Raw genomic sequence first — 288,358 nt, 5'->3', positions numbered from 1 at the left:
GTCCAACACCTTTCCCAATATGGTTAGATGAGTTGAAATGATGTCAGGTGGAAAGCCTCATCCAAACACCGTCTCGGAATCGAGACTGACTGACTTGCGGTCAGCGGTTCCGACTGACGGATTACGATGCGACCGAACACTGTTTGGTCAGATTCCCATTGTTTCCTATGGGAGACTGTATTACGCCCGAGAACCGGCCGTAGAACAGGCTCCTATGGGGAAATGGTGTGCTTGCAGGAAACGCTTCACCCTGTGGCAGGCACCCCATGGCGCCTACCACACAGTGCAGGGTTTTAGAGGGAGGTCCATTAGGTACCCCATCGGCCATCAACTGTAGGCTGAGGGGCCAAGGGGGCCCTGCCAGGTGCCCCCAAATTCACTTTCCGACAGTCTTTCCACGTCGGCCTGTCTGACACGGAAAGGCTGTTGGAAAGTGACTTTGGGGGCTGTTAGAAAAAAAGATCATCATAATCCTGTGGGCGTAAACGCTGTCCATCAGGGTGTACAATGTGGTTCCGACCAACACAAATAGTCCGTGAGACGCTCCAAATTGATTCGGAATGACGGACCGGTTTACGTTCCGACCACCAATCGGACGGTCAGAAGGGCTCCAATGCGGTTGAGGAGATTCCGACTCTCGAAAGGAGGCTTTCTGCCCGACATCGTAATGCGCCCCTTAGCATAATAAAAAGTTGTCATACATTTTTCAAAATTTATTTTTCATAATTTATATTTATTGTACAGTTTACCATTTTCTGAAATATATTTTTGATAAAAACATAATAGTAATTATGAAGTGAAGTAAATGAAATAATTTCTTTTTTATTTGAAAAATATCTGATTTGATACATATTTGTATAATATATCATTCAAATGTAATTTTACATTGAATACAATTTTTAAACATTTAAAAAGTTTTTAAATATATTTTTTAAACATTATAATATTTTATTAGTATATAATAAATAAGTGTATATATTTTGTATCAAAATGTAATTTATACTTTACAAATTGAGTCACATTTTGTATAATATTGTTTGATATGTTTAATTTGTTTTTTTTCAATTTTTAATAAAAAAAATTAAAAACATTTCCAATATTTTTGTAATTGATTTCTATGTGGAGATAGTCTTTTTTACTTGCTTTTGGCAGCCATGTATTTTTTACCGCTACCTTGTATTTTGCATCCTATTGGTGTTGTTTTGGGTCTTTTTTCCAGGAACCGAGCTGCAGTTAGGTGTTGCTGTTTGTCGGAACAGGTAAGCCCTTTTTAAGTATTTTGTTAGGGTATTAAGGGTAGGTGGGATCTAGGATGGTTGTTTGAAAGTTGGGTATAGTGTTGTTTGGGAGTTAAAAGTATATTTAAATGTGTTTTTATTTGTGTTCTGCACTGTTTGTTGTATGGTGTTTTTTTACAATGTACTACCAAGATATGATTATGTCCTGTTAAAATATGTAATTTTACTTATGTTTTGACAATTAAGGGCCTTATTATGATGATACCTAGAAAGCCTCATCGCGGTTTAAATTCTGACTGCCTAATTACAATCTATGTGGTCGGAATGAAAACCAGCCAGTCATTCCGAATGGATTCCGAGCCCGTCGGCCAGTTGGAGACTGGCTCGTAATCCATATGGACGGCTTTTCCGCTGTAGGGATTACAATGCTTGCTCTATGACAGTCTTTACATGCCGGGCTTTCCGACATCGAAAGCCTCTTGGAAATCGAGTTTGGGGTCCCCTATCAGGGCCCCCTTCTCCTTGCGGCTAGGGTGTTAATCTCTGCACCGTGTGGCAGGCACTTTGAGGTGCCTGTCACATGGTGCAGTGATGAACTAAACCTCCCATTTCTCCATGGGAGCTTGTGCTGTTTCCAGTTTACAGACGCAGCACAAGCTTCCATAGAGAATGTGAATATGTCGCCACACCATGTGTGGTTGCGTTGTGAATTTGGTGTCAGGACCAACGCTGGAGGTCGGTTGGTCTCGAGACGGCAACTGTGTTGGTCAGAGGCAACTCTGACCGACATCGTAACCAAGCCCTAAGTGTAACGTATGTGCATATTTGTGAATGTACTGTGTTGTACTGGTTGGTTTTGTATTGGTGGGTGTTTAACGTTTTTTTTTCAGGTTTGTATCTTTGAATGAATTCAATGGGAAGTTGGAGTTTATGAATTTTCTTTTTTAAAGTAAATTCATTTTGGTTTATTATAAACCATTTATTTTTAGTTAGGTTTTCTTTTTTGTGGTGGTTTCCTGGAGCAGTTCTTTTTTTCAAACACTTTTGGGGGTTTTTGTGGAACCAATATACTTTTGATTATTTTGAGGGATTTTGAATGAATCTTTATATTTTTGCATTTTAGTTGGTGCTTTTTAGAATTGTTTTCATCTTTTTTTATTGGGTATTATTCTTTGTTACGTGGAGGTGGAGAAAGGTTTACATCTACAAAATGGCAAGTTTTATATTGACTTTTTTTGTTGTGTGGGAAATGTAATATATTGTTTATGTTGTGCTTATTTTATTATAATGTGGAGTTGTTTCAATTATTTGTTGCATTTATTTAATGTGATGGTTTGAATTTGTTTTTAAGCTGGATGGATGCTTATTAATTTTTTGTAATTATTAGTGTGTATATTTTTATATTAGTGTCTTTTTGTGTGGATTTTATATAGTTATTTCACTGATGTAATAAAATATTCATATAATTTTTGGTTCATTGATTTAGAGTATGTTTGAGTGGTTTATATGTGCATTAATGGGTGGATTTGGCTATTAGTTCTGTGTAGTCTAGTCCTCTGTTATTTGCAAACAAATTGTACTTTGCATTGTAGCATTTTGTACATTTTCTTAGTTTGTTTGTTAAGTTTAGGGCCAATTAGAGTACCAGATTGTTCTATTCTTAGTTTTTGGTAGCTTTGTTCCTTTTGTATTGCTTCGATAAATTTGTATAGTTTAGGTTGAATTCTGCCTAGTGTGGATTGGAAGGCATTGTGCCATCCTTCCACTGCGTTATTTGATTTGGCTTCCTGTGCCAGGATGCTGTCATAGACATTCCACCATAGTATTTAGAATTTGCTGTGGCATCTGTTTCTTGACTGATGTAACCTGCCCAGCGGTGTGTGTTCGAAATAATCCATTCGGGGACTACGTTTGTCTTAATTTTATTGATAGAAAGGGCTTTCTATTTGTAAGTTGCAGTATTTGAATGCCTCTGTGACAAGGACGTAAGATAGTGCTCCCATTGTTTTAATTTTGAAGGCAAATTTGGTAGAATATTCTACGCTTAGGGGCCGATTCCGATGTCGGACGGACCTGAGTCCAACATCGGTCAGGAACCGTGAACGACAGACCCACTGTTGTCGGTCACGGCCCTGCAAGTACGATGCGACCAAACCCTGTTCGGTCACAATCGTATCCCACACAATGGGTGGAATGCATGCCCGCATTGTGCAAAAGAAGGGGTGCAGTCCATCCCTGCACCCTGTGGCCGGCACCCCAGGGTGCCTGCCACCGGGTACCAAGTTCTACACAGGGGCACCATAGGTGCCCCAAGGCCATCATTCGGTGGCCTCGCACCCATGGGGGCCCTACTGGGGACCCCCAAATACAGTTTCTTGCTGCCTTTGCGTGCCGAAAAGACCAGCATGAAAAGGCAGTGAGAAACTGCCATTGTACTCCCTCGGTTGTGAAGAGGTGGCCGGGGGATTACTGCAGGATTTCCGGACGGCGGACAGGCTCTCTGAGCCTGTCGTCAGCCATCCAGAAATCCGAGTCGGATTCCTTTCCGACCGAGCCCATCGGAATGGCTCAGTCAGAAAGGAATCCGGCCGGCACATTCCGATGCGGGCGGAAGGGCTCCGAACGTTGTACGGAGCCCTTCCGACCTGAATCGGAATCAGCCCCTAAGTGTAGGTGTTGCCAAATACTCTGATTAAAGTGGAAGTAACAGCCTTGTATGACTGTGTGGAGGTATATTTTTAAGATTGTTTGAATCATAGCTTGTTCAAAGTCTATGATTATGTTTTTTGGGGTAGTATTATTTGTTTGATGTTTTATATAATTTGGGAGTTCAGAATAGGTACTGCTTTGTTTATTTAGGAGCAAAGCATATATGAAATGGGTGTTGGTATTTTGATATTCACCATATATGATGTATATTTGAATGAATGGTATAGGACGCATTTTAAAGATTCAATCCATCTTTCAGGTTTGAAATTGGATACGTTTCTTTAAGTTGTTTGCAGTGGAAAAGATTAGGATGCATTTTTCATTATTTAGATTGTCCCCATTTTTAGAAAATGATCCCTTATGGTGGATTTTTAAGATATGACCCCTTATTTAGCTTTTTCAGAATTTTTCAGCCTTGGGAACCGTTCCCGCTCAATAAAATGGCAGACACAACTTTCTGTTCAGGTTCCGTCTAGCCAATCAGAGTATTCACATAGGTACGTGCATTTATGATTACTCGCAAAAGCGTTGCAAAATATCCGCAACCAGAGATATCACTATACATTTTGAAAAAGGCACTTTCTTGAACTAACATCTACCTCCCTGCTAAATGTGGTGTAAGTCCGTTCAGCGGTTCGGGCTGCTGGTGTAGGTAAAAGTTTATGTGGGAATTACCATTACAAACGCACACAAATTCTCGGTCCCCACTGCACGGATCACCCGCAAATTTTCCATGAGAACCAAAGCCTACCTTGACACACGCTTTTTTGGAGAAAAGTTCATGAAGATTGGTCAATGTAAAACTTATAGGCAAGTCAAAAAATGCTTTTTCTATGGAAACTAGGTCCTAACTATAACTACTTGCTGGCAAACGCCAGTAGGTAATTATATATATGTATATATATATATATATGTATATATATTGTCACGGCTCCCCGAGTCTCCTTCAGGATCTGGGCGATGCTTAAAGGGGTCCCCCTCCAGACATCCCCACACTCTGATTGAATAAGGCTACAGAGTGTTGAGGCGATCAGGTGAGGGAAAGGAAAGGGTAGGATCTGCGTGGGAAGGGACACCTGCAAAACAAAGAACATGTGATTACTATCTTCTCTCACTGTTCCCTACTCTCATAAGGTCTCACTAGTGGTTCTCATACCTGCCACTGTGGCTCCCTGAACTCCAGTCTTCTCTCAGAAATGGCAGGGCACTATATATACTGCAAAACAAAAAGGCAAACACTGTAACACAGGAATCCCTGACAATTCATTCCTCTACCCCTTCCACACGCCTTCGTCCTCATACGTACCAAACAACTCCTCCCCACACGCCTGGTATTTATGAACCAAAGAAAAAATAACAGAACAGTGTCTTGGAGAACCCTTTTTGTCAGGGCTTCTCTCTCACACCAATAGGTCTCGAATACCTCGATGTCGAACCCAGCTCCCACTCCGTGGTTTTACTGCAGGCTCCAGATATTCATCAAACAAAAAGAAAGCACTGGGCCGGCTCCACCCACATGGCTGCCCGGTGGCCCCTAACAAGAACACAGCTATAACAAAGAACTCCAGCAACGGTTTAGTTCGCCGTGTGCTCGTCCCCGGTTTACCTGACACGGTGTGCGGGTTTCCTAGCAAGCTGCTCCGGAGAAGCTGAGAGAGAGGGAGGAACTCCCCGTCAGTTGAGCCTCAACGGCGCCTTGCCACGAACCACGCCGTTATCCGGAAGTGTTCCGTTGAAGAGTCCTGGGAACCTCGGCCGATAACCCACGGCGGTTCCCAAACGGTTTTCACGAAAGTCTCCTCCTGGCAGTGGAGGCTTGAAATAGTTGTGCCGCAGCAGCTCACAACTCCGCTGCTGCCTCCTGGTTCCAGAATCACGAACAACGCATCCGGGCGTTGTTCGTGTCTATAAAGTCATTAGCCCCTCCCCTCCTCATTAGCCCCTCCCCTCCTCTGGGGTTGCTGGGACTTGTAGTTCCGTCGGAAAGATACTCGAAACAATGTAGGCGCCCTGGCTCTCAAACCCTGACAGTACGCCCCCCTCCCCAGCGCCTCCTTGACCCTGGCTTCTCCGGATTGCGGGCATGAAACCTACGGACCGCCTGAGGGGCATGCACGTTTGTACTCGGTTCCCATGAATCATCCTCGGACGGGTACCCCTTCCAAGAGACCAGGTACCACAAACGACCGTGCCTGTATTTCGAGTCCAGAATGCGGCGTACTTCATACTCCAGCTGGCCGTCCCGTACCATCGGCGGCGGCGTTCGGCTCCTGACATTCCTCGCTGGTTTCAGAAGGCTACAGTGAAACACCGGATGTATTCGTAAGGAGGCAGGCAGTTTCAACTGATACGCCACAGGGTTAATCTTTCGTACCACCGCATACGGGCCAATGTACCGGGGATGAAAGACACTGCGCCACCGAAAGCGGATGTTCTTCGTGGAGAGCCACACTCGGTCTCCCACCCGGTAAACCGGCCCCTCTTGTCTGTGACGATCGGCCCATTTCTTGTACTGTTGCTTGGCTCGTCTCAGGGTGGTCTGGAGTTTTGTATGGAGCAGGAGGAGTCTGTCCACTTGTTCCTTTACCGCGGGCTGATTTCATACGTCGCGAGGGATCACCACCGGCAGCGTTGAGGCATGAAAACCATGATTAGCTCGGAAAGGCGTTTCTTGAATAGAGCTGTGCCAGGTGTTGTTGTACGACAGCTCCGCCAACCACAACAAGGAAACCCACGAGTCTGTCGCTTCCTCTGAAAAACAGCGCAAGTATTTCTTGAGAGTTTGATTGAGGCGCTCTGTCTGCCCATCAGTTTGCGGGTGAAAACTGGTGGACAGAGCGGCCTCCACCTGAAGTGCTTTGCACCACATGCGCCAGAATCTTGCCACGAACTGGGGGCCCCTGTCAGAAATGATCACACGCGGTAGGCCATGCAAACGCACCACCTGTGCCAAGAGCATCTGTGCTGTTTGCCCCGCCGTGGGAAGGTTCTTGCAAGGAATAAAATGTCCCATCTTAGTTAGGCTATCTACCACCACCAAGATGGCGGTAAATCCTTGATCCTGGGGCAGGCCTAGAACAAAATCCACACTGATCGTGTGCCATGGTTGGGGCGGTGTCGGCAACGGCAACAGTTTCCCTCTAGCCTTGCCGTGTCCTCCTTTAGCCCGGGCACAGGTCTCACAGTGAGACACCCAGCGCTTGACATCTGCCACCATACTCTCCCACCAAAAATGTCTTCGTACCAGGTGCAGCGTTTTCTGGTTCCCAGGGTGTCCGGCCAGCATCGTATTATGACACCAATTGAAAGCCTGTATCTGTAGCTCTTGTGTGGGCAGAAACAGCCTGTCCTTGTGGAGCGGAATGCCGTGTTTCAGGACCCGACAGGGGTCTTGTTTCACCCAACGCTGCCACCTCGTCGGGGATCTACTGGCTTTGACTTGATCCACGAACTTCGCCGCTGTGACCACACACACGACCTTCTCCGGAGAAACTATGGCTTCCAAGGGTTGTTGAGGCACTGCCTCGCTTTCTCCGATCCTCGACAGGGTGTCTGCTTTTCGGTTATCCGAGCCGGGACGAAAAGTCACCACAAACTCGTATTCAGCAAAAAACAACATCCAGCGGAGCTGTCTCTGCGATAGAAGCCTTGCCGTTTTCATATATTGCAGGTTCTTGTGATCTGTATATACGGTGACCGGATGAAGAGCCCCCCATAAGTAGTGTCGCCACTCCTGGAAGGCCCTCTTGATTGCCAACAGTTCTTTCTCGGCAACTGAGTAATTGATTTCCGCAGGACCTAGCTTTTTTGACAAGAACGCCACCGGATGTAACTGGCCTGTCTCCTTGTCTCGTTGAGACAACACTGCCCCCACAGCAACGTTGGAGGCGTCCGCCTCTACAATGAATGGAACGTCGATTTGGGGGTGTCGCAAAATGGGGGCTGTACAGAAGGCTACTTTCAGTTGATTAAAGGCTTCCATGGCTTCGGGTGTCCAAATGAAGACGGCCCCCTTTCTCAACAACCTTGTGATGGGAGAAGCTAGTTGAGAGAAATGGGAGATGAACCTCCGATAATAATTGGAGAACCCAAGGAAGCACTGTACTTCTCTCACACAGCTAGGCACAGGCCACTCCTGAACCGCTTTCACCTTCCTCTCAGCCATTCTAAACCCCCACGGACTCAGATTCACTCCCAGGAACTCCACTTCCTTAACTCCAAACTCGCACTTGCTAATCTTGCAATAGAGCCGCTGGTCTTGTAAGCGTTGGAGAACTAATAGAACATGACTCACGTGTTGTGCAGGTGACACTGAGAAGACCAGAATGTCATCGATATAAACGATGACAAATCTGTCTATGTACTCTTTCAAGACATCATTTACGAAATATTGAAATGCCGCTGGGGCATTACACAGCCCGAACGGCATCACAAGATATTCGAAAAGACCGAACCTGGTTTTGAACGCTGTTTTCCACTCATCCCCCTGGCGGACTCGGACCAAATGATAGGCCCCTCGGAGATCGAGCCGGGTGTAAATGGTGGCCTCTTTCACCTGGTCCAGCAACACGGGGATGAGTGGCAACGGGTACCGATTCCTGATGGTGTTTTTATTCAACATGCGATAATCTATGCACGTTCGAAGATCGCCGTTCGCCTTCGATATAAAGAAAAGGGGGGATGCGGCGGGCGAGCGGGAAGGGCGAATGAACCCCAGGGCACAGAATTTGTCTATATATTCCCGCAGGTGTTTGGTCTCGGGCTCCGATAAGGCATACACCCTACAAGAGGGCATTGCCGCCCCATCCACCAGGTCGATCCTGCAATCGTACTCGCGATGGGGCGGCAGGCTCTCCGCTTCCTTTTCGCTAAATACACTCCGATATCGGGCGTATTCCGGCGGTAACTCGGTCTCTTTTTCAACTGCCGTGGCCACTTGCCAAATCGGGGCCAGGGCAAGCGTATGTGAGACAGACACCCTATCCCTCATACACTGCTCTAGGCACTCTGTTGAGTTGAAGCAAATGGTTTTGTTTCTCCAATCCATGGTCGGATTATGTCGCCATAACCAAGGCATCCCCAAAATTATTTCGTATTGAGGGGCCTCAATGATGTTCAACCGGATATCTTCCACGTGATCTTGTTTCTCACCGTGGAGAACCAGTTCTATCTCCTCCGTCTGTTCGGTGATGGGACCAGAGGCCAGAGGAGTCCCATCCACTGCTAACACTTTCTCAGGCTTGAGAACTGGAACCCTACCCAAACTCAACTTGCGTACCATCCCTTCATCCATAAAGTTGCCCGTGGCTCCTGAATCAATCATAGCCAGAACCGGATGTGAGGTTGATCCGTTCTTCAGGAGCATGGGCAGCACGATATGGGTTTCTGTCGTCTTGTTCTCACCCCCCGCTAGTGAAGGCAATCTCCACTCTGTCGCGCCGGCTTCGCTATCGGCTTTTTCTGACGGAGCGACTTCTCCCCTGGCAGTGACTGCCACCCTTTTTCCCATGAAACCGGTAGGTCTTTTCTTGGGCTTATGGGGGCACTCCCTCACATAGTGGCCCTTCTTCCCACAGTACATGCAGAGTCCCAGGGCTCTGCGGCTTTCTCTCTCGGTTTTTGACAACGGAGGCCGAAGTGCTCCCACTTCCATAGGTTCAGGTACGGTCTCCCGAACTGCCTGCGGGGCCCGCCTGTCGGGCTCCCATCCTCCTGAGACCCTCTCACCTTTTCTCCTATCTCCCCCTCTCTCTGTGATCCTATGATCGAGACGTAGCGTTAGGTTAATTAAATCCGTACAGGTCCTGGGTTGGGGATCTATCTGCGCCAGTACGTCTTTAAGGTCATCCGTCAACCCTTGATAGTACAAGGCCATTCTTTTTTCCTCGGGCCATGCTGTCTCCCCCACTAGTCTGTTGAACATCGTCATATACGTTACCAAGTCTTTCTTGCCCTGGCGCAATTCCAACAGCTCTCTGTCTGCACTAAGAGTGGTAGCCCTTCGGTCGAACACCCGTTCGAACTCCGTACGGAAGGCGTCCCAGTCGGTCAGTAATGGATCATCGTTCCTAACCAAAGGAACCGCCCAATTGGCGGCGTCCCCCGACAGGTACGATACCGCAAACGCTACCCTTGAATGATTCGTTGGGAACGACGAAGGACGACACGAGAAGTGAAGCGTGATTTGTGTGAGAAAGGCCTGTATTTTTAAAGGATCTCCCGCATACCTCTCGGGACTAGCTAAAGGAATGGGCGGGGGTACTGTGACCTGAATTGGTAGCTGACCAGCCCCCACATCAAAAGGGTTCCTAGCCTGTCTATCCACCCTGTCTCGTAAGGCTGCCGTCTCTGCTCGGGAGGTTACCAACTCTTGTTGCACGGCCGCTAAGGCTTGCAACACAGTTTCTAATGTGGCCATCTAAGCTATGAGCCCAGACCGGGAGGAGAAACTATCTTGGGTTCGTGATTCTGTCACGGCTCCCCGAGTCTCCTTCAGGATCTGGGCGATGCTTAAAGGGGTCCCCCTCCAGACATCCCCACACTCTGATTGAATAAGGCTACAGAGTGTTGAGGCGATCAGGTGAGGGAAAGGAAAGGGTAGGATCTGCGTGGGAAGGGACACCTGCAAAACAAAGAACATGTGATTACTATCTTCTCTCACTGTTCCCTACTCTCATAAGGTCTCACTAGTGGTTTCTCATACCTGCCACTGTGGCTCCCTGAACTCCAGTCTTCTCTCAGAAATGGCAGGGCACTATATATACTGCAAAACAAAAAGGCAAACACTGTAACACAGGAATCCCTGACAATTCATTCCTCTACCCCTTCCACACGCCTTCGTCCTCATACGTACCAAACAACTCCTCCCCACACGCCTGGTATTTATGAACCAAAGAAAAAATAACAGAACAGTGTCTTGGAGAACCCTTTTTGTCAGGGCTTCTCTCTCACACCAATAGGTCTCGAATACCTCGATGTCGAACCCAGCTCCCACTCCGTGGTTTTACTGCAGGCTCCAGATATTCATCAAACAAAAAGAAAGCACTGGGCCGGCTCCACCCACATGGCTGCCCGGTGGCCCCTAACAAGAACACAGCTATAACAAAGAACTCCAGCAACGGTTTAGTTCGCCGTGTGCTCGTCCCCGGTTTACCTGACACGGTGTGCGGGTTTCCTAGCAAGCTGCTCCGGAGAAGCTGAGAGAGAGGGAGGAACTCCCCGTCAGTTGAGCCTCAACGGCGCCTTGCCGCGAACCACGCCGTTATCCGGAAGTGTTCCGTTGAAGAGTCCTGGGAACCTCGGCCGATAACCCACGGCGGTTCCCAAACGGTTTTCACGAAAGTCTCCTCCTGGCAGTGGAGGCTTGAAATAGTTGAGCCGCAGCAGCTCACAACTCCGCTGCTGCCTCCTGGTTCCAGAATCACGAACAACGCATCCGGGCGTTGTTCGTGTCTATAAAGTCATTAGCCCCTCCCCTCCTCATTAGCCCCTCCCCTCCTCTGGGGTTGCTGGGACTTGTAGTTCCGTCGGAAAGATACTCGAAACAATGTAGGCGCCCTGGCTCTCAAACCCTGACATATATATATATATAATACCAGCCTGACAGCATCCAACAAACAGGCACCGACTCTGTGAGTAATTCAGCAAAGAAAAAGTTTATTCCAACGTTAGGCACAGACGCGTTTCGGCGGAAACAACCGCCTTGTTCACTGCATCCAGTTCTAAATAAATCATGCATGATTAAATAGTCGTTAGTTTTACACTCTCTTAGGGTTGTCATGGTAACCAACAGCAGAACGCAGTAGACATAGTGGAGGTCCTGTTAGGTTTAGTTGTTATAGCAACTAGAAAACAGACTTACATTTGCTATCTATACGAAAATCTAATAGATAACGTAAAAAGTAAACAGCTGTACTATGGTTATATTGTCACACAAAATAGTAGCGAAAAAGAAATTGAAACAATACTGGATAATAAGCTTCACACAAAGTTTTATGCAATGTGTTGGTTACCTGTATAGACCTCAAATGTGAATACGCCCAAGAAAAGAAAATATAGTTAAGGCACTGGAATAGTGAGCAAAAGGGGTGTGAGTTTTATGGTTACGTACCATAAGAGTACTCAAAAAAACGTGAATGACTGACCTAGTGCAAAAGTTTGAGTAGAGTACTATTTGGCCAGGAAACACTAGTTGGTCCCGAATGTATAGAACCATTTAAATATACTTAAAGTAAATAAGTAATTTATTTTATTGTTCAAGGGACTGTTCTAAAGGGTAAAGCCCGAGTGGGCAGAGAACTGACCATTCAAACCCACTTTGGCGTGGTTAGTGAAAGTCTAGTTGTGTTTTAGGCAAGTAATCACAGTAGAAAAGAAAAGTGAAAAACGGCGGGTGTGCCATCAATGAGGTAGTGGAGCGTGCGAGAACTGAACGCTCGGAGGAATGGAGCAGTGGGAACGGAGAGTGTGTTAATTATTATAAATGGACACTGAGAGCTTCATCGGCATTCATCCCATGTGGGATTTTGGAATTAAGGAGAATGATGTACCTTGACTCCAGTCTCCTGAGTGCCAATTGCCTGTTGCCTCCCCTTGGATTTTTGGGAACATTGTCAATGACAAAATAGGAAAGATCTTGAGATCTTCCTGCATGTTGTGAGTTTATGTGTCTGGCAACAGGATATGTTTGGTCATTGTGCACGATGGCTCTAAGATGTTGCAGGATACGAACGTGTGCTGGGTGAATGGTGCTTCCTACATAGTTTTTACCACAGGTGCATTGTAGGACATACACTGCAAAGTCAGTTTTGCAGTTGAAACTCCCTCTTATTTCAAATGGTGTATTTCTGAAAGGCATGTGGACCAGTTTGGTATTTTTTCCATGTTTACACGCTTTGCATTTACTGCATTTGGTGAATCCCTTAGGTGTTTGAAACCAATTAGGTTTTTTAGTGATAATAGGTGCATTACGCACTAGTTCCTGACGCATAGATTTGGCACGTCTGAAACTGATTGAAGGGGTTTTGGCGCATGTTGGTCCTATAATGGGGTCATTCCTTATGTTGTTCCAATGTTTGTACAGGATTTTTCGGAGGGAAGTATGGTACGAATTGAACCCTGTAATCAATCTGGGCGTATCTATTTTAGCGAGATCATGCTTGGCCTGGTTTTTACTTTTCTTAGCAAATATGAGTTCTTCTCTGGTGGTTTTCTCACTTCTAGTTTTGGCATTGTTAAGGGTTTTTGTTTTGTATCCCCTGCTCTGCAGTCTATTGAAGAGATCATTGGTGGATTTGTTTAAACTCTCTTCCGTGCTACAGTTGCGCTTCATTCTTAAGCATTCTGCATAGGGGATGCCCTTTTTGACACTGTCATAATGGAAACTATTAGCATGCAGGATCGCATTGCCTGCTGTAGGTTTCCTATATGTTCTCGTTTGGATTTTGTCTTGGTCAATATACAATTCTATGTCCAGAAATTGTATACATTCCCTACTGGTATGGCTTGTAAAAGAGAGGTTGAGAGTGTTGTTGTTCAAGTCTTGTGCAAATTTTACCGCACTTTCCTGTGTACCTTGCCATAGAACAAAAATGTCGTCTATGTACCTGACATAGATAACTACATTTTCTTTCATTTCCAGACTGTGTGTTAGCATGAGTACTTGCTCCTCCCACCAGCCCATATGCAAATTAGCATAGCTGGGGCGAAGCAAGTACCCATGGCTGTGCCCTGTAATTGTCTGTAAGACAATTTGTCAAATATGAAGACATTGTTTTCCAGGCACCACTCAGCCCTTTGTAGCAGCATAGAGGTGTGTCTGTGTAGGTGTATAGGTCTTTTGTTCAGGTAGTGCTCAAGTGCATGTAGACCGTCCCTATGTCTAATGCTTGTGTATAACGAGCATACATCCATTGTCATGAATACATAATTGTCATGCCATTTCACATCATACATTTTAGACAAGAAATCGCCTGTATCCTTGATGTAAGAGGGTAAGTCACATACAAAAGGCTGGAGAAAAAAGTCAATGAATCGAGAGGTGCTTTCAAACAGTCCACCAATGGCAGATATGATTGGTCTGCCAGGTGGATCGATAGCGTTCTTATGTATTTTAGGGATTAAATACAGTTGTGGTGTGGTTGGGAAGTCATTTTTTAAGAAATCAAATTCCGGTTTGGTGAGGAGACCTTGACTTCTCCATTCGTAAAGGGCTTTATGGTATCTTTCTTTTATACCTATGATGATAGTTGGTGCAATACGGCTATAGCATGCTCTGTCACTCAATTGTTTCTGAGCCTCAGTGTTATATTTAGTTAGTGGCCAAAGGACCACATTGCCACCCTTGTCCGACCATCTCACGACAATGTCTTGCCTTTCTTTGATTTTATTCATGACAGTGTTGTATTCCCTTCTGCTTGCATTGAATGTTCGATTGAATTCTTGGCTGCTTTTAAGCGCTAAGGATTTAAGGTCTTTGATGACATTGTCTGCAAAGGTATCAAGGCCATCTCTCGGCATTATAGGAGTAAAAACTGATTTTGGTCTGAATGGAGTTCGTTCAAAAGGAAAAGTGTCAATGATGTTATCGGTTAAACCTGTTGTAACCGATGCGGGAACGCTTTGCTCCTCATTTTGCAATTGCATCATGTCCTGTAGGAGTTCCATGTCGGCCACTGTTAGACCACTGTTCGTTTCGCCACTATGTGTTTCGTTGGGATCCTTTTTAGAGATGGAGAAAAAGTGTTTTTTTAGTTTGAGTTTTCTAACAAACTGAAAAAGGTCAATCTGGGTTTGAGGGTAATCAAAATTGGTTTTATCACAGAAAGAGAGTCCTAGAGCAAGGATATTTTGTTCTTTATCTGTAAGTTCCATATTAGTAAGGTTGATTACTGTGTTGGCATTATCTTTTATAGTGCTTATCTGCGCTTGTTTCTTCTGTATGGTTGTTTGTTTGTATTTTGTGTTTTTCTGACCCCATCTCCTGTTTTTTCGCCGCGTTTCTCTCGTTGTTCCGTGTTTACATTGCTGTTTTCTTGGCACGGGGGACGCGGGCGTAGATTCATTGTTCTCTCTATGCGTAAAAAACCCAATTCCTGAATTACAGTTGGGGCCATTCGTGGTTGTGATACATTAGTAATAGATTCTGTTTCAGATTCTAGTTCAGAACTGAGTTCTGATGCACTTGGTTCTGTGGTTTTTGGTTGTGACTCAGCTGCAGTAGACAGTTGTTGTCTGCGTATGTTGTCGAATTTTTTCGAAAATGTATATATTCTTCCTTGTATATAATCGTTTCTGTCTCTTTGAAACTTTAGTGCTTTTCTCGCTTTGATTGACTCCTCGTGTTTAACCAGTCTTGCCTTCATTTCACTTAACTTTTTCTGTATATCTTCCTGATTTTCACTTTTCTCTAATTCTTTCAGTAGTGTTTCAATCCTGATTAACATAGTGTTGCAGTCACTTTCAGCGTATTTTATCAGTATTTGCAGCATTCTCCGTGAAGATTCTGCACTATTGTCTGCCCAGTCCTTCAACATTTCTGGGTTCGGATTTTCATATGTGGGAGCGACAAGGATCCTAATATATATATATATATATATATATATATATATATATATATATATATATATTCACTTAAAAAACCATAGGTTTCACACATGTTATAGTTAGGTGGACATTTCACTCGTAAAAAACCAATGAACTTCCCCGTTATAGTTAGTTCAGATAACTATAACTCGCGCGACCGCAATCCACTGCTGATGACGTCACATATTACATCACTCATGACATGGTCAGTGGCATCACTCATGACATCACTGATGACATCATCCTTTTGATAGAGTGGCAGTCGCGCGAGTTATAGTTATCTGAACTAACTATAACGGGGGAATTTCATTGTTTTTTTACGAGTGAAATGTCCACCTAACTATAACATGTGTGAAACCTATGGTTTTTTAAGTGAATTTGCAAGGTTTTTTAAATGCTAATTCCTAACTATAACGTGTGTGAAACCTATGGTTTTTTCAGTGAATTTGTACGGTTTTTTAAATGCTAAGTTATGTGTTTATTATTATTTTTTTTTAAATTTATTTTACAATAAACTACGTTTTAATTTATTTATTTTTTTAATGGTTTTTCACCGTGCGCGCAAGGTGCGCGCACCTGCGATCTTTTTTCAAAAAATTAAAAATGTTTTTTTCTGCCTTCGGGGTCCTTCAGGGACACCCTGACAAAGGCTAGGGGGTCAGGAACTCTCTACCCTGCTCCCTTTTCATGTTCGCCACCTTCCTTTTTCACACTCGCACTCAAAACAAACAAAATGGCGGTCGACACTTCCTGATTTCGACCGATTCGAACGTTGACTGACATGTAACCACCAATCAGAATTACGCTCGCGCACGTTAGGGTGCGCGCACAGTGCGCGCACGGTGCACGGCTATAGATATTTATGTGCTTTTAACTGCAATTTTCTCAGGAACTACTGAACAGATTGACTCCATATATGCAAAAGGCACTTCCCTGACCTGAGGACTACCTCTTTGCCAAATTTCAAGTAATTCTGTTCAGCCGTTCGGGCTGTACCTTCGACTAAAGGTCTTATGGGAAAATGCATGGGGAAAACGCGTTTTGAGACCCCCCTTTTTTCTCGGCCCCTGCTTGACGAATACCCCTGAGACTTTCAGGGTAGGAGCTGAGCGGAGCGCCCCATTAGTTTTGAAAATTTCGCAAAGATTCGTCAACCGGCGCCAAAGTTATTCAAAATAGAATTTTCAGATTTCCTATGGAAACACTAACTAACTATAACTATCTATTGGCGACCGCCAGTGGATAATATATATATATATGGAATGTATGACGATACTTAGCATGCCATTACTACGCATGCATTTAGTGCGATTTTTTTACATCGCAACCGGCATTAGTACGCATTATATTACTACGCTTACCTTAACTTCGTAAAAGCATGAATAATACTTCGCATTCCACTACTATGGTGCCGATTACGATCCGGTAAAAATTTTCCCCGTACGACTTGTATCCGGTCTTTTTACCGTACGAATCGTACAAGTGCCGTACAAACTGCCAATTACGATTCGCATGGGAAAAAAACCATACGAATCGCATTGGGAATTATTCCCCACATGTCCTCGGGTCGGAAAATGTGTCCGACACGTCCTCGGACGAATCACCGTACAAATGTGAAAAGTGAAGTCCGACCGCGGAATCACGATCCATCCCGTGCGTCCGATGTTACAACCGTATGGAAAAAACACCGTCCGCACCGAACTCCCATAGCAACCATGGAGACATGTGCCCGCATACGCGCCCAACACTCCCCCCAGCCCCGTACGTCCAAGTCCTACCCCCCCGCGTATGTACACCCCCACCCGTGTATGTACACCCGTGTACGTGTCGTACCCCCCGTGTACGTTCGTGTCGTACCCCCGGGTATGTACAGCCGTGTACGTGTCGTACCCCCCGTGCATGTACACCCGTGTACGTTAGAGTAGTACCCCACCGGGTATGTACACCCGTGTACATTAGAGTCGTACCCCCCGTGTATGTACACCCCCACCCGTGCATGTACACCCGTGTACGTGTCGTACCCCCCGTGTATGTACACCCGTGTACGTGTCGTACCCCCCGTACGTGTCGTACCCCCGTGTATGTACACCCGTGTACGTGTCGTACCCCCCGTGTATGTACACCTGTGTACGTGTCGTACCCCCCCTGTATGTACACCTGGGTACGTGTCATACCCCCCATGTACGTTCGTGTTGTACCCCCGGTATTTACACCCGTGTACGTTCGTGTCGTACCCCCGTGTATGTACACCCGTGTACGTGTCGTACCCCCCCTGTATGTACACCCGTGTACGTTTTGTACCCCCGTGTACGTTCGTGTCGTACCCCCCTGTATGTACACCCGTGTACGTGTCGTACCCCCCCCCTGTATGTACACCCGTGTACGTGTCGTACCCCCCCTGTATGTACACCCGTGTACGTGTTGTACCCCCCCTGTATGTACACCCGTGTACGTGTCGTACCCCCCCGTATGTACACCCGTGTACGTGTCCTACCCCCCGTGTATGTACACCCATGTACGTGTCCACCCCCCCGTATGTACACCCGTGTACGTGTCGTACCCCCCGTGTACGTTCGTGTCGTACCCCCGGTATTTACACCCGTGTACGTTCGTGTCATACCCCCCCGTGTATGTACACCTGTGTACATGTCGTACCCCCCCGTATGTACACCTGTGTACGTTTCGTACCCCCGTGTACGTTCGTGTCGTACCCCCCTGTATGTACACCTGTGTACGTGTCGTACCCCCCCTGTATGTACACCCGTGTACGTGTCGTACCCCCCCGTATGTACACCCGTGTACGTGTCGTACCCCCCTGTATGTACACCCGTGTACGTGTCCTACACCCCGTGTATGTACACCCGTGTACGTGTCCTACCCCCCCCTGTATGTACACCCGTGTACGTTTCATACCCCCGTGTACGTTCATGTCGTACCCCCCTGTATGTACACCCGTGTACGTGTCGTACCCCCCCTGTATGTACACCCATGTACGTGTCGTACCCCCCCTGTATGTACACCCGTGTACGTGTCGTACCCCCCCTGCATGTACACCCGTGTACGTGTCCTACCCCCATGTATGTACACCCGTGTACGTGTCCTACCCCCCCTGTATGTACACCTGTGTACGTGTCGTACCACCCCTGTGTACGTTCGTGTCGTACCCCCTGTATTTACACCCGTGTACGTTCGTGTCATACCCCCGTGTATGTACACCCGTGTACGTGTCGTACCCCCCCCTGTATGTACACCCGTGTACGTTTCGTACCCCCCGTGTACGTTCGTGTCGTACCCCCCTGTATGTACACCCGTGTACGTGTCGTACCCCCCCTGTATGTACACCCGTGTACGTGTCGTACCCCCCCTGTATGTACACCCGTGTACGTGTCCTACCCCCGTGTATGTACACCCGTGTACGTGTCCTACCCCCCCTGTATGTACACCCGTGTACATGTCATACCCCCCCGTGTACGTTCGTGTCGTACCCCCGGTATTTACACCCGTGTACGTTTGTGTCGTACCCCCCCGTGTATGTACACCCGTGTACGTGTCTTACCCCCCCCTGCATGTACACCCGTGTACGTTTCGTACCCCCGTGTACGTTTGTGTCGTACCCCCTGTATGTAAACCCGTGTACGTGTCGTACCCCCCCTGTATGTACACCCGTGTACATGTTGTACCCCCGTGTATGTACACCCGTTTACGTTACAGTCGTACCCCCCCCTGTATGTACACCCGTGTACGTGTCGTACCCCCGTGTATGTACACCCGTGTACGTTAGAGTCGTACCCCCACCCGTGTATGCATGGAGCCTACCTCCACCCCAACATTCTAAGTACGGAGCGCACCCCAGGCCCCGACATCACCACCTTCACACAACATCGCGCATGTACGAGTCGTACCAAGCCACACACAAGGACAGCACTGTACAACAAAATGGCCCATGTACACACCGTACACACGCAAAAAACGCACGTACACAACCAGGACAAACCAAAACGACACAAGAATACACCATTCGAATGGCACAAAGCCACAAAACATGTCCAACAACCACTAAAACAACACATTCACTGACCTGCAACTGCCAAAAACAAAAACAGAGGCCCAATACACAACCCCTCCTTATAACACACCCACCCAAAGTTCAAACACAGCCACACCCACCAATGGACCAATAAAAAGGGCCCACACACACAAACCATGAGCCTTTGCAACAGACTCACTGCTGCCAGACCCCACAGACAACCTACAGCACCATACTAGAAGCTTTACCACACCTTACACTTGCACACCTTCACACACACACCTTCACAAACACTCCCTCATCACATTCACACACACACCTGCACAACCACACCCACACACCCACAACCATCCACACCCCCCCACCATCCACACCCACACCCCTCACCATGCCCTCTAACAAGAATCCAAAGTTCACTAGCCGAGAGTTGGAGGTCCTTGTCGATGAAATCCTCAGAGTCGAGCCACACCTCTTTGGAACATTGGTCAGACAGACCAGCACTTCAGCAAAAACAGCCATGTGGCAGACCATCGTCGATGCTGTGAATGCTGTTGCGGACACCAGAAGGAACAAGCAGGAATGCCAAGCCAGGTGGTACGATCTGCGGAGGCGGGTCCGAGCCAAGATGACCGATGAACACAACCAGGCCAACGTCACTGGAGGAGGGCCGGCCCGCAGACCTGTACACTACCATCCCTGGGAGGAGAGGGTGATGGCCATACTGCCGGTGGTGGCAGTGGACGGAGTAGATGGACTCCGAGAGCCAGGTGAGTACACAAACAACTCACCTCACATGGGGGGAACGTCATCCACAACCAAACTCACAAACAGGCACGCAACCACCCCAAGCTATCGCATGACTCAACCACACTCCATGAACACGCACATGCCACTGGCGCCACCATGCCCCATGCACCCAGCTGGACAATGTCAAGTCACAGGACACAGAAGACACCAACACATGACACGGTAAGCCGGATGGCGGGAGGGTGGGCCCAAAAAATCACATAGTGCAACTCAGAAGCAGACAACAATGCCCCCTGCACATATGGCCTAGGTCACAGCCAGACAAACAGTGTGTCCCAACACAGGAATGACTTGCCAGCAAATGGCGGACGCCTTGCATCAACACATGGGGGTGACGGCACGTTCTTGCACATGACAGCAGCCAATGAACAGCCAACACTGTGAAAGAGTTGCAGCACATACCACCACAGCAGCAGTGCAGACACACACACTACACCCAATGGGTGCCTGGAGATCAGAAACAAACTCACATCAACAATCCAAGGGCCATTCAAAGATCTGCTAACAGTGTGTGCACAGTAAGCTGGGCTGAGGTGACAGAGGGTGACACACAGAGGGAGGGAGAGGGGGACAGAGAGGGAGGGAGACACAGGGAGACGTACAGAGGGAGGAGGCTGACACACAGAGGGAGGTAGAGGGGGACAGAGAGGGAGGGAGACAGACACAGGGAGACGGACAGAGGGAGGAGGCTGACACACAGAGGGAGGGAGAGGGGGACAGAGAGGGAGGGAGACACAGGGAGACGGACAGAGGGAGGAGGCTGACACACAGAGGGAGGGAGAGGGGGACAGAGAGGGAGGGAGACACAGGGAGACGGACAGAGGGAGGAGGCTGACACACAGAGGGAGGGAGAGGGGGACAGAGAGGGAGGGAGACACAGGGAGACGGGCAGAGGGAGGAGGCTGACACACAGAGGGAGGGAGAGGGGGACAGAGAGGGAGGGAGACACAGGGAGACGGACAGAGGGAGGAGGCTGACACACAGAGGGAGGGAGAGGGGGACAGAGAGGGAGGGAGACACAGGGAGACGGACAGAGGGAGGAGGCTGACACACAGAGGGAGGGAGAGGGGGACAGAGAGGGAGGGAGACACAGCGAGATGGACAGAGGGAGGAGGCTGACACACAGAGGGAGGGAGAGGGGGACAGAGAGGGAGGGAGACACAGGGAGAGCAAATCAGCCTTGTGGTGTGTGGGAATGTCTGCTCGTCAGCAGGTGGACTGCGTGCATGTAGACAAGGGTGGCCAGTGCCAGCACCCCCCCTCTCCTCCATGGCAAAACACAGGGCCATGTCACAACCTGTGCACGAGCACAACGACAGCTACCTGCATCATATAAGTGTGTGGAACAACTTCATGTGCCCACGTACAGTGCTACAAGGAAGGCGCCAATGCATGGCTCGCCACACCTGCCCACTCCACTGCTGACTGCAGTCACACTTGACGCAGCAAGTAAGACTGTGCCACACATAGGTAAAGTCGCCAAAGCTGTGCCCAAGGGACATACCCATGCACAAGTGCACTGTGAGTGGAATGCAAGACATAACCAAATTCCCAGAGGAAATGTTCCAACTTTGAAACGAATGAAACATGGATGTTGCATGGAACAAAATTAACATTGTCTCTCTCACACACAGGTCAACGTCGTGGATCACCCCCCAACACTGGGGGGGAAGACTCACAGGACCCGGCTCGGCGGGATGAAGGAGCCACCGGCAGCGACGACTCTCACCACTCTGTGGACGAACCCGACCCCGACCAACCTGGCCCCTCTGGTGTCCAACGACCTGCAGCACCTGCGTCAGGTACAACCGGGCCAACCACCACCCCCACTCCTGCCACATCCCAGGAGACACCCAGGATCCCTGCCCCACCACCACAAAGCAGCCAGGCTGGCCAGGAGGGACACGGTGTCCCGGGCACCCAGGAGGAGGCAGGCGACAACGCCAATGCCACCCCTCAGGGGTCCCGGAGACCCGATGTGCCCACAAGGGCATGCCAGGTGCAAGTGGGCAGGGGTGGTGGGAGTGGAGGACGGCAGAGGCGCGAGCCTGACCAGTTGGCTGGGGAACCGGTATATTCCCATGTCCGAAACATCCTGGACACATACCGGCAGGACACCATGGGCATGGCCCAGGTTGTGTCCATCCTCGAGGAGATCAAGACCCAGCAGGCCCAGCAACATGCGGAGCAACATGCCTGTCTACAGCAACACCAACGGCGGATGGAGGACAGACAGGCTGAGCTCGTGACGGTGTTCACGGGAATTCACAGTACACTCCATCGGATGGCCGACAACATGGGCAACCCTCCCTGTGCCATCAGGCGTAGAACATCACCACCCACAGGGAGGGATCAGGAGGAGGAGGAGGAAACATCCGATGGAGCATCCCAAACATCGTCACGGCCTGCTTCTGAGGGTCCCCGCAGGAGGGCGGGTCGTCCACGTAAAAGACCGTGAGGGCCGGCGCTACAGCACCATCTCCCAGGACACCTGGCCTGGCACCTGGCCCACTGGACCAACAGCAGCACAGCATCAAAAGACATTCTCTGCCACATGGCCTTGCTGGTCACTGTCTGACCAATGTTGACAAAGACTGTGGCATGGACTCTGAGGATTTCAAATGGCAAGGACACCAACTCCCCTAGTGAACTTTGAATTCCACACACCCGGAAAGCCCCTCATGTCAACCCCCCCCCCCACTAAAATAAAAAGTCACACCATGAAGAGAAGATGCCTACTGGTTGCATTATTACCTTACATGTGTCTTGTAAAGTCTAACCATGCCTGAGTTCTCATTTGACTTCAACCATCCACACCCTGGGGCCTGAGTGTGGCACAGGACACACGGGTCACAGTGTATTAGGCAAGACAGACATGGAGCACCATACACACCCGTGATGGGCCCAACCAGCTGAGGGGGTGGCCGCACAACCGTGCCGACAGACATATTGAGTACAGTGACAGCCATGCGCAGAGGTCAGGGATCATGTGGAGTGTCCGGGGGGGCACCCAGGTATGTGTGGACAGGTGGCAGAACCATGTCCTGCAAGCTTGAGTCAGGTGGATGCAGAGAATGGTGGCCTGGCCAACGTTGGATGCATGGGGATGGCACATGTCACAATACCCACACAGTCATGGACATCATGCACAATACACAGTCTAATCACACACAAACAGCTTGCATCTTGCTACTCTACACATAGACACATAGCCACTATCACGGTAAACCATGCCAGACATGCCGGATGCCCCATGGCAACACACCAGCATTGACTGAGAAGAGGCACCTTGGAGGCATAGGGACACCTTTATTAGTCATGTATTTGGGATTGCAGAGGCAACTCGGAGTACACATGAACAGGTCATGTGGAGTAACATGTGGGTCCAACACTGGCACCCCCCTTCTGCACCACAAATGCGTGATATCCATGGAACTGGCACACAAGTGTCGGCTAACAGCTAAACACCCCCTGCTGCTCACGGAGAGCCTGCCATACACCATAGAACCGCTGATGTGGAAGTCCCACACCATGTCAAGCCAATGCAAACCGTATGTGTCCGAGGGCAGTGTAACACACATTGATGCCATCATCACATTCCACAATCCCATCACTGATGACTGTCAACAAGTCTGACCATCTATTCAGGTGTACCCAGCTGCATGTAATGTGTACCATGGTGATGCGACATGTCTGCAGAGGAACCAAACCACGACAGGGGCAGTGTGCATACATCGTGAACAACTGCCACACCCAATACACCCCTGATGCATCCCTTACCCTAAGGAGACTTCCAAACTTGTCCGTACGTGTAACGCTGAGTCAGCACACGATGACGTGTCCATGAGGAATAGCAGTGCCACAACAATGCAAGCAGCAGACGGCATGCGCAAGTACCTGGGGAAGAGAGACACACAAGAAGTCAGCCACAAAAAGCACAGCCACTTGCATGTGCATGTACTCGACACATGTATGGATGACAACATGCCAGGTCACAATTATGACTGGGGAAATACACTCATCACTGGCACCATCACTCCAGTGACACATCCACACACACCTCTGACTCACGTGCCATACATGCAGATGGACACACACATCGCAACACATGCCACACAGGGACCAATGCGTGCACACTCAGACACTGGTACTCACCACTAAGCAAAGAAGTCGCGTATGAGCCGAGTCCGGATGTCCTCTTGCGGCTCCCCATCCTCCACATCTCTAGCCCCATTGCCAAGCCCTTCGTCCTCCACGGGTGGATGGTCCTGATCATCTTGATCCAGGATGAGTGGCACAGCTTTCTCAACTGCCATGTTGTGCAGCATGCAGCAGACCATGAAGATTTTGCAGACCTTCGCCGGGGCATATGGGAGGGCGCCGCCGGTCTTGTGGAGGCATCGGAATCGGCTCTTCAGGAGGCCAAATGTCCTCTCTATCACTCGCCTTGTCCGGCCATGGGCGGTGTTGTAGCGGAGCTGGGCTGGCGTGATGGGGTTGCGGAGAGGTGTGATCAGCCATGGCATGTTTGGATAGCCAGCGTCCCCTACATGGAAAGCACATGGACATAAGCAGGACAGGAGAAGCGGTCGTGCTGGAAGTCTATGCAAAATACAGGACAGACAGAGTGTACCCACCAACAACACATGCTCGTTCGTTGCGCAGCTGCGTCATCATTTCAGGCACCCTGCTACGCCTCATTATGTAGGCATCGTGTGCTGATCCTGGAAAACGAGCACAGACATGTGAAATCACCATGTTGGATAGACACACCACAAGGGCATTGATGGAGTGGTAGGGCTTGCGAGTCCTGTACGCTACCTCCTGTGCCTGTGGTGGTACCAAAGCCACATGTTTCCCATCTATGGACCCAATGACATGGGGCATCCCTCCCAGGGCATATAATCCACGCTTGACCCCAGTCAACATTTCAGGGGTTGGGAAATGGATGAAGTCATCCAGGTGAAGCAACATGGCCTCTAAGAAATTGTGCAGCACACGGCAGAACATGCTCTGGGACATGCCACCAACATGAGCTATGGTATTTTGAAAGGTACCCATGGCAAGAAAATGTAGGGCTGCCATTACCTTCAGCTTGGGTGTCAGTGCCGTAGGATACCTGTGCAGCGGTTGCAGGTGTGGTGCCAGTCTCGCCGTCAACTCCAGAATCAACCGTTGGGGGAAGCGGTAGCACCGGATACAGTCATTCTCCCGCATGGCAGCCAAGTCCGGAATTGGTCGGGGAAGAGGCGGCGCTCTGCAGTAATTTGGAAGTGACAAGGAAGAGTGAGTGCACCACAACAACAATTTATTTGTACTGAGCACATGTTAATCTGTCAATACACATATGCTACATACGGAGTCAGGTATGTGCCACATGCCCTGGATACGTATGGCTGCCAGGTGACACTCCTACCAAGACCCAGCTACACACGGAGATTGTGAACCTCCACATGCCATGGCATGGGATTAGCTGTGTCCCAGTGTAAGTGAACAGCCAGACGCAACACAGGAGTGACATACATCCACACATCAGCAGAAGTAGGATGTCGATTGCAGAGACTGTTAGCGGAACACTAGAGCCACAGGTCACATGACATTACACTAGGACAGCCCACACACCTTGCCATTAAGGTGTACATGTGATGACTCACCACACATTCATAGAGAGGATGCAGACATGTCCTTGTTACGCTACTCCATGTCCCATGCATACATACGCACCTCACATCCGATACCACATGTGGCATGGTGTGCGGAACAGTGTGCCATGTCAATCTACACACAGACACATGTTGGTTGCTGCAACAGCTGCTGCTTTTGAGGGAGCTCCAACATCAAGCTAATGGGAATCCCCCACACATACATGACAGAGTCACATCGTGCACCGTGGGTAGTGACATGTCAGGTGTGGTAACCCCTGTACCGGGCCTCAGGGGACACTTCCGTGTGTTTTTGTCCATGCCATGCCAGTGACGCTCATCCCAAGTGTGCAGTACGACATGCACACATGTCAAAGGAGTCAAGGGCATGCCTGGCACACATTGCACCGTCACACATTACATGTGTACACATCTCATCATACATCTGGTGTCTTCTCGACTCAGGAGTAATGTGCCACATCACAGCCTTTCACACCTGTGCCCCACACATGTAATACTGCCCAGACAATGCCTTGATGTCCATCCATGGACAAGTATGTCAGCCCTATTCCTTCCTGTGTGCTGCCTGTCACCACTGGGATGTGTGAAAACCACCGTACTTTCGCAAAGAGGGCCTGTGTACGTTCCCGTATCACTATGGGAGTGCTGCCGTATGTGTACCCATAGTGATGGTGAGCGTACAGGCGTGTGTACGCTCCGTACCACCATGAGTACGCATACGCGAGCACACCCATAGTGGTACGGACCGTACACGCGTGCGTACGTTCACTATCACTATGGGTGTTCTCGCGTATGCGTACTCATGGTGGTACGGACCGTACACACCCCTGTACGTTCACTATCACTATGGGTGTTCTCGCGTATGCGTACTCATAGTGATAGTGAGCGTACGCACGCGTGTACGGTCCGTACCACTATGGATGTTCTTGCGTATGCGTACTCATGGTGGTACGGACCGTAGACATGCCTGTACGCTCACTATCACTATGGGTACGCATACACAAGCACACCCATAGTGATAGTGAACGTACAATGGTGTGTACGGTCCGTACCACCTTAAGTACGCATACACGAGAACACCCATAGTGATAGTGAACGTACGCACGCGTGTACGGTCCGTACCACTATGGGTGTGCTCGCGTATGCGTACCCATAGTGATAGTGAGCGTACAGGCGTGTGTACGGTCCGTACCACCATGAGTACGCATACGCGAGAACACCCATAGTGATAGTGAACGTACAGGCGTGTGTACGGTCCGTACCACCATGAGTAGCATACGCGAGAACACCCATAGTGGTACGGAGCGTACACACGCCTGTACGGGCCGTTGATATGCATTTGGGGTGCCCTAGGGCCCCGGAACGCACCGTACCTGTGTGTGAAGCTCCATATTACATAGGGGACACATGAGGGATAAGTATAAAGGCCTACATGCATGCTGGTTGTCATGGAGACCAAGTTTAAAGTTAGAATTTGTTCTGGAAGGTGCACAGCAGAAGTCAGTTGGAATGAATCTACTTTGTTGCAATGTGTTTGTGGGGTTGACATCATGCTGAAGAAAAAAACACAATAAGAACCCACTGACTGTGCTAGGTTTGAAGGGATTGGAGGAAACATAGGATGCAAATGTGAGTGACCAATCACTCTGTACTCCTGTGCATGAAACAGGCCAGCAAGGCAGATATAAGGCAGCCAGGTCCCATGAGGGAGCACTTGCCTGCACATCTTTGTATTCCACGACCCAGCTGCTGCTACTGATTCCCTGGAACCATGTCAAGGTCTGTGGAGAGGTCACAGCCCTTCACCCTGGAGGAGAACCTGGCTTTGCTGGATGTGATCCTCCCACAGTACCCCATGCTGTATGGGCGACCAGGGTACCAGGTGAGTGCAGAGTCCACCAGCACAGACTGTGTCCCTTTTATGTGAGTGTGACTTCTGGCATTGTGTCCAGGTGTGGCACACATGCTATGTACTGTAGGGGGGGTCCTGGGGGGGGAATGCCTGATGTCTCCCAGCCAGTGCATGCTGTGGTGCATGTCTGCCGTCCTCACTTGCATTGTGTTTACTGTGACAATCACTGCATGGTGCATGCCACATTCTGCCTGTCTTGTCCTCCTGGGAATGTAGCCTCTACAGTCCTCATGTGATTCTGTGCTCACACCAGTGTGACAGGTGACTGTACCCACAGATGTGTGTTAGTTCTGTGTACCTGTGCTGAGAGTGTCCACATGATGTGTTCGTACCCTGGACATCGGTGTGTGTGTAAGTCCCCTGTCATGTGGGTGGGTGCATATGTGGAGTGTAGCACCCCAGCTGCATGAGGGATGGATATACCCTGGCCATGTGATGTGAGCAGGGAGCAGTGCTGTGTGTCTGACGTGCGGAGCCAGCCCCACACCTGTGGGCCCCCCCCAGTCCAGTGGCACATGTGCAGAGTGAGGTATGTCGCTGCATTTGGCAATGGCAGGTGAATGTCCTGTGCCTGTGTGTGTCTGTGTACTCTGCTGCGGTAGCGTCAGTGGCCTGTGGCATGTGACTGCTTAGAGGTGCTGCACATTATCCTGGTGTAGCTTGTGATGCACAGTGTGAGCCTGGATCATTGATTGTGTAGTTGCCCTCATTACACCTGTGTCCTTTCAATGGCACGTACTGCTTTTGTCCTTCCCCAGAGGATCATGTCCCTATGACAAAGGTGCAATGCGTTGGATGCATACTATGCCTTGTTGTAAACAGCAAATGTGTTCTAATATGTGTCCCTGTGACATGTGCCAGGTGTATTGATGTAGTGTCACTTGTTCATCCTCACAGGTAGGCGCCTCTGCCAAGGAGCAGATATGGCTGACCGCCGTCAGCGCCGTGAGGAGTGCGGATGGTCGGAAGCGGCGCCTGTCCCAGGTGAGGAAACGCTGGCAGGATATCCGGTGCTGGACGCGGAGGATCGCACGGGTCCTGCTGGGGGACTCACCTGAGAGCCATAAGAACCGCGGGCGCCGCCGACTGACCCACATCCACAAGCCTGTGCTGCCGGTGGTATTTCCAGACTTGGAGAGGCGCTTACAGGAGAAGCAGCAGCAGGAAGGGGGTAGGTACGTGTGTGCTTGTTGTGTTTCACCAGCATTTGTAAGTGCACAGTTGCATGGATACACTGCCAGGGTTTAAAGGTGCTGTGCAGATCCAGTTACCCACAGTATAGCTGTGCTCTCCTGCCTCCCTTCCCCTCCTTGCAATGTGTTCCCTGGTCTGTGTGTAGTCACTCCTTCACAAGGTAATGTAGGCTGGCGCTTTCTCCACGTGAACTATGCCTGTAGCATCATGTGTGGGGGTGGTGTGTAACAGGTTTGGGGACCTTGCCTGTGCCCTGTCCAGTTCAGTACATGTGGGTTCCATGTCAGTTGGCACTGATGCAGAGTCCAGACATGGGAGTTAGTCTCACAAGTGTCATGCCTTACAGCGCGCATGTCCTATGTTGTGGCCTGTGACATGATGTGCATGAGTGTGCGATACGCATAGTGCAGGGATAGTGGCGTGTGTTGCAGTCATTCCCATTCAGGACCATGGAGTTGTGTTGCCACTACTGTCCCCTGGGGCATATATTCATAGGTGTCATGTGTGTCATCACAAAACGTGGACACTCTCAGTGTCTACAGCATAGGTTGTGCTCTGTGCCATTGTCCCCTGGCACCATGTACATTGACGTGAAATGTAGTACAAGTGTCCACTGTACAGCCTGACCTGATTTTCCTTGTTCATAGTCACAGTGGCCAGTGCCTGTGTGTCTTGTTACAATCATCTGATGATGGCCATTTGTACATGATTATTTGGACAGGCGCACCTCGGGTATTTGGCGTCCAATCTTGCATGTATGCATCCCCTGTGTATTTCACCCAGACTAAGAGATGTAAGTCCCACCTGTGTCTCAACAAATTGTCTCATGTAGGGGGTGGTTGGTGCGGGCCAAGCCTACATGTCAAAACCAGAATTCTCCTTGCTAGGTCTGGCCAGTTGTGATGTTTGTCTGGACATACACTCAAGGTGCAGTGAGCCAGTCATGTTGGGCATGTTTTCAGTATTACCTATGCAGCATGTGCCTCAAGCTCATGGATTTGGTCCCTCCTCATCCCTATTGTCGGCAACGCTGTGTGGTGCAGATGCAGTGCTGGATTGTCCCCAGGGCATGGCTCCTATGTCAAACTCCATTTCATGTAATTTGCTATTGTGTCATGCTCTCCATGGATTTTCTGTGGCATGGTGGGTCAACCAACTGTGTGTTGCATGCCCTACATCTGTACCTTGTTTTGTAGATGTTACTTAACTTTCTTTGCAGGCTATGCACTGTAACCTATGTAGATTGGACTCATGTGACATATGTATACAGTGGTACAGAGGCGGAGGAGAGTGAGGCCGAGGACCTGTCCACTGGCACCACCGAATATGAAGCCGACGGGTCCGAGGATGATCTCTCCGAATGGGCGGAGGCTGCACCAGCAGCTGACAGCGGAACAACATCGCACCCCGCCCCCTCCATTGTCATCAGCCGCCTCCCACTTGCTCGTGTCTCTTCCCAACGTCCACGGTCACCACATGTCTCCTTCCTGCCAGGCACCGCACCCCCTGCCCTTGTCTCCACTGCTGCCGCCAATGCCGAGTCTGTGGACATCCAGCGGCAGTTGCAGGTTGGTCAGGCTGCGATCCTTAATGTCCTCCATGGCCACAGCCAAGTGCTGCACAACATGGAGGCATACTTGGAGGGCATTTTTTCGTCGCAGGCTGACCAACGCCAGTTGCTGAGGTCCATAGACTCGACACTGACTGCAGCAGTGGGTCTCCTGCAGCACTACGTCCCACCCCCTACCCCTGCCCCATCCACACTTCCCACTCCCATGCCTGTCCCACGTACACCCAGACGTCAGCATGCACCCACCACAACAGACACAGGCACCTCACCAGCAGGGAAGGTCATACGCACACCTCCTGGCACGCACACACAGGGTGAGGTAGGCACACCCACTGGGTCGGGGGGCAAACGTAAGACACGCAGCCAGAGTGGGAGTCCGCATTCCACCCAATCCACTCCCTCCAAATCCCCTCCCCTCAGCTCTCCTGGCCACATATCCGGCAAGGACTCCTTCATGGCCGCTCTGTCCCTGAGCCCCACTGTGACACCACCCCGCAAGCGGTCAAGGGAGTCCCCGGTCAGGGTGGTTGAGTCCCCCCCCTGTCCACACCCTCCCCCAGTGGCGCTGCGACCCATCCCTCCGCCCCCCCCCCCTCCTTGGGGCCTGTGGTTCCTTCGGGTGCAGGGGAGACGCTGGAGGACCTTGCAAAGGTGTGCAGCGAGATCCTGGCCTCCGCCTTTGGCCCTGTCCCACCCCCTGTGGTGGAGTCCTCCATCCCTGCACCCATGACGACTACCCTTCGCCCTCCTGTCCCTGCGGTGCCTGGTCCTTCCCCCCAACATGATGCCCTCCCCGCTGTGGAAGACGAAGGAGTCTGACTGTGCAGGCAAGCTAGGGGACACGCGTCCCACTGTGTCCCCCGTCCAGCTGTGACTCATGGACTGCCCTATGGGCTTTGTAAATATTGAACTTTCTACGAACACACTATTTAAGATCATGCTGATTAAAGCCATTTTTGTTTCCTTTGAACACTACTGCTTGTCTGAAGTTGCTGTTGGTGGGGCTGCTACATGATTTTGGGTGGTAATCATGTGTTGGGTGTGTGGGAAATGTAGTAGTGTGCTGGTCATAGGGGGGACCCTGGTATCTGTGTGCCGTCACACGGTGTTAGCTAGGTTTCTCTGTTCATGTAAGCAGTTACTGCATGGTGAAATTGTCCCAAGGTGTATTCCTTCCTCTGTGTACCCTGACATCTTCCCTGCAGGGTGTTCCCAATATTTAGCGCTGAGCTGTGTGTACATTAGCTGGGTGTGTGACGGACTCCTTCAACTTTGCACATGCATGCTGAGCAATGTCTCCACCTGCATCATTCGTGGCATCCTTGGTAGTCATTGTACTTGTGTATGTGGACTATTGACATGACTTCATGTGGACATGTTTTCTTCTCGGCGCTATGCATGCGTATACTCCCAGCCTCGCACACATGTGGTACATGTACTGCAGGGTCTTCGTGCACCTGACTGACATTTGTGGGCATGGTATCTGTGGCTACTCCACCCTTTGCGTTCCATGGGCACTGCTGGGAGTGTTAGGCGCCCACCCCTCCTGTGTCTGGGCACTGCTGGGAGGACTCTGCACCCACCCCTCCTGTGTCTGGGCACTGCTGGGAGGACTCTGCACCCACCCCTCCTGTCTCTGGGCACTGCTGGGAGTGATGGGCACACACCCCTCCTGTCTCTGGGCACTGCTGGGAGGACTCTGCACCCACCCCTCCTGCGTCTGGGCACTGCTGGGAGGACTCTGCACCCACCCCTCCTGTCTCTGGGCACTGCTGGGAGGACTCTGCACACACCCCTCCTGTCTCTGGGCACTGCTGGGAGTGATAGGCACACACCCCTCCTGTCTCTGGGCACTGCTGGGAGTGATAGGCACACACCCCTCCTGTCTCTGGGCACTGCTGGGAGGACTCTGCACCCACCCCTCCTGTCTCTGGGCACTGCTGGGAGGACTCTGCACACACCCCTCCTATTTAACAATATGTACGCTTAGAACATACACTTGTGTGGGTTCGCTCCATGCATACGGGGTGGGGGTACGGTCCGTACGTACACTATTGGCATGGGGGTACGCTCCATACGTATGCGGGTGAGGGTACGGGTCATACTTACACTGTTGGGGTGGGGGGTACGCTCCTTGCATACGGGGTGAGGGTACGGGTCGTACTTACACTGTTGGGCTGGGGGTACGCTCCATACGTCCGCGGGTGAGGGTACGGGTCGTACTTACACTGCTGGGGTGGGGGGTACGCTCCATACGTCCGCGGGTGAGGGTACGGGTCATACTTACACTGTTGGGGTGGGTGTACGCTCCATACGTCCGCGGGTGAGGGTACGGGTCGTACTTACACTGTTGGGGTCGGGGTATGCTCCATACGTCCGCGGGTGAGGGTACGGGTCGTACTTACACTGTTGGGGTGGGGGGTACGCTCCATACGTCCGCGGGTGAGGGTACGGGTCATACTTACACTGTTGGGGTGGGGGTACGCTCCATACGTCCGCGGGTGAGGGTACAGGTCGTACTTACACTGTTGGGGTGGGGGGTACGCTCCATACGTCCGCGGGTGAGGGTACGGGTCATACTTACACTGTTGGGGTGGGGGTACGCTCCATACATCCGCGGGTGAGGGTACGGGTCGTACTTACACTGTTGGGGTGGGGGGTACGCTCCATATGTCCGCGGGTGGGGTTACGGGTCGTACTTACACTGTTGGGGTGGGGGGTACGCTCCATACGTACGCGGGTGTGGTACGGTTCGTACTTACACTGTTGGGGTGGGGGGTATGCTCCATACGTACGCGGGTGGGGTACGGTTCGTACTTACACTGTTGGGGTGGGGGGTACGCTCCATGCATACGGGGTGGGGGTACGATCTGTACGTACACTATTGCCATGGGGGGTACGCTCCATACGTCCGCGGGTGAGGGTACGGGTCGTACTTACACTGTTGGGGTGAGGGTACGCTCCATGCATACGGGGGTGGGGGTACGGTCCGTACATATCCGTCCCCACGCTATGTGATGCTTGTGCGGGCCGTACCCAGGCCTTTGCCACGTGGGTACAGCCGTCCCGCCATTGTTGGGGTGACGTAGGTGTGGGCGTGGTACGACTCGTACCCACGCTCTTAAGACGTGGGTACGGGACGTACCTGTATTGTTGTGTTGCCGGTGCGCGTCGTCAAGCACTTCCGTTGTGGCGGACGCTGGCTTTGCTGGACATGCCCCCACCCCCTCGTAGTGACCAGGGCCTGGGGGTCAGGTATGTCCAGGGCATGTGTGCTGTGTGACTTTGGTGGGGGTTTTGTGGCCTGCCCCTGTCCTGCCCCCCCCCCTTTCCCCCTCCCTTTGTTGTTCTGACCTTCTGCGGCGTCTGCGTCCGAACCTGTAGAGGAGGTCGACTGCTATGAGGGCCGGGATGACACGTAGGTTCGGGTCCATGTCTGTCCGTCGCGTGCAGGTACTCCTTGTTCGCGTTGTCCTGATTTCCCGGCAGTTTTTGGCAGCCGGAAAATATTCACCGTGCGGGATGACGTCGGTGCGAATCGTAATTCCTGGTTCGTGAATGGCAGGCTGCGTGCGTCCCGACGTCACGTCGGCGCTTTCCCGGATCGCATTTGTATGTTTATTTTCGTCGGTCGGGGTTTTGTACGAATCGTACGGAAATGGAGTTTCCGTGCGATTTGTAATTCCATGTTTGTAAGTTTTGACGACCGGGTACGCGTCGGACGGAGAATATGCTCCGTCCGACGGTTCGTACCCGGTTTTTACCGGATTGTGATCGGCACCTATGTGTACATGCCCCTACACTACACATACATGACGACACTACACAGAAACCTTTAACACTACACACCACTACTCTTCCCTAAACCCTAAATCACTACCCCCAGCACAACTTCCTACACTACAAAAACACAACACTACCCTGAACCCTAATACGCCACTCCCAGCACGACCTCCTACACTACATATACACTACCCTAAACCATACCATACGACCCACCTACACTACCCTTAACCCTAAAACACTAACCTAAACTACACATACACCACAACACTACCCTAAACCCTAAAACACTACCCCAGCACGACCCCCTACTCTACACATACATCACAGCACTACCCTAAACCCTACACTCAAACCTTAAACACTACACATACCCCTTAACACTACCCTCAACCCTCAAACTGTACCCCCAGCACGACCCCCTACTCTACAAAAACACACTACATCCCCCTTACCTCACTCTCCTCGTGGTTCCTCTCTCCTCCTGGGACCTTCCTCACGTCGTCTCCGAGGGGCGGTGCACGTCGTTGTGAGGAAACAGCCTCAGTTTCCTTACAGCGACATGGATCGATTTCTTTTCAAGCATACCATTACAACGCATGCGTCGTAACAACGCTTGCGATGTAACAACTTGCGTACTAATGGTACGCGTTGTAACATCGCAAGCGTAGTAACGCTTGCGAAGTAATGGTATGCGCAGTAGCAGCCGCGCACTAAAGGCTGTTTACCATATATATGTATTTATTTTTTATTTATAGTTTCCTTTATTTACATGTGGATTATGATACAGCTAAACCTGTGTCACGGTTGGGCCAAAAAAGGGATCAGGTAGGAGTTTTTTCAATAGCTGCTGCAAGTTTTGGAACACAATTCAAGACGCAAATGAAATGCTTTCAGAATTGTTGAAATTTAGGTGAGCTATTAAATCATGGTGCTGCTTTGTATTACTAACTTTCTTTACTACAGTATGCAGTATTTATTGAGTCCCCAGAATCGGAAAAAACTTGGGGAATTTCCAGTTCATTTCCCACAGGATTTCTCTTATTAAGGGCCTTTTCAATTCACATTTACCACTTCTGCTAAGTAGGAGGTAAATGTGAGAGGAGGCCACAGCCAGTTACTCTGAAAGGATCCTGGGGTGGAAAAGGGAGGGAGTCCGCAGCAGGGCAGAGTACGAGTGCTGCCCGAGGGACCTTTGCTGACTCCCGTGATGCTGTGGGAGCGGGCATGTGTGGGCATGTCAATATCATAACACTTTGCCTCTGGCACAAAGTACTGGTGGTATTACATACAGTTAGAGTTTCCACCCTGCATGATTTAGCCCAATTCCCCTGCACCGGGTAAACAAAGAAGTGCTGGGCACAAAGTCTTATTCATGAGCTCGCAGCCTGTGCTATCAAAGGTCAAGGTGCCAAATCAAGGCAGAGTAGTCTTGATCCCACCTCATGCCTCTTTATCCACCACCAGACACTCCCTGTCTGTTCATCACACTCTTGGAGACTCCGTTGCATCCCTGGTTTCTCCCTTTTTAGGTCTCGCCTGAGCCAGCGCTTTAGCGCTGCTCTGGCGAGAGCTATAGAAAGCGGGATTTGGAAGTGCAAACGAGTGCTTTTCAGGCCGCCAACTACAGTGCATGTGCGCCGGGCGCGCGCACCATTTGGCAGCCTGCGTGTTCATTTCGCGGGCGCTTTGATGTTCTCAGTGAGCCGCGCGGCCACTGAGAACATCAAAGCGCCCGCGAAAGTGCTCACCATATGCCAGCCTTCCGAATATCAACTAGAATACTTAGAGATTTTCTTTCAATTGTGCTAGATTTTTGTGCTTTCACTGCGGCCTCAAATGAGAATTAACCTAGGTATGAAGAACATAACAACACTTAATAACCTCCCGGCATTTTCAGACCATCCACCAAAAACCATTTCAAGAAACCAGAGCTTAAACAAACCCCCTCTGCTCCTACGTTGGTCTATACAAATACCCAATTTAAAACCAGATACTGGCCATAGGTAAGAGTCGGTAAACAACAGGCTAGCTAGCTCAGAGGACTCGTGCTCCTGCTGCAAAGATTCACCGGCATTGTGGTTGTGTGTGAGCGATGCAAACGTAATCCGAAAACCCATGCCTCAATTTCAGTAATGATTGTATATAAACCAACACATGCGCTGATATCCATTACTGACGGGAACTTTCTTAATCAAAAACAATTTAACGCACCACTAAGATATCCCACTGCCCCCAAACTCTAGCAGCTTTTCTGTGTCTTGTAGGCTGACTGGAGTCTGTTTCAATTGCACTTTTCTTTTAATCTCTGGTACAATCAGCAGAAGCCGGCTGACAGGTACGGTGCCCTACACAGGCCGCTGGTGTGTCTCTTCCCCTCTCTGTGTGAAGGTCCAGGTGGAAAGAAGAGGCTCGGATTTAGGAGTACTGATTCACACACAACCTCCATAGCAGCATTATTCCAAGGCCTGATGCCCAGGAGGTCACCCCCGTTTATAACGTTTTGCAAAGTTTGCTTAATTAACCGAGAAGGGCTTCCACCACTGTGCCTATTTTTCCTCACGTGGGCTTTGTGGTCAAATCACTTCACACGGCATCGAGCGAAGGGGTGCTCGGCTGCATCTCCCAACGGAATATACCAGTCTGGGGACGGGGTCGTTGCAGGACGCTGATCGGGGGAAGCCCTTTGTGCAGCGGTGGGTGTCAGCATCACCTGCATCAGACGAGAGGCGAACACGGAGGCATGCCGTGGGACTCTAAAACATCGGTGCGCTGTGATACCTTCAGATAGAACTTCAACAGCGACCTGACTGGGCAGAGCAGAGAGCTGCGCTCTCTGCCGCATTTTCCATCGAATTGAGAGGTTTTTGTTTATGCCCAAGTGCACATTAGCATGAGGACAACACGCCTTGTGTTTCGAGACCTCGAAGGCTTAATCGTGCCAAGTATGCGCATAATAACAAACATTTGGTCTCGCATTTACGCGAGTTTGAGCTATTGACATTGCAAATAACAATGCCTATTGGCATTGTCATTTACAATGCCAATAGCTTTAACTCGTGTAACTGCGAGACCTATTGCATTGCAAATGCTTGTTCACTATGTTTCCATTTTACACTTCCTCTTTCTTTCCCCTTCTGTGTATCTCCCTATCTTGCTCCGAATCAAAGTCTTTTGAGGAAAAACAAATGCTCAAATTCAGCATTGTTTCAGATGCAGGAACACAGAGTCATCGAGTCACCCAGCGATACCACTGCAGCCCACTGATAATGAGCGCTAACATTTGAAGGAAAACTAAGGGGTAGATTTTCAAACATTTTGCACTCAGTTAATGTCTCAAAAGGGACGCTAGCCAGCACAAAATGTTTTTTACCAATTTTCTTTCCAGCAGAAAACTTGTTTTGGTATCCTTCTTGTACAAAACCTATGCAAGACTCAGGCACACACCTTAGCCTATGGTGCAAAGGCGTGTGACTGGTGCACGGCAGCTGAAATCAGTGCTTCCACTAGGGAAAGGGGAGGGGAGAGCCATATCTCTATATATATGGCGACCTCCTGCTTCCTCCCTGTCACGCAACGCAGCGCAGCCTCTTTGGGGGCTGTGCTGCAAGCCTTTTTTGAAAATCTGGCCCTAAGTGTATTTGAATTGATCGTGCCATGGTTTTGTCAAACTTAAGCAGGTTCTCCCAAGATTGCCAAGCTTTCGATCGACCTGCAACAGTGACATACTGTAAAATACTTGCCGTTTTCAGATAAGATGCGAGCATGCATTCTCTTACTGGCGTTCAAAATTGAATCAAAGGGAACTGCACAGATTTTCACGCTGTAAAACACATATTAATCTATCAGAACCAAATAAGGAGGAAAACAGCTGTTTTCTATTAGGTGCTTAACAATGTGTGTAAATGGAGTTCTTTATTTAGAAGAGGGAAAACCATTCTTCTTTAATTTCCATGTTGATTGTGGTACAGGTGTGAGACGCTGCATCTATCCACTGAGCTGTGAGCTAATTAACACAGGAAACAGATGTTGGTGTTTAAATGAGAAAAAGGCTTGGCAAGATGCAGGGTGGCTATTGAGAGTGGGAGACCTCCATGTGATAGTGCGAGTCACTCCCGCCTTGTGGGGTGGCCCTGCTCAGCCACCACAGGGCCATTCTGAGGTGAGACCAGCAGGTGGCGCTGAACTTGTGGGACCGGTGGTAGATATATCATCTTGTCTTAGAAGACCTGGGTTTCGTCCTCTCTTGTATAAGGATACATAAGGGTGTCCTGCGTGGTTGTGAAACCTGTAGGTAGGACATCTGGAAGCATGATAGTTCTAGTGTGTAATCAGTGGTTTGTCGAGCAATCCTGATTTCTTCATAAAGAATAGTCCACCTATTCTAACACCCCTCCATAGGGTTCAAGTCCTGAAAAAAGGAGTGGGGGGGGGGGGGGCTCACCAAGCTAGGCCGAATGGGTCACACATCCCTGCACATGAAATCACTGAAAGTGACATCACCGCGTGTGCCACACAGGGAGTGACATCACAGGAAGTGACCTCAGATCTTCAGACCTCACATATGTTTAGCAGGTCTATCATGAGTTCATTTTAGCTCATTACAATATTTAACAAATTAGATTTTGAATTGGGTGTGTGCCAAAATCTTGACGTAACCCTAAAGAAAATTCTGGGCCTTAATTTAAGCACTTATGTTTTTTAAATCCTGCCACCAAGAAGTTGGCAACAAGGAGAAACGTGGCAGTAAATTTGCTCTGCTTAATTGCTTGCAATGTCTGTATTTTAAAATATCTTATGGGGTTTAGGCATCTGCTGCAGAGATCTTTGGGTTCCAGCTCAATCTCAGGCAATAATGATAATGGTAAGATAACTGTGGAGGATAACGTATTTGCTGGAGAGATCTGTGTTTTCCTAGCCCTAGTTTTGAATCAAAGTAGCATTTAGGGTTAATAGGTCGCCTGCAAAAGCACATTATGTAACAGGCAGATGACAGAGTTCTATTTTATGTAAATGGGTAAGTGGGTTAGTGCTTTTAAGACAGAGATCCTTTTGTTACTTGCAGTTCATAAATTGTAATCCTTCAAATATATCACAGTGAGGTATGGCCTCCTGTAACCCTCACTGTCTTATGTAACACATCCTTTTTATTGATGTACATACATTTGATTTATAGTCAATGTAAAATCTGTAGGTGTGATGTAAAGCGCTCTGACACCCTGCATTGGGATGAGTGGCTGCACTACTCATCCCAATGCAGGGTGTCACAGTGGCTTACATCACACGTACACAAATAACAATTTAAATACCACTACTTTGTTTTATTTCTATTATACCACTTTAGCAGTACTGTAGTGCTAAAGCACTGTAAAAGAAAAAAAAGAAAATAGTGGCATTTAAATTATGTGTGTAAATACTGGGGTGACCAACACATCTGACATTCTTACAGTGTAATAATATACAGGGACTGAACAAACTCAAAAGCATTTCTCTCTGAAGTACCTGTGAAGTGGGGGTGTGGCTAAGCCGGCAGCCAAGATGGCTGCACAGCACTAAACCTCTGGCGGAATCTGCCCGTATCATTCCTGGAATGGGCCCCTACACTCACCAACTCAAATCCTAAGCCTGAAACTATACCCCACCTACCTGCGGGGCATGCCTGGTGTTGATTGTGGGCAGCTGGCACTTTAATTGCAGTGCTCCTGGAGAGACAGTGCGTGGCCCAGCCTGTACTTTGGAGGCCCGCGGCGAGAGGGACCTTGGGTGAGCATGAGGTCCCAAGGCCTCCAGGCCTTGCCGGGCTGCCTTGCTCTTCTCTGTTATAGGGGCGCTCCATACCTACACCGTCTGCCTGCCTGGACCTGCCTAACCAGTGTGTCGTGGCTTGGTGGTGAGTGCGTGTCCCAGCTGCTTATTGGGCTGTAGCTTGGTGTCTCTAATGCTGCTGCGGCGTCAGTGGTGTGCCCTGCGTGACTGCTGGGCCCATGGGTTCGTCTGACTGCATGCCCACTCCTGCTGCCCAGATGGGGCTGACCTGCTGCAGGGACCTCCCAGGGCACCCGATGCTTCATTGCTGAGGCTCCGCCTCTCTTCCTCTGTGGATGCTTGGATGACCGATTGCATCCCGTATATTGGCTGACCCATCCTGACGCTCTCTGACCCACGGCGGCAAAATACACCCTCTACTGTCACCTTTCATGACTGAGAACATGCCGCGGACATAGCTCCTTCACAGTACGTGCTGAGGAGTGGACCAGTAACATAAAGCACCCCATGCCTCCTTTGATGATCCTACCTCGACCCATGCTCTGTGGCGCTACTTAGCTGACATACCCCAACATTCCTCCATGATTGCCTACAAAGACCCTGCACTCCCCAGTTGCCGGTGGTCACCTGGTAGCCCCTTGACTTACTGCCCTGCCTCATTGGTTACCTCTTCTTCATGTATGTTGACTGTGATCTTGCGGCCCCTCCACCTTCACCCTCATCGCATGATGACCCCACAACACTGCTCTCTCTCCTCTGGCTGCCTGTGATCCTCTATCTATTGGTGCATATGTTGGTCCAACCTCATGATATCCCAGCACTGCTGTATTTTGCCTACACCCCTACCCAGCTAGGCGGAAACTGACTTTTGATAAATCTAAACAGACAGACATGGAGGAGTCTGGGCCTATGCCCGAAGTTGGGGGCCGCCGGAGGATCTGGGCCTGAGCATAAGGCGACCTTCCGAGCTCTAGACCAGAGGTTCGACAATCTGTCTGACTTCCTGGATGCTATGGGCATTAGACTGGACAACCATGATTCAAGACTGGATACCGCTAAGGGGAGAATATTGGGCCTCAGGATGGAGCCGATATAAACACAAAACATCTGGAAAGACAGGAATTAGTTAGTATCAAGAACAAAGATCTCAAAGCTCGGGGGAGCGGCAACAACCTACGTATTCTGTGGGTAGCAGAATCCACCAATACAGGTTATTTGGACCTCTTTGTTGAATGCTTGCTAACCGACTTACTGGACTGGCCGAATTTCACTTCTATCTTGGTGGTTGTATGTGCCCACCATTCTTTGGGCCCATGTCCCATATCTGGCAGACACCCCCCTATGGCCAGTAATTGCCAGGTTGCTCAACTTTAGGGAGTGAGACACTGCTCTCCTATTGACCCGGGAGCAGTGCCCCTAGCAGTGGCAGGGCTTGTCGATCACTGTTCCCTGACTTTACCATGGTGGTCCACGCTGCAAATTGGCTGATGTCATCCAATCTTCACAAGCAGGGATTTTCACTGTGGCATGCTCTATTCTGAGTGGACGCCGATGGAAAAACACACTTTTTTGACAATCAGGCGGATGCTCAGGAGTTCTGTGGGCGGCATGCCCGGAAGCATACACCATCACAGTGATCCACTGCAGCCCGCACCTCTCCAGTATTACACTCCAATGCAAGTGCTGATTTGTTACCTGCAGGATGACCTACCAGTCCCCTTGCAGATTGCTTCACTGTGTACTTTGCACTGACCATCCTGCCTTGCTATGCCATGCGGCAGCACCTTCTGTGGCCTTTCTCAAATCTGTTGACATGGTCCCATTCCCTCCACTCATTCATGGACTACATTAATTGAATCGGCCTCCTGCCGCAGCATTGTCACCCCCCAGTGGTATACACTACTATGTTGACTGTTTATGTGTTTCCTTCTTTTCAGTGGTTGTTGTGATTTCCGTTTTTTGGGATTCACTGGGTTAGGATTGACATGTGTGAGTTGGGGTGGAAGGATTCAACCCATGGAATTTGCTGCATTAGTATTTGTTATTTCTCTACAGACCATACATCTCAATCCCATTGAATACAAGCACTGTGACACAGCTTCATTTTCAATGCTTATTGGTGCCACTGAATACTCCTAGGCCACAATCTGTGGATGTTACAATCCTATCTTAAAACTAACCCTGGGCGTAGTTCACGAAGTAGCACTTCGCGAAGCTACACAAAGTGCAGTTCGCACTACGCAAGCTACGCGTAGCACTTCGCGAACTGTGTAGTACCTTGTTCGCACTGTGCCAGATGTCGTTTTCAATGATTGCACAGTGCGGACAAGCAACCGGCACTGTGCAATCATTGAAAATGGCATCTTGCACAGTGCGAGCTGTAGTTTTCTGCTGCTCGAGTAGATTTTTACTCGAGCGGCAGCTTTCTCAACGCGAACAGGTAGTTTCTCATCGCGAGCGGTCGCGAGCATACGCGACCACTCGCAATGAGAAACCTGACCTCCTCGCGTTGGGAATCTCGCCGGGAGGTTTATTTTCCATGCTCGCGATCGCCAACTTGATGTTGCTGATCGCGAACAAGGAAAAAGTCTCGCCGGGATGTCATTTTCCTTGCTCGCGGTCGCCAACTTGACGTTGAGGACCGCGAGCAGGCAAAAAATGACCGCAGCACTACGCAACACTACGCAACGCGTGTTCGCACTGTGCTTCGTGCAGTTCGCGTAGTGCGAAGTAGCGCGAACTTCACAAACTACACGAGCGTAGCGTAGTGCTTTGCCCAGGCTTACTTAAAACATTCGGGCCTGAATAACCAAATGGAAGGGCAAAAAAGTGTTGCAATGCTACAGCTACAATCTTGCAGAATGCTGCTGCATGGCTACTACTAGGAATTCCTAAGCATCTCTCTTCCTCCAAGGCTCTGGCCCAACTTTTCTGGTTACCAGTGCACAAGCGCATAGATTTCAAGGCATTGTGCATCACTTTTAAAGCCTTACATGGCTTAGGACCAGAATACCTAAAAAAGAAATGTATTTGGTACATGCCATCTAGATACCTGCAATCATCATCAGCTTATAATCTGGTTGGCCCTAAATTTAAGAGACTCAGTTGGAGCAAAAGAAGCTTCATCTATGGCACCTCTAAGCGGTGAAATTCTCTGCCATTACACTTGAAGACTCTCTTTTCTTATTTAGGAAAAATCTTAAAATGTGGCTTTTTAATCTCTAAGTTTGATTAGGGTCTCTTTTCTTTTTCTTCTTACCTCTATTCTTTGCATAGCCCCAAGACGCCATCGGGCATTTGCGTACTTTATACATTTTATTTTCATTTAATTTCAGTACTTAACCCGTCACAGTGCTCAGGTCACCTTTTTACCAGAAACAAATCTCCCGCCCAGAAGTTCTCACACATTCACATCCACATGGGGCCCAAACAGCTTTTATTCCTGCTATAACACATACTCATGGGGTGTCTGTACTCCCATTTCACCCTACTGCTTCCATTCTGAATGAGGAGGGCAGATACGCCCTGGTGACCGGAGTGCCTGCTGGACACAATATTCTGCGTGCCAATATATATGCCACTAACGTTGACTCCCCTGAATTCTTTCGCAATTTACATGCATGTATTGGGATCCTGGCGCTCGACCATGTTATCATGGGAGGCGATTCCAACCTCCTGCTAGATCCCTCCTGGGATTTAATTTCAGATTCACCGACTGGGAAACCAAAATTGGTCCAAATTGTGTGCAAATTTACGACACATATGCATTTGAAGACGCATGGCACTTACACTGCACCCCTACTCTGACCTACACTCATTACTCAGCTCCCCATAACACTTGGACCAGCATTTACTATTGGTTTATTTTCCTTAACCCTGAGCCCCTGGCTGGGCAATTTCCAACATGAAGCCCGCACACTCTCTGACCACTCCCCAGTCCGTGTCACCCAACAACACATTACATCCGACTCTGACCTAGAGCAACAATGGCGCTCCCCCAACATGGTTCTACAGAATGCCCTTTTCCACTCCAAACTACAGTCTCCAAAAACTTTGTTTGATGGAGGGCAAGCATACACCTGGAGACAGGGTTGCACTTCTATAACTAAGTGGTGGCCCGTGAATTAGTGAAAAAGTGATCTAAAAACCATTGCAGTTGTTAATAAACTAATTGAATTAAAGGTACAACTGCATGGTATTAAAAGAAGTGAGCGGTGATTTGGGTACCAATTATCCCTTCACCGTGCTAGGTATGGTCAACATGTTTCTGCTTTAGGTTCCCCGGTGGGTACATAGCATTCTGCAGGACCACGGGGTTGTTGGAGGGCCCCGCCTTTTACCTATAGTATAAAGGATCAACCACTAAAAGACCGAGGTTGTAGGGATCAAACACCCCCCTAGTATAGTACTTGCGCGAATAACCCTAGAACACTATCCTATTTACTCCATGGGAGGTTGAGGGTGGAAGAGCCTACCGTGACATTTGTCATCTTCAGCGCTTCCAGCCGTGTCACCTATACACACCTGCATCACCTCCCCGTCGGGTCATCGGGGCAATCCACAGTCGCTCAGATGCAACATGCTCTTGACGGAATACTGAGACCTGACCGAACGCGAGATACTGTTTCTCGGGAAATGTGCGAGAGCATGCAAATATGGCGATGGGGAATGTTAGGCACGAACTCTAGCTGCACTCCTTAGACCCTGATGGCATACGTCCTACATTCTGGATCTACTCCTACCTGATGGTATGAAGGCGACCGCTAATGCAGAGGTACTACGATACCCAGTCCAACTTTACGTGCATCTTTACCTTCACGACTCCCTGGGGACACAGACAGTTTATCTAGGGAGATAGCTATGGTCTGGCTGACCACTGCTCAACAGCAATTTCTTAGTGAGCCCTTCACCAGCGAGGAACTCATACTGGTTGTAGACTCATTGTATGGTGCTACAGCTCTAGGCCTTGATGGCTTCACCTGAGAGTTTTTCAAATGCACACAATCACACCCCATTTAGTGGCCCTGTACGCTGAATCCCTTGGGAAGGGTGTACGTGAGGTGGTGATAACCCTGCTTCTCAAGCCAGACAAGGACCCCCTTCAATGTGGGTCAAATAGGCCCCTCTCCCTCGAGAACTTTAACAACAAGATTTTAGCCAAGCTCTTATTCAATTGCCTTGTCCTTTAAATGGAACAGATCATATACCCAGCACAATTGGCATTCGGACCTCATTGTTCTAAATTTTGTTACCATCGCACCGTGTTCTTGGTCTTAAACAAAATCTCTCCTGACATCTCCGCCACAGTGACAATCTTGGATGGCGAAAAGGCGTTTGACTCCTGGGAGTGGCTGTTTCTCAATGCTACCCTCTGCAAGTTGGGTTGCCCAAATAGCTTAATTTCTTTGATTAACTTAATGTATGCCAACCCCACTGCTTGTATTATAGCTAACAGATCGCTCACACCTTCCTTTCCCATCACAAAGGGGATGCAACAGGGATTCCCCCATCCATTCCACTCTTCAATTTGGCCACCGACCCCCTGGTCTGCCACCTTCAGGATAATCATGAAAACAGAGGCCTTCAATTTAGCAACAGCCTCTCACTACTTTCTCTGTATGCTAATGAAGTCCTGCTTTTTGTGCGGCATCCTGTCGTCAACGCAGGATGCTGGCTCTGCATATACTATACCAAAACTAGGTATGGTGTGCACAGAGCCCAGTGGATCCCCAGAGGCCTTACAGACTATACTAGATAATACTAATGCTCTCTTTTGTGGTTGAGTGGGCGAGCAGTTAGGCTTATCAGAGGGCAGTGCTAAGCATTTGTTGTACACAAACAGACAATAAATGATGCACGCACTCAATGACTAAATCCGAGACCAATGGTTTGTAAAAATAATACTTTTAGAAAGTAAAAATAATACTTTTAGTATTTTTTTTAATAGAACCAAAGATACTTTGTTGCATGTGAATATGCTTTGCAATATCAATGCTTTCAATGTAAAAAGTGGACACAGTGCATTTTTCAACAATACAATGTTATCCTATGGGAGGAAACAAAATAAGCAATTTGCAGGTAAGTAAACGATTTACGATATTGAATTTCTGAATATAGAATCAGTACTAGCTAAGGTTCAGATAAGTGAGAAAACTGCACCACAAGCAGCACTGGGGCTGCCGGGGTGCCAGGTCAAACTCGGCATCAGGAGCCAATGTAAAGAAAGGAGGTAATCGAAGAGGTACTACTTACAGGTAAGTAGCATGGTTTGGTAACCCAGTCTCCGGGGATTAAGGTAAGCACAGGGGGGGCCACAAGGTAGCATCAAACTTACACTTCCAGCGGCATAGCAGCGGCCTGGTGCAGACTCAGCCACAGCCCGTGCAGGTAAGAGTGGTGGGCAGGATTTCGAAGACGAAAACAAGGTAAAATCAATTAATTATTTAATTTCCCCGATATTGTAATTTTTCGAAATCCCCCCACCCGGCCCTTCCACTCTTACCTGTACGAGCCGCGGCTGTGCAGAGTGCCAACACAGCATTGGGCGCCAAATGCAAACCAATGGTGAATCTCAAAGTTGGGAAAAGGCTGCCGGCCCAGGTCAGGAGGTTGATGGAAGTAGACTTACAGCTGCACAGGTGAGTTGCTGATCTCCCCAAGGCCGAGGAGTTCCAGGTGCTGTGGTGTCCATTGGTCTCGGGAATAAGCTTACCGGTGCAGGTCGCAGTTGGGGGGTTTCTCGTGCAGAGGCTGCAGCCGTCGATGTGGAATCTGGCACGGGTCAGCCCACAGGGGACTCTTGCTCAGAAACGCTGGAGAACCTTTGCTGGACTGGTGGGGATCGGGTGCAGAGGTAGTCGGTTCCACGGTTCCACAGGCAGAGCTTCGGTCTTTAAAGCTGTTTTTCTTTTGGATAGGCCCTCCCAGGGTGTTGGAGGTCGCTGGTCTGTAGGACGAGCCATGAGAGCTGCAAAGTATGAAGTTCATAGACAGGCTGACAGGGCTGGAAACAAGTCAGTGGCTGGAGCTTCTTGTCATGCAGGGATCAGCTGTTCTTTGTCCTATTCTTCCTAGGTTGTTGGTTATCTGAGGATTAAGGGTCAGGGGTGTGCCCAAATACTCATTTAAGTGTGATACAGGGGTCAGAAGGTAGTAGCCAAAGGGCTACTTACCTTTAGGGTGCCGACACCCTTTGTATGTTCACTCCCTCTGGGGAGGGGGCATATCCCTAATGCTATTGGCTAGAGCCCTCCAAAACAGTATGGAGGATTCTGAAAGGAGGGGGTCACATCAGCTCAGGGCACCTTAGGCGTGTTCCTAACTGAGAGCGGAAAAACCTCTCTTGCATACTAATTTTCCCACCAACCTTGCTGCCAAAAATGGAGCTTGGTCAGGGGAAGGCAGGCATCTCCCGTAGCTGGAGAGGCCCTGGTCAGCATAACAAAGAATGGGAAGCCTCTGAAGCTCACTGCCATTCTATGCTTTCCTACCTGAAGGTAGATGTGAAGCACCACCACCCAGAATAGGCTTTGTTTCTGACCTACCTTGGGGGGGTCAGAAAAATGTCTAGAGGTAGCAGGCTGGTTTGGACCTGTCAAGCACACAATAGAAAGTTGGTAGGATTCCAAAGGGCAAGTCTAAGGTGCCCTTGGGGTGCATTTCCTAATAAATACAACACTGGCATCAGTGGGTTTATTGTGCTGAGATGTTTGGTACCAAACATCTTGGAATTCGGTGGATCCATCATGGAGCTGTGGAACTCATAGTGACAAATTCCCAGCCCATGTATTCAGTATGTCTTCGTTGTGCACTTATAATTAACCCTGGGCGTAGTTCGCGAAGTAGTGCTTCATGTAGCTACGCAAAGTGCACTTCGCAGTATGTGAGCTGCGCGTAGCACTTCGCGAACTGCGTAGTACCCTGTTCGCACTGTGCAAGATGACGTTTTCAATGATTGCACAGTGCGGACAAGCAACCGGCACTGTGCAATCATTGAAAACGGCATCTTGCACAGTGCGAGCTGTAGTTTTCTGCTGCTCGAGTAGATTTTTACTGGTAGTTTCTCATCGCGAGCGGTCGCGAGCATACGCGACCACTCGCAATGAGAAACCTGACCTCCTCGCGTTGGCAATCTCGCCGGGAAGTTTATTTTCCATGCTCGCGATCGCCAACTTGATGATGCTGATCGCGAACGAGGAAAAAGTCTCGCTGGGATGTCATTTTGCTTGCTCGCGGCCGCCAACTTGACGTTGAGGACCGCGAGCAAGCAAAAAATGACCGCTGCACTACGCAACACTACGCTACGCGTGTTTGCACTGTGCTATGTGCAATTCCCGTAGTGCGAAGTAGCGCAAACTTCGCAAACTACGCGAGCGTAGCGTAGTGCAATGCCCAGGCTTACTTATAATGTCTAAGAATGGACTTGGACACAATATTATTATTATTATTATTATTATATGTTCTTATATAGCGCTCAACTACCCTTGGGCATCTTGGCGCTTGCCTTGGGAACCCGTCCTGGTTTTTCCCTGTGAGATAACCCGTACTGGGCATCCCCAAGGTGAAAGCCAGGCATCCCGCCGCAGGGGCTCAAGCAGTTATGCCCTCACATGAGGTATAGTGCACTCTGCTTTAGGACTGTAAGGCTTGCTGTAGGGGTGACTTACCTACGCCACTTGTAGTGCTGGTGTGAGAAGTTGGCCTGGTATATGATGTCCACTAGTTAAAGTGGGCACTTTGCACCAGTCCAAACACCCTTATTGATGATTAGGTTAAAGACAACCTTTATTGAAAGCTATCCTAGTGGTAGCTATGGAGAGCAGCCTTCAGGCTAAGTCTCAAAGGAATGTAAAGCAGTTTGGTTGGAAATCTTCAGTGGAAACACTGCTCAGGGTCAGGATTACAAGTAGCCCAAAGCACAGCCTCAGGGATTGCCGAAAAGCATATGCTGCTGCAAATGGACGCGGTGCACAAGGGTACGGGTTGCACGGTCCCCACGAGGTCTGCAGGTCTCAGGTTTGCTGAGAGCACCAGTCGACTTCGGGGACACTTGGGAAGCCACCTCCTGTGTTGCAGAAATCTTTGGAGTCCTCTGGAGCTCGGGAGATGCAAACCGGTCATATTCATTTAAGGTGCCTGCCTTGCAGGGGAGTAACTCCTTTACTCCAAGGGAGATTCTTCAGTCATCCAGCGTAGTGTCGATAGTCAAAGTACTTGGTTTCTGTAGCAGAGTTTTGTCCAGGTAAATCTAAAGTCCTGTAGTTAGGGGTTCCTACTTTATATGCAAGGAAGGGGTGGGACAAACTCTGGGGACCCACCTATGGGAGGGTCAGGACAGAGGGGTGGCTACACCCATGTCCTTTGTCCAGTTTCATGCCAGAACAGGAGCATATGGCTCCTGCAACCGGTTTGAGCTGGACTATGCACAAGGACACCAAATGTGCCCCCAGTGCAGAAATCAAAGTACTCTCAGAGTGCACCCACCCAGCCCCAATACACTAAAGCCTGTCTGGGAGGTGGTCACACCTCCCTGTGACAGGAAACCTGTTGTTCAGCCTTCCCCTCCATCTTCCAGCAGCAGGAGGGCAGACTCATGTCTGGGGCTGGTAGCATCCATTTTATGATGCCAGGTTCTGTTAAGCTGGTACCGGGTGAACCGGTGTTGTCATATTTCTCCCTCTAGGAGGGTGGAATCATACCTCCCACACCAGTTACTGGTGTGGAGGTATGATTCCAAGGTGTTTGACACCAAACACAACATGTTTCCATGCAGCCATTTTAAAGTTAGCATTTACCACGAGGTTATAATGCACTTAAGTATATATGGTTGGCTGCATCACAAACAACCCCGGAATATAGGTTCTGAAGGCAGCAGTGGGACTCTGCTCATGCAGGCGTCCCCTCTCACATAAAACCCAGCACCCTGCCTTAAGGGTTGATAAGGCCTGCCATAGGGGTGACTGATAGGTTTATATGTGAAGTGATATGGAGTAGATACAGTGAACCTATATCTAAGTAAGGGGTGCATGCACCTTGCTGCCATTTATCCAACCTTCCAGAGCCTTAGTAGCACAATCTACAAAGTTAACACAGTCTTGAATCTGTGCCTTTTGGGTATCTCTGAACTTAATCCTGTATTGTTCAGTGGTTAAGCCAAACCCATCAATCAGAGCACTCTTCAAGACTTTGTAATTATCAGCATCCTCTTCTCTAACAGTGAGAAGCTTGTCGCTTCCTTTGTCTGCAAAGGAGAGCCACAAGTTTGCTGCCCACTGCTCGTGAGGGACCTTCTGTACTTTACAGGCCCTCTCCAGTGCAGTTATCCATTTGTGGATGTCATCCCCACTCTGGTAGGGAGGGACAATCGTGTTCAGGTTCCTATGGTCATGAGTATGTTCTCCACCTCTAGGAACACTGTTGCTGCCACCATGGGGCTCTAGCCCCAATGTTTTAGAGGCTCTCTGAAGCTCCAGGGATTTCCTATCTAAGGCCAATTGCTCCCTCTTGATCCTGAGCTTAGCTCTCTCAAACTCAAGCAGTTGGCACTTCTTCTAATAAGAGGACTCCCTTTTATGAGAAGCAGAGGTCCTATGAGAAACAGAGGTCCCTACAGAAGTACCAGAATGATTAGATTCCTGAGAAGGAGATCTTGATAAACTGCTAACCCTTCCAGGTGGGATAATGAGAGGGCCACTGAGGCCTTCTCCCTCACCTTCAGGAAGAATTGGATTGTCCAGGTTAGAATCATCTTGATCCTCCTGGCCACCATCAGAGTCTAGGTCATAGATGTTTTCACTTCCTGGCCTTTCCTCTTCTGCTGTCCCACCCAACTTGCCTGCTTAATCAGACCCTGGGGTCTTTCTGAGGTCATATAAAAGCAAAGCCGCTATGAGGCATTTAGTGCGTGGATTTTTCCCGGTCTTCAGTTTCCTAGCTGTACACATAGTCCTCAATTCTTGGAATGGTATATCGTCATACTTAGTTGCTAGAGGCCCACTGGCTTCTGGCCTAGAAGACATTCTAGTTTTATGTGGTGTGGCACCTACCTAACCTAGTGGGAACTACTAAAACTTTCTTGAGTTGGAGAAAGGGTGTGCTAGACCCTTGACTTACCAAACTCTAAGTTCAGTAGAACTTACTTTATTCTAGTCTTGATTTATATGTACCTAGTACCTTTAGTGGTTTTCAGTTAATCACTCAATGAGATTATCTGGTAAAGCAATAGCAAGCTTCAATCCCAACTGCTGCACACCAATGTGAGAAGTTGGCCTGGTATATGCTGTCCACTAGTTAAAGTGGGCACCTTGCACTAGTCCATATGGCCCTTATTGATGATTAGGTTAAAGACAACCTTTATTGAAAGCTATCCTAGTGGTAGCTATGGAGAGCAGCCTTCAGGCTAAATCTTGAAGGAATGTAAAGCAGCTTGGTTTACCAGATTATAACCTCCCGAATTACCAAATGAAAGGAGAACCACTCAAGGAATATATAAAAATACATGTATTTACTACTAACCTCTTTATGAGATTAGAGCACAAGATACACACTATTAAATCACTAGAACGACAGTAAATCGCACAATACACAGTGGGCTCCAGGGGGAGACCAAACCATATACTAAGAAAGTAGTATAACAACCCCGACTTGACTAGGCAAGTGCCTAGAGCACATAGAATCACTGGGACCCCAAGGAACCACCCAAAGTAGTGACACAGGGGAGCCACGGGGGACATGTGCAGTGTGAGAACACAGACGCGAGCTCCGTACAACTCTATGGGAAAGTCACGGTTGGAATTTTAAAGATTAAGGACACTTAGGAGAAGACTTCAAGCAAACCCTTTGGAACATAGAAGGTTCTAAGGCCAGCACTGTTAAATGGTAGCGGCAGTTTCAGTCGGTATCCTTTCAAGTATTTGCCCGGCGGTAATCGCCTCTCATACCACTCGATAATTTACCAATAAAAGAGGCAGGCGCTGGAGACTGGAAGGCAGGAAACAAGGTTTTATTCCGTCGGAGCAGAACACATCAGATCAGACAGCAAGGTATCGTCACGAGGTGCTCTAACTGCATCTCTGAGACCTGGTCTCTTATACACTGGTTTATTGCTTTATTATACATAGTACATTCTTGAGATTCCCTTGATGTGCGGGGAAATATCCCCTGAAGCCCCGGCTCAGATCCGATCCCACACATGGTTACAGTAGAGGTTCCCACCCTACCCGCAGTGGGAGATGGCTATCGCGCAGCAGGGAATTCCGCTAATTCCCGGGGGTGTGTGCAACCGGCCGGGTCTCAGGGGGTAGGGGTTTTGATTCTACTGTAATCCCTTTGATGTGGGGTGTTTCCCTTACAGTAGGGGCAATAAACTGCATCCGCAGGGCTAGGTGATGGCCTGGGACCAGTTCAGACAATGGGGCGCAGGGGAAGGGGGTTATCAAAGGAGAGGCATGACCATGTATGGGTTGTCGGTCGGAAGTGGTTCCGTAGCAGGGTCGCGCAGAAGGAGAGGGTTTATGGCCTGTATGAGAGAGCGGGGGTGGCCGGCACGCGGGGGGATGCTCGCAGCGCCAGGGGAAAGCGCTGGCGGTCGAGAGTGAGCGGGGAGAGAGTGGGGTGCCTAAAATGGCGGCCGTGCATTCGCTGTGCGTGGCGCTGGGGAGGGGCAAGATGGCGCAGATAATGTTCAGTTTGCGAGCTAAATTTCCACAGTCCTCCCTTTTAACATATCTCGCCAGCTTGTCCGGCCAATATTCGCCTTTGTTAGCCTTTTAGTTACAGTATCGTCAATGTTCGTCACACATTTTAAAGATACAGAGTCGTTAGGGTAGGCAGGAGTAATCTGACACATTTGTACATTGTCTCATACAGTTTGATAAAGTAGGCGAGGAGGAAGTACATTCAAAGTTGCAGTATAGTCGTGTACATGGCTGGTGTTGTATGAATGTTACTATACAAAGTTACATTTTCTTAACTTCTCAGTGTACAGTCGGAAGTGATTGATGCAACATCATGAAAACTTGATAAGAAGATAGTTAATATAATAAGGTGGTTGGGAGAGGATTTTCAACTTTGACATGGGTTCTTCTTTCCAGTGTCCTTGTTTCATAAAGAGCTATCACTGGTAAGCTCTCATTGTTGTTCTTCTTTCGTTGGCACTGTTGAGCACCGGCGGTGGAACTAAGGTCCAGCTCAAATCCGATTTCTTCACGTGGCAGGGTGCGACCACTCACTGTTCTTTGATTCCAGTCCTGTTTCCTAACACAGTTCACCACAGGTACTTTTGAGACAGGGTGCCGGCCTTTTGTTCCTCGGTAGTAGGTCAAAGTCATAGTCCAAATGAAAGAGGAAGAGAGAATGGGGTGGCATGGGATCGGATCAAAAATGCGGACCAAGGAGAGCAGAATCTTTTCAGCACTGGGCCCATCAATCGGGCCCGACGGGTTGAGACTTCAGGCACGCTGGTCAGTGAGCAGGGGCCTCGATGTAGCCCTTCGCGCTCATCGTTCTGATAATGGTGCCTCGTCTCACACTCTTGTTGCTTCGTCGCTTCCCCCTTGGTCGATGTCATAGATGTTTTATGATCCGCAGCCAGACTGTGCATCACATCCGACCCCTCTCTTCCGATGGCTGCAGGTTATCCTTGAATAGGTTATAAGAAACGAAAGTCTTAGAGATCTTGGCAGGGAAGACATTTACATACTTCATTCTCTCTCCCAACCACTGAGTAGTTGCGGAAATGCTCTTATCTGTTACTACATGATTGGTGCCTATTAACTCTGATGTTAATGTGCGTGTTACTAATCTATTAATTACTGCTGTGGTGCAGGGTTCTGTGGGTGTCCCTGTCCATCGTCTGGCCTTCTAGGTGTCGGTTTCTGCGCCTTATAATACAAGGTTTGGTAGTACCCGTAAGTGCGAGGTGCTACTGTCATGCGTTCATGAGTATCCTTTTCATACAGTAGGTGACCCTTTATCAGCTTAAAACAGGGCCATCAGTTGTTTCGTTCGGGATACTCTGAGACGGCTTAGTATAGGGCTGGAGTTATTTCTGGGAGAACAGGGTGCTTTAGACATTCTATTTCGGGCTAATTGGTCAGGAGTGATTCTGGGTGGTGGAGATGGTGTCCTTTAAGAACAAAAACCACTGACATATAGTCCCCGTGTTGAGGGTCATATTGGGAGACATCAGTCGTCTTACCTGTCCTTTCCTTCTCAGCCGATTAGGCTTAACGTTTGCAGAAAGGAGAGGTAGTAATCGTGGTAAAGTATGGTCGTTTTTGTTTCTGTCAATTTTGTTCGAACACCACCGTGTTCGGGCCAATTATACACTTACAAAAGAGGTGTATGTCGTTAATTTATTCAAGAAGAAAGAGGACAAGAAAGAGCCTTTTGCGAGGGAGGGGGAGAGAGAGTGAGAGAGAGAGAGAGAGAGAGAGAGAGAGAGAGAGAGAGAGACGTGTGCAGAGAGAGAGAGAGAGAGAGAGAGAGAGAGAGAGAGAGAGAGAGAGAGAGAGAGAGAGACGTGTGCATCAAGTAGGCTACTTTGGCGTACATACGACACAAAACAAGAGAGAGAGAGATGGGTAAGATAATAGGCCACTTGGTGCACACACAACATGGAGTAGCATGGGTCTGTTCCATATAAGAAAACACAAGCGGGGAAAAGACATAAATTCGGTGACCACGTACACACAAATGCCGGATAGGGTGTGACAGTACATGCATCAAGACGGAGACTCAGGGCTGCGTCGAGCACGGGGACCTCTCCTTTCCTGTCCTCTATTCCTATGTATGCTGCGTACCTTTAGCATTTTGTAGTTTATCTTATGGGTTGTCTGACCCTTTATTCTTCCTCCCTTTGATCGGTGGACGAGCACCTCAATCATACGATGACGCTCTCTTCAAGTGACCCGAACATGAAATGCATACACATTCATATCGTATAATCGTAGTACACACGCACAATCATATCATACAGTTTTTCATGTTCCCAATGGTGGTCTGTAATTTTACGCACTATCTCACAACGTTTGTCTATGTTTTCCCTGATATTGAACTTGGTTCGGTCCATGTCCACTCCACTCTTCAGTCGGAACTTCGTCGTGACCTATAGAGGGGAAAATAAGAGGGGAGGGGAGGGGAGGTGCAGTATTCAAAATACCCCAGCGCGCGCAGACACGAAAGGTTCTACCTACCATGTACCAGGCTAGCCGCAGGGGTGGGTAATACCACGGACCTATTATTCTTTACTTCGAGGCAAAGATGCTCTAGTTCATTCATTTCCTAAATTCGGGTTCCCTGGTCGTGCATGTATTTCTCAATTGGTCGTGTATTATGGTGCAGGATACCATACCTTGCGTGCGACATATACCTTAAGTTATAGTTCATTATTGATTCGACAATTCTTGGAAAAAGGGCAGGCATGATGGGTACAAATTTCGTTAAACAAAAAGATTTTTAGGCAAATTGGGTCTGTATTATCTGTATGCTTTCGCTTAGGAGTAACAATCATTTATTTAAGAGAAAAACCTTCAACAACCCAGATGATTAGTCATGACACTGATTCCGTAATTCCTTTTTAAGAAGCCCTTTATTTAAAACAATGTCAGTGTAGAAATACGGGCCTACAGCCGCTATAGGCCGGCCACGGTGCAAGAGGCGTCGAGCAACATGAGCAACACTAGATTAACATAAAAGTCGGTTCCCCCCTCTCCCCCATCGTCATGTGTGAAAGCATCGCATACATGTATATATATCTCTTTTTAACACGAATGTCATGTGACTGGAACGCCACAAGGAGTTGTAGGCAACTCCTACATCAGCGCCATCTTAGGGCGGGGTCGGGCCAGTGCACAGTCTAAGTTTTTCCATGAATTAGCAGTTGAACCAGAATTCCTTTCGGTGGTTCGAGAACTTTCGTTAGCGTCAACTTTGCGTCAGCATGGCGTCACTGCAACCTTGTAGCAATGCCACGGTTTGTTCTTAGGGCGGGGCAGCAGGCGGGTTCTTCCGCCGACGCTTTACTGTCTCACTGTATCAAGCGGAGGCAAGGTGGCTGCTGCCCGGGGGCAAAAAGAGCAATGGTGGTGGTTTTGTCCTTACCGGAAGTCCGCAGGAGTCGAACGTCAAATGACTCCAACCAATTCTGCAAGGCTGAGGGGAGCGTTCTGTCAAGGGTGGGGCCCATGCCCTAGCAAACAAGCTTTCGAGTCCAGAATTGTCTCACGGTGGGCCAGGCCTGGAACCGGAGGGGTCAACCGCCGGAGTTCAAGGGCAGCAGTAGCAGCAGCTCTTCGGTACAGTCACCGGAGAGGAGCCAGCAGCAGTAACAGCAGCAGTTCGGGTGGTGCTGCCACCGGGGTGATTCCAGTAGCAGTGACGACAGCAGTTTGGATGGTATCACCACCGGGGTGGGTCCCCGATTACCTTGCTGCGGGGGCCCACTCCTCACGTCGGGCGCTAGCGGCAGTCCTGGTGAACCCGGTGCTTGGGTGGTTGCCTGGCGGCCGCGTGCAGGGGTGCCGGCTCAGCCGAACGGCGAATGAAGTGGCAGGGCGCAACTCAGCTGGCCGACGTGTGAAAGGTGTGGTTTGGGGTGCCCTCATCTGCTGGCGAGCCTCCACCTGGGGAGGTGGGGGAGGTCCGTCCGCGTCGCCTCCCCCCGCCAGGGCACCCTCCGTTATTGAAGGAAGAAGTGACTGGGAAGATCCGCACAGCGTGCCAGGGTGAGATTCAGCAGGCCGATGAAAAAGATGGTTGGGTGCAGCTTAGCTGGCCGGCGAGTAAAAGACGGTCGGGGTGCCTGGCAAGCCTCCACCTGGGGAGGTGGGGGAGGTCCGTCCGCGTCGCCTCCCCCCGCCAGGGCACCAGCCCTCATTAAAGAAAGAAGAGAAAGCGGAAAGGCCCGCACAGCGTGGCGGGCTCCGCCTTGGTGTTGCCAGAACTTCGGCGCTTCGTATAGCCTCCGGCCTATTCGCACAATCGCCCGCCACTGATATCAAGGGATTTTTGCATGGCTTTTATAGCCCAAAGTCAACTAAGAGGGACCGCCCAAAACAGGCCAATGTTGCGATTTCGAGGAAGGAGAGGCGAGGACGGTGTCACGTGGACGTTTAAGGCTTTGGGATGGAGGTTGCAGCAGACTGTCATGTAAATAGTTGTTTTAAAACGTGTTTTAACCTGTTTACCCTGTTGGTGTGTTTGTTTTATCCTATAAGTTATTAAAATGTTATAACTACATTACTTCGTTGGAGTGTTTGTACATATTTGTAGTTAGATGACGAGCACAAGGAGGTTACTGTGCAATCGGAAAAATAACATAGCCCAATTGTGCGCGATCTAGCCCTAGTTTGGTGACGTCGATGGTGGGTGTCAGCAGGCTTCCGTTTGTGCGGGATTTTGTCATGCTTATTGGGCGGGGTGGGCAGTAGGGCAGACATGTTTAGGTAGCGAGAGTAATGGAGTCGGGCTACCTCGCGGTCGTCTCGACCGTGAGCTTGACTCGTTCCCTTGGTTTCATATGTCCCACAAAGGGCTAACTCCTAGCGTTATTTTAGTTTTTGTAAGGTCAAAAAGGATCCTACCAGTGCCTTTACTATCTTGTCGATTCCTGTTCGTTCATCCTTAGTTAATCGATTCATTCTGGTGGACTCTTTCTTTCCTATCTCATGGTCGTCTAGCGTTGTAGTCGACGTTGGGTTCGGCACAAGAGGCTCAGCCGGCGCGGAGGCCGTGAGGGCCGAGGCCCTTGTACTGCTTTCGCTCGTGTTCGGGGGTTGTGGGTGTTGTATTATTGATTGGGAGGGTGCATACGGAGGGGGCATGTAAATGATCGGAGGACCTAACAGTAACTCGTCATTCGTTCGCTGCTTGGAGGACAACTCAGGGTAGAGCAAAGAAGGGGTCCTAACAGCGTACTGGCCTGAGGTTTCGGGTTCCTGTCTTAGTTTAGTTTCCCTTCTCTCTTTTATGTCTTCTTCTAACTTTCTAGCGGCAAGGTGAGCTGCCTTTCGTAATTCCTTTTCTGCTTTTACTTCTTCCCTCTTTTTCCGTTGCGTTGCTTCTTTGCGCCACATGCCGATACTGTCAAGCATAGTAGGCGTCGTCTTATTGCTACGCAGAGCTATTTCTAGCGCTTCTATCTTATGGTCGTCGAAGGATCCCATCAGTGGCCACTGACTTTCGGGGTCCTTCTTGGTATATTTATGCCACAGCTTGCTATAGGCTACGGCGACTAGTCCATATTTAGTGAACATGTCCTTATTAGGGGTGCCTTCCAGTGGAGCCGGATGGTTCACCTCTAATAAGCGGTCCGGGCAGAACCAACTACCAATCAGTGGGGAGAAGATAGGCATGACGGGTTTCAACGGGGACAAAAGTCAGCACTACCTATCTTTTCACTGCTTGCAAAGACTAGACAGAATATTTCTATTCTTCGTTATTTGTAAGCAGAGAATACCTCCAAAGAACCAATATCGAACAACTAGTGTTCGGACAATCAATCAATCAATCAATGGGGAGATAAAGATAGGCACGACGGGTTTCAACGGGGACAAAAGTCTGCGTTACCTACCCTTCACTATTTGCAAAGACTAGACAGAATATTCCTATTCTACGTTATTTGCAAACAGAGAATATCTCAAAAAGCACTATTCTTCAAAACAATCAATGTTCGGACAATCAATCAATGGGGAGATAAAGATAGGCACGACGGGTTTCAACGGGGACAAAAGTCTGCGTTACCTACCCTTCACTATCTGCAAAGGGAGAGAGAGAGAGTATTTCTACTCCTCCCCGTTTGTAGACAGCGAATATCTCAAAGAGAACAATCAATGAGCACAATCAATGAGCAATACTAGTATTTCCAGAGCATTAAACAATCAATCAATTATTTCTCAATTTGTCGTGCATCACGACCTTACCCGGACCGCGTGGACAGTTTCTCGTCTTCCGCCTCCAGCGCCCGATCGTCCTCTACTCTCCGTATTTGCCGCGGCACTCCTGATGGTTCCCAGTCAGGACCGTAGATCACTCGAGAGAGGTCTGCTCGGAACCAGTGAAGTTCGGATGATCGGCTGCCAGACGAGGGTCTATTGGGCAGGAGCTCTCCCGATCGTTGCAGTCGTTCACTCTGTCGTCGGGACCTCTCCCACTGGATCCACGTGTCGCTGATGGGCCCCACGTTTGGGACGCCAATTGTTAAATGGTAGCGGCAGTTTCAGTCGGTATCCTTTCAAGTATTTGCCCGGCGGTAATCGCCTCTCATACCACTCGATAATTTACCAATAAAAGAGGCAGGCGCTGGAGACTGGAAGGCAGGAAACAAGGTTTTATTCCGTCGGAGCAGAACACATCAGATCAGACAGCAAGGTATCGTCACGAGGTGCTCTAACTGCATCTCTGAGACCTGGTCTCTTATACACTGGTTTATTGCTTTATTATACATAGTACATTCTTGAGATTCCCTTGATGTGCGGGGAAATATCCCCTGAAGCCCCGGCTCAGATCCGATCCCACACATGGTTACAGTAGAGGTTCCCACCCTACCCGCAGTGGGAGATGGCTATCGCGCAGCAGGGAATTCCGCTAATTCCCGGGGGTGTGTGCAACCGGCCGGGTCTCAGGGGGTAGGGGTTTTGATTCTACTGTAATCCCTTTGATGTGGGGTGTTTCCCTTACAGTAGGGGCAATAAACTGCATCCGCAGGGCTAGGTGATGGCCTGGGACCAGTTCAGACAATGGGGCGCAGGGGAAGGGGGTTATCAAAGGAGAGGCATGACCATGTATGGGTTGTCGGTCGGAAGTGGTTCCGTAGCAGGGTCGCGCAGAAGGAGAGGGTTTATGGCCTGTATGAGAGAGCGGGGGTGGCCGGCGCGCGGGGGGATGCTCGCAGCGCCAGGGGAAAGCGCTGGCGGTCGAGAGTGAGCGGGGAGAGAGTGGGGTGCCTAAAATGGCGGCCGTGCATTCGCTGTGCGTGGCGCTGGGGAGGGGCAAGATGGCGCAGATAATGTTCAGTTTGCGAGCTAAATTTCCACAGCACCCTTGAGAGTACTGAGGTACCCGTGTTACCTATCCCAGAGAAGCCGGGTGCATAGGGGTCAAGTGGTGTTGGAAACGCTCGTTGATTTCAATGGCGTTATGTGAAGATGTGCTGCTTCCGGGACAATGAGAAGTGTGCGGTATGATCCAAGCCTAGATTGGAGCTGTGAAGAACCTGAAAGCAGAGGGGACAGAGTCTGGGTCACTTCACAGTGACCAGGGGCATGATGGACGAATGCCCACCAATGTCGGGTGTTTCAGGTGAGAAGAGGTGAAGCTTGACTCTGCAGCCACGGGGACCAGGAGACGTCGACGACGACCAAAGTCTGCAGGTGAGCTGTCCCACGAAGGATATCGAGTGCTGGGGGGGTCAGTGTCCGGATTGAACACCAACAAGCCTTGGGAACTGCATCCCACGCGGTCAGAGAAAAGATGCTTCGGTGAGGACCAGCAAGGTCCTGGGGAGTCCCCAAGCGATGGAGAGTCAGGGCACGTCTGGAGCAACCAGGAAAGCCCACTGAAAGTTAAAGTTCCCTTTTCAGGGACCCACAGGTCGACGGACCAGGGATCGCAAAGGGACCTCGAGCTGAATCACAAAATAACAGCCCACGGAACACTCGTGGAGTATAGGCTGGAAATCTTCAGTGGAAATACATTTGGGGGTCTGGACTACAAGTAGCCGAAAGCACAGCCTCAGGGATCGCCAATAAGCACATGCTGCTGCAAATGGACATAGTGCACAGGGGTACGGGTTGCACAATCCCCACGAGGGTTGCGGCTCTCAGGTCCACATATGACATCCGTACCCTCCTGGACCAAGGCCACTCCGCAGCCCTCATCTTACTTGACCTATCAGCGGCCTTTGACACCATCTCCCACCGCACAATAGTCACCAGACTACATGATGCAGGCATACAAGGAACAGCCCTGGACCTGATCATTCCTCACCGGAAGAAGCCAAAGGATCAGACTCCCACCCTTCCTCTTCGACCCCACGAAAATCACCTGCGGAGTCCCACAGGGCTCATCCCTGAGCCCCACCCTCTTCTACATCTACATCCCTGAGCCCCCCCTCGCAGCCATCGTCCGACAACACGGCATCAACATCGTATCCTACGCTGATGACACTAAACTCATCCTCTCTCTCACTAAAGACCCCACCACTGCCAAACTCAGCTTCCAGAAAGGAATGCAAGATGTCACAGTATGGATCACCAACAGCTGCCAGAAGCTCAACGCTGAGAAGACAGAAGTCCTTGTCCTCGGTACCACCCCTTCTGCATGGGATAGAACCTGGGGGCCGACCGCCCTCGGAAGTCCACCTACCCCCTCAGACCACACCAAGAACCTCGGCATCGTACTGGACTCATTACTCACCATGAACCGACAGGTCAACGCCGTCACCTCCAACTGCTTCAACACCCTCCGCATTCTCCGCAAGACCTTCAAGTGGATCCCACTGGAGTCAAGGAAGACAGTCACCCACGCACTCATCACCAGCAGACTGGACTATGGAAACACACTTTACGCTGGCATTAACAAGCCCCTACTCCGCAAACACCAGACAATACAGAACATCGCCGCCTGACGCATTCTCTGCATCCCCTGACACAAACACATCAGCCAACACCTACAAAGTCTCCACTGGCTCCCTGTGGAGAAAAGAGTCACTTTCAAAATCCTCACTCATGCCTACAAATGCCTACACAACAACGGACCAAAATACCTCAACGACAGAATCAACTTCCACGTACCCAAAAGAAACCTCCGATCTTCCAACCTCGCACTGGCCGAAACCCAGCGCATCCACAAAGACAGAGCAGGCAGAAGATCCTTCTCTCACATTGCAGCCAAGACCTGGAACGAGCTACCGGCACCCCCTCCCGCAACACCTTCAGGAAGACCCTCAAGACCTGGCTCTTCAGCTAAATAGATCTGCGGACCCACCCCCTCAGCGCCTTGAGACGCTCACGGGTGAGTAGCGCGCTTATAATTCCCTGATTGATTGAATGATTGAAGCAGAGCAGGTTAACCTTGCAAACAGATGCGGCACAGAAAGAAATCAACAGTTAAAGCATTACTTCAAAATTGGGAAAATTAGTACAAAAAGTATATCAATGCTAGGTTTATATAGATGCTAAGAGGAACAATGTCAAGATCCCTCTAGCCAGTCATAGCCTTGTATCCAACAACACTTCCATGCTATTTTTAAATACTTTCGTAAACTGGTAAAACATAACTGAGTTACATAATGCAATGTGCTGTTAGCAAAAAAACTAAGAGTGACTGAAGGTGCCCCGTATGACAAGGAGCTACTAGTAATCAATCAATCAATCACGTGTTTGTTAAGCATGACTACTCACCCGTAATGGTCTCAAGGCGCTGGGGGTGCAGATTCCAGTCCATCGAGGAGGGGGTCTGTTGAAGAGCCAAGTTTTAAGGTTTCTCGTGAAGATGGGGAGTGATGTTGTCTGTCTGAGGTGGAGTGGTAGGGCGTTCAAGGCTCTGGCCATGAGGAAGGAGAAGAAGTGGCCTCCTGATCTGGTCTTTCTGGTGTGGGGGACCACTGCGTAGGAGAGCTGGGCTGATCATAGGGTCCTTTGGAGTGTGTGGAATTTGAGTCGGCTGTTCAGGTATGCTGTCCCGGTGTTGTAGAGGGCTTTGTGTGGGTGGGTGAGAATCTTGAAGGTGATTCTAGCCTTGATGGGGAGCCAGTGGAGTGTGCGCCGGTGCTGGGAGATATGGCAGTGTCTTGGCAGGTTGAGGACCAGTCTTGCGATGGCATTCTGGATCTTTTGTAGCTTCTGGGTGAGGTTTTTGTTTATTCCGGAGAAGAGTGCGTTGCCATAGTCGAGTCTGCTGGTGACGAAGGTGTGAGTGATGGTCTTTTTGTGCTCGAGGGGGATCCATTTGAAGGTCTTACATAGGAGGCGGAGGGGTGTGGAAACAGGAGGATGCAACGGAGTTGATCTGGCGGTCCATTTTGAGCTCGGAGTCCAGCATGATTCCAAAGTTTCATGCGTGGTCCGTGGGGGTGGGTGTGCTTCCGAGGGAGGGGGGCCACCAGGGTGTCATCCCACGCATCGGGGTTTAAACACATGATAAATACTTCTGTTTTGTTGGTGCGGAGTTCTAGGCAGCTGCTTTTCATCCATTTGGCGACAGCTTCCATGCCTTCTTGAAAGTTGTGTTTGGCTGTGTTGGGTTCGTTGGATAGGGAGAGGATGAGTTGGGTGTCGTCTATGTATGACACAATGTTGAGTCCGTGGGTTCTGACAATGGGGGAGCGGAGCCATGTAGACATGGAGAGTGTGGGACTGAGGGAGGACCCCTTGGGGACTCTGCAGGTGGTTGGTGTAGGGTCTGAAAGGAAAGGAGGGAGTCTGATCCACTGCATTCTGCTAGAGAGGAAGGAGTGGATCCAGTCGAATGCCTTGTTCCAGATCCCTGCATCGTGGAGTTTGCATATTAGGGTGCGGTGGGAGACTATGTTGAAGGCCGCTGGGAGGTCGAGGAGGATGAGGACTACTGTTTCTCCTCTGTCCAGTAGGTAGTGGATGTCGTCTGTTGCGATGAGGAGGGCAGTTTCTGTGCTGTTGTTTTTTCTGAAGCCGGATTGGGAGGAGTCGAGGATGTTGTGCTCTTCGATGAAGGTGGCAAGTTGGCTGTTGATTGCTTTCTCGATGACTTTCGCTAGGAACGGGAGCAGAGAGATAGGTCTGTAGTTTTTGAGGTCAGTGGGGTTTACCAAGGGCTTCTTCAAGAGGGGGTTTATCTTGGCGTGTTTCCGGTCGTCGGGGAAGGAGGCGCTCGCCAAGGAGCAGTTGATGGTGTAGCGGAGCATGCGTGCGATGGTGTCGGCGGCTCTGTTGAAGATGTGGTGGGGGCAGGGGTACGCGAGAGCCCCGGAGTGGATTAACTTCATTGTCTTCAGTGTGTCTTCGGTGGTGAGGGCTGTCCAGTTGTCAATCATTGGCTTTAGTGTGTCGGAGGTGGCTGGTGAGGGTTCATAGTGCTGGTTGTCTTCATCGAAGTTGTCATAAATGTTCTTGATTTTGTGGTGGAAGAAGGTGCTGAGTTTGTTGCAGAGGTCTTGTGAAGGAGGAATGTCAGTAACTCGCTGGTGGGTTGGGCAAACTCCTTAATGATGCTGAAGAGTTCTTTGCTGTTGTGCACGTGTGTGGAGATTCTGTCTTCAATTGCCTTTTTTCCTTGTTTTCCTGATGAGTTGGTGGTGGGCGTTGGTGGCGGCTCTGAAGTTCTTGTGGGCTTCTGTGGATTTGGAGTTCCTCCAGGCCTTTTCGACACAGCGGCATGTGCATCTGAGGGGGGCAATGGTGTTGGCACTGTCGGAAATCCATCTGTGCAGAGTTCGGGCTGCGGTGTTGGGATCATCATCTTCTGCGGCGGTTGGGGTGGAGTTGCTGAGTGAGGAGGTGAGTTGGCCGTCAGTGATTTTGGTCCAGTTTCTTCGTGGGAGTAGGTCCTGGTGTCTGTGGATGGTGGGTGTTCTGAAGGTGAAGTGGACGCGTCGGTGGTCTATCCACGGGAGTTTGGTGGTGTGGCTGAAAGTGATGGAGTTTCCTGTTGTGAAGAGGGGGTCGAGGGTGTGTCCTGCTGAGTGCATGGGATCTGTCATGATCTGGCGGAGTCCAATGTTGTGGAGATTGTCCAGGAGGGATGTGGTGTTGGGGTCTAGTTGGTTGTCGCGGTGGAAGTTGAGGTCTCCCACCAGAGTGTAGTAGGTGGATGCGATGGCTTGTGGGTAGATGATATCTGTGATGGAGTTGGTGAAAGGTCTATGAGGTCTGGGGAGTTGGTAAATGAGAGTTCCTTGGAGGGTGGTGGTAGGGCTGGCCTGTTTCTTGAAGTGTATGTGTTCCATCAGGTTTGTTGGCTCATCGGAGAGTGTGCTCAGCCGGAGGGTGGATTTGAGGATGATGGCAATTCCTACTTCCAGGCAGGAGGGGTGGTCTTTCCAAGAGATCTTGTATCCTTGGGGAATGGCGATTGCGATGTCTGGCCCGAGATGGTGTTGGTTCAAGTTTCGGTGAAGAATGCTGCGTCCGGGGTGGTGCTGTCTAGGAGGTCCCAGATTTCGGTGGCGTGTTTGTGGAGTGATCGGACATTGAGGAGGATGCATTGCAGGGTCTTTGTTCGGTTGCGTTCTTGCGGGTGGGTTGTGCTGGGTCCATGTTCCTGGCGGTGCTGCAAGTGTGCCGGCAGCGGTGACAGCTAAAGGGTCAGTGGGTGTTGACTGGTGATGCTATCGTGCAGTTGCTTTTGTGGCCTGGGTTGAGTGCGTGGAGTGCTGCTGGGTTGTAGCATTGGCGATGCGGAGGGTAAAAAAGAAAAGGAAAAAAGATATAAAGAGTACAAAGATGAGAAGAATAAAGGGAGAAACGAAGCAGAAAAAAAGTGCTATAGAGGGAAAGGGTGAAAAAACTGAAGGTTGAAAACGGAGCAGAAATGGGCAGAAAGTGGAGCGAGAGAAAGGAGTCAGAGGTCCACTGGACCACCAGGGATGAGGCACAGGTATATCCTGAGGGTGGAGGAGGGCCTCGAATACCAACACTATGGGAGTGCAGGGCTGGGAGAGGCCTCACTTAATGGTGGAGCTGCGAAGGTGGGAGAGCAGTTTCACTGACAGTGAGTTAGCAAGTTATGTTTGTGCATGTAACAACTCTAAGAACTGTGCAAGACATTTATGTTTAAATGTGAAAACTAAACTGGAGTCGATTTCCACCAGCACTTTGTCTCAGAGTGCCAAAATGCTGGTGGAAAATCAACTTTCAAATATATGTTTTGAGCTCAAATGTGGGAAAAGAGGTCAGTGAAAACACACCCATTCTGCAAGACCACTGTCACACTTTTACTCACTGATCTCTGCCTCGGTCTCAAACTCACAACCCATGCATATACTGAAATATTCTTCAGCCTCTGAAATTGCCTATAATGTTCCCAGTCCCTAATGACAGGTCTGCAATAGGTGGGGAACAACCTTTACAACGCAACTTTTACAACGCACTACCATTACAACGCATTTTTTACAACGCATAATCCATTACAACGCATGACATTACAACGCATGACACTACAACGCATTTTTAAAAACTACCTTTACAACGCATTCCATTACAACGCATACTACCATTACAACGCATACATTACAACGCATAATATTACACTATACTATCCAACACTTACCCTACTGATGCACCCCCTGGAGTTAGAATAGTAATTTTTACCCCTATACTATCCAACACTTACCCTACTGTTGCACCCCCTGGAGTTAGAATAGTAATTTTTACCCCTATACTATCCAACACTTACCCTACTGTTGCACCCCCTGGAGTTAGAATAGTAATTTTTACCCCTATACTATCCAACACTTACCCTACTGTTGCACCCCCTGGAGTTAGAATAGTAATTTTTACCCCTATACTATCCAACACTTACCCTACTGATGCACCCCCTGGAGTTAGAATAGTAATTTTTACCCCTATACTATCCAACACTTACCCTACTGATGCACCCCCTGGAGTTAGAATAGTAATTTTTACCCCTATACTATCCAACACTTACCCTACTGATGCACCCCCTGGAGTTAGAATAGTAATTTTTACCCCTATACTATCCAACACTTACCCTACTGTTGCACCCCCTGGAGTTAGAATAGTAATTTTTACCCCTATACTATCCAACACTTACCCTACTGTTGCACCCCCTGGAGTTAGAATAGTAATTTTTACCCCTATACTATCCAACACTTACCCTACTGTTGCACCCCCTGGAGTTAGAATAGTAATTTTTACCCCTACACTATCCAACACTTACCCTACTGTTGCACCCCCTGGAGTTAGAATAGTAATTTTTACCCCTATACTATCCAACACTTACCCTACTGTTGCACCCCCTGGAGTTAGAATAGTAATTTTTACCCCTATACTATCTAATACTTACCTTAAATGTAATTTAATATTATGCGTTGTAATGGTATGCGTTGTAAAGGTAGTATGCGTTGTAATGGTAATGCGTTGTAAAGGTATTTTTTAAAAATGCGTTGTAGTGTCATGCGTTGTAATGTCATGCGTTGTAATGGATTATGCGTTGTAAAAAATGCGTTGTAAGTGCATGCGTTGTAAAAGTGTGCGTTGTAACGTCATACATCCGCAATAGGTACTTGCTAATCCCAGTCAGTGGTCTAAGTTGGCGGGATCGGTAGGGCACGGTGTGCCCCTGCTTCTTTAAATCAATAGACTCCGTTCCCCTACTTTTTTATTTCAAACTTGTGTACCAGGACTGCAGAAATAGCCATGGCTTATTGATAAGACTTGCCGTTTGTGGTCGTTCAGGGACCAGCTGGGTGGGCAGAGAAGGAAAAGAAAGTACTATTGTTGTATTTTATATTCATATCACTTTAAGTGCTTACTCTATGTTGTCAGTGGCATGCGCTTTGTTATTCTTTATAGTGCGTTCCAGGTTCTAGTGTGGAACTGTATTATTAGCTTTCCAGTAAACGACTGAGTTGTTTGGGAGTCCGCTGCTGGAAGGTTGTACTGCCGTGCTGTTTACAAATAAAGGGATTCAAGGCAAATTAAATATCCTTGATTTTAATATTGGCGACGAGCTACTAATCTCTCCTGTCAGAACAAACACGGAAACGGAGAGTAGAAGAATCCACGAAAAAAATACAAGCGAGGAGTTGCTGTATTTTTGGGTGGAATATAAAAAAAAAAGGAGAGAAAAGGAACACTGGCATGCTGAAGTTGGAAAAGCATTTCAAGGAAAGGTGTAATCAGCAAGCCTTTTGAGAACGAAGCGCGATTTGAGGAGAGAGAGAGCTAAATTTTGAAAAAAAAATAAAGTTTACCGTGTTTGAAGAGAACTTCAAGGAGGAACAATCTACGTATCCTAGCACCGCTGTGGAATGCGGAAGAGGAAGGTACGTCATCAAGTGAAGATCGCCACGACGCGGAACGCACGCTTACGTGTGGAGCATTGTGGAAGTCGTGTTGCTAAGTGATGAATGTTCTCATTGGTAATGCTTAGGCGTCAGTGCGTAACACGCAAGCGAGCGCAAGGAGTGTTGTGGGAATAATTACAGGTTGCTAAGGCGACCGATTCACGGAGCAAGCAATACGGAGCGAAGAAAGAGGAAAGTGGTGCGCATTTAGAAGGAACGGTGAGCATCAACAAAAGAAGAGCATTTAATTAAAAAAAAGTGGGATTTAATGTCATCACATTTCTAATTAACACTTTAAACTTGTTTTGTGAGGAAGACAAGGAGTTTATCTGTAAAATTTTGGGAAGCATCAACTATTTGCTTAAGGAGACTTGGAGAAAACTTGGTTGGTACAAATAAAAAAAACATATATATATATCACACAAGCATAGTGAAGGAAGGTTTGGGTCAGTGAAGGGTATTTTAAAGAAAAGCAGGAGTACATTTCATACGTATATATATATAGAAGGACATATATTTTCTTTGTCCATTTTACACACATACATATAAAAAGGGAAAATATGCAATTTGATCCTCCTGGAAAGTTCCTACAGAATAAGGGAGATCCACCTCTACCTTGGACAAGGTGGAAGGAAGAGTTTTTAACATACATGAAGGCGATTGATGGAGAATGCATGGGGGTGGAAAGAAAGAAAAGTATTTTACTGCATTGTTTAGGATCAGAAGGACAAGACATTTTCAGAGCATCACCACAAGTAACACCTCAAGTTGGAGAAGAGAACTTGAACGTGTATAATGAAGCATTACAGAGTCTAGAAAAACGGTTCAAACCAACTACAAGCAATGCGTTGAACAGATTTAAGTTCTACACAAGAGCGCAGAAGGAGGATGAATCGTTTGATGACTTTTTGACTGGATTAAGATCATTATGTGTGCATTGTAAATTTGGTATGATGGCTGATGAGATGATAAGGGATCAGATTATTGTGCATGTGAGGAACAAAAAAGTGCAAGAAAACTTATGGGTTATGGGTGATCCAAGTTTGTCAGAAGCAATAGCTAATGCAAAAGTGGTAGAACAGTCTGAAAGTTGGATGCAAACAGTTAGGCAAAGTACAAAGAAAAATGAAAGTGTGGAGGAGGTATGTGCTATAAAGAAAATTACGAGAAGTAGTACTCAGGGTCAAAACAACAAGCCGGATGTCGTACAAAAGAGATTTATAAGCAACAGATACAACAGTGGAAATGCATTTAGAAGTAATGGGAACCAGGGTGGGCAAAACATGTGCTTTAGATGTGGAAGTAAAATGCATTTTGCAAATTCTACAGGTTGTCCTGCTATAAACAGAGAATGCAGGAAGTGTGGAAGGTTGGGTCATTTTAGTATGGTTTGCAGAGAAAATAGAAGAATTAATTCTTTCACATCTACTTCTTGTTCTATTTCCACAGTCAGTGGTAGTGAATTGATTAAAAAAGAGATGGAAAGGGAAGAAACTTGCCCCAATATTGAGTGTGAGAGAGGTTTCGTTGTTTCCATTGTTAATAAAGGTGTAAGTGAGGGAAAGGAACATTTACTGGAGTCTCCCAAATGTAGGGTTGAAGTCTTGGGTGTGGAATAACAGCTCATGGCTGATTCAGGTTCGCCATGGACTATAATTTCAAAAGAATATTTTGAAGAGAAATTGCAGAATGTATGTAAAGGAAAAAAATTACACGCCAGCGATATTAATGCTGAGAGTTTTGATGGCACTAGAATTGATTTGGAAGGATATTTTAGTGTTACTTTGTGCTTCAAAGGCAGAAGTGCAGAGATTAAATTTTACATCGCCGTAAAAGGTGTAAATGTACTAGGATGGCGTGATCAATGGAAGATGGGTATCATTCTAAATCCACGAGCTGCAGAACCGGTCATTTTAGGAGAACAATTTTTAAAAGGAAATGTTGCAGTGTTAGATTCAAATGACAAAGGGAAGATCTTGGTAAACAAGTTTAAAAATGTTTTCAGTGATAAGTTGGAAAGGTTTAAGGATTTTGAACATAAAATTGTTCTAAAACCCAATGCACGTCCGGTTGTACAAAAATTGAGAGATGTACCCATTAATGTGAGAGAAGAGCTTAGAGAGATGTTGCAACAACTTACCAATGAAGGTATCATTGAGGAGATTGAGTCGTCAGAATGGGTTTCTCCCATAGTTTTAGTACGCAAGGCTGATAAGAATTTGAGGTTGTGTGTTGATCTCAGATCTTTAAATTCCAACATTGTTATTGATTGCCACCCTCTCCCAAATATAAATGAAGTGGTATCTATGTTGGAAGGAGCAATGGTATTTTCAATGTTAGATCTATGGTCTGCATATCACCAGATCTGTCTGTCTGAAGAGTCTTTCATTTATTTGTTTACCTGTGAAATGGATCCAAAAACAGAAAAACACTTTTGCTGGAAATGTCGTCTTTTTTTGACATTTTTCTATTACAAAGGGCAGTCCCGAGAATAAAAGGTTCAAAATATGAAAATGAAATTAACTAAATAAAGGAAGACAGGGTGGACGCAAAGGGGCCAGATTGGTTTTATTCACTCCCAAACACATTAGCGCCACTTTACAGAGTTTGCCGGTGAAGCGCTACTTTTGTTTTCTTGTCTTTCTTTGAACAGCATTGTTTCCTTGGTTGGGGAAGTGCACCAATCCTGGAGGTACTGCAATGCCTGATTGATGGGTGGATTGGAAAACAAAATATGTACTGCGGATCTGTGTTCAGGGATGTGGCCTTTTTTAAATCATACAGCTTACATTTTGTAAGGATATAAGCAATGCACATTGAAACCGGTCCCTTCCAGACCTTGTAGTCATGTCCTTAACCTTTCAGGCAAAATCACTCACTGATTTCTGAATAGTGAGTGTAAAAGCGTTAAGGTAACCATGTTGTGCCTGCTTACATTTCAAATGCTTTACTTAATCTTGCATTCCCTATCAGTGTTTACTTTTTCCAGGATGTTGTTAATGAAGACATGGCTTGGCAGTTCGGGCTGGACTGTTCCCATGAGGCACAGGGTCAAGACTGATTTGCATATGGCCATGTCTAAACTGGGGTGGCGTAGTGGGCAAAAGAACGATGGATTCAACCCAGATCTCTTGACTGGGGGAGAATGTATGCATTGTCAGCATTCCGTCCATCATTTGTTTGTTGTAACGCTTTTCGCCCTAAGTGGGATGGGTATTCCCAGACGTGGGACCCGTGCTCACTACGCCACTGGAGTTATGCTATCCTGGCTGATGACGGCTGATAGCCAGAAACCGGTCCTAGGATGCTTGATTCCGGTCCAGGGAAGACATGGCTTGGCAGTTCGGGCTGGACTGTTCCCATGAGGCACAGGGTCAAGACTGATTTGCATATGGCCATGTCTAAACTGGGGTGGCGTAGTGGGCAAAAGAACGATGGATTCAACCCAGATCTCTTGACTGGGGGAGAATGTATGCATTGTCAGCATTCCGTCCATCATTTGTTTGTTGTAACGCTTTTCGCCCTAAGTGGGATGGGTATTCCCAGACGTGGGACCCGTGCTCACTACGCCACTGGAGTTATGCTATCCTGGCTGATGACGGCTGATAGCCAGAAACCGGTCCTAGGATGCTTGATTCCGGTCCAGGGAAGACATGGCTTGGCAGTTCGGGCTGGACTGTTCCCATGAGGCACAGGGTCAAGACTGATTTGCATATGGCCATGTCTAAACTGGGGTGGCGTAGTGGGCAAAAGAACGATGGATTCAACCCAGATCTCTTGACTGGGGGAGAATGTATGCATTGTCAGCATTCCGTCCATCATTTGTTTGTTGTAACGTTAATTTTTTTTAGGCAGCAAATTGCTCTTGTCTAGTGCATAATTTGAATTGACTCGCATTCAGGTGTTTGTTTATAGCGAGACACAATTGGGTAGTAGTTGAAGGCAGTGTAAGTTTCTCCCAGTGGGGCAGTATGGTTTTCAGTGGGGAAGAGGATGTGGTACTATGACCAGAGCTGCCTAGTTTGGAACTGGGGAACACATTCCCAGGCTAGACCTTAGGAGGCTCGCAAGACCTTTGAAGCCCTGGTGTCTAAGCACCATCAGGTGGACAGAAGCGGTGGCAAGTGTGGGTTAAGCTTGAAGACGTGTCTACCACAATCCATGCTGAAGTTCACCTCCAGTCTTGCAGCCAGGCCTATGAAGCAGGAAACCCTAGAGCGACAGTGACTGTCACTGAGGTCACAGGACCCTTGAGAAGGGCCAGTTCTAGGTTGGTGCAATCGGTGTGACCACACCAGGCGCTGACTTTGGGTGGGGGTATTGTGTTTGCAGCTTGCTCCCTCCTTCCTGGTCTCCAGCAATTTTCAGCAACAATAAAAATGTCATGATAACTCCGTTCTTCATAAAGATAGATCAGAGTTTTGTATAGTGGAAGTTATGACTCATGGAAAGGTAGCGCAGAAGGTTAATGTAAAAAGGTCAGTGGTTTACAGCTTTTGTCAGGGAGATCCTTTTGTTACTTGTAGTTTATAAGTAAAAATCCTAATATAGAACAGTGAGCTATTAACTGTCATCTAAGCACTGCATGCAAACTGCAAGGTATAGATTAGAGTGTTATGATTTTTCCACCCAGTCTTTGATTAATCTAATGTTGCAAAATGTGTTCATTTGGATAAAAATAAATTTTGAATATTAAAGAGAACCCCCAACCATGGTATTACTTTTTAAATTCTGAGTTTGTGTTTCTCCAGATCAATCATTATTAAACTATACTACCTACTAGTATGGTTGTCATGTGACTCCTACACCTTGTAGTCCTTAGTCTGATGTAACATTTCCTATAAAGTGATTTTCACACGTAACAATTGTCTCTGTTTAATGTGTGTGATGTAAAGTGCTCTGGAACCTTATACTGGTATGAGTGGCGCCGTAAATCAAATTAAATGCATCTGAGAGAGAGTGTGGTTATTGAGACCTTGAGGGGCACCGATCAAGGGTGGTAGTGAGGGAATCCGTGGTGGAAGTGGTCACTGGGGGGCATCAACAAACATTGTTGCACAAGGTGCCACCAGTGCTAAAGCCGGCCTTACCCTTGAAGCCAGTCCTCTTCACCCATTGGTATATTCATTAGCCTTGTTTCAGCAGTAGTAGCTGCAACTCACCAGCGATCAGCAATGCAGGATTTGTACGCACACCAAACTAAGTTTGCAAACTTCACAGTCTCTCTGCTTCATGCACATGCACTTTTAACATGAGCTGGCTGCTTTGGGGCCATTGGAATTATGCAGCAAAGGTGGAAAAAATGATACCACAGTGTTGACTAAATTATGCAGCCAAAAAAAAGCAGCAGCATAATGCAGTATATTTTCTGACACTTTATTATTTTGACATTTTTCTACCTACTAACAGTCTCTGCAAAGATTTTGCCGTATTAGTGCCAGTGCAACATACAGAGGTAGCAGTGAGAAAGGTGATCAGTTAACCTTTGCAAAGGGCTGTCCACTTCGCAATAACACGTCACATTTTTTAGTAACTTTTGATCCGTTTGCGCTACAAACAATTTATAGGTAAAATTGTCAGATTATGTAGCAGATGTTGTATGATGTGGCAAATATGGCAGAGCCATAATTATATAGAAAACATTCATAAACTAGGATATTTTGGTATTCATGTGAAATGTCAAACAAATTTTAAAAATTGGGATGATATGCGCATTCTGGCCACACCTCTGACTCTGCCCACTGACCCAATCCTTTCTTTATTCCCGCCCTCTAATTCTCTGTTCACAGTGCCCCTACTTTTTTTCCCCACTTCGACCACTGATCTCAGTAAAGTCACAAAAACAAACCGTCCTGCTGACACTCATCCCCAAAAAGCATTAAACATGCAGGTGGGCTGTTAGGCCTCATTCCTGCCCTCTGAAACCCCAGTTTCTTTCTCTGGATCACAGATTTTCAGGCCAGAGGTCGTTGGTCAATGTTCAATGTGACTATAAACTTCTTTTTACTGTCGATAAATTTAATGATGTAGGCCAGAGGCTTAATTGTTCAAGGTGCAAAGTCGAGAAATTTGCACCTAGAATCAAATCTTTCAGCCTTTTATAACCCTCTAAAAAGATATCTATATAACAGATGAATTTGATCTACTTAGCAGGGCCACTTTTCGCCTTGATGAGGTGTATTATCTCAATAGTGCCAAGAGATCTTCTCATGAGGGTTTACGATTTGCTTTTAGATATTAGGTTATAGATAGAGCTCTCTACTGTAAAGTACCTTTCCACTGTGGAGTAACCCATTCATTAAAGTATCCTTATCCTGTAAAGCACCTCAATCCAAAGAACAGTGGATCTTAACCTATGGTCCTGGTATCCCTAGGGGTACGCAAGGACCACTCAGGGAGCCCGCAAATGTTTTGCAAAATTGTATATGACAATGAATAAATTAAGTATACAAATAGAGAAGGATATTTTTTTTCTTTATATGATTGTGTATTAAACAAAACATTTCAATATTTGATCATTTATTTGGTGTATACTTGTTTTGAGGTTCAAATCATTGATGTTGCTTAGGCAGTGACTCAGTGGGGGACAGAGAAGTCAAAAGTTTAAGAACTGCTGCTGTAGAGTATTCTTCTTTTGTCAAGCAGGTCTCTCCTGTTCAGTGGTGCAGCTAGCTCTTTGGCCGCCCATGGGGGCCCCCGTGTTTGCTGCCCCGCTGCAGCCGCATCAAACATATCATACATATATATATATATATATATATATATATATATATATATATATATATATATTACCTACTGGCGGTCGCCAGTAGGTAGTTATAGTTAGAACCTAGTTTCCCTAGGAAAAGCCTTTTTTGATTTGCTAATAACTAAGGCGTCGTTTGACGAATCTTTGTGAAATTCTCCATAAACAAAGTCTATTCAGGTCAGCTCCTATCCTGAAGGTTTGGGAGTGATTCATCAAGCAGGGGCTGAGAAAAAAAGCGGGTCCCAAAACGTGTTTTTTGTGTATTAATTTCCATAGGAAATTTTGATACAGGCTACAGCCCGAATTGCTGACCAGAATTACACCAAATTTGGCAAAAAGGTAGTGCTTGATTCAGAAAGCAACCTTTTTTAAATGGTGTAAATCCATTCAGTAGTTGCTGAGAAATTAAAAAAATAAAGAGTCAAAAAATCATTTTCCCATAGGAAACTTTAGGCAAGGCCACAGCCCGAACTGCTGAACGGAATTACCCCAATGTCGGCAAAAAGGTAGAGCTTGGTTCAGAAAGAGACCTTTTTTTTAAAATGGTGTAAATCCGTTCAGTAGTTGCTGAGAAATTCAAAAAATAAAAGTTTTGATATTTATGGCCACGGTGGATTTGCAAACCCTCCTGACCACAAGCTTTCTTCTAATTGGCTGTCAACACTCCAAACCAGGAAGTGTTGACAGCCAGCTTGTGACTCGGTAGAACCGAGTCACAAGAAAACAGTGGAAAAAATGTTTAAAAACAAGAAAAGGGGGCAGGGTAGAAACACCCTGACCCCCCTAGGCCTGCTCAGGGGGTCCCAAAAGGATCCCCACGGCCAAAAATAGCATTTCTTTAAAAATGTTGGCGAAATTAGTGTTGGGGTCGCGAATCCTGCTTCATTTAATTGAGGCCCCCGGGTGGGCCAGGTCCCGGGGGCATTGCAAAAATATATTAGTGGGGGCCTGTGGGGACCCACGCAGCCCTGGAGACCGCCACCTCCCCGGGGATATGTTTGGAACATTCGTGAGGGCACGTGGCCCTCCCGCAGCCCCGCGGACTGCCACCCCCCCAAGCTTATTTAATTTGTGGGGGGCCTCCAAGGCTCCCCAAGCCCCAGGGACCACCACCCCTGGGGCTTTTGTGAAATATTGGCAGGGGGGCACACAGCCCCTCCCCCGCAGCCCCGGGGACCGCCACCCCCCAGGGCTTCTATTTAAAAAAAAAAATAAACCTGTGTGGGGGGGCTCGAGCCCCCCCCCGCATGCCCCAGGGTCCACACCCTCCCCGGGGCACTAGTAATGCAGATGCGGCGGTCCGTTATGGATCTCTGAGCCCCGGGGCTTCAACCACACTGGGAGGGGGCCGTGTGGCCCCCCTCCTGGAGCCATTGGTGGCCCTGGGCACCGCCAGGGCCGGCTCCTGCAGTGTCCCAGGGTGCCCACCCCCGGAACACTGCTGTTTGCCATAGCAGGGCGGGAGCCGTGCAGCTCCTATTATGTCATAGCAAACTTGCTATGGATTTTGGAAGCGAGAGCAGGGAAACCTGCTCTCTCTTCCAAAATCCAAAGCAGATTGCTTTTCCACACGGGGAGCTGCATGTCAGCAGCTCCCCATGTGGAAAAGCAATGCCGGCTCCTGCAGGACGCAGGGAGCCTGTGGGACCGTGGGGAAATTGGGGATCCCCACGGTCCCCAACGGATTGGGCCGGCCCCGGGGATGGACTCTCTGGGGTTAGAAGTTGCCCAGGAGTCTCCCAAAAACTAAAAAAATAAATAAAAAATATAAAGGCCGGCCCGGGGGTTGGGGTCCCCGTGGCCAATAGAGGCCTCAGGAGGGGGCCACGCAGCCCCCCTCCATAAAAAAAGAAATATATGTGGCCATGCCCCAGGGGCTGGGGTCCCCGGGGCTAGAAGTGGCCCAGGAGAGGGTACCTCCAGTAAGCGCCACAGAGCTGCGTTGCAGAGTGGTGTAAAAAGGGGTGTGGCCTTGGCCACCTCTCTGCAACACAGCTCTGTGGCGCTTACTGGAGGTACCTGGTGGGCTAGTTGGCCCCCAGGGACCCTCAGGATTCAAGTAGAATTAATCCCCCAACTTAAAACCTGCCAGGGGGCACATTTGAATAGTGGTGAAGGGAGGGGGCGGAACTGATGTGACGTGTGTGTACTTATCCAATCACTGCACCAAAACCCCAGCACTTGTAAATTCACCCTGAATCCATCGACGATACACGCGTACACCGACGGATCCGGGCCGTTGTTGGTATTCTGCGTGAATTCACTCCTCTTTCATCTCTACTTAACCCGGGACTAAAGACTGTTTCACCCGGGAGAGATTATGTTATTTTCCTAAAAACACCTTACTTGGTAGACAAGGCGATGCTTATACGTGAGCCAAATATCTGAATCATTGTGAAGTATTTTATACTTGGCCGTTTTGGAGTCATTCCAACAACTAGACGGATTTATTCTGCCCTGAAGAAGTCCTTTTGTAAAGGACGAAAAGCGTCGGCTGCGTTGTGATCACCCTGATCGTGTTTTTAAACATTATCAAAATAAAGAAGATATTTGAAGAATATACATGGACACGAATCTGAAGATCTGTTTCTCTCTCTTGTCTGAGTACACTTGTGGTGCACCTGTGCTTTTTTGTTTATAGTAGGATATTCCAGTATTGGAACTACATTGTGACAGTGGGTGTTTTTTCTGTGTGCACACGACAATCTGGGTAGTTCCAGAATCTATGTATAACAGATAGGGATTGCAAACCATGTACTGTGACCTATAGGGTTCCACTGTCTAGCTTCTCTCCCTTTACACTTATAAATTCACCATGCACTCTCCTTGCAGTACTCTAATCATCCAGTCAGTACCAATGCACTCATGCAATGACCCATGCACTAACTCATGCACTGCTACAATACCCCGAGCACTACCCATGCAGTCCAGCCATCGCCCTGTCAGTATCCATGCACGCCTTCAATCACCCAGCCAGCACCATGTACTTATCCAATCACTCCACCAAAACCCACTCACTTACAAATTCACCATGCACTCTCCTTGCAGTACTCAAATCTTCAAGTCAGTACCCATGTACTCATGGAATGACCCAGGCACTAACACATGCACTGCTACAATCCCCTAAGCACTTCCCATGCAGACCTACACACTACTGATTCACTCCTCCAATTACCCAGGTAGTACCCATGCACTCCAGAAATCCCTGTGTCACTACCCATACACTCCTCCAATCACCCAGCCAGCACTATGTACATATCCAATCACTCCGCCAAAACCCAAGCAGTTATAAAATCACCATGCACTGTCCTTGCAGCACTCTAATCATCCAGTCACTCCCCATATACTCATGCAATGACCCAGTCACTAACACATGCACTGCTGCAATCCATTCAGGACTACCTATACAGTCCAGTAATCTCCCTGGTGCTACCTATGCAGTCCTCCAATCACCCAGCCAGTCCTATGTCCTTATCCAATCACTGCAATTTGTGTGGGTCTGGTGATGCCACAACTTTCCCACACAAAAATGTGTGAAAAAAGTGATTTTTTAAGCAAAAAATTAGGTTTGCAGGGGATTCTGGGTAAGGAAACGTTGGGGGATCCACGCAAGCCATACATCCCTGGAAGGCCCCGGGTGTCTAGTTTTCAGAAATGTATGGGTTTGGTAGGTTTCCCTAGATGGCCGCCGAGCACAGGCCAAAAACCCAGGTGACCCCCCTTGCAAAACCAAGTGGTTTTGAAATAGGCAATTTTGATGTCGCCTCACTACGGTTTGGGCCCTTGTCTGTTCCGGGTACTTGGGCCCCCCACACAAGTGAGGCACCATTTTTACTGGGATACCTGGGGGAATGCTGGGTGGTGGGAAATGTGTGTGAGCCCGGTGATGCTACAACTTTCCCACAGAAAAATGTGTGAAAAAAGTGATTTTTTCAGCTAAAATTAAGGTATGTAGGGGATTCTGGGTAAGGAAACGTTGGGGGATCCACGCAAGCCATACCTCCCTGGAAGCCCCCGAGTGTCTAGTTTTCAAAAATGTGTGTGTCTGGTAGGTTTCCCTAGATGGCCGCTGAGCACGGGCCAAAAACCCAGGTGACCCCCTTTGCAAAACCAGGTGGTTTTGAGAGAGGCAATTTTGATGTCGCCTCACTGCGTTTTGGGCCCTTGTCTGTCGCGGTTACTTGGGCCTCCCACACAACTGAGGCACCATTTTTACCAGGAGACCTGAGGGAACGCTGGGTGGTGGGAAATTTGTGTGAGCCCGGTGATGCCACAACTTTCCCACACAAAAATGTGTGAAAAAGTGATTTTTTAAGCTAAAAATGAGGTTTGCAGGGGATTCTGGGTAAGGAAACGTTAGGGGATCCATGCAAGCCATACCTCCCTGGAAGCCCCCGGGTGTCTAGTTTTCAGAAATGTGTGGGTTTGGTAGGTTTCACTAGATGGCCGCCGAGCACGGGGCCAAAAACCCAGGTGACCCCCCTTGCAAAACCAGGTGGTTTTGAGATAGGCAATTTTGATGTAGCCTCACTACGTTTTGGGCCCTTGCCTGTCGCGGGTACTTGGGCCTCCCACACAAGGGAGGCACAATTTTTACCGGGAGACCTGGGGGAACGCTGGGTGGTGGGAAATTTGAGTGAGCCCGGTGATGCCACAACTTTCCCACACAAAAATATGTGAAAAAAGTGATTTTTTCAAGTTAAAATTGAGGTTGGCAGGGAATTCTGGGTAAGGAAACGTTGGGGGATCCACGCAAACCATACCTCCCTGGAAGCCCCCAGTGTCATCTTTTCAAAAATGTGTGGGTTTGGTAGGTATCCCTAGATGGCCGCCGAGCACGGGGCCAAAAACACGGGTGACCCCCCTTGCAAGACCAGATCGTTTTAACATAGTTAGTTGTTTATTTCTACAGCGTGAGAATTTCGGCACAATATTGCAAGGAAAATGTGACAGACATTTTGAGGTTTGCAGGACATTGTGGATAAAATAACTTGTTGGAGTTCACAAGAGAGACATCGCCATGAACTCCCATGGGTTTACGACAATATCCACAGTTGGTAGGTTATTCTTAGATGGAATGTACACCTTGGGAGAGTGACTAAAAAGACAAAGATTCCTTCACATCCATCTATTCCTCAAACACACACACATACTGGTTGGATTTGGCATGAGGGCGAGTGATGGTTCAATATGTACAATTTTATTAACAAGAGATTTCACAAAAATGAAATGCACTGCCAATAATTAAATGGACAAAAACCGAACCAGTGACTCGCAGCTTGTGAGCTGTAAAGCCACGGCAAGCACAAACCGCTTTACAGGCCATTCACACACCTTTCATACGTGATACACACAAGACCATTCACACCACAAGGCACAAAAACAACACATTACAACATTCACAAAAAGGCACAAGGTACACCCTGCTTTAGAAAGACAAATATTACTGCACAGTCATCTAATCCTCAAGCACACACACATACTGGTTGGATTTGGCACGAGGGTGAGTGATGGTTCAGTATATACAATTGTATTAGCAATTAATTTCACAAAAATGAAATGCACTGTTAATAAATCAAAGGGCGAGAAACTGAACCATTGACTCACAGCTCGTGAGCTGTAAAGCCACGACAAAGCAGCAACCTCTTTACAGGCCATTCATACACCTTTCATACGAGTGACACATACAAAACCGTTCACACCGCCAGCCGCGGGCCCATCACATTACAACACTCACACCAGCAGACAGTGCCATTCAAGGGCCCATCACTTTCAAATGCCCACATTATGACACAGCAAACACACAAGCTGATGGATTGCGTGGAGTGGCACTCAGCTAGCAGTGTGTGTAGTGACCAGCAGCAAGTCACTACAAACACACACCGCCAGCCAAGCACCAGTCCACGCACACTGCCGGCCAAACACCAGTCCACGCACACCGCCAGCCAAGCTCCAATCCACGCACACTGCCAGCCAAGTGCCAATCCACGCACACCGCCAGCCAAGCGCCATACACGCACACTGCCAGCCAAGCGCCAATCCACGCACACTGCCAGCCAAGTGCCAGTCCACGCACACCACCAGCCAAGTGCTAGTCCACACACACCACCAGTCAAGAGCCAGTCCAGGCACACTGCCAGCCAATAGTCAATCCATGCACACTGCCAGCCAAGCACCAGTCCACGCACACCACCAGCCAAGCGCCAGTCCACGCACACCGCCAGCAAAGCGCCAGTCCACACACACCACTAGCCAAGTGCCAGTCCACACACACCACCAGTCAAGCACCAATCCCGGCACACCACCAGCCAAGCACCAGTCCACGCACACCGCCAGCCAAGCGCCAGTCCACGCACACCACCAGCCAAGCGCCAGTCCACGCACACCACCAGCCAAGCGCCAGTCCACGCACACCACCAGCCAAGCACCAGCCTACACACACCGCCATCACATTTAGGATATTTTTTAGACAAAAATAAAAACACAAACAAATTGCAAATAGATACAAATCTACTAACACAAAATCTGAAACTAAATACATTGCACTAATGCCAACCTTGAAACAGAATATATTTTTTTAAAGAATACAGACCAGGCAGTTCACTTTACCACTCATGGATGCTCCCATAAATTCTTTTGCGTGTGGTACGCTCTAAAACAAGCAGGGACACACAGCCCAGGGTTAGAAGGACACTCGGGCAGTACACACGAGTCTCCTTCCGTGTATCTCTACGCCAACAGACTCTACATCTCCTAGTGGGAAAGTCTTTTGAGGATGTGGGAGGAATGTAATCAGGAAAGTGGCGATCTTTCAATCGAGCCACATCCTCCACCACTCCAACTCTAGAAACACTTGCCTGTTCCACAACAACAAGGCTGCCTATCACAGATTGCTGAAACGGAAAAAAGTCAACTTTGATGCAGAAGAACACTCCTTGAACACAACAAAAGCATTGAAAGTTGCTAAATTAAAGAGATGGATGGCCAACTTCTTATACCAAATGTAAGCCTTACGAATAGCAGTGTAAAGTTTCAACCTCTGATCTACTCTATCAACACCACCCATGTGCTTATTGTAGTCTAAAATGCACACAGGTTTGCGCACTTCAGAAATCTGACCCCAAACAGCCACAGGTGAAGTACTCTCATCATGGATGGTAGTCAGCATGTACACATACCTCTTGACCACAAATTTCACAGCTAGTGGTTCATCACTACGCAAGGAACTGCACTGTCCCCTCTGAAGTTTTCAGCAAACAAGCTCTTTTGGATAACCTTTATGTTTAGAGTGGCTTGTGCCACAAGCAAAAGTGTCCACTTTGAACAATTCCTTAAACAATTGCACAGCAGCGTAGAAGTTATCAAGGTACAAATGGTGGCCTCTGTTAAACAGTCCTCTAGCAAGATCCCACACAATTGTCTCTGAAACTCCAAAAGTGGACGGACAACCAGGGGGGTCAATAGTGGAATCCCTACCAGTGTACACACGGAAATTAAAAACATATCCTGTCCTACTCTCAGACAACATATACAGCTTAATTCCATAGCGTGCCCTCTTGCTAGAGATGTGCTGCCTTAAAAACAAACAGCCCTTGAACAAGACCAAAGACTCATCAATAGATATTTCCTTCCCTGGAGTATAGATCTCTGAAAATCGATCTACAAAGTGATCAAGAACAGGCTGAATCTTAAAAAGACGGCCACAATCAGGGTGATCTAGTGGCAACGCCAAAGAATTATCAACAAAATGCAGCATCCGTAGCAAAAGTAAATACCGATCACGAGTCATAACTGCAGGAAATATGGCCATTGCCATCAAGGGACTGGTAGACCAATATGAAGCCATGGACGGCTTCCTTATCAAACCCATCAATAAAGTCAAACCCAAAAACTTCTTCATCTCTTCCAAATTTGTGGGAGTCCACCAGGTAGCTCTAGAGTGGGGCTTAAGTTTGTCACTGTTGTCCCTCACAAACTGTTCAGCATACAAATTAGTCTGCTCAACCATCTCACCCAAAAATACATCATCCATGATCAACTTAAAAAACTGGATAGGCAAAAAATGTTCCCATTCCTCTACACCCTGCATCACCACTAAAGGCAGGCAACACCAGCTGCACCATGTTTGGATCAACCCAAAGTCCAGCCCTTCCAGTAGGAAGCCTAGCAGCCTCAGGCTGCAATCCAGATGCCTCTTGCACCATCGGCACAGCAGTATCCTCCTCTAAAACAGGCACTTCATCTGCACTGAGAGTAGCTTCATCTGCACTGAGAGTATCATCATCATCCGATAATTCCATGTGGAGAGAAAACTCACTGCCTGAATCTTCCCCTCCTTCCTCTCCCTCAGACGCACTGTCAGTCTCATAATCCTGCTCAGAGGAAGATTCAAGAAGCATACCAACCACCTGCTGAGCAATCATTCTACGGCTAGTCATACTGCTTATTAATAAAAGTAACTTGTCAAACAAGTCAACAACAACAAACACTTTGTAAAATAAGTAATAAACAAGATGCACCTTTATCAGAAATACCTATATACTCCAAAACGATACCACTCACTTGCCTGAAGCAGCAAAATTCACCACCACCTACTCTGCACAGACACAGTATGGATCAACAATATCCCACTAAAAAAGAAAGAGAAAAGAAAATTACACATAAGACAATGCAAAACACATTGCAAAGAATTTCATGCACAAAACACTAACTAAATAAGCTGCCATTATGACACCACTTGCAAAAATATTCATTCATACATGACAAAAATACTAATTTGGAGAAAATACAACAAAAAGATTTTTCTTACCAAAAAAATGCAACTACGCAAAACTGCAGAACACCACTGTCGAAATTGCAAACAGGAATCAAAAGCTTTGCACTAGAATAAAAAGGAGAAAAAAAATTACAATCACATATGCAAATAATGCACCAGTCCACACACAATCCACCAGCCAAGCTAAGGGGTAGGTGGGCCTAAGAGTATAAATAAAATATTCACCCCCGTAAAAGGGGAGCAACCCTTGCCCTTAAGGCCACTCCCAAACACAAAATGTTTTAAAAAACAGGTGTCTAGTGGCTTCTGCCCCCCTTGAGGGCAGATGGGCCTAAAAACATACTGCTATTCTGCCACCCAAAGAGGACAGAAATGACCACAATCATCCTCCCGTAAAGGGAAGCGACCCTTGTCCAAGGGGCCGCTCCCCAACATAAAAAAAAAACCCGGGTGGCCTAGTGGCCCTACAAAAAAACAAATCAGCCGATCTGCCCCTCAGGTTGGCAGTAACGGCCAAATTAATGCTCACCAAATGGGAGCAACCCTTGCCCAAGGGGCCACGCCCCACAAAAAAATACCTGGTGGTCTAGTGGGCCCAATTTTTAAAAAAACATGGCGATCTGTCCCCTGCGGGGCAGACACAGCCACAAATATTGAGCCCAAAGGAGAGTGACCCTTGCCCAAGGGGTCACTCTCCTCAAATAACTCCCTGGTGGCCTAGTGGGCCCTACATTAAACAAGCATTTGCAATGCAATCGGTCTCGCCTTTGAGACCTTATATGTACTTAGCTATGCAGCACATTAGCCTGCGCCCTGAAACATCTGCTGTTCTTTGATATGGAGGGAAAGTAACCACCAAACTGAGTGGCATGCCAAGTATTGGAACACAAGGGAAGAAATATTGCCTTTCAGCGGGAAATGGTATAGTCCAAAGCTCTGTGCCTTCGGTGGTCATATCACTGAAAACACAAGATTTAAAAAAAATATTGTTGTCTATGGGTGCTCATGGAAGACAATTTCTATGGACTGAAAACTAGAGAATGCTGAAGTGATTCTGGTATTTTACTGACCTCTGCTGGTCGTTTTCTATCAAAAAAGTTAAATAGAGGCAGTTGCCAGAAAAATTAAAAAATGTAAGTCCATCAGCAGAAAACAATTCTGGTATTATACTGACCTCTGCTGGTCATTTTCTATCGACAGTTAAATAGAGTCAGTTGATCAGAAAAAAAAGTCCCTATGCGGAAGCAGATAAGTCCTAGGACTGAACATATAAGTATATACTAAAGTATATACAAGAGGTCTCGAATGCTCGACCTAAAAATTGTGAAATCTGCCCCCCCCATGGGGACAGACAGCCAAACTCATAAGCCCCCAAAGGGGAGTGACCCCTGCCCAAGGCGCCACTCCCCACTAAATACTCCCTGGTGGTCCAGTGGGCATTTTTTTTTATATAGAAAATCTGCCCCCCCAGGGGGGCAGACAAAGCCTAAAATATACCCCCATAAGGAGAGCGACGCTTGCCTAAGGTGCCGCTCCCCCAAACAAAACAAACACACACGGCCTAAAACAAAATGGCCCCCAAAGGGGAGTGACCCTTGCCCAAGGGGCTACTCCCCACTACATCTCTTTTAAATGGCCAGTGGGCCGATTTAAAAAAAAAGAAAAAAAATCTGCACCCCCCCAGGGGGGCAGACAAAGCCAGAATATATTGCCCCCAAAAGGGGGAGCGACCCTTGCCTAAGGGGCCGCTCCCCCCAAACAGTAAAAAATCCCTGGCGTCTAGTGGGCATTCCTGCTGCACGATCACACGATCGTGCAGCAGGAATGCAAAAAAGAGGCATCGAGGGAAAGGAAAACCCTTTCCTTTCCCTCGCTGTCTCTCTTGAGAAAATCCCCGCTCCCCAGTCCCAAAACTTACCTCTTTGTTCACCAACGCGCAGGAAGCAAATGGATTCATGCGCATCGGTGATCAAAGGGAAACCTCCAATGACGTCAGCGCGCCTCACGCACTGTCATTGATGACTCGGAGGGGGGAAGCAGGGGGAGGCAGGGGAAGGTTTTCCCCTGCCTTCCCCAGTTACGATAACCAGATTGACCGCCCACGTGGGAGCGCCAGCGCTTCTCCCGTGGGTGGGTGTCATGATGAGCTGGACTCGTCATGAGCACACGGCTACTGTGTGCCATGACGAGTCCAGCTCGTCATGAGCACAGAAAGGGTTAATCAGCACGCTGGCGTGGCAGCGCACCAAAGCTACGTGAAATAAACTATGTGGTGGTTGTGATTGTTACTCTGCGCACTTGCACAGCAATGGGGAATGAAATCCTGTTTTGAATTGTAATATCCTTGTGTTTTTATTGGGAAACTTAACAACGCTCACATTCCTGCTTACAACGTGTAGTTTTGACTGACATTGCGGTGCCCGTCTGTAAGAGTAGACCCGCCATCTTTGTTGGTCAGCCTTCTAGTCTTTCACCTAAACCTATTTAAGCAGCACGCTGGCGTGGCCGCGCACCAAAGCTACGTGAAATAAACTGTGTGGTGGTGGTGATTGTTACTCTGCGCACTTGCACAGCGCTGGGGTATGAAACCCTGTTTTAAATTGTAATATCCTTGTGTTTTTATTGGGAAACTTAGCAGCGCTCGTATTCCTGCTCTGCGCACTTGCACAGTGCTGGGGAATGAAAACCTGTTTTAAATTGTAATATCCTTGTGTTTTGATTGGGAAACTCAGCAGTGCTCGTATTCCTGCTTAGAACGTGTAGTTTTGACTGACATTGCGGTGCCCGTCTGTAAGAGCGGACCCGCCATCTTTGTTGGTCAGGCTTCTAGTCTTTCACCTAAACCTATTAAAGCAGCACGCTGGCGTGGCCGCGCACCAAAGCTACGTGAAATAAACTGTGTGGTGGTGGTGATTGTTACTCTGTGCACTTGCACAGCTCTGGGGAATGCAATCCTGTTTTAAATTGTAATATCCTTGTGTTTTTATTGGGAAACTTAGCAGTGCTTGTATTCCTGCTCTACGCACTTGCATAGCGCTGGGGAATGAAATCTTGTTTTAAATTGTAATATCCTTGTGTTTTTATTGGGAAAGTTAGCAGCGCTCGTATTCCTGCTCTGTGCACTTGCACAGCGCTGGGAATTAAATCCTGTTTTAAATTGTAATAACCTTGTGTTTTCATTGGGACACTTAGCAGCGCTCGCATTCCTGCTTAGAACGTGTAGCTTTGACTGACATTGCGGCGCCCGTCTGTAAGAGCGGACCCACCATCTTTGTTGGTCAGCCTTCTAGTCTTTCATTTAAACCTATTTAAGCAGCACGCTGGCGTGGCAACGCAGCGGTCGTGTGCAGCGGGTGCACCGCTGGCACACCGAAGGCACACCTAAGGCAAGCCCGTATGCGCCTGTCCGCACACCGGCTGTGCTCAGCGCTAGCCGTGCTGCTCGTTACGAGGAAGAGAAGGATGCCCACAAGAAGCTTTGCTATATCAGTGAGGCACTTTGAGAGTTACGTAAGAAAGTAGGCGATAAGGCTGGCTCGTTCAGATTTGAGGACACTGCTGGCTTACATTCCGATTTTGTCAAAGGAGATGTCTTTTAGGAGGGCTGCTCACTGTTATATCTCTACCAAAACATTGTGTGGAGATCCAGTTGCTATTGGAAAATCACTGCTAAGATGCCCTCTTCATGAGTAAAACCTGGACTCACCCTGGATCTGATCTAGAACCAGGAATGGCATGTCCTCCAGGTTATAAAATTTTACATAAACCACGAGTTGGAGGTCGAGGAGGTGGGGTAGGGATTAATTTTAAGGAGGCAGGGGATTTCGCCCTAATGGATGTTGATAAGTTAGAGGGGTTTGAACCTTTGGGATTTTCACTCAAAGACCCCAAAGGACAACTATTAGCGGGCATAATTTGTTACAAACCCCCAGGAGTAATTAGTGCCCTACATATGCAGGGACTGATAGATGTCATTTGTATCATGGCCCTCACCTATTCTAATTTGTTCATTTTGGGTGATTTTAATTTATGGCTAAATGGAAATTTGGACTCAGGATACAATAACCTCATCCACTCCTGTGAGAGCCTGAACCTTTATCAATGGATTGCAGAGGCTACCCATGGGGGGGGGAGAATACACTGGACTTGGTGTTCTCCAAGGAACAGGCCTTGGGAGCAGTAGAAGTGGTTCCAGTTGGATGGTCCGATCATCATTTGGTCAAGTTTCAGGTATATAATCCTAGGAAGGTGCTGCCGGTTTCTAGTGGGACAAGAAAGTTCAGGAGTAAAGATTGGAAAGACCACATCATCTTCAATCTTCTCCTTTGAAGAAGGTTTTATCAATGGGAAGAAAGTGGAAGATAATTATGCAGATTTCTGTGATCAGATTAAGTCGAGGCTTTATCAGGTCGCTCCCATGAAAAATTGTAAGAAGACTGGTAGACCATCAGCTTGTTGGTATTATGAAATCTGAAATCTCTTGAACTGATCTGTCGGCAGGCAGAGAGAAAATGGAGGCAGCAATTCTCTGATGAGGACAAATATGCGTTGAAGGTCACAATAATGAATTACAGGAAGGGAATTGGCTTGGCAAAGTCAGAATACTTTGCAGACATTATTCTGAATTCCAAAAATCACACCAGAAGTATTTTTAAAATAGTGAAGGACATTACTACCCTTGAATGTGCGCAAACCAAGATCATGCTAACCCAGGCTCTTTGTGATAGTTTGTTGACCTTCTTTATGGAGAAAATAAATAAGATCATTGACGGATTGAAGGTGGATAACCTTACTGGGAAGGAGGGCTCTAATTGTAGAATGGATGGAACATGAGATATAAGGATGGAGAATGGGGCAGAGACTGGCACCCTGACCTCTTTGCAGCATTTTGAGCCACCTACGGAGGAGATCATTAATAGAATCGTGTTGGGTGTGTCATCCGGTTCCCCTTTGGATCCTCTCCCACACAAAATCTGGAAGGAATTGGGCTCATAACTCTTCCCCATTCTCCAGCAGATTTGTCACAGCTCTTTGACTTCCAGTTCAGTATCAGCCTGTTGGAAACAGGCTGTGGTTACTCCACTACTGAAAAAGGTGACACTTGACCCTACCTGTGCTAGTAATTAAAGACCTATTTCTCTTTTACCCTATCCGGTTAAGATCATCGAGCGACTGGTCAGCAAAACCTTGTCCCAGTTCCAAGAATCTAACACCAGGTTAGATGAGGTGCAGTTCGGTTTTCGTCCTGGAAATGGAACCGAGACTGCACTGGTGACCGTGTTGGACGATCTTCGATTGCGTGCGGACAGGGGAGATTCTGGCATTCTAATTTTGCTTGACCTGTCTGCCGCTTTCGACACGGTCAACCATGATATCCTGCTGACCAGACTTGGAGAGGCTGGGGTATTGGGCAAGGCGCTAGATTGGTTCCGTTCCTACTTATCTGGTAGACGTCAAGCGGTCTCCCTCCCTCCGTACCAATCCGAGCTCTCCAACATCCGCCATGGCGTTCCTCAGGGATCTACAAACAGTCCGATTCTGTTTAACATTTACATGAGACCACTGATTGATATTATAAAGATGCATGGTGTAAAATTGGTGAATTATGCTAATGATACTCAGCTTTTTTTCTCCATGGAAGGTAGCCAGTCCATATTTTCTGAGACTTTTAATGCCTGCATGCAGGACACTGTCTTGTGGGCAAGGGCGAACACCCTACAATTTAACTCGGACAAGACTGAAGTCCTATACTGTGCTGTCGGGAAAGTTCCCTCCCCATTTCCTGATAACTTTTGGCCTTCTTTAACAACCCCCATTTCTGTTCCTGATAAATCAGTACGAAATCTGGGAGTTGTGCTTGATGCTAATCTGAATTTGGAAGGACAAGTAAATAAATTGGAAGTATCATCCTTTGCAGGCTGGACTACTGTAATGCCTTATTACTGGAGTCTCCAATATTCCTGATTGAACGCCTTCAAAGGGTTAAAACCTTAGCAGCTAAGCTGGCTTTGATGAAGCCACGGCCCTCATCGGGATCTTTGGCCCTTGCAGAGCTACATTGGCTCCCAATATGGCAAATAATTCAGTTTAAATCTCTTTGCATAGTGTTTAAAGCCCTTCATGGTTCAGGACCCAAACCTTTGCAGCAGAAATTCGCCTGGTATATTCCGACGAGGTGTCTTCACTCGTCCTCTGCTTACTTGATGAGAGTTTCTAGATTTCGAAGAGCAAAATCAGGTGGTAGAGTGTTCAGCACAGCCACTGCAAAATACTGGAATAAACTTCCATTAGAAGTCAGACAGTCCGAGGACCTCCTGCAGTTTAGGAAAATGGTTAAAACATGGCTGTTCCCTAGAATTTGATCCCATGATGATGGAGAACGTTTACTGCCAATCCACTCCCTTTTTCCATCTGTGGGTGTTGATGTCACGTGCTACAGCGCCAAGATACCCGCTGGGTGAAAGTTGCATACGATACAATACATTGCAATACAGCATCGAAGAACGCCTGCTCCATGGCTAATTGCAAAACTCTTTCTGCTTTGTAACATCCACTTCATCAGGGTGCATGTGGCACCTATTATGCACGAGCTCAGTGGTTCTGAATCCCTAAACCATGGAACAGCCCTTGAAAATGACCAACACCAATGGAGGATGGAACATTTTGAGCTGATATGAGGGCATGAGCAAGAGGATGCCATGGAGGAGGCCCTGTATACATCAAAGTAATTAATTGTTACTTCCCTTACAGTGTCCCCTGCTCCATCAGCCTCCTCCTACCTGTCAACTACCATTCAAATATATTGAGAGATAAGACTCAGCCTTAAGATCAGATGCCTCTGAGCTGTTGTCTCCTTCAGAAGCATCACCAAGTTCTTCCTCGAGTGTCGGAATCTGTCGCTGTGGTAAGTGCCAATGCTGAGATGTTTAGGCTTGTTGTTACAACTGAAAGGAAGGCAGCCAAGTGCAATGTGGCCAGAGAGAGAGTTTCCAACAACCGAACCTACCAGCAGGCTCCATATTAGTAATCCACATGATACCTGTAGCGGGCACACGTGTCAGACATCAGGGCTAGACTGCCGACTTTGGAGCTAGCTGGGAAAGCAAGGTTCGAGCCTCGGGTCGACATCACATCCTGTGATTCGGGGCAAATCACTTAATCTCCCTGTGACTACCCAATAAAATGAATGTGCCCTTGTGTAACGTAACTGGTGCTCATGTAAAGCGCTCCAATACCTTCGGGTCGAGTTCGCGCTATATAAATCTGCACACACAAAAAAGTTGATGTAGCAAACGGACATGATTCAATAAGCGATCAAACTGTTACTATGGCATAAGAAAGAACAGCGTAACAACAGGCCTTGGTGTAACAAGTCGACAGGATGTAATAAGTGGGCAACTATGTCTACAGATGCTTAACATCTCATTGAATGAGCTTTAAGTCTCATGAGCTGAGAAAGCTAAATCTTTAGAAAGGTGCTTCCCTGGTATTGGAAGTAGGCCTCTTCTGGACGGCTGTATTTCCCCATCCAGTTGTGACACTGTAACAGATAAACTCCCAATATCTAAAGCTGCGGAGCAAAAAGGATTCACTGGACCACAGCCTCTAAAGCAAATCTATGTTGACTTTTCGCACCCAACAATCTCAACGCTTAGCTTGAGACAATATAGACGCAATGGGTAACAGGTTTCCATATTGGATAGGAAAGAGATTTTTCAATGGTTCTGTATTAACGTAAATACTATCACCCATGATGAATATGCGAGTATGGCTTTTATTTACCTTTTAACACATTCCAGTGTTCATAATGAATTTACACTTCAACTATTCGTAGGTATAATTCTTATGCACAATCTTCTGTTGTTTGTGATCCTCTCATGGTCTCGCCTCCCACGGCTTATTCATGTTGGGGCAGTCGGAAACCGTGCTTTATTTGTGCCACGTATTTGCTCTAATGTCTGCACTCCATAGAAATTGGTATCCCGCTGAGGGAACAAAACACCCAGTTGTTTTGCATTGGAGCAGTGTCTGCTTTCTTGGCAAGACGTGTTGCTGCAAGGTAGGAAGTCTGATCAGGAAATCAGCTCCAGCTTACCACCCACCGTCCAAACATCCCAAATAATGAGGCATCTAATCAGCGTGTTTTGTTCTCAAAGAGGACACAATCCACTTCTGTCCTATAAGTTCTTCCAGTTCATTAGTCCCTTTTGTCTACTCTGATTACAATGTGCATCGCTCCGGCACCCTCTGTGCCTTAGAAAATGCTTCATTCGAAAGCTGGAGGTGCAGCGGGAATACAAACAGGGCTACTTGCGCATTTCGCCTGAGAAATGAGCATTGTGGTGGAGCCTTGAAGCAGCTGCACCTGTACTGCAAAGTTGCTGAGGACCAACCTAACTTACATCCTATCCACGAAGAGATGCAGGTAAAGTTGACAAGGGACATTAATGACGCATATTTTTCCCGTGTTCTAAGCTGCAAAACTCGGAATCATGTGGTTTTCCCTGCACTGGCAAAATTTGTAAACTATAGGTTTAGTGAAAAATTAGTGCATTACTTGTAAGCATATTTCAAGAGCAAACTTTCATTTTTGCCTGAATTGTAGTCACAGGGGTACTCCGAATGAGGAATGTAAGGGCCTCTTTTTTGATTTCTAAGACCAGGAGGAATGCCATAAACCAGTGATTTTCCTGCACTGTCAAATTTGTGGCTTCCATGCTCAACTTAGAATTGGAAAAACTCTGTTTGGGAGCTACTCCGGGTATACCATTAATTGGTCTAAGTCAGTGGTTTTCCTTCTGTCCGGGCCCCCGCCAAGACTGTGGGCGAGGTGTGTTGTGCCAGTCGTGGCGGAAGGGTTTAAGTATTTGGGAATTTATACCACACAAGATCATCAGATGTTCCTGAAGAGGAATATCACCCCCCTAGTTGGACTGGCTCAGCGCGGATGCACTACACTGGCGCACCCTGCCGCTGTCCCTTATGGGCAGGGCCGCCTTGTTTAAAATGATGTCTCTGCCACGGCTGCCATGTCTCCTCTATGTCCTGCAAAACACCCCCAGTTAAATCTCTCTGACAGTCTTTAAGCACGTGGCCCAAGAGGTCTGGACGCTGTTGTAGCAGGGGGGCACACCCAGAATAGCACTCCACAAATTACAGAGAGGAGTGTATGACGGCGGCCTGGCGGTGTCTGACAACAAGTTATACTACTTAGGCCTCACACTGACAGCAATGAGCCAGACTATAGAGTAGACAGGGCTGCCATGCTGAGAGTTGACTGCAACCCCCTCCTATATGCCCGTAAGGTGTGCTCAGAGTGGCCTATGCATACCACGACGGTGGTGGCGTGTTGACGCGACGAAAATAGGTGTCTGGGATGGCAGGGAAAGCTAACCAGTCGAACGCCCCTGAGCAGGAGACTTACTGAGGGAGGTAGCCTCTTCAAAAGGTTTGAGAGGTTGGCAGACGAAAGGCATTGAACGACTAGGAGATAGATGTGTGGAGAAATGGGGACCCTTTACCCTTCGAAGATTTACAGCAGGAATATAGTCTTACCCTAACACAAAGGTAGCACTATTTAAGGTTGACACACGCCCTACAGGGACACATCCAGTGGGTCACACCCATCCCATATCACTCCCCTTTAGAAGACAGATTGTTCATTGATCCCATCCCGGAGAGGACAACCTCCACGGTATGCCGCAAGCTAATAAATAATATACCAGACCCCCTGACGGCCCTAAGAGCTGCATGGGTTGATGACCTAGGGAACATCAAAGATGAAGAATGGCTTGAGGCACTGCAGAGCCCCAGAGAAGTCGCAATTCGTAGAAGATTCAGGCTAGTTCAGCTCAAGATACTGCATCGCTCCTACTATCCCCGCACACTTCTACACAAATGGGGTAGGGCACAAACAGCACTCTGCAATAGGGGGTGCCAGTGGGAGGATTCCTTCTTCCACACTATATGGGAGGGCCCGGAGTTTGCCGGGGTCTGGCAGAGGGTCAAGACAGTAATGTCCGGGGTGTCAGGAGTGGAGGAGGTTCTAATGAAAGCTAAATGACTCCTTCTGATGATTAAGGGTGAAACAGACAGTCCCAGATATGTCAGTCTCTGGTAGCCCTTGTGGCAGGGATCACAAAGAGAAACACTGCATGGAGATGGGGGCCTCCCCAATCACGGACTTTGAAGGAATAGGAAAAAGAACGAGACTGGTATCAGCGAGCCGAGGAGACAATATACAAAAGTAGGGCATGTGTCAAGAAGTGGCAGAAGATATGGGCACCCTGGCGGAAATATAGAATGTCTATGAGGGGGTGTCGAACAGATGCAGTAACTTCAACCAACAAGCTGGGGCTCCCATATACGCTTGCACCCGGGTCCGGAGGGCAGGTTTGTGCAGATTCAGTCCCTCTTTGGTTTCCCGAGAAGCGGAACGCTCCATACCTCTCCTAAGAGACAGTAACGTGATGACACATGTTAAAGATGTACATGCATATTTTTTTTTTTAGTTCTATAGTCGTTTGAGCGAAGTTAATAAAAAGAGTTAAAAAAAAAAAGCATGATTTGCATATGGCCAAGTCTAAACTGGGGTGGCATGGTGAGTAAAAGAATGATGGTTTTAACTAGGCCTGGGCAAAAATTTCGTTCCGTTCGCGGAAATTGCGATAATTTGACATTTTCGCGTTCCACGGAGAGCGCGAAAATGTCAAAAATTCCGGTTTCCGCAGCTTGGCGATAATTTGTTTCTTGCTCGCCCTGTAAAATAATACATTCTCGCGCGCGCTCGTTCGCCTTACCTGAATCCCTGCGTTCGCCCACAAGTTTTCTTGATCCGGTCGCGTTCTCCATGAGATGTTGTATTGTTTTTAGCCATTTGCGCTGTCTCGCGACAGTTCGCGCCCGCAGTGATGTCATGCGTCACGCGATCACGTCTTTCTTCTCGCGATCATGCACCGCGAGACAACTCAAAACAAGATGGCCGTGCCCGCAAGCAACCACATGGGTAAGTTGGCGACCCGCAACCATGCAGAAAATCTCGCGAACATGCCGGAAAAAAACTTCCGCATCTTCGCGATATTTCCGCTTGTTTGCGATAATTTTAAACATTTTTGCGATAATTTGCGAAAGTTAATTTCGCAAATTCCGCCCACCCCTAGTTTTAACCCAGATCTCTTGACTGGGGGTGAATGTTTTGATTTGTTCTGCAGTGCTGTCTCTCGTACTGAGCATGACAGGAAGTCAGGCTCTGAAAGGCAGCCCGCTGCGCCTGCCTGGGCTAACTTTTTGACAGCCCATAATTATCATAGGAGCGGGATTGCAGCTAGTGTGAGACTGGTGCCAAAGGAATTTGGTGTTACAGGGTAATGGATTCTGCAGCCCTAAGTAATGCCGTCATCCCCTCACATTTTGTTTGACTTAAAGCTCCCTTTTCGCAGTCCGTCTTCAATGTTTACTTGAAGACACTGCCTACCCAGGGATGAAGAAAATGCATGATGGTGAATCATAAAAGCTTTACCTAAATTTAAACAGCTCAGATAAATTGTCCTTTATTCAGCTTTATTGACATATGCTGTAATAATGTATGTTATTGCTCACTTTTTATGACGCTGCTCCGTGGGCTTATTTATTTTACCGTGTAGTAGCATAGTAGCAAAAGTCAACAGTGTTTTTGTAATCTGTAGCATCTCTCCTGAACTATAGATTGTGGCTTCTCTCTCATCTCCAGAGTACAACAGGATGTGCGCCTAGTGTACCTAGAAATTAGAGTTCTGCTAATCTATACATGAAGTATCCCTGTGCCTCACTCCTCCTCAAACATTAACAGTACATAGCCAGTGTTTCAAGGGCCCTCGTGTAAGGAAGGAAATGGGTCCCCTGGATGCTCTTTCAGCAATAATAAAAGTTGCGCAGTCCCTCTGGCCTCTGGGCCCCAGCGCCACTGAACCTGTTACACCAATGAAAGCTATGCTATATAAGATTCTGTTGAAAAACATTTAAAGTTGGTGTGTAGGTGGTGTGGCCAAGATGGTGGACCAGTGAGATGCCTCTCGTCATCACTGCTGCTGACCATTGTTTTTTAAGATGTCTCCTGTGCATGATCAAGTCTAACACCTGCCTGAGCCTGTGACAATGAAGCTTGGGGAGTGGTGATTCCCACCGCTGGGCCAGAGGGAAGCACTGCGATGAGGCGGAGTGGGTGCAGCTGCCTATGAAAAGTGTCCATGACCCGACCTTGACGTTAAGCTGCGGTCACGCGGAAGGGGTAACAGGAGGCCCAACCGAGGGCAGATGGACGAAGTTGGGCAGCTGCTGTGACCTTGGGCAATGAGAGAGTCCCTAAATGAGATAAGGTCGTTCTGATGGAGCAGATCGCCCAGTGTTTTACATTTGGGTCTGGAAGCAGTCTTGCTCTTTTTGGAACCCTAGTGGAATGACGGCGAGCCGAGAAACCTCCTTTGGGGTCATAGTGGACTGGGGAAAACAGGAAGGAGCAGCACCAATGGTGAGCCATCCCTGGACTCCACAGCACCATGTGACTCAGTTGTCGTAAGGTAAACCGGGGGACCGATTGGCATTTGAGGCCTCCGGCAGTGAGTGGTGCAGTTGGGCTAAGGGGGTCCTGGAAGGCCTGTCTGGCACAAGTAGGACTGCAGGAAAGATAGCATAGCGGAGTGCAAAGACTTCATCTGAGGCCACTGGACCTTTGCCCTTGTGGCACCCTGACAAGTGGGAACCCCAGAGTGAAGTGGCATTGGGTGAGTGGCGGTGTGGTGGATTGCCTCAGACGCCTGTTTCCCGTCCCAGGTCTCCACAGATCCCGGAGTGCCCCCTCCACTTGCAATCAGTGATGCTTGTGTCAGTGATGGAGATCTCTTTCATACCTCCTAAAAGGAAACTACAGACACTAGTGCACTCCTGGCATACTTAGACGATGCACACCCCGACACTCAGCATCTATGGGCTAACATCTCTAAGCCTGCTGTGGCTTTAACAAAGGCGAACTTCCTGGTCAGCCTCTGGGTGTCCAAGATAGAAATCAGGGATGAATTTAAGCAGGATTGCACAAACAGCCTAGCAGAGCTCAGTACACACTTGGGAAATCAAACCATGGTTCTTAGAGCGAACGTGGACTCAGTGGGGCAACACTGAAGTGTGTCTGAAATTAATTGTACACAGCTCCAGAGGCGACCTGCTCGGCCGTTTAGGACCAACTTCAAGTGGCCATGGAGAATCTGGAGAACTTAGAAAATTTCTCATATCGCTAAAATCTCCATCTCAGAGGCTTGAGTGAGGAGAACTTGGATGCCAACCTGGAGAGATTTGTTGTGGGAATTCTCTCCTCTTTTGGGGGGACGCCCACCCCGAAATAACAGTGGATTGGATACACCGAGTGAGTCCTTACAGACAATCACAGCAACAACATCCTAGGGACAAGCTTGTGAAGTTCCACTACCACTCAGAGAAAGAGAGGGTGCTACAACAGGCAGGGAAAGCTAGCGATGTGTCCTTTCAGAATTTCTCTTGAACTGTCTTTCAGAACCTCTCCCAGACCACGCTCCAGTGATGTGCAGTATTTTGACCAATCATGAAAAATCTTAGAGAAAATGGCATTTAATACAGGGGCCCTCTTTTGAAATAGGTGAAAAGCGTTACACAGTCACGGAGGTTCATTGAGCAGCTGCAATTTTTGGCATCACTAGTGACAGTTCCACAAGTAGCTCCCAGCAACATAAATTGCAACCGGTGCACCCTGGGGGAAGAATAGATGGACTCCACAGCAAATGATTGTGTCCCCCACTGGTCTTCTCTGATTCATCTGGGACCTGGGTTATGGGGTGCTGCTTGGGTCCTGATTGACCGAGAACGATTTCAATTTGATGGCTTGTGACTTGCAGGGGCATTGGGCAATTGGGAACCTGTAATATCGACTTTATCTACCACCTTGAGAAGTACGGCATTTCAAAACAGGAGACTTGCGGGCCAGAGAAGAACCCCTTGGGTGGATATAGTGCTGTGCCTTCAGAGCGTACCAAATGCCTCAGGGAATAGTGGCATGCAGTGGGCCCCATCAATGGAGAGTCTACCAAAGGCATCGAACACAGGAGACATGTTCTTGTGACATATATTTTGCATGCAGGGGGAGGGAGACCCATGAACTCTGTGGTGGACAAACTCTAGTTGAACCGAATATTATTTTTGGCGAGACCTTTATCACCTGCTGAGAGGGGCCTCCTGCCACTATGTATGGTGTTATGGGAGCCCTGTTGCCGCTTCTGCTTCCAGGAATGGGGAAACGGAGCAGGCGCTCTCTTCCATATTTCACTACGGGCATTTGTTGGTTATTCTGTGAAATTATGTTTTCTGGTTTTCTTTATGTCTCTGGACACACCTTAGGGTTAGGTTAGATGGGTTGTTGGGAGGGAGTGAAACTCCAGTTCCCCCACGTCGACTGCTCTGTAGCATGCTATGGTGCTTTCACATTTGTACATCTATTATTAGTGAGTCATCATGACCCAAATAATTAAACTAAATGTACATAGGCTGAATTCATCAAATACATGTGGCATGTTCTGGAGCGCAATTGGCAATTCTATTCCTTGTGTGATATGCCTTCCAAAGACCCACCTTCTCCATAAAGATCAGGGGAAGATGAAATATAGGGCATACTCCTCAGGGTACCATGCCTATGATACCATCAAGCATAGGGGGTAGCAATGGCAATATATTTGAGCCTCAGTCTCCCCCAAGCAGTGATCCATATTGGCCAAGACCTGGAACGAGCTTCCGATCAACATCAGATGAGCCCCCTCCCTGAACATCTTCAGGAAGACGCTGAAGACCTGGCTCTTCGACTGAACAGAGCTGCAAAACCTCCCCCACGCCCCCTAGCGCCTTCAGACCCTCACGGGTGAATAGCGCGCTTCACAATCCCCTGATTTATTGATTGATTTATACTCAAGCAGACAAAGAAGGGTGCTGCCTCATCTTGGTGGGATCCCTTGAGGTCCATCCCCTCACAATAGCCACAGTGTATGCCCCTAACTCTACCCAGACTCTTATCTTATTGACTTCCTTGAGAAACTGGCAGGTATAGCACAGAGAGACATTGTATTGACCAGGGAATTTAATCTGGTATGGGATCCTCCTCAGGACAGGAAGGGGGGCAAGACTGCACATTCGGGGGCTTTCTCTAAAAGACTAAAAGAATGCTGGCCGAACTTGGCTTGTGAGATATGTGGCTGGAACGACAACCGACTTTAGCAGCCTTCACTTTTCGGAGCGACCTTTGACCCTGTCACCAGGCAGGTCGCTCCCCCCATCCGCCACGCAGCCCCCTGTGGGTTGAACCTCCGTTGACCTGGAACACTCTCCCCACCATCCTACGACAGACCCAGGACCTGCTGGCCTTCAGAAGACTCCTCAAGACCTGGCTCTTCGACCAGTAGCACCCCCCCCTCCCCAGCGCCTTGAGACCCTCTTGGGTATGTAGCGCGCTTTACAAATGCAGTGATTGATTGATTGATTCACTCCCAAGTACACCACATACACTCTTGGATCGATTATATATTGCTGAGTAAATCCTTCATCAAGCTGACCTGCGATGCAGACATTGGGTGGATCTGGGTATCCGATCATGCACCGACTCCTCCCCACTTCACCTCGGGGTGTGTAGGCCATGGGGAAACTGGAGATAACACCCATCTTTGCTTAGGGTTCCGATCACCAAACATGCCATTGGACAACAACATGATGAGTACTTTGAACATAGAGAAGGGGGGGTTCCAACTCCCGTAGTCTAGGATACGTTTAAGGCCATTAAAAGAGCCTAAACCTGTGCTTTCTTTACTAATGCAAAACCTGCCTTTGCTTCAGAAATGAAAATCTACATTTGAAAAGTGACACTGATTTTTGTGCCACAGAGTGAAAACATGAGCTCTGAGATTCACAGACTTTAGCCACACACTTTCATTTAGCAATTTATGTAACCCATGTACAAGTAATTGATAGCTTGATTTAAATGTGTTTAGTTAGATTTTGTTCTCACTATGAAAATGTGACTCTAACTTGTGAAAACTGTTAAATGTGCATTAGTAGAAAATAACTTGTATTAGAATTAACACAACATTTTATAATGTACTAAACAAAACCAGCTCCTGATTCAGCTTGCTCTCAGAGTTTCTGTCAGCCTTCAAGATAAGCAAAGGAATCTTTTCTTTCTGTGTGAAGAGAACAGTGGCATCATTTACAGCTGTGACCTCGTCTGAGTTTTATCTCTGTAGCTGCTGGAAATGTTGAACAAAGCCTCATTTAATTATTTGCATTAGTGAGAACAGAAAATAATTATTTTAAAAGTGCATTAACATGTTTAATGTTTCTTGCTTAACTAAAAAGGTTTGTTTGCAGCTCATGTTATGTGTAGTTAGAAATAAAATGTCTATTTTTAAAGGGAAGGTTAGGAGATGAAATTGTATTAAATAAGATGCAGAGTATGCCATGGGAAGAATCTTTGCCTGTCTGAGAGATGATGTATGAATCTGGCGATGGGTGGAGGCATCCATTTGGAGAATGTTGGATTCCAGTTGGAGGAAGAAAAGTCACCCTACATGCTTTGTAACATTATTCTTTGATAAACGAGTTCCTAGTTAGGAGTTTGGGAGGTCACTTTTCAGAAAATAGGAAGGAAGACTTTAGGAGCCCTTTGAGAGAGACAGACAGAGAGAGATTTAGAGATGCAAGGCTGCAGAGGAGTTTCACACTCCCACACAGAAATGAAGGGAGGAGAGCAGAAGTGATTTGCAGATGCAGTGCAGGAGAGGGTAGACCTTGATGGAGAGCAGAACGTAGGCAGATTAGATGTAGGTTTAGTTCCATTCTGATTTGTGCTTTGACTAATTGGCTTTGCCAAGGCTTAGTTGCTCTTTGCTTGATTTCTCTTCATGGGAGATTCTGCAATTGTTAATGACTGAAACAGCTTAAATGCTAACTCACTCTTGATTCTAGAACTCTTCAGGAGTTCTGACTGACATCATTTGAGCCCCACAGTCTTAGAATTGGAATTTTTTCCTTTATGGAACGCTCTGTTTGCAAATTATGATGCATTGTGCTGACTTAATTTTTCTGTTATCAATTCCGTAACCTGATTGATACCTGACTACTGAATAAAGAGTCGGAGATTCTTAAATTTTGATTGGAAAATAAATCCCTTTAAAACTACTCACAACTTTCATTATTGGCTAAAATGTTTATTTGCATTTTATTAATTGCTCATGTTTATGTGGGAGCTCTCTAGTCATAAACGGTGGCAAAGATCCATCGACCTTAAGCAGAAACCAGGTTAACGGTAATCAGAGGTAATGGTGCCACATTTCCGAGATTTTCCAAAGCAATATTACCGTGGGATTTCCGCTCCAACAGGATGGTAGCAGAGGATGGTTAAACACCTTGACCAGAAGGATCAGAGTTTAGGTTAATGCCCTGAAAGGAGCTATAAAAAAAATGCCCATGTTAGAATGAGGCCCAAGCCCCAAGCCCCAAAAAGCCCTTATTCCTGATTCCAATGCCCAGAACTTGAAGATTGGCAAAGCGGTATTAGAAGGTGGTTACTGAAGAAGGTGTGAGTATTAATAGGGAGAGGCTCATTTGCAGTAATTTCTGATTGTGGTAATTTCTGATTGCAGTAATTGCATTTGCGGTAATTGCATTGCATTAGATTGCGGTATGCGGTAATTCCAGATGCGGTAATGGCGGTTGCGGTAATTACATGAGATGTGCTAAACTGCAGTGATGATTTGATTGTGTAGTGTCTTGCGGAGTTGGAATGAGAGTTGAGTGATTGTGGTTTCAAACTGTGAGCGCGCGCTGTCCACGTGATTTTGATGTCCGGCTCGACAAGTAGCATAAGATCCCGGGATAGATAGATTGTGGTGTAGAAGACACGTAATTGTCAACCATTAATTGCGGGAGTCGTGAGACGTCATCGACAAACCCACCCGAGATAGGGAATGACAGAGTGAGTGTTTGAGTGAAGTTGTGGGTTACTGTGTGTGGAAAATTGCGTGATTGGATCCTATCAACTATTTATGTGACCGTCCGGCCATTCGTGGGCGGATGGTCAAGGGCAGCTGTCCGGTTGTTTTACGGACAGACAATTGTCAGATTGAGGTAGACAATTACGAGTGACTGTCTGGTCGTATGGTGGACAGACAGTCGATCAAGTGATTGTCCAGTCGTATGGTGGACAGACAGTTACTTGCTGTATGAGTGAGAAGTGCATGAATGTGTAGGGAAGAGATTGTGAAGGAGGGTGAACCACTGTGAGGGGGAAGAAGTGAAATCAGAGTATGCCGAGCTGTGGTAGGTTCATTGTGTGATTACCGTATTGAGATTGGTTGAAAGTCTTCAAAAATTTGAACTGTAACAGGATTGGAGGGTAAAATTTGACGTTCACAGAATTGAATCAAAACATTGGATTGAATTATTACAGAAATTAAATTGTTTAAAGGTTTTAAGACACTTGTGAGAGGTAAATTGACAAATTCTATTTGGGTCGGTGACGAGACCCCACCTGATGGAACGCCTGCACATTTTATGTTAACGAATTTGGGATTATTTTCATGTTTATTGATTCGCCAATGGTGCAAGGTTACTGAGAAAGAGGGTCCTTTGAGTTTTCCAAAATATGGTACTTTTGAACTGCAAATTATTGACAGATTAAAAGAAATATTATCTGAAATAAAGTCACTATCTAGAGCCGCACAATTTGAAGCCTTGAGCTTGTGGGAAAAGACAGCAAGAGACAAGGAAAGAGAGGGTGAAAGGGTACAGGATCAGATACAGGAGAAGAAAATTATAGATGACAAAAAGCCTCAAACCGATAGCGATTTAGGGGATGGAATATTGGATGCATTGTTAACTGAGTGTCCTCCGCCTAATGTGGTCCCCAGTACAAATTCTGATAATAGTGTACCGCAAAGTACAACAGTGGCTACTGCTTCTGTTGAACCAAGAAAAATACAGATTGAGAGAACTTTACTGACATTTCAGATTGCCCCACCACCTATTGACTCAATACCGACAGTGATACCTCCAGGTGTTACTACTCCAATTGTGACTGATTTGGTACCAATATTACAAACTGTAGCTGTACAAACCATGCGTAGACAAATTTTGGCTGTCCAAATTGATATGGTCTCAACTCAAGAAGCTCAAAGAACTGTAGAAGTAATTACATCACGGTTTACCTCGACATCCCAGAGTTCATAGATTATAGAACAGAAACTGCCCCAGACGATTCAAGCAATGAAAGATAGAGGACAAATTGTCTTTACAACACCAATAGCCATGGGAGAAACACATTTAATTGAAGATGGGTTGAGGAATCAGCAGGGATTAAAAGGACAGAGGACATGGTAGAACAAATTGACCCAGAGCACGAAAAAGGGAGACCATTTGATGTTTAAAATTTAAAAATGGAACTTATCAGGGAAGGGTTAGATCTTGGGAATCTGAACCAGTATCAGGAAAAAGACTTAATTTACGTGAGTAAGGAAATTACAAAATGTGCAGAAACTACATGTGACAGACTGACTGATTTGGCCCGAAAAAATGAAATTGAGGTTTCAGGAAGTTCTCCATTTCAGAAAAGTTTCAGGGTACAGGTGGATGATGGAGCAATTGAGACAACGCGGACTTTATGAATGCGATTATACATTACAGAATTGGTGAAATACATTTGTGAATGGAAGGGTTTTGAGTAATTAGGAGACAAGTGGTCAAGGACCACGAAAAGAAAAAGAAACCACAAGACCTTGCAAGGAAATGGGAGAAGAAAAAGAAACTACCAGACCTAGTTGAGGAAAACAATGAACAAGTTGAGGGAGAAGCTTCAGCTTATCCATTGAGAGAAATAGTGGGAGAAGTGCTTGTTCATATACCATGGGACAAAGGTGAACTTGCAGCATTTGTGAACACATTCCCAAAATTGAGGGACAAACCTGGGCGCACCACACAAGTTGATGGATTTATTGAAATCTTAAATGTGTTGTGGATTAATTTCAAAATGTTCTTTGACACTGCAGAGCCAATTGAATTGTGCTCTGAATGTAACGTTGTTGTGCAAGGGCCAAGTGAGGAGACAATGAGAGAGTCTTTCACTAATGCACCATCTTCTGTTGTTAAGGAGGAAAATGAAGCAGTGATTACTTTTCTGAAGGGCTGAGTGCCACCAAAAGGTCTTAATTGGGTAAAGATCAAGAGAACGTCACATGAACTAAAATAATTGGTTCATGAATTTGAAAGAGAGTGTCAGGAGTTTCAACAGCACAGCCGGAGAGAGTGTACTGATGTCAGTGACATGAGATTCTTTGTGTCTCAATTTGTTATTGAATTAATGATCTTTGGTCAGATAAGTGTGCACAATCAGCAAAGAGAGGTTGGTTGGTAAAGAAAGTTGATAGATGGGATTGCGAAGAATGAAGGTGAGATACAAGAGGTGGTTTCAAAAGCAGGTGTACAAGGTGCTGAAGGAGAATTTGGTGTTTTACAGGACAGAGATAGAGGAGTTTTGGTTGGTCTAAATTCGGATATGGATGTTGCAATGCTGAAGCAAGTGACCTTTTGCCATCTTTGTAACATATTTGAGCATTGGAAGAGGAAGTGTAGACTTAAACCTGATGCAGTAAATGGAAATGCACAAATAGAGGGAGAAATGACATGCAAAATATGCCAGTTCAGCAAAAGCAAATGTCAATTCAGAAATAGGTACCAATGAGACAAGTTCCGCAAGCCCACGTGGTCCCACAAAATGTGTGAAACCCTAAAATTAACTTAAATCAGTTGTCCAAAGCAAATTTTAATTCTTTTCAGAACCAAAATCAGAACAGGTTACAACAGTCAGCTGTATTTGAAATTGACAGTTTTAGCCCTAACATTTCTGATATCAACAGATCCATTGTGAGAACAGTGGAAGTTCTAGACCTACCTCACTTAGGGAAAAAGGCCCAAGTTGTAAGAGTTCTAAACAGAAAGATTGCAAATTCAGTTTCAGAGAAGGTTGTGGTGAAATTAGGTTCATTTGAGGAAAGTTACCAAATTGTTCTTTGTGACTCAAGCACTGTAGACCTGTTAGGAAGAAATTTGTGGTGCAAGTTAAACTACACAACTTACTGTACACTAGAAGATATTGAATGTCAGACTCCTGATGAGGATGTACAGTTTAAAATGGCCCGACAAGAGACAACTGTAGGACTGGTTTCAGAAATGACAGTTAAAAAATTACCCTCTGATTTGAAAGAAACAGTGAACCCAGCTGTATGCAAGTTCATAACGAAAGATGTCAAATTAATAAAAAGTGCAGAACCAGTCTTAGTCAAATTAGAATCAGATGCCATGTATTCAGCAATACCATCACACAATTCGACACGAGAGACAGTTGCAGGAATTTCACCCGTAGTTGAAGGTAAACTGTGCGAGGGACTTTTGAAGGAATTGATTGGAAGTTCATGTAACTCTCTGAAGAACAGGATAACAGAAACCCAGTGAGAAGTACAGAATAGTGCAGGAGATTAGCAGCATAGTTGTTCTGTATTGTCCTATGGAACTGAATCCAGCCAACATACCTTTTCAAATTGCATGTCCTGAAGAATGGCTTACTGTCATTGATATCTGTCAGGTTTATAACGAGCATAGCCAGGAGTACTGCCAAAGAGGAGCTCAATATCTGGGACACATAATTGAAAAAGGAGCTAGAAAGGTGTCACCAGAGAGAGTGGAACCAATTCACCAGATAAATCCATCTCAAACTCAGAGAGAAGTCAGAATACTCTTGGGAATGGTTGGCTACTGTAGACAGTCGACACCTAACCTTTCCCTAGTGGCTAAGCCTTCACTGAGGCTGACACACAAGGATGTGTCTTATCCACTTCCATTGGACAACGATTTCATAAAAGCATGCCTAGAGTCGAAAGAGAAAATGTGTTTTGCCCCTGCACTAGGGATGCAAGTTTATTCATAAGAATATACACCAATTTGCTGTGAGAGGGAGGGCTGCGCTTGGTGTCCTACCCATCCCCTAACACACCAATGCATTTCAACCCTGCATTCCCACCCGCACTGGATGATCCCTCCTGCAACTCCTGGTGGGAGGGAGGCTGCTAAATGATTGCCAAAATGTATAACTCCACTATGCCCAAAACCTTCCAGTAGTGTAAAGCAGCTTACGACCTTCCTGTGCAGGTTAGACACTGGGTTACACTGCCCATACTACGCATGGGAGCCACTAGAGCCAAAACCCCCTTTGAAGTCCAATTTCCAAGACTGGTGGGTACACGGGCATGATCTCGGTGCTGTATCAGCTTCTCCTGTCGCAAGAGACTCCACAGACATGGAGAAACAACACTGAGTGAGAAAGGACATTGGGAAGGAAGGTAGACCCTAAACGCTGGGATAAACTATATAGGGACATACATGCTGCCTCTGCAGCCATTCATGGATGGGGAATACGCTATAAAGTCTGGTTGGGCAGGTGAAATACAGGGGGTGGTTTCATCCTTCTGCAGTTGGGGCAAGAGGCTGCATGTGTCGAGGTGATGAAGAACACATGACCTATGGACAGACAAATGCGAACACTGTGCACGTTAGCCAGCGGTGTTGATGTTCTTTATTTGCGCCTGTTTTGATGTATGAGTACTGTTTTTTGAAAACGCTAATAAAATGTTTTGAAACAGAAAGTTGGCATGTAGTACATCATGCTACAGGTGTCACTGTTACTCTACTGATAAATGCCAGAACCCTCCCTCATACCCCATGGGAGAGTTAGATTGGCTTACATTGGCCCCTTGCTGAACGGAATTCACGATGGAAAGAAAGTAAAGTGCTTCATTCAGTACTAAGACCAAGTGCAGCAGCAACAGCATCAAATACGTACACATGATATAAATAAATAGACCATTAAAAACACAATCCTGATCAAATCGTGATACATTAAATGATCTGAAACATTATTCCTGGTAAGTAGCTACAACGCAAAACTCTAAAATCAATCACAAGAAGGACATAGCAGCAATATAAGAACTTATAGAGTTCACACAATCAGAAGCAACACAAAATCAAGATTAATCTTATGGTTCACCACTTAAAAATTTCACCAGCCGCCACTGAAAATTGGGGCAGAGTTTCCGAATCTCTCTGTAAGTTTAATTCTGGAATGTAGTACCCAAACATTTTCAGTTAACTTAATGAATTCCCAAATGTGAAATTACACACGAAAGGAGAACTGAGTCATGCAGAGCATGAATACTGCAAACCCTGCCTCACCAATGAAGTTTATTCCTGTGACAGTCAACCAATACTTTATAAAATTACCAAAATGAAAAAACTCACCTCAGAGCTCCCTCAAGGACACCCAAAGTGTCATATGCAATGAAGGCGTTATAACGCATTTTTTTGCCGAAATGCTGCAGTTTTCTATTAAATATTTAAATAAAATAGATCATAAAAACATTCTGTAAACTACAGTTAAGAAAGTCCACTTTTTGCAGGTATCCTTCCCCACTGTGGAAGCCTGCACCAGTTTGTGTTACCTCATCATTATGTACCTCTGTATCCCACACACATGGCCTGCGTTACAATCTTTTTAAAACACTCACATCTCAGGTTGATAGAGAAAATGTGATTTTCGGCTGGTTGCCATGGAGATTGAAGCTCAACTTTTTGAGGTCGGTCTAGGTCTGCCTGGCAGCGAAGCCAGGTCATTTTCTTGGAATTAAGTGCTTTTTCCATTGTACACAACTGTAACCCCAGGGAGTTGCAGAGTATTGCTGGGCAGTGGCCAGTCTTTTTCCCCATCTGTCCTGATCCTGGGACTTAAAGTTACTATTTGTTTTTGTTTTTTGGCGGGATTTTGTATTGTTCTCACTCTGCCACCCAAAAGCCTGCATTTGTGACCTATTTTTATTTCATTTCCCTGGCCAGATGCTTACTTTTTCTGCTGCATCACTCATATAATGCCACATTAACCTCTTGACAGATAGTGAAGGCTATCCGGTTATTGGAATGTTACTTACTGACAGATGGAAGTGGGGGTCGATTCCCAAAAGTAGCAGAAATCCCATCAGGCGTAGGCGTACGCTTGTGATCTACTGAGGTTTTCGACTTTTTCGGAGTTCCCAAAGCCCTCAGGCATATTCCTTGGATATTAATGTATCCTAAGTGCCAAGTCATTCAACAATCTTTGGAGCATATTATCAAGCACGGCGATAAAATTATCGACGCTTTAGAGGCAGAAAACTGCCTCTAAAGCGGCGAAAATGGGCTTGATAATATGCCCTTGAGAATACCAATAGAAGCCAATGTTGACATCAGAACATGGGCTTCTATTGGAATCCCCAGGGCATATTATTAAGCCCAATATCGCCGCTTTAGCGGCAGTTTTCTGCCGCTAAAGCGGCGATTATTTTAACGCCGTTTGTTGATAATATGCCCCAATATTTGTAGGTGTACACCTATGCATAAGTTAAAAGTCACACACGTACAGATGGGAACGAGGAAAGAACGACCATTGCAGCTAGGAATAAAAATAGCTACTCTAGAAGTAGTCCAATTGAGTCAAAAAGGTGCAGATAGAAGATGCAAAGCTGCTCACACCACATTTCCCCCTCTGTGATTCCTTTTCGATTATGATATGCACTTAGAACACACATGTTGTCCCTGTGTAAACTGAAGTCTTCAAGCAGATGGGTGCTCCCCGTGATTTTTAGGTCTCGCCTACGCAGCGCGCATTCGCTGCTAAGGAAAAAGACCATTAGCCATCGATTCAGTTTGTGTCCCAAACACGTGCACGCGTTGCATTGCTTTCAATGGCAACACATGCACGTTTGGGGATTCCCTTGCGGGAGCGAGCTTTGACACCATATGTTTGTAATTAACTTGCAAACACATGGTGCCCCTGGCTCGCTCCCGTAAGGGAAACGCTTTGTGTGCTCTCAGCTGCCCTCCCCTCAACCCTCCCACTTTTAGTGCGAGGCGCGCGCACTTGTTCATTTTAGTGCCGATGTGGAGTCACATGGGCAGTTGTTGGCTACCATTTATTTACATGAAGTTTATCTTGGTTTCTTAATCATAAAATCAATACGCAGTTTTCTGTTGTAGAAAAATGTGAAAAGCTGTTTTGAAGCCCTTTGTACCAAGGCCTGTGGGCAGGGCAGCAGTGTTCATTGGCCAGAACTTCTCACTGAAGTAGGTGCCACTTCAAAGTCGAGGATTGTGCCAGCCCCTTTATAAAACTTAATTCCATTTGGCGGTGTAATGCATCCCTGGCAAGAAGTTGCAGGAACAACTGGCACACAGTCTTTAAGACACATGATAGCGTGTGTTTGTAAAAATGTCACTTTGGATTTTAACAGCTTGTAAAGGATGCATTAAATTGTTGTGGGACTTCACCTGGTCAGCTGAGCTTGCATTCCTGTTTTCCATCCGGGTATACTGTACCATCGGTGCCCCTGGTTTACTCAACGTTTGGTTCAGCCCATTCGGGCATGCAGCCCGCTTCCTCACTGGATCATGTTCTCCGTCATGTGACATGATGTCCTAGTGTTTGACTGATGTGTGCACTCTACAAACTAAACCTGTTCTACAATCAGTCCTCATGGGATGATCTGGGATCAGGGCATAAGGTTAGAAAAGAAATCATTGGATGACCAGAGGAAACGGGTGATAGGGTCTGGTAAGACGGCGAGAGAAGTACCAATAACTGGCTGCGTTACCCAAGTGAAGCATTCAACTCCACTTTCCTCTTCTTTTACCTCACATTGTTAGTAGATTGAGCCTTCCTCTCCATGTCCCTCTTGCCCGGTTACTGGGTTGATTGATCTACAGTTGGTGGACGCTGGAATTGTGCGATTCTGCAGCATTTTGCGCCTATGCCTAATTATGGACTTGCCGCACCACCCTTCATCTGGTGAATAATTTGCAGGTTTTTTAACCAAGCTCATATGTATTTTTTTTTTTAACTCAAGCACATCAAAAGTTTTTAAAGCGCTCCCATGTATCATGCAGCACAGTGGCAGGCGCTTTGCAAAATAACTGGTCACTTTAAAGTTGCTGTATTTAGGTGTTATCCTTATACTACTGAGGTGAAATATTTGCCCAGACAGTTTAACGAGTAAAAACTACCAAATAGTAAAGTTACACTGCCACAGAAAAGCCACATAATTAGCCTTTTCTTACCTCCTAATTTAGTCAGCACTGCCACATAACTTGGTCCTGCCCTGCTGCATAGTTCCAAAAACCCTATCTATTGTCCTGCAGCTACTGCATTTGCCCCAGCTTTTTTGTGAGCCCCCCCCCCCCCAAGCAGCAGTCCTCTTGGGTGCCAACAACGTAATTCACGATGATTTGCAGCTGTTTCAATAAGGAAGACCTTTTGTGGTTGTCTTCTTTAACTTAATACTGAGTATACTTTCTCCTTATAAATTGTCGGAAGGAAGGTGTATTGAGCTTTTCAAAACGTTCATCCTGGCTCCACTAAGAGCAATCCTTCACTTTGTTCCCAAAAGTTTACATGGAGTTCTCTAAGCATTACTCAGCACCACAACAATATCACTCAGCGCAACCACAGCATCACTCAGGGCACCACAACATCACTCAGCACCACCACAGCATCACTCAGCACTACCACAGCATCACTCAGCGCCACCACAGCATCACTTAGCATCACCACAGCATCACTCAGTGCCACCACAGCATCACTCAGCGCAACCACAGCATCACTCAGTGCCACCACAGCATCACTCAGCACCACCACGGCATCACTCAGGACACCACAGAATCACTCAGCAGCACCACAGCAGCACTCAGCACCACCACAGCATCACTCAGCGCCACCACAGCATCACTCAGCACCACCACAGCATCACTCAACGCCACCACAGCACCACTTGGTGCCACAACAATATCACTCAGCGCCACCACAGCATCACTCAACGCCACCACAGCACCACTTGGTGCCACAACAATATCACTCAGCACCACCACAGCATCACTCAGCACCACCACAGCATCACTCAGCACCACCAACACATCACTCAGGGTCACCACAGCATCACTCAGGGCCGCCACAGCATCACTCAGGGCCATCACAGCATCACTCAGCGTCACAACAGCATCACTCAGCGTCACCACAGCATCACTCAGCGTTACCACAGCATCACTCACCACCACCACTGCATCACTCAGCGCAACCACTGCATCACTCAGCACCACCACAGCATCACTCAGCATCACCACAGCATCACTCAGCACCACCAAAGCATCACTCAGGGCCACCACAGCATCACTCAGGGCCACCACAGCATCACTCAGTGCCACAACAATATCACTCAGCACAACCACAGCATCACTCAGCACCACCAAAGCATCACTCAGCATCACCACAGCATCACTCAGGGCCACCACAGCATCACTCAGGGCCACTACAGCATCACTCAGCACCACCACAGCATCACTCAGCACCACCACAGCATCACTCAGCATCACCACAGCATCACTCAGCACCACCAAAGCATCACTCAGGGCCACCACAGCATCACTCAGGGCCACCACAGCATCACTCAGTGCCACAACAATATCACTCAGCACAACCACAGCATCACTCAGCACCACCAAAGCATCACTCAGCATCACCACAGCATCACTCAGGGCCACCACAGCATCACTCAGGGCCACTACAGCATCACTCAGCACCACCACAGCATCACTCAGCACCACCAACACATCACTCAGGGTCACCACAGCATCACTCAGGGCCGCCACAGCATCACTCAGGGCCATCACAGCATCACTCAGAGTCACAACAGCATCACTCAGCGTCACCACAGCATCACTCAGCGTTACCACAGCATCACTCACCACCACCACTGCATCACTCAGCGCAACCACTGCATCACTCAGCACCACCACAGCATCACTCAGCATCACCACAGCATCACTCAGCACCACCAAAGCATCACTCAGGGCCACCACAGCATCACTCAGGGCCACCACAGCATCACTCAGTGCCACAACAATATCACTCAGCACAACCACAGCATCACTCAGCACCACCAAAGCATCACTCAGCATCACCACAGCATCACTCAGGGCCACCACAGCATCACTCAGGGCCACTACAGCATCACTCAGCACCACCACAGCATCACTCAGCACCACCACAGCATCACTCAGCATCACCACAGCATCACTCAGCACCACCAAAGCATCACTCAGGGCCACCACAGCATCACTCAGGGCCACCACAGCATCACTCAGTGCCACAACAATATCACTCAGCACAACCACAGCATCACTCAGCACCACCAAAGCATCACTCAGCATCACCACAGCATCACTCAGGGCCACCACAGCATCACTCAGGGCCACAACAGCATCACTCAGCGTCACCACAGCATCACTCAGCGTTACCACAGCATCACTCACCACCACCACTGCATCACTCAGTGCCACCACTGCATCACTCAGCACCACCACAGCATCACTCAGCATCACCACAGCATCACTCAGCACCACCAAAGCATCACTCAGGGCCACCACAGCATCACTCAGGGCCACCACAGCATCACTCAGTGCCACAACAATATCACTCAGCACAACCACAGCATCACTCAGCACCACCAAAGCATCACTCAGCATCACCACAGCATCACTCAGGGCCACCACAGCATCACTCAGGGCCACTACAGCATCACTCAGCACCACCACAGCATCACTCAGCACAACCACAGCATCACTCAGCACCACATCAGTATCACTCAGCATCGCCTTTGCACTAGTACACCACCACATCATCATCACTCAGCAAGACCTGAGTATCATTTAGTATCACCTCAGCATCGTCTTCGCCCCAGTTACCACCACCACCACCACTACCACCTCAGCATCACTGAGTACCACCTCAGCCCGCTCCCGGAATCTGGCATCTGTTGATTCTCCCCTAGCGTCTGGCCGCTGCTAGTGTTATAATACAGATACTAGTTCCCAACCTTCACTCTCCGATTGTTTATGCCCCTAAAAAAAAAAGCTTTAACAACCTTTGGAATAGGCAGAAACAAGTTGCCTGCATTGCAAGAACAGAAGAAAACTGAGGACATTTTTTATTGTAAATACTTTTTTTAATATGGTCGTTCAGTTGTACATAATGCCTTCTTGGTCATATATAAGGTAACAAAAATGCTTCTGGCACTTTTTTATTATAACTTTTCAGCATGCTGAACAGCAGCCACACTTCTCTACAGCACAGCTTGAAGACATTTTCAAAGTCAATTGCTTTGGTTAAACACTTATAAGGCCCCAAAGGCGAGACCTATTGGCTATGCCAATGCTTGTTTTTTTTCTTCATGGAATGAATGTAGTATTCACAGAAATTACAATCATGCATCACTAGCATAACTAGTCACGAAGATTAGAAAAAAAATAGATCGTAAATGCTTTGTAAATATTACCGGTGCACTTGTCATTAGAGCGATTAATAATCTTGAACATGTGCCTTTGTGTCAGAAAAGAGTTTGCAAAATTGAGGATCGGGGTTGCCTATAGAGCACAGCCTGCACCCTCACGTCTAGGTGCCTATTTTAATTTGTATTATGTCATTTCTGGAGGAATTTCACATTGCTTCCACCTAGGACATCCTTCGGGCTTTCCTGTGCCTCGTCTCTGAGGCTGAGGACCCTGCATTGATTCTAGGATGGACTAACCCTGGGCATAACTTGCAGAGTTTTACTCCACAAAATTCTGCAGAGTTACATAAAAGCCCTGCGATATTCAGCAGAAGTCAGTAAATGGGCATAAATAGGCCATTGCGCTGCTTGCACAATGATTTAGCGCCGGAAACTCAATCTGTGCAGTAAAATCAGTGTAAACGGCACGATGTTGCTCGCCAGAGCGTGCAGCGCAGTAAAATCAGTGTGAACGGCACCATGTTACGCGTCAGAGCATGCTGATTCTCGACGGCTGTAGAGAAATAACACCGGGTGCCCTCCTTGCAGCCAAAAATCATGCTAGGGGATGCCAAATCTCGCTCACGCTCTCCAAACTTCACCCTGCAGCGGTAGGCGGTATTTGGCTGGAACTCTATGCTACGCCAGCGGAGTAAATTATATTGCCCACTCCTTGGAAGGACACTTTCCCAGATAATTATTGACTAAGCCTTTTTGCCTGTACCTTTGAACTGTAAGGAAGCATTGGATACTGAATGGCAGTTAGCATTTAACCAACTTTCTGCCTTTGGAGAGATAAGCTGGAGCTATCTTCCAAATTAAGAGACATCTGTATTAGAGGAGCGATCCTGGGAGGGATCTCCAGCTCCCGCCTCGGCAGACCCTGTCGTCTTCTTCTTGCCTCTGGATGCTGATCATGTAAGACATAATGAAGAGACAAAAATTGATTGGTGTGAAACAAATAATAAATATTAAAAAAATCGCTCCAAAAAGATGGCTTGCCAACGGCAATTGCAATAATCTAATCAGATCGACTAGTATCGCGGTCGTGGACCGTCCTATCTCTTTAACATTTCACTGTTCCATTACAGAATCCTAAACCTAAATACCACCTAGCCCGCCTATTACAAAAACTTTAGAATGAATTGCCAAAAATTATATTTGCTTCTTCTAAATTCTGATCTCATTTGCAATCCTCAATTAATCAGCCCCCTTTCATGAGCCAATTCACTAAGTCTGCATTTATTTTAGTCCTCAAAAATGCATAGATGGACACATGCATATTACATACACCAAATTGGTGGTTGGTTGCTGATGCTTAGTTGCTATATTATTCACTCAATAACAAACTACAAAAGGTTCTACTAAGGAGTCAGCAGCACGTGACGGAGGACGCTTCACGCGGACGGCTAAAAAACTAACAACTAATACTAAGTGACTAACTGTAACTACCTACCGCTATCTTTGTGACAGGACAAAGGAAAGTAGTCTGTCTAGTCTGCATTACCTAACTTAAGTGCTCTAACCTCTCTTACATTATCAGGCCAATCGAGCCCAAACTTGCAAACAAGTAAGACTAGTAGCACCTTTCACCTGTCTAGAAGAATAACAATCAAATAATATGAGACTTTAAACAAATGTCACTTACCAGCATGTAAGCAGCATTCTTGCTATTTGGGAAAAAAATAATATTCACATTAACACAGAAGAGGACACACAAATAGTAATAAATTAGCTACTCACCAAGCCCCACGACCTCAACACCTAGCAGGTTCAGCAGGTCCTGCTCCCGGTCCAGGATATTTGACCACCGTTGAGTTAGTTGGTTGTGGGTGCACCGGACCTCAGAGCAGCGAAACACTGCCCAGTGCACCCCTGCTCACCGGTGGCGACACTCTTGGATCCCATAGCCTGAACCAGGCCTGCCGCCTGCTGCCAAGGTTAAGGGGAGGTGCCACTGTACAAAAAAAACTATGGCAGACACCTCCACCTCTGAGAAAAAGGCCCTGGCCTGCACCCCTTTTAGGTGCCGCCTTTCACAAGGAAGGTGGCTACTGGTCGCCCTCTGCTTTGTCTTGGCCATGGTTCTGGGGGTGGGGAGCAGAAAAGAAAATGTAGAATTAAAAAATAAAGTCAGGAGAAGAAGTAGGGAAATCAAAATAAATAAAAAGCAAGTAATAGAAAAACAGTACAATAACACAGTAAAAGAAGCAAAAAACGCAAAATTTACACTTAGGAAGAAAGAGGGATGGATAATAAATAAAAAAAATCTGAAAAAAGTTTTAGAAACAAAGGTTCGAAAAGCTATTAGGAGGATCAAAAGTTTTCAAAACAGCTCCCCCAACCATAACAAAGAGTAGAAAAACAAGATGGCCGAACCCATTGGTGATGGTGTGGTGAAGTTTGTGCGATATTTAGCACCGAACACGCAATCAGCATTGCCGAACATCAGAAACATCTCACGAGCATGAGGAACACATGCTCGCAGAACTCCTTGTAGCATTGCAGAGTTTTTTTATCGCTTTGCGGAGTTCCGTGTAGCACGGCTATGCGAACTCCTTCCGGGCTTACATTTCTTCCGATTCCAAACAATTATGAAGAGGATGATGAAGACCTTATCTGTGATTGCTTAAATGTAACAGAATTGTGTACCAAAACAAGGCCAGTTGTCAAAGATGTTCCCTTGAAATGGCTGATCTGACTTTGTGTGTGGAAAGTTCTTGTCTGATGGACCATAATGAATACTAAAAGCAGCATATGCAGTCTGACATAATTTCAGTTCAAGTAGCAAAAGTAATCACTCATAGAAGAGCCTGTTGCTTGGCCGATGAATTGAGTGTGCTAATTTATAAAGAAAACCAATATGGATTTGAAGTGGCACATGATTTTGGGCAGTAAAGGTCATGACATCCTCTGGTATTGAAAATAGGCCCTATATTCTAAGAGAAATATTGGTTGTAAAGTACACTGCTCATACGTCTGGTGATCACCATGGGTAATAAGTACACTAATCAAATTGTGAAATTCTGTGCCCTTGAAAATGTAACTATCAAATCAAAGGAGCAGAAGCAAACACAAACATCAGAATACTGTTAAATTGATTTGAAGTCTGATGATGTAAAAAATGCGAATTGCTTTTTGTTAAATCCATACAGATCACTGAATGAACTGAGAAAATTGCAGTATGACGTACCCATTGATGAAAAGAAAAGATGGGAATTAACTGGTTGTAAGAGGGATATTATTGAAATAAGTGTAGATCCAGACTATCACTCTGTTGTTCCTAACTCTATGCTTCAGAATATCTCTAGGTGCCTAAATGGTTAGACTAATGAAGGGAAAGATTGAATGGTCAGGTTGTTTAAGAAGTAATGGCACATCACGAAGTTCAGAAGTTTAGCAGACGATGTATGTCGAAGATGAATTACTCGTCAGTAAGTTAATCAGGGCAAACAGACAATAGCTGCCATGAGTTCGACAGGCAAATCTGAAGGCCCATCTACTTGGTGTTAGGCAGACTTCATAGAGATGCCTGATTATAATGTGCTCCTTGTGATTGAATACCTGTTCTCTAAATGGATGGGGGCCTATCTGACCCGGAGAAGCACCCAGAAGACTGCCACCAAACACTTGTTGAGGGAGTTAATAGATCATTTTGGCATGCCTATGTCTATTGAAAGAGACCGAGAATCTCATTTTAAGAATAAGGCCCTATAATTATTATGCACTGCTTTACAGATAGAGCTAATGTCCCAGCCTCCTTCAGAACCACTGCTGTGCGATATCTCATCAGTGCAGGGCCTTGCATCTCTCGTCGATGGCAGCCTCGATAATAACAGTGAATGCGCATCACATCCTCACAGGTCCTCAGAACCGATGCATCGCCACAACTGTGTGACGCATCCTCGATGCTAGACTTCGCATTGCAATTCCTCATCGATGGGATTTTTGATGACGACGCAGGACCTCATACCACAGCCTCACCGCATCCTGGAACCAATGCCTTGGCTTCGGCTATGGGTCACATCTTCAATGCAGATCCTAACAACGCCCCACAGACCTGGATTTAAGTTTTGCTTCTCAGTGTTCCTAACTGAGTCCCTGTCGCTGGACCGCACTTCATCACGGTTGGCCTGAACTTTTAACTTTGCCCCAGTCTGGCATGACCAGATATCCACAGTTGGTGTTTTGTGTTTTTTTGGTGCTATGTTTACTGAAATCTTTAAAATTGCATTTACCCGGTTCTACTAATTGAATGCTTGTTGTTATGGTCTTGCTTTATTTATTAAAAATAACTCTATTTTTCTCACTTTTTGTGAGATCCTTTATGCGTGGTGTTTTTCATTTTATTAATGTTTGAAGTGGTGCCCAAATACTGTACATATTGCCTTTAAGTTAAACCTGCCTGCTCTGTGCCAAGCTGCCACAGGGTTGAGTATAGGTTAATTTAGGGTTGGCTTGAGCCTCACCCTGACAAGGTTTGTGATTGCTACTTGACCAGCATTAAGGTGAACAGAGCAAACACACTATAAACATAATGACTTTGAACTATTTGCTGATTAGATGTGACAAAAATGTAATGGATGTTCAGGATAGACATAGTGGTAAGTTCATGTCATCGGAAAGCAATCAAGTGTGAACAGTGCTGAATTGCTCGAATGCCACAGTTTGTGCTAATCATGTCCCAGCACTACATTTCACAGCTCCTGACATTATACAGTTATTTAGAGATAGATGCTTTTAGGTGTGGATGAGGGAAGGCTGGTGTTATCCTCTTTTAACTCTTACCCTCTCTCTTATCATTCCAGAACTCCCTCCCTTCCTAAACACCCTAACCCTCACCTGGCCTTCCCAGCACCATGTTCCCAAAGTCAGTGAAAGAAGGCGTAAAAGTCTACATTGGAAAACTCAATCCCAGAATCAATTTAGAGAAGAACCAGAGAGAATTAAAATCGATAGTGAGAATAGTAAATCTAAATCACCTGTAGCCAAAAGATCAACAAGAAAGAGGACACCAAACAGAAGGTACACATAACCTGAATGGACCTATGTAACATCTGTGCAAGAAGAAGAATCAAATGTGGAACATATGACCTGATTTTTTCATAATGAAACAGAAGAAGAAAAGCAACCTTGAACTTTAGCCTAAATCCTAATGAGTGTTTAAAACTAAAGTTTTGAACTTTGCAGACATTATTGATTTTGTCTTAAATGTCCAGAAGTAGATACATGGGTTACTGAGTTCTCTGAACTGAATCCTTAAAAAAAGAAGAATCTTGAAGTCTGATGTTTGAAGTTTAAATCCTGATTTTTGTATTTTGTTTGGCTTCCTTGATATTATTATTAATAGCTATAATTGGCTTAATAAGCCTGATTTCTCAGGTTGGATATGTCTCACCTTCACAGAGTGAAGTAATTACCATACATAATGACATATAGCACTCGAGATTTACATATAAGAACGGATCAGTATATAGTGTTAGGGAAAATGATATCCAAAATGTTTATCCCAAAAATTGCTTCATGAACACATTTCTTCCATCCTCAGCTGAAGAAGGCTCCACTTATTCTCAGCTAAACTTGTCCTGTAGCAAGCAAATTGGTGTTGTTCATGTTTTTCATAAGCAAGAGTTTTTGTCGTTGTATTATATGGATTTCAACTCTTCCCTGTTAGAAGAATTTCCTGTTTTTGAAAATTCTGATATTCATATGCCTTATTCTAAAAATTTGAACATTGCACACATTAATTTGATAACTAACAGAATTAAAAATGGACATGTATGTAGTTTAAGTGAAGCCGAGCAAGAGGTTGTCAGGAAATATAGAGAGGTGAGAGTGAAGTTTTTGAAGGATTGGAAAGATGAGAGTGATATTAAAGAACAAATTGAAGCGGAAGAAAAATTTAGAAATTCTAATTTGCATCCAAGATTAAGAATGGGGAATAAAACGAGAAGAAAGTTGTGCATGATGCAACAAGTGTCTAAGGGAACAAGATCAATGGATTTTGTTGGAGATCGTGAGTGTGAAAGGAATTATGTTGTCAATGGTGAGCTTTTGGTTGGTGATGATTAAATATTTAGAGGAATTTATTATGTGAGCGTAAAGAGTGCTTTTTTTAATCCTCCTCTTATGTGGGTGGGAAATTGTTACCATGGGTATACCATGCAAATGAGATGAGTAACACTGTTAGTTTGGAAAAGTAAAGCATGGTTTGGGGCAAATTGTTTTGGATGTGTTATAATTCCATCCATTAAAGTGTCTGTGAATGATGTGAAGATTAGAAGATTATCTATGCTTGTAGATCACCTTGCTTATTACACTACCAGAGCATTAACCCAGATAAATTTGTACTACACACCCTTCTTGAGAAGGAAGGTGGAGTCTGTTGAGGGCAAAAGAGTGCTGTACCTTCATCCCACATAACAGTAAGTTTATTAAAGCATATGTTGATAAAATCCCAAATACTTCTTGTGAAGTCAAAGTCTTTGAAGAGTATGACTTATGGGAATCAGTGGATTCCTGGTTTGTTGACACTGGAAAGGGCTTTAGGAAGGTTGGTAAATGGATTAATGATTTGGAGGAGGCATTCTACATGTTACATTAACCCCTATGATCATTGGGCATATGTGTCCAATAGTTTAATTCTTTTTTGTTAAATTATTTGAACCAATCATTTATAAAACGGGCTTAAATTGTGGGGGCGAGAAGGAGTCAACAATGTCCAAGAGTAAAAGAGAAGAAATGGAGTTGCAAGATGTGAGAGAGTCTATGATGAACTTAAGATTTTGGAAGAAACAAGACCTAAGAGACAGACAGTGATGCCTAGTGTTTTGTAGACAGTTTGGGTATTCGCAATGATGAAATCATCATAGGTGGAAACTGAGAGAGCCCTGGTATGTTTGAATTAAAATGTGGAATAATATCAGCCACTCTGCAGTTCGATTCACAAGTGTATAGTGATATGGACCTAATGAAATGAAATTGGCACATAATCATTACAATATGTCAAAGTGTGTTTTTCCTTGTTTAAGCTAACTAGGCCTCATTTAGGCCTCCACGCCATCTTGCTCAACATGGGTGCAATATCATTTTGTTCATTCTGTGTTTATATTTCTCATCTAACACTACATGCAGCAAGATGTGAATTGTTATTTCTAAAATACACAGTTCTTGAAGAGAACGCTAGAGAAAAACATTTTTCTACAATATACAAGGTCTTTTGGTTTTCTGTTTTTTATGTAACTTTTTTTTCAAATACTTCTGGATGATATTAGGTCAGAAGGGGTGAATCAATATTCATGTAGTGGGTTAGAGCTACTGTGATAATGTAATGTGACATTTTAAAATATGAAAAAGTGATTTTTTTAATTAATAGTTATACCATGCTGACTTTGGATTACCCATATTTTCTATGCATGAAAACTGTATTTAAACCCTCAAATTTATGGATGAGCCAGAGACCTTTCCCAAGCCTCTAGGGATGCTGTTCAGCTTCTTACTGATGTTCCAGCACACTTGAGACTTAGCATTTCTCCGATTGTTGTCCATTGCTATATTATTCTGCAACGGATGGCCTACTAACTTCAATAACTTCTATTTAACTTAATGTTACTGATGCATCGGAATTTACTATTTTCTGTATTTTGCCTTTACATTTTGTAATAAACCTCCATGTGTTTCAAATTGCCAACTCCTTTTTTGAGCCAGTCCTTTCTTTATTGACTGTATTTTGAAATGCTGTTGTGAATCTTGACTCTATGGACACCTTGCCTCATAGACTTTGAGGTTATTACCGTCCCGATCCATATTTCTTATGGCCCTGCGCATCCACACCAATCCATCACCAACCATAGGCATTCGAGAACGTTCACCTGTTTGATGATGTTGGCCTGGGTTTGGAGACCGATTGTGACACAATTCACAGGATGGCTCCGTTGAAGGAGCCATCCAGTGTGGAGAAAAAAATAAAGTTCTCTTTACCCATTGCTGCATGATGTCACATACAGTCATTCTAGAATGTGTTTTTTTATTTGATCCAATCTGCAGGGGCTTTCAGATGTGTTGTGACACCATTGACTGCATGGCCCCTTTAAGGATCTTTCATCGTTTTTCAGCTCAATCCTGCCTTAATCCCATTTAGTTGGCACAATGTGAAAATATCACACAGCAATCTTCACATGTTCACCAATGTTTTGACCACTGTCTGACATTGTATTGAGAAAAATAAGTGACCCTGCATAATCCTCACCAAAAGGTTAATTCTATTTCAAATAACTAAGGGGCATATTACCAAGCCAGGCGATAAAATTATTGCCGCTTTAGCGGCAGAAAACTGCCGCTAAAACGGCGATAATGGGCTTGATAATATGCTCTATGGAATTCCAATTGAAGCCCATGTTGAATGTGAAGGACGTCTAACGTGGACTTCAATTGGAATTCCATAGAGCATATTATCAAGCCCATTATCGCTGATTTAGCGGCAGTTTTCCGCCGCTAATGCGGCGATAATTTTATCGCCTGGCTTGATAATATGCCCCTAAGTACTGGTAAAATCCCTCTGTGCTTAACTATCATGTTATTATTTTGGGTAGTAACGAGATGGAGGCCTCCAAACGCATACACATGCACACACCCACAAGCACCAAACCTCTTAGTGTTATGAGAAATGTGGAAGCATAGACAGACGCACCTCCAAAACGGCCTGTGGTGGGAGTGCTGCCGGGCGCTGATGTGGGGCAGGGGAGGGGCAGGGTGTGGGGTAGTAAACTACAGATTACGGCCGATTAGAGGTAAGTACACATATAAATAAATACAATGAATTTCGTTGCGCATGCTGCATTGCATTTGGCGGTGCAGCACGCGCACCGAAATTTGTTTTATTTATTTGTATGTTTACTTACCTCTAATGAGCCATAATCTGTAGTTTACTACCCCCCACCCTGTCTCTCCCCCGCCCCACGTCAGCCCCTGGCAGCACTCTCACCACGGGCCACTACTGCACACCTCTGCCTATATCTAGATTGATATCTTGATATACATGTGTGATTTAATGCCACAAGAGGGCACATTGGTACATAGATTATACAGGTGGTATGTATTGGGTATTAGGGCAAAACATCAAGTTTTAAATATCGTTAGACAGAAATATCGGAAAAAAAATACAGTGATACAAAAATATTGTGATGCAGGAATATCGTTCTAAAGAATATTGTATATTTTCAGGGAAGTAATATTGTTGTTAAGAATATCATTTTTGTTAATATGGTTTTCAATCATATAGTTTAAAAATATTGTTTTTAATTATATTGATGTGTTTTAGTTCATAAAATAATTAATTGTATGTGGTATTATTGTTTGCATAATTGTTAATAATATTTCAAAATACAGTTTGTAATTGTGAGTGATTTAATTTTTATTTAATTGCTAAAAGCAATTTATAATGTTGTAGGGGAATTTTAGATTTGTAGGGGTATAGGTGGGAACATTAATTAAGTATCAATTCATTAACAAATAATTATTAACGCATTAATAATGTACTTGATTATTAATTATGTAAAATGTGTAATCATTATTTTGTTTGTTATATTTTAGGTATATGATGTTGGGTTTGTAGGGATATAGGGTGGGAAGTTAAGAAATAATTGATTCACAATTATTTATTTATTTATTATTAATTATGTGCTAATTATGTATATGATATAATACTGATTTGTTTTAGTAATATTTGAGTTGTGGGATGCTAAGTTTGTAGGGAATAGGGAGAAATCTGCATTAGGTAAATTAACAACTTATTTTAATTGATAGTTAATGTGTAAATTGCTTAATAATCATGTAAATTGTTTAATTGTTTTTTATTATATATATATTTTTTGGGGGCTTAATTAAAAATGTTCATATAAAGAATTTTATATTTGTTCCAAATCAATAGGGTTATTCATTTATGTAATGTGTTTGAAGTGAAGTACTTTCCCTCCTGTAGCTTAGACTGGACTGAGAACAGTAAATATAGCTGCTTTGAAGTCCTACGTTTTCCCTACTTTTGCACAGACTGGAGTGGGAATAATAAATCTTACCCTTCCAAAGTCTACTGCTTTCCCTACTGTTAGACAGACTAGAGTGGGAATAGTAAATCTTACTCTTCCGAAGTACAACACTTTCCCTCGTGTTGCACAGATTGGAGTAGGAATAGTAAATCTTACCCTTCCCAAGTACAACACTTTCCCTTCTGTTGCACAGACCGGAGTCGGAATAGTAAATCTTACCCCTATGAAGTACAATACTTTTCGCTACTGTTGAACTGACTGGAGTGGGAATAGTAAATTTAAAATATCCAAAGTCCAACGCTTTCCCTACTGTTGCACAGAATAGAGTGGGAATAGTAAATATTACCCCTCCTAAGTGCAACACTTTCCCTACTATTGCACAGACTGGAGTGGGAATGGGAAATCTTATGCCTACGATGTACGATGCTTTCCCTACTGTTGCACAGGCTGGAGTGGCAATAGTAAATCTTACCCCTCCAAAGTATAATGGTTTTCCTACTGGAGCACAGACTGGAATGGGAATAGTAAATCTTACCCCTCCAAAGTCCAGTGCTTTCCCTACTGTTGCACAGACTGGAGTGGGACTAGTAAACTTACCCTTCTGAACTCCAACACTTTCCCTAATATTGCGCAGACTGGTGTGTGATTAGTAAATCTTACCCCACCAAACTACCACACTTTCCCTACTGTTGCACAGACTGAAGAGGGAATAGTAAATCTTACCCCTTTGAAGTACAATGATTCCCCTACTGTTTCATAGACTGGAGTGGGAATAGTAAATCTTACCCCTCCAAACGCTACCACTTTCTTTACTGTTGCACAGACTGGAGGAGGAATAGTAAATGTAATCCCTCTGAGTTCCAACACTTTCACTACTATTGTACAAACTGGAGTGGGAATAATATTTTTTTTTGTATAAGAATTGTTTGTATTTTTATTATATGTGTTCAAATGTTAGTAGTTATTAATTGTTTTTACTTGAATTTTGCGTTTTTACTTCCGTAGCGGGTTGTGGGTTAATAGGGGAATAGGGTGGAAAAGTAATTTAATTATATAAAATTTATAGATTATTTTTAGTTTTGCGATTTTTGTTCTGTACCGGGTTGTGGATTTATAGGGGAATAGGGTGGGAAGTAATTTATATTAAATTTATTGAATATTTTTTATTTATTAATATTTGTTTAATTTAGATGTTATAGTGTTCAGTGTGTAAAGTAACTTATTATGAATTAATCAATTATGTGTTGGTAATTAATTTTAATTAATTAATTGGCAATTAATTATGGTAATTGTGTGATTAGTTTTAGGTGTGTGTTGTGGTGTTTATAGTTGTAAATGGTGGGAAGGGTGTCGAGTAATTTATTTTTAATTGATGAATTAATAGTTGTTAATGAATTTTAAATAATTCATTAGTAATTAATTATGGTCATTGTGTAATTAGTTTTAGGTGGTTGTTGTGGTGTTTATAGGTGTAAATGGTAGGAAGGGTGGGAAGTAATTTATTGATTGATGAATTAATAAATTACTTGTTTATTGAGCCATCTTTACTCCACCTACGCGTTTTGACCGAACTGGTGGAACTGTACAATGATTAAGATCATCAACAAAAGGCTGGGGTAGTAATGTATCAGAGGATGCACATCATAGCAATCATTGACATCAAATTGGGTGTATAGTAATAATTGTCAGAGAAACAGTGAGATCGGTAATAAATTAGATAAATGGTGCCGCTCGGGATTGGAAAGCACCCTACTATCTGAGTGCTGAACTATACGTATCATGCAAAGCAATCCCCGTAATTAACAGATTTTGTACATAAAGAAATCCCGGCACTCTAAAGTAATGTATTATTCTTATTGGTTATTAGCCAAAGAAATGAGGAGGACAATGGTAATAATGGAAAACTGGTTGCGGAACAGATTGGGTCCTCACAAGAGTATATATCAAAAAGCAATTTAATACATAAGTTTTACAGAAAGGAAGAACATATTCATGAGCAAAAAATCAGAACTCCCTAGTATATTTAGTTCTAATTGTTATTTCGTAGAAGGGAGACTTGTGTTTTCTAAATCTTGGTACAGATGGATGACAGCCGACACGTGTTTCGTCACGTATAGTGACTTCCTCAGGGCTGTGAAGAAAATGTCAAGATCTTAGTTTACACCAGACACCATCAGTATGTCGATTTGTACATTAGTGATTTAGTTCAATCTGTTATTGTCAGTTCTGTTATGAAAAATACATAAAATATGGGAGTTTTTTAGAGTGAAAGAAATGGGAGAAGAGAGAGAGAGAGAAACGTGAGTTGGTTTAAAAGAGTGCTAATATGAAAACGAACGAAGAGAGTGATATGACAAATAAAGTAATCAAGTTGGAAAATTGTATAGTCCCCATCACCACATCCGGTGTGAAGAAGGTAGATCGTTAGTCCCAAGATGGAATATGAGCACTAACCTTTGAAAAGAGTCTTTGGACGCTTTATATATCAAACATGTAATTAAACTTCTGTTGACGCGCAATATTGAGTGTAGATAGTTTCGAGAGGAGACTCCGACGTGCGATATGGTTCTGTTAGGAGTATGTAATGGAGAGCATTTCTTACTTAACTCCCCAGCTCTTCTCTTTGATACTTCTATATATTTTTTTGCTACTTGGCTTTACCATACACATTTAATACTTAAATGCGGTAAAGATGACTAAAAGAATGCACTCGTGTTCGCCGCAAATATATGTTATTCTATTTTTAACTAGACTCACACCAAATATCTTCTCGAAACTTACTTAGGATTATTAATGAAGTACTATGCGAAAAACCCTTTATGAGAATTTCTGACACTAGAATTTCTAAGAAATGTGTACCACCTTTTCTAATTACGTATTCATACTTGAAACACGAAGGAACATTTACTGTTCCAAGATGGCCACCTCCTTTCTCCCTCTCATTTTTTCGGACATAGCCAATCCAGAACAACGTAACTTAAAATGGCCAATCATGGATTGTTTCAGTATTACAAACCATGTATTCCTACAAATAACTCTGACTGTTCTAAGATGGCCGCCCCCACTCTTACTTCCCAGTCGTAACCAATATAGAACATCTTAACTTTAGATGGCCAATCATGGACCTTTTCACTTTTTTCAAACGGGTTACAGGACGTGTCATTTTCGCGCTAAATTCTGATCCCTTAATATAAGAAGCCACTATGTGTTGACCCTACGTCCATTGCCGGTACGAAGGGACGGGAGTTACGTTTCAGGCAACAACCACGATACTAGGAGGTAAGCGCGTCCTAGATACCGTCCCAAGGATTATTGTTCCTTTAGGTGGATGGCCACGAGACACTTTTCTCATTTTGGGCGCATTTTGAGAATTATTATTTGTTACTATTTACATCGTGGGTAATGACAACTATTTCTTTCGACAATTATGCCATTATTTCTAACTATATCCCATAATTAAACTTACACGTGGGATACAAATACAATTGAGCTGCAATAATTATGTCTTAGCATCCCACTTATTATCTTACAAACGGGAAATGAACGCAATAGAGCTGAATTACTTCTTGCCTATTTTAAAATGGATATTTGCTCGCAACTCAGAAATATTTTCACTTTTGCGATCCAACAATATACCGTCTTGTATTTCCTTCCTTCTTATAATAAATAATGACATTGGGTGAACACGAACAAGTTCATTAAATAGCAATATTACTGCTCAAAACAAACTTACCCATAGAGCTCATTTGATTGTTGTGATACCCTTTATGAACATTATTTCAGAACTGATGTCCGCAACAGACTTTTTTAATAATGTCACGTGAGGCTTGCTATGTTTTTTAACGATATACCTTCATGTCTTTAAACAATGCATCTCGTTTTGCACTGTTTTCTCGCAGGGCTTACCAGAGCCGGTTCGCTCACTTCACCTAATATGATGGAGCCAACAAAAAATTTATAAAGTAAGGAGGCCTCTTATATTAGGTTTTTTTAACAAATAAATACATCTTTGGATGAACTTATTTCTCCACTATTTTATTTTCTTTATTTAGAAATCACTAAATAGACGACTACACGAAGAACGTCCCATCGATTCAGTCTTATTAATACATCTTACAACACGGTGCAGCATCCCTGAATATTAGGTAGTGTATATAATATCCTTAATTTCCAGATTAAAAAGTTTCTATTTTTTATACATGCTCATGTTGTCTTATGTCATCACTAGAAACCTTGGTGGAGACTCGTTCTTTTCCAAATAAAGCCTTAAGACACCAAGAACTTTCATTGAGATACGAATCACTTCGGCTAATGGTTACAAGAATCAGAATTGTGAATATTTTATTCGTGGTTGATCTTCTTTATAACAATAGGTACAGTATCTGAGACTCTTCTAAACCCGATAATACCCTAGTTTTCACTTTTTCATTCTGATAAACCAAATTAATACCCCTTCCTTCTGTTTTTTATTATCACTAGAAATTACTGGTGAAGATCTGCTATTGCCAACATACAACTGATATAATTATCAGGAGCCTTTCTCGCGACAAACCTTGTTTCTTCGAACCATCAATAGGTTCTAAAACTCTTGGGTATTTATAATTTTCTCTCCTCTCTCAATTGTTCAACTTATATTTTGACCATAGTCACATGTAATAGTGTGTTTCTGTTCATTGTCTATTTCCAAACTTCTGCTCTCCATTACATACTCCTAACAGAACCATATCGCACGTCGGAGTCTCCTCTCGAAACTATCTACACTCAATATTGCGCGTCAACAGAAGTTTAATTACATGTTTGATATATAAAGCGTCCAAAGACTCTTTTCAAAGGTTAGTGCTCATATTCCATCTTGGGACTAACGATCTACCTTCTTCACACCGGATGTGGTGATAGGGACTATACAATTTTCCAACTTGATTACTTTATTTGTCATATCACTCTCTTCGTTCGTTTTCATATTAGCACTCTTTTAAACCAACTCACGTTTCTCTCTCTCTCTCTTCTCCCATTTCTTTCACTCTAAAAAACTCCCATATTTTATGTATTTTTCATAACAGAACTGACAATAACAGATTGAACTAAATCACTAATGTACAAATCGACATACTGATGGTGTCTGGTGTAAACTGAGATCTTGACATTTTCTTCACAGCCCTGAGGAAGTCACTATACGTGACGAAACACGTGTCGGCTGTCATCCATCTGTACCAAGATTTAGAAAACACAAGTCTCCCTTCTACGAAATAACAATTAGAACTAAATATACTAGGGAGTTCTGATTTTTTGCTCATGAATATGTTCTTCCTTTCTGTAAAACTTATGTATTAAATTGCTTTTTGATATATACTCTTGTGAGGACCCAATCTGTTCCGCAACCAGTTTTCCATTATTACCATTGTCCTCCTCATTTCTTTGGCTAATAACCAATAAGAATAATACATTACTTTAGAGTGCCGGGATTTCTTTATGTACAAAATGATTAAGATCAGTTCGGTCGAAATGTGTGGGTGGAGTAAGGATGGCTCCATAAACAAATAAGAAAACGACCCTTTGGAGAGTGCTGTGTGATATCTTCGGTGAATAATATATATATATATATATATGTATATATATATATATATATATATATATATATTACCTACTGGCGGTCGCCAGTAGGTAGTTATAGTTAGGACCACGTTTCCATAGGAAAACCTCAACATTCTATTTTGAATAACTTTGGCGCCGGTCGACGAATCCTCGCGAATTTCTCAAAATAGGTGGGGCGCTACGCTCCGCTCCTACCCTGAAAGTCTCGGGGGGATCCGTCAAGCGGGGGCTGAGATAAAAGGGGGGTCCCAAAACGCGTTTTTCCCATGCATTTTTCCATAGGACCTTTAGAACGAGCTACAGCCCGAACGGCTGAACAGAATTACTCAAAATTTGGCAGAGAGGTAGTCCCTAGGTCAAGGAAGTGCCTTTTGTAGGTTTGGTGTAAATCTGTTCAGTAGATTCTGAGAAAATAGCCTTTAAATCAATATATATATCTGAGCCCGCTTACGGTACGCTTACCGTACGCTTACGGTAAGCGTACGGTGGCGTGCGCGAGCGCGATTCTGATTGGCTCTTAGATCTTAGTAAACATTCGAATCGGCCGAAACCAGGAAGCGGCGGCCGCCATTTTCTGTGTTTCACTCTGAAAAAAAAAGAGTGAAAACAAGAAAAGGGGGCAATGAGGAGAGTTACAGACCCCCTTACATTTGTGAGGGGGTCAAAGAAGGACTGTAAAGTACAAAACAAACATTTATTGATTTTTAAAAAAAATCACGGGGTACGCGTACGGTAAGCTTACGGTAAGCGTACGGAAGAAACATGGCGTGCGCGAAGGAGATTCTGATTGGCCCATAGATCTTAGTAAACATTCGAATCGGCCGAAACCAGGAAGCGGCGGCCGCCATTTTGTGTGTTTCACTCAGAAAAAAAACAGAGAAAACAAGGAAAGGGGGCAATGAGGAGAGTTACAGACCCCCTAACATTTGTAAGGGGGTCAAAGAAGGACAGAAAAGTACAAAAAAAACATTTATTGATTTTAAAAAAAATCACGGGGTACGCGTACCGTAAGCTTACGGTAAGCGTACGGTAAAAAAAATAAAAAAAAAAAATGAAAAGCAGATTTAAGAGTTTGCTCTTCATATGTCCTCCATGTGCGCACGGTGCGCGAAGCGCATCGTGCGTTCATGGCCCATCTAGCGTAATATGGGCACGCGGTGCGCAAAGCGCACCGCGTGCTCACTGTGCGCGCATGGTGCGCGAAGCGCACCGTGCGCGCATGGAACGAAATGCGTTAAGTGGGCGCGCACGCCACAAATGGCGTAAAGTAACTTAGCATTTAAAAAACCGTACAAATTCACTGAAAAAACCATAGGTTTCACACATGTTATAGTTAGCTGGACATTTTACTGATAAAAAACCAATGAAATTCCCCCGTTATAGTTACTGTAGGCAACTATAACTCACGCGACCGTAATCCTCTGCTGATGACATATGTGTCTTTATGAAAAAAAAATATTTGTAATATATGTATAGCTAAAATTTAATGGAAGAAGACATGGGCAAATAAGTGTCTAAATACAGTATTAGCATCAGCAGAGGATTGCGGTCGCGTGAGTTATAGTTGCCTACAGTAACTATAACGGGGGAATTTCATTGGTTTTTTATCAGTAAAATGTCCAGCTAACTATAACATGTGTGAAACCTATGGTTTTTTCAGTGAATATATATATATATATATATATATATATATATATATATATATATATATTCACTGAAAAAACCATAGGTTTCACACACGTTATAGTTAGGAATTAGCATTTAAAAAACCTTGCAAATTCACTTAAAAAACCATAGGTTTCACACATGTTATAGTTAGGTGGATATTCAAACCAATGAAATTCCCCCGTTATAGTTACTTCAGATAACTATAACTCGCGCGCCCGCAATCCTCTGCTCATGACGTCACATATTACATCACTCATGACATGGTCAGTGGCATCACTCTTGACATCACTGAAGACATCATCCTTGTGATAGAGTGGCGGTCGCGCGAGTTATAGTTATCTGAAGTAACTATAACGGGGGAATTTCATTGGTTTTTTACGAGTGAAATATCCACCTAACTATAACATGTGTGAAACCTATGTTTTTTTAAGTGAATTTGCAAGGTTTTTTAAATGCTAATTCCTAACTATAACGTGTGTGAAACCTATGGTTTTTTCAGTGAATTTGTACGGTTTTTAAATGCTAAGTTATGTATGTATTGTTTTTTTTCATATATATTTATTTTACAATAAACTACGTATTAAATTATTTTTTTTTGTTATGGTTTTTCAACGTGCGCTCACCCCCGCGATTTAAAAAAAAAATGTAAATGTTTTTTTCTGCCTTCGGGGTCCTTCAGGGATCCTCTGGCAAAGGCTAGGGGGTCAGGAACTCTCTACCCTGCCCCCTTTTTACGTTCGCCACCTTCCTTTTCCACTCTCGCACTGAAAACAAATAAAATGGCGGCCGACACTTCCTGATTTCGACTGATTCGAACGTTGACTGACATGTAACAACCAATCAGAATTACGCTCGCGCACATTAGGGTGCGCGCACGGTGCGCGCACGGTGCGCGGCTATAGATATGTATGTGCTTTTTACTGCAATTTTCTCTGGAACTACTGAACAGATTGACTCCATATATGCAAAAGGCACTTCCCAGACCTGAGGACTACCTCTCTGCCAAATTTCAAGTAATTCTGTTCAGCCGTTCGGGCTGTACCTTCGACTAAAGTTCCTATGGGAAAATGCATGGGGAAAACGCGTTTTGGGACCCCCTTTTTTCTCGGCCCCCACTTGACGAATCCCCCCGAGACTTTCAGGGTAGGAGCTGAGCGTAGCGCCCCATTGGTTTTGAAAATTACATGAAGATTCGTCAACCGGCGCCAAAGTTATTCAAAATAGAATTTTCAGATTTCCTATGGAAACACGGTCCTAACTATAACTATCTACTGGCGACCGCCAGTAGATAATATATATATATATATATGTGTGTGTGTATATGTATATATATCAATGATGCAGTGCTTCGTCTGCCCCATTCAGCCCATGGCAGTTGGAGCGTGCGGCAGGGAAGAACACCGGACATTAAATTATTTCAACACAAACAAAGTATAATGCTCTCTCAGCGGATCATTTTGAGCTTAGATTTGATTCCAGTTACGTGTTTTGAGGAACACAGTCCACTTGTTCACACACTGTGTAGTTTGGTAAACCACCTCTTTAGTATCTAATCAGCAACAACATAGACAAAGGACAAACATTTCTGTCACATATCTTCACTTGCATGATTATTATGGTATCCATTTTGTAATGGAGTGTTTTACATACATGGTAATGCAAGTGTTTTGTGTTCCCACCAGTATTGTTATAGGTACAATAATAGCTGGAAAGGTGGAAAGGGAAAACATTGATCTATCCAGTACTTTACAATATTGTAAAAAATGCAATAGTGTATCACTTTTAAAACAAAGTTCTATGTCTGTATACATCTCTGAAAAACAGCGTCTAGTGTGACCAGAAAATCCATACTATCAGCGTGACTGCCAAGTGGCTGTCATGGATTGGCATCACTCAAATTTATGAAAAAATCTCTGTACTTGCGTAATATGCTGATTCCTTATTTGCCTTAGTAGCCAGTGTTAAGTGACATATTCTTCCTGCCAGTATTTATCAACACCAATTGGACCATTCTTGCCGGCTATACTCCGTGTATTTTGAAGCACATAGTTAAGAATTCTGTATTACTACATGCAGTTTATGCGCCTAGTGGCAGTACATTTACCTGTATGCAGTTTATATGCCTAGTGGCTTCATACATAAGACCTCTGCGCTGTCCATGTAAGATATGTATATGAATTCAGTTTTTATTTAAACAGCGAAGTGGACCATTCTAGCCGGCTATCATCTGTGTATGGAAGCTTAGAATTACAAATCCGGCATACAGTTTATATGGTTAGTTGCTGTTCGTACCCAAGACCTCTGCGCTGTACATGTAAGATGCATCTGTGTTATGTTATGTTAAAATTATTTATACAGTGCACGTACACCAAGCGGTTTCATGGCGCTAAGAGCAAGAGAGGAGCTGCGACAGCGGAGCAGTTGGCTTACTGATATGCCTGGGTAAAAAGAAAGGTTTTAAGCAGGGCAGAAGGGATACCCTGCGGCCACGCATCCAAGGAATGGTCACAAAACAAAATCCCAAAGGAGAAGGGGGAGACGCCAGGCCCGCAGGGATTGGAGAATTCAAGAAGCGGGGTCGAGGCAGAGCCAAACGCAACTAATCAATTCAATTGATGAACAACAACGCTCTGACAGTGTAGTGGAAATACAAGAAGCAAACACTATTATAAACCTATCCAATATCAACCTGTCAATAGCGGAAAAGCAGTTACTCTCCCTGGGACTTTCCTTCTGCCCAGAATCTAATTTCCAATACACCAGAACAAGAGCAGATGTCTACCAATTTATACGTAAACTTAAACTTAAAAAATTCCACTTACAAAGATCATCCACTGATCCAAAATCCTCAATCGCTGCAACTGTATCTAACAAAGACACCCCGGGGTTAATGGTTGCAGATATCAATTTATTTCGAGATATGTGTCAACTGGAGAGTGGGGATCAACTCAACAGTCAAAATACTATGTCCTTATGTGGCCAGACCAGGTCAGAAACACCCTTTAAAACTAAATCAAAGTTTGTCCCCCTAGCAGCACGCGACGGGCTGGATCCCTTTAGTGATCATGTGGTGGGCCAGATTAAGAAATTGACCTACGCCACCAATAGATCTAAAAGAACGTACACCAACAGTGAAATAAAATATAATCAACTAATGACAATATTAAAAAGGGAGGATGTGGTAATACGGACCTCTGATAAGGGCGGGAATATTGTCCTCTGGCCTATGAAAGACTATTTAAAGGAAGCATACAGTCAACTAAACAACCCTCAATGTTATAGGAAAAGTACTCCATTGAAGTATAAAAGCATTGAAGACTCTATGTTCAAGAATTTGCTGGCCTGGAAGAGTGTAGGACTTTTGAGCTGGGATGAATATAAATTTATCAAGAATGAACATCCTCTGGTGCGATATATTTATTTTAAACCAAAAGTTCACAAAAGCATGGATGCACCGCCAGGCCGGCTGATCATTGCAGCATGTGATGGGCCACTGGAAAATCTCTCCAGGTACATTGACTACTTTTTGCAGGTACATATGAAGCAATTAAAGTCATACATCCAGGGCACAAGTGACTTTTTAAACAAAATTAAGGAGTTGTCTTGGGACAAAGACTTATTATTAATAACATTGGATGTATGCTCTCTTTATACCTGCATTCGAAACCAGGATGGACTGAGAGCAGTGGAGTATTTCCTAAACACCAGAACTATGATGTATGCAGAACACACACGAATGCTGTTAGACATGCTGCTTTTCAGCTTGGAGAACAACTTATTCCTTTTTAATGGCCAGTTTTATCACAGGATTCAGGGCGTCGCGATGGGGGCCAGTTTTTCCCCCAGCTATGCCTGTCTGTTCATGGGCTGGTGGGAAGAACTGGTCCTCATGCGAAAATATGAATGTGTATATACCACCAATGTTATTTCCTGGATGCGTTTTATTGATGATCTTTTTATTGTGTGGCGAGGAGGAGAGGAAAGTGCCTTGGAATTCATAAATGAAATTAATCAAAATGATTTTAATCTTAAATTCACTTTTACCATAAGTAGGCGCTCAGTGACCTTTTTAGATGTTCAAGTTTTAGTAGAAATAATGTCTTAGCTACTACCCTTTTTAGAAAACCGACTGCAGGAAATACACTTTTACATGCGTCGAGTGCACATCCGTCTCATTTAATTAAGAGCATCCCCTATGGGGAGATGCTCTGTATCCGTCGCATCTGTAGTAACCCAGAGGATGCGAGAACAAAACAGATGGAAAGTCGTGCCAGATTTCTAGCCAGGGGTTTCAGCACTGAAATTGTGGATGCCGCCATGAGAAAATCACAAGCGAGGGCAAGGGAGGATCTCCTTGTCTACAAGTCTAAATTATAACAGTCAGATGTAGAGCAAAATCCACAACCTGTAAGGCTTATTTTAACATACTCAAAACAGGAAAAAGAACTAAGGAGCATCATTAGACGCAATTGGCACTTTATCCAGGATGATCCTGTGATAGGTGAATTGATGCCTTCCAATCCTGCAATCTTATTCAGAAAATGTATGAGTATGGGGAACATGTTAGCTAAAAACAGTCATGAGAGTTGTCGAAAAGATATGTGGTTGACTATAAGAAAAGGTTTTTTTAAATGTCTGTCATGTAAGGCCTGCCAGTTTGGGACCAACACAAAAACATATACTACTGCTTTTTCCAAAACTGTTAAAGAAATCAAACAACACCTAACTTGTAAGACAGAATTTTGTGTTTATGTTTTGGAATGTGACTGTCATTTGAAGTATATTGGTAGCACCAAACTGGCAGTCCATAAATGCATTTTGCAACATATCAGGGCAATAACTAATAAAGATCAGAATTACCCTGTGGCAAGGCATTTCCAGATGGCTCATGATAGCAATCCTAAACATTTGAGTTACTTTGCCATTGAAGCTATCCCCATAACAAAAAGAGGGGGGATAGGGAAGCTAAATTGCGTCGCCTGGAGACTAGTTACATATTGGAATTTGATTCAAAGTCACCAGGAGGGCTCAATATAACGGAAGATCTTCATACCTATCTTTAATGAGCCAATTCAGTCTTCTCTAGCATGTAACGGGGGCTATGTCAACCACAAGTAGAATGAATCCAAAGAAATGAAATTGTTTTTACATAATATAAGAACAGAGGACAAATGATAGGCCCCTTTTAGTGCTATTTGAATTCATTTATTGAACACTATATGTGACAGTTCTTGTGGGGTGGCCTAGTTTCGGATGGATGGTTTTTAGGACATAGGGTAGTTTTTATCTTTTTGTCTTGTATTCCGTCGGTCTTGAGCCGGGTCGCTGCATAATTGCCTCAAAATTTTCATTCAGGGCCTTTCTGCAAGACTTATGGAATTTGGTCAATTCTGAGATACTGGTATAATCCAATATCTATACCAACAGTACATTATGATCATTTGCACATTTGTGAAAATATGAACTTCAGACTTTTTTGTACATTTGCACTCTAAGGGCATTAGTCACTTTAATCCAAAGTACTGTAGCACGATGTCACTTTAATCTTTGTATGGGTGGATCTAAAACAGGAATAGCAACAAAATCCAATGAGATACCTAATAGGGATTAGCCAGGTACAAGTACAATTGCATAGCATTGAATTAACCCCAAATGATATGGTCAGAATATGGCCATACAGTAAAATCCAATGAAGAAAAGTAGACGACATATAGAACTAGGTATAATGGATTTAATATGACTATGATACAAATTTTCTCTTTCTTTGTTTCATACATATATATATAAAAAATTATTTTTTATTACTTGTTTTGTGAAGTATATGTCAACATTTCCACGGTTATGTAGAACGTTTAACATTTTTTATTCACTTAATATAATATTCATGAACTGTATAAAGAGGGTCAACCTGGCATTTAGGCCGCAATTTTGAGATGTTTTTCAGCATTGATTGTGCATTTCTAAAAAATTATATTTATATTATTAAATGTGGACATACTTATGTCTAAAATGCAGGAAATGCAAAGCTGTCTATTAACAACATGTACAAGCATCTAAGAGGATATGTTTGTAATAACGTATAGTATTATTACTATAGTATTTCTACTATGTTCATGAATTATATGCATTGGCACTTTAAATAGTGGGACAATATTCTGAGCGTCGTCATGTGATCAAGGCCGCTTGAACGGCCGAAACGCGTTACGGCAGAGGACAAAGAAAAATAAAAACTTTTAGCACCATTGGAGGTCTGCACTCGTCATTGATGCGCAAAGCAGCTACGAGGTGTTACGAGCTGGAGATATATATATATATATATATATATATATATATATATATATATATTACCTACTGGCGGTCGCCAGTAGGTAGTTATAGTTAGGACCCCTTTTCCATAGGAAATCCGCAACATTCTATTTTGAATAACTTTGGCGCCGGTCGACGAATCCTCGCGAATTTCTCAAAATAGGTGGGGCGCTACGCTCCGCTCCTACCCTGAAAGTCTCGGGGGGATTCGTCAAGCGGGGGCTGAGATAAAAGGGGGGTCCCAAAACACGTTTTTCCCATGCATTTTTCCATAGGACCTTTAGACAGGGCTACAGCCCGAACGGCTGAACAGAATTACTAGAAATTTGGCAGAGAGGTAGTCCTCAGGTCAAGGAAGTGCCTTTTGTAGGTTTGGTGTAAATCTGTTCAGTAGATTCTGAGAAAATAGCCTTTAAATCAATATATATATCTGAGCCAGCTTACGGTACGCTTACCGTAAGCTTACCGTACGCGTACGGTGGCGTGCGCGAGCGCGATTCTGATTGGCTCTTAGATCTTGGTAAACATTCCAAACAGCCGAAACCAGGAAGCGGCGGCCGCCATTTTCTCTCTCGCACTGAGAGCTAGGTTGTTAAATAAAACCAATAAACATGTAAAGGGGCTGTTTAGACAGCTCCCACACACATAGCCATGTTGAGGGAGTCCCCAAAGACCCCCCAAGGCCAAAAATGCAATTTTTATTTTTTCGCTAATTTCGCCGATTACGCTTACCGTACGCGTACGGTAAAAAATGTAATAAAAAAACACTATCCACACTCACCCCACCCCCTGTGTTTTCGGTAGCCGCAGGCCACCGAATGTGCAGGGCTTATTCGAGGTTGTGAAAAACCACAATATTTTAAACAAAAATAATAAAAGAAAAAATTAACAACACTCTCTCCACCCCACTTATAAAAATTACGAAAAATTAAAATATTACCTTTCAAAACGAAGTGCATCATATGTCCTCCATGTGCGCACGGTGCGCGAAGCGCATCGTGCGTACATGGCCCATCTAGCGTAACGTGGGCACGCGGTGCGCGTAGCGCACCGAGTGCCCACCGTGCGTGCACGGCACTAACTGCGTAAAGTGGGCGCGCGGTGCGCGAAGCGCACCGCGTGCTTACTGTGCGCGCACGGAACGAACTGCGTTAAGTGGGCGCGCACGCCACGAATGGCGTAAAGTAACTTAGCATTTAAAAAACCGTACAAATTCACTGAAAAAACCATAGGTTTCACACACGTTATAGTTAGGAATTTGCATTTAAAAAACCTTGCAAATTCACTGAAAAAACCATAGGTTTCACACATGTTATAGTTAGCGGAAATTTTACTGATAAAAAACCAGTGAAATTCCCCCGTTATAGTTAGTGTAGGCAACTATAACTCACGCGACCGCAATCTTCTGCTGATGACATATGTGTCTTTATGAAAAAAAAATATTTGAAATATATGTATAGCTAAAAATGTATGGAAGAAGACATGGGCAAATAAGTGTCTAAATACAGTATTAGCATCAGCAGAGGATTGCGGTCGCGTGAGGTATAGTTGCCTACACTAACTATAACAGGGGAATTTCACTGGTTTTTTATCAGTAAAATTTCCGCTAACTATAACATGTGTGAAACCTATGGTTTTTTCAGTGAATATATATATATGTGTGTGTGTATATGTATATATATCAATGATGCAGTGCTTCGTCTGCCCAACTCAGCCCGTGGCAGTTGGAGCGTGCGGCAGGGAAGCCCACCGGACATGAAATTATTTCAACACAAACAAAGTATAATGCTCTCTCAGTGGATCATTTTGAGCTTAGATTTGATTCCAGTTACGTGTTTTGAGGAACACAGTCCACTTGTTCACACACTGTGTAGTTTGGTAAACCACCTCTATAGTATCTAATCAGCAACAACATAGACAAAGGACAAACATTTCTGTCACATATCTTCACTTGCATGATTATTATGGTATCCATTTTGTAATGGAGTGTTTTACATACATGGTAATGCAAGTGTTTTGTGTTCCCACCAGTATTGTTATAGGTACAATAATAGCTGGAAAGGTGGAAAGGGAAAACATTGATCTATCCAGTACTTTACAATATTGTAAAAAATGCAATAGTGTATCACTTTTAAAACAAAGTTCTATGTCTGTATACATCTCTGAAAAACAGAGTCTAGTGTGACCAGAAAATCCATGCTATCAGCGTGACTGCCAAGTGGCTGTCATGGATTGGCATCACTCAAATATATGAAAAAATCTCTGTACTTGCGTAATATGCTGATTCTTTATTTGCCTTAGTAGCCAGTGTTACATGACATATTCTTCCTGCCAGTATTTATCAACACCAATTGGACCAATCTTGCCGGCTATACTGCATGTATTTTGAAGCACATAGTTAAGAATTCTGTATTACTACATGCAGTTTATGCGCCTAGTGGCAGTACATATACCTGTATGCAGTTTATATGCCTAGTGGCTTCATACAGAAGACCTCTGCGCTGTCCATGTAAGATATGTATATGAGTTCAGTTTTTATTTAAAACGCGAAGTGGACCATTCTAGCCGGCTTTCCTCTGTGTATGGAAGCTTAGAATTACAAATCCTGCATACAGTTTATATGCTTACTTGCTGTTCGTACCCAAGACCTCTGCACTGTACATGTAAGATGCATCTGTGTTATGTGATGTTAAAATTATTTATACAGTGCAGGTACACCAAGCGGTTTCATGGCGCTAAGAGCAAGAGAGGAGCTGCGACAGCGGAGCAGTTGGCTTACTGATATGCCTGGGTAAAAAGAAAGGTTTTAAGCATTTTCCTAAACTGTACATCAGTGGACTGTCAGCCTCACTTCCACAGGGAGCGAGTTCCAGAACTGCGGAGCCAAGACCGCAAATCTGAGCCCCCGTTTTTTTTGCATTTAAATAAGGGAGTGGTCAGCAAATTTAAGTTGGAAGAGCGCAGTTCCCAAGAGGGAGTATAGCGCTGAATCCTGGAGGAGATGAAGGTAGGGCCGTTCCCCGCTAGGGCTTTGAAGATGGTACATCCCAGCTTAAAGGCACAGCGTTTAGCCACTGGAAGCCAATCAAGGCTCTTCATCAGGGGTCTAACGTGGTGTTGTCTAGGCTGGCGAGCGATTAATCTGGCCGCATGGTTTTGTACCAGCTGCAAACGTTGTAATTGATATGCGGGGATACTGGCATAAAGTGAGTTGGCGTAATCTATACGCGACATTACCAGGGCAAGAATAACCAAGGTTAAGGCCTCACTAGTTAAAAATCTGCTGATCTTCCGGATTCTGCGAAGATGGAAAAAACATGCAGAGACCACTGAACTTATCTGGGCCTTCATAGACAGATCATTGCTGATCACAATCCCTAGACTCTTGACAGAGGTTGCTGGTAGTGGGGAACTACCCAGCATAGGAGGCCAGAAATAAGCATTCCATGGATTTGCTGGTTCAGCTCAGTTTTGTCAGGATTTAATTTCAATTGGTTGACATTCATCCAGGCACTAATAAAGCTCAACGTGGACTGGAAAGTGAGCGCTGAGGAGATGGAGGGATTGATGCCAAACACCAGCTGAAGGTCGTCAGCATAGTTAAAAGTAACGACCTTTCTCTCGTGCAGAGACCAGATCAGGGGAAGTTAGGTTGTTCTGTCTGGTTGTTGTATGTAAAAACGAGTGGATTGTAGTCACAAGCCCTAGAACCCAAGGTTGGCTCTCACCTTATAGTGAACTATATAACAAATCTATCCACACCTGTGCCAAATTATAATAAAAATAATAATAAGTGAAGCATTCTCTTATCTTCAACTGTGCTCAATGCCACCTCTTTGTGGTGATGAAGAAAAGGGTAGGCGACCTCTACAGTTACTCCATATGACAGTAGGCCCCTTCCTTTCCTCCTTTGCAATTGAAAACATAAAATCAAGATTAAAATACAGTTCAATTATCTACTAAGCACAAGTGATGTATATCACAACTTGAAGTGTACATTTTTTATACATTTTTATGTACTCAAAGAAAGATGTCTTTTGTTAATAGTTTCCTTGCAGACCAGATATTACTCTCCCACTTATTCCCAAAACTATAAATTTTCATGTAGATGTATGTTAAGTTCCTCATCCTGATTGTGGCACCACGGGGTCTTAGTCTGTAAGTCGATGATGTGCCATGATTCTCTTTTTCTAAGGAGAAGGACTCTGTCCCCAACCCTCTTGTTCTGTTGGACCTGTTCTATGATAATGTATCTAAGTAAGGAGCTATTGGATAAAAGATACTCCTCAACTTGTCTGGCCACTGGATCGTGGGAGTCCTTGTTTTTGATTGCCCTAAGGTGTTCCAATATTCTTTTCCTTGCTGCAAAAGTAGTGCTCCCTACGTACCTCATCTTGCAAGGACATTCTAATACATAGACTACATAAGTAGTACTACATGTCAAGAATTGGTTGATATTCTTGCTAGTACATGTGTCATCGGTTTTAACCATGAAACTGTATCTGCAAGCCTTGCAGTGCCCACAAGGGAAAAATCCTTGAAGATTGTGTTGGGGTCCTTTCTGTCTCTTAGTAATGTCACCTCTGACCAAAATGTCTCTGAGGCTTCTCCCTTTTCTGTATGTAACCATTGGTCGCTTGGGCAAATTCTGCATATGATTGGGTCACATTTTAAGATGTTTCAGTTATTATTCAGGATCCTAAATATCTTATTTGACTCCCTATTGTAGGTCAGAATCACTCTTGTGGGGTTCTCAGTCTCTTTCATCTTCTGTTTTCCTGAAGTGTTTGGTCTCTCGTTACTTGTTTGACTTATTTTACTGCTCTTTTTATGACCCAATTCGGGTATCCCCATTCCTTAAATCTATTTCTCATTGTTCTGCACTCAGCCTCATATGATTCTACTGTGTTACAGTTTCTTTTTGCTCGCAGCAGCTCCCCAAATGGAATGCTCCATTTCAGGAGATCTGGATGGCTGCTGAAAGCATGAAGCAAGATGTTCCCTTCTGTACTTTTGCGATGAAGTTTAGTGTTCAGCTTGCCCCCACGTCTAGGAACTCTATTGATTCTTTGCTCATGTTGTGTGTCAGTTTCAGGTTAAGATTGTTCATATTGAGTTTATCAATAAAGTTGTTTGCACTGGTCTCACTTCCTTACCAAATTAGAAACAGATTGTCTATGTAGTGGAGCCAGAAGATAACTTGGCTCCACAATGGGGAGTAGAGTTTTATCCCCACGAATCTCGTTTTCCCATGCCCCCAGAAAGAGATTGGCAAAGCTGGGGGCGAAACAAGTACCCATGGTAGTCCCTAGTGTATGTTTGTATATTACACCATTGAACATAAAAATATTGTTAAAGAGGCAGAATCTCATCATCTCGAATAACCTATATGTATGTTCAAGGTACTGGATAGGTCTATATTTTAGGAAATGTTGGCAAGCTTTGATGCCTAGGTTGTGGTCAATAATCGTATAGAACAAATTTACATCCATGGTGATAAGGATTACCAACAAAAGCAACCTTTCCCCTCCTGAGGCGGAAGCCGGGAGGTCTCTTTCTTTTACTTTGTGCATTTTAGCATTCTCTCTGTATTTTAACTTTGTGTGATTTACATCATTTGATTAATAAGCGTTAGAGACTTAGAGACTTCCTTAGCGCTCCTAAGCGCTTTGTGTTCCTTCCCCCCTCCCCTGCCTCCGGACCGCCCTCGGCCGAGTATCGACACCGAGGGCTGGGTTCCCAGTTTTTGGCGGCCATATTGGGTGTGGGCCAGGCGGGTGACGCGCTCTAGCAGCGCTTTAAAAAGAACGGCTATGACTCCGCGCAGCAGACGCGTACTGCAGACGCGCCGGAGTCGTGCCAGAGTCCTGCCCGTCTGCGCCTGTCCGCGACAGGACGGGACCAGGGGCCATGGGCCGACACCCACGCCTATCACTCCTGCAAGGGCCCCTCACATCAGGTATTCGGCGCAAACTCTGTTACACCTCAGACCAACCCCTCTCACAGAATGCTCCAGAGATTCCTGGCCGTGCCCTGAGGGCCCTTTCTCTTGCATATATTGCAAATACCAAGCCTCTCTTACAAAACCCAGCACTGAGATGTTAGATAAAAGGGAACAAACTCCACCTAAAGGGACAAAGGGGACAAAGTGCCTTCTCCTAAATGTTTGCTCCCTACCTAGACATCAACTAGAGGTATGGGACCTAATACATACTACTCAACCCGACCTTTGCTTCCTACCGGAAACTTGGTTGAAACCTCATACGGTCCCTGCTATTGCTGTGGGGGTTCCTCTTGGCTACAAGTTTGTCCATTTTGACCGCCCAGAGAAAATAGGTGGTGTCTTAGCCATCATGCATAAAGAACATCTGAAGATCACAACACTAGAACAGAAGCACAGCCCTCTCTTTGAGATAATAATTTTTAAAATGCAATATGCCACAAACAGATTCTGGAAAGGAGCCTTAGTCTATCGTTCTCCGGGGCCTCTACAGGCTTCTCCCTTGCATTATTGGAACTCTTGGCCCCACATTTTAAAGCAAAAGAAGATTTCCTCCTTCTTGGTGATTTTAATGTCCACGTTGATAATCCCGCACTCCCTGAAACAATCTCCCTGGTTTCTGAATTATCTTCCCTCAGTCTGACTCTGCAAAACCACGAGCCCACCCATACAGGTGGTCACCTTCTCGACCTGGTATTCACCAATTTCCCCAAAGTACAATGTCTTTCCCCGGTTCAAATAATTTGGTCCGACCACTTTATCGTGGAATTCTCAATATCTAAGGCGGATAAGCCCTCCAATAAAAACTCCCTACCACCTGTCTGGCGTCGACAGTGGCATAAAGTCACCGCAGAGGAATTGCAAAAGGAATGGAAGCAGCCCATTCCCACAGAGACAGATAGTATAGAGACCGTTTTAACCAAATTCAACAATTCCCTCAAAGAAGCATTTGACAAAATAGCACCTCTAAAATTACACAAACAATACCCTGCCACCAAACAGGAAACATGGTATACTGAGGAGCTTAGAACAGAAAAATAAAAATGTAGGAGGTTGGAAAAGAAGTGGAGAAAAACACGAACCGAAGAAAACAAGAAAGCACATCATGAGGCCCAGACTAAATATTACAAAAACATCAAACTTGCTTGGAGGAATAGCCACTCTCAACAACTCGCAGAAGCGGGAAATCGATCCAAGGAATTATTTAAAATTCTTCAGGAGTTTGTAAAACCTACCGCATGCAAAAGCCCTGATGACTTTTCCCAACAATTATGCGATGAAATCTCCTTGTTCTTTGAAAATAAAATCAATTTGATTTACGACAAAATTTTATTGGTCTCCAATCAAAATAGTAATAACTCTCTCTCCCCTTCCATCCTGCCCACATGGAGTAAAACCACACTTACGATATTCCCAGCAGTCAATGACTCAGATCTCACCTCCCTTATGAGCCATATAAAATCTGGATCCCCAGATGATTTTTTATCAGCTAAAATAACTGCCTCCCTGCAAAATCTGCTTAGGCCCCATATTCAAACACTGATCAACCATTCTCTTAGGGAAGGATCTGTGCCCACAGAATGGAAAAAAGCAGTGGTGAACCCAATCCGAAAGAACGCAGCAATTCCATGGACCGACCTTTCCAACCTCCGACCCATCTCCCTCCTACCCCTTCTCAGCAAGATGACTGAGAGACACGTAAACACTCACTTGTCCAAATACATCGAGGCAGCGGAGGGCCTAGACTTCTCTCAATCTGGATTTAGGCCCAATCACAGCACAGAATCTGCCCTCCTCTCAGTGACTGATAACATCAAGATGTCACTGGATGGAGGAAACTCAATGATTCTAGTGCTGTTAGACGTATCCGCTGCCTTCGACACTGTGTCTCATGAGATACTTCTCGATCGTCTGAGGGAGAGAGGAATAGAAGGTGTGGCTCTTTCTTGGCTAGAAAGCTTGCTTTCGGATCGCCAACAAGAGGTAAGATTGGGCTCCCACCATTATATCTCAAGGGAGCTCACCAAGGGAGTGCCACAGGGCTCATGCCTAAGCCCCACACTCTTCAACGTGTATGTGGCCCCCTTGGCGGATATTGTAAGATCTCATGGGTTCACCCCTGTGTCGTACGCTGACGACACTCAGCTTTTGTTCCCCTTTAAAACCCTGATGCCCGCAATACAAAAATCTTTTGCGGACGGAATGAGGGCAATATCTTACTGGATGGCCACTAATCGCCTCCAGTGTAATGTAGGCAAGACTGAGGTAATGCTGTTTGGGGAGGCCACACTTTTGTGGTCCCCGGATTGGTGGCCCCCAGATTTAGGACCAACCCAAGGCCCCAAACAGATTGTCAAAAATCTCGGTGTGCGCTTAGACAAATCACTTCTGTTTAAAGAGCACACAAATCAAGTAGCAGGTTCCTGCTTCCAGGTCATTGGACTGCTACGACGAGTCTTCCCATTTCTATCAGATTCTTATAGGAAGACTCTCGTCCAGGCCTTGGTTATAAGTAGACTGGACTACTGTAATGGCCTGCTGGTCTCGGCAAATGAGGAACAACTACAGAGACTACAGGTGGTCCAGAACACTGCTGCGAGACTAGTTCTCAACGCCCAGTCAAGGTCTGCATCACTCCCCCTCTTGACAAAACTCCACTGGTTGCCAATTAGACAGCGTGTAAAATTTAAAATCTGCTGCACTATTCACAGATGTTTGTTTGGCAATGGACCTAAATATTTAAAAGAAATATTCAAACCCTACAAACCCAGTCGTACCCTGCGCTCCAGCAGTCAGCAACAACTCCAGGTTCCTAGGATAAAAAAAGCTAGGCAGGGAGGGCGAGCCCTGTCCTACAAAGGCCCCATCCTTTGGAACTCACTGCCCTCTGCTCTTAAAAATATTATCAATTTTCAATCCTTCAAGAAGTCCCTGAAAACGTTTTTATTTGTCACCTGTTAGGTTTCTCCCCCCTTCATTTCTCTGTTTAGTATAAGATCCTGGCTCCTTGGTAAAGCGTAAGCGCGGAGATACCCTTTCGGGGGTTGACTTCCAGCGCTATACAAGAGTACAAATAATAATAAAAATAATAAGAATGTAATCATCCTCCCATTTGCCTCCTTGTGATTTCCATAGGAAGTCCTTAGTGTCTTTCACGTAAGATGGTAAAAAGGTAACTTACTGGCGGGGAACATTGTCTACATATTTAGATATGTTCTCAGTTGCACTGCCTATGGAGTAGACAATAGGTCCCCCTGGTGGTGCGGTAGGATTTTTGTGAATCTTCGGTAGTAGATAAAAAATTGACAGATTTGGAAAGTCACGCTTCAGGCAGTAGAATTCTTCCCATTGTAGTATTCCATTTTCCTTCCAGCCATTAAGTTTGTCCCAGATGTCAATGATACTCTCTTTGTACTCTCTGATATCACTTTTTGAGTAGAAAAGTCCATCCTCAAGTTGTCTTAACACTTCTTGGATGTTAAGTTTTTTGTCCCATACCACAACATTGCTTCCTTTATCCGATGGGCGGATCACGATGGTCTCGTCTTCAGCTAGTGATTTAATCACTTCATTTTGTGTATACGTCATATTTTGTTGTGTCAATCCTTTGTTCTTATGGTGTCTTGTCTTTATCAGGTCGTGCAACATAGTGCCATGGAAAGTGTCAATATTGTCATGAGAGAGATTAGAATAAAATTTTGATTTAGGTTTGAACTCGGTAGAAACTGATTGATCAGTAATGATGTCCATTGCCTCAAGTGTACCAGTTTGTTCCAGACCTGTCTCTACAAGTAATTCCTGTAATGTGAGAAGGGTATTTACATCTCTTATTCTCAATATGTTGTCACTATTGATGTTAACATCAGGATTGGTATCAAGGGTGCTGAAGGTATTACCTACCATTTCCTGTCTGGGTTTGTGGAGTCGGTGCCAATTTTTTAGTTTCAATTTGGGAATGAATCTGAATATATTGATTCTTGTCTTGGGGTAATCGTAGTGGTTAGAAGGGCAGAAAGAAAGGCCTAAACAGAGTGTTTTTTTCTCTAATTCTGTAAGTGGTCGATTCAATAGGTTAACGTTTCTTCTGCTTACCATATCATTGTCCATCATCATTGTTTCTTGGAACTGGTTGCCTTGTTTCCTACTGGCCCATTTCCACATCCTCTGCCTCTTCTGTTCCCGCTGTTGGTCTGGCTTACGTCTCCGCTTGTTTTTTTGATTGCTCTACCCCGACCTCTCCCTCTTTTTCCTCGTCCTCTTCAGCGTGACATGGGGGTAGGTGTTGTTTTTGGAGTTTGTCGCCCTGTTCTCAGTAGGTGATATTCGTCTAAAAAGGTAGTGGGGGCTCTCACTTCCCCCTGTCTTGTCCAAGATCTACTTGTAGCCGGGCCCCGAAAGTCTTCAGTGTCACTGCTTGTGATTGAGTTTGTGCCGCTTATGATGTCCGTTGTTTCTCCAATTGATTCCCCCTGCATCAGTTTGTCGTATAAATGGTCATATTTATGGCTGTAGGTTAGAATCCTACCAGTCTCGTAGTCTGTGCCGTCTCTGGGGAGCTTTCTTTGTTTGCGGGCTTTTATGTCGTCCTCATATAGCTTCAATCTCACTTTTAAATCTTCCACAGATTTTTCTGATTGCTTCCTTTTCCTTGTGGTTCCTTAGTTCTTCTTCCAGTAACTTTAATCTCTGTCTTCCCAGGCGTACTTAACAAGGATGGTCAACAGTTCATATCAATGGGAGGCTATAGCCAGTTGTTCTGATATTGGAACTCGATACTATACAGTGCATATTGCCAGGATGATTCTGGGATCCCTTTATCAAGAGTTGAGAAGACTATTAGTATGATGGAAATGAAATTCTGAAGCCCTGAAGAAGCAAATGAATTTCGCGAAACACGTGTTGGCTTGGCTGCTCCGTACCACTACTATGTGAAGAGAATTTTGTGATCAAGCACATGATGTTCTTCAAATGTTACTTCTACCAAAGTTGAAGACAACTTGTTTCACGTCTGGATAAGGACGGACGATAATAAAAGAATTTTGCATGGACACTTAAGATGCAAAGAGTATGTTTTTCTCAGTGCCTAACCAAGTATATATATATATATATATATATATATATATATATATATATATATATATATATATATATATATATATATATATATATATATATATATATCACTTAAAAAACCATAGGTTTCACACATGTTATAGTTAGCTGGACATTTCCCTCGTAAAAAAACAATGAAATTCCCCCGTTATAGTTAGTAAAGGGAACTATAACTCACGCGACCGCAATCCACTGCTGATGACGTCAGATATTACATCACTGTATTTATTCACTTATTTACCCATTTTTCTTTCCTTTAACCTTTAGCTATACATATTTAATAAATATTTATTTTACAGAAAGACACATATGTCATCAGTGATGTAATATCTGACGTCATCAGCAGTGGATTGCGGTCGCGTGAGTTATAGTTCCCTTTACTAACTATAACGGGGGAATTTCATTGGTTTTTTACGAGGGAAATGTCCAGCTAACTATAACATGTGTGAAACCTATGGTTTTTTAAGTGAATTTGCAAGGTTTTTTAAATGCTAATTCCTAACTATAACGTGTGTGAAACCTATGGTTTTTTCAGTGAATTTGTACGTTTTTTTAAATGCTAAGTTATGTATTTATTATTTAAATTTTTGTTTTTTAAGGTTTTTCACTGTGTGCTTACCGTGCGCGCACGGTGCGCTTCGCGCACCATGCACGATCTGCGGGCGCGCGGTGCGCTTTGCGCACCGCGCGCCCACATTACGCCGTTTGCGTAATTTTCACGTTTCTACCGTGCGCGCACGGTAAGCGCACTCCGCGATTTTTCGTACAAATATTAAAAACATTTATGGCCCTTGGGGGTCCTTTGGGGACCCCCTGACAATGGCTAGGGGGTCAGGAACTGTCCACCCTGCCCCCTTTTCATGTTCTCCACCTTTATTTTTCAACTCCCTCGGACTGCGAGAGACAAAATGGCGGCCGACACTTCCTGGTTTAGACCGATTCGAATGTTTACTAAGATCTAACAACCAATCAGAATTGCGCTCGTGCACGGCAGGGTGCGCTTACCGTACGCGCACGGTGCGCGCCTATAGATATATATATGCTTTTCAATGCTATTTTCTCAGAAAATACTGAACAGATTTACACCAGACCTGCAAAAGACACATCCCTGACCTGAGGACTACCTCTCTGCCAAATTTCAAGGTTTTCTGTTCAGCCGTTCGGGCTGTAGCGCGGACTAAAGGTCCTATGGGGAAATGCATGGGGAAAACGCGTTTTGGGACCCCCCCTTTTTCTCAGCCCCCGCTTGACGAATCCCCCCGAGACTTTCAGGGAAGGAGCGGAGCGGAGCGCCCCACCTATTTTGAAAATTTCACGAGGATTCGTCAATCGACGCAAAAGTTATTCCAAATAGAATGTTGCGGATTTCCTATGGAAACACGGTCCTAACTATAACTATCTACTGGCGACCGCCAGTAGATAATATATATATATATATATATATATATATATATATATATATATATATATACACAGAGGAATCACGAACAGTCCTACAGAGGAAACCGGGGGGAAGAGGAAGAGGCGCCAACACAAGAGCAAGAAAAGACGGTGCAGGAGAACAAAGGAACAGCAATACTGGTATGGGGACAAGAAGCCAGGACAACAAGAAGAAATAATGGATGACACCGCCCAACAACTAACGGTAATGAGTCTCTCAATTAGACCAATAACAGTTACTGAAGAACAGGTCTTAAAATTGGGGTTGTCTTTTTGTCCAGATAATCATATAGACTAGGCTCAAACTAGAATTGATCTTTACCAGTTTGTACGTAAAGTAAAATTGTTTAAACTGCACGCACTACGCAATAATGTAATTAACAATAGTACCAATTCACTTGAATCCAATCTGAATACTGTTCCAGCATTAACTATAGCTGAAATCCCTGCTCTTATGACTATGCAGGCTTTACAGGATCAGAACACCATTACCACCAATACACCAAATCCTTTAGATCCTAGCAGTAATGACATCACTTTACAAACACTAGGAATTGAAATAGGTGCACCAGGTTTTACCAAATTTAGAGCTCCATCTAAATATGTACCCCAGACACCCAAGGATAACATTGACCTATTTCATGAAACGGTCAGTCAGGATTTGCTTAAAATTATCGATACAAATCCCAGACCTACTAATATGAGTAAGAAACATTGGGAAGCAGTTTCCAATTTACACAAAGATAACACCATAGTGATCAAGTCATCAGACAAGGGTGGTAATATCGTAGTCATAGACAGGGAGAAATACATACAAGAGGCCCTGAGACAACTGAATAATCCTGTATGCTATGAGACGGTAGACAAATCATATCTAGATACCCTTCAGAATAGGTATCATAGCTATCTGAATGACTGGTTTGATCAGAAACTTTTGAATTGGGATGAAAGAAAGTACCTACTGAACGAAACCCCGACTACGCCCACCTTTTACTTGTTACCTAAGGTACACAAGGATTCCGTTAACCCCCCTGGCCGTCCAATTGTGTCCTCTAAGAATAGTTTGCTAAAGAAAACATCTGAGTATATTGACCATTTTTTGTTTCCCTTTGGCAAAGACCTCAATTCATATTTAAGAGATACGAAAGAATTTTTGAAAAAATCCAAAATCTACTTTGGGAAAATAAATACTGGATGGTCTGCCTAGACGTAGAAAGCTTGTATACAAGCATCAAACACACAGATGGTCTGAAAGCGTGCCAATACTTTTTAAAAGCCAGAAAAATCGAATGCTTGGAACACACGTGTATGTTGCTACAAATGATTGAGATCTGTTTGACTGAAAATGTATTCATGTTCAATGGGAGATGGTATAAACAACTACAAGGTACTTCCATGGGTACCTGCTTCGCCCCAAGCTACGCCAATCTGGTGGTGGGCTGGTGGGAGAAGCAGGTACTCTGGAGCGATGACACTGAGCCATGGTCAAATAACATCGGACCATGGCTGAGATTCATAGACGACATCTTCTTTGTATGGTAAGGAAATGAGTGTGATCTCCTTGAATTTGTGAATCATTTGAATGGTAATACGATGAATCTGAAGTTTACCATGCAACACAGTCAACAGAGTATTGACTTTCTCGATATAAGGCTGACAATAGAAGATGGCAAATTGTCCACAGACCTATATAGAAAAAAGACGGCAGGCAATTCCATTCTCCATTCAACTAGCTGCCATCCGCCTAATTTCAGATGGAGTGTGCCATATAGTGAGTTTCTGAGAGCTAAAAGAAATTGCAGCACAGATGCACAGTATGAAAAAAATAAACAAAGTATGATGATGAGATTTAAAAACAGGGGATATCCCAGCAAGATGCTACATAAAGGTGCCAAAAAAGCAGATTCTATCAGTCACAATGATGCTCTCTTCTCGCCTGCTAAATTATCCAACAGAAGAGACAATACAGAGACACCAGTTAGATTCATCACCACTTTTAGCACACAAGCTAATGAGCTTAAGAAAATAATGAAAAAAAGATGGCATATTCTCACACAAGATCCCCTCCTTGAATTGAAGCTAGGACGGTCACCAGCGATAACATACAGGAAGACCCTATCACTCAAAGATAGACTAGTAAATAGTCACCTAATGACTGATAATAAAAAAACATGGCTAGAGCAGAGGAGTGGCTTCCATAAATGCAGTAAATGCAAAGCTTGCAGCCACAGTGTGAATGTAAGTGAAATCACATTGTGTAGATCTAAAAAGAAATGGAAGATCAGTAAATCTATCTCCTGTAGCACTGAATTTGTAGTCTATGCCATTGTTTGTCCATGTGACAAATGGTATATTGGGTCAACTACTTTTCCAGTCAAAAAAATAATTCTTGAACACTGGCGAGCAATCACGAATCGTGATTTTAGCTACAGTACGTCAAGACACTTCAATGAGGCCCATGAGGGTGATTGGACCAAAGGTAGATACATTGGCCTAGCAACTATTCCTAAACATCCCAGAGGAGGAACCGAATCCAAGCCCTACGTCGCCTTGAGTCAAGGCTGATCCTACTTGCCGGTAGCATGTTTCCAGCAGGAATGAATAACGATGAAGAGTTATATGTACATTTATAATCTTGCTTTAACGCTTCCCACCACCAACCCAGGAGTTTCTAGTTTATATTATTCAATATAAATAATATATTTTAATTCACATATTTTACCTGTGTGTTGTTCGAAGTTTTGTTTGTCTCTCGTTCTTGAATAGTTACAAGAATAGATGGAAGCTTGGTTATATAATCGCAATATGAGGAATATATTTGTGTTATAACAGTAAAATACTAAATGATCTATTACTGGAAATGATTTACATATGTTATATGTTATTAATTTTGATTCTAATGATATTTTTCTTTTATCTAAGAGATTGATAAATAGCCACTGGTTTATGGTTAAGAGCACATGAGATTCAGCAAGTTCAAGTGAACAGCCGTTTCTACAATATTACTTCTACTCTTGAGCATTAGCATCACAAATCGCTTATTTGATTTTAGATAAAATATCATGTAGATAGTACATTAGATAATGAATGACAAGATGACATATTGAATAAATTGATTGTTTGGTACTACACCAATTATCTAATCTCCATCTATTGAATTTCATCAGTGCTTAAAAAACACACAAAAGTAAATGCGTACTATACCATGATCTCTTTTGAAATGTATGATGGATTAATTGTATGAATCATTTCCTATACTCACATTAGGAGTTGGTAAACTGATTATAAGAACAAAAATATAAAGAAACGATTAATACTGTTTAAAACTTTATTAACAAACCTAAACTGAACAAGCACATATGGTAATGTTCAAGTGTTTCTTTTATGTTAACTGTGCACGCTGCGTCGTGCCTGTATACTGCACCTTTAAATATTTGTGAAACTCACCTAAGGTCATGTGACCAAGATCTCGGCTGAGATCGAAACGCGTCGTTTGTCTGCCAAAATAAACCCGCACTATTAAGGAATGAAGAACTGGTGTGGCTCGTCTTTTTTGCACGATTTGCAGAATTCATATTCGCATATATATATATATATAGATATATATATATATGTATACTCACTGAAAAAACCACAGGTTTTAGGGAAAGTTATAGTTAGTTGGACATTTCACTCGTACAAAGCCAGAGAAATTGCCCTGTTATAGTTAGTTCAGCTAACTATTACTCGTGCCCCCGCAATGAACTGCTGATGACATCACATATTACATCACTCATGACATGGTCAGTGACATCACTGATGGCATCACTGATGACATCTCAAATGACATCACTGATGACATCACTGATGACATCATCCAGTGACTGTGTGTTTCTGTAAAGTTTAAATATGTTTAATATATATAGGGAAAGGCATATTGAAGAATGAGTGGGCGTATAAGTGTCTGAATGGATGATTTAGTAGGTGCGTGACTGACTCTATAAGTGAGTGATTAAACGTATGTTACTGAATGCATGAGTTAGTGACTAAATTGTGTGAATGTCTGTATCCGTCTGTCTGTTGGTGTGTAAGTGGCTGCATGGGTTTGCAAATAGCTACATGAGTGTTTATATGGGTTATAGATTGGTTGTCTGTGTATCTGTATGGGTGCTTGAGTGTTTGTGTGGGTGGGGTGTGTGTGACTGTGCATAGATGTGTGAGTGGGTGATTGACTGGGTGCATGGTTTCAAGAGTGCATCTGTGATGGACTGTATGGGTGGGTGAGTGTGTGTATGGGTGTGTTAGTGAGTGAATGTATATTTCAGTGGTACATGTGTGAGTAGCTACATATATGAAAGGCAGTATATATGTGTGTTGGAGTATATAAATGTGGTCGAGTAAGATTCTAATGGTACGTAGGGCTCCCTGGGTGGGGCATGGAAAGAAATCTATCCAGGGAGACTGCGTCGTGATTAATTTTGATGATCCACGCACAGTCGATCATATTTGCTCATGGGGATATCCCGGGATGAATGAAGGTATAGGAACAAAACGCCTCTCCTTCTTCTATCCCCCCAGGAGTCGTACCGCCCCAGTTCATGAGGGGAACTGGCATACAGTGGGCCCCTGACACATGGGAGGTGAATGGGAGGAGTGGGGAGGCATTCCTGCCAGGAATCAAGTAAGAGAAGTAGTTCATATGGACTATTGGAGAGGCCTCCCGACTATGAATAGATACAGCGGCCTGGAAATGGTCGACTGACCATCATTGACTAAGGTGCCCTCGGTGGTAAATGGGGAGGAATTATATCCCTCTCCCACACTGGGTGGCACCTTGGCGGGAAACGGGGAGGAAATAGACCTTTCCCCCATACTGGGTGACACCCTGGTGCGATGTGGGGAGGAAATAGTCCCCGGGTCCCTAGTGGGTGGCACTGTAATAAAAAACTCCCAAGCATTAAATTTCATCTTCTGGAACATCGCGGGTCTCCGTCCCAAGGTCGAAGACGGTAGTGCCCTGGGTTTCCTGGAGATGTATAAAGTAATTTGCCTTCAGGAGACATGGTCCACGACTGAACTCCATCTTCTAGGATATAAAACTTATTTTTCCCCAGCCCTAGCAGGTATCATGGGCAGGCCTAAAGGGGGACTGACTATTTTCATAGCTAACACAATAAAAGGACTGAAAACTTCTGTTGTGCAGCTGGATGTAAATTATCAGCTTCTCTGTCTTTCCTTTAGCAATAAAGAGACTATCCTTTTGCTCAACTTCTATAATAACCTAGCGGAAGGGCAGGTTCTAAAGGTTTTGTCGACTTTCCAAGACAAACTCTCCAAGCAGACAAAGGATTATGGAGAAATAGGCCACACAAGTATTGTATGGGGGGATATTTCAACCTGCATCCTTGCCCACAGAGTAGTAATAACATCTGTGGGTTGGTGGATGAACATGATGGTCCTATAGTCCATTTCAATCACTCTAGGCTAGGTTCGTACCTGAACGAAGTCATGTCAGCATTGGATCTCATTATAGTAAATAAATTGGAACCAACTCTAGACCGGCTCCAACCAACATACCTGGGGAGGGGGCACGAAACAACAGTTGACTATGTTCTAATATAAAACATCCTGGCAAGTAGAGTCAGACATTTCGATGTACTAGTCAACGTACTAAGTGACCATTCGGCCCTCCGCCTAGATCTTCATTTAAATCCTACACACTCTTCTCCACAGATTATAGCTAGTGCTCTAAGCCAGAACACTCTACATCTAGACAAAAAAAATGGTTACTCTATAAGATGGGAGAAGTTAGACCCTAGACAAATTACCGAAAAGGTAATTAGAGCCGCCTATCCATATATTATTAGATGCCTAGATCTAGAAGCTACAGAGGAGGAAGTTCTACGTAACTTTGCGGTAATTCTTGAAAAAACAAGTGAATTACTGTTAGCAAAGTCTAAAAGAGATCAACTTAGGAAGGTAGGGTGGTTTAACCATGACTGTACGGCAGCCAATAACAAATTAAAAGCAGCACTGAATAAATCTAATAGAGATCGACAGGAAATCAGCATGCTCAGAAAGGAGTATACTATTGTACGGAAGAAGAGAAAGGGCGAACTAAAACAAGCCCTTTGGGACCAACTCCATAAAAGCTCCCTAGAGAAAAACAGCGAGGCCTTTTGGAGAGTGGTAAAATCCCCATTTCTAGTTGATGATACAAACCTCCCAAAAATAGAAGTAGCAATTGAGGAATCAGCTTGGGTGGCCCATTTCTCTAAAATATTTCAGAAAGGCCCAGCACAAATAGGGACTGAGGTATCTCATATTAGTAGTCCTTCTCCGGTCTCATATCCTATCCCGTTGGAATTTGACATTCCGGAAGTGCTTTGTGCATTATAAGTGAGTAAGAACGGGAAGGCTCCGGGACCTGATGGGGTACCCGTGGACCTATTTAAGTACAATACAGAACTCTGGACCCCAATATTGACCAGGGTGTTTATGGCTGTAACAGAGAAGGGCCTGCTGGATTCCTGGACCAGATTCATCATGGTGCCTATATTTAAAAAAGGAGACCGGCAAGAGGAATCCTGCTATCGTCCAATCTCACTGCTGGATTCGCTGGTCAAGGTCGTGGGTAGAGTGGTGCTCGAGCGTCTACAGCAGTGGGCGGAGGATGGTGGGGCCCTCTCCGATCTCCAATTTGGATTCCGGGAGGGCTTTGGCACAACAGAACAGGCCCTGAATCTATCATTGATGGTGAGCAAATATGTACACGCAAAACGGGGCAAGCTATATATGGTCTATGTAGACCTGTCCGCTGCCTTTGATTGTGTTTCTGTCAGGATCACCTCCGTGGCACCGAGGCGCCTTCCTAGCCGTCAGCGGACTACAACTCCCAGAAGGCCGGAGTTCCGATGACAGGATTTAAGCGCCAATGGCGCCCAAGACGGCGCGCGTAATTGACGTCACCCGGATCTCTCGCGGTGGCGAGAACGAAGAAACTGATTCCTAAGCGGCCAGGAGTCGAACGATACGTTGACGGCTCCTTGGCGAACTTCCCGTATACAGGGGGTCGAGGCGGAGAAGTCAACCACTCGTCCCACATTTCAGGAGCAGACGGTGAGTCTGCGAGTGCGTTCGGTGGCAGCATTCCGGGAAGTGCCGGACCTCTTGATTCCGAGGGGCTGCCCTGCCACCCTTCGCTACGCGTCAACAGCAGGTCGGAAGAAGGCTATTCCGAGCGCTGCATGATTCGAATGGGGGCCCTCCATCATCACCAAACAGGTACCGAACCGTGACTGTGTAGGCGGCAGAATACAGAGGCAGTCCCAACCGCGTATTCTGATCGCCCGTTCCTTTTGCTTTACTCTGTCCTCCTGCCTCCCAAGCCCGGTGCGAGGGGTGCCGAACTATAGAAGTTTCCTGCCTTCTAGGTAACCACATATCTCAGGAACTATGCCAGGATTGCCGGCGAATTGTTTTTTCCATTGGCTCTGAAATCTCTGAGTAAGGTGGAGTTAACCTTATGGGGGAAAGAGCCTAAGGATATCCGTGACTACCAATCCTTTCCTACCGCTGCTCGGAGAAGGATGTATGTTTGATGGGAGGGCATGTTTCTACCCCAGGACCTCAGGCTATTCATTTGCAGGTAGAGGCATTACAGCACTAGTGAGAGGGGTGTAGAGTAGCCAGCAGTTCCCATATTTAACACTGTTGCCTTTGTCGTTTCAGGTTTCCCTTTCCCCGCTGTCCCTTCCCTTTCCTTTCCCTCGCCTGATAATTCGAATGCCCTGTTTTGTTAACTCTTCAGGGACTTGGTAATATCAGGAGGTGGACGCTCTTTCTACACGACTGACCCCTGCGGGGCCTGACAGTTTCACATTCTAAACTCTGGTCAGTTCTGTCACAATCAGGAGTTGATGCCCCCCTTGTAGATTTTTTAAGGGAGTTATATTCCAAGGCATCCGTGAGGGTACGATTCGGTGTAAAAGGTGAATTGTCTGCGTCATTTGGAGTAGAGCGTGGGGTTCGACAAGGTGGTGTCCTGGCCCCCTTTCTCTTCTCACTGTATACAAATGGTCTGGAGGTGGAGTTGTTGAGGGGGGGCCAGGACCTTCCACAGGTATAAAAACGCCCAATCCCCGCTGTGCTCTACGCGGATGACGCCGTGATACTGGCTCGTACCCCAGGCGAATTGCAGAAGGCTTTGGACAGGTATGCGGACTTTATGGGAAGCCTTGACTTACATATAAACATAAAAAAGACATATGTAATGGCAGCAGGTATAGGGAAAAAACGGGTCAAAGATATATTTCTTAGTAAACAAAAACTTGAAGTTACGACCCATTATCCCTATTTAGGCATCATGATAGACAATAAGTTGAATTGGAAAGCCGCAGTTGAGGCAAGAAAACATTCTTTCATGAGAGCCATCGCTGCACTTATAAGTTTCTCCCAAAGGCTGGGTAAAAGGTCCCCGGTAGAACTGTTAAAAATGTATAGTGCTAAATGCCAGGCAATAGCCCTGTATGGGGTGGGAGTATGGGGGCACGCTGACACAAGTGCCCTGCAGGTGGCAGAAAATACATTTTTAAGGTTCCTTTTAGCGGCACCCAAACGTATTTCCACATTAGCATGCCACATGGAACTGGGGATCCCGTATTTAGGGGATTTGGCAAAAATTCAACCACTCCTTCTTTGGCGACGAACATGGATCTCTGAAAAGAACATATTAACTAAACAAATCATGACAGATTGTATGTTATTAGATCAATCAGTGCAAATTAGTTGGCTCCTCTATGTGCGAAATTTCTTAACTGACCTAGGGTTAGACTCTTACTATACATCACCTGAGACAATCAGTGAGATTTCAAGGAAAGATCTGAAAGCTAGGGCACTGAGCCATTTAGAAAATTTAAGGCTCATGAATGAAGCAACGAAAGCTTCTGCCCAACATGCAATTGCGGTCCAGACCACCCTGTTAATTCAGCCCTACCTGACACTTGACCTCAAAATTTTTGAGAGACTCAGGTTAAATCTCTTCCACCGATTAGTCGCTTTTCCTGTAAGAAATAGTTGGGACCCAATTCTTTCGCCATGCCCCTGCGATGAAATATCAGAACAGACGACTATACACACTGTCCTGTTCTGTAAGTTCTATCAGGGCCATCACAAACTCTGGTTATTACCTCTGTTGAAATTCTGGGGCCTTAGGCGTTGTCGCCCGGCTATGTTACGACTCCAGTTTCTAGATTCTGAATGTATCTGCTATCATGTTGTTAAGTTTTTTTAAATGTATTTTTAAAAATAGAACAAATTTGTGAATAGTCTTTTATCTGTGAATTGGTTGATTTTTATGTACAGATAGTGACGACAAATTACAGTAATTCTGTAACATTACGAGAAAATGTTTTTAACTGATGTGTTGCTTTTATGGTTTTCTAATTTTGTAAAACCGAATAAAGAAAATTGTTGTTGTTATAAGTGAGAGTGTGTGATTGTGAGAGTGGCTGTATGGATGAGTGTGTGCTTGTATCATTGATTGTATAAGAGCGTAAGAATGTGCTAGTATTTGTATGAGTAATTGAGCTGGTGTGTGTATAACTGTATAGGTGAGTAAATGGCAGTGTGATTAATTATTTGCATGAGTGAGTAGGTGTGTGAGTACCTCTATGGATGAGTGGCGGTGTGTGAGTGTCTATATATGTGTATGAGTGCATATGATAGTCCTGTACTGATTGACCATAAGTATGAGTGACTGTACGGGTGAGTGAGTGGATTGGTGTGTAGACCTAAGAATCAGTGAGTGGGTATGTTGTTATTGGTGTTGGAGTGTCTATGGTTTTGAGAATGGCAGTCTGTAATTTAGAGTGGGTGTATCAAAGGTTATATTAGGGTGTGAGAAGATGCATCAAATTATCACATGGATGATGTCATCAGTGATGTCATCAGCGATGTCATTTGAGATGTCATCAGTGATGTCATTAGTGATGTCACTGACCATGTCATGAGTGATGTAATATGTGATGTCATCAGCATTGCATTGCGGTGGCGCGAGTTATAGTTAGCTGAACTAACTATAACAGGGGAATTTCTCTGGTTTTGTATGAGTGAAATGTCCAACTAACTATAACTTTCCCTAAAACCTATGGTTTTTTCAGTGAATTTCTAAGGTTTTTAAATGCTAATTCATAACTATTATGTGCCTGAAACCTATGGTTTTTTCAGTGAATTTCAAAGGTTTTTTAAATGCTAATTTCTAACTATGCCTACAGAGGTAGGACATGTGAAGAAAGAAGAAAAAACGCACAGAAAGAATAAAAAGAAATGCAGAAAGAAGCAACAGAAGTCCTCAAAGACGAAGAAAAGTGCAGGACGAATGAAAGCGTGCAGAAAGAACAAACAGAAGAGCAGAAAGAAGCCTTGTTGCAAAATCATCCTGTACCCTCACCTTTTTCAGACGGATACTGGTGGTAACTGAGTCTAACTAACCAGGCCTAGAGCCTGTGCTATTCTAAAAGACACTTACAGTGAAAACACCTACATACACTAGGGAACACTATGCGTTGGGGTCCCCCTGTGATTAGCATGACCTCCTCTGTAAGCCCCTAGTATATAATAGGGCATGAGGATTAAAACTACCTCTTAAAACGCACCTCGGGGTGCGTTTGTACACTGGTGAAGGGAGGGCGGGCCTGAGATGATATGTGTGCAAACACGACCTGTGGCCATTTTAAGTTGGGAGATTAAGTCCCCTTGAATCCTAAGGGGCCCTAGGGTCCAACTAGCCCACTAGGTACCTCCAGTAAGCGCCACAGAGCTACATTACAGTAGGATGTAAAAAGGGGCACGGCCTAGTCCACCTCTCTGCAACGCAGCGCAGTGGCGCTTACTGTGTGGTAAATAATTTAATTACCGGAACTTAATTTGATGCGGAAATTCTATAATAATAGCTCAGTAAAATAAGAGGCAGAATCCGTGGAATTAGAGGTTCGGAACGGGCTTTATTCCAAAATCAATTCGAATTGATGGACTCCATATTCCATCACCACGAAGGTTCAGGAAGTGAAGAACAAACTTTATTGACAAGTAATCATTTTTATACAATAGGCATTACAGTGAAACAGATGCAGGAGGCGTAACAGTTGATCACAAAGATAAGAACATACATGCGTAACTAAAATGGGTGTAACTGGGCGTAACTTAAAGAACGTCATTGGATATGATGTCATAAATGGGTGGTTCCACGGAAGAATTTCGCAATGTCAGCAGAAATACTTGGCAGAGATGCGCGCGCAGCAGCATGACGTGTGATTGACGTGCAACTAGGGGGTGAAGGGGACTTGACATTTAGCTCTGCATGTGGAGACAGAAGTCTGGGGTTATGTCAACCTAATCCCAAATCATATCTAACATCCTATGTTTAAAGAACTGTGTTATCCAAAAAGAAAGGTCTCTTAGGATAGAATCTTATTCTATACTGACTATACTGACTGTTAGTGCGTGTACAAGCGTCTAAGTGTCTACACTAGATGCGAGGGCAGAAATCTTCCATAGTAACAGGGCTATGAATTACTTGCATAAAGACAGAGAAGCCGGGCCTTTTGCTCGGTAGCTGAAAGAATGTTTACTTAAACTACTAGACAGGAATGCATTGGGTGAAGAGCGGAGCAGAGCAGATAATCTTGAAGGTGAAATACAATTTTTGGCAAGCAGACAGGTCGAGTCAGGCACCGTTAGCCGCACAGGGAGTAGGACAAAGTTCATGGATACAGATGCGAGCTCAGACTGGAGCTTTCAGAGGCAGAAGGCAGAAAAGGCTTGATGGCAGAATCAGGGCCTACTCGCCTGGACTGTAAGAAATGTGGGAAGTGAACCATATAAAGCCGGTGGCCTTTCATACTTAGGAATAGAGTATCCGGCCCATTCATGGCGGGTCTGAAAGAGGACATGTTGACGGTGGACGCACATGTGTTTGCGTCTTCATAACTGGAACTGGAGGAAACATACATGTACTTATGATTTATACATGAAACCGTTGGGGTCCAAGATAGGGGACATAACTGATCATAAAAATCCATATTTCCACAACTGGAAGCACCTGGTGGGCTAGTAGGCCACCAGGGACCCTCAGGATTGAAGGGGGATTATTTCCCCAACTTAAAATGCGCAACAGGGCGTGTTTGCACATGTCACCTCAGGCCCAGTCCCCTCTCTTCCCCACTGTGTAAACACACCCTGTGGCCGTTTTAAGTTGGGAGATTAACGGTGATGTTAATTGAGATGTCATCTGTGATGTCACTGACCATTTCATGAGTGCCGTAATATGTGAAGTCATAAGCAGTGCATTGCAGGGGCGTAAGTTACATTTAGCTCAAGTAACTATGACGTCTGAATTTCCATGGTTTTGCATGAGTGAAATATGAGCCTAAATTTTCAGCAAAAGTGTGTCTAAAAATCTGACCCTAACTATAACATGCCTGTAACCTTTTGATTTTTAGTTAACTTCTAAGGTTTTTTTAATTCTGTTTCCTAGCTATTTCCTAACTATAATGTCTTGTAACCTTTGGCTTTCCAGTGGAATTTCCTAACTATAACGTCACTGTAACCTTTGTTTTTTTCAGTGAATTTCTAAGTTTTTTAACATGAGAAAACTGTGCATGGCAGGGGCTCGAGTTATTTTCATGCTTATGCTTATTACCTCACATATGACATCACTTATGACATGTTCTATGATATTATTAATGAGTATCTAAATCGAATTTAGGCCCCAGGGTTAGGCACCCCAGGGCCTCTGGAGGCTGGGAAAGGGAGACATCTGGCCCCATTTCCCACATAAACAATTTTTGGCCCCATGGATAGGCTCCCAGGGGCCTTCTTGCTGCACATGGGGGCAGACTCATTATTGAATGAGACCCTACTAGAGTCTTGCAGGATCAAGGCATTTTTTTGCCTCTGTTTTTTGTATTTTATATACTTATAAATAATATTAAATATTTTTTACATTTATTTCATTTGGTGTATTAATGTTATATAAAAATATTTTGGATTTCCTATCTCAAACTATATATATAATCAGAAGACAATATTTTTAAATGTTTTTTAATGATATTATTGTGAATTGTTTTGTATTTTTGTACTTACCATTATATGTATAAAGAAACAATATTTTTGTAAACAATATTTTTGACACTATATTTTTGTTGCATGATTTTAATGTTGTCGATATTGCGTCAGTGAGCCATATATTGTACTGCGCATTATATAGGAATGCATCATTGAGTTTTTGAGGTATCATATTGTATTGCAATTTACACTGCAGTGCATCTTTGAATTTGTTAAATGTCCATGCTGCACTTCACATTACGCTGGACTGAATCTAGGAGGTTGCAAGATATTCATATTTCAATGTGAAATACACCAGATTGCATCTTTGGGGTTGGCAGAAATCCATGTTTTTCTGTGCATTACACCGGATTCCATATTTGAGGCTGGTAGATATCCATATTGTACTGCTTCTTAAACTGAATTGCATCTTTGAGGTTTTAAATATACATATCGTGCTGAACATTACACTGGATTGCATTTTTAAAGATCTTAGGGGCCTATTAGGATGGCGGGTGGACCTGCGTCCGCCCGCCATCCTCGCGGTGTTGGGACCGGCCGCAAGACATGCGGCGGTCCCGCACCGCGAATTAGTTTGCGACTGCCACCTTGGCAGTCGCATTCCGCAGTTTAACATTGCTGCGATTGCCGCAATGGCAAATTACCATGTTGTGCATTTCCATGCACAACGTGACAGGCACCGCGCAGTGCCTGCCACCTTGTGCATGGAAATGGATAGCCCCAAGTGCACCCCCACCCCTCTGTCTCCCCCGGGGACCCGCAACAGGCCCCTAAAGCAACTCCCCACCAGCCTTTCCTTGGCGGCATCGCCACCATGGAAAGGCCAGATTCCGCACACGTCCTAATATGGATGGCGGTGCCTGGTAGGCACCACCACCATATTAGTGGCCAATTCCACCCGGCCGGCAATCAGAACGATTGCCAACCGGCGCGTCTGCCGCGATACCCCTGCCATTATAATGTGGTGGTGGGTAAATCTGGTTATGATGGCAGGCCCGGCATACGGGATCCGCCTGCCATCGTAATCAGGTCCTTAGATTTTTTTAGTTTTGTATTTTATATAGCATGGACTTGACTTGAAGGTATTGGAGAGCTTTACACTAGCATCAGTTAGACTGCACAAGGACATATTCAGTTTTTTGGTTTTTTTTGCTTTTTAGGCACTGGGAAGATTAAGTGGTTTGCCTATAATCATGGGAAGTTGAGCCGATGCTGAAATTCAAAACTGGTTCCCCAGTTCCAGAGTCTTTTATATTGTATTGCAGATTACACAGGATTGCATATTTGAGGTTGTTAAATATCCATATTGTACTGCGCATTACAATGGATTGTGTCTGTGAGGTTGTCAGATATCCATATTGTAATGCTAATTACCCTGGATTGCATCTTTGAGGTTGGCAGAAATCCATGTTTTTCTGTGCATTACACTGGATACCATATTTGAGGATGGTAGATATCCATATTGTACTGCTCCTTAAACTGGATTACATTTTTGAGGTTTTAAATATACATATTGTGCTGCACATTACACTGGATTGCATTTTTAAGGATCTAAGGGGCCTATTAGGATGGCGGGTGGACCTGCGTCCGCCCGCCATCCTCGCGGTGTTGGGACCGGCCGCCAGACATGCGGCGGTCCCGCACCGCGAATTAGGTTACGCCCGCCAATCTGGCAGTCGCATTCCGCAGTTTAACATTGCAGCGGCTGCTGGTTACAGCAAGCACCCGCCGCAATGTCAAATTGCCGTGTTGTGCATTTCCATGGCACAACATGGCAGGCACCGCGCAGTGCCTGCCACTTTGTGCATGGAAATGGGTAGCCCCAAGTGCACCCCCACCCCTCTGTCTCCCCCAGGGACCAGCAACAGGCCCCTAAAGCAACTCCCCACCAGCCTTTCCTTGGCGGCATCGCCACCATAGAAAGGCCTGTTTCCGCACATATCCTAATATGGATAGCGGTGTCTGGTAGGCACCGCCACCATATTAGGGACAATTCCACCCAGCCGGCAATCAGAACGATTGCCAACCGGCGCATCCGCCACGATACCCCAGCCATTATAATATGGCAGTGGGTAAATCTGGTTATGATGGTGGGCTCGGCAGTGGGGATCCGCCTGTCATCTTAATCAGGCCCTTGGATTGTATTAGTTTTGTAGTTTTATATACCATGGACTTGACTTGAAGGTATTGGAGAGCTTTACACTAGCATCAATTAAACTGCACAAGGACATATTCATTTTTATTTTTTTTGTTGCTTTTTAGGCACTGGGAAGATTAAGTGGTTTGCCTATAGGGAAGTTGAGCCGACGCTGAAATTCAAAACTGGTTCCCCAGTTCCAGAGTCTTTCATATTGTGCTGCATATTACACAGGATTGCATATTTGAGGTTGTTAAATATCCATATTGTACTGCGCATCACAATGATTGTGTCTGTGAGGTTGTCAGATATCCAAATTGTACTAATTACCCTGGATTGCATCTTTGAGGTTGTCAGATATTCATAGTGTACTGCTCGTTACAATGGACTGTATCTTTGAGGCTGTCAGATATCCTTATCGTAGTGCTTGTTACACAGGATTGTATCTTTTAGGTTGTCAGATATCCATATCGTACTGCTCATTACACAGGATTATATCTTTGATGTTGTTAGATATCCATAATGTACTGCGCATTACACATGATTGTATCTTTGAGGTTGTCAAATATCCATATCGCACTGCTCGATGCACTGGATTGTATCTTTGAGGTTGTCAGATATCCATATTGTACTGCTCATTACATTGGATTGTATCTTTGAGGTTGTCAGATATCCATATCGTACTGCTCATTACACAAGTATGTATCTTTGAGGTTGTCAGATATCCATATCGTACTGCTCATTACACGGGATTGTATCTTTGAGGTTGTCAGATATCCATATTGTACTGCTCATTACATTGGATTGTATCTTTGAGGTTGTCAGATATCCATATCGTACTTGGTCGTTGCACTGGACTGTATCTTTGAGATTGGTAGGAATCCATATTGTAGTGCGCACGGTCTAGATTGTATCTTTGAGGTTCTAAGATAGCCATATTGCATTGCTCATCATTACAGAGGATTGCATTTTTGTGAAGTCAGATATCCATATCGTACTGCTCGTTGCACTGGATTGCATCTTTGAGATTGGTAGGTATCCATATTGTAGTGCGCATTACACTTGATTGAAGCTTTGAGGTTCTGAGATATCCATATTGTACAGTGCAATGTGTAGCAGATTGTACCTTGAAATTGTCAGCTATCCATATTGTACTGCTCGTTACACTGGATTTCATCTTTGAGGCTGTCAGATATACATATAGTACTTCTCATTACACAGAATTGTATCTTTGAGTTGATCAGATACCCATATTGTACTGCTCATTACACTGGATTTCATCTTTGAGGCTGTCAGATATCCATATAGTACTGCTCATTACACAGAATTGTATCTTTGAGGTTATCAGATACCCATATTGTACTGCTCGTTACACTGGATTGTATCTTTGAGGTTGGTAGGTTCTTAGATATCCTGCTTTTTCACTGTCAAACAGGGACAGCGGTTTGCGTGTTATTGTGGAATTAAGAGTCAATCTCTGAAAAAATGTGGGTTTTCCTGAGATGTTTACCTGGGTTTTAAGAAATGTCCGTTTTTAATATTTTGTTTTTTATACAAAGTCCCTTTGTGCACAGTTGCAGTCTCTTTTCATTTGGGTTTATTTCTGTGATGCTTTGCCTCCTGTTTCTAAGGAGCAAGTTCTGTGAATCCGAAATGCCCTTCAGTCGCTGGAACAGTGCATTCTAATGCATTTTGATGAGTCAGATTAGTTACTTGTCACATAGGTGGGTAATGCACGGAAATGTATTCAGCCCAGAAAATTAATGCAGTCAGCCAGCCACGGGCAGATGAATGAAAGTGACCACGAGCAGATCAGGCAAAATGAGATTGAAAAATGCAAGTGAAAAAAAAAAAAGAGGCTGTAACGGAGAGATTCGACTCTCTTGGAATCTGTAAAAAAGTTTAAAAGTGCCATGGAGATGGATTGAGCAGTAAGGATGGGATCCCTTTTTCTTCTTCCCCTTGATGTCGTGCCTGCCGTTGTCATGGTTTCTCGGTGACTGATCCGACTGCCCTGTCTTCGTGCCGGACTGTGCCGTGCCTGCGACGCATTCGTTCAGCCTCCCCTGACCTACAGGGCAGCCAGACCTAATTCGCAGCTTTCAGATCAAGCAGCGTGTTGATGAAACTGGCGCAGTCAATCTCGGGCCGCTGGAATGGAAGGTGAGCGGGCTGCTGGTAAGGGTGGGCAGGTGTCTGTTCATAGCCCATCTCTCAGTCCTGGGAGACTTCACTGATGTCTCTGCCGGAGACTGGACTCGTTACGTGTCTGTGAAGCCTGCACAGCCTTTCAGCCAGCTGTTATTCTGTCTCAAAAGATGCCTTCCAAATAATATTTTTCAGTCAGCAAAAGGCTACAGCTGCTGCCAGACCGCTCCATTCCGGCAGGACACCATGTTCCCAAACGTGGGCTTTGATTTTACAAACAGATATCAGATATGCTAATCATGCAATTCATCCATCTGAAGCAAAGACTCAAGCGCCCAGAATGATGTACAGACAGACTTGGCACTACGACCTCTACCTGGAAAAAAGGAATACCACTAAGTGGCGAAACACTAAGTGGTATATTCACAAGAACGTGTGATAACAACCGCAAGAGTAGCATAACGCAACTTTCAATATCGCAGCCCATCGCGGGAAAATAACCCTGTGTCAACTAGGAATTCACAACACGGCGGTAGCATTTGATAGTCTGCCGAAACCACGGAAAATGTACGCGATAGAACCACCTCGATGGAGATAAAAACACAAACCACAACATATAAAAACACGCGATGAGCCAAAGCGCGCCGAGGAAATCAGCGATAAGCAGCACCAGGCCTGCAACACAGGCAGGAAAAAATACCATAAAAACAGACAAAACAAACAAACACAAACTGACCAATACCCAAGCACCACGGAGGCAGCCGGAGCAGGCGCAGATGAAGAGTGCAACCCCACAAGCACCCCGGACGACCAGCCTGGGACCTCGGGGACAGGGAAGGGCAAGAACAAGAAGACGAGGAAGATGAAATTCAGTCCGCAGGCGAACAGGATCATAGTCATGGAGGTGATGGAACCATCAACAACTCTTCATCACCTCCAACGTGTCACTGGGCACCAAAACTGAAATATGGCGGGACATCGTCGACAAGGTGAATGCCATCGGAGAGCACAAGCGGACAATGGACGAGGTCATGAGGTGATGGAATGACATCAAGCGGAAGACCAAGGAGAAACTCTCCGCCAACCAGAAGGCAGCAATGCAGACTGGAGGTGGGTGCCCAGTGCCACTGCTAGAGCTGGATTACATGGAGGAGCTGGTGTCGACAGTCATCAGCGTGAAAACTGTGGCCGGAGTCGGGGGACCGGACACTGCTCGACAGGACAAAACACAACCGCAACAGGGTGAGTGACCACCAGGTACTGGGGGGATGGGTGGAGATGGCCACGATGGCACACATGCACAATCAAGCAGAGCACAGTGCACACCCACAATGACTCTGGGTTATTGCCCAGATCTACAGACTATCACAATGTACAATGCCATGCTGTCTGAATGTCAACCTGTACCATGCGTCTACACACATGTGGACACATAGTAATACACCATCTCCCCTTCAGATCGCAGGGGCACCGTCAACACCTCCTGCAGAGCAGTCCCAGCCACTCTTCATGGATGACGAGGAGGACAACGCCAGCATCGACACCCAAACCATCCAAGACATCATTGACCTCATCCGCCACTCACCTCCAGGCTCAGGGCAGCCCAGTCCATCGATGAGACCGCACCCACCACCCAAACCACCTAGCAGGAGGCACCCACAGTCCCGGCACCCTCCCAGGACCTCCAGGAACAACACATGGCCTTCCAACGCCGTGTGCTAGAGTGCCAGATGGAGACAGCTGAGCAGGCGTGGGTGGGCTTCGGCATCATGGCTCCAAACTGGATGCCATCCTTGGGTGTCCGCCCGATGGTCTCCAACGAGCCCTGACTGACATCGCTGGAGTCATTATGCGGAGAGTAGAACAGCTGTCCGCTCACAGTGGCTCCAGCGAAACCAGCCGTGAGCTGGCACACATACGGAGGCTCATGGAGGACATGGTGCGTATGGAGGCGGAAAGGACGGCAGCCACCACTGCACATCATCGAAACATAGCTGGGATCTATCATGCCCTACAGACCTCCACCATGGCATTGCCACCACAAGGTGTGGCGCCAATGAATGCTGCTGCCCCCACACCATCCACATCCCCACCCCCTGGTGTGTCAGTGCCTCCCAGTGCGGCAGCCGGATCAACTCAGGCCCCTGATGTGTCAGTGGCACACAGTGTGGCAGGCGTATCCACTCAGGCCCCTGATGTGTCAGTGGCACACAGTGCGGCAGCCAGTTCTGCAACACCCACAGGTGGGGCAGGGCACACACCCGGCGACGAGGATGTGGATGGGACTGTGGTCAGAAGGACCAGGCACTAACATTCATTACCGCCACCTGGCCTGTGTCTGCTTGGTCCCGCACACGGCCTCATGATCTTCCACTGACCCACGATACACTCCGCCGCACTCACCTTGGACAACGACATGGACTGCCACTTCCGAATTGGTGACCAATGACACGGCAACCAGGCTGCGGATTATACCCGTCCCTTCAGCAGGACTTGTCATCTCCGGATGGACTCTGGCTGGCCCTCCACGGACCCATAGTGTGTAGTGTACTGGGCATTGCCCTGAACCGCTCCGGCTGCATAACTGCACTGGATGTGCAATAAACATCCATTGACGCACTGCTGTGTCATGTCTATCATCAGTCATGTATGCATGTGTGGATGAATGTAGGGACAGTGATTTCCCTTGCGTCAATGATGGTCATCCTGTGGGATGTCGGTCAAAGGGTGCTACATTGCATTTTGTGTACCGGGTCCCGTGGACACTACAACTGAGACACACGCATCATTCACTTCCTTGTCCGGACATGGACTGAACCACGCCCAGAGCCCACATGTTATTGTGGCAAGCCCTGCGCTGGTACAGCATACGGCAGGCCAGACCACTCTGCTTACACTCTGAGGGGGGGGCCTCATTGCTCCCCGTCGCAGGCGAACTCGCTTGTGGTGTGCAGGTCACTGGTCTAGTTGTCAGCATGTCACAGCCACTCCCTGAGGGCAGGTTTGCACGCACACCACACCCATCCGGCACAGGCGTCACAGGCCATGTGACTCTGCCAACATAAGGGGCCGACGACATCACATTCTCCTCTGCCCGTGGTGACTGGATGATGGACGCCACGGTTCCCAATCATGAAGGGCACATGAGTTTTGTTGCGCACAGGGCTAGTGGCAACCCAGGCCTGTGTACGGCATGGGCCAACCACCACGTGGCGCTGACTGGATTAGTCGCACCCGGTGCATTGGGGCAGGCACAGGCACCCCGCGACAGGACAGTGACCTTGGGTGCACTGAGTCAGTGGCACCTCAAGCTGCTGAGCGGGTGGGCACCCTGCGATGATGCCCCGTCCTGGCGGTCTGGGCAACTCAGGTTTCGTATGCCTTGCTGGACCGCAGTGTAGGCCAGAGCCAGCGGGCAGTGAGGGCCTACCACCACGTGGCCTCACTTCCGGTCACAGACTTAGTGGTACCCATTGGGCTGATAGGGTGTGCAAAAGACACACAATTGATGTACGTAATGCTGAACAAATCAAAACTGAGCGGGTGTGCAGCCTCTGATGTTGCCGGGTGCACTGGTATGTCCTCAGCCATGGAGTATTCCAGACCCATCAACACATGAGACCTGGTGGCCTGCGGAGCATGGCTGCATGGTGTGGAGGGTGCCATGTCCGCGGGCCCCAGGCTTGTGGCTTGCAGCAGCACGTGGTGGGACATCCAGTCTACACGCCGGTGGCGGAAGGTGAGCAGTGAGGCCTGGGTGTGCATGGGCAGGCATGCTCCATGGGTGGCGGGTGCCTTTGTGATGCCTCTGCCTGGGTGTGCATGGGCGGGCAGGCGCTGTTGTCTTGTGCGAGTGTGTGTACTGTGCCAGTCTTGTATCTGGACTCTGTTTCAGATGACGGCTCTGACTCAGATGTGTGACCTAATGGACTGCACTACATGCCGGCAAGTGGTTGGAAATACACCGGTGGCAGCCGGAGAGCAGTGTGGCCTGGGTGCGCAGGGGCGGCTCCCTCTCTTCTTCCCTTTCTCTCTTCCCCCTCTCTTCTTTTATCTCTCCATCTCTCTTTTTTCTCTCTCTCTCTCTTGCCCCTCTCTTCTTTTCTCTCTCTCTCTCCCCCTCTCTTCTTCTCTCTCTCTCTCCCTCTCTTCTTCTCTCTCTCTCTCCCCCTCTTCTTCTCTCTCTCTCTCCCCCTCTCTTCTTCTCTCTGTCTTTTGCTCTCTCTCTCTGTCCTTTGATGTGCGCAGGACACACCTTCTCATCATGTTATTTCTCTTGCAGGCTGTGACCTATGGACGCCATGTGTCTTCATTTATTTTCGGTGTTCATTTTAATAAAGTTTTATTTGTTGCTTCGAAAGTGGATGTGTGATGCTCATTTCTGTGACGACACATGCATTTCAACTGTTGTGATTGTGCGACGTCATGCAGAATATTTTGTACTTGTTTTTGTGTAGTTGATGTGGCATGTCTTTGGGGGGTGGGTGCCAGGGAGGGGTGGTCCGGGGGGTGGTGTCGGTGGGTGTAGTGGCCCTCTTGTGTGTCCGAGCCGAATGATGTGTGGCTCCATGGCATCTGTTCCCCTTTTGATGTGGCCCTGGGCTGGTCTCCCTTTTGTGGTGCTGGCTGCCATCTGACTTAACACCAGGTCAGAGCAGGTGTAGATTTCCTGCTGCTAATGCGCCTTTTTGCCGGATTTGTGTTCTTATAGCAGATCTGTCTGGTCGTTGTGAATGTTGAGTGGTGTTGTCGCGGCTTTTGGCACAGGAATGCCTACTCTGCATCTCATTAGCGATATTTGTGGGGGTCCTCTGTGGCGATGTTTTTTGCGGCTTCTATCACATATGACCTGGTGATAATGGCTGTTAGCAGCAGCTTATGAATGGGGTGGTAAATTTATCACGACTTTGGCTGAGATAAAGTGCCGTTAATTCGGCAATAGCTCCTTGTGAATATGGCCCTAATATGTTTGAGTGAAAACAGCTTCTCCTAAACAGGCCTGATGGCAGAGGACTCAGAATATGAACATGGGGTAGACGAGAGCACGTAATTGGGAGGTCATTAAATCGAAGTATCAGAGCTCTCTGAGGATCTGCAGCTTTGGACAGTTTCATTTTTCAAATTTTCGACAGCTGAAGAAGCGCAGGAAGTTTTTCTACTGTATCAACAAAGAGAACCAACTTTCCTACCCCTTCATAATGCCGCGTGAAAAGTATTGAAGAGAATAAAAAGAAGTTTTCCATGTTTTTTTAAAATCTAAAGTATTTTTAAGAGGAATTTCCTGGTGTTGTTAAGGTCGACTCTTGAAAGACAATCAGGTTATAATCATTTTGGAAGATGCTTCACCCTCTGACGCTGTTGATAAGAAGGTGGATGGATCCATCAAGCGGACTTAATCAGCTTCTAACTTTGCATAAAGGGTGAATTTGTTTGCTACTTATGCTGTTCATTCTATGCTTTAGCTGGGGAATGCAACAATGTAGAGACTCTTCAGTACTCTTTAATTAAATGGCATTTCAGAGTCCTCTCTGGCGTTCAATTTGACTGTTTGTTTGCAGTGTGGTAATAGAGACAGCTCCTGGGTCATCTATAAAGCTAGACGCCATTTTTGGAGGAGCTTTTGGAAGGCAGATGCGGCCCAAAAGTCTTTTTTATCACATAATTTCACTGGAGCCAAGCTGTTTGGATTTCAGATTGATGAACAAACCTGCGTAGGACCTTATACTCATGAATCCTGTCATTTTCTCCTTCTGCTTATCATAGTGGTTTTGGGTACCATAGAACGTTTGGCCCTCCTCCATCAGCACGGGGTTGACGTCAGCCCTTTCATTGCAGGTGTCATGACCGCGGTATCCTTTATGTTGACAAATCCCAGTACCAGCCAACCTCCAAATCCTGGCTACAGAGGTCATCTTTTGGACCTTTAAAATGTCAACAAAGATTCAATATAGGTCTGCTGGGTCTTTGAAATTGTGAGAAAGGGATATAGAACCCCGCACACTATTTTAAGGCAACTCCAGTTCCGCATTGCCCTCTGAAAACTAAGACCTTTTTCGAGGGACCCAAGAGCCACTAGCACAGGCTGCCATAATTCCAGTCCCAGATTCAGAGTTAAGGGTGTTTCTCTATCATGTTCAAGGCAGTTGCGGCCGGCATGGCTCGCGGGAGGGTGAGGGGCGGGTGCAGGGGGATCACGCAGGGGGAGGGAGCATAATCATGTTTTTTTTTTTTAACTTACCTTGAGGCCGCTGCCCGCGTCTGCTCTGCTCCTGCTCTCCTGCCTCCGTCTTAACAGGAACAGGAAGTAGACAGCCAGGCTCCCTCCCCTAAGGCAATCACAATGCTGCAATGCATGGAGAAGGGAAAAGTGCGCATGACTGGTTTGGGCTGCCCGAGAGGGCCGACCAAACAGTCATTGTGCACTTAGAAGTGGGCAAACCACTCTTCACCTGCTGCATTAGCAGACCTGCCCCACCCACCCGCAAGGGAAACATAAAATGGTAATGATGTTCTTGCTTCTCGCACTACGAGAAAGCAGTGGGGCGACGCTCCTCTGCCATAGCGGGGAAGCTGCCACTGGTTCATTGTCCAGAAGACATCAGGGTAGTTTCAGTCAGTGCTAGACTTAAAAAAAGTGAATTGTTTTCTTTTTCGACATCCCTTAAAATGAGGAGTCTAATCTTCCGCTGTTAGCTCTGGGAGACGTTTGGCTTAAATAGACTTCAGAGACTGATACCTTGATATTTCAATTCATCCAGCTTCACAAAAATTCAAAGGATTTTGTGTGGTGGGAGTACATATCAATTCAAAGTTCTTACGTTCAGACTAGCATCTTCTCCAAAACCTTCACGAAAGTAATTTTATCTGGTACAGAAATGTATTTCACAATTAAGTGTGTGACTGTATACAGTTGTAATACAAGAATGAAATATAGTTATTGTTTTCCTGTTCTACATTAAATACCTACGCCGTTCCCTCGCACATAAGGACGGTTCTTTATATTTGAAAACAGAGGGCCAGTTTTAGGTCTGCCTCGACAAAGCAGATACCTGCAAGATCTATTGTTATCAATACTTTAAAATACAGCCAGAGAGGCCTTTGGCTTAACTCAGAGGAGTTATTTCTCACTTCGTGCCATTGGTTGTTTGGTGTATCATTCCACCTCTCATGGGGCGTAGGATGGAGTATATTACATCCAAAAGATTAAAAAATCATCGCACGTAATTTTTTTTCATCTCAAAGAAGCATTATATTCTGAAAGTAATCACATTTGTTGTTGTTATTGTTTTACTGCAGCAGGCGTTTTTAAATGTTTTAGTCAGGACTTAAAATGCGAGCCAGACCTAATGGCTTTGCAAATTGTATTTTATTTCTGCTCTCTATTAGATTTGCGCTTTCATAGTTTCAGACTCCACCATGATTGGCCTGCTGGATTCCATTAATCACCCATGTCTGTGAGTATTTGGAGCTGGTGCTATTAATCATTACCATAGCTTCACTGAATAAAGACTTATTACAAGTGGCCCCTTAATTCTGATGGGTGGGAACAGCAGTTGCCAAACCCATCTGAAATATGAGATCCGTTGGAACAGCACAGATCCCTTTACTTTCAACCCGAGATCAGCTGAGCTCTCTGTGTGAAAGTATGAATGGGGAATGAGCAATTACTTGGAAACTCAGACCTGGAATTACTGATTTCCCGAGAATTCGTCATTTCCAATTGGACCCTTATGGCCCAGCTTGTAATGGACTGGATGTTTCACACCCCTGGAGTCGTAACTTATTTCGTCAGTCAAAACGAAGGCCATAGAGCAGCTAATTCGATGTCTTTACTGAAGTAAAACAGCACTGACCACTGTAAAATATTCAACTACAAATATTTAACATGGTAATAACGATGGAGTCTTTGCAAACTTGAATTAACCAAAAAATGGCATCAGCACCCGAGCATTTAACATGCTCTCCTTTGTGGTGTTCATGGGGCCAGGGGCCAGTCCCTAACTATGACAAAAGCATACTCGAGGAGCATTCGGAAGGCTATCCGATGAACAGATATCACACGGCTACACACTATCTGGACTCACCTGCTTTAACCAGACCCCCCAGGATATAGCGGCATGGATTCGCAAATTTAGCGGCACAAATATGGAAATTTAGCGGCACAAATATGGAAATTTAGCGGCATTTTTGCGGCACTTTATTTTACTCGCAATCATCCTTTTTCAGTCTTAACTCAATAGAAACTGTTTTAGCAGAGCATTACACTTTGAAATAGGCATGTTTAAAGTGCCTGCAACTCTACGGAAGCACAGTTCTAATCGTAACCTCGTGCGTGGGGGCCCTATTTCTCCCTGGAATGTTTTAGCACCCATGTACGCACCGCTGCCGGGGCACCTCTGCCTCCTGGACCCATGAGGCAGGACACCTCTCCATCAGGCACCATAGGGCGCAGGATGGTAGTTGGTGGAGGTGCACTGCCACGGATTGGTTGAGATCAACTATGCCAGGAAGATGCAGCTGTCATTGGGGCTGTTTACTAACAACTTTTCCTACATTTTCATTACGAATTTTTCAAATCATGCCTATTACTTTTCAGAAAAACCCAATTAATCAAAACTGAATAATGAACTGAATATATAAAACAATGCGAAAATGCGACTTTGTCTTGCTTACATGCTATACCAAGTCTCTAGTGCCACCATCATGAAGTACAATTTTTAAAAAATCTGGATTGAGGTACTATTTCACGTTACAATTTTTTTACCTTATGCGACTTGAGTTTTCAGCTTCATGTATGTTTAGCTCAAAACAGGTATCATGTGTTATAAACATAGAATGTAGTTCAAAGATCAAAAGTCTGAAACGTTCAGAGTTTTAAAAAACAGGTTTATCCATTTTATCGAGACTGGAACGCGGTTGTACCTGGTTTCGCGCACATGCCACCATCCCTCTGCATAGCATTCTAAAGTGAAAATCCGGCACATGCACCAGTGTTTGCTGCCACGCGTCAGAATGCATCATTCCCTGCTCACATCCATTGTAGATGGCAGGTCCAGTATTTACAACTAAACAACATAATATTTGAAGGGGCAGAAACCTGTCGCCTATGTAGGAAGTAAATGGGCCTGTCAAGACACCGTTCAAGTTCAATACGTAGTCAAGCAGATGGAAAGGATGCAGCAAAAATAAGAAGCTCATTTCTGTATGTCACACTATCATACATTCCTGCTGTATATCTAGTCAATTGTTCTTTGCATTCTGGGACCTGTAGTTTCTTATTCCCATTAGACGTGTGCACCTCCAATTAATCGCATGCAAATTGCTGTTGGCTAAAAACTAGACTAGTCAATGGGGTCACAAATATCGTGGGGTCTCGTAACAGTTTGTGTTGTCCTTTGAGCACCAGTCCTTCCAAACAGCAGGGTTCTCCTCCTCTCTGGCAGCCCCTAGCCCCACGCTTCCCCAAATAAAGAGCAGAGCCCAGGAGGGGCCACCTGACTCTACAAGCGGCTCACAACTCATTCTTGCACTGTGAAAACGAAATAGCACATCCAAATATTGTGCTAACATTCCTTTCATTGCACCTTAGATGGTCTTAATTGGCCCAGGACCAAACACTTGGAGGCGAAACAGGTGTTCTTTGTGTTTAATGTGAGCTTGTGGTAGCAGGTAGGGCACACTGGCACTCATTCGTGGGGACAGAAACTTCCAATATCAGACAACACTGAACAAGAGACGGAAAGGCATAACAAGTGGAAAGAAGAGTGAAGAGAAATTTGGAAAAACATTAAAAAATAAAAAAAGGAGAAAGCAGTATGAAAAAGAACCTGCAAGAGAGAGATAAGGGGCACGGAGTGTATCATTGTGGACGAAAGAGGCATGAAGTAACCCTGACATTTGACAGTGGGTTTATAAGAAAAACTTTGGGCCCTGCACTTATTCGATAACAAATTAAGTAAGCACTGCTGGTTCTGGAAGTGATCATTACTCATTTTAGCAACCTCTGCAGGATTAGTGGATATGGTCAGGGCTGTCTTTAGGGTGGTGCAACTGGTGCAGTTGCACCTGGCGCTCACCTGGGCAGAGGGGGCTGTGTTTAAAAATAATTTATGGGTTTAAAGCACTTGCTGAATGTGCCTTGCACGTTCAGTAGTCAGCACGTGCTGCAGAGTTCCTTGCCAGTCCAGCAGCACTGTTGGAGGGTAGTAGCAGGGTCTAATTTGAGCCAGTCATTTCCGGTGCTCTGAACCTTCACCTAATTGTCAACATCTGCACTGATGACAGTCTGCCACATATTGGTGATGTGGTACCACACAGTGTCACATCCTATGCAAAGAGTAACTGTCACATAACTTCTAGTGGATCAGAAATGACAGGCACACGCAGCTGCAAACTATGCTGAACTAGCATGAAGTATATATTAGAAATGAAAATTAAGTTTATAAAGAGGAAACAGGGGAATGAGCAGGGCAGGCATCTAATAACCAAAAGGATCATAGGTTAAAGAGACGAGTCGTAAGGGCTTTGCGAAAGGAAAGAAAGTCTGACTTTTATTTTTTTTAATTAGCTCAAGCTCAAATGGCATCCTCAGCCGTGCTGAACAAAATGAAACACTGTAATGATGATCGACTTTAAATTTCAGACGACCGCAACTGTTCCTTTAATAATACTACCTTCTACGCTACGCTTACTCCAGATAGATTTTTAACTTACACGTTGGTCACATTGCCCATGCCACTTAAGGCCGAGATTACTAAAGTCACGGTTCTACATCCCCCTCTCCCGGAAGCCCTAGCTCGGTGTTAACAAAGAAAAAAAACAGTCAATAAAAACGAGTCCAACTATGCTCAGCAGGCGCGCACAAGGCCGTGAAACTGTACTCCTCCAACCACACTCACACTAACCTTCCCATTTCCTCGAAGGCAGAGAACACTTGCAAAAGTTAGCAATGTACTTGAGCCCATTAGGAAGCAGCTATTTTACTACTGCACAGCGGCAGCAGTGACATATGCACGCGTGCAACCAATAAGATGCAAATCATGTTTTCATTGCTTCCGTGAGACCCTTTTTAGCGGCCACAATGGCAAATATCGCGGCCATTGCGCTAATCAGCCGATTTCGCGATTTTTTCGTGAATCGCGAAATCGCGAAATGCTGGAGGGTCTGTTTAACTTGACTCGAGCCTGACTCGTACCAGAGGCAGCTGGAGCCGGAACACAATGCAAGTCTATTTTTAGAGTGCATTGTGCTGGAAGACCTGCGCCTATATTTGCATGCGCTGAAAAGGTCACTGAGCAATCTCACCGCGCACTATTGGAGAGGGAGGGAGCAATCTTTCGAGACATCTGTCAATGTTGCCTCTTGCAGCCCTGCAAAGGGATCTTCTTCGCAGTGCCTAACTCCATTATTCTGCGGCACTGCATAAGGGCACCAGGCACCGAGAACAGACTGAACATGCTCATCTGTAGGATGACAGCCACAGAGAGAAAAACATCAATCAAAGGTAACCACAAACATCCAGAGCTCATTCTTGCATCTGTCAGAAAGATTGACACCACTTAACTACTCCATGCAATCCGGTATTTAGACATCAGCTGCGGAGGATGGAACTTTCAAAAGCAGATTTATGTATCAATTATTTATCAGTTATCCCCAGCTGTGCCCTCCCAGCAGGACCAAACCCTTTGCATATAATAAGATTCTCAGTACAGCTGGCACTGGGAGTCTCCGATCTATTGTGTTGACATTTGCATATGTTGAAAATGTAGTTTCTTCAGTGGGGAGGGCAGCAGGGGCACTCGCTAACTCACAAATGAGCCCGTGCCACTGCTTGAACACCACGCACGTTGAGTTAGCACTACAACCACACTACATTGAAGGACGCGGGCCAGACATTTGAGTGTAATCAGTGCTTAATTTGTAGGAACGTAAGTGCCAGGGCCCAGGGAATTTCAATCGAGTCCACTGCAACTGGTACCCAAATATCACCTTAAACTGTAGTTCTGGGTTTATCGTTCTTTTAAGGTATTTTAAATAATTCAATGGGCCACCAACTAACTCTACTAAAACTATTCAAAACCTGTTTTTTTAACTTGTAAATTATCTTCCACATCATGGTCTTGTAATATGCCTAGCTATTAGCACCAAGACACCCACAGGTATACGTAGCACTGTATACATTCATTTAACATAACATAACATGAAAAAATAGAAACACGGTGCCACTATTTGGTGAACTCTGCTGTTTACAAATAAGCGCTGGTGCCAAGCACCAGCAGACAACAGCACAAATTCAGCCCTGATATGCTTCTCAGGTTAAGAGCCACATCCCTTTGGGTGAATGCTAAAGGGCGGAGACACTGTTTACAGTACTCGACTTTTGTGCGATTAGCCTAAGCATTCTGGCTTTTGTAATCGTGTTTCACTTCCGTTGAACATATTAGACTAACAGACCTGAAATCAGTGATTGAAATGAAAGTAAAGGAAAGAAAAATACACAATTGGAGACGGTGTCCATGATGACCTGGAGAGAGGTGGTCACCCTAATCCCCAGGGGGAAAAGTCATACTTGTGACCAGTGGTTCAAAGGCAGGGACACCCCTTCCTTAATTTATTTTTCCTCACCTCCATCATGAATTGCATAACCCTGGGCGTAGTTCGCGAAGTAGCACTTTGCGTAGCTAAGCAAAGTGCACTTCGCACTACGCGAGCTACGCGTAGCACTTCGCGAACTGCGTAGTACCTTGTTCGCACTGTGCCAGAAGTCATTTTCAATGATTGCATAGTGCGGACAAGCAACCGGCACTGTGCAATCATTGAAAATGGCATCTTGCACAGTGCGAGCTGTAGTTTTCTGCTGCTCGAGTAGATTTTTACTCGAGCGGCAGCTTTCTCAACGCGAACTGGTAGTTTCTCATCGCGAGCGGTCGCGAGCATACGCGACCACTCGCAATGAGAAACCTGACCTCCTCGCGTTGGGAATCTTGCCGGGAGGTTTATTTTCCATGCTCGCGATCGCCAACTTGATGTTGATGATCGTGAACAAGGAAAAAGTCTCGCCGGGATGTCATTTTGCTTGCTCGCGGTCGCCAACTTGACTTGAGGACCGCAAGCAAGCAAAAAATGACCGCAGCACTACGCAACACTGTGCTACGCGTGTTCGCACTGTGCTATGTGCAATTTGCGTAGTGCGAAGTAGCGCGAACTTCGCAAACTACGCGAGCGTAGCGTAGTGCTTTGCCTAGGCTTAATATTCACTTCATTCCAGTCTTTCAGGGATGCTCTGTTACACGCATTACTTCAGATTCAGTTTATTCCTGATGTCCTGAGGACCTACCCTGGGGAACACCCTATCAGTTTTGTTCTGATGGGACCTGTGGATCTTTGCAATAAGGGTCAAAAAGTTGATAACAATCCCTTCTCTTGGCTGGGTCCATGTAGATGCCCCTAGAATGAATACAAGATGATTACAAATCACTGTTCAACATGCTCAGATTGCATTTCCGCTTGGCAATCTTTGACACTATCACTATCTGCCATTTTCAGTCACATAAATAATCAATGGCATTTTGCTGTTTCTACATGTGCTACACAACGCGGCACACATGGAAACAGCAAAAAGGAGGTGAAATTAAACATTTCTCCTCATTGCGCCAGGGTAAGACCAGGTTTTCCCTGGTCTTAATTTTGGTACCGCGCCATATGTACGCCACCATTGTAATAATAGGGCAGCATCAAAATCAAAGCGTGTTGCGGTGAAACGCTCATCCTCATCCCCTTTGCATGCCCCTTTCATTTCCCGCTAAGTATAGCATGAAAAGGTGCCTTATTCACAAAGCAGCGTTCAGAAACGTTAAGTGGATTAACGCTGCCTTGTGAATAAGGCGAAGCCCCTATCGACACCACAGCGTCAAGAAAAGTGATGTTGTGATGTTGATAGGCCTTGTAAATATGCCCCACTGTTCACAATAAAACATTTTTTACTTTGACTGTATATGATCCAATCGAAGATAAATGTCTTTCATATACAGATGATTTATGCAATTATGTAAAAATGTCACATAAGGCAATCACAACAAATATTAATAAAACATTCTTCCTGCCACTGTTGTTTCTTCCTCCTTTTATCTTTCAGAAACAAGATTTGAGGGATTGAAAGTCTAATCCACTGAATTTTTTCCCAGTGTAGTGGATAAAGCGCACCTTATGCTTGAATGGTGAAATATAATTAAATGACTCCGTGAGTACCACTGTTATGATATTATATGGCATTTTAGATAAGGCATCTTCTGTAGATTTACACTTTTAATAAATTCACTTTCGATGTGGGCTTGGGCCAGTTTGAGGTTTGTGTGGGCGCGACAACAGCTTGCACCTTGTGACTCTCCTTCAGGATTGTGCAAGCCGTGGCGTCTTTAGCCGCAAGAAGGGCTGTGGTCAGGCTCAATCACTAACACCTATTTCCTGCTGTCATATGAAATCCCGGATTTGCCACAATACAAAGAACTGCTATCATGCATATAGTCTAACATTCATCGATGCTATGCACCTAAGTTATTTGTCCTCATGTAAAGGAGGACATTACGTTTTCTGATACTCCTCAGGATCAACTTTTCTGATACTCCTCAGGATCAGAGATTATGATGCTAGAGCATGTTTACTTCAGGATTCACAATATTTCGGAGCACACATGTCTTATATAGTAAATAATACAGTGATCACACAACAAAGCAAAAAATAATCGGTTGGGCGCTTGTTTTCTTCTTTTAATATCAACAGATTCTCCAATCCCTATTGCCAACACGTTTCGTCGTGATAGGGGGTGACCCTACGACTTCCTCAGAGCTGGAAGTAATACAAAGTGCGAAGTTGTAATGTTAATACTGTATACATTAAAGTTCTTCCATGAAGCCCAATCAGTTAAAACACAGTGCAAAGGGCTAGTCAATGTCATAAGTGTTGAGCAACATGACTACAAAATAGTGACTTTTAAGCATGTTCACAAGCAAATGTACCCAAATTTACATTAAATACTATACATATTCCAAACATAAAGTATCCCATAATATCAAGTATTGGATTTTTCAAAGCAATGATAATTCATTATTATTTTGCATTATTATAACATCCCATTACATGCATATTAACATCCATTTCGCTTTTGATTTTGTGATGTCGTGACTAGTATGCTATGGTTCTAGCTTCAACCATGGTGTAATTTTATATGTACGTAACCCATGTGATTTAGATCAAAATTGTCTGTGCTGACACAGGTACCTTAAGGAATCTTTCAATGTGATTCTGTGAAGCCAAAATTAAAATTGTTATTATTCTTTCGTACTGCGAGGCAACGGTCTTTCAATGCATTAGTTACGATCTCCAAATGCCATATTTCAGGTCAATGATTCTTACCTCTATACCTTAAACAAAGCAAATGCCAAAGCTAAAAAAGTCACTAGAAAAGAACGTATGTTCCCCAATCTTGAAATATTCAAAGATAAAGGAGTAGAGAAAAAGGAACATCATGCGTCAGGAACTCCAAGATTCATAACTGGTTTTAATGCATATCATGACCTTTTTCGCAAAATGTTATACAAACATTGGCAGATTGTACGTAATGACCCAGTTTTGGGTCAGAAAATGCCAAAGACACCACCCATTTCATTTAGGTGTGCTAAATCCATGAGACAAGAGTTGGTATGTAATGCACCCAGTGTAAACAGAGGCTCTGATTGGCTTAAAATCAACAAAGGTTTTACGAAATGCGCTAAATGTAAAGCGTGCCGACACGGCATTAACATCAAAGAAATCAGCTCCCCACTCAGACACTCTCCCTTTATTATAAGGGGGAGCTTCACTTGCAAAAGTGAATTTGCTGTGTACATGTTACAGTGTACGTGCAGTAAACGGTATATAGGGAGTACCATTCACCCTGTCCATGTACGTATACTTCAACATTTACGGGCCATCACTAATGATGACCCTAATTACCCTGTGGCTAGACACATTAACCAATACCACAGTGGAAGAGCTAGTGATCTCTCCTACTGTGTTATAGACACTGTACCTAAGAACCCAAGAGGAGGTAACAGGCAACAAGTACTGCGTAGACTCGAATCGAAATACATAATTCTGTTCAATACCAAAATACCCATTGGTATGAATACGGATGAGGCTTTATCCGTACATTTATGATTCTTATCTGCCTGTCTCTAAAACGTACCCAGTTTCCGTAGTTTTATCACAGGCTCACCTAAGCTCACTTTTCCATTTCCTAAGTGTCTTGATTCTTGTTCTATACCCAGATTTCTTTAGACAGACATTATTCCCACTAAGGGTTGACACCGTGATACCGAGTTTCTCTCCTCCCTATTGTTTTTCATTTGATCATATACAGAGGTATTTAGCTACTATGTTACTCTGTGTTCATTTGTCAACAAGGCAAGAGATTGTCTAGAAATATGGTAATCTAAGCCCACTAGGGCTCCATTTTTGTGATTGTATCGAATGTCTTATATCCTGTTTAAATTTACTACAAGGATATTTAAGAGTGTAATCTATTTTAGATTTTAGCAGGAGAGAAACAATGAGCAAATAGTCTGTTTTTCAATTATACGTCAGGGTAAAGACCGCATTTCTATGTCTATTGTTTACCGTTGTCATGACGATCTTTCAAGATACCAGGTACTTAATGGCGGTTGATGGTGTTGCCTGTTGTATTGAGAAAGGCGGCTTGCCGTCGAAACGCGTCGTGGCCTTTTGGTGAAATAAAAACCACCCCTTGCTTTATCCTCACGGAGTCTACGCCTGTCTTCATTCTTTGTAACAGGAATGGTCGTATATAAAAGATTATCCGGAATCTTCACGTAGACCCTCCTCGATTTGGAGCACCGCGTAACCGGGACCCAGTGGTTACATTTGTGCAGATAACGCGGCGCCCCCCGCAGCAGAAAATTGATCCCGCCACAACCTACGTCTCGCATTGGATTTTCTCTACGGGCTCTCAAGATAGCCGGAGGGCGGTCTGTTTGTCAGGTAGGAACTCCGTAGCGTGCTTGGTTGTGAGTGTGGTATTACAGTGGCTGATGGGAGAGGTAGTTCCGAGATTTCTATACGGGCAGTGAGAAGCAAGAAGTGAGATTCTTTTCATAAGATGGCCGAGGAGTGGGTCCGTGAACGAGAAGAGGCAGCATTGGATATATTCAATGACGAGATAATGGATATTCGGACGCAGCCAACAAATAGCACTGAGGCTACAAATAAGAATAAGGATATCAAACAGACTATGTACGATTTGGAGAAACTACGCAAGTCAGAGATATCAAAATGGTGGGAGTGTAAATCTTTACAAAGGTATTTGGATGTAGGACGCATTCCGAGAGGACTGCGAATCCTCGTGGCACCGACTTACGAGAATCCTGACCCTAGCATGCTTAAAGAATTGGCGGAGAATAGTGCTAACTCATCTCGGCACATGTTGGAAATTCTGATAAAATATGCCATCAGTGATCGTGAAAAAATCTTGTTGCAAATTGATGAGGTTTATAAAGAACTAGAGAAATTCTCCGATAAAGAAGAACTAACCAAAGCCCAAACTAAAATGAAAAAAAGATTAACAAAGCACGAACAATCGATTAAAGAGCGGAAAGCAAGCAAATTCCAGAGAGATAAACGAGATTACCTAAATGGCAGAATCTATACATTTTCAAAAAAATTTGAGAATATTAGAAGGCAACAACTATCCTCAGCTACTATTTCTCAAAAGAAACCAACAGAACCAAGTGGCTCAGAACTTAGTTCAGAGGTTGAATCGGACATTGAAGATGTTGCATCTGGCGCCGCTCCATCTGTAATCCAAGAACTCGATTTTTTACGGCTAGAGCGTTCAATACACCTGAGACCCCGCCCCCCTTGACAGGAGCAAATAAACAAAGGAAAAAGTCAAAAACGAGAAGGCGGAAGGACCGAAGATGGGGTGGGAGAAATAAGTTCTTCCAAAGCATCAAACAGACGAACAAAGAGGAAGTAACATCAAACACCACTATGGATAATACAGTTATAAACCTCACCACTACAATGCTGACCGAAAAAGAAAAAGACATATCAGCGTTAGGTTTATCGTGGTGTGCACCAACTAATTTTGACTATGTCCAAACTCGGGTAGATCTCTTTCAATTTACAAGGAAGCTTAAACTACAAAAATATTTCATGATGTCTCACAAACCAGAAGTTCAATTGATGACTGATGCAAATGAGCAAGCAGGAAACTTAGAAGTGGGAGATATGTTGCTCCTACTGGATATGGCAGCATTGGAATTGGGTGAAGTCACTCAGGTTAATCCCTTCAATCAAGTGGCAGACACCTTGGGAATAGATATCTATGGGAAGAAACCCACTCCATACAAACCTAAATCAGTTTTTCTGCCAAACTTGCCAAGAGACAATATTGATATTTTCGCAGAAAATATGGTCAAAGACCTTAAAGAACTGTCTATTACATCCAGTACAGGCTTTATCCGCTCTAATCGTAACCGCAGATCGGATTACGAAAATCTCATAGGCAAAATCAAAAAACGCCAAGATATCGTTGTGAGATGGTCGGATAAAGGCGGGAATGTTGTTCTCTGGCCTCTAGAACAATATAATCTGGAAGCTCACAAACAACTTCAAGATCCAGAATGCTACTGTAGAATAAGCCCAACATCTATTGTCAGCACCAAAGAGAAATACCACACAGCTCTTTACAAATGGAGATGTTCTAATTTGATATCTAAACAGGAATTCGACTTTCTTAAAACAGACTACCCCATCACGCCTCAGCTATATTTGATACCAAAGATTCATAAGAATGCTACAACCTCCCGGAAGACCTATCATAGCTGTAATAGGAGGTCTTTTTGAAAACACTTCCAAATTCATCGACTTTTTTCTACAACAGTATGTCCAGGCACTTCCATCTTTCATTAAAGACACGGGGGATTTTTTAAAGAAGATTTATGATCTACAATGGAAGGATAAATTTGTTCTGATGACGCTCGATGTTAATACTTTATACACGAGCATCAGACATAAAGATGGACTCAATGCCATAAAACACTACTTAGGCAAAAGACCAATTGACCTTTACACACATTCTCTCATGTTGCTTGAAATGTCTGAATGGTGTCTCGACAACATTGTTTTTGTATTTGACAAATTGTTTTACAAACAGTTACGTGGGACGGCCATGGGTACCTGCTTCGCCCCCAGTTATGCTAATTTGCATATGGGCTGGTGGGAGGAGCAGGTACTCAAGGTTGAGCATGAACAGGAAATGACAGAAAATGTGGTGCTATATGTAAGATATATAGATGATTTGTTTATTCTTTGGCAAGGTTCAGAGGAATCTGCTCTTGCATTTGCTGAAGCAATTAATGAGAATTCGTTAAATCTAACGTTTACGTGCCACACTAGCAAATCATCTATTCAACTTTTAGATCTAGAGGTCTTTGTGGATAATTCTAAAATAGAAACTAGAACCTATAGGAAACCCACCTCTGGGAATTCTATTCTTCACTATAGCAGCTTTCCCCCCACCTCTCTAAAAGAAAGCATCCCATTTGCAGAATGTCTTCGCATGAAGCGAAATTGCAGTACTAAAAGTAGTCTTACTAATGCTACCAATACCCTATTTGACAGACTAGAATAAAGGGGTTACAGTGCCAATACCATAAACAAAGCAAATGCCAAAGCTAAAAAAGTCACTAAAAAAGAACTTCTGTTCCCCAATCTTGAAAAAATCAAAGATAAAGGAGTAGAGAAAAAGGAACATCATGCATCAGGAACTCCAAGATTCATAACTGGTTTTAATGCATATCATGACCTTTTTCGCAAAATGTTATACAAACATTGGCAGATTGTACGTAATGACCCAGTTTTGGGTCAGAAAATGCCAAAGACACCACCCATTTCATTTAGGCGTGCTAAATCCATGAGACAAGAGTTGGTATGTAATGCACCCAGTGTAAACAGAGGCTCTGATTGGCTTAAAATCAACAAAGGTTTTACGAAATGCGCTAAATGTAAAGCGTGCCGACACGGCATTAACATCAAAGAAATCAGCTCCCCACTCAGACACTCTCCCTTTATTATAAGGGGGAGCTTTTTTTTTTTTTTTTTTATTTTTTTTAAGCTTTATTTAATTTTGAAAAACAAAACAATACAGAGACATCGGCTGCGTTCTCAATAAATAACCAATGAAGAGATACACTACGACACTTTTGTCCCATACACAATAAACAGCTCATAATCAAGGCATCGGACCAGAGATCCCCAGCGACCAACCCAACGTTCCCATCCGCTCGAGCTCCGAAATGGAAAGCTCTCTCCAAGGACCCACCACACAATCTCAATGGTACCCCCTATCTTCATCCCACACCCCCGACTAGTCAATGCCCGTAGAAAACAACATCCCACGACCAACAGCGGGGGGGACCATAACTTCATGCCCATTGCACGACCACCCCACAAGCATAACTCTGGCGCCGTAGAGTCTACCCCACTCCCGTAGGCACTATTCCGGAACTGGAGAGTGGCGGGGAAGAGCTCGGCAGGGTAGCGATATATGTCTTATAGTGGCCCCAGATGTCCGTGGGTCGCGCCACTGTGGGGAGGAGACTGGAGTAGATCTCGCTATTTGTGCTGCAGAAAGCCATGGAAGTGAGCCACGTCCCAGCTGTGGGGGCCGTTCTATCTCCCCAGCGCTTTGCAACTTCTCGTTTGGCGAGTAGCAGGCCCAGAGCGGCAAGCCTTCGAACATTCTTAGGGAAATTTACCGTGTAGCCCAACAATGCAACCTCAGGTGTGGGAACCAGCGTAAGCCCCAACATATCTCCCAGGATCTTGTGTACCTGCGTCCAGTATGTTTGCAGTGTGGGGCATGTCCATGACATGTGTGCAAAATCAGAGTGCGGTGCAGAGCATTTCCAGCATGTGTGAGGCCGCGAGGGATCGATGGCATGGAGTCTATCAGGGGTCATGTAGCAGCGGCGGAGGAATTTGTAATGGAGGAGCTTATGGCGACTATTGAGTGATATTGTGTTAGTGACTTTGCAACAAACGGTCCATTGTTCGTCCGTAATAGGCCTACCCAAGTCTGTCTCCCAAGCCGCCCGCAACCGGTCATCCACACATGGAACCAGGGCTGCACATGCCCTATAAAGTTTAGAAACCATGTGGGCTCCTGTATCCTTGTCAATGAGGAGAGTGAGGGGCTCAAAGGACTCAGGTTCGAGAGGGAATCCCACAATGTCCGACCGCGCCGCACAATAAAGCCGGCGTAGGACAAACTTGTCCATGAACGTGGCCTCACTGAATCGCGCATCCTCCGACAACGAGAATATGTGTCCTCCAGGGTATAAGTCCCCGATCTTAGTAAGGTTAAACTTTGTTAAAGTACGCTGCACAAGTATCTCTCCCGTGCCTGGCAACAACCCGGGGTTAGGGATTGGGAGAGAAGAGGAGTACAGGAGAGGCTGGGCTAAATAGCGAGAAAATCGAATCCAGGCCCAGCTGGTGGTGGATACCGTTTGAATATCCACTGGGCTCCGGGGAACCCCTTTGGGTAACACCGCCGACAAGTGACCCGGGAGAACAAAATCCGCCTCTGGTCGAAGAAACGGGATCCGTGCGTCAGGATGGTACCAGGCGTAGGCGTGTGCACACTGAGCGACCAGGTAGTATAAATACAGATCCGGTACTCCGAAGCCGCCCCTATCATGGGGGAGCGTAAGAGTGCTCCAGCGGATCCGGGGGTGTTTCCCGCCCCACACTAGCCTGATCAAGTGGGACCGAAGGGTGGAGAAAAAGGCCCGGGTGAGAGGAACAGGGATGTTATTAAAAAGATACAGAAATCTGGGGAGTACGATCATTTTTATGATGGCAATTCTTGCCGACATGGAGAGCGGGAGCCGCAGCCACCCCTCCACCTGTGTCTCCAGCCTGGCAATCGCGCTGCCATAATTGAGGCGGATAATTTCGTCCGTGCTCAGGTGTATCTGTATGCCCAGGTAACGTACCGAGTCGGAGCACCATTCCAACAGGGAACTCACACTGCCATGGGGAGGTGCCGCTAGTCAACGGGAAAATGATGGACTTGTGCCAGTTGATGCCCAGTCCCGAGTGGGCACCGAAGCGAAGGATCTCTCGTATCAGGGGAGCAAGGTTGACCTGCGGCTCTCTGACAAACAGTATAGTGTCGTCCGCGTAGAGGGAAGCCAACAAGGGACCCGTCCGAAACTGGAGACCCCTGTGGAGATGTCGCTCCTGGAAATGTCGGATTAAGGGGTCCATGGCCAAAATGAATAGTAGCAGTGAAAGCGGACAGCCCTGCCGCGTTCCACGCGTTAGAGAGAAAGGGCGGGACAGCGTACCATTGATACGCAGACGGGCCGTGGGGCGGCTATACAAAAGCCGCGTGGTGGCGAGGAAGTTCTCCGGCATGCCCATGCGTTGCATGACGGGAAGAAAGAAAGGCCATTCTAAGGAGTCGAAGGTCTTCTCGGTGTCTAGGAGGATCGCCGCAGCAGGCGTGGCCGGATTAATTCTGTGCAGAACCGTGAATAGCGTCCGCAGATTCAAAGACGTTGAGTGACGCGGGACGAAGCCCGATTGCGCGGGCGAAATAATGAATTCCATCAATTGGGAAAGTCTGTTTGCCACTATTTTGGCCAGGATCTTGTAATCGATGTTTAAGAGGGAGAGGGGCCTATACGACCCACACAAAGTCGGGTCCTTGTCTGGTTTTGGGAGCAGAACTATTACCGCTTCGCTAAGGGTCGACGGGAGGGACCCACGCTCCAGCGCCTCCGTGTATACCTCGATAAGCCGCGGCGCCAACAGATCAGAAAAGGCCTTGTAAAAATCCCCGGAGAAGCCATCGAGGCCAGGGGCGGAGGAGCCTCGAAGCACCTTAATCGCCCCTCGTACCTCAGCCACTGTAATGGGCTCCGCCATGAACTCCTGCATACCCCTATCCAGGAATACGAGCGCGATCTCTGATAAGTATGCCTCACGAGAGGCCGAGGAATCGCCTAACTTGGACGTGTATAAATCTGAGAAGTAGGCCAGGAATTCATCCCTGATCTCGGCGGGCGTGGTGCGGAGCGAGCCGTCAACACGCCCCGCACCTTGGAGATCAAGGACTTACTATACGGCGGTCTCAGAGCCTGCGCCAGCGTCCGTCCCGGCCTGTCCCCCTCCCCGTACCTACGCGCAGCCTGGTACTTCCCCAAATACAGAATCTCTCTGTCCACTGCCTCCCGGTAGTCAGTCAGGAGGCGAAGCCGCCTAGCGGACACGTCGTCAGTGTGTGCGCGCTGCGTCAATCGAATCTAGCTGTGTCTCCAAATGCCTAATTGTCGCGCGCAGTGCCTTTAGGACCCCAGCATATTTAGCTATGCAAATCCCCCTGATATATGCCTTAAACCCCCCCAGAGCACGGCCCACGAGTCCACCGATCCGGTGTTAATCGTGAAGTAGTCCTCGATCGCCACGGAAATCTCGTGGACAAAGAGGTCGTCCAAGAGCGCCCTCCCAGGGAATCGCCACTGTCGCACAAAACCCTCGGGCCGCGGGACGTCCAAACACAGCGACACAGGGGAGTGGTCGGAGTAGGTTCTAGGGAAAGTCTTCAGCTCACGGAACCAGGGTGACAGGCCCGGGGACAGGAGCCAGTAGTCAATCCTGGTCCAAGTGTTGTGTTGTCCCGAGAAGTGTGTGTAATCAGTGTTGTTCGGGTTGCGTCTGCGCCAGATGTCAGTCAAAGAGAACTGGTGGCATAGGTCCAGTAGTGTGCGCCGCGCCCTAGGCTTAGAATGAGCAGCCCCCGAAGTACTGTCCAGACCCACATCCATCAACAAGTTAAAATCGCCGCCAAGTATGAGGCCGGCCGGTTCAAGAGTTGCAAGCTGGGCAGCAAGCGCATGAAAAAATTCCGGGGAATCAGTGTTAGGAGCATACACACATACCAGAATGATCACATGACCCATCAACACCCCCCTGTTAGACCTGGCACCATTGGCGTGGGTCACCCTTCCATTTTTGTCCGTGCCTCAATGTGTTTTTGTGTTGGTGTTAGCTGCTCAGGGCACTGTGCCACTGCCATCCAGTGCCACAGTGCAAGTGCTCCCTATGGTAAAATGTATTATGTGAATTGACTTCCACGTTTGGTTTATTTGGTTTACTATCAGTCCCTAGTAGAGTGCACCAGGGGTGCCAAGGGCTCGTATATCCAAATGCTGCTAGTGGGCTTGCAGCACTGGTTGTGCCACCCACCCTGCGCGCGGTCTGATACCGTCGCGCTGACTGAGCAAGTGTCCCCACTTGCCAGTCCCTGAACCTTCCCTTAACTACATGTTAGTCACCCCTCTGGTAGGCCTAAGCGCAGGGTGCATTGTAGGCATAAGGTAGGACATGCCCTGATGTGTGTGGCATGTCTTAATAGTGAATTACAGCCATTTTCGTTTTTCACTATTGAAGGCTACCTGCTCTCCATAGGCCAGAATGGGCTGCTGGGATCGCTACACGCTGTGACCCCAGTGGACTCAGAGAGCATGGTAGAAAGTCATGTTTAGTATGCCTGAACTCGGGATAATAAAATACATCTTTTAGTAAAGGTTATTTTAATATCCTAGGTTTGCAAATGCTACTTTTAGAAGGTTAGCCTTTGCGTGCCTGACCATCTCAGTCCGCCTCTGCCGTGGGTGTGTGTTCTGCCTAGCAACAGTACAGGAGCAGGGCTGGGGGATTCCAGGAGACAGGTTGGCTGCCAGGTGGTGGGTAGAGAGATTACACCAGGATGGGTGGGAGGAGTACACCTTGACTCTTGAATAGACCTGTGCTCTGCCACCACAAAGCCGGCTCCGCCCCCCTGTGGAGCGGCTGATGTCTCTGCCCTGCTGCTGAAAGGAAAGAGCAGAGTCACCAAAACAAAGTACTCCAGAACTGGACTGAGCCAGGCCCAGGCGCCCTGGCGCTAAAGAACAAAAGAATCACTGTATAAAAGTAGGGGCCTGGCTCCTAAGAAATTAGATCCAGATTGAACCACGAAGGAACTCTGCCCGACTAGAAGGACCTGGAAGAAGCTGAAGGAGGAGTAACTTTCCCTGACCTGAGGGACTGGCCTGCAGTAGGTGCCTTGCTGAGGAAGGAGAGGAAAAAGACTGAAAGAGACTTTTGCACTTTGTTCTTCAACTATCTCCAAGGGCTTGGAAGAAGAGCTTGCCCCCTGAATTGAACCCCAGGACCAGTGGGTTCACCGTGTCTCCGCTCGTCTGAGAACTCGAGCTGTGTGCTTTCTCCCGCCGGAGTGCTCTGCGCACCTTGCCACCCCTCCTAGGGCCGTGACACCCAGAAGCCTGGCCGCCTCCCCTCGCCGAGAGCCCTGCTCTACCTGAGTCGCTCTGGACCCATCGAGGCTGGCCGCCCCGCTTCCCTGTCACCTGCCTGCCACTGGAGCGTGCCTGGTGCCCTCTCGCCCTCCCGCCGGATTTCTAATTGGGAAGTGAAATCAAGCCTTGGTCGGCCGCCCGTACGTTGTAACGTATCCGGCCGCCCCGCTTCACCTCCCAGCCTGAGTCTGACCGTGCCGCCATCCGCAGTGACCTCCCGCGCAGTCCGTGTCGGAGGTCCTGGGCCGCACCTGTCTACCGAGAGCCGCCCGCTGAATTCTGGATCCGGAAGACCCGCGAGGTGCAGAACCTGCATCTCCCCCGAAGACTCGTCCAAGCACATCGCACGTTCCCAGGTACAGTGAACTCTCTATCGGACTCGGGGTCCGCAACGTTCTGATTTCCCCGTATCACTGTACCCCGGGTGCACTGCGCATCATCGTGACTGGACCGACTCAACCGAGCCCTGTGAAGCGCTCGTGATCGAATAAGTTACCAAAGAAAAGAACAGTGCCTAATTATCATCTTGTGGCTTCCATTTCGCAACCGTTATTGATGGTCTTGTACATGCCTGCGTAACCAAGAATCTTTTATATAAAGCATCCGTATTTTTGATACAACTTACGCCTGGTGTCCATTTGTGGGGGATCGTTGTGGTTTACTGTGTGTGATCATAAATGCTTAACTGACTAGCGCCCTGAAGTTTAGCCCTGACTGCTCGCACCACACTACCTATAGGGTGAGCAGGGGTTGTTCTGAAGGGATAATTCTCTCGCCCTGAATAGAAGAAGGGACCACTGCTTGTCACAAGTACCTACTTGTGCCAACCAGAGGTTCCCCATTCTAACATTGGTGGCAGCGGTGGGATTTCGAATTTGCATTTATGATTTACATACAGTGAATTATTGATCACCACGTAGAGCAGACCTATAACGCAGCTACAGATTAATTGACAGTTGTTGCTAAAGAAGAATCTCCACCTTAAGAAACCATGCCTAGCTCAGTCGGTGGAGGCGGAGCGTCCTCTGTATTCTCTGGAGTGGATGACATCGATTGGGAGCCCGAGGCACTGAGGAAGTGCACAAATGATGTCCTGAAAGGATATCTCTCCAAGTACAGAATTAAGCAAAGTGGACTAACGACCAAGGATCAGTACGTGAAGGCGCTGAGAGCCTGGCACGAATCAAAGTTTCCAGAGAATGCACGAGAGGTGATACCCCCAGAAGGTGTTTTTGAGCCTAGCAGAGGCATGTCGCCCGAGGAGATGGCCGACAGGAGTGCTGCACGAGCCCATGAGGTGGAGATGGCAAAACTGCAAATGGAGATGGAAAGGCAGAAACTGGCCATGGAGCATGAGGTAAAAATGAGGGAGTTGGATCTCAAGGCCAGGAGTTTAGACAACTCACCCTCTGGTGGCAGCAATTCAACAGAGTCAAGGGTGCACATTCCTAAAGATGTAGTCAAAGAATATTATAAGCAGGATGATATTGGGCAGTGGTTCAGGGCCTATGAAGTAGCCATGTCCTCCCACCGGGTCCCTGAGAAGGATTGGGGAGCGGGGTTGTGGGGAAGGTTCCTGAGTGAGGGGCGGGACACACTGCTAGACCTCCCCTCTGATGTCCACACATCCTATCCACACATGAAGGAGGCTCTTATGACAAGGTATGGGTTAACTCCTGAATTGTACAGACAGAGATTTAGGGATTGCACCAAGAAACCTGGTACCACTTATGTAGAATATGTGACCTTTTTTTGCAGAGCGCTGGATGGTTGGGTGAAGGGTAGCAAAGTGAACGATTACCAAGGGCTGTTTGATTTAATTGCATGGGAGCACTTGTCGGATAATTGTTTTCCTGAGCTACGCCAGCACCTGATCGATAGCAAGCTGTCCAACCCGAGGAAGCTTGCTGAGGAGGCGGACCGCTGGATCAGCACCAGGGTCCACAAGGGTCCCGTGGGAGGCCCCGCCAAAGGTGTTCAGGGTCCCCAGCAGAAGAGTGGGGGGGACAAGGGTAAACAGAGGGAGTTCTACAGAGGACCCCAAAGTAATTCCCAAGGGAACCAAGGGAAAGGTTCTCAGCCACCCCCACCCCCGAAGCAGACCGGGGCCCCGATAGGTAACCCTGTTCAAAGAGGGCCCCTCAGATGTTACAAGTGTAACAACCTGGGGCACATTTCCGTGGATCCCAAGTGCCCCCTGTATGGTAAACCAGCACCCTCTGGTGCTCCACCCCCCAAGCAGGTGAATAGTGTAGCCTTGGGGAGGGAGATAGATGTCCCAGGGGCGGGGGATCCCGTACAGATGACCCTAGTCTCATTAGGAGACAGTGAGATGGTCGCTGAGGCCCAGCTGCCCCCCAATACTCAAAAGTATGGGCAGTGGGTGACCATAAATGGCAAGAGGGTGGGGGCTCTTAGAGATACAGGAGCCAGTGTGACTGCTGTCAAGCAACACCTGGTGTCTCAAGAGCAGGTTGTCCCCCACGCATTCTGCCGTGTTGTCAACGCCGACAACACAGAGAGTCAGTGTCCGATGGCTCAGGTTCCCTTTGAGTGGGGGGGGGTCTCTGGTACTCTACAAGTGGCTGTGAGAGAGGCCATGCCTGTTGATTGTCTCCTAGGTAACGATTTGGAGAGCTCCCCTTGGGAAAAGGTGGAGAAGACAACTCACCTGCGGATGGTGGGCTTGCCTGGTTGGGCGTGCGTGACCACCCGGTCGATGGCAGCCGGTAGGGGAGTTGAAGGAACCCTGGAGCCTGAGGGAGAGGCCCAGGAACCGGCCTTAGAGAGAGGGCAAGGGAGGCACGGGAATCCGGCTCCTGAAGTTCCCACGGCCCAGGAGGAAGCAGACCTTGAGGGGGATGCCCTGGAGCCTACCGGGGAACAGATAGCCGAACTGGGGGACCTGCCTGAGCTGACCCATTGGCAGCAAGAAGGAGGCCCCACCAGGGAGGAATTCTGCAGGGAGCAGAAAGAGTGCCCCTCTCTAGAGGGTATGCGGCAGCAGGCTGCAGCCCAGGCCAATGGTGATCAGTCCGGAACTCACTTGATCTACTGGGAGAACGACCTCCTATACTCAGAGCCTAAGGTTGCTGAACCTGGGTCAGCCCGTGCGCTGGTGGTACCCCAGAAGTTCAGAGCCTTCCTACTGGGGCTGGCTCACGACGTACCGTTAGCAGGACATTTGGGGCAGGACAAGACCTTTGAAAGGCTTGTCACCCACTTTTATTGGCCCCAAAGGCGCAGGAGTTCTGACACTCACTGCAGGACATGCCAGACTTGCCAGGCAAGTGGCAAGAGTGGAAGGAAGCTGAGAGCTCCACTCCAACCTTTCCCTGTGGTCAGTACCCCATTCCAGCGGGTGGGGATTGACATTGTGGGGCCACTGGACCCCAAGACAGCCATGGGCAACAGGTTTATCCTGGTCTTGGTGGACCATGCCACCCGGTACCCTGAAGCCATCCCTCTGAGGACAGTGACGGCCCCCGTGGTGGGACGGGCACTGATGGGAATTTTCTCACGAGTAGGATTCCCTCTAGAGGTGGTGTCTGACAGGGGGACCAACTTCATATCGAAATATATGAAGTCCCTTTGGCAAGAGTGTGGTGCGAACTACAAGTTCACCACCCCTTACCATCCCCAAGGAAACGGGTTGGTTGAGCGCTTCAACCGAACCCTGAAGGGCATGATTATGGGTCTCGAGGAACCCATGAGGCGTAAGTGGGACGTCCTCTTACCATGCCTTCTCTTTGCGTACCGCGAGGTGCCACAAAAGTCTCTAGGGTTCAGTCCCTTTGAGCTTTTGTACGGCCACCCAGTACGAGGACCTCTTAGTCTGGTCAAGGAAGGCTGGGAGCAATCTCCCAGGAAACCTCCCCAGAATGTATACAGTTACATGCTGGCTTTCCGGAACCAGACTAGGCGTTTCAGGCAACTTGCTGAGGCAAACCTGGAAGCCAGCCAGGAGGAAATGAAGCGGTGGTACGACCAGAACGCCACTCTGGTTGAGCTTCAACCTGGCCAAAAAGTGTGGGTCCTGGCCCCTGTGGAGCCTTGTGCACTCCAGGACAAGTGGACCGGACCCTTTGAGATTGTGGAGCGCAAGAGTTCTGTCACCTACTTGGTGAACTTGCGGTCTCCTAGGAACCCCTTAAGGGTCCTACATGTCAATCGACTGAAGCCCCACTTGGAGAGGTCCGAAGTGGGCATGCTCTTGGCCACCGATGATGGGACGGAAGAGGAGTCCGAGCCACTTCCTGACCTCTTGGTAGCCTCAGAGCGAGACGGGTCAGTGGATGGAGTTAACCTCTCACCCACCCTGACCCCTGAGCAACAGGGTGACTGTCGCCAGCTGCTGGGGCAGTTCCCTGACCTGTTCTCCCTGGTTCCTGGTATCACAAATTGGTGCATCCATGATGTAGATGCAGGAGATAGCTTACCTGTGAAGCACAAGGCCTACCGGGTAACTGACAGGGTCAGAGCCTGCATCAAAGAGGAGGTCTCGAAGATGCTTGCCCTAGGGGTGGTTGAGTCCTCCAGCAGTCCTTGGGCCAGCCCAGTGGTCTTGGTCCCAAAGGCTGCAGCGCCGGGTGCCACGCCCGAACTCCGGTTCTGTGTGGACTACCGAGGACTCAACTCAGTCACGAAGACTGACGCGCACCCCATCCCCAGAGCTGATGAGCTCATCGATCGGTTAGGGGCTGCACGGTACCTCAGCACGTTTGATTTAACGTCTGGGTACTGGCAGATCGCCTTAACTGATGGGGCCAAAGAGAGGTCCGCATTCTCTACACCAGATGGGCATTACCAGTTCCGGGTGATGCCCTTTGGGATGAAGAATGCCCCTGCCACCTTCCAGAGGTTGGTCAACCAGGTGTTGGCTGGGCTGACCGAGTTCAGCGCCGCCTACCTGGATGACATCGCAGTGTTCAGCGGCACATGGGAAGAACACCTGCAACAGCTCTGGGAAGTGTTGATGGTGCTGCGCAAGGCAGGCCTCACGATCAAGGCAAGCAAGTGTCAGATCGGGCAGGGTTCAGTGGTGTACTTGGGACACCAAGTGGGGAGCGGCCAGGTGGCGCCCCTCCAACCCAAAGTTGAAACCATCCTGGCTTGGGAGCCCCCAAAGACCCAGACGGAGGTGAGGGCCTTTTTAGGACTCACCGGGTACTACAGGAGGTTTGTCAAGGGGTATGGCAGCATCGTTGCCCCCTTGACAGAGCTGACTTCGAAGAAGCAGCCCAGAAAAGTGATATGGACTGACACCTGTCAGAAAGCCTTCGACACCCTGAAAACTGCCATGTGCACGGCGCCCGTGCTCTTGGCACCTGACTTCTCCAAAGAGTTCCTGGTGCAGACAGATGCATCCGAGCATGGTGTAGGGGCTGTTCTCTCACAGATCACTGAGGAGGGCTTTGACCAACCCGTAGCCTTTATTAGCAGGAGGCTACTTCCCCGGGAACAAAGGTGGAGTGCGATAGAACGAGAAGCATTTGCTGTGGTCTGGGCGCTGAAGAAGCTAAGACCCTACTTGTTTGGGTCTCACTTCCGGGTTCAGACCGACCACAGGCCCCTCAGATGGTTGATGCAAATGAGGGGTGAGAACCCAAAACTGTTGAGGTGGTCCATCTCCCTACAGGGTATGGACTTTACGGTGGAGCATCGCCCTGGCACCGATCATGCCAATGCTGACGGTCTGTCCAGGTTTTTCCTCCTTAGTGATGAAGAACTCCCTGGGGTAGGGTAGTTCTCCCCACTTTTCAGCTGGAGGGGACACGTGTTAGACCTGGCACCATTGGCGTGGGTCACCCTTCCATTTTTGTCCGTGCCTCAATGTGTTTTTGTGTTGGTGTTAGCTGCTCAGGGCACTGTGCCACTGCCATACAGTGCCACAGTGCAAGTGCTCCCCATGGTAAAATGTATTATGTGAATTGACTTCCACGTTTGGTTTATTTGGTTTACTATCAGTCCCTAGTAGAGTGCACCAGGGGTGCCAAGGGCTCGTATATCCAAATGCTGCTAGTGGGCTTGCAGCACTGGTTGTGCCACCCACCGAAGCAGCGGGGTAAAATGTGTCTAGGGTCTGCCACTGCAGAACCTGCGCGCGGTCTGATACCGTCGCGCTGACTGAGCAAGTGTCCCCACTTGCCAGTCCCTGAACCTTCCCTTAACTACATGTTAGTCACCCCTCTGGTAGGCCTAAGCGCAGGGTGCATTGTAGGCATAAGGTAGGACATGCCCTGATGTGTGTGGCATGTCTTAATAGTGAATTACAGCCATTTTCGTTTTTCACTATTGAAGGCTACCTGCTCTCCATAGGCCAGAATGGGCTGCTGGGATCGCTACACGCTGTGACCCCAGTGGACTCAGAGAGCATGGTAGAAAGTCATGTTTAGTATGCCTGAACTCGGGATAATAAAATACATCTTTTAGTAAAGGTTATTTTAATATCCTAGGTTTGCAAATGCTACTTTTAGAAGGTTAGCCTTTGCGTGCCTGACCATCTCAGTCCGCCTCTGCCGTGGGTGTGTGTTCTGCCTAGCAACAGTACAGGAGCAGGGCTGGGGGATTCCAGGAGACAGGTTGGCTGCCAGGTGGTGGGTAGAGAGATTACACCAGGATGGGTGGGAGGAGTACACCTTGACTCTTGAATAGACCTGTGCTCTGCCACCACAAAGCCGGCTCCGCCCCCCTGTGGAGCGGCTGATGTCTCTGCCCTGCTGCTGAAAGGAAAGAGCAGAGTCACCAAAACAAAGTACTCCAGAACTGGACTGAGCCAGGCCCAGGCCCCCTGGCGCTAAAGAACAAAAGAATCACTGTATAAAAGTAGGGGCCTGGCTCCTAAGAAATTAGATCCAGATTGAACCACGAAGGAACTCTGCCCGACTAGAAGGACCTGGAAGAAGCTGAAGGAGGAGTAACTTTCCCTGACCTGAGGGACTGGCCTGCAGTAGGTGCCTTGCTGAGGAAGGAGAGGAAAAAGACTGAAAGAGACTTTTGCACTTTGTTCTTCAACTATCTCCAAGGGCTTGGAAGAAGAGCTTGCCCCCTGAATTGAACCCCAGGACCAGTGGGTTCACCGTGTCTCCGCTCGTCTGAGAACTCGAGCCATGTGCTTTCTCCCGCCGGAGTGCTCTGCGCACCTTGCCACCCCTCCTAGGGCCGTGACACCCAGAAGCCTGGCCGCCTCCCCTCGCCGAGAGCCCCGCTCTACCTGAGTCGCTCTGGACCCATCGAGGCTGACCGCCCCGCTTCCCTGTCACCTGCCTGCCACTGGAGCGTGCCTGGTTCCCTCTCGCCCTCCCGCCGGATTTCTAATTGGGAAGTGAAATCAAGCCTCGGTCGGCCGCCCGTACGTCGTAACGTATCCGGCCGCCCCGCTTCACCTCCCAGCCTGAGTCTGACCGTGCCGCCCTCCGCAGTGACCTCCTGCGCAGTCCGTGTCGGAGGTCCTGGGCCGCACCTGTCTACCGAGAGCCGCCCGCTGAATTCTGGATCCGGAAGACCCGCGAGGTGCAGAACCTGCATCTCCCCCGAAGACTCGTCCAAGCACATCGCACGTTCCCAGGTACAGTGAACTCTCTATCGGACTCGGGGTCCGCAACGTTCTGATTTCCCCGTATCACTGTACCCCGGGTGCACTGCGCATCATCGTGACTGGACCGACTCAACCGAGCCCTGTGAAGCGCTCGTGATCGAATAAGTTACCAAAGAAAAGAACAGTGCCTAATTATCATCTTGTGGCTTCCATTTCACAACCGTTATTGATGGTCTTGTACATGCCTGCGTAACCAAGAATCTTTTATATAAAGCATCCGTATTTTTGATACAACTTACGCCTGGTGTCCATTTGTGGGGGATCGTTGTGGTTTACTGTGTGTGATCATAAATGCTTAACTGACTAGCGCCCTGAAGTTTAGCCCTGACTGCTCGCGCCACACTACCTATAGGGTGAGCAGGGGTTGTTCTGAAGGGGTAATTCTCTCGCCCTGCATAGAAGAAGGGACCACTGCTTGTCACAAGTACCTACTTGTGCCAACCAGAGGTTCCCCATTCTAACACCCCCTAACTATGCAATAGCGTCCCTCCCTGTCCCCCATGAACGCCTGGCAGTGAAACAGGACTCTCTTATGGATCAGCACCGCGGTGCCTCTGGCATAATTACTGAAATTGGAAAAATATCTATGAGCGCCCCACGAAGCCGCAAAGCGTGCGTCAACAGAGGAGAGTAAATGCGTCTCTTGGATAAAAGCAACGTCAACTCTGTGCCGATTTAAATAGTGTAGTATCTGTTTGCATTTACGCTGGTTGTTCAGGCCCCGGACGTTCCAAGACATTAGGGATAGGCCGAGGGGAGTTTCATTCAAGCCTATGTGAGCCATCGATGCCATGCAACTAGGAATGGGAGCCAGAAAACAGCAGTGTCTCCGTATATTCGCAAAGTAAACACATCACCAGCTATGTCAATAAAAGCAAAATAACCTAACCCTACCCCCCTCCCTCCACCCAGCCATATCACGCAAACGTGAGGCAAACCCAAACCTGTGGAAAAAAAACATAGCTCCAAATAACAATACCAATTGTAAGCAAATAGGAAAAAGCAGAGCATCGTAACCAAAAGTAGTCTCAGCGGTGTCAACCAAAGGGGGATGGCAACGACCCGCCACCAACCCAGCACTGCTAAGCAGATATACAAAATAGTGTTCCAAAGTTCCCTGAAGCAAACATTCGGAAGAAGAACAAAGCTAGGATACGGGCACTGATTCAGCCGACCCCGGAGCCAGAAAACAGGTCCTGGCTAATTGCAGATCCACTACGCGGAGGAGATCGTCCATCCTCATCTCCCCCCCGAGGGCCCTTGTGTGGCTTGTATGTACGGCAGAATTCCTGCACCTCGGTAGGATTGTCAAAGAGCCGAACACGGCCATCAATCTCAACCCGCAGTCGGGCCGGGTAGAGCATGCCATATTTGAGGCCTAGGTTACGGAGCGCCGCCTTCGCCCCCGCGTATTTCCGCCTGGCCTCCTGGACCATGGCGGTAAAATCCGGGTAGAATGAGAGTCTCGAGCCCTGCCAAGTGATCTCACCCTTCTCCCTAGCCAGCCGCAGGGCCGTGTCGCGGTCCCGGAAGTTCATAATACGGGCAAACAGCGGGCGAGGGGGGAGTCCCGGATTAGGGCGCGGCCCCAGGGAGCGGTGTGCCCTCTCGACCACAAAGCCCGGTGTGAAGGAGTCTCTCCCAAAAATGTCCGATAACAGCTTTTCCACAAAAACGTCCAGTCTGCCGGTAGCCATGGACTCCGGAACCCCAGTGATTCGCACGTTGTTGCGCCGACTGCGCGATTCCAAGTCCTCGTTCTTGATGGCCACCTCCTTCAATATGCGTTCCATTCTATCTATGCGCTTGGTTTCTTGCACTGCGTTATCCTCCACGGCTGATATCCGGGCCTCAGCCTCCACCAAGCGCTTATCATGAGCATGGATCTTGGCCCCCATTGTTTCCAGCGTTTTGTCTAGGGCATCAAAGCGACCATCGAGGGCCCTAAACCCATCACGCATCTCCTGCAGCCAGTCTGGGGATGGGGCACAGGCCGCCGGATCACAGGCCGGGCCTCCCGAAGGGGCCGGCATTGCTGGGCGATGGTCCGCCGGTTGCTCAGGTAGCTTTTCAAAGGGCAACGTCTTCTGCTTTGGGTCCTTGCGACCCATGCCCCCACACGGCTGGACAGCAACCGGCCCGCTTGTCGTAGTTCAAAGGCGGCACCAAGACGATGAAGTGACGGCTCAGGAGTACGGGTCTATCCGCAGCTTATCGGGCCAGTAGTACGGGTGATGTAGCGGCCCCCAGGATATCCGGCCGGCTCCGGCCCCGCGGCCTCCCAGGCCCATGCACCACCACAGGACGCGAAGCAGTAGGGCGACGCCTCAACCCTCAGGACCAGGGAGCGCTCTCACGGGGTCATGGGATCCGGACCAAGCAGAGAGGCAGTTCCGTGGTGCCAACAGCAGCCTCGGGTAGGTGGTGCAGGGTGGGGGAGAAGGAGAGCGGTCCTCACAGGCTGCGGAACACAGGATCCACCAAGCGAGGGCCCAAGGGCAGGGGCAGAGGCAGCCTGGGCGCTTGGCCCAGCACGGAGTCCCCCCAACTCACCCCCACCGCCAACAAGCCGTCCCGCCACCCCCCCAGGCCCCCTGACCAAATTAGCCCGGGGCCCCAGGAAGGAGACAACGAGCGAGGCCGCGACCGCAGCGCAGGGCTAAAGCCAAGCGCCGGCCGTCCTCTGGTCAGTAGCGGCGTGGGGAGCAAAGCAGACCCCCACCAGGCCGCACCCCAGCGCTCAATACCCCCCCCTCAACTCCCCCCCAGGTACCTGCTTCCCAATCGGCTGCTGCCTCCGCATTCCCGTCCTCGGCCGCCGACACAGGCCGCCATCTTGGGCCTCAGGTCCGCGATCCCCTGCCGTCCGCCGGTCGTCCCGGGTGAAGTCGGGGCCAGATCTCTATCCCGGAGTGCCCCAGGGCCGTAGGAGAGTCAGCGTCGGAGCCGGGCACGCCCGCATCAGGAGGTCGGGAAAGGCAGCGTAAGTGCTGAGCCGGCGGCGGAGCTTCAACGCCGCGCGGCCATCTCAGCTCGCGGCTTGGCCACGCCCCCTTATAAGGGGGGAGCTTCACTTGCAAAAGTGAATCTGCTGTGTACATGTTACAGTGTACGTGCAGTAAACGGTATATAGGGAGTACCATTCACCCTGTCCATGTACGTATACTTCAACATTTACGGGCCATCACTAATGATGACCCTAATTACCCTGTGGCTAGACACATTAACCAATACCACAGTGGAAGAGCTAGTGATCTCTCCTACTGTGTTATAGACACTGTACCTAAGAACCCAAGAGGAGGTAACAGGCCACAAGTACTGCGTAGACTCGAATCGAAATACATAATTCTGTTCAATACCAAAATACCCATTGGTATGAATACGGATGAGGCTTTATCTGTACATTTATGATTCTTATCTGCCTGTCTCTAAAACGTACCCAGTTTCCGTAGTTTTATCACAGGCTCACCTAATCTTATTTTTCCATTTCCTAAGTGTCTTGATTCTTGTTCTATACCCAGATTTCTTTAGACAGACATTATTCCCACTAAGGGTTGACACCGTGATACCGAGTTTCTCTCCTCCCTATTGTTTTTCATTTGATCATATACAGAGGTATTTAGCTACTATGTTACTCTGTGTTCATTTGTCAACAAGGCAAGAGATTGTCTAGAAATATGGTAATCTAAGCCCACTAGGGCTCCATTTTTGTGATTGTATCGAATGTCTTATATCCTGTTTAAATTTACTACAAGGATATTTAAGAGTGTAATCTATTTTAGATTTTAGCAGGAGAGAAACAATGAGCAAATAGTCTGTTTTTCAATTATACGTCAGGGTAAAGACCGCATTTCTATGTCTATTGTTTACCGTTGTCATGACGATCTTTCAAGATACCAGGTACTTAATGGCTGTTGATGGTGTTGCCTGTTGTATTGACAAAGGCGGCTTGCCGTCGAAACGCGTCGTGGCCTTTTGGTGAAATAAAAACCACCCCTTGCTTTATCCTCACGGAGTCTACGCCTGTCTTCATTCTTTGTAACAGGAATGGTCGAATATATATATATATATATATATATATATATATATATATATATATATATATATATATATATATATATATATATATATTATCTACTGGCGGTCGCCAATAGATAGTTATAGTTAGGACTGTGTTTCCATAGGAAATCCGCAACATTCTATTTTCAATAACTTTGGCGCCGATTGACGAATCCTCGCGAAATTTTCAAAATAGGTGGGGCGCTCCGCTCCGCTCCTACCCTTAAAGTCTCGGGGGGATTCGTCAAGCGGGGGCTGAGAAAAAGGGGGGGTCCCAAAACGCTTTTTCCCCATGCATTTTTCCATAGGGACCTTTAGTCCAAGGTACAGCCCGAACGGCTGAACAGAATTACTTGAAATTTGGCAGAGAGGTAGTCCTCAGGTCAGGGAAGTGCCTTTTGCAGGTCTGGTGTCAATCTGTTCAGTAGTTCCTGAGAAAATCAAAAGTAAAATCATATATATATGTGGGCGGAGCCTAACCACACATCTCATCCTGAGATCTGATTGGCTGTCAGCACTTCATCCAAGAAGTGTTGGCAGCCATCTTGGGACCAATATACATGATAGCACCTCATTAAAAAGTATTGCAGTTAATAGAAGGTTTTAAGACTTTAGTTACATTATAAATCATTTGTTGATGGTACCATACTCATTTTAGGAATTGTGGTATGTTCTAAGGTGATTTCACCATGTGAAAAATCCTTCTGCTGGGATATCATGATTGAGAGAAAAATATTTTCTCATGCTTTTCCCACAGAGGTTTGGAAGGTGATCTATAAGCTAAACTGAGAGCATATTTTCTGTAAATTCACATTATCTTTCTCAGTCATGTGAGAATGAAGTCTGACATTCTTAGTAAAACATGTACATCCAACAAGGGCAGAGACTGTCAGTTGATTCCTTTGTGTTCTACTGCACCTTCCCAGAGTGTTCCAAAGAATCACTAGAGCGCTAACAGTCCTACTTATGATAAACGTATGGCACACCTGAAGCCATCTTGATTGGATTAAAGTGGTAACTCTTAAAACATTTCATTTAAAAAGGAACAAAATGAGGGGGTTCATTTTTCCATAAAAAGTATGATTAGTGCTGCAGAAAGAAAAATTAGGGCACATTTTGAGTGACTTCTCAAATCCTCTTCTATTTCATTAAAAAATTCTGACATGCAGACTGAAACATGCATTTTCAATACCAGCAGCAGTTTTCCCTGGTGAGCAGTAGCTTTACTACAGTGATCTAATGAGCAAAAAGAGTGCTAACATTCTGAATTTATGGCAAATGTGTGACACATCTGAATGCCTTCTTGATGGAATCAAAGTAAAAAACTGAAAGTATTTCCTACTGAGGAGACTGCAGTAAATGAGGAAATTAGGAAACTTTGCTGGAGTAGGATTTTCTGATGAAAATCTATTGGTTTTTTAAGCTCTGGTTTGTCTATTTGTCATAATTAAAATTACTAATTATTAAATTATTAATTATTTGTTTTGTGTATATGTTCAAACTTATCAACGTGAACTAATGAGAAGAAAACTGACACGAGGGAATGCTTTCGTATTGCTATTTAATAAATGTGCATGTTTTATTAAATAAACGTTGCTGAGTGCTGTTTATTTTAAAGCACGAAACGCTTTAGAACTAATGCTTTTCTGTGTTGCAAAAGCTAGATAATTACATACACATAAGGGTATTAGTGGGGTTAACACTGTTTAATCACTATGCTGTGGTAACGTTGTTTTTGTCTCTTTTAATTAAGATGGTCCATTTTGGCCTAGCGTAAAATGTCCGCCGTTTGCAGCCTGGCCTCGAGTGAAAGATTTGTGATGAGAGGGCCTTGCTGAATATGGTTGAATCATCTGACCACAGTCTTCGCCTGGTTAAAACTTTCCGTGAGGACAGTAGCAGTGCTGGGCAAGTCTCCAAGAACCAAGAAATGTTTGAATAGCCTTGGAGGACAAAGGAGCCATAAAGAATGAACTGAATGGACTCTGAAGTCATCGTGTTAGCATTGAGGAAATGTGGATGTTAAAGGATACATTTTTTTAGTTCCTGTTCTGTCTTTTTATTTTTGTGATTTTTCCTGAGCGGAGATTTTCCAAATGTAGCGATGCTACATCCTTTCCTGCTCGCTCTGCTCAGCGGTTCGGCGGACGTGTAGAACATTTAATGTTTCTATATTATTGCAAGTTTCATTATAAATATTGTTAGCCTAGAGAGGGAGGGAGGCCACTTTGCCACTTCTTCCCAAACCTGCGTTGGTGAGGATCGATCGATGCTGTGAGGACGGTGACTCGGTAGACTTCTACTGAGAGACTTGTCCTGATGACCCATTCTGACATTTAGCTAGAATAGGTAATTATGAGAAAATGATTTATTCTGATTAATTTCTTTTGACTAATTTTAGATAAAGAATCATAATTTTAAATACGGTGTTGGTGATTATTTTTTGTCAATTATTGAGTACTCTATTTGATTATTGATGTATAGATTGTTTAGATTATGACTCAGGACAATTACAATAACTAGGTCTTTTCGACCTCAGTGTAGATGTGGGGTGTTTAGGAGGTTTTCTTTCCACAGGTTCAGTGCTGGTGGAGTATTTGAGTGTATGTTAGTGAAATGGGCCCTAGTGTTTGGTGAGTGTATGTGCGTGTAACTGTGAAAGTACTGTATCCGTGGAAGTAGGGAGATTTTGTTCACCCCAATCTGCATCAATTTCCTGGTAGCAGAGGATGGTTATTGATGATTGGCTTGATCTGATTAGATTGCTTGTACATTAGCTTATTGATTATTGATTATTGATTGATGTTGGTATATGTACTAATACTATATGTTGGAGTTGTCATGTTGAGTTATATGTAGTGCTTCTGGAACTTGGGAGCTAGTAGCAGTTCCGTAGTAGGGCAGAGGAAAGTATATCCTGCTCTCGGGAAAGACGGGATTGTTGGTCCTGTATGTATGCAGGAAAAAGAAAACGTGTGACAATTGAAGTTGCTCGTCACATTGTCTGGGTTCGGAATCAGTGACATTGTCGTATGTTACTATTAGAAATATTTCTGGTATATAAGGAGTGCGTATGGTAGTGAAGGTTATCTGTGAAACTCTGGTTTTAAGTCCCAGGGATCCGTAAGGTTCGCCGTTAAAGCTTATCGCGGGAGAGGTAATAGGTATTCTCTGAGCTTGTTTAAGAAACTGGGCAGAGGTAAGCTGCTTGGTTAATGTGTGTTATAATTCTGTAGTAGAGCAGATTGTTCGCTGTTCTCGGGAAAAGCAGGATTCTGTGTGCATGTACTATATTTTCTTGTATGAATGTGCGTGAATGCTCATATTTAGTTGATTGTAAGACTCTTTGGACAAGTCCTAGAGGAAACAATTAATGAATGTATGTTAGAAGGGCAGAGTAGAGGGATGTGCTACTGTGTCAACGGGATTCTTGTGAAATAGATTTTCTTTACTATTCTGTGGTTAGCGAAGCAGACAATGGAGATGTTTATATGTTGTAACTAATAGATTTTGTAGAAATTTGACACGGAGTCTACTGAGAAATTTTGTAAAGGAGGGGTAGACGAGTGACAAGAGACAGGAGACAGAAGCGACTGCAGCGACTGCTGACGTCAAACAGACCGCGCTCTGATTGGATATTAGATCAGAACAGTGCTCGCGCTGAGATTGGTGCGTTGGTGTGAGCCGCGCAAGGATTGGAAGAGCTATTCTAGTGACGTAGACGTTCCAGGATTGGTGCGTTAGTGTGAGTCGCGCTGTTATTGGTTGAAAAAATCATATTGTGCAGTTGTATTACGGAAGGGATTAGAGAGTTTTGGTAAACGTTAAAATGTATTACCAAGAAGAGAAAAAGAAAAAATCTTTGTTCAGAAAGATTAAAAATTGGTTTGACAAGGATAAAGATGTTAAAACGAGAGAGGGTGAATTGTTACCTCCATCGAAAACGCCTGCATCCTTCATGGCTGCGAGATATGGGTATCATACTTGTATATGGTTGGAAAATTGGGTTAGGTATACCAAGGAAGATGGAGTTTTAGCATTTCCAGAACATGGTTCATTTAATCTGGCCGTGTTGAAAAATTTACGGGAAAAGATGTTATGTCTTGACCCAAGACCAAGGCCGACACAGTTCGAGGCTTTAGTGGAATGGGAAGAGGAAGTGAATGAGCGAGAGAAACAGAGGTCTGGAGGCAACTATAGGTATATGTTCGGGAGGAGACATGGTCGTGAAACTCATCATGATCGAATGACGAGATGGCGAGATGCTAGTATGTCAGAGGGATTATATCCTATGAGAACAGTTGAAGAGGGAACAGAAAGGGTTCCTGAGGCAGAAGTGAGAAGATATGGAGTTAATGAATATGAGGATGAGGTTTTACATGACGTGATTTACAAAAGACCACCTCCATATAGACCGTAACCAGAAGAGAGTACACCAGTTGTTTCTCCGATAAGAGATACAGTGCGTATCATTGAGACAGAAAATGTGACACCTGAGTTAAGAAGTGGTAATCCTTTCAGGGAAAGAGAGAATAGAAGCAGTGGCGAAAATATGAGAGAATTAGCCAGAACTACATCGGAGTTGACTGAAAAGATCAAAGAACTGACAAAGAATCTAGACGCTGTTACGGTACCCGTAACCATAGGTCCGGTTATACCTGTTTTTGATAAGCAGAGGACAGGTGAGAATGGTTTGGTTATTCCATATGTTGGGAATAGATTGACAAGTTTGGCTGGTCCTTCAGGAGATTCAGGAAAAAGGGCAGGAAAATTCAGACATGACACATGTAGTGAAGGATTAGAGGTACAGTCTAATTCAGGACTGGATGCTGGTGAAGCTAGTTGTTCAGGGATGCCAATTTTAGAACCGCAGAAGAAAGTGGTTCCAGTGAGAAAATCTACTGAAATAACAGCTGAAGATTTGAATGAATGGATGAAAGTTCTTCAAAAGAGGGATAAAGATTCACAAGCAATTGATGTTGCTAGGTTACGTGTAGAATTAGAAGAGCTTGTTGCAGGGACAGTTCCAACAGAAATTCTAAAAAATCATCATGATAGTGAATTGTTGTTTATGTGTAAAAATATCACCTGGAGAGCGAGAAATACACATGACAGATTAAGAGCAATAGCAAATGACTATGGAGTTGACATTGATAAAGTGAAAATTTTGCAGAAGTCTTACAGGATGGATTTCACAGATAAAGATATTGAAAATTTGAATGGTACTGGTAGAACAGGACAGATTAAAGAGATGATCGCTTTATTGCGAAAATGGGGTGATGTTGAGAAGTGGAAGGATAGGTGGTACAAAAAGAGAGAAGAATCAGGGGATAGGACTTATTCAGCATTTCCTGTGAGAGAAAAAGAGAAACCAGTGGATACTTATCCTATGAGAGAAATACCTGGAGGAGGATATGTACATGTTCCATGGACCAGACAGGATATTTTATCATTTACGAATGATTTCCCTCGATTGAGAGAAAAGCCCGTCGAGTGGTATAGGCAGGTAGACAGGTTTGTGAAATTGTCAAAAGTGCTGTGGATTGACCTGAATAGTCTGTTTGATATAATTGTTCCAGCAGACTTGTGGGCTGAGTGTAAAATAGTTGTGAGTTGGCCTACTGAGGAATATCCAAGAGATCAGAGAACAGGAGCACCAGATCCAGAAGTAATGAGAAAATATGAGCAGGTGATCGTATACCTGAAAAATAAAGTACCTCCAAAAGAGACAGACTGGGTTAAAATAGATCGAACACATCAGGAAGCAAAATAATCAGTTCATGCTTTTTACGAGAGGCTGATACTGGCGTTTAAACAATTCAGTGGAGATGAACACCTGGGTGACAAGGATTTGAGTCATTTTGTATACAGATTTGTATATGGCCTGAGACCTGAGATTAGTGAAAGAATTCGTGAGCATACTGTGGATTGGCAGAGTAAGAAAATAGATGAGATTCTGAGACATGCAAAATACTTCAGTGATGAAATTGAAGCAAAACAGAGAAAGCTGAAAGAGAAAGCAATGTGGGCACAAGTGAAAGTTGCGGAAAGACAGGAAGCACAGTTGGTGGAACAGGCGAATAATGCAGGAAATAATGCAGGGAATAGACCTAGGTATGCAGGGAAAGGAAAGGGGAATCTTGAGGAAGCTAAAAAAAAGTTCCCATGTCACAACTGTGGCCAACTAGGACATTGGAGATCTGAGTGTACCAATCCATCATTAGTGAATAATGAGGGAAAATCCTTAAATCAACAGGTGCAGAACGAGGGGAATAATCAACAGCAGCAACAACAGAAAGTTGTGAGACAGCAGAGTCAAGAGCCAAAACCGCCCTTGCCGCAGAATAGAGGATCACAAAAGTATAATCCGGATTCGGGATTCTACAATGATGAGCTGGTAAACAAACCAAGGCGTTCTAACCAGGTACAACAGTACTTGTTAAAGAATGAAGGGAGTGAGTCTGAGGGTGATTATTGACGGTGCCGAAGAGAGGAGGAAGAGTGCATACTTGGTGCAACTCTAGAAATAGACCAGGCAGGACCATTTGTGGATGGAAAAATAAATGAAGAAGGTGTTACTTTTTTAGTAGATACAGGTGCGACAAGATCAACTGTCAGGTCAACAGATATTAGAAATCTTCCTCTCTCGGATGAAGCAATCCAAGTAGTTGGTGTAGCCAATACACAAATCAGGACACGTCTTACTGAACCAGTAAGAGTACAAATAGGGAAATTTTCAGACATGCACAGATTTATCGTCTGCGACACAAGTCCAGTGAACCTGTTAGGTAGGGATTTACTTTGTAAAATGAATTGTACAATTTTTTGTACACCGGATGGAATAGCTTTTGAAACACCAGATGAGGATGTTTTGTACCGAATGACTCTAGAAAATAGAGAGAGTGAGTTAATTGGTGCATATGCTGTGTTTGATCCGGAGGATTTGCCTCAAGAGCTGAGAGACACAGTGAAAAGGACAGTTTGGGATTTTACTGGAGAGGATGTGGGATTGATGAATAATGTAGATCCTGTGAAAATTTCAGTGAAAGAGGGAATTACTTATCCTAACATTCCTCAGTATAAAATGACACCAGAAATAATTGAGGGAATAACTCCTATAATTGAGAAAATGATTCAACAGGGAGTTCTGAGAGAACTACTGAGTAGTCCGTTTAATTCACCGATAATGGGGCTAAAGAAGCCTAATGGGAAGTTCAGGATTGTACAAGATTTGAGAAAAGTTAATCAAATTGTGGTAGCATGTTGTCCTATTGTGCCAAATCCATCAGTGATTTTATATCAGATTCCACATGATGCTGAGTGGTATACAGTGATTGATTTGTGTCATGCTTTCTTTTCAATTCCATTGCATCATGACAGCCAGCCGATTTTTGCATTTAGATTTGGCCAGCGTATTTTAGCATGGTGTCGTATCCCACAGGGGTATACAGAGAGTCCTTCGATATTCAATCAGTTATTGAAAAAGTCATTGGAGAGTTTGATCATGCCTGAAAACTCAGTACTAGTACAGTATATTGATGACCTACTTGTGGCATCAAAGACACGTGAAGCTTGTGAAGTAGATACTATAGCTTTACTGAATCATCTGGCAGATGGAGGGTTAAAAGTATCTCCAGCCAAATTGCAATTCTGCAAGAAAGAGGTGCATTATCTTGGACACAATATTGAGAAAGGTCTGAGAAAAGTAACTGATGACAGGATCAAAATTATCAGGGAAATGAAGGCCCCAAAGACCCAGAGAGAAGTGAGAATGTTCCTGGGAATGGTGGGTTATTGTCGTCAGTGGATAATTAATTTTTCGCTGATAACGAAGCCACTGATTAAGCTGACAAAAAGTGAGATGACAGACCCATTGGAACTAGATGGAGAACAAATGGCAGCATTTGAAGAGTTGAAAAGCAGAATGTGTGAAGCCCCTGCTTTGGGTATGCCAGATTATGAAAAGGAATTTGAATTGTACTGTAGTGAGAGAAATGGATGTGCACTTTCAGTGTTAATTCAGAAGCATGGATTACTGAGAAGGCCTATTGCGTACTTCTCATCGACACTTGACCCTGTAGCTGTAGGTTTACCAGGTTGTCTGAAATCTGTGGCTGCGACATGCAGAAGCCTAGAACAGAGTGAGGGAATCATAATGGGATATCCTGTAAGGGTATTCGTACCTCATAATGTGGCAATTCTTTTGACAAGAAGCAGAACTCAGTACATGTCACATAGTCGGTTGACTAAATATGAGAAAGTCATTCTGGGAGCATCAAATGTGACTCTTGAGAGATGTGTGAATGTGAATCCAGCGACATTGTTGCCGGATATTGAAAATGTGGGTGTGAAAACAGAAGATTATCACAATTGTTTGGATGTGCTTGATTACTGTACAAAACCGAGACCAGACATAATGGATCTTCCCTTGCATGAGAGTGATCATGTGTTGTTTGTGGATGGATCATGCCTGAGGAATGATGAGGGTGTGCTATGTGCAGCATATGCAGTGTGTAAGGTTTCAGAAGTAATGGAAGCATCATCATTGAAAGGAGTGAAATCTGCGCAAGTTGCTGAATTAGTGGCTCTGACAAAAGCTTGTGAAATTGGGAAAGATTTGAGAACGACTGTGATGACTGATAGTCAGTATGGATTTGGAGTTGTGCATGACTTTGGCCAACTTTGGCTACAAAGAGGTTTCTTGACGTCGAGTGGGACTCCAATAAAGAATGCTGAAGTGATTGGGAAATTACTTGAGGCGATACAGCTGCCTAAAGAATTAGCAGTTGTGAAATGTGCTGCTCATGGACAAGGAGATGATTTTGTGACAGTGGGCAACCGTTATGCAAATGACATTGCTCAATATTACGCCAAGAATAACCAGTCCATTAATCGGGAACAAGAAGGTGAAATGTCTTTTTGTTCTGTGATGTTTACTAATGTCTTAGAGACGTGGGATGAAGTGAAACAGTTGCAGGATGAGGCAGAGGAGGAAGAAAAGAAAGATTGGATTAAGGCAGGTTGTGCCCCAAGAGAGACAGACCATGTTTGGGTCTATAGAGATGGCAGACCAGTAATGCCGAACTCCATGCTGTCAGCAATGGCAAGGATGTATCATGGCCAGGGACATTTGGGAAGGGATTCGATGATTAGGTCTTTTAAGCAAACCTGGTACAATGCAAAGTTCAGGACAATTGCAGAAAGTATCTGTCAAAGATGTTTGATTTGCCAGCAATTTAACACAGGGAAAAAGACAGTGGTGAGTCTGGGAACAATAGGTAGAGAAGGAGGACCTTTTACAAGAATGCAGATTGATTTCATTGAAATGCCCCAAGTGAACAGACTGAGGTATGTACTAGTGGTAGTCTGTTTGTTTTCAAGATGGGTTGAGGCCTATCCGACTAGGAGAAATGATGGAGTAACAGTGGCAAAGTTACTGTTAAGAGAGTTGATTCCTAGGTACGGATTTCCGGTAACGATTGAGTCTGATAGAGGTGGACACTTCTATAATGAACTCATGAGTTTGATTTGTGAAGCATTAAGCATACAGCAGAAGCTACATTGTGCATACAGACCAGAGGCTTCTGGTGTTGTTGAGCAGATAAATGGCACAATCAAGAACAGGATTGGTAAGATGTGTTTAGCCACTGGTATGAAATGGCCGGATGTCTTGCCTCTAGTGCTAATGACTATTAGATCTACTCCAGATAGAACTACTGGTTTAAGTCCGCACGAAATCATAATGGGACGTGCAATGCGACATGCATATGTACCTGTCAATAAGTTGATGACAATAACTGATGACATGATTTTGGATTACTGTAAAGGCCTGGCTGACGCAGTTCATTCTGTGTTTCACCAGATTGGAGAAGAAGCTATCACACTTGAGAAGAAGCAAGCTCATGATCTGAGTCCAGGAGACTGGGTGAGGATTAAAGTTCACAGAAGAAGAAATTGCTTGGTTCCAAGGTGGGGAAGACCAAGCCAAGTCATTCTAACTACGACAACTGCAGTGAAGTGTGCTGGTGTGAAAAACTGGGTGCATGCGAGTCATACTCTGAGAGTTCCAAACCCAAAAGATGGGACTGGTAGAGAGTATTTTGAAGAGTCAGATTCCAGTGATGATGAAGACCCAGAACCAGTGAGAAAAAATCAAAGTTCAGGAAAAGAAGCAGAAAAGGCTTCAAGAGAACAATTGAGAATCTCAGAAAGGAGATCAGATTCTGAAAGAGAGCCTGAAGTTCCAAAAAGCAGTGGAGGAAAAAGAAAAGAAAAGAGCAGTTCCACAGAAATTACTCCTGAATCAGAAGAGGAGGAGATTGAAGAACCACTTGAGATTATATCTGAAGAAGTAGGGTCAGAAGAAGATAGAGAGGGACAGATTGCGGAAGACCCCCGAGGAGGTGTAGGGAACATTCTTGACAAGTTATGTGAAGGGACAAGTAGACAGCAAGAAGATTGCGTGTCGGAGACCCGAGGAGGGAAAGAAGTAGGGAAGTCTCAAATAGTGGTGAAAAAGACTGTGGAGCGAAAGAAAACTGCTGAAGAACAAGAGGCATTTGAAACAGAATCGTATGAAAGTGAGAATGGAAAATCAGAGGGTCGAGTTCTGAGGAAGAGAACTTGGATTGGAGAAAGAAATAATACAGAAACAAGACCGAAAAAGGTCGTAAGAGGAGATTTTTGGCCTAACAACAGAGTAAAGAGGCTGAGATACAGACTGATAAGAGGAAATACATCGAAAGCTGAACAAGTGAATGAAGTGTCGAGTCAAAACGAAGTAAAAAGGAAGGAGCAAAAGGAGTCAAGAGAACCTGAGGAGATAAAGAGAATTAGAAGACCCAACCAAAAGTACAGATCACCGGAATGGTCTTATGTGGCACTGTCTGAAGAAGGAGAAGAAGAAACAGTGAATCGAGACAATCCGGAGGGGATCTTGAGAAAAGTGGTTGAGGAAAAGGAAAAATCTGTTGGAATCTTAAAAGTTATCCTGACTGACATTGGAGTAGAGTCGGATGCACAGGATGTTGTTGATGATCTGATACAATTTGATGTTGCTGAAGAAGAAGGAGTGAAAAGTGATGAATATCCAAATTGAGTGAACTGAAGAAATCACTTGGAGAAAGTGAAAAGGAAAAAGTCTGAAATTCAGCTGTCTGAAGTAATCCAAAGTTCGAGAAATTTCAGTAGTGGAGTAGTAGAGGCTAAGTCAAAAGACAAGGTCAAAGTAGTAAAATGGCTAACATAGAGAATAATCAAAGTAGATGTGCCTTCTTAAGAAGATGGTGTAGAATGTGCTGCTGCTGTACTGGATTATTAATGCTACTATGGGGTGTTTTAGCTTTATTAGTTACATTTAGAGTTTCAATAGGTACATTTGAAATACATACTGAGAATGAGACAAATACAGAGAAGAGTTCGCAAAAAGAAGTTCCAACTATAATTAGAAATACTTACATGCATAAAGATAGGTCAATTAATGATTTTTCTAGTAATGTTTTTTCAAAGTTGCTATACGAATATGTGAAAACAATGGAAGTTAGGGATTGCTATGTTTGTATGCAATTACCTGCATCCGTTTAAGAGGGTGTTACTTATCACCATTTACCAGCTACGTATGGAATTTCTTGTAGTGTATTAAGTAGTGTTTTTTATCTGTTAGGGAAAATAGATTATAAAATGTCTAACAAAGATAGTATTTTTGGGCACTTGCCAATGAACAAAGAGCTGAATCCAGCTAAAGAAGCTAACATTTTTGGTGAGATTTTTATTGAGAAAGAAGAATTAACATTAGATTACATTTTTAAGAATAATTTAACTTGTAGTTTGGAAGAAGAGGAGAAAGCTTTCCTAAACATGGTGGAGGAAAGGAGATTGAGTATGCATGAAAAGGCAGGGAAATATAAAGTGAGTGAGACAATTTGGGACATTGAGATGGGAAAAGAATTGAGAAATGGGGTTAGTCCAACTTTAGCTTTAGATGCACCACAGAAGGGTAAGCTGTGCATTACAAGAGGGAAATCCCAATATGATACATATTTTGTTGGGACTAGTGAATGCCATGATACATACTTCATTGCAACAGGATGGGGTTTCAGAGGTGGAGAAGATACAATTTTTCCGGGAGTGTATTATGTTTGTGGGAACAAGGCTTATTACAAGTTGCCTGACCATTGGTATGGCACGTGTTATGTGGGCCTGGTTTTTCCAAAGATCTTTCATATAGATAGAATAGAAGATGTAGAACATATTAATTTACTAATGCGCTTCAAGAGGGAAACTTGGTCTGAAATAGTGGGTGACATTTTTGGAGCTTTAATTCCAGCAGTGGGAATTTCTTTAAATGCTTATGGGATTCGGAAACTGTCAACAGTGGTGGATCGCTTATCGACAAATACCGCTGGAGGGTTTCTTTTGGTGAATACGGAACTAATTGCCGTACGTGCCATGTCTATGCAAAATAGACTTGCTCTTGATATTCTATTAGCTAAGGAGGGTGGAGTTTGTGGAATGCTGAAAGTTCAACATTGTTGCACTTACATTCCAGACGAAAGCAAAGACCTGAAGGTCTATATCAAAAATATTACTGATTTGCATGAAGAATTAGTACCACTTGAAGCTGAAAGTATTTGGACTAAAATAGCTGATAAAATAGTTGCTGTTAAGAGTTTTATTGCAAAAATAGGTAGTACTATTATAGGGAAGATATTGTTTCCTTTAACTTGTATAATTGTTGCTTTATTGATATTGAGATTGGTGTGTTTGTGTTGTAAAAACAGGGGAGGGAAAAAGAAATTAATTAAAAGAAACAATGAAAAGAGAAATAAAAGGTTGAAAACAGAACCACAAGAAATTGAATTAGAAGAATTAAGGGAGAGTGTCTACTTAGAAACAAAGAGGGATGATGAAAGAGTGTCTGGTGTGTAGTGTTGTGTAAGGAGAAAAAGACAATTCCAATTTTTCCTAAAATGGGACTAAATTTCACTAAATTATTTTTTTTTTTTGGGTTATTTGGTGATAAAATCACCAAAGGGGGGATTGCTGGAGTAGGATTTTCTGATGAAAATCTATTGGGTTTTTAAGCTCTGGTTTGTCTATTTGTCATAATTAAAATTACTAATTATTAAATTATTAATTATTTGTTTTGTGTATATGTTCAAACTTATCAACGTGAACTAATGAGAAGAAAACTGACACGAGGGAATGCTTTCGTATTGCTATTTAATAAATGTGCATGTTTTATTAAATAAACGTTGCTGAGTGCTGTTTATTTTAAAGCACGAAACGCTTTTGAACTAATGCTTTTCTGTGTTGCGAAAGCTAGATAATTACATACACATAAGGGTATTAGTGGGGTTAACACTGTTTAATCACTATGCTGTGGTAACGTTGTTTTTGTCTCTTTTAATTAAGATGGTCCATTTTGGCCTAGCGTAAAATGTCCGCCGTTTGCAGCCTGGCCTCGAGTGAAAGATTTGTGATGAGAGGGCCTTGCTGAATATGGTTGAATCATCTGACCACAGTCTTCGCCTGGTTAAAACTTTCCGTGAGGACAGTAGCAGTGCTGGGCAAGTCTCCAAGAACCAAGAAATGTTTGAATAGCCTTGGAGAACAAAGGAGCCATAAAGAATGAACTGAATGGACTCTGAAGTCATCGTGTTAGCACTGAGGAAATGTGGATGTTAAAGGATAAATTTTTTTAGTTCCTGTTCTGTCTTTTTATTTTTGTGATTTTTCCTGAGCGGAGATTTTCCAAATGTAGCGATGCTACATCCTTTCCTGCTCGCTCTGCTCAGCGGTTCGGCGGACGTGTAGAACATTTAATGTTTCTATAATATTGCAAGTTTCATTATAAATATTGTTAGCCTAGAGAGGGAGGGAGGCCACTTTGCCACTTCTTCCCAAACCTGCGTTGGTGAGAATCGATCGATGCTGTGAGGACGGTGACTCGGGAGACTTCTACTGAGAGACTTGTCCTGATGACCCATTCTGACATTTAGCTAGAATAGGTAATTATGAGAAAATGATTTATTCTGATTAATTTCTTTTGACTAATTTTAGATAAAGAATCATAATTTTAAATACGGTGTTGGTGATTATTTCTTGTCAATTATTGAGTACTCTATTTGATTATTGATGTATAGATTGTGTAGATTATGACTCAGGACAATTACAATAACTAGGTCTTTTCGACCTCAGTGTAGATGTGGGGTGTTTAGGAGGTTTTCTTTCCACAGGTTCAGTGCTGGTGGAGTATTTGAGTGTATGTTAGTGAAATGGGCCCTAGTGTTTGGTGAGTGTATGTGCGTGTAACTGTGAAAGTACTCTATCCGTGGAAGTAGGGAGATTTTGTTCACCCCAATCTGCATCAACTTCATAACAAATAAGTCTCCCAAGATGGCCACCAGAGACAAAAGATCCCAAATGTAGCCCAAATATCACCCAGATGTAGAACAAGTATAGCCCAATGACAGAATGTCCTAGAGTGTTCTTAAAAACAACTAGAGCGCTTACTGTCTTCATTATGACAAAAGTATGGCACACCTGAAGCCATCTTGATTGGAATAAACTGGTAACACTTAAAACATTTAATTTAAAAAGGAACACAATGAGGGGGTTCATTTTGCCATAGAAATTATGATTAATGCTGAAGAAAGAAAATGAGGGCACATTTTGAGTGACTTCTCAAATCCTCTTCTATTTCATTAAACAATTCTGACATGCAGACTGAAACATGCACTTTTAATACCAGGAGGAGACTTCCATGGTGAACAGTAGTTTTACTACAGTGATCTAATGAGCAACTAGAGTGCTAACATTCAGAATTTATGGCAAATGTGTGACATATCTGAATACCTTCATGATGGAATCAAAGTAAAAAACTGAAAGCATTTCCTACTGAGGAGACTGCAGTACATGAGGAAATTAGGAAACTTCATAACAAATAAATCTCCCAAAATGGCCACCGGAGACAAAAGAGCCCAAATGTAGCCCAAAATCACCCAGATGTAGCCCAAATATAGCCCAATGACAGAAGTGTGCAAAACACTTATTATTTTGTGTTTTTGCAGTGTTATATAGTGCAGACTTGTCAGGTATTGGAGTGCTTTACATGAGCATTGGTTACATCACACAAGAACAAATTCATTTTGGTTGTAGACATGGGGAGACTAAGTGATTTGACCAGAATCACAGAATGTCGAGCTGAAGCAGAAACTCCAACCTGGTCCCCAGTTGCAAAGTCTGCAGTTCTGGAAGTAACACCACATCCTCTCCCCTAAGTGCAACATTTAATCAAGTGGTCAACTGGATAAAAAAACATAAAGATAACAAATAATTTAAAAGTGCTTTGTCGCTATTTGAAAACTCAGAAAATATGTCCTTATTTTAGTCTTTTAGAGCACTAACCATAATTTTGATGCCAATAAGACCCTCTCATATATGTAATTTCTAAAGGAAAGGCTCTCGGTATTACAGTTTTGATTACAACTAGATGATGTCAGGCGTTCCACACTTTTGTAATAAATATAGAATGTTAGCAATCTAGTTGTTCATTAGGATACTGTTGAGAGGCAGAGGCCAGGGGCACGGACTCTGAAAATTGAAGGCAGGCAGGAGGGTGCAAAGGCAACAATTTAACCACACTGAGCAGGCAGGAAGGGCCGTGGCAGCACAACAGACTATGGAGGGCAGTGGAAAGGGGGGCAGGGGCAACAAAGCAACAATACAGGACTTGCAAGAGAGGCTGTGGCAATGTAATAGACCATTGTGGGCAGAAGGAAGAGGCAATGGTAGTACAACCATACATGCCAACAGACCCGATTCAGCCAGGAAACGTCCAAAGTTTTTAAGCTCAAATGGGCTTTATTTAATCTGTCTCCTGTCTACAATCTCCTCTTTTTCAATGTAACTCAAAGGGGAAAATCAATATCCCAGTTTTTTTTTCAAAATCTCCCTCTTACCAAGTTCAAAATGTTCGCAAGTATGGTACATTGGATCATGGAAGGAAATGGGGTAGGGACATGGACTTGGATAACAGAGGACAGGAGGGACATGGAGAGGTGCACCAAACTGACCCTGCAGGGCAGGCATCAGGGTTTGCAGCAGCACAATACACAACACAGGGCATGCGGGACGGGAGTGCAGCACAACAATCCATAGAAAGCAAGAGGGAGGGGACAGGACCATGCACATGGACAACAGAGAACAGAGGGGCAAGAGGCAATGGTAGCTAGCTGACCATAATGGACAGACAGGAGAGAAAGCTGCAGCATAACAGACCATAAAGGGCGGGAGGGACGGATCAGGGGCATTACAATGGAACAGACAAGCCAGGAGGGAGGGATTAGGGGTCTGCACATGTAAACAGAGGGCTGTGGGCAAGGGGGCAGGGCAGGAGCAGCAAGATAGCCATGGAGGTCAGGCAGGATGGGCACTAGAAGCAAGACACACCATGAAGAGCAACAGTGAGACTGTGATGGCATACACACAGACCATGGAGGGAAGGTGGGAGGGGGTCAGGGGCAGCTAACTGACCACACAGGGATCATGGCAGCACAGAAGACCATGCATGGCAAGTGGGAGGGTTAGTGGCAGCACAATGGCTATGATGGGCAAGAAGGAGGGTGCAGGGGCATGCACAAAGGACGATGGAGGATAGAAGGGAGGGTCAGGACCTGTGCACAGACAAGAAAGTTCAGGGGAATGGGCCTCACAACAGACCGCACGGGGCAGGCAGGAGGAGCAGTTGCAGCACAACAGACCAGGGAGGGCAGAAGGGTGTGGCAGTACAATGGACCATGTGGACCGGAGGAAGAGGATAGGGGCATGGCATGTGGACAGGCAGGGTGGAGGTGGCAGGGACAGGTTACAGTCATCTGACAATGCTAGGCAGGTGGGAGGGGAGTGGCAGCTCAACAGAACACTCAGAGTAGGTAGGAGTGGCAGGTCCATGGAACATGGTGGGCAAAAAGGATGGAGCAGGGGCATGCACAAAGACATCGGAGGGCAGGGGGAAAGAGAATAGGGGCAGCAAGCTAAGCACAGAGTTTAAGCAGGAGGTCAATGATGGGACATAGAATTGGGCAATGGAGAGCAGGAGGAGTGGACTGGTACATCATACTAAATTGAGGGCAGTGGCAGCACATCAGACCATGCATGGCAGGAGGGAGGAGGCTAGTCCATGGATTCACACAACAGAGGATAGGGAGGAGGGCGATGGGGCAGCAAGCTAACTGTTCAGAGAAGGCGGGTATTCGGAACGTTATTGTTTTTAAAACGTGTGTCTGTGCGAACTACTTAAAATATGAACAAGTATGCAGCATAATCTCACTTTTATTCAGGAAGAAGAGGACGTTTGTGACTGTGACTCCGGGCTCACTTGGCAGAAACACCCCCTGACCCTCCACCCCCTAACGCAAAATGTAATGCCCGTGAAAAGGGTAGGTGAACACAGTGTTATATAGAACATAGTCCTGAGAGCACGATTGAAAATGAAAACTAGATATAGTGTATGGTATAAACTATGCACCAAAAAGTGTGATATAAGATGAACCGGGCGTGAAATATAATATGCAATACATTGTGCGCAATGACAGATTCATTGGAGAGCGCGAGATAGCACAGGCACTAGCGAGTGTTATGCGATATGCGCCTTGGAGTGTAATATGCACAGGGCAGTGTTGTGTAACCTAACTAGTCTCTAAAGTTGTAATATAAAATATGTGCTGGGGAGTGTAACGTTGCATATGCACTGTGACAAAGATATGGATCCCAGATTGTAACATGTATGGCATAGCACTGTGCGTTATAACATAGGCATCGAGGAAGGCACGTTAGATGGGGCAATATAACCCGTGCGAAGACAAGTGTGGCATGACATATTCACGGGGTGGTGTTACAGTGCACATGGGCTAGAGAGTGTCATAGCATATGCACTAGCTAGTGGAATACAACACAGAGGTGTGTGGCACTCAGCAGGCAATGGTGGGTGTAACACAGCATTGGGCTCTGTCAAGGGCGCTGTGACTCTTCAAGTGATGTTCGTCCCCTTTCCAGAGAGTAAAATAAAAAGTATTACACATCCGGCAGTGGATGTGTGTTTTATTAATCGTGAGGGGGGTTTCTTGCATAGTTTTGGTCGAATTTTTGTCGAATCCCCTTTGAATGGCTTGGTGTGCATGTGTATTAAATGTGCCCGTCAATAGCTACCCATGTTTGTATAAATAAACGACAAGGGTGTCTACCGGGATTAGGCACGGTAGGGCATCAGACATGTCAGAGCTTCACTAGTGGTGTAAATACATTCCACGTGGATTCATTGTATGCATAGTCACCTTTAAATGAATATCACGCAAATCGTCATGGTGATAGGTACGTACGGTTTGTCCAGCATGTCCTAGGTGTGTCTATAAATATATATTTTTTTAAAATAATAAAAAACAGTGGCCGGCCCTGGGGATTGGGGTCAAAAAAATATAATTAGGAGACAGGCCCTGGGGGATGGGGGGTCATCAGGGCCAATAAATTAGAATAAGAAGGGAAACCACACAGCCTCCCTTCTTAAAAAATTTAAATAAATAAAAGACTGGCATCGTGCCGGAGGCCACGCCCCCTCCTTGCAGCACTCTGCAAACGCGCCCCCTGGCGAGTTGTAAGTTGGGGAATTAATTCCTCTTCAATACTGAGGGTCCCTGAGGGCCAACTAGCCCAACAGGCATCTCCAGTATGCGCCAGGGAGCTGCGCTGCAGACAGGTGTTCTGAGGCCAAGCCCCTTTTTACACCTCTCTGCAACGCAGCCCTGTGGCGCTTACTGGAGGTACCTAGTGGTCTAGTTTGACCCTAGGGACCCTTAGGATTCAAGAGGACTTAATCTCTCAACTTAGAACAGCCACAGGGCGCGTTTACACAGTGGTGAAGGGAGGGGACGGGGCCTGAGGTGACGTGTGCAAACACGCACTATGGCAGGTTTTAAATTGGGGATATAATTTCCCTTCAATACTGAGGGCCCCTGGGGGCTAACTAGCCCACCAAGTGCTTCCAATAAGCGCCACTGATGAGCTGCATTGCAGAGAGGTGGCCCAGGCCGTGCCACTTTTTACACCTCTCTGCAACGCAGCTCTGTGGCACTTACTGGAGGTACCTAGTGGGCTAGTTGGACCCTAGGGACCCTCAGGATTCAAATGAACTTAATCTCCCAACTAAAAACGGACACAGGGTGTGTTTACACAGTGGTGAAGGGAGGGGACGGGGCCTGAGTTAACGTGTGTAAAAACGCCCTGTGGCCTGTTTTAAGAGGTAGTTTTAATCCCCCTGCCCTATTAAATACAAGGGGCTTACAGAGGAGGTCATGCTAATCACAGGGGGACCCCAATGCATAATGTTCCCTAGTGTATGTAGGTGTTTTCACTGTATTCTAAGTGTCTTTTAACATAGCACTGGCTCTAGGACTGGTTAGTCAGACTCAGTTACCACCAGTATCCGTCTGAAAAAGTTGAGGGTACAGGATGATTTTGCAACAAGGCTTCTTTCTGCTCATCTGTTGGTTCGTTCTGCACGTTATCCTTCTTCCTGCACTTTTCTTCGTCTTTGAGGACTTCTGTTGCTTCTTTCTGCACTTTTTTTTTCTCTTTCTGTGCATTTTTTTCTTCTTTCTTCACATGTCCTATCTCTGTAGGCATAGTTAGAAATTAGCATTTAAAAAACCTTTGAAATTCACAGAAAAAACCATAGGTTTCAGGCACGTTATAGTTAGGAATTAGCATTTAAAAAACCTCAGAAATTCACCGACAAAACCATAGGTTTCAGGGGTGTTATAGCTATCTGGACTTTTCACTTGTACAAAACCATTGAAATTCCCCCGTTATAGTTAGTTCAGCTAACTATAACTCGCGCGCCCGCAATGCACTGCTGATGACGTCACATATTACATCACTCATGACATGGTCAGTGACATCACTGATGACATCTCAAATGACATCACTGATGACATCACTGATGACATCATCCTTGTGATAGAGTGGCAGACCTCCTCTCACCCTAATATAACCTTTGATACACACATTCAAAAATAGAGACTACAATTTTCAAAACAATGGACATACCAATACCAGTTACAACAACCGCTTCAGTAACTCTAAGATCCACATACACATACACTCATTCACCAACAGTCCTATACAGTCACTCATACATGTACTCACTCATCATATGTACTCATACACCTATACATCCTGTTACACAATGCCACTCATCCATAGAGTTACTCACACACATAGTCACTCATGCTAATAAAGAATCAAACATACATTTACTTGCATATACAGTTATACACACACCACCACACTTACTTCTACGGAAACTTACACATACTTAGTCTTTTAAACAATCACTTATAGAAACACATACTTATTCATACAGGAACTCTTTAAATCTCTCACTCTCACATGTACTCACTTATATACACCAATAGTCACATATACTAGTTTAAAACATATGTAGTTACTCATAAAGACACTATTGAGACAGTCATTCACTCACTAACACACCCATACACACACTCATCCACCCATACAGTCCTGCACACATGCTGTCTTCAACACATACAAACAGTGAGTCACTCATTCATGCAACTATGAACTACGTAATACCCCCCACCGAACCATGCAGACACTCAGACTGATACTCAAAAAACCAACTAATAACCTATATAGACACCCATGTAGCTACTCACCAACCCATGCAGCCACTTATACACAAAGTGAGAGACTGATACAGATATTTACATATTTAAACATTACTCACTAAGCCATGTATTCACTATGATACACTTAATCAGTCAGTTACACAATCAATTTTTCAAAAACAAATCATCCATTTAGACACTTATATACCCATTTATTCTTCCATCGACATTGAGATATACATATATAAAACATATTTAATTTTCAGAAAAACACACATTCTCTGGATGATGTCATCAGTGATGTCATCAGTGATGTCATTTGAGATGTCATCAGTGATGTCATGTGTGATGTCACTGACCATGTCATGAGTGATGTAATATGTGACGTCATCAGCAGTGCATTGCGGGCGCGCGAGTTATAGTTAGCTGAACTAACTATAACGGGGGAATTTCAATGGTTTTGTACAAGTGTAAAGTCCAGATAACTATAACACCCCTGAAACCTATGGTTTTTTCGGTGAATATATATATATATATATATATATATATATATATATATATATATATATATATATGAATGAAAAAACGCCACTGCCAGTGCTTCGCTCGAACACAGAGACGAGAAGCGGACCCAAACGATTAGTGCCAATCAAAAGTGCTTTATTGGTTGCCCAGCCTGTCTGCCATAACGCGTTTCGACCCCCACTCGGGTCTTGATCACATGACACATTGCTGACGGTACGAGTGGTATTTAAAGTGGTAAACAGGAAATGAGTTTCAGGTGTCATTGCAGCCTGTTTGACATAGAAGAAATACTACAACATGTCGACGTATATACACAGTAAGATCAATCATTATATAAATACATAGAATAAATACATACAAAAATATATAAATCTTTAAAACCTGAATATATCTAAAAACAGATTTTCCTATGTTACTGTGTACTTGTTATTGAGATTATTTACAATATTCACAAAAATCTTTGTTTGCGACATTTATTTAGGGTGTCAAATACACCTCCCTGAGTTGTTTGTATTACTATTCTAAAATTCTTGGTCAATATATAGCTGACATTCCCCTCAGTGACTGGCTATCCTTTTCCATTCAGTGAAATTAATGAAAAATTAGTTTAATACCGCCCAAGTGGGCCGTTGACTCCTTTGTTACAACCACAATTTAAACAAACCACTCAAAAAGTTTGTGCAAAATAGTGCAAAAATAGTGCAAAAGGATGAAATCCTTCCTCTAAAAAAGATATATGTGCAAAACCAGTTAGTTTCCTTGTTATTAAAAAACAGTTAAAAGAAGATGTATGGGATCTAAATTCATATATGGTATTACCAACTCCCGGTAATAGGTGTTTCATTTTCATTTCCTCAGATTTCAGATATCCCTATCTATGAACTGTTAATTATTTGAAGTTGTCACTCCCCACAAAACATGTCATGAAAATACCCATTAATTGAGTAATTGACTGGTCCTACAAGCAGGTAAAAAAGTCCTCACTAGCATTTAATCCAGCCGGATTTTTTGTGTTGAGCTCTAAGATGTATCGTGTCTCCAAGAGGCGTAATTTGCCCTCTCGGTTACCCCCACGCTTCATTGGTGGAACCATGTCAATAACATAGTAATGGAGAAACTTGGGGTTACACTCGTGTAATAGCTCAAAATGTCTAGCGACAGGATATGCCTGATCCTTTCCTGTAATTGCCCTGATGTGCTGGAGTATCCTTTTGTGGACCGGTAACCTAGTGCTACCCACATATTTCAGTCCACAAGGACACTCCAGCACATACACAGCATATTCTGTCTTGCATGTGGTTCTCTTCTTTATCAGGGTGGGTTCAGACTTAAAAGGACTGGTGTAATGGGTTTTATTCTGTCCAAATTTGCAAGCTTTGCAAGTGGAACACTTTTTAAAACCCTTAATTTGTGCCATCCAGGTTGTCGGAGTGCTCAGTTCAGGACAGTTGCTGACCAACTTATTACTCATCGAAACTGATCTCCTAAAGGTTAGAACTGGTTTTTTGGCTACTAATTCGCCATTGACGGGATCCCCCTGTACCAAGTTCCAATTGCGGGAATAGATTTTCCTTAATTCCTGATGTTGTCGACTAAAAGTTAATATAATCCTGGATTGCACATTTAAAGTATCCTCACTAGCACTAACTTGTTTCTGTTTGGGGACCAAAGTATCACATCTAGATATGCCTCTTGTTTTCTTGATTGCGCTATCAATGATTTTGCCTGAATAACCCCTTTCCAAGAAGCGAAGTTTACTGGCATCTTGGGCACGGATGCAGTCCGTGTCCGAGCTGCAAATCCGTCGTATACGCAGCATCTCGCCATACGGGATGCTACGTATTAAATGCTGGGGATGATGGCTAGAGGGATGAAGAATTGTGTTGCCAGCAGTGGGCTTTCTAAAATGCTTGGTAACCAATTTACTGTCCTGCACATAAAGCTCCACATCCAGAAAAAATGCAGAATTCTCACTTATGGCTGATGTGAATTGTAAATTCAGGCAATTCATATTCAATTTGTCCACAAACGCCTCTGCACTCTGTTTAGATCCTTTCCAAATAAAAAACAAATCATCAATAAACCTCAGGTATAATACAACATGATTAACCACAACATCCTTGACCTCGCCCATCAGAACCTGCTCCTCCCACAGTCCCATGTGTAAGCATGAGTAACTGGGGGAGAAGCAGGCCCCCATGGCCACGCCCCGGATTTGTTGGTAGACCTGATTATTGAAAAGGAAAAAATTCTGCTCAAGGCATGCAGTTATCATATGTAGCAGCATTTTGTTATGGGACACACAACTTATTGGTCTCAAGTTTAAAAAATGTTCCACTGCCTTCAGGCCATCACAATGTCTTATTGACGTATACAGGGAGGTTACATCAAGAGTCATAAATAACATGTCTGCCTCCCATGGTATATGTTCAACTTTGCGCAAAAAATCAGATGTGTCTTGTACATACGAGTTGAGCCCCCTCACCCACTCTTGAAGAAAAAAATCCACATATTTGGAAGTGTTTTCCAAGGCACTATTAATAGCCGAAATTATTGGCCTGCCTGGTGGTTTGGCAATGTTCTTATGCACCTTGGGAATCAGGTAGAATGTGGGGATAACAGGATGTTCCTTTTTCAGAAAACGATACTCCTCGTTGGTCAACAGGCCCCCACTTCTCCAAGCCATGAGTTTGCGATAGTGTTCTTCCCACGCCGCTTTGACAGAATGGATGTTGCTCTTTTTATAGCAAGCTATATCAGACAATTGTAGTTCAGCTTCCTCCATGTAAAGCTGCCGTGGCCATAAGACTACGTTGCCACCTTTGTCTGCCTGCCGCACAATTATGTCCGTGTTTTCCTCGAATTTCTTCATGAGTTGATGGTAACATAAATTCTGTTTATTTATACTGTGGCGGACTTTGTTGGTAGCACTGTATAGTTTCTTCAAGTCTTGCACGGCAAGTTCATGATAGACATCCAAATTGTCACGAAGCATGATTGGTTGAAAGGTGGATTTAGGCTTAAATGGTGTTTCAAATGCTCTATTCGTGTTGTGCTGTGAAAAGCCCCTGGTATTGGATGCCCCTCCCTGATCGTTCTGCAGATCCCATGCTGTTTGAAAAAGATCCACATCACCAGCTGTTAGTAACGGTGGACTTTCCAGATTCTCTGATGTTTGCAAACTATTTTTCTTATTAGGATGTAAAATATGAAATTTACTCAATTTCAGTTTGCGTATAAATCTGAATGTGTCCATTCTTGTGTCAGCATAATTAAAATTACAAGGGGGGCAGTATGATAAGCCTAATCCCAGGACTGTCATTTCCACTGATGTTAAGGGCAAAGTAGTGAGGTTAATTACTGATTTGGAACTCATGTTGGCTTCTGACCCCTGCTCTGGAATCGGTTCCATCTTCCCCTCGTTGTCCTTTTGCCCATATTCTTATTTCCTTTTGCGGCATTTTCGTCTCTGGTTTCGCTTATAGTTGAGCTTTTGTTTGTTGCTCCAGGTAACACTCGTGGCCTCAGAGTGTCGCGTCTGTCTTGGCACAGGCAGTCGACCTCCTGTGCTAGGGATAGCTTCGTAAACCCCCAATTGCTGTGTTCTAGTGCTTTCCCCTTCCGGGTCACTTTCTGCAGCTGAGCTCAATTCCGAAGTTGATGTCGACAAGGCTGCTGCTTCACTCAACTTCCCTTGTGGCGGTTTATTGGCTCTTGCTTTTACTGCATCATATTTACGAGCATAGGTAAAGATTTGGCCATTTACATAATCAATCCGATCCCTTTCAAATTTAAATGTTTTTCTCCTTTTTATGACCTCTTCATCCTTCTTAAGACGTACCAACATATCGTCCCTCAGTTTTTTCATCTGTTCTGTACTCTCCATTTTACTGATTTCCACCTCCAAAAGTTCTATTTGTGTTTGCAGTTTGGCGCGATCACTCTCCGCATATTTAATTAGGATCTTCATAAGCCTGCTAGATGACTCGAGGTTGGATTCTGCCCACTCTGCGAGCATATCCGGGTCCGGACTTTCATAACTTGGCGCCAATGTTATGCGCAGCCCTCTCGGTACCCTTCCGACCTCCAAGTAGCGGGATAGCGATCTATGCTCCCACCACTTAGATTGCTCTGAGCGCATAAGTTTTTCCAGTTTTTTAAATATTTCCCGAATATTGGGGCTTCCAGACATGATTGCGGGATGTGTGACAACTTGTGGCTCCCCAGCCGGGGAGTCCAGAAACATCGAACTGGCAGCTTCTTCCCGGTTCCGCAATGCGTCTGCGGACATAATGGCTGTGGTTGTGGCTTAATCCCTAATAAAAAGCCTGATTGAGAAATACGGAGGCGCTATTACGACTAATGTCCTTAACGCTCACCGCGCACTCTCCCCACTAACAACTCTGCTCAAGTCCTACCTTCGTTGACTTCTTGATGCTCATCTCCGGTCCACTGACACGGAATGCACCGACTTCAATACCGAAGCATGTCTTAAACATTGACCCAGTATTCAAAGAATCAGTGGGAAGTCAACCAAAAATTACATTCAGAAAATGTCCAGCCCTTAAAGACCTTCTTTGCAGTAGTACTGTAAAAAATGAAGAGAAGAATTGGAGAGAAATAAAGGGATTCTATACATGTAATTCATGTAAAGCATGCAAAAACAGCGTGAATCGAAAGGAATTTTCTTTATCAAAAAGTCACAAACCATATGTGATACAAAAACATTTAACGTGCAAGTCAGATTTTTGCGTGTACGCTTTATGTTGTCCTTGCCCACTAGTATATATTGGGAGTACCATTCATCAAGTGAAGAAACGAATTTTAGAACATACCAGGGCAATTACCAATGAGGACAAGCAATATCCTATTGCTAGACATTTTAAAGAAAGACATGGAAAAAAAAACAATGTCCTACAATTTTGTGCCCTGGATAGGATTCCCAAATCAGAAAGGGGCGGAGACAGAGTAAAAGAATTACGAAAATTGGAGTCCAGAATGATTATAAAATATGATACCGTCCAGCCACTAGGTTTAAATAAGGATGAAGAGATGTCGGTTCATTTGGGTTAATCATTGAAACGTGCTGATTGTAAACTCAAATTGCATTGTATTTTATCGTGTAAATAAGAAGCTACAAGTTTGTTTTTATTATTCACATATATTCATAGTGATTGCACAATTTTATATTTTTTGTAGGAGACCAAAACTGTCAGCATACCGCTAAGAAGATTGATTTACAGAGGCCCTAAGAAATTATGATTTGGTTGGATTGAATTGAGATAATTATTTGTATAAGGATTATGGTCACTGATAATTATGGCCCACTGGGGCAGGACATGAGAAATTGCCCACAGGGGCTAAGACACAACATAAATATATATATGCATTGTAAAATATGTGCTGATTTATAATAACCGCCTTTGTGATGAATTGTGGTTAAACGCCCACTGGGGCAGGACTCAAGATTCTTTTTTGTTTTGGTGAAAAAAAGCACATATTGAATTCAGTGGCTAAAACACTATGTTTAAATAATGATCTTGATATTCTGACCGTTACAAAATGGATGCCATGTGGAAAGGTCTTTGTTATTGAGTTGGGGCAGGTAGTCCTACCTTTATGTTTGGTTGAACACTATATGTTTTACGTTTTACAAACTACTGACTACCCGTGACCAAGGTGCGGCTGCACCGAAACGCGTCGGGCGTTTGTTTGCCATTTCATAAATAAAGAATCACGCATAAGGATTTGGGCTCAAGATTGCTTTTTTACCAGAAAAAGCTGCGGCTGAAAATATATATATATATATATATATATATATATATAAAAATTGTAAAAAATTGAATACGAAAAACTATAATTTGGAGGCTTCACTTTAAGATACATACAAAATCTGAGGTATGCCAAGCATTAGTCTGTCACTTATTTTCAATAGTAACTCGTCTATATCTATTGCACTGTTGACCACGTGGGGTTGATTTCCGTTGCACTGTCACTTTAAAAGCACTTTGAAAATGTAAACCCATGTTGAGTGAACAAGGCATGCAAGAGCTGAAATGCGTATCGACATCGGGAGAATAAAATACCTTCAGTAGGAAACTGGGTCTGTGTCCGCAATATTTGACTCCTATGATTTGGATGCTTGTCGAAATGAAGTGATATTTAACACCGTTGGGTTCTACTCGGTCTCTAACGGATACCTCCTTCAACCTTTGGTCGGCGTCCTCAGTGGAACAATACATCCGGGGTAACCAGGAAGTACTTCAATCCGTGGAGGAACCGGACGCCTGACCCCCCAGAACCCGATAACCTGTCACAATCCTGTGCAAATCCGTAGGACACCAAGTCGGGGGACAAGGTGAACTCGGACAGAATCAGGTAGGACTAACGGGGTATTCTGGGGGGAGGAGTGTGCATATTTCGTGGAGCGGCTGCACTTCTGGAGTTACGCATCGCAACAGCAAACTATTGAATAGACTTCCAGATGTCGGTACAGGAGAGGGAGATGGCTGCCATGGAGATGTTCTCCGACACCCCTCTGCAACGCGCAATGTTAGACGCAATGATACAGCCAATGTAACAGAAACAGACTCAGTCAAATATAAATTCAAATTACTAGAAAAGAAAATGCGTATGGAACAGAGTAAATGGTGGGAATCACACTCACTCCAAAGCTACATAAATGTGGGGAGAATTCCATGTGGCTTACGCATCCTCACTGCCCCGACATACGAAGACCCGAACCCAGACCTCATGCACAAATGGGCCGAATGCAATTTAGACTCATTGCACAAACTGACCCTAATTCTCATAAAATATGCGGACATATATCAGGCACAACTGTTTACTGAAAGAGATGCAATCAATGAGGATCTCGAAACATTAGGGGTGACTGAGGAAATTACAAAACTCCGGACGGAGATGCTCAGCAGACTCAAAAAAGAGGAGGATAAAATCAAAGAACGGAAAGCCCACACATTTCTTAGAGATAAGAATGATTACGAACTAGGACAAATCTTTATGTTTGCCAAAAAGTATGATGCGCTGAGAACCTCTAAATTCAAAACCACTGCCAGCACAATGAGCAGCAAACCCCAAATGAACAGTAGCCACTAATGAGACTTCGATTTCTGACCTTAGCTCAACTGATGGTAGTACATCAGATTCCGAAATGCGAGATCTCCATGCAAGCACATCAAAAACCAAACCCTCGCCGGGGGAAGAACTCAATTTTTTATGCGAGTAAAGGTGACTCACCCTCAGACCAAGGCCTCAAAGAAACAATGCAGGACATTTGCAAACTACAAACGAAGGCAGAGATGCAAAGCCAACAGAAAAAACAGGAAGCCACAACAAAAAGAGGGGACGAGGGTACTGGAAGAAAAGATAAACAACACAATCATCAACCTATCCAAGATCAATTTGACGCCGGAGGAAACTAAAATATTGAGCTTGGGTCTTTCATTTTGTCCTGCCAACAATTTTGATTACGCCACCACAAGGATGGATATATACAAGGGAGTAAGGAAGCTCAAATAAAAAAAATGCCACATTTTACAGAACTCACAGGAAACACAAGCCCTCAACAACTCAACCCTTGAACAGGTAAGTCAAGCTGATGCCTCAACATTGGATCTTTCTTTACTTCATGAATTAGAGGAACTTTGGGATGAAAATAAGAGTCAGGATTCAATAACAACCAATTGTTCAAACACAATCATGAGCGGGATTGGAAAGAATAAATTCACTCCTTTCAAACCAAAGTCTACCTTTACGCCAATAGCACTACATGACTCTATTGATGCGTTTCACGAGATAGTGACAATCAAAATAAAAAAACTTAACAAGTCGGTGCTCATGGCAAAACGACAATATCGAGAGCAAGAACAAAAATACAACAACCTCATGTTGAAATTGAAAGCCAACAAAGACCTAGTTATCCGCAATAGCCATAAAAGGGGGCAATATAGTCTTGTGGTCTCAGCAGGACTACAAAACGGAGGCATTCAGTCAACTCAATGATAGAGAGTGCTCTTCTCGCACAAACATGTTGAATCTAAAATCGACTTATCAGGCCTTTCATAATCAACTTGCAATGTGGAGTAAAAATGATCTTATATGCGAGGATGAGTATACATTTTTGAAAAAAGACAAACCGACTGCACCTTCAATCTACTTCATCCCGAAGATTCATAAGAATATCATCAAACCTCCAGGCCGTCCGATCATAACAGCAAGAGATGGACTCCTTGAAAACACATCCAAATATGTCGACTATTTTTTACAAGACTTTGTCAAGAAATTAATATCGTATGTGCGGGATACAAGCAACTTTATTAGAAAGATCAAGGACTTCAAATGGTGTGATGACTATTTACTAATGGCACTCGATGTATCTGCCTTATATACCAGCATCCAACATGATGATGGCATTAATGCTGTTCAATTTTATTTGTCTCAGCGGCCTGTACAATTCCAGCCACACAGTGAGATGTTAGTCTCTATGATAATTTTTTGCCTCAGAAACAACATCTTCATGTTTAATAGCCTCTTATATCAACAAATAAGGGGGGGTTGCTATGGGGGCCAGCTTCTCTCCCAGCTACGCTTGTCTACACATGGGCTGGTGGGAGGAGCTGGTCCTCAAAGCGGAGTACGCACACACAGTGGAGCACAACATCAAAATTTGGCTCCGCTACATTGATGATTTGTTTCTAGTCTGGCGAGGGAGTAAAGAACAGGCATTACAATTTGTTTACCTGATCAATTGCAATTCCCTTAATCTACATTTCACAGTAACGATCAGTGAGACGTCTATCAACTTTCGAGACACCCAGGTTTTTGTGCTGAACAATAGGTTTGAAACCTGCCTTTTTTGAAAAGAAACGGCCGGTAACTCAACCCTACATGCGACAAGCTCTCACCCAAAATTTCTAGTGAACAGCATACCATATGGTGAAATGCTATAGTTAAAAAGGGTTTGCAGTACTGAGGCCGATTTAAAAACAGCACAGGAACTTAGCAAAAATAGTTTCTTAGAAAGAGGGTATTCACCAAAAACCATTAATAAGGCTATTTCCGAAACTAGGATACTCGATAGGGAGGAGCTTCTTAGAGACAAACAACTAATGAATACTCCCAATACAGCAGGGCCAGGAGAAAAATGTAATACTATCAATGAGTTTCGCCTTATCATGGGATACAGCAAACAGCATAGAGCGAACTATAAAATCATACAATCGAGTTGGCCATTAGTACTGAATGACCCGGTGGTAGGACCCCTGCTTCTGCAGAGGGTGTCCATCACCCACAGCAAAGCTCCCTCCATGAGGGATTGTCTTGTTTCTGCTAACCCAGAGATTATAGAAAACACCTCTTGGTTGCAGACACATAAGGGTTTTTTCCGCTGTAAGACGTGCAAAGCATGTACTCACGGAAACATACTCCACCCCATTCTGCCATAGAGAATACAAGATTACAAAACTATTAACATGTAAAACCGAATACGCGGTGTATGTGCTCATGTTCCCTTGCGGTTTGAAATACATTGGGAGTACAAAACTCCAGGTACACAAACGTATTCTCCAACATCTTCGAGCTATCACAAATCAAGACAATACATACCCAGTAGCTAGACATTTTAAAAAGATTCATCATTCCAGCAATAAAGATCTAAGCTACTTTGTGATAGACGCAGTACCTCCCAGCAGAAGGGGTGCGGACAGAGATTATAAACTCAGGAAACTTGAAACTAGATATATCCTACAACTAGGCACCAAACACCCAAATGGTCTCAATGTAACGGAAGATCTATACACATGCTTATAATGATGCAATATGATGAAGATAATGGGTTTTATAGTTTTGCAGATGCAGCTGGGCAAGGTCGAAAGAGTAGGAATCATGCATGTGGTATTCACCTGTTGATGCATTTTATGGATTCAATTTAGACCTATGGTTTTTAATACCACAAAGTTCTTTCTTTTTATTACTGATGGTTTTATAGAGTAACTTATTTATATATTTATGCATACTAAGAATTATCATGTTTTAGGTTTGCAATTCTATTTCTATTTCTATTTATAGGTATTTCTCTCGTGGTGGAACAATAAACTCTTGTTTCCTTGCCCAAAATATTTATAAAAATATTTATATATGTATTTTAAGAGTCAGATGTTGCACACTATTTTGCACCATGTCTCTTTGCACATATCAAAACTCGTGTCTTGCACAGAAACATTCATTATTGCACATTACACAGGGACCTAATTGCTCTTACAAATGAACTTCAAGTACCCTGAGTCAAATGAGCAACCTTTGAGTTTGAGTTTCAGCAAATTCTGTTTGATAACGGTTGACAAAGGGCTATCCTATACCCTCTGCCCACCCTGGATGTTATCATTATTTTATTGGTATATCTCTGGAGTGTATGGAACAAGTAAACCCCATCAAATTGTTTCCATATGCATTGTAATTCAGCTATGTTAATTTTGATTTTATCACTTAGAACTACACAATACATTACTGAGTTGACAACTATTATACCCTCTGTGGTAGCATTATCGTGTAAGTTTCAGTTACAGAGTTTGGGCTGGTATCTTTATTTATGTAATTAATTATACATATGTCACTTTTTTTACCACAAAATTCCCACGCAACAGACCGCGTTCTTTTACAGTACTTTAAATTGTAGGAGTGTTGTTCATGGTATCTGTTCCATATCATGTATTTAACCTGTAATGCAACAGCACTTTTCTGTGAGCTATTGAAAGTGAGCCCCGTTTGAAGAGCTTTAAAATAGATGGTATTTGACTGTTATTCCTGTAAAATGGTAAATAATTTTATACGAAAAACTATAATTTTGGACTTCACTTTAAAATACATACCAAATCTGAGGTATACCTAGCATTTGTCTGTCACTTATTTTCAATAGCAACTCGTCTATATCTATTGCACTGTTGACCACGTGGGGTTGACTTCCATTGCACTGTCACTTTAAAAGCATTTTGAAAATGTAAACCCATGTTGAGTGAACAAGGCTCGCGAGAGCTGAAACGCGTATCGACACCGGAAGAATAAAATAACTTCAGCACGAAACTGGGTCTGTGTCCGCAATATTTGACTCCTATGATTTGGATTCTGGTCGGAACTAAGTGATACAGATATTTACATATTTAAACATTACTCACTAAACCATGTATTCACTAAGATACACTTAATCAGTCAGTTATACAATCAATTTTTCAAAAACAAATCATCCATTTAGACACTTATATGCCCATTTATTCTTCCATCGACCTTGAGATATACATATATAAAACATATGTAATTTTCAGAAAAACACACATTCACTGTATGATGTCATCAGTGATGTCCTCAGTGATGTCATTTGAGATGTCATCAGTGATGTCATGAGTGATGTCACTGACCATGTCATGAGTGATGTAATATGTGATGTCATCAGCAGTGCATTGCGGGCGCGTGAGTTATAGTTAGCTGAACTAACTATAACAGGGGAATTTCGATGGTTTTGTACGAGTGAAAAGTCCAGCTAACTATAACGCCCCTGAAACCTATGGTTTTTCAGTGAAAATATATATATATATATATATTGTTATCTACAGGCGGTCGCCAGTAGATAGTTATAGTTAGGACCGTGTTTCCATGGGAAATCCACAACATTCTATTTGGAATAACTTTGGCGCCGGTTGACGAATCCTCGCGAAATTTTCAAAATAGGTGGGGCGCTCCGCTCTGCTCCTACCCTGAAAGTCTCGGGGGGATTCATCAAGCGGGGGCTGAGAAAAAAGGGGGGTCCCAAAATGCGTTTTCCCCATGCAATTTTCCATAGGGACCTTTAGTCCAAGGTACAGCCCGAACGGCTGAACAGAATTACTTGAAATTTGGCAGAGAGGTAGTCCTCAGGTCAGGGAAGTGCCTTTTGCAGGTCTGGTGTCAATCTGTTCAGTAGTTCCTGAGAAAATCAAAAGTAAAATCATATATATATGTGGGCGGAGCCTAACCACACATCTCATCCTGACATCTGATTGGCTGTCAGCACTTCATCCAAGAAGTGTTGGCAGCCATCTTGGGACCAATATACATGATAGCACCTCATTAAAAAGCATTGCAGTTAATAGAAGGTTTTAAGACTTTAGTTACATTATAAATCATTTGTTGATGGTACCATACTCATTTTAGAAATTGTGGTATGTTCTAAGGTGATTTCACCATGTGAAAAAGCCTTCTGCTGGGATATCATGATTGAGAGAAAAATATTTTCTCATGCTTTTCCCACAGAGGTTTGGAAGGTGATCCATAAGCTAAACTGAGAGCTTATTTTCTGTAAATTCACATTATCTTTCTCAGTCATGTGAGAATGAAGTCTGACATTCTCAGTAAAACATGGACATCCAACAAGGGCAGAGACTGTCAGTTGATTCCTTTGTGTTCTACTGCAGCTTCCCAGAGTGTTCCAAAGAACAACTAGAGCGCCAACAGTCCTACGTATGTTAAACATATGGCACTCCTGAAGCCATCTTGCTTGGATTAAAGTGGTAACTCTTAAAACATTTAATTTAAAAAGGAACAAAATGAGGGGGTTCATTTTTCCATAAAAAGTATGATTAGTGCTGCAGAAATAAAAATTAGGGCACATTTTGAGTGACTTCTCAAACCCTCTTCTATTTCATTAAAATATTCTGACATGCAGACTGAGACATGCACTTTCAATACCAGCAGCAGTTTTCCCTGGTGAGCAGTAGCTTTACTACAGTGATCTAATGAGCAAAAAGAGTGCTAACATTCTGAATTTATGGCAAATGTGTGACACATCTGAATGCCTTCTTGATGGAATCAAAGTAAAAAACTGAAAGTATTTCCTACTGAGGAGACTGCAGTAAATGAGGAAATTAGGAAACTTCATAACAAATAAGTCTCCCAAGATGGCCACCAGAGATAAAAGAGCCCAAATGTAGCCCAAATATCACCCAGATGTAGCCCAAGTATAGCCCAATGACAGAATGTCCCAGAGTGTTCTTAAAAACAACTAGAGCGCTTACTGTCTTCATTATGACAAAAGTATGGCACACCTGAAGCCATCTTGATTGGAATAAACTGGTAACACTTAAAACATTTAATTTAAAAAGGAACACAATGAGGGGGTTCATAACAAATAAATCTCCCAAGATGGCCACCGGAGACAAAAGAGCCCAAATGTAGCCCAAAATCACCCAGATGTAGCCCAAATATAGCCCAATGACAGAAGTGTGCAAAACACTTATTATTTTGTGTTTTTGCAGTGTTATATAGTGCAGACTTGTCAGGTATTGGAGTGCTTTACATGAGCTTTGGTTACATCACACAAGAACAAATTCATTTTGGTTGCAGACATGGGGAGACTAAGTGATTTGACCAGAATCACAGAATGTCGAGCTGAAGCAGAAACTCCAACCTGGTTCCCCAGTTGCAAAGTCTGCAGTTCTGGAAGTAACACCACATCCTCTCCCCTAAGTGCAACATTTAATCAAGTGGTCAACTGGATAAAAAAACATAAAGATAACAAATAATTTAAAAGTGCTTTGTCGCTATTTGAAAACTCAGAAAATATGTCCTTATTTTAGTCTTTTAGAGCACTAACCATAATTTTGATGCCAATAAGACCCTCTCATATATGTAATTTCTAAAGGAAATGCTCTAGGTATTACAGTTTTGATTACATCAAGATGACGTCAGGCGTTCCACACTTTTGTAATAAATATAGAATGTTAGCAATCTAGTTGTTCATTAGGATACTGTTGAGAGGCAGAGGCCAGGGGCACGGACTCTGAAAATTGAAGGCAGGTAGGAGGGTGCAAAGGCAACAATTTAACCACACTGAGCAGGCAGGATGGGCCGTGGCAGCAACACAGACTATGGAGGGCAGTGGAAAGGGGGGCAGGGGCAACAAACCAACAATACAGGACTTGCAAGAGAAGCTGTGGCAATGTAATAGACCATTGTGGGCAGAAGGAAGAGGCAATGGTAGTACAACCATACATGCCAACAGACCCGATTCAGCCAGGAAACGTCCAATGTTTTTAAGCTCAAATGGGCTTTATTTGATCTGTCTCCTGTCTACAATCTCCTCTTTTTCAATGTAAATCAAAGGGGAAAATCAATACCCCAGTGTTTTTTCAAAATCTCCCTCTTACCAAGTTCAAAATGTTCGCAAGTATGGTACATTGGATCATGGAAGGAAATGGGGTAGGGACATGGACTTGGATAACAGAGGACAGGAGGGACATGTAGAGGTGCACCAAACTGACCCTGTAGGGCAGGCATCAGGGTTTGCAGCAGCACAATACACCACACAGGGCATGCGGGACGGGAGTGCAGCACAACAATCCATAGAAAGCAAGAGGGAGGGGACAGGACCATGCACATGGACAACAGAGAACAGAGGGGCAAGAGGCAATGGTAGCTAGCTGACCATAATGGACAGACAGGAGAGAAAGCTGCAGCATAACAGACCATAAAGGGCAGGAGGGACGGATCAGGGGCATTGCAATGGAACAGACAAGCCAGGAGGGAGGGAGTAGGGGTCAGCACATGTAAACAGAGGGCTGGGGGCAAGGGGGCAGGGCAGGAGCAGAAAGATAGCCATGGAGGTCAGGCAGGATGGGCACTAGAAGCAAGACACACCATGAAGAGCAACACTGAGAATGTGATGGCATACACACAGACCATGGAGGGAAGGTGGGAGGGGGTCAGGGGCAGCTAACTGACCACACAGGGAAGGTGGGAGGGGCCATGGCAGCACAGAAGACCATGCATGGCAAGTGGGAGGGTTAGTGGCAGCACAATGGCTATGATGGGCAAGAAGGAGGGTGCAGGGGCATGCACAAAGGACGATGGAGGATAGAAGGGAGGGTCAGGACCTGTGCACAGACAAGAAAGTTCAGGGGAAGGGGCCTCACAACAGACCGCACGGGGCAGGTAGGAGGAGCAGATGCAGCACAACAGACCAGGGAGGGCAGAAGGGTGTGGCAGTAAAATGGACCATGGAGGACAGGAGGAAGAGGATAGGGGCATGGCATGTGGACAGGCAGGGTGGAGGTGGCAGGGACAGGTTACAGTCATCTGATAATGCAAGCAGGTGGGAGGGGAGTGGCAGCTCAACAGAACACTCAGAGTAGATAGGAGTGGCAGGTCCATGGAACATGGTGGGCAAAAAGGATGGAGCAGGGGCATGCACGAAGACATCGGAGGGCAGGGGGAAGGAGAATAGGGGCAGCAAGCTAAGCACAGAGTTTAAGCAGGAGGTCAATGATGGGGCATAGAATTGGGCTATGGAGGGGAGGAGGAGTGGACTGGTACATCATACTAAATTGAGGGCAGTGGCAGCACATCAGACCATGCATGGCAGGAGGTAGGAGGCTAGTCCATGGATTCACACAACAGAGGATAGGGAGGAGGGGGATGGGGCAGCAAGCTAACTGTTCAGAGAAGGCGGGTATTAGGAACTTTATTGTTTTTAAAACGTGTGTCTGTGTGAACTACTTAAAATATGAACAAGTATGCAGCATAATCTCACTTTTATTCAGGAAGAAGAGGACGTTTGTGACTGTGACTCCAGGCTCATTTGGCAGAAACTCCCCCTGAACCTCCACCCCCTATCGCAAAATGTAATGCCCGTGAAAAGGGTAAGTGAACACAGTGTTATATAGAACATAGTCCTGAGAGCACGATTGAAAATGAAAACTAGAGATAGTGTATGGTATAAAATATGCACCAAAAAGTGTGATATAAGATGAACCAGGCGTGAAATATAATATGCAATACATTGTGCGCAATTACAGATTCATTGGAGAGCGCGAGATAGCACAGGCACTAGCGCGTGCTATGCAATATGCGCCTTGGAGTGTAATATGCACAGGGCAGTGTTGTGTAACCTAACTAGTCTCTAAAGTTGTAATATAAAATATGTGCTGGGGAGTGTAACGTTGCATATGCACTGGGACAAAGATATGGATCCCAGATTGTGATATGTATGGCATAGCACTGTGCGTTAAAACATAGGCATCGAGGAAGGCATGTTAGATGGGGCAATATAACCCGTGCGAAGGCAAGTGTGGCATGACATATTCACGGGGTGGTGTTACAGTGCACATGGGCTAGAGAGTGTCATAGCATATGCACTAGCTAGTGGAATACAACACAGAGGTGTGTGGCACTCAGCAGGCAATGGTGGGTGTAACACAGCATTGGGCTCTGCCAGGAGCGCGCTGTGACTCTCAAGTGATGTTCGTCCCCTTTTTTTGTCGAATCCCCTTTGAATGGCTTGGTGTGCATGTGTATTAAATGTGCCAGTCAATAGCTACCCATGTTTGTATACATAAACGACAAGGGTGTCTACCGGGATTAGGCACGGTAGGGCATCAGACATGTCAGAGCTTCACTAGTGGTGTAAATACATTCCACATGGATTCATTGTATGCATAGTCGCCTTTTAATGAATATCACGCAAATCGTCATGGTGATAGGTACGTACGGTTTGTCCAGCATGTCCTAGGTGTGTCTATAAATATATATTTTTTTAAAATAATAAAAAACAGTGGCCGGCCCTGGGGATTGGGGTCAAAAAAATATAATTAGGAGACAGGCCCTGGGGGGATGGGGTCATCAGGGCCAATAAATTAGAATAAGAAGGGGAACCACACAGCCCCCCTTCTTAAAGAATTAAAATAAATAAAAGACTGGCATCGTGCCGGAGGCCACGCCCCCTCCTTGCAGCACTCTGCAAACGCGCCCCCTGGCGAATTGTAAGTTGGGGAATTAATTCCTCTTCAATACTGAGGGTCCATGAGGGCCAACTAGCCCAACAGGCATCTCCAGTATGCACCAGGGAGCTGCGCTGCAGACAGGTGTTCTGAGGCCAAGCCCCTTTTTACACCTCTCCGCAACGCAGCTCTGTGGCGCTTACTGGAGGTACCTAGTGGTCTAGTTTGACCCTAGGGACCCTTAGGATTCAAGGGGACTTAATCTCTCAACTTAGAACAGCCACAGGGCGCGTTTACACAGTGGTGAAGGGAGGGGACGGGGCCTGAGGTGACGTGTGCAAACATGCACTATGGCACGTTTTAAATTGGGGATATAATTTCCCTTCAATACTGAGGGCCCCTGGGGGCTAACTAGCCCACCAAGTGCTTCCAGTAAGCGTCACTGAGCTGCATTGCAGACAGGTGGTCCAGGCCGTGCCACTTTTTACACCTCTCTGCAACGCAGCTCTGTGGCACTTACTGGAGGTACCTAGTGGGCTAGTTGGACCCTAGGGACCCTCAGGATTCAAATGAACTTAATCTCCCAACTAAAAACGGACACAGGGCGTGTTTACACAGTGGTGAAGGGAGGGGACGGGGCCGGAGTTAACGTGTGCAAAAACGCCCTGTGGCCTGTTTTTAAGAGGTAGTTTTAATCCCCCTGCCCTATTATATACTAGGGGCTTACAGAGGAGGTCATGCTAATCACAGGGGGACCCCAACACATAATGTTTCCTAGTGTATGTAGGTGTTTTCACTGTATTCTAAGTGTCTTTTAACATAGCACTGGCTCTAGGACTGGTTAGTCAGACTCAGTTACCACCAGTATCCGTCTGAAAAAGTTGAGGGTACAGGATGATTTTGCAACAAGGCTTCTTTCTGCTCTTCTTTTTGTTCTTTCTGCACGTTATCCTTCTTCCTGCACTTTTCTTTGTCTTTGAGGACTTCTGTTGCTTCTTTCTGCACTTCTTTTTTTTCTTTCTGTGCATTTTTTCTTCTTTCTTCACATGCCCTATCTCTGTAGGCATAGTTAGAAATTAGCATTTAAAAAACCTTTGAAATTCACAGAAAAAACCATAGGTTTCAGGCACGTTATAGTTAGGAATTAGCATTTAAAAAACCTCAGAAATTCACTGAAAAAACCATAGGTTTCAGGGGTGTTATAGTTAGCTGGACTTTTCACTTGTACAAAACCATTGAAATTCCCCCGTTATAGTTAGTTCAGCTAACTATAACTCGCGCGCCCGCAATGCACTGCTGATGATGTCACATATTACATCACTCATGACATGGTCAGTGACATCACTCATGACATCACTGATGACATCTCAAATGAGATCTTGTTGCAAAATCATCCTGTACCCTCAACTTTTTCAGATGGAAACTGGTGGTAACTGAGTCTGACTAACCAGTCCTAGAGCCAGTGCTATGTTAAAAGACACTCAGAATACAGTGAACACACCTACATACACTAGGGAACACTATGCGTTGGGGTCCCCCTGTGATTAGCATGACCTTCTCTGTAAGCCCCTAGTATATAATAGGGCAGGGGATTAAAACTACCTCTTAAAACGCGCCACAGGGCGTGTTTGCACACGTCACCTCAGGCCCCGTCCCCTCCCTTCCCCACTGTGTAAACACGCCCTGTGGCCATTTTAAGTTGGGAGATTAAGTCCCCTTGAATCATGAGGGTCCCTAGGGTCCAACTAGACCACTAGGTACCTCCAGTAAGCGCCAAAGAGCTGCGTTGCAGAGAGATGTAAAAAGGGGCACGGCCTCGACCACCTCTCTGCAACGCTTACTGGAAGCACCTGGTGGGCTAGTTGACCCCCAGGGTACCTCAGGATTGAAGGGGAATTATTTCCCCAACTTAAAACACGCCATAGGGCTTGTTTGCACACGTTAACTCAGGCCCTGTCCCCTTCCTTCACCACTGTGTAAACACACCCTGTGGCCGTTTTTAGTTCGGAGATTACGTTCATTTGAATCCTGAGGGTCCCTAGGGTCCAACTAGCCCACTAGGTACCTCCAGTAAGCGCCACAGAGCTGCATTGCAGAGAGGTGTAAAAAGGGGTATGGCCTGGACCACCTCTCTGCAACGCAGCTCAGTGGCGCTTACTGGAAGCACCTGGTGGGCTAGTTAGCCCCCAGGGGCCCTCAAGATTGAAGGGGAATTATTTCCCCAACTTAAAACGCGCCATAGGGCGTGTTTACACACGTCACCTCAGCGCCCATCCCCTCCCTTCCCCAATGTGTAAACACGCCCTGTGGACGTTTTTTAAGTGGGGAGATTAAGTCCCCTTGAAACCTGAGGGTCCCTAGGGTCAAACTAGCCCACTAGGTACCTCCAGTAAGCGCCTCCGAGCTGCATTGCATCGAGGTGTAAAAAGGAGCGTGGCCTCAGAATACCTGTCTGCAATGCAGCTCCCTGGCGCATACTGGAGATACCTGTTGGGCTAATTGGCCCTCAGGGACCCTCAGTATTGAAGGGGAATTCATTCCCCAACTTACAACTGGCCAGGAGGCGCGTTTGCAGAGTGCTGCAAGGAGGGGGCGTGGCCTCCGGCGTGATGCCGGTCTTTTATTTATTTTATTTTTTTAAGAAGGAGGGCTGTGTGGCCCTACTTGATAGCCATAGCGTGCTCCTGGCTGAGCCCAATGCTGCGTTACACCCACCAGTGCCCGCCGAGTGCCACACACGTCTGTGTTGTATTCCTCCAGCTAGTGCGTATGCTAAGACACTCTCTAGCCCATGGGCACTGTTACACCACCCCGTGAATATGTCTTGCCACACTTGCCTTCGCACAGGTTATATTGCCCCATCTAATGTCCCTTCCTCGATGCCTATGTTATAACGCACAGCGCATGCCATACATATTACAATCTGGGACCCATATCTTTGTCACAGTGCATATGCAACGTTACACTCCCCAGCACATATTTTATATTACAACTTTAGAGACTAGTTAGGTTACACAACACTGCCCTGTGCATATTACACTCCAAGGCGCATATCGCATAGCACGCGCTAGTGCCTGTGCTATCTCGCGCTCTCCAATGAATCTGTCATTGCACACAGTTAGCTTGCTGCCCCATCCACCTCCTCCCTATCCTCTGTTGTCTGAATCCATGGACTAGACTCCTCCCTCCTGACATGCATGGTCTGATGTGCTGCCACTGCCCTCTATTTAGCATGATGTACCAGTCCACTCCTCCTGCCCTCCATTGCCCAATTCTATGGCCCATCATTGACCTCCTGCTTAGCCTCTGTGCTTAGCTTGCTGCCCCTATTTTCCTTCCCCCTGCCCTCCGATGTCTTTGTGCATGCCCCTGCTCCATCCTTTTTGCCCACCATGTTCCATGGACCTGCCACTCCTATCTACTCTGAGTGTTCTGCCGAGCTGCCACTCCCCTCCCACCTGCCTAGCATTGTCAGATGACTGTAACCTGTCCCTGCCACCTCCACCCTGCCTGTCCACATGCCATGCCCCTATCCCCTTCCTCCTGTCCTCCATGGTCCATTTTACTGCCACACCCTTCTGCCCTCCCTGGTCTGTTGTGCTGCAACTGCTCCTCCTGCCTGCCCCGCGCGGTCTGTTGTGAGGCCCCTTCCCCTGAACTCTCTTGTCTGTGCACAGGTCCTGACCCTCCCTTCTATCCTCCATGGTCCTTTGTGCATGCCCCTGGACCCTCCTTCTTGCCCACCATAGCCATTGTGCTGCCACTAACTCTCCCGCTTGCCATGCATAGTCTTCTGTGCTGCCATGGCCCCTCCCACCTTCCCTGTGTGGTCAGCTAGCTGCCCCTAACCCCCTCCCACCTTCCCTCCATGGTCTGTGTGTATGCCATCATAGTCTCATTGTTGCTCTTCAAGGTGTGTCTTGTTTCTAGTGCCCATCCTGCCTGACCTCCATGGTCATCTTGCTGCTCCTGCCCTGCCCCCTTGCCCCCAACCCTCTGTTTCCATGTGCAGACCCCTATTCCCTCCATCCTGGCTTGTCTGTTCCATTGTAATGTCCCTGATCCGTCCCTCCTGCCCATTATGGTCTGTTAGGCTGCAGCTTTCTCTCCTGTCTGTCCATTATGGTCAGCTAGCTTCCATTGCCTCTTTCCCCTCTGTTCTCTGTTATCCATGTGCATGGTCCTGTCCCCTCCCTATTGCTTTCTATGGATTGTTATGCTGCACTCCCGCCCGCATACCCTGTGTGGTGTATTGTGCTGCTGCAAACCCTGATGCCTTCCCTGTAGGGTCAGTTTGGTGCACCTCTCCATGTCCCTCCTGTCCTCTGTTATCCGAGTCCATGTCCCTACCCCAATTCTTCCCGCCTACCATGATCCAATGTACCATACTTTCGAACATTTTGAACTTGGTAAGAGGGAGATTTTGAAAAAAAACTGGGGTATTGATTTACCCCTTTGAGTTACATTGAAAAAGAAGAGATTGTAGACAGGAGACAGATCAAATAAAGCCTATTTGAGCTTAATAACACTGGACGTTTTCTGACTGAAACGGGTCTGTTGGCATATATGGTTGTACTACCACTGCCTCTTCCTTCTGCCCACAATGGTCTATTATATTGCCACAGCCTCTCTTGCCAGTCCTGTATTGTTGGTTTGTTGCCCCTGCCCCCCTTTTCACTGCCCTCCATAGTCTGTTGTGCTGCCACTTCCCTTCCTGCCTGCCCAGTGTGGTCAAATTGTTGCCTCTGCACTCTCCTACCTGCCTTCAATTTTCAGAGTCCGTGCCCCTGGCCTCTGCCTCTCAACAGTATCCCAATGAACAACTAGATTGCTAACATTCCATATTTAATACAAAAGTGTGGAACGCCTGAAGTCATCTTGATGTAATCAAAACTGTAATACCTATAGGATTTCCTTTAGAAATTACATATATGAGAGGGTCTTGTTTGCATCAAAATTATGGTTAGTGCTCTAAAAAACTAAAATGAGGACATCTTTTCTGAGTTTTCAAATAGCGACAAAGAACTTTTAAATTATTTGTAATCTTTATGTTTTTGTATCCAGTTGACTACTTGATTAAATGTTGCACCTAGGGGAGAGGATGTGGTGTTACTTCTAGAGCTGCAGACTTTACAACTGGGGAACCAGGTTGGAGTTTCTGCTTCAGCTCAACATTCTGTGATTCTGGTCAAATCACTTAATCTCTCCATGTCTACAACCAAATTGAATTTGATCTTGTGTGAAGTAACACATGCTCATGTAAAGCACTCCAATACCTGACAAGTCTGCACTATATAAAACTGCAAATACACAAAAAGTAAGTGTTTTGCACACTTCTGTCATTGGGCTACATGTGGGCTACATCTGGGTGATATTTGTGCGGCATTTGGGCTCTTTTGTCTCTGGTGGGCATCTTGGGAGATTTATTTGTTATGAAGTTTCCTAATTTCCTCATTTACTGCAGTCTCCTCAGTAGGAAATGCTTTCAGTTTTTTACTTTGATTCCATCAAGAAGGTATTCAGATATGTCACACATTTGCCATAAATTCTGTATGTTAGCACTCTAGTTGCTCATTAGATCAATGTAGTAAAGCTACAGCTCACCACGGAAGTCTGCTGCTGGTATTAAAAGTACATGTTTCAGTCTGCATATCAGAATATTTTAGTGAAATAGAAGAGGATTTGAGAAGTCACTCAAAATGTGCCGTAATTTTTCTTTCTTCAGCATTAATCATAATTTCTATGGCAAAATGAACCCCCTCATTTTGTTCCTTTGTAAACTAAATATTTTAAGTGTTACCACTTTATTCCAATCAAGATGGCTTCAGGTGTGCCATACTGTTGTCATAAGTAAGACAGTAAGCACTCTAGTTGTTCTTAAGAACACTCTAGGACATTCTGTCATTGGGCTATACTTGGGATACATCTGGGTGATATTTGGGCTACATTTGGGCTCTTTTGTCTCTGGTGGCCATCTTGGGAGATTTATTTGTTATGAAGTTTCCTAATTTCCTCATTTACTGCAGTCTCCTCAGTAGGAAATACATTCAGTTTTTTATTTTGGTTCCAACAAGAAGGCATCCATATGTGTCACACATTTGCCATAAATTCTGAATGTTAGCACTCTAGTTGCTCTTTAGAACACTGTAGTAAAGCTACTGCTCACCAGGGAAGTCTGCTGCTGGTATTCAAAGTGCATGTTTCAGTCTGCATGTCAGAATTCTTTTATGAAATAGAAGAGGATTTGAGAAGTCAAAATGTGCCCTAATGTTTCTTTCTGCAGCACTAATCATAATTTCTATGGCAAAATGAACCCCCTCATTTTGTTCCTTTGTAAATTAAATGTTTTAAGTGTTACCACTTTATTCCAATCAAGATGGCTTCAGGTTTGCCATACTTTTGTCATAAGTAAGACTGTTAGCGCTCTAGTTGTTCTTTAGAACACTCTGGGAAGCTGCAGTAGAACACAAAGGAATCAACTGACAGTCTCTGCCCTTGTTGGATGTACATGTTTTACTGAGAATGTCAGACTTCATTCTCACATGACTGAGAAAGATAATGTGAATTTACAGAAAATATGTTCTCAGTTTAGCTTATAGATCACCTTCCAAACCTCTGTGGGAAAAGCATGAGAAAATAGTTTTCTCTCAAACATGATTCATGATATCACAGCAGAAGGCTTTTTCACATGGTAAAATCACCTTAGAACACACCAGAATTCCTAAAATGAGTATGGTACCATCAACAAATGATTTATAATGTAACTAAAGTCTTAAAACCTTCTATTAACTGCAATGCTTTTTAATGAGGTGCTATCATGTATATTGGTCCCAAGATGGCTGCCAACATTTCTTGGATGAAGTACTGACAGCCAATCAGATCTCACGATGAGATGTGTGGTTAGGCTCCGCCCAGATATATCTGTCTGTTTAACTCAAATTTTCTCAGGAACTACTGAACGGATTTACACCATTTAAGCAAAAGGCATGAGTCTGAACTGAGGACTACCTCTTTGCCAAATTTTATGTAATTCCGTTCAGCAGTTCGGGCTGTAGCTGCGTCAACAGGACCTATGGGAAAATGCATGGGGAAAATGCATTTTGGGACACCCCTTTTTTCTCAGCCCCAGCTTGACAAATCACCGTGAAATTTTCAGGATAGGAGCGGACCAGAGCTGGCCAAAAGTTTGGCAAATATTGCGAAGATTCGTCAATCGGCGCCCACGTTATTCCAAATAGAATGTTGCAGATTTCCTATGGAAAATAGGTCCTAACTATAACTACCTACTGGCGACTGCCAGTAGGTAATATATATATATATATTATATATATATATATATATAGATATAGATATATATAGAGATATATATCTCCACTGCTTTCCCCTCCATAAGAAGAGGTAGAAGCCACTCAGGGGAAATTGTCGGGAAATCTTTAATTAATACAGCTCACGCATAATGCATTTCAGCCATTTGGGCCTTTCTCAAATGCCTCTGTGTATAAGGTGTAACTCCACCCCCACCTTTCAAAGTCCAAAGTCTCCCCCATTGGAGGAAATCCGCTGACCAATGGGCACTTTCTCGCAACTCCGCTGTAGTTCAGGAAAAAACTACAGTTCCCAGGATGCTGTATTTCCAGGTAAGTGTTGCATGGGGGGGGACTGATCAAAATTAAACCTCTGTGGGTGCTGGTTAAAACATGAAAGGTGCCGAGTTTTTGAATATGGAGTCCTTCGAAGAAGTTAATTGCAAGTTTCCCTTAAGTGCCCTTCAACGCTCCAGCCTTGTTGTGAGTGTGTCTGCCGGGCCGAGAGACAGCGTTTCAGTGAACCTGCCTCACCGTTAGTAACGGTCTGCTTTACGCAGCAACACATGGCATGGCTTGCAGTTCCTGGCGGGCCGGAGTTGTGTCAATACCTTGACAAAGACGAAAACGGCATCCGCAGAAGGTGCCAGTAAAACTCCAGCCTCTTTGGGGAACGGGGCCTCCAACGCGCCTCTGGCAAGCGCGACAACATCCACTACTTTCCACTCCATAAGAAGAGGTAGAGTCCACTCTGGGGAAATTGGCGGGAAATCTATAATTAATACAGCTTGCGCCTAATGCATTTCGGCCAATTGGGCCTTTCTCAAATGCCGCTGTGTATGAGGTGTAACTCCACTCCCACCTTTCAAAGTCCAAAGTCGCCCCCATTGGCGGAAATCCGTTGACCAATGGACACTTTCTCGCAACTCCGCTGTAGTTCAGGAAAAAACTACAGTTCCCAGGATGCTGTATTTGCAGGTAAGTGTTGCATGGGGGACTGATCAAAATTAAACCTCTGTGGGTGCTGGTTGTAACATGAAAGTTGCCGAGTTTTTGAATATGGAGTCCTTAGAAGAAGTTAAGTGCAAGTTTCCCTCAAGTCCCCTTCAACGCTCCAGCCTTGTCGTGCGTGTGTCTGCCAGGCCGAGAGACACACACATTAGCATTTAAAAAGCCATAGCAATTCATTGAAAAAAACACAGGTTACAGGAACTTTATAGTTAGACTGACATTTCAATTGTACAAAACCTGTAAAATTCAGCTGATATAATTAGCTGAGCTAACTATAACTCGCACCCCCGCAATGCACTTCTGATGACGTCATATATGACATGGGGACTTCTTGGCCCCAAGGTCCCTCTGGAGTAAAGTGGACTTCATCCACGAACCAGTAGTACATACACACACTGAAAAAATCACAACTTTCAGGAACGTTACAATTAGGAATTAGCATTTAAAAAACCTTAGCAATTCATGGAAAAAACCACAGGTTACAGGAACTTTATAGTTAGACTGACATTTCAATTGTACAAAACATGTAAAATTCAGCTGTTATAATTAGCTGAGCTAACTATAACTCACGCCCCCGCAATGCACTGCTGATGATTTCATGTATGACATGGGGACTTCTTGGCCCCAAGGTCCCTCTGGAGTAAAGTGGACTTCATCCCCGAACCAGTAGTACATCAGGAGGCACGTTTGCAGAGTGTTGGAGAAAGGGAGGCATGGCCTCCGAAGACATTTAAGCAATCCCAGTGTTTGGGACTTACTGAAGGTAGCAAGCAGGGTAGTTGTCCTCAAGGACATCCTTGTGGGCCAACTACCCCTCCTTTTACCTCAAGCAAGTCCCACACAGCAGGATTGCTGAGTTCTGACAGCAGACCACGCCCCCTTTCTCCACCAGTCTGCAACCGTGCCTCCTGGCATGCTCCTGGTTGAGGGATGAAGTCGACTTCACTGCTGGGGGTCCTCAGGGGCCAACTAGCCTACCTGTTACCTCCAGTAAGCCCCACACAGTGGGATTGCTGAGAGGTGGTCGCAGGCCACACCCCCTCTCTCCACTACTCTGCAAACATGCCTCCTAGCATGCTCTTGGTTGTGGGATAAAGTCGCCCTGCCTCTTGAGGGTCTCTGGGGGCCAACTAGCCCTCCTGTTACCTCTAGTAAGCCCCACATAGCTGGGTTGCTGAGAGGTGGTCAGAGGCCATGCCACCTTACTCCACCACTCTGCAAATGTGCTGCCTCGTTATTGAATATTAACTATGCAAGATATTCTGCAACCAGACGCAATTCAATATTTTGCACAGCAATGTATAAATCTAATTAAATTTGCAAAAAGATCGAGTGAGTGATGCAATCCTTGTTATGCTATGTTGCAGTCCTTTAAGTGGGCTGGATCTCTCCAGTTCTCAGACCAGCCAGTATTAAAAATAGACAGTGAAACTGGCCCCTACCTGTCCCTTTAATGATGTCCTTAACTATATAGGCAAAAAATTAGTATCCGTTGACCATTGACTGTAAAACTATTAAGGTCCATGTTGACATTCCAGTTCCTGTTAATTTCTCATGTTTTACTTGATTTGGATTCCCCAAGACTGTTTGCTTTTAGAACAATGTTGTGTTTTTGTAGTTTTTTTTGTGCAGCATATTCCTCTTGTATTATGCTTAATGTGAACTAAGTAGTCTGTAGGTGTCTGTATGAGTTCAGGTTTTGGGTGGGTGTTTTCAACGGGCCACAATTGAAAGCTCTGAAGTTGGAGCTGAAAGCAGTGAGAGTTTCTCATAGTGCCTGTCAGTGTATCATAACGGGATTCAGAATACATGCTCATCCAATTTTCGGCCTCTCTGTAGATCGCTCAGGGTAACTGTCAGGTGTGCTAAATCGAATTGTGATCTATGTGAAAGTGTGTGGAGGAGGTACACAACTGTCAAAATATTAAATGGAGCAAAAGTAAATGAAAATGCAGTGCTTGCAGTGAGGGGGTGCATTGCGTCTGTGGGGGCGGTCAAGTGAAGGAGATGAACGGAAGTACATTATGGAGAGAGTGAAAAGAGTATGCCGGAGAAGAAAGAGATGAGGTGTGAGGTGTGAGTTGTCTAAATGGAGGATTTCAGAAAGATGTGTGAGAGAAAAGAGACATAGATGTCTAGCAAAAAAAACTATAAAGAAAATTGATGATTGCAAGAACTGGAGTGCTTGAGACACTCTAAAACTACCTTCACTTCCACAGACTCTCTCTAATTTTTAGTTTGCTCAAGTTTTCAAAATGTAAACATGTGTTAATTCTAATTATTCACAACAAAATCATTGCTATTACTCATTTTTCTGATACTAGTAGCAAGCATTGGCAAAGCCAAAAGGCTCGGCTTGTTTTCGGTGGATAGCTGTTAATGTGTGATAGGTCACTGATGAAAACGCACAGTGCGCTACTAAACTCTGGTATGGTGGTACTATGGGAAGCACACGATTTTAGTTTATATGTTATAAGACTCGTCCTTAGTTATAATAGGCCATGCCCCTTGTAAAAGATTCCTAGTTATGCATTTTAGACCACTCTCTTCTAAGCTGTGGTATGTTATGAGTGCTGGCTTTTGATGACCAGTGGCCAGCACTTCGCAGCTGGTGTGAGAAGCCGGCTTGGGAGCACTCTGAGGCCTGGAAAGAGTTCGGAGGCTGCTGGGGACCGAGAATATAAACAACCAGGACACAACTAGGTGCTGGCCCAGCCTGCTGCACTTTGCATAAGGTGAGCGGTCATTTCAGCACATGCAGCTGAATTTAGTGATTGTTAGATTTGGGGGTCTCTAGTTGGCATAGGTAGGTATCTGTGACAAATAGGGACCCTTGCGTCTAGTCAGGGTAAAGGGGTACATTCCTAAAATAACCCCTGCTCACCCCCTTGGTAGATTGGCACGAGCAGACAGGCTTATCTCAGAGGCAGTGTGTAAAGCATTTGGGAACACATACAGTAATCAAATGACAACACTACAGATGGACACCACACAAGTTTGATCAAAAATAAGTATTCTTTATATAGATTTATTACAAGACCATAAATGACAAAAATCTACAATACTGTTACTTTAAAATGGTAGAATTTAGCTTAGTTCTCTTAAGATGGTAACTGCGACACTCAGAGTTCAATGTACCTTAAGATGCGACACGCAGGGCAACTAAAGTGTTGCAAGGATGGTGATGCATTGAAGATCCGGTGCAAATAAACAAAAATGGTGCTTTCTTCTTGATTGAGGTCCTTACGTATGATTACGAGAGATAATATCAGTCTAAAATAAATAAAACACCTTTGATACAATCGGTACCTTATTTTCTTTTGGGGATAAATAACGATGAGAGATGCAACAAACTGATAATTCATTATGTACTATAGGTCAGTTTAGATAACAGCTATTCTTAAAAGGATTATATGTTAATAGATGTTAGTGTCAGCCAAGTTGAAAAAAAGACATTAGACTGTTAAGAAAAGTCACGAAAATGCAATGATTTTTAGTATGTTAAACGCTTTATGATATCTAGTTGAATGTATAACATTGTGCACCTTTGTCTGATCCAATGATTGAAAAGCTGTACATTCTTAAAATCACATGCTAAATTTTGTGTAGAATAAAACTCATAATCATAGTTGTGATTTATATGAAACAATTTAGTAATTTTTAAATTGACGGATCATGTATATGTAAGTCATTTGTAAGATTAAAATATGCATATGTATAAAAAATGTTGGGTATCCGTAACAATATAAATGATGTACATTGCATGGATTAATTTAAACATATAATTTATTCACAATTAATCTTTTTTTTATTTATTTAATTTGAAATGTGGATGTTAATACTATATGATTATTTTGAATGATTTCAGTACGTGTATATGTAATGTGTTTTTTTATGCGGCTATAATCATTGTATAACTCACGTTTGAGTCACATTATAAGATGAGAAAAATAAGACATATTTATACTATACACAAGTAACATATACTAATAGTAGTTTAAAATTATTTGTATCGTCAAGTATAAAAGTTGAGGATATAATTCACGCCAAATTGCCCCATAACTTAATAAGAATAGACACTGTATATAAACAGTATCATACCAATAGGAAAAAGGGTGTTCAAGATGGCTTCCATAGTGAGATCCATTACTAAGGAGATGCATGAGGCTAGTTCTCTTTTGAGCTCCAAACAAAGTATAAATGCTAGCTCAAACCGGCAGTCGGGTTGATACTAATCCGACTGCAGACTTCCGAAATTACGCTGCGCTACAAAACTTAACAGGTATGACTTAGAAAAGATAGGGCCATTTATACTTAATGCTTGGTATCAGTGTAAATTAATATTGACTCAAATTACATGTAATTTCTTTAGAATAAACTCCTTCAATTGAGAAGTTGCTGGGGACTGGAAATTTAATTACACCGTTCAAAAAGCACCAGAGTTCACTTACCTATATCTTTTGACGATTATTCACCTTAAACAAAGTAGGTAAGGAGATTAAATGACTAATACATATATGGACAAAGATAAATAAACTCCAATTGATGTATTGTCTTTTTATTAATAGAGCTACAGAATGACGATCGATTTGACATATACGTATCAATTGTATTCTATAATTCTTGAATCTTTGGAGACACCATTCAGGTATTTGTTTCCTTTTTGATTAAGTCACAATTGTAATAACAGAAAGTATAGGTCCATATTTTAATGAGTAAAATGGACAATACAACTAGGGGCATGTGTAAACAGGTTAAAAAACTGATAGTTATTATGAGTGGCTCTCATGAAATATTTAGGTAGTCTATAATACCTGATCAGTAAGGATGGTTAAATATCACTCTTATAATGAAACTTCTTGAGGATTGCTATTTGTATATTCAGGGAGAATCAAGAAGTAGGTCTTCTAAGTAATCCGAAATAATGGCAAGGCATTTTAAAATGGTAGTGAGATATGTGTATTCACCATTGCTCTGGATCCACAACATAACTCTTTTATAAAAGAATTTAGAAATATACGATGTAGCTGTTTGAATTTGTAGTTGATGAATTATAAGTTAAGATGATTTTTAATAATATATTCTCTTTGCTTCATGTACAAATCAATCTCAAAATAATTTATATGCAATACCATGAAGTTTGGTTCTAGATTAAACCATAGGGCCTAATTAGAAAAGATCAATGAAAATTGTGGTTTTGATAAAATCAGACACATTAGAATCAATGTCTGTGCTCTTGTGGATAGAAATCTCTTTATGAGTTCTAAGGATGTTACATGATATATGCATCTTGAGATATTCTTAACTTCATTGATGTGAAATTTTGTGAATTGAGAAATTATAATTTTTTTGCACGGGTGTATCAATAATTTTCTGTAAATAATGGAATGTATAGTTTAAATTCACGCATGGTAATTATTATTTATTTCATGTTTCACTAGGGGTCAACTGTTAAATTTATGATACTCCTGAAGATGGTCTCATGGACAAATGCATAGAGACCGAAACGTCGACACTTACACTCTCTTCTGGAAAATAATGTACAATGAGAAGAAGTGTTTACAATAGTGACATTGAAGGATTATACAATTGTATTTATTTTCCTCTTGTTACATTGTTTGAATAACTGTGTAGTATCCTTGATAAATTTCAAAAGATAAAACTTTTTTTCTATATATACCCGTGTTTTGAATATTTATTGTTTTGTGATTGGTTCATTGGTTCTTATGTCCTCACAAGGAACAAAAATATTTCTTAGATAAAAGACATTTGAACTAATATCTCTCCGGCAAGTTTATCAATAATTCTTGCAGTTAAAAATATATATCAAAAGCAATAGAACAGAGTAGTCCAAATAAATCCCTTGAAGGCACCTTTTACCCATTCATTTGATTTGCCCAAACCCTCAAGGGTAGATTGGGTTTCCCATTATATTCAATTCTTCTTGATGCGTCACGCTTCCCGGTGATGCGGCTCCTGATGCGACGTCGATCCTCTTCTCCGGTGATGCGAGAAGTTTCCTCACGATGCGAGCCGCGACAGGCCCTGCGACACACTTCCCAGTGATGCGGCGGCATCTACGGCGACGTCGATCCTCTCCCCTGGCGATGCGAGTTGCTTCCACAATAATGCGAGCCGCGACAGGCCTTGTGACCCTCTTCCCCGTGATGCGGCCGCGTCTGCAGCGACGTCGATCCTATTATCCGGTGATGAGCTGCGACAGGCCCTGCGACACGCTTCCTGGAGTTGCGGCAGCATCTGCAGCGACGTCGATCCTCTTCTCTGGCGATGAGCTGCGCCAGGCCCTGCGACACGCTTCCCAGTGATGCGGCGGCATCTGCAGCGACGTCGATCCTCTCTCCTGGCGATGCGAGGTGCTCCGGTGGAACTGCGTTGACTCAACTATTCTTCTGCGACCCGCTTCACGGAGATGCGGCGGCGTCTGCGGCGACATCGATCCGCTTCTCCGGCGATGCGAGACAATTCGTGTTGTGAAGCGGCAGCGGCAGTTCGGCGACACACTTCTTGCTCTTGATTCGCGCTTCCAGCCCCTTGCGACACGCAAGTCCTCAAACAGTCCTGCACAACTGCAGGCACTTTAAAAGAACTCTTAGGGAGCTGGTGGGTGAAGTCTGTTGTCCCTGAGACTTCAGCAGGAGGCAAGCTCTTTTCCAAACCCTTGGAGATACTTCACAAGTTGAATGAAAATGTACACAAAGTCCTTTATCCTTTCTTTGGCAGTCAGGCAACCACTGCAGGCCAATCCCCCAAGAAGCACTTCAGCTTAGGGATAGTATCTCCTCAGTTTCTTCTGGTTCCACTCCTTAGAAAAGGTTTCTTCTTGTTTCCCAAAGTGATCTAAAGTTCTTGGGTTTGGGTCCCAATATTTATACCAAGTTTCTCTTTGTTCTCTGAAGGCAGAGAGGCCTTTGCCTAGTCCAAACCAGTTCTGGTCAGTCCTGGAGCACTTTGTTTACATGACTCCTTCTTTCCTTTCAGAGTGCAGGGCAGAGACATCAGACGCACCACAGGAGGTGGAGCCAGCATTGTGGAGGGAGACCACAGCCCTATTCAGGTCCCAGGTGCAACTCCTCCCACCCATCTAGATGCAGATCTCTCTATTCAGCCCTTTGCTGACTCACCCTGTCTCCTGGAAACCCCCAGCCCCTGTCACTCAAACTCCAGGCAAGGAATACACAGCCTAGCAGAGGCAGGTACAAGCAGAGACAAGAAAATACCTACTTTCTAAAAGTGGTATTTTCTAACACAGAATATTAAAACCAACTTCACTAAAAGATGTATTTTATCATTCTGAATTCAGGCATACTAAATTCGAATTTCTACCATGTTCCACGAGTCAGTTAGGATTATAAAATGTCATAATCAAACTGCTCATTCTGACCTATGGAGAACAAGTAGCCATGCAATAGTGAAAAACGAAAATGGCTGTAATTCACTATTACAACATGCCACACACACCAGGGCATGTTCTACCTTATTCTTACAATGCACCCTGTCCTTGGGCCTACCATAGGTGTGTCTGATATGAAGAAAAGGGAAGGTTTAGGGACTGGCAAGTGGGTGCACTTGCCCAGTCAGCATGACAGTACCAGACTGCATGCAGGCTCTGCAATGGCAGGCCTTAGACACACTTTTACAGACTGCTTCTGTGGGTGGCACAACCAGTGCTGCAGTATTTGGATTACCAGCCCTGGGCACTCCTGGTGCACTGTACTAGGGTCTGACAGGCAAGCCAAACCAACCAATCATGGAATCACTAATTCTTACATTAATTTACAATAGAGAACACTTGCACTGTGGCACTGGGCAGCAATGGCACAGTGCCCAAAACATCTAACACCAGCAAAAACACATGAGGCAACAGCAAAAATGGAAGGGAGACCCACGCCAAGGTGCCAGGTCTAACACGTGTCCCCTCCAGCTGAAATGTGGGGAGAACTACCCTACCTCCTGGGAGTTCTCATCACTAAGGCAGAAAAATCTGGACAGGCCATCAGCGTTGGTGTGTTCTCTACCAGGGCGGTGTTCCACCGTGAAATCCATCCCTTGTAGGGAAATGGACCACCTCAACAGCTTTGGATTCTCACCCCTCATCTGCATCAACCATCTGAGGGGTCTGTGGTCTGTCTGAATCCGGAAGTGAGTCCCAAACAGGTATGGTCTCAGCTTCTTTAGTGCCCAGACCACAGCAAATGCCTCACGCTCAATAGCACACCACCTCTGTTCCCGTGGAAGTAACCTCCTACTGATGAAGGCTATGGGTTGATCTAGGCCCTCCTCATTCATCTGTGCCAAAACAGCCCCCACACCATGCTCTGAAGCGTCTGTTTGTACTATGAACTCTCTGGAGAAGTTGGGTGCCAAGAGCTCGGGCGCCGTGCACATAGCAGTTTTTAGGGCCTCAAAAGCTTTCTGACAGGTGTTAGTCCAAATCACTCTCTTAGGCTGCTTCCTGGAAGTCAGCGTGGTCAAGGGTGCAACAATGTTACCATACCCCTTGACAAACCTCCTGTAGTAACCTGTGAGTCCTAAAAAGGCTCTCACCTCTGTCTGGGTTTTGGGTGGCTCCCAAGCTAGAATGGTATCAATCTTGGGCTGCAGGGGCGCCACCTGGCCACTCCCAACCTGGTGTCCCAAGTACACCACGGAACCCTTCCCGATCTGACACTTACTCGTCTTGATCGTGAGGCCTGATCTCCGCAGCACCATCAACACTTCCCAGAGGTGACGCAGATGTTCTTCCCAACTGGCGCTGAACACTGCAATGTCATCCAGGTAGGTGGCACCGAACTCGTCCAGTCCAGCCAACACCTGGTGGACCAACCTCTGAAAGGTGGCAGGGGCATTCTTCATCCCAAAGGGCATAACCCGGAACTGGTAGTGCTCATCTGGTGTGTAGAATGCTGACCTCTCTCTTGCCCCATCAGTCAAGGCAATCTGCCAGTACCCGCACATTAGGTCAAACATGCTGAGGTACCGTGCAGCCCCTAGCCGATCTATGAGCTCATCAGCTCTGGGGATGGGGTGCGTGTCAGTCCTGGTGACTGAATTGAGCCCTCGGTAGTCCACACAGAATCGGAGTTTTGTGCCTCACGGGTGTACTATCCCCAGTGTCCAATCAGTGACACTGGGAATCAGGGAGAACAGATCAGAAAACTGTCCCAGCAACTGGTGGCAGTCATTCTGTCGCTCAGGGGTCAGGGTGGAAGAGAGGTTGACACCATCCACTAACCCATCTTGCTCTGTCGCCGACAGGAGGTCTGGAAGAGGCTCTGTCTCCTCCTCCATTCCACCATCTGTCGCTAAGAGCATGCCCACTTGAGACCTCTGCAAGTGGGGCTTCAGGCGGTTGACATGTAGGACCTCAAGGGGTTCCTGGGAAACTGCAAGTCCACCAAGTAGGTAACCGGACGTTTGCACTCCACAACCTCAAATGGTCCGGTCCACTTATCCTGGAGCACGCAGGGCTCCACTGTGTCCATGACCCACACTTTCTGACCAGGCTGAGGCTCTATCAGAGTGGCATTCTGGTTGTACCACCTCTTCATCTCCTCCTGGCTGGCTTCCAGATTCGCCTCAGCGAGTTGCCTGAAACGCCAAGTTTGGTTCCTAAAGGCCAGCATGTAGCTATATACATCCTGGGGAGGATTCCTGGGAGATTGCTCTCAACCTTCTTTGAACAAACTTGGAGGTCCTCTCACTGGGTGTCCATAGAGAAGCTCAAAGGGGCAGAACCATAGAGATTTCTGTGGCACCTCACTGTACGCAAAGAGTAGGCATGGTAAGAGGACGTCCCACTTACGCCTCATAGGTTCCTCAAGACCCATAATAATGCCCTTCAGGGTTTCGGTTGAACCTTTCAACCAACCCATTTCCTTGGGGATGGTAAGCAGTGGTAAACTTGTAGGTTAGTACTATAAAATCAGTTAATTACCGGTTGATCCTACAACAGACTAGTGTATCCCGTAACCTCTTTATAAACTGGAATATCCAAAGATATTGGAGAAGACGCCTCACTCACCAAATAGTGACATGCTTCATCATAGGCGTCTTTCCACACCCAGGTAAGATGATACCTAGGCAGATTCAACCAAAGATGTTCTGGGAGTTCTTATAGAAAGTTTTACTGGTTAAGCAGGAAACCAGATAGGTGATATATGTAAAAATACCTCCAGGTATACCCAAAAATTCTATATAGGGTTTGTTTGAAAATAATTGTTTCAAATGTACCCTCTATACTGCCAACATGTTTCGGCCCTCGGTAAGAGCCCTACCGGGTCTGGGGCCTTCTTCAGGGCTAGAATGTCTTCTCTTAAAAGTCCCTGCTTACTGTTAAGCAATAATTAATGTGCATAACACAAATGAGGCCTATTGCACTCACCTAAGTTTCTTATTTGTATCCAGAAGTATTTCTAGAAGACAAAAAAGAGACAGGGATATACAAAGACTTCATCAGTGTTGAGGATCAGACTATACTCAAGTGAACATTCTATTAGTCACTTAGTCATATTACTAAAAAAGGGACCCCCAAAAAGGATGATTATTGGGTTAATACTATTGTGAGATTCCACAACATCACCAATATTACTACCTCAAAAAAACAATATTTTTTCATCTAAAAATTTCCGTGATTACGTTAGTTGAGATTAACATCAAAGAAAGTAAGATGTAGTGCTCACTATACTCTCCTCTTGGTGCCACATCATTATTCACAGTGTTTCATGAACATTCGTGTCAGTCTTATGCAAAACGTACGCCATTGTCTAATCACTTGTGTTCCAAAATAACCTACACACATGGTTAAGGTCTTCATCCCATATCATGCAAGAGTGGGTGTCGGTGTGAACTTATATTAGGAGGACTGTTCTCACCTACTGTATGATTCTATTAAGCACCATGCGGGTCTCATGTGTTAAGGTGCCATCTTGTAGTCACACACTGAAGGTAAGAAAAAATGTTCTCATGTTCTAAAAAAAAAATCTTCTTGTATTTTTGCAACCTTGAATTTATTTATCCATGACGTTATCAGATTAAGTTTATTGCATCTTCGATGGGTGATTGCGACTGTTTTCAGGCAACTGATCACTCTATTACTTTGTATGGTGAAGTTGGGTGTTTATTCTAAATGTTGCTAGAGTTGCAACTATCGTTACCTAAACGTTTTTGTATTTTATTAACGTTCATTACTTGCACCCATTCTGAATACATCCTGACTTATTTCAATGGTATATTTACTTGTCAAATTATCGCGGTAAATTACAACGTAGTGTATTTGTAAGAAACCTCATGCTTTGTGCAGATTCATGTCGAATGTATACTCTTTTTATTGTTACAATGACCCAATCAGACGGCCTTGTACTGGCGGTTTATTACTTGTTCACGATTACGGAAACATGCCTCTGTTTACTTGTGCTCCCCTAGAAAGTTTACGAGACCAGGCTTGTTCACTATCAAATTCGGTTGGTAAAGGAATCTTAGTGATGTTTTGTTTTTTCTATACGGGCACACCCAACACAATTTACACTCGTAACTATAGAGTCTTTGCCCCTTTCGTTCAACTCACACAAGACACTTACTTCGTCAAAGATCAAGCACCGTAGTATACCTATTCGTTACACACCGCCCACCGCCGTGTATTCTTCATGGCGCGGCGGCGTTTTAAATAATGTCTTCATTTCCTCCAGTTTCACGTACGGAAGGGCGTGAAACGGACGTCGCTCACTGATTGGTTCAATAAATGCGTCAGTCCCTTTTCCTTATCTATAGGGGGTGTTTGTTTATGGGAAACGTAGTGTCTAATACGTATGTATGTTGCACCCAAAACGCCATATAATCTACATAGTTGCAGCAATTCAAATTTTGTTATAAATCTCAACATAGTTGCGTTGATTCGTGATTGCTTCAATCTAATCATCTTAACCCGGTCTTTGTTCTACAAAACGGGCCTCTTGATTCTCATATCTTAATGAGTGACCAACTTACGTTAAAAGGTCTCAACAAAAAACAACATATCAGTAAGCGCATCTCATTTCCAGTTGTTTTTATATTTGTTTGTTGACTCCATATATCCGTATAACATGCCATTAGGAAGGTGGATTCAGAGACAAAATCAGACAGATCATCTACTTTTAATGGCAAAAATCATATTTATTGGACCACCGGACACAGTAGCTAGAAATATTGGTTATTTTTAAAATCATATTAGATCTAACTAAGTCCATGTTTTAATGCGGGCCTCAGAGTCTAGATGAATTACTCAATGACTGCTCACGTTGTGTTTGAATACAGGGAAAACTGGACCTATCGACGGATCCATGTTGACTCCCACTTCTTTACTCCTAATTTTATTGTTGTGTACTGCCACGTAATATGTGGAAGGCGATAAAGTCAGATGTAATGTAATTTAGACCCCTTCAGAGAAAACCAAAGGTATTCAGGTTTATACACTCTGGTAAAACACCATAGGGTAAATACATTTTGGGATATGTGCACCCAATTAATATCTCAATTTCATAATCATATAGGCTTGAAAATGGTCGTGGTTTTATTTGATCGTATTATCTCAGCATTGTCCATGGGATTTCCTCATTCAACCCATCTGTTACACTAGACAGACGATAGATCCATCTTTGTTCCAATTTCAAGAGTTGCTTTTAACTGCAGGTATTAGGTTATCTTTCAATCACTGTCCAGGTAAAGTCACTGGCCGTGTGACCTGTTGTTTGGAAGTGACGCATCATTTTCGTGATGGTCTTTCCACATCTGAACGTGCTACGATGTTCGTTTAGTCGTATTTTCACTTTTCGAGTGGTCATCCCAATGTAGTTTAGATGGCATATACAGGTCATAATGTACACGACATTCTGGCTATTGCAATTTGAAAAATTCCTTAGTTCCCAGGGAGTATTTAAACCCAGGTCAATGTTTTTGGTAGCTTTTGTGAGGCAACATACGTTGCATGTGCCACACGGGAAGTGTCCCACCACTTCCGGGAGGTTCCACAATGTATTAGTTTGTTGTCTAATGGCTTCACTTTTCTTTGGGCGGGTGTGAACAATCATAGCATGCAGTGATTTTCCTCTCTTGAATGCAAACATTGGTTTTTCTATTTTTAACGGGCCAGAGTTCAAGGTTTTCCAATGTCGCAGGATTATTCTTTTAACCTTGTTGGATTCTGTCCCATATGTAGTTACGCATACTAGTCTGTTGTTTTCTGGTTTCTGATGTGTTTCTAACAGTGATTCACGTGGATTGTTTTTAGCTCTTTTGTAAGCTTGGTTAATCAGTTTTTTAGGGTAAGATTTTGCTTCTAGTTTTTTTGAGAGCTTGTTTGCATGGACTTCGTAGTTTTTTTTATCTGAACAGTTCCTGCATAGTCCTAAAAACTGTCCTACTGGCAAATTGTCTTTAAGGGTTTTTTGATGGAAACTGTCATATCTTAGTAGGTTATTCACATCAGATGGTTTATAAAAAACTTCAGTTTTTAAAATGCCGTTTTCAGGCCAGATTTTCAAGTCCAAGAAGGTAATGGACTCTTTTTCCACTGTCATTGTGAATTTCAGATATTGATCTCTTGAGTTTAACCACATGAGAAATTCATTCGATTCAGTTTTTCCCCCTTTCCAGATGAGAAAAATATCATCTATGAACCTCTTCCACACCACAATATTATTGTGGTAGGGATTGGTGTTCATATAGATGAATTTCGCCTCGAAGTTATGAACATAGAGGCAGGCTATGCTAGGAGCACATGTCATGCCCATCGAAGTTCCATGGGTTTGTAAAAAATACTCTCCTTCAAATTCAATTTTTGTTGTTAAAGCCAGTCTTGCACATTCAATGAGGAAATCAATAGGGGTGATGGACGTCCATGTTTCATTTTTCAGCAAGTTCTCAATCACTTCCAGTGACGCTTCTTGAGGAATGCTAGTATATAGCGCCTCTACATCTAATGTAATCAGGAAATCCGTAGTTGGATCAATTGAAAGAGTTTGGAACTTTACCAAGATATCCCGGGTGTCTTTCAGATATGAGGGCATTTTCTGGACTATTGGTCTCAGAAAATAATCTGTAAATTTTGATAGAGGCTCCAAGATTGATCCGATCCCGGATACAATTGGCCGTCCAGGTGGTGGGTTGATATTCTTATGCACCTTAGGCAGTATGTAGAAATAGCGTATTTTTGGATTTGTTTCTTTTAAAAAATCCGCTTCTGCTCGTATGATCCATCCTTCCTCTGCCGCTTTTTTCACCAGTTCATATATGTTTTTTTTCAATTCCTCAGTAGGATCCCTCTGTAATCACAGATAATTGCGGGAGTCGTTCAGTAAAGTTTTACATTCTGTTTGATACATATCTCATGGTAATACCACTGTTGCTCCTCCCTTATCTGCGGGTTTTATTGTGATATCATGCATTTTGTCGATTTCAAGTATGGCCTTTCGTTCTATGGTTGACAGATTGTTAAAGGCTCTATTGTCAATCCCTTTTAGTTTGTCCACTTCCCATGTCACCGCTTTTTCGAAGGCCAGCAGTGCTGGTGGCATTGTTGGGTTAGGTGGGGTGAAGTTGGACTTCTTTTTCAGGCCTGTGTTGGTGTCTTCCACAGTCTCCTGTGATGGTTCTGTATCCGCAAAGAACACTGATAATTGTAACCTGCGGAAGTATTCAGCTAGTTCTATTCTCAAGTCAAACAGGTTTGACCTTGTCGTGGGTACAAAACCTAACCCCTTGTTTAAAACATCTCTCTGTGCTTTGGTGAGGATTTTAGTACTCAAGTTAATTATTCCCGAAGGTTCTTGCTGGTGCTTGGTCTTGCTTCCTGCAGCGTTGGATCCTCCGTATCTGATTGCCATTGTACTCTGGGCCCTCGCCGTTTTCCTCCATCTCGGTACTGGCCTCATCCCTAAAAAAGGAGGTTGGAACGGTTGCCATTGGTACCCAAATTGTGGAGGTTGAAATGTTGGTTGCATATATAGGCCCCATCCAAACGGTTGTTGTGGATATAGGCCTGCTGGTTGGTAGCTTCCTCTGTTTCTACGAGAGCGACCGCCCCTCTTCTTGTTGTTCCATCTAAGATTTTGACCATCTGATGAGGAATCACTCGAGTGCCTTCCGGACCCTGTACTGTCCGTATCTGAAAAATCAGATTTATCCCTCTCAGTCGGATTGTAGTCTTCTTTAGAGTATGAAAAGGTATTTCACACCCTTCCGTATGTGAAACTGGAGGAAATGAAGACATACACGGCGGCGGGCGGTGTGCAACGAATAGGTATACTACACTGCTTGATCTTTGATGAAGTAAGTGTCTCATGTGAGGTGAACAAAAGGGGCAAAGACGCTATAGTTACGAGTGTAAATTGTGTTAGGTGTGCCCGTATAGAAAAAACGAAACATCACTAAGATTCCTTTACCAACCGAATTTGATAGTGAACACGCCTGGTCTCATACGATTTCTAGGGTAGCACAAGTAAACAGAGGCATGTTTGCGTAATCGCGAACAAGCAATAAACCGCCAGTACTAGGCCGTCTGATTGGTCATTGTAACAATAAAAAAAGTATACATTCGGTATGAATCTGCACAAAACATGAGGTTTCTTACAAATACAACGTTGTAATTTACCGCGATAATTTGACAAGGAAATATACCATTGAAATAAGTCAGGATGTATTAAGAATGGGTGCAAGTAATGAACGTTAATAAAATACAAAAAAGTTTAGGTAACGATAGTTGCAACTCTAGCAACATTTGGAATAAACGCCCAACTTCACCATACAAAGTAATAGAGTGATCGGTTGCCTCAAAACAGTTGCAATCACCCATCGAAGATGCAATAAACTTAATCTGATAACGTCATGGATAAATAAATTCAAGGTTGCAAAAATACAAGAAACTTTTTTATTCAGAACATGAGAAAAAAATTTCTTTACCTTCAGTGTGTGACTACAAGATGGCACCTTAACACATGAGACCCGCATGGTGCTTAATAGCATCATACCGTAGGTGAGAACAGTCCTAATATAAGCTCACACCGACACCCACTCTTGCATGATATGGGATGAAGACCTTCACCATGTGTGCAGGTTATTTTGGAACACGAGTGATTAGACAATAGCATACGCTTTTCATAAGACTGACACGAATGTTCATGAAACACTGTGAATAAAGATGAGAGTATAGTGAGCACTACATCTTACTTTGTTTGATGTTAATCTCAACTAACGTAATCACGGAAATTTTTAGATGAAAAAATAATGGTTTTTTTAGTTAGTAATATTGGTGATGTTGTGGAATCTCACAATAGTATTAACCCAATAATCACCCTTTTTGGGGGGTCCCCTTTTTAGTAATATCACTAAGTGACTAATAGATGTTCACTTGAGTATATTCTGATCCTCAGCACTGATCAAGTCTTTGTATATCCTTGTCTCTTTTTTGTCTTCTAGAAATACTACTAGATAAAAATAAGAAACTTAGGTGAGTGCAGTAGGCCTCATTTGTGTCATGCACATTAATTATTGCTTAACAGTAAGCAGGGACTTTTAAGAGTAGACATTCTAGCACTGAAGAGAGCCCCAAACCCGGTAGAGCTCTTACCGAGGGTTGAAACATGTTGGCAGTATAGAGGGTACATTTGAAACAATTATTTTCAAACAAACCCCACTGATTTCACGGTTTTCTTCTATACCACATGTACCCTACGAATAAAATATAGAATTTTTGGGTATACCTGGAGGTATTTTTAAATATATCACCTATCTGGTTCCCTGCTTAACCAGTAAAACTTTATATAAGAACTTCCAGAACATCTTTGGTTGAGTCCGCCTAGGTAGTATCATCTTACCTGGGTGTGGAAAGACGCCTATGATGAAGCATGTCACTATTTAGTGAGTGAGGTGTCTTCTCCAATATATTTGGATATTCCAGTTTATAAAGAGGTTACGGGATACACTAGTCTGTTGTAGGATCAACCGGTAATTAACTGATTTTCTAGTACTGTATACTTTCGGTAAAACAGTAACAACAGCAGTTGCTTCTAGTGATAGCATAATCCTTGGGAGAGTGCAACTGTGCTGCTACTCTCACTCTCTCCTGTGAAAAAGAACAAACTTGTAGGTTACCCCAAACTCCTGCCACAGGGACTTCATATACTTGGAAATGAAGTTAGTTTCTCGGTCAGACACTACCTCGTGAGGGAATACCACTCTGGAGAAAATTCCCATCAGTGCTCATGCCACTACAGGGGCCGTCACTGTCCTCAGAGGTATGGCTTCCGGGTGTCATGGTCCATCAAGACCAGGATGAACCTGTTGCCCATGGCTGTCTTGGAGTCCAGTGGCCCCACAATGTCAATACCCACCTGTTCAAAGGGGGTGCTGACCACAGGGAATGGCTGGAGAGGAGCCTTGCACTTCCTCCCACTCTTTCCACTTGCCTGGCAAGTCTGACATGTCCTGCAGTGAGTGTCTGAACTCCTGCACATTTGGGGCCAATAAAAGTGGGTGACAAGCCTCTCAAAGGTCTTGTCCTGCCCCAAATGTCCTGCCAATGGCACATCATGAGCCATCCCCAGTAGGAATGCTCTGAAGCGCTGGGGTACCACCAGCACACGGGCTGACCCAGGCTCAGCAACCTTAGGCTCAGAATACAGGAGACCATTCTCCCAGTAGACCCAATGTGACCCAGACTGATAACCTGCTGCCTGGTCTGCAGCCTGCTGCCGCAGACCCACGAGATAAGGGCATTTGTTCTGCTCCTCACAGAACTCTTCCCTGGAGGGTCTTCCTTCTTGCTGCCAATGGGTCAGCTCAGGTAGGTCTCCCAGTTCAGCTACCTGTTCCCCTGTAGGCTCCAGGGCATCCCCCTCAGGGTCTGCTCCCTCCTGGACCGTGGGAACTTCGGGCCAGTTTCCCACGCCCCCTGCCTCCTCTCCCTAAGGCTGGTCCTGGGCCCCCCTCTCAGGCTCCAGGTCCTCTTGAGAACCCCTACTGGCTACCATGGACCGTGTGGTGACACACGCCCAGTCAGGCAGACCCAACATTTCCAAATGAGCACTCTGCTAAACCTTTGCCCAAGGTGAGCTCTCCAGATCGTTCCCTAACAAACAGTCAACAGGCATGGCGGGCCTCACAGCTACCTGAAGAGTACCAGAGACCCCCCCTACTCAAAGGGAACCTGAGCCACCTTGCAGTGGCTCTCTGTGTTGTCAGCGGCAACAACTGGATAGAATGCATTGGGGACAACCTGCTCTTGAGATACCAGGTGACACTTGACAGCTGTCACACTGGCTCCTGTATCTCTATGAGCCTCTACTCTATGGCCATTGATAGCCACCCACTGCCTGTATTTCTTAGTGTTCTCAGGCAGTTGGGTCCTGGGGACCACCTCACAGTCTCCTAAAGAGACAAGGGACATCTCTGCTGGCCCCCACCCACCTTGGGCAAGCCTCTCCTCACCCTGGGCTACACTAGCCACTTGCCGGGGGGCTGCACTAGGGGGTGCTGTCTTCACAAACTGGCGGCACCTGGGATAATTCGCTTTATGACCCAGGTCCCCACATTTTTTAGCATCTCAGGGGTCCCCCTTGAACAGGTGGACCTGTCAGGCCCCTGATGGTTTCTGTTAGGGAGGCTGGGAACCTTTCCTTTGGTTCACTTGGGGATTACTTTGGGTCCTTCCTTGGAACTCCCTCTGTTTACCCTTGTCCCCCCACTCTTCTGCTGGGGACCCTGCCCACTCTTGGGTGAATCTCCCACGTGACCCTTGTGGACCCTGGTACTGACCCAGCGGTCCGCCTCTTCAGCAAGCTCCCTAGGATTAGTCAGCCTACTATCAATCAGGTGCTGGTGTAGCTCTGGAAAACAAATACTGGACAAGTGCTCCCTTGCAATCAAATCAAAGAGCCCCTGAAAATCATCAACTTTGCTACCCTTCACCCAACCATCCAATGCTTTGCAGGAAAAAAGTGACATAATCCACCCAGGTACTGTTCTCTATCTTCTTGCAACCCCTGAACCTCTGTCTGTACAATTCAGGAGTTAAACCATACCTGGACATTAATGCATCTTTCATGTGGTGATATGAATTATAGACTTCAGAAAGGAAGTCTAACAGCGTGTCCCGCCCCTCACTAAGGAACCGCCCCCACAACCCCACTCCCCAATCCTTCTCAGGGACCTGGTGGGAAGACATGGCTACCTCATAGGCCTTGAACCACTGCCCAATATCATCATTCTTGAAAAATTATTTCACCACATCCTTGGGAATATACACTCTAGATTCAACAGGCAATGACGGTGTGCCTCCACCAGAGGGAGCAATCTCGAAGCTCGTGGCTTTCAATTCCAACTCCCTCAAACGTTTTTCATGATCCAACTGCATTTTCTTTTCCTCTAGGGCAAGTTTCCTATTTCCTAACTCCAGTTGCCCACCCAACTTGAGCTTGGCCAGCTCCATCTCATGCATCCTGTTTTCTTTCCAGTCTGCCAGCTCTTCTGGGAACAGGCCTCTGGCAGAAACACTGCTACCTTTTGGGGAGACTACTCTCCTCCCTCCTGGACCCAATGGCCCACCTAACAACTCATCTGCATTATCTGCCCCCTCCACATGCTCAGGGGTGCTCCTTGCTTAAAACCAGGCCCACAGCGCCTTTTGGAAATCCTCCTATCTGGAGATACCGGTTGTAGAAGCTTTGAACCTCCTGCAGAAGTGCTTGAGCTGGTTAACAGTGTAGCATTCTAGCCTCTCCTCTTCCCAATCAAGATCAACAAATGCTGTGGATGTTGCTTTCTCCATGGTGGTTAAACTTGGCAGTTCCTTTCAAAAATAGAAAGTCCCAGAAAAACAATCTATCGAAAGTATGTGGTTGCGTTTTGGTCTGCACTCACTAGTAGTGTTCACCAATCACTGTACATAAGTCACAAATGCAATTCCAGAATCCTCAACGCTGCCCACCAATGTTATATTTGGGGGTCTCTAGTTGGCATAGGTAGGTACCTGTGACAAATAGGGACCATTGCAACTAGTCAGGGTAAAGGGGTACACTTCTAAAATAAACCCTGCTCACCCCCTTGGTAGCTTGGCACGAGCAGACAGGCTTATCTCGGAGGCAGTGTGTAAAGCATTTGTGAACACATACAGTAATCAAGTGACAACACTACAGATGGACACCACACAAGTTTTATCAAAAGTATTCTTTATATAGATTCATCACAAGACCATAAACATAAAAAATACACAATACTGTTACTTTAAAATGGTAGAATTTAGCTTAGTTCTCTAAAGATAGTAACTGCGACACTCTGAGTTCAATGTACCTTAAGATGCGACACGCAGGGCAACGAAAGTGTTTCAAGGATGGTGATGCGTTGAAGATCCGGTGCAAATAAACAAAGATGGCGCTTTCTTCTTGATGCGACACACTTCTAAGTGATGTGGCGGCGCCTGATGCGACGTCGATCCTCTTCTCCAGTGATGCGAGATGTTTCCTCATGATGCGAGCCATGACAGGCTCTGCGACACGCTTCCCAGTGATGCGGCGGCATCTGAAGCGACATCGATCCTCTCCCCTGGCGATGTGAGTTGCTTCCACAACGATGCGAGCCGCGACAGGCCCTGCGACCCTGTTCCCGGTGATGCGGCGGCATCTGCGGTGACGTCGACCCTCTTTTCCGGTGATGAGACGCGACAGGCCCTGCGACATGCTTCCCAGTGATGCAGCGGCATCTGCGGCGACGTCAATCCTCTCTCCTGGCGATGCGAGGCGCTCCGGTGGACCTGCGTTGACTCAACGATTCTTCTGCGACCAGCTTCCCGGAGATGCTGCAGCATCTGCTGCGACGTCGATCCTCTTCTCCGGCAATGCGAGGCTTTTCGTGTTGTGAAGCTGCAGCGGCAGTTCGGCGACACACTTCTTGCTCTTGAGTCGCGCTTCCAGCCCCTTGCGACATGCAAGTCCTCAAAAAGTCCAGCACAACTGCAAGCACTTTAAAAGAACTCTTTGGGAGCTGGTGGGTGAAGGCTGTTGTCCCTGAGACTTCAGCAGGAGGCAAGCTCTTTTCCAAGCCCTTGGAGATCCTTCACAAGTTGAATCAAAATGCACACAAAGTCCTTTCTTCTTTCTTTGGCAGTCAGGCAACCACTGCAGACCAATCCCCCAAGCAGCACTTCAGCTTAGGGATAGTCTCTCCTCAGTTTCTTCTGGTTCCACTCCTCAGCAAAGATTTCTTCTTCTTTCCCAAAGTGATCTAAAGTTCTTGGGTTTGGGTCCCAATATTTATACCAAGTTTCTCTTTGTTCTCTAAAGGCAGAGAGGCCTTTGCCTAGTCCAAACCAGTTTTGGTCAGTCCTGGAGCACTTTGTTTACATGACTCCTTCTTTCTTTTCAGAGTGCAGGGCAGAGACATCGGACGCACCACAGGAGGTGGAGCCAGCATTGTGGAGGGAGACCACAGCCCTATTCAGGTCCCAGGTGCAACTCCTCCCACCCATCTAGATGCAGATCTCTCTATTCAGCCCTGTGCTGACTCACCCTGTCTCCTGGAATCCCCCAGCCCCCGTCACTCAAACTCCAGACAAGGAATACACAGCCTAGCAGAGGCAGGTTTGGATGGTTAGACAAGAAAATACCTACTTTCTAAAAGAGTTCAAGCATACTAAATTCTACAATGTTCCCTGAGTCAGTTAGGATTATATAATGTCATAATCAAACTTCCCATTCTGGCCTATGGAGAACAGGTAGCTTTGCAAGAGTGAAAAACGAAAATGGCTGTAATTCACTATTAGAACATGGCACACACACCAGGCCATGTTCTACCTCATACTTACAATGCACCCAGCCCTTGGGCATTCCATAGGGGTGTCTGCTATGAAGAAAAGGGAAGGTTTAGGGACTGGCAAGTGGGTGCACTTGCCCAGTCAGCATGGCAGTACCAGACTGCACGTAGGCCCTGCAATGGCAGGCTTTAGACACACAGGCTGCTTCTGTGGGTGGCACAACCAGTGCTGCAAGCCCACCAGTAGTATTTGGATTACCAGCCCTGGGCATTCCTGGTGCACTGCACAAGGGTCTGACAGGTAAACCAAACCAACCAATCATGGAATCACTAATTCATACATTAATTTACAATAGGGAGCACTTGCACTGTGACACTGGACAGCAGTGGCACAGTTCCCAAAGCATCTAACACCAGCAAAAACACATGAGGCAACAGCAAAAATGGAAGGGAGACCCACGCCAAGGTGCCAGGTCTAACAGTGATGAACTGTAACATTCATAGTTACCAACACTTTGCATCACTTGTAAAGTGGTCACCTAAAATGTGAGGACAGTGTCCATTACATATTTACAGACTGAGAGCATACCTTCATTTTTTTACTTTTTTGCAGTTTTACATAGCATGAACTCGACCCAATGGCATTGGAACACGTTACATGAACACAAGTTCCATTATATAAGATAATATTTATTATAATGTATTTATTGTAGGCACTGGGAGATTAATAGATTTGCCCAGAATCACAAGATGTTGAGGCAATGCCAGGACTCAAACCTGGTTCCCCTTTTATACAGTCGACAGCTCTGGCAGTAGAGCCACATCTTCTTACTATGATCCCTCTTTTAGGCATTGTTTCCTCCTCAAGCAGATCATTATGCCACCATTATTTCCTTACCCCAGGGTTTACCATCCATTCCCCATCGTTTTTCATGTCTACGTGTGGTTGACATTCGAGTAGCATTGTGTCCGCTGCTCTGTGTTTAACCTCATCCTCGGATGGATTAATGCTGCTTCCACACCACATTCATTTATTAGATACCGCCCAGTTTTAAGCTGTTTTGCATGTTTTATGTTTTTAAGCATAACAGCATGCCCTAATAGTAATGTCTGAGGTGTCTGTTTCAAATGGGAAGTTCAAATCAGTTTATGAAAAGAACACCACCACACAGGCCAAAGGACAGCATCTTTTTTTTTAAATGCACAGCCCCTCACTCACCAAAGTGACATGCTTCATCATTAGTCCATGCTCCTCACTGGGCGGGGACTGCAATTCCCAACTTGGCCCTCGACGGAACTCTTTGCTGGAGATCCTTTCTATGTGTGGAAGAGGGTGTGCAGAGCTTGGTGAAGAATGAGCAGAGTATGTTTCATTTTTACAATATGGCTGAGGCTTTATTACACGTCACTGGTTAGGTAAGGTACTAATAAGGTTTTCAGAGCATGTCTGATGGGTGCTTAAGGTGTGACAGAGTTTGTGTAGGTTGTGGCAGAGGCTGTGTAGGGTGTGGCAGAGTCAGCACAGTGTGTGGTCACAAGGATATAGGGGCTGGCAGGTGACAGCTGAAAGGGAGGAGTGAACGTGGATCTGGCTGTTCAGAAAAAGGGTGAGATAGAATGGGTTGATCTTCCATTAATTGTTATTGTCAGTATAGATAATAGAGTATAACACTAAGGGTCTATTTTGCGACTCACAAATTGCGTCAATTTTGCGATTCGCAATTTGCGACTCGCAAAATGAAATTTACAACAGTGTCTCAGACACTGTTTGCGATTCCTAATGGGGTCACAAATTGCCTACCTCATTAATGTTCATGAGGCAGGTTGCAATGTGCGACCCATTGGGAAATGGCCGGCACTCACAGGGATGGTGGCCTGCTGGTGTCAGCAGATTACCATGTCTGTGACTGCTTTTTCAATAAAGCAGGTTTTTGTTTTAAATAAAGCCCATTTTCCTTAAAGGAAAACAGGATCCATTTAAAAAAGAAAGATGAAACATTTCTGTTTCATTTGTTGAGTAGGCAGTGGTCCCTTCTTAACCGCGAGCACAATTAATTCTCATTGTTAACATTGCGTTTCAGCAAAATTTGTTTACTCTAAGTAGTTAGAGATGATCCTATGTCCAATCTAAAAATGAACCTTGCATTTATAACAAGATGTTCAGGCAAAGAGTACAGAACAACATATTGTATGCAGTACACAGTAACAAGTGATAATTGGTCGTAAACAAGTTCTGGAAATAATAGCTCCCACGCACATGTACTCAATGTGATGTACAGAGCAGGATCTGATCATGTGAACAAAACAAAACATGCACTGGGTCACAGCAGCCCACATGGTCTGTTTATGCAGGGGAGCCTTTCGTTGAACAGACGTTTGGTGGTAGTGGGTGCCTTTAGGCAATGCCTTAGCCTCAGCATGGCTGCTGCTGTACAACTGGGATAAAAGGTGGAAAACAATCAGCAGAAGATGGCCAGTGATGGCCATCCATTGCACTTCTTTTCTGGTGGCAGGGGCAGGGCATGCAACAGCAGGTGTAGGAGTCAAGTTACAACAACAGGACAAGCAACATCAATAAGGAAAAGATAGAAACAAACAACAATGGGCAAGCAATGACAGAGTAAGCAACAACAACAGGACAAGGAACAATGGCAGGGCAAGCAACAAGAAAATGATGGGGCAAGCAACAGAAAACAATGAAGATAGCCTACAAAACACATGGACTGATGTAACTAGAAACAAGCATTGGCAAAGCCAATTGGTCGCACCTCTGCAAGAGCTTGTGTCTTTGGCAATGTGTTTTAACCATGCTGTACACCAGTGTGGCTGCTGTTCAGCATGGCTAAAAGTTACTGGCGTGGAGTGTCGTAGAGTGGAGTAGGGGGATTAAAGTGTCGTAGAGCAGATTTGTTGGACTAGAGCATCATAGATTGGAGTAGGGGCATATAGTATAGAGTAGAGTGGAGTAGAGTTCAGTGGTTCAATGGAAGAGTATTCTAGAATGCAGAGGAGTAGAGCGGAGTGGAATAGGGGGGAGGGGGTTTGAGTGCATTGAGGTAGTGGGGTGAATTTTATTGGAGTAGAAAGGAATGGATTGGTTTGGAATAGAGGTGTCTGAACTGGACTGGAATAGAGTGGATTTGAGTGGCGTGTGGTGGAGTGGAGTGTGTGGAATGGAGTGGGGTGGACTGGAGTGGGGTGGGGTGGATTGGGGTGGTTGGATTAGATTGGAATGATTGGGTGGGGTGGGGTGGATTGGATTGGGGTGGGGTAGATTGGATTGGGGTGGGGTAGATTGGATTGGAGTGATTGGACTGGGGTCGATGAGGTGGATTGGATTGGAGTAGAATGGAGTGGAGTGGGGAGAATTATGATGGATTGCAGTGTACTAAAGTAGGTTGGGATAGGGTAGAGTGGGGAGAATTATGTTTATTGGATTGGACTAGAGTGGGGTTGGGTGGAGTAGGGAGAATTGTGGTGGATTGAATTGGACTAGAGTGGGGTGGAGTGGAGTAGGGTAGACTCGATTGCAATGGAATGGAGGGGAGGGGAGAGGGGACTGGATTGGGCAGGAGTGAATTGGAGTGTGGTGGATGGATTGGGGTGGATTGGAGAGGGGTGGGGTGAATTGTATTGGGGTGGTTGGATTGGAGTGGGGTGGGGTGGTTTTGATTGTAATGGAGTTGATTGTGGTAGATTGTAATGGAGTGAGGTGGAATGGACTGGAGTGGGGTGGATTGGATTGAGTGGGATGGACTGGAGAAGGGTAGAGTGGAGAGGAGTAGAGTAGGTTGGATTGGAGCAGGGTGGATTGGATTGGAGTACGGTGGATTAGGGTAGAAATGTTTGGATTATACTGGAGTGGGCTTGATAGGATTGGAGGGAATTGGATTGGGTGTATAGGGGTGGTGTGGGGTGGATTGGATTGGAATCAGTGCAGTGGATTAGAGTGGAGTGGAGTGGGGTGGGTGGGGTGGTTGGGACAGGGTGGAGTGGATTGGAATGAGATGGATTTGATTGAGGGTGACTGGTGTGGGGTGGATTGGATTGGGTAGAGTGGAGTGGGGTAGATTGGATTGGAGTGGGGTGGGATGTATTAGATTGGAGTGGGGTGGGGTGGGATGGCGTGTGGTGGATTGGTGAGGGATAGGGGGTGTGGGGTGGATTGGATTGGGTGGATTGGACTGGAGTCGGGTTATTTAAAGTGGGGTGATATAGAGTAGGGTGGGGTAGATTGGAGTGGATGTGGGTGGGATGGATTGGATAGGAGTGGGGTGGGGCGGGGTGGATTGTGGTGAATTGGATTTGGGATGTGGTGCATTGGACTAAAGTGGGGTGGATTGATTTGGAGTAGCAGGGGTTGGGTGGGGTGGATTGGAATGGGGTGGGTGAATTGGATTGAGTGGGGTAGATTGGTGTGGGGTGGGTTGAATTGAATGGGGTGTATTGGGGTGGGATGGATTAGAGTGGAGTAGATTGGGGTGAGTTTTTTGGGGTAGGGTCATAGGACTAGAGTGAGGTTGATTTGATTGGACTGGAGTGGGGTGGATTTTTGGGAGTGGGGTGAGTGGGGTTTATTTGACTGGGGTTGGGTTGGAGTGGGGTGGATTGGGTTAGAGTGGATTGAAGAGGGGTATGGTGGATTATCGTGGATTGGAGTGAGAAGGATTAAGATGATTGGAGTGGGTGGTTGGAATGGCATGGGGCGGATTAGATTGGTGTGGGTATGGAGTGGAAGGATAGAATTGGAGTGTGGTAGGTCGGACTGGAGTATGGTGAGGTGGATTAAGGTGGATTGGAGTGGGGTATATTAAGGTGGATTGGAGTGGGTGGTTGAAGTGGTGTACAGGTGGATTGGATTGGCATGGATTGGCATGAGGGTGGAGTGGTTACATTTGATTGGAGTCTGGTGGATTGGATTAGGGAATGGTGGGGTGGATTGAGGTGAGTGAGTTGGTGTGGACTGGAGAGGGATGGACTGGAGTGAGGTGGGTAGATTGTTTTGTAGTGGATTCGATTGGAGTGGGATGGATTGGTTTGGAGTGGGGTGGAATGGATTGGACTGGATGGATTGGAGTGGGGTGGATTGGACTGGAGAGGGGTGTATTGTATCGGGTTGGAATGGGGTGGATTATATTGGATTGGGGTAGTTTGGATTGCTGTGGAATGGATTGGATTGGAATGGGAGGATTGGAGGGGGGTGGATTAGATTGGAGTGGGGTGGACTGGATTGGGGTGGATTGGAGTATGGTGGATTATACCGGTGTGCAGTGAAATGGAGGGGGTGGATTGGATTGCTGTGGGGTAGATTTGATTGGTGTGCGGTGGAATATGGAGGATTGGAGTGGGGTGGATTGTGGTAGAGTGGTGTGGATTGGGGTGGAGTGGGGTGGATTGGATTGGAGTGAGGTAGATTTGAGTAGTACGAGATGGATTGGAATGATGTGGATTGATTTGGCTGAATTAGACTGAGTTGGGTGGATTCAATTGAGGTGGATTGAAGTGAGATGGATTGGGACGGATTGGATTGGGATTGATTAGTGGGGGTCTAAAGGAGTGGGGTGAATTGTTGCGGGCGAGTTGGACTTGAGTAGTCTAGATTGGATTGGATTTGGGAGTAGGGCGGATGCTTTAGCCATGGTGTGGATTGAATTGGTGTGGGGTGGATTGGATTGAATTGGGTGGATTCAATTGGAGTAGGATGGATTAGATTGGGGTGGATTGAAGTGAGATGGATTGGATTGGGGTGGACTGGATTGGGGTGGATTGGTATGAGGTGTATTGGATTGGGGTGGATTGGGAGGCTTAGTGTGGGGCATGATGGGGTGAGTGGATTAGATTGAATTGGATTGGAGTGACATGGGATGGATTGGAATGGGATGGACTGGATTGGTCTGGGTGGATTGGATTGGTCTTGGGTGGATTGGATTGGTCTGGGGTGGGTTGTATTCGTCTGAGGTGGGCTGGATTTGGGTGGATTGGATTGAGTGGGGTAGATTGGATTGAGTGGGGTGGATTGGATTGGTTTGGGGTGGATAGGTCTGGAGTGAGGAAGATTGGAGTGTGGTGTATTGGAATGGAGCGGGTGGGAGTGGGGTAGATTGAATTGGTGTGGGCGGCTTTAGCTGGGTGGGTTGATTTGATTGGGGTGAGTGGTTTGGATTGAATTGGAGTGGGGTGGATTTTGGGTGCTGGAATGAATTAGTCTGGATTGGATTGGTCTGGGGTGGATTGGATTGAGCGTGGTGGATTGTATTGGATTGAGGTGGATAAGCCTGGCGTGGGGTGGATTGGAGTAGGGCGGATTGGGAGGTACTGCATGATATTATAGTTCACAGCATTATTTTGAAAAATACACATAAGAAAGAAACAATGTTTATTTGTGTGAGGAAAGTCTTTATTTTGCATGTTCAACCCCACATTTTTGGACTGATGCTGCTAGTTTTTCGACTCTGAGAGTGCACTGAGAACTGCTGAACAGACCCCAGTGCCAGTGTTGTAACCCTATACAAGTTATATTGAATTGAATACACTCAATTGGCAAATACTGGCTTACTTATAAGTCCCTAGTGAATGGTACCCAGTGCATGTAAGACAGAGGGGCCGATTCCGATCCTGGATAAACCGGGTACGAACAGTCGGACGGAGCATTTACTCCGTCCGACTCGTACCCGGTTAAAAAACATTACAAAAATGCAAGTACGATTCGTATGGAAACACTATTTCCATACGAATCGTACAAAACACCGACCAACGAAAATATACATACAAATGTGATCCGGGAAAGCGCCGACGTGACGTCGGGACGCATTCAGGCTGCGTTTCACGAACCAGGAAGTACGATCCGGACCGACGTCACCCCGCACGGATTATATTTTCCGGCTGCCAAAAACTGCTGGGAAATCAGGACGACGCGCACAAGGAGCACCTGTACGCAACGGACAGCCATGGACCCGAACCTACGTGTCATCCCAGCCCTCATAGCAGTCCACCTGCTCTACAGGAACCGACGCAGATGCCGCAGAAGGTCAGAACAACACCCAGGGGCAAAGGGGGGGGGGCAGGGGCAGGACACATAACCCCCACCCAAGTCACAAATCCTACATGCCCTGGACATACCTGACCTACAGGGCCTGGTCACTTCGAGGGGGTGGGGGCGTGTCCAGCAAAGCATGCGTCTGCCACAACGGAGGTGGATGTTGATGCGAACCGGCAACACAACAATTCTGGTACGTACCGTAACCACGCCTTAAGAGCGTGGGTACGGGTCGTACCATGCCCACCCCTACGTCACCCCAACAATGGTGGTACGGCCAGTACCCACGTTCTAAAGGCCTGGGTACGGGCCGTACCAGCATTGTTCGGGTGATGTAGGGGTACGTGTGGTACGACCCGTACCCACGCTCTGAAGGGCTGGGTACGGTGCGTACCCATACGGCACCCCATTGGGGGTCCGCACCGTACCCAGGTCTTAGGAGCGTGGGTACGGGCCGTACCGCCATTGTTGGAGTGACGTAGGGGTACGTGTGGAACGACCCGTACCCACGCTCAGAAGGCCTGGATACGATGCGGACCCCTACGGCACCCCAACAATGGGGGTACGCACCATACCCACGTTCCAAAGGCATGGGTACGGGCCGTACCCTGGCCTGCAGAGCATGGGTACGGGTATGTACAGAGCGTACCCCCACCCGTGTATGTACCGAGCATACATGGCCAGACATAGGAGGGGTGGGTGCAGAGTCCTCCCAGCAGTGCCCAGACACAGGAGGGGTGGGTGCCTATCACTCCCAGCAGTGCCCAGACATAGGAGGGGTGGGTGCAGAGTCCTACCAGCAGTGCCCAGACACAGGAGGGGTGGGTGCCTATCACTCCCAGCAGTGCCCAGACATAGGAGGGGTGGGTGCAGAGTCCTACCAGCAGTGCCCAGACATAGGAGGGGTGGGTGCAGAGTCCTCCCAGCAGTGCCCAGACACAGGAGGGGTGGGTGCAGAGTCCCCCCAGCAGTGCCCAGACATAGGAGGGGTGGGTGCAGAGTCCTCCCAGCAGTGCCCAGACATAGGAGGGGTGGGTGCCTATCACTCCCAGCAGTGCCCAGACATAGGAGGGGTGGGTGCCTATCACTCCCAGCAGTGCCCAGACCTAGGAGGGGTGGGTGCAGAGTCCTCCCAGCAGTGCCCAGACACAGGAGGGGTGGGTGCAGAGTCCCCCCAGCAGTGCCCAACATAGGAGGGGTGGGTGCAGAGTCCTCCCAGCAGTGCCCAGACACAGGAGGGGTGGGTGCAGAGTCACCCCAGCAGTGCCCAGACATAGGAGGGGTGGGTGCAGAGTCCTCCCAGCAGTGCCCAGACATAGGATGGGTGGGTGCAGAGTCCTCCCAGCAGTGCCCAGACACAGGAGGGGTGGGTGCCTATCACTCCCAGCAGTGCCCAGACATAGGAGGGGTGGGTGCAGAGTCCTCCCAGCAGTGCCCAGACATAGGAGGGGTGGGTGCAGAGTCCTCCCAGCAGTGCCCAGACACAGGAGGGGTGGGTGCCTATCACTCCCAGCAGTGCCCAGACATAGGAGGGGTGGGTGCAGAGTCCTCCCAGCAGTGCCCAGACATAGGAGGGGTGGGTGCAGAGTCCTCCCAGCAGTGCCCAGACACAGGAGGGGTGGGTGCAGAGTCCCCCCAGCAGTGCCCATGGAAATAAAAGGGTGCAGTACCCACAGATACAATGCCCACAATTGTCAGTCAGGTGCTCAAAGACCCTGCAGAACACGTAACACATGTGTGCGAGGCTGGGAGTGCACACATGCATAGTGTGTAAAAGGGAACATGTCCACATGAAGTCATGTCAATATACTCCATACACAAGTACAGTGACCACCAAGGATGCCACTAATGATGCAGGTCGAGACATTGCCCAGCATGCATGGGCAAAGTTGAACGGATCCATCACACACAAAGGAAATGTAGACACAGCTCAGCACAACATTTAGGGAACACCCTGCAGTGAAGATGTCAGGGGCCACAGAGGAAGGAACACACCTTGGGACAATGTCACCATGCAGTAAGAGCTTACATGAACAAAGATATTTCGCAAATACCTTGTGATGGCACACAGATACCAGGGTCCACCCCATGAGCAGCACACTACTACATTTCCCAGACACCTAACACATTATCACCACCCCAAATCATGGAGCAGCAGCACCAACAGCAATACCAGAAAAACAGTAGTGTTCAAAGGAAAAAAAACATTGCTTTATTCAGCATGAAAAAAAATTGGTTAATAAAAGTTCACTATGTACAAGGCCCATAGGGCAGTCCATAGTCCAATTCCTGGTGGGGGACACATAGGGACGCGTGTCCCCTAGCTTGCCTGCACAGTTCATACCTCCTTTGCTTCTACGGGGGGGCATCATGTGGGGAGGGAAGGACCAGGCACCGCAGGGACAGGAGGGGCAAGGCTAGTTGTTGTGGGTGCAGGGACGGACGACTCCACCATAGGGCGTGGGGCAGCGCCAAAGGTGGTGGTGAGAAAGGCGCTGCACACGGTTGCAAGGTCCCCCAGCGTCTCCCCTGCACCCGAAGGAACCACAGGCCCCAAGGAGGGGGGGGGGGTCGGAGGGATGGGTCACAGCGCTACTGGGGTAGGGTGTGGACAGGGGGGGGACTCAACTACCCTGACCGGGGACTCCTTTGACCGCTTACGGGGTGGTGACACACTGGGGCTCAGGGACAGAGCGGCCATGAAGGAATCTTTGTTTGAATCTTGGCCAGGAGAGCTGAGGGGAGTGGATTTGGAGGGAGTGTTGTGAGGAATGTGGACTGCCACTGTGGCTGCGTGTCTTCCGTTTGCCCCCCGACCCAGTGGGTGTGCCTACTTCACCCTGTGTGTGCGTGACAGGAGGTGTGCGCTTGGCCTTCCCTGGTGGTGTGGTGCCTGTGTCTGGTGGGGTGCGTGCATGGGTACGTCTGGGTGTGCTTGGGACAGGCATGGGAGTGGGAAGTGTGGATGGTGCAGGGGTAGGGGGGGACGCAGCGCTGCAGGAGACCCACTGCTGCAGTCAGTGTCGAGTCTATGGACCTCAGCAACTGGCGTTGGTCAGACTGCGCAGCTGAGATGCCCTCCATGTATGCCTCCATCTGGGTGAGCACTCGGGTGTGGCCATGGAGGACATTAAGCATCGCAGTCTGACCAACCTTCAACTGGCGCAGGATGTCCACAGACTCAGCATTCACGGCAGCAGTGGAGACAGGGGCAGGGGGTGCGGTGCCTGGCAAGAAGGAGACACGTGGTGACCTAGCACGGCGGGAAGGGACCTGAGCAAGTGGGAGGCCGGTGATGGGAATGGAGGGGGCAGGTAGAGATTGAGTGCTGCTTTCAGCTGTGGGAGCAGCCTCCGCCCCCTCTGGGATCTCAGCCTCGGACCCGTCAGCGTCATAGTCGGTGGTAGGACTGGACAGGTCCTCCGCCTCACTCCCCTCGGCTTCCGTGCCACTCGATGCGCCAGACAAGACAGCACTGGTGCTCGATCCCTCCTCACGGTCCGTGCCAGTGTCACCCTCGGAGTCCCCCGACGATGCTGTGGGCAAGGTGAAGAGACAGGAAATAATCAGACACCTGTATACATATGTCACATGAGTCAAATTTACATAGGTCACATTGCATAGCCTGAAAAGCAACATGAGTAACATCTACAATACAAGGTACATATGTAGGCCCTGCAACACACAGTTGGTTGACCCACCATGCCACTGAGAAACAATGGAGAGCATGACACAACAGCAAATTACTTGATATCAAATTGGACAGAGGAGCCAGGCTCTGCGGACAATCGTGCACAGCATCTGCACCACACAGCGTTGCCAAAAAAGGGATGAGCAGGAACCATGTCTATTAACTTTTTGCACATGCTGCAAAGCTTATACATTAAACCATGCCCAACATGACTGGGTCACTGCACCTTGAGTGTATGTCCAGACAAACATCACACACAGGCCAGACCTAGCAAGGAGACTTCAGATTTTTACATGTATGCCTTGCCCGCACAAACCACCCCCTACCTGAGACAATGTGATTGAGACAGAGGAAGTACTTACACCTCTTACTCTGGGATAAAAACACATGGCCTGCACTAAATCCTGATTGTACACAAACTACCCCTGGTGCGCCTGTCCACATATATCACTGACAATCAACCATCATCAGATTGTCGTACCAAGACACACAGGCACTGCCCACTGTGAGTATGCACAAGCAAAATTGGGTCACACTGTACAGTGGACACATGTAGCACAGTTTACGTAAATACAGATGAGGCCAGGGTACAATGCCACAGAGCCCAACCTATGCCGAAGACACAGAGAATGTCCACATTGTTGGATGACACACATGATAACTAGGAAAAGGTGCCCCAGGGCACGGTAGTGGCCACACTCCTCCATGGTCCTGGATGGATATGACTGCAACTGAAGCAACCGTCCCTGCACTATGCATTACTCCCACTCATGCACATCATGTCAGAGGGCACAACATTGGACATGCATGCTGTAAGGCAGTACACTTTTAAGACACACTCCTATGTCGGGACTCACCATCAGTGCCAACTGACATGGACCTCACAATGACTGAACTGGCTAGGGACAGGCAAGGTCCCAAAACCTGTTACACACCACCCCCACACATGATGCTGCAAGCATTGGGCACTTGGATTAACTGCCAGCCTAGATAACCTTGTGCAAGAGTGACTACACACAGATCAGGGAACACATGGCAAGGAGGGGAAGGGAGGAAAAACAGCACCGGTTTACTTTGGGGAACAGGTCATGCACTGCACATATAAACCCTGGCAGTGTATCCATGCAACTGCGCACTTTCAAAAGCTGGTGACACACAACAAACACACATGTAACTACCCCCTTCCTGCTGCTGCTTCTCCCGTAAGCGCCTATCCAAGTCGGGGAAGACCACCGCCAGCACACACTTATGGATGTGGGTCAGACGCCGGCGCCCACGGTTCTTGTGGCTCTCAGGTGAGTCCCCCGGCAGGACCTGTGCAATCCTCCTCGTCCAGCACCGGATATCCTGCCAGCGTTTCCTCACCTGGGCTAGGCGCCGCTTCCGACCCTCCCTCTTCCTCACGGCACTGACGGCTTGGTCCATATCTCCCCCTTGGCATGGACGCCTACCTGTGAGGATGCAAAAGTGAGAATACTTTAATACACCTGAGCAATGACACAGAGACACCCATATTAATAATTTGTCTTGTTTGAGCAGGCCATGGTATGCAGGCAACTCATTGCACCTTTGTCATAGGGACATTATCCTCTGGGGAAGGCCAAATGCACTACGTGGCATTGAAAGTACACAGGTGGCATGAGGGGTGCCACGCAAACAATGATCCTGGATCACACTGTGCATCACAAGCTACACCAGGTATTATGTACAGCATCTCAAAGCAGTCACATGCCCCAGCCCACTGACGAAACCTCAGCAGAGTACACAGACACACACAGGCACAGGACAATCACCTGCCATTGCCAACTGCGGGTACAAACCTCACTCTGCCCATGTGCCACTAGACTGGGGGGTGTCACAGGTGTGGGACTGGCTCAGCACGGCAGTCACACAGCACTGCCGTGCTCACATCAGATGGGCAGGGTATATCCATCCCTCATGCAGCTGGTGTGCAACACTCCCCATATGTACTCACCCACATGACAGGGGACTTACACACACACACCAATGTCCAGGGGACGAACACATCATTTGGACACTCACAGCACAGGTACACTAAACAAACACACATCTATGGGTACTGTCAATTGTCACACTGGGGGGACCACAGAATCACATCAGGACTGTAGAAACAACATTCCCAGGAGGAGGAGCCAGGCAGAATTTGGCATGCACCATGCATTGATTGTCACAGTAAGCACTATGCAAGTGAGGAGTGCACACAGGAACTACAGCATGCTCTGCATGGGAGACATGAGGCCTTCCCCACCCTGGGACCCACTCTAAACAACATTGCATGTCTGTCACACATGAACACAATGCCAGAAGTCACAGTCACAAAAAAGGGGCACAGTCTAAGCTAGTGGAGTCTGCACTCACCTGCTCCCCTGGTCGACCATACAGCATGGTGTACTGTGGGAGGATCACATCCACCAACGCCATATTTTCCTCCATGGTGAATGGCTGGGCCCTCTCCACAGACCTGGACATGGTGCCAGAGGAATCACGAGCAGCAGCAGTGTTGTGGAATGAAAGGATGTGCAGGCAAGTGCTCTCTCATGGGACCTGGCTGCCTTATATTTGCCTTGCTGGCCTGTTTCATTTACAGGAGTACAGAGTGATTGGTCAGTCACATTAGCATCCTACGTTTCCTCCAATCCCTTTAAACCTACCCCAGTGAGTGGCTTTGCATGGTTTAAAAATTGAGCATGATGTCAAGTCAACAACCACTTTGCAACAAAGTATATTGTTTCCAACCGACTTCTGCTGGCCACCTGATGCAAAAATGCAAACTTTAAACTCGGTCTCCATGACAACCAGCATGCATTTAGGCCCTTATACTTGTCCCTCATGTGTCCCCTATGTTATTTCAATATTTACACACAGGTACGGTGCGTTCCACGGCCCTAGGGCACTCCAAATGCAGTGAAACGGACCGTACAGGCGTGTGTAGGGTCCCTATCACTATGGGAGTGCTCGCGTATGCGTACGCCATAGTAATACGGACCGTACACCATTACTATGGTGTACGCATACGCCAGCACTCCCATAGTGATAGGGATAGGGACCCTACACACGCATGTACGGTCTGTATTACTATGGCGTATGCATACGCCAACACTCCCATAGTGATAGGGACCCTACACACGCCCTCAGAGCGTATGTACGGTGCGTTTCACACCTGACAGTGGTGACAGGCGGCACACAGACAGGAATAGAGCTGTCATACTTGGCCAAGGCTGGACATCAAGGCATTGTCTGTGCAGTACTACATGTGTCGGGCACAGGTGTGTCAGGCTGTGATGTGGCACATTACTCCTGAGGTGAGAAGCAAATCAATGTATGATGAGCTGTGTACACATGTCATGTGTGATGGTGCACTATGTACCACACATCCCCTTCACTCCTTTGACATGTGTACATGTAGTACAGACTTGTTGAGCCATGCGTCACTGGCATGGCACAGTCACCGACACCCGCAACTGTCCCCTGATGCCAGGTACATGGAATATTACACCTGACATGTGAATGCCCGCGTTGCACGCTGTAACTATGTCATGTGTGTGTCATGTGTTCCCATAGGTTTGCTGTAGGTGTTTGGTCAAATGCATATGCAGTTGCTGCAACCAACATGTGTCTGTGTGTAGATGGGCATGGCACACTGTTACGCACACCAGCCCACATGTGTAATCCGACGTAAGGTGTGTATGTATGCATCGACACGGAGTTTTAAAACAAGGACATATCTGCATACTCTCAATGTATGTGTGATCAGTCTTGACATGTACTCCTTCATGGCAAGGTGTGTGGTCTGTCCTTTTTCTATGACATGTGACCTGTGCATCTAGTGTTCCGCAACCTGTCTGTACGATAAACATCCTTCTTCTGCACATATGTGGATGTCTGTAACTCCTGTGATGCGTCTGCCTGTTCACTTACACTGGCCCACAGCTAGTTTCATGGCATGGCATATTGAGGTTGAGAATCGACGTTTGTAGCTGGCTCTTGATAGGAGTGTCACCTGCCTGGCATGTGTGTCCAGGGCATATTGCACAGACATGACTCTGTATGTAGCATATGTGTATTGCCTGTTGAACATGTGCTCAGTACATTGACATTGGTGGTGTACTGTACTCACTCTTCGTTGTGCCTTCAAATTTACTGCAGGGCTCCGCCTCTCCCTCGACCAATTCCGGACTTGGCTGACCTGAGGGAACATGACTGTATACGCCGCTACCGCTTCCCCCGACCGTTGATTGAGAACTTGATGACACAGCTGGCACCAAACCTCCAACCGCTCCACAGGTATCCTACTGCACTGACACCCAAGATGAAGGTGATGGCAGCCGTACATTTCTTTGCCACGGGTACCTTCCAATATACCATTGCTTATGTTGGTGGCATGTCCCAAACCATGTTCAGCCGTGTTCTGCATGATTTTTTAGAGGCCATGTTGGATCACCTGGATGAGTTCATTAAATTCCCAACTCCTGAGCAGTTGACAGGTGTCAAGCATGAGTTCTATGCCCTGGGAGGGATGCCCCATGTCATTGGGTCCATAGATGGAACACATGTGGCTTTGGTACCACCACAGGCACAGGAGGTAGCGTATAGGAACCGCAAGCATTACCACTCCATTAATGCCCTTGTGGTGTGTCTTGCCAACATGGTGATTTCACATGTCTGTGCTAGTTTTCCAGGATCAGCACACGATGCCTACATCATGAGGCGTAGCAGGGTGCCTGAAATGATGCTGCAGCTGTGCAACGAACAAGCATGTATTGTTGGTGGGTATACTCTGGCAGTCCTGTATTTAGCGTCATCTTCCTGTCTTACTGCTTCTCCTGACCCACTTTTGTCCATGATGTTTCCATGTAGGGGACGCTGGCTATCCCAACATGCCATGGCTGATCACGCCTCTCCGCAACCCCAGCACGGCTGCCAAGCATCACTACAACAACGCCCATGGGCGGACCAGGCGAGTGATAGAGAGGACGTTTGGCCTCCTGAAGAGCCGATTCCGTTGCCTCCACAAAACCGGCGGCGCACTCCCATATGCACCGGTGAAGATCTGCAAGATCTTCCTCGTGTGCTGCATGCTGCACAACATGGCAGTGGAGAAAGCTGTGCCACTCATCCTGGATCCGGATGAGCAAGACCATCCACCCGTGGAGGATGAAGGGCTTGGTGACGAGGCAAGTGATGTGGAGGAGGAGGAGGCGGTAGAGGACATCCGTAGTCGGCTCATACGCGACTTCTTTGGTGAGTTCCAGTGTCTGAGTGTGCACACATTGGGCCGTGTGTGGCATGTGTTGCAATGTGTGTGTCCATCTGCATGTCTGCCAAGTGAGTCAGAGGTGTGTTTGGATGTGTCACTCGAGTGATGGTGCAATAGAAGAATGTTTTTCCAGAGTCATCATTGTCACCTAGCATGTTGACAACCTTATACGTGTCGAGTACATGCACATGCATGCGGATGTGCTTCTTTTGGCTGACTTCTTGTGTGTCTCTCATCCACAGATACGTGCGCATGCTGTCTGCTGGTGGCATTGTTGTGCTCCTGCTATTCCTCATGAACACAGCAACATGTGCTGAATCAGCGTTACATGCACGGACAAGTTTGAAAATCTCCTTAGGGTAAGGGATGCAG

The sequence above is a fragment of the Triturus cristatus genome, chromosome 3_2 (genome assembly GCF_964204655.1).
Source record: "Triturus cristatus chromosome 3_2, aTriCri1.1, whole genome shotgun sequence".
In the NCBI taxonomy this organism is placed as follows: Eukaryota; Metazoa; Chordata; class Amphibia; order Caudata; family Salamandridae; genus Triturus; species Triturus cristatus.
This window is presented reverse-complemented; position numbering follows the sequence as displayed.